At 40.4% G+C, this 226537-nt stretch overlaps 6 protein-coding genes across 9 annotated transcripts; 2 read left to right on the forward strand and 4 right to left on the reverse strand.

The window, feature by feature from the left end:
- Nucleotides 1-1412: 1412 nt before the first annotated feature.
- C5 (complement C5) lies at nucleotides 1413-27799 on the reverse strand (the record flags this gene model as incomplete). The annotated part of the gene is made up of 41 exons (XM_084299317.1): nucleotides 1413-1542; nucleotides 1807-1945; nucleotides 2458-2541; nucleotides 3652-3741; nucleotides 4119-4205; nucleotides 4399-4504; nucleotides 4601-4675; nucleotides 5083-5185; nucleotides 5922-5973; nucleotides 6675-6756; nucleotides 7155-7217; nucleotides 7588-7740; nucleotides 8123-8328; nucleotides 9138-9309; nucleotides 9573-9668; nucleotides 10145-10304; nucleotides 11114-11189; nucleotides 11338-11550; nucleotides 11834-11923; nucleotides 12538-12598; nucleotides 13190-13411; nucleotides 14063-14202; nucleotides 14871-14947; nucleotides 15392-15482; nucleotides 16135-16335; nucleotides 16924-16989; nucleotides 17328-17457; nucleotides 18378-18527; nucleotides 18708-18917; nucleotides 19401-19604; nucleotides 20172-20372; nucleotides 20597-20712; nucleotides 21024-21150; nucleotides 21935-22040; nucleotides 22348-22438; nucleotides 22723-22805; nucleotides 24257-24348; nucleotides 25000-25070; nucleotides 25675-25837; nucleotides 26571-26763; nucleotides 27735-27799. 41 exons carry the CDS (start codon nucleotides 27797-27799, stop codon nucleotides 1413-1415), a joined length of 5037 nt encoding a protein of 1678 aa, XP_084155443.1.
- A 3968-nt stretch (nucleotides 27800-31767) lies between these two features.
- Nucleotides 31768-43792, reverse strand: LOC311217085 (complement C5-like; the record flags this gene model as incomplete). The annotated part of the gene is made up of 18 exons (XM_084298822.1): nucleotides 31768-31865; nucleotides 32792-32992; nucleotides 33581-33646; nucleotides 33988-34117; nucleotides 35039-35188; nucleotides 35369-35578; nucleotides 36062-36265; nucleotides 36833-37033; nucleotides 37257-37372; nucleotides 37684-37810; nucleotides 38595-38700; nucleotides 39008-39098; nucleotides 39383-39465; nucleotides 40322-40413; nucleotides 41010-41080; nucleotides 41676-41838; nucleotides 42572-42764; nucleotides 43728-43792. The coding sequence occupies 18 exons, from the start codon at nucleotides 43790-43792 to the stop codon at nucleotides 31768-31770; spliced, it is 2367 nt and encodes a 788-aa protein (XP_084154948.1).
- A 1816-nt stretch (nucleotides 43793-45608) lies between these two features.
- Nucleotides 45609-78616, forward strand: CNTRL (centriolin). The gene is made up of 45 exons (XM_084298883.1): nucleotides 45609-45665; nucleotides 47125-47380; nucleotides 47796-47929; nucleotides 48499-48629; nucleotides 49987-50128; nucleotides 50605-50791; nucleotides 50885-51078; nucleotides 51920-51976; nucleotides 52806-52925; nucleotides 53260-53485; nucleotides 53924-54033; nucleotides 54288-54482; nucleotides 56274-56427; nucleotides 57108-57328; nucleotides 58007-58183; nucleotides 59137-59271; nucleotides 60295-60440; nucleotides 60916-61096; nucleotides 61995-62174; nucleotides 62462-62641; nucleotides 63191-63307; nucleotides 63719-63863; nucleotides 64366-64505; nucleotides 65159-65336; nucleotides 65577-65887; nucleotides 66201-66409; nucleotides 66593-66785; nucleotides 67167-67297; nucleotides 67422-67562; nucleotides 67685-67811; nucleotides 68264-68428; nucleotides 69207-69366; nucleotides 70095-70210; nucleotides 71091-71308; nucleotides 71755-71912; nucleotides 72159-72232; nucleotides 72943-73131; nucleotides 73968-74193; nucleotides 74444-74649; nucleotides 74958-75098; nucleotides 76250-76519; nucleotides 76629-76691; nucleotides 77255-77458; nucleotides 77766-77873; nucleotides 78299-78616. The coding sequence occupies exons 2-44, from the start codon at nucleotides 47158-47160 to the stop codon at nucleotides 77847-77849; spliced, it is 7059 nt and encodes a 2352-aa protein (XP_084155009.1). The 5' UTR covers nucleotides 45609-45665; nucleotides 47125-47157; the 3' UTR covers nucleotides 77850-77873; nucleotides 78299-78616.
- Nucleotides 78617-79575: 959 nt separating this feature from the next.
- On the reverse strand, nucleotides 79576-95995 carry RAB14 (RAB14, member RAS oncogene family). Of its 3 annotated transcripts, XM_084299106.1 has the most exons (10): nucleotides 95781-95995; nucleotides 94362-94617; nucleotides 93656-93817; nucleotides 87879-87937; nucleotides 86550-86603; nucleotides 84863-85040; nucleotides 83678-83744; nucleotides 82680-82767; nucleotides 82321-82351; nucleotides 79576-81703 (listed from the first exon to the last, which is right to left on the reverse strand). In XM_084299106.1, exons 4-10 carry the CDS (start codon nucleotides 87928-87930, stop codon nucleotides 81526-81528), a joined length of 648 nt encoding a protein of 215 aa, XP_084155232.1. In that variant the 5' UTR covers nucleotides 87931-87937; nucleotides 93656-93817; nucleotides 94362-94617; nucleotides 95781-95995; the 3' UTR covers nucleotides 79576-81525. The 3 variants fall into 3 exon arrangements, with proteins under 3 accessions (XP_084155232.1, XP_084155230.1, XP_084155231.1); XM_084299104.1 differs by lacking the exon at nucleotides 93656-93817; XM_084299105.1 differs by lacking the exons at nucleotides 93656-93817; nucleotides 94362-94617.
- An 8883-nt stretch (nucleotides 95996-104878) lies between these two features.
- Nucleotides 104879-130681, forward strand: GSN (gelsolin). 2 transcript variants are annotated; one of them, XM_084299290.1, is made up of 17 exons: nucleotides 104879-104896; nucleotides 118656-118857; nucleotides 119805-119959; nucleotides 120506-120667; nucleotides 120908-121057; nucleotides 121370-121459; nucleotides 122360-122492; nucleotides 122949-123037; nucleotides 123598-123813; nucleotides 124462-124595; nucleotides 125387-125477; nucleotides 126149-126319; nucleotides 127749-127923; nucleotides 128210-128334; nucleotides 128867-128944; nucleotides 129667-129727; nucleotides 130211-130681. In XM_084299290.1, the coding sequence occupies exons 2-17, from the start codon at nucleotides 118665-118667 to the stop codon at nucleotides 130378-130380; spliced, it is 2193 nt and encodes a 730-aa protein (XP_084155416.1). In that variant the 5' UTR covers nucleotides 104879-104896; nucleotides 118656-118664; the 3' UTR covers nucleotides 130381-130681. The 2 variants fall into 2 exon arrangements, with proteins under 2 accessions (XP_084155416.1, XP_084155415.1); XM_084299289.1 differs by lacking the exon at nucleotides 104879-104896 and adding an exon at nucleotides 117278-117479.
- Nucleotides 130682-131700: 1019 nt separating this feature from the next.
- STOM (stomatin) lies at nucleotides 131701-143807 on the reverse strand. Its single transcript, XM_084299295.1, has 7 exons — nucleotides 143741-143807; nucleotides 138592-138695; nucleotides 137615-137684; nucleotides 136627-136709; nucleotides 134192-134395; nucleotides 133529-133663; nucleotides 131701-132694 (listed from the first exon to the last, which is right to left on the reverse strand). The coding sequence occupies exons 1-7, from the start codon at nucleotides 143787-143789 to the stop codon at nucleotides 132500-132502; spliced, it is 840 nt and encodes a 279-aa protein (XP_084155421.1). The 5' UTR covers nucleotides 143790-143807; the 3' UTR covers nucleotides 131701-132499.
- Between the last annotated feature and the right edge of the window lie 82730 nt (nucleotides 143808-226537).

Below are 226537 nucleotides of genomic sequence, written 5' to 3' on the forward strand. Positions count from 1 at the left end.
TAACAATATTTGCCTTATTTTAAAGGTCCTCTGTGAGCTTATTACTCAGAAATATTAAGGGTTTTATAAAAAAAGTTTGTTCTTGCAGCACACCTACATAGCACTTAAGAAAAATGTTTTTTTCTCATCAGACAAACCATCGTGGCATGTTCAAATCACTCCAACGGCTCTTCTAAAAAAAAATCCTTAGAAAACTATTAATTCCTCTGAATACACCACTGACACTTCACAAATTAATCATAACTGCTGTGCAGATTCAACAGACTTGGAAGTTTTCCCTTTCATATACAAATGAGATTTTAAAAAGCTTCTAATTAAATGTTTTGCTTATTCAGAGAATTTTACATGCCAAAATGCTTTACAAATGACAGAATCTTCAATGAATGTAAGTATCACTTCAAAAATGAAATGCTGCCAGGTATGGTGAAGATTTTTCAGTTTGTTTAGTTATAAAAAGTGAAGAGTTGCCTGTAACTGAATATGAACTGCATGTTTCCAGTATGTTTTCTTTCCATTGCAGGGAGTGGGAGTTGTTTGAGTTGCACTGCAGTATTTCAACGCACTGTTAAAATAAATTTTTGCATTTCAAACATGAAGAAACTAAAATTTCTTAACTTAGTAAATCTTCAGGATCATTTAGTTTAAAAATTTATTGCTCCAACCACAAGTTGAATGAAAAATGTTTATGTAAACACCTGGATACCAGCTTAGGTTAAAAATAAAAAAAGCAAGAATCAGTCATCTACAGGTCTAAGGTACAAAACAATGAGGATGAGAAAACTAAAGAAGCAAAAAAGGGTCACCAATACAGCAGTATCTGGCTTTACACTCGTAGTGTAAACGAAATAGCTTTAGGATTTGTCTTGTACTATTCTTACGCTACAGTACTTTCCTGTGGTTGGAAAATTAACATTTAAAATAGGTACTATAAAGTAACAAGGGCTTCAGGAAGGCTTTTGTCCTAACTACTTGGATACAATTGTGCTAGGCTATGTCTTTTTTTTCCAATTAAAGTTGGAACAAAATTATTTGATAAAACAATTCTTTTTTATTTTTTAATTTTTTTTCTGAAGTAAGGGTTATGTTTTAATAAGACATTGGATTTCAGTGCTTCTGAGGGTTATTCTGGCAAAAGACAGCATTTTCCATATTTACAGTCATTCCATTTCACTTCATCTCACTTCAAATGTCTTTGCAGTGTTCTGCTTTATTCTTCCATCCAAGCTTAAAAAACATACTTTGAAAATTACCAGGTTATAAGAAAGTGGCTTTGAAATACAAGCTAAGAGTGTTTTCCAAGATGAACTAGTCACGAATGTTAAGTTCTGAAAATAATTACTGAACAGCTGAGGATTTTTTTTTTGTGATTTTTTTTTAATCTGTATTTTTAATTAAAAAATTATCCACATAAATCAACAGCCACTGATGATTAGATCTTCAACAAAATCTTCCATTCTGTTTAAAAACTCCTGACAAAATGTACATGCTGTGTTTGAAGGCCACCACTCAATCCAAGTGCTGGAGTCCAAAGGGTACTGGAATCTAAAAAGACAACAGAAAACGCACATTTGCTCCTAAGATTTGGGGAGGGAATTGCCTAACAGGAAAAGCATTACAATATGAAATAGATTGGTTTGTGTTCATAATCCTGTTTTAAATTTACACATCTGAAAACACACTGGGTTACCATTGGTCAACTGATACTTTAAAAATAAATTATATATTACATGAGAATTATTACATACAAACACTTGCCACTTGACAACATACTTTAAGATTAGCACATTCTGATGTTAAATTACTTACCTGAAACTGTAACCAATGCTTATCTTTAGGGCTTCTTTGCCCATGATCAAATACTGCTCTCCTGGGCTCAGTTCAACATCAGTACAGGTCTTCTTTTTAACAAAGGTAATTTCATTATTTTTTTCAGCGAAAGCATGCCCTGAAGATGTCAAGAATTAGAAAATTTCACAAAGAGAATTTTTAGTTACATGTGCATGAAACAGAAAACACTAACGTTCTACAGCACAGTATACTCAAGTGAGCCATTTGACACTTGTTATAAAACAAGAAAATTTGATAATATAAAACATGTTTCCTGCAGAAGATTTTTTAAATTAAATGGAATGTTAAATATATCTAAACAACTCACAACTGTATTAATTGATTGTGGAATATGTTCAACTTGTTTTGTCACACAAGAGATGTTTAACTGATTACAGTTTAGGTTTGTTAACAACAGCTATAATAGAGAAAAGCTGTTTAAAAACATTATACAGTGCCTTTCTTAGGGCATAAAAGAATGCTCAAAGGCTGTATTTGAGAGTAAGGTTTTCTACTTTCATGAAATGACTAGATTTGATTCTTGTTTTTTGTCAACTGCTTCATTGGTCTCAACAAGACAGATATTGCCCTAAGTGAAATAGTTAAATGGATTAAAAATAGGACACACACCTCTTTTATAGAGATCTAGAATAGTTGCAGAATACTTTACAAAATGACCTTCTTCACGACGAGACAAGATGTTCACTTTATAAACTGCAAAACAACACATAACAAAGTTTTTGTTATTCCTTTTTTTTTTTTTTTTTTTCCTGCAATATATTCTAAATGCCTTACAGATGCTCAGGTAGAGAATATAATGTCCCTTAACTTCTGGGAAAATCATGGCTACAGCTATACACTGTATGGTTCTCATCTGATGGCCTGCAACTTCCCCTGACCTCAAAGCTACACAGAATCATAGAATCATATAGATGGGAAAAAACCTTCAAGACCATTAAGTCCAACTGTCAGCCAGACCTACCAAGTTCCATTACTAAACCATGTTCCTTAGTGTCAAATCCATGTCTCTTCAATACTTCCAGGGATGGGGACTCTACCACTTCCATAGGCAGTCCATTCCAGTGCTTGACCACCCTCTCTGTGAATAAATTCTTCCTAATATCCAATCTAAACCTCCCCTGGTGCAATAGGAGACTGCTTCCTCGTGTACTATGACTTGTTACCTGAGAAAAGAAACTGACATCCTTCTTGCTGCAACAGCCTTGTTGCTCTTCTCTGCACAAGTTTGACCAATTCAATATCCTTCTCCTAGAGAGGGGCCCAAAACTGAACACAGTATTCAAGATGCAGTCTCACTGGTGCTACGCAAAAGGGGACAATAGTTTCCCTAATCCTGCTGGCCACACTATTTCTGCAGGCTTACATTCAGTTGGTTGTTGACTAGCACCCCCAGGTCCTTTTCTGCTGGGCAACTTCCCAGCCACTCTTCCCCAGACCTATGCCACTGCACCAGGTTGTTTTGCTCCAAGAGCAGGAATCCAGAACTTAGCTTTTTTTAATGTCATGCATCTGGACTTGGCCCATCAATCTACATGATCATGTTAGAATGACACCAAGAGAAAAAACAGCAGAATTCATCAGACCAGGTTTCCTGGGGCAATAAGCCTTGTTACATGAGTTTTGTTCAGCAAAGGGTATGGGCAGAACTTACTTGTCTCTGCTCTGACATGTTACCTTCAAACAGTGTATGCCTGCTGAATTTTGATCATTAAAGATCTAATTGGAACAAAATGTTCTGCAGCAGTAGTAAAGAAGTGACTGAGTAAGAGCATGAGAAATAGGTAAAGACAATTCAAATACTACCATATGCAATATCATTCTGGCATGCAGCTTCTCTCCTGATATCAGCAGTTATTGATTGATCCAGTCTTTCTTGTATTCTACTACACTCAGCTACATTGAGAGGAGAAAAAAAAACAAAAAACAAAAAACAGCGTTAGGACAATGTCATTGCATGTCTTCAGATAAAACACGATGGATCTCTACCTGCTCGAATAATCTGCTGTAACTGAAAAACAGTATAATTATGGGAGTGCATAGTGGAATAATGAATGCTGAAAAAGGAAAAAGTATCCTTACTTGCCTGAACTTAATCCAGTTGGACAACCATGATTATAGTGCACACATTTATTTTTTTTAATGTACAATTTTAGAGGACAACAGCTGTGTTCTTACAAGGATTTTTCCTTGTGTTAATATGTTTTTGTCCAAAGCATTAAACTGCATTTTCCCACCAAATGAAATGGCAAAATATCTTAAAAAAAATTTACCTTCCATGCACTTGCATTCATTTCCTTCACACAACCTCACAAGTTTTTCATCTCCATATGGGTTATAAAATATAGTGCATCTTTTATCTAGAAGATACAAAAAATTGTAATAAATAAATATAGAAAATTCAAGTCAGCACTGAAACTTTGTGAGTCAGAAGTTACCTGAGCTTAAAGTAACAAGGATTATAAAGCTGTGGCAGAAGGAAAAATGTAGTCTTCAAGAAGGAATAAACATTTGAAAAGAACACACATGAATTTGAAGACATGGAATACATACCTGGTGCATGATACTCATATACAGTGAATGTAGCAGGATTTCGCATTCCAACATGGAAAAGCTCACTTATTCGGAACCCAACACAGAGGAAACTATCAGCTGGAACCTATTGGAAAGACACATGAATTAAGGAGTTCTATAAAGGAAACAGTGATTCCAAAGAGTTAAAGTTGTTCTTAAAGTTATGAAAGGGGTAACATACAGAGTCTATCTGAATAACAACATGCCCATCTATTATCTCATAATCAGCTATCAATTGATCCACTCCACTTGCAAGCTGTAGGGAAAAAAAAACAGAGAAAAAAATTATGCAACAGTTAAAGATTTTTGGATGATCATGAAGGTTTACTTATCACTAGCTTTTACATAATTCTGAGATTCAAAAAACTTATTTCAGTGTTGCCTCTTATAATGTTTAAACTATTTTTATTTTTTAAGGAAATTATCCTTTTTATCTTCATTGCATGAAAATAACAAAGAATTGCAAAGCTAATTATCCTTAAAGGGATACTTGAGTCCACATTTAGTATCCTATTTAAATCCTGTAAGTATAAGTATAACTCGGGTTGCCTTAAACTGATATTGACATGTTGAACAACAATTACAATTGAACAGTAAATATCATAGTTCTGTCAAAAAAGAGCAACACTTCAGTAAAAGAAATAAAGTTTTTCTAATTCTTACAGTATTTAAGTCTTCTATATTTGCTTCCAATCCACTAACCAAACCTATGTCCATCACAGCATGAGCAGACCCTGACTGTGGCTCTCTCTTGCTGGGCTTGTACCTAAAACAGATTAAAAATAAAATTAGTTAAACATAACTGAAACAGAAAGTAAACTTCAATGTGTAATCCCAGAAAATCATGAGGAAAATTCTACCAACATTTAGAACATCATGATGAAGCAAAATATTCCAGATGAATCATTTCAGATTTTTGTCAATATCATGGATATGAACTTTTCTTAATACTTATGTTCTCAAAGAACCCAGATATAAATCAACAAAAAATACTCTCCCAAAAAAGTAATGATCTTAATCTCCAATTCTGTTTACACACATGCATAAAAGGGAAGAAAAATGAAGAAAACAAGATCAGAAAGACCAGATGCAATTATTAATAAGGGAGGACTAGCAAATAAAAACATTTCAATCTCTTAAAAAAATAAAAGAAATTGAATATAATGATAATGTATAAGTGAATATAATGCTAATGTCAGCTAATGTAATATTAAAACAATAACTAAGAAAAAATGTAAGACCAAAAAGTCTTTGTAACATTCTTAGAGTACTGTCATTATGCATCTGTAGAGCCACAGTGCATTTCGTTTGCAGTGCTCCAATTCCTTAATACATCAGCTGGGAATTCCACCTTTGTAAGTAGGAGTGTTGAAACTTAGGAAACTGAGGACATTTAGAACCAGCATTAAGTTTAAATGAAACCTTTAAAAGTAAAAGCTTGTTATTATTTCCACAGTAATTGAGACAAACTACCCAAGTAAAACCCCACCAGCTGTACTTACTTTGCACAAGCCTCTACGCGCCCAAGTGGCCCACCATCTTCTATTCTGTAACCTTTTCATATCAAGTAGAGTCAAATAAGTGATCTTAAAACTCCTCAGGAGCAGCAACCCCAAAATTCTTGTAAAGCGTTTTCATAATTGAAAGAGAATTTTTAAAATAATTTTGGTAGCAATTTTTCCTAGGAACTCATTATGTACATGTAGCTACAAACAACACTAAAGTCTTTTATAATTCAGGTGAAATGTCAGCTCTAATGCTTAGTATTATTTATCACACACTTATGTTATTAAAACTACTTCATGGCATAAGCTCAAAATGCGTTTGTACACCCTGCTGTAACTGGACTACAACTTTCAGTACTTTGTAGAACTTACCTTCTAAGAACTTTTTCTTACCTTGTAGAACCCCAAACCACCCTCCTAGTCCTACTATATTTCTTTCTTCTGCTAGAATTTTGTATTCCTCACTGCCCCAATTGTAATAACACTTCCATAAATGAGTAAAAATGCAACTAACAGAAATACATTAAAGACTAATTCTATTCACAACAAGACAATAGTTTCAAGAAGGGCTAAGAAGGCTTCTAGCAATTTCTTTTCCAGTTTTGCATTCCACTGAAAAAAAGTAAGATTTTTTTAGTTTCATTCTTAATAAAAAGCACATTGTTAAATAAGCTTTCCTTTTTTTTTTTTTTTTTTTTTTCCCCTGCAGTGATCCGGGTACTAATGTTTAAAACCAGATTAACTCTTTACCATCATCTCGCTTTGGAACAATCTTCAATTCAAAGTTACATGACTCTTCGGAAGTACCAATTAGGTTGTATACTGTCCTCACCTACAAACATACAAATAAATTAGACAAAATAAAAACAGTAAACAATCCTCAAATATGGCAAAAAAAAAAAAAAAAAAAAGTGAAAATTCAGAATTTGGAGTTAGAGGAATACAATACAAGTAAAAACAAACAGCATGCTTAGCATGCTTAGTTTTGATAAGACATAAAATTCTTGAGCAAAACTACACCACTCTTGCTGATTGTATTTCAAAGACTAAAAATTATCCTGATTATTTTTATGAACATAGACACTACTACATTAGAATATTTACATTTTAGAATACCTGTGTATACCTATACATTTTTGGAATGCCTTATGAAAAAATCACTTTCTTTTTCAATGTTCACATTAACAAACCAGAGACACTACTAAAAAAAAAAAAAGGTTCCATACTTACATTTACTGTAGCTATGCCAGTGCTGCTGCCAGTGCTTACATATATGTCGTCTTCCAAAGGTACCTAAAGGATTGATGTTAAATATAAATAGTTATAAGGTAATAAGAAAAATAATAATGACTATGCTAACAAGAACGTAATTCAGATCTGATCTACTTGTCTTTCCTACGTCTTAAATACAATTAAGGCTACAAACAGCTTCTACAAAAAAATCATAGAAACAAGCAGAAATGCTAAATTTAAATGAATTACATATTAAAAAATGATTAAATGTAGCAGATAAGCAAATTTCTTAAACATTTGCTATGTCATTTTAATACCATTTTATTAAAAGAAAAAGCTAGTTTAGTACAGATTTCAAAAGTTAAAGAACTATTTAACAGGTTACTGGGAATTTTGCTTTAACTTTTCAAAAGAGAAGCCATTCACTCACTGTCAAAGTTCTTCCCACAAAATTTTCTTCTGTCAGTTTAAATAGATGAAGATCTCCATAATTTTTGTATGCTACCTTAACACTCATGTCCAAATTAAGCCGTTTGACAAGAAGGGAATATTCAGTCAAGGCCTCAAGAGCATTAATAGTGTCCTGTCAGAAATCAATTATAAAGATTTACTTTCTAAAATTAAAAAGTAAACATTTTTTACAAAGTAATTCATTTTCTGCTACCTAAATGGGATGACACATAACAGTAACCATTACCAGATAAACAGCTTAGCAGCATCTCAGCAATACACTTAACACACTTGTAAGATATTTACCAGCTTGCAAATTTCTATTTATTATGCATTTCTGAAAAAGAAGTCATAATTCCCAGAAAGAAAGAAAATCATAGTATCAGAGCAATTTGATACTAGTACCACAGAAAGGATGCTGAAATTGTCAAAGGTGTCATCTAATGATATTACCCTTATAAGGCTTCTTAGATTTTGGTATTTGAGGAATGGGAACAAAGTATTTTAAAGCTCACCTGAGTTGAATAAAATCCTCCACCATACCTTTGCTCTTCAGACAACCATTTGATGATTGGATTAGCATAGTTCTTGTCCCCTCTTAGCAGTGCAGTAAGCAATGCATATGCTGTAGTTTCAACCATTTGTGCGGTAACAGAATTGGGAGCAGGGTGGTCTGATATCTTTAAACTATCTTTCCAAAAACGATAAATAGGAGGCTCGCCTACAAAAATACAAAAGCCAGGTTTCAGGTTGCCTACTCAGGTCAAGGAGAAAAGGAGGAATTCTCTCTACATTTAATAGGAGATGAAGATATGCTTTTATGTTTATAAATCTGACATTTATTCTAGAAACTGATGATAAACAGACCTGATGCAAAGCATCTGAATCACATCCAAATAACTACTGGTCCTGAACAGTGACAGAGTGGCCAGATAAATAGAATACTGACTTTTTTCTTTTTTTTTTAATGTCAATTTCTACATGCAGGGCAAAACTTTTCTATTCTAGGAGAACAGACTGAGTCTCTTGCCTTTAACAAAAAGCACTAAAAATAAACAGCATGTGCAAGAGATTACAAAGTCCCTCATCAGCCAGTGAGAAATTAAGAGGAAACCCCCTCAAAAGCAAAAGTGAGGGTGCTGGCAGATACTGTGAGAAACTCCAGTCTGAGGTAAAGAAGAATGTAGTCACATCACAAGGATGAGCAGGCAGACAAAAGTAACCCCCTATGGACACTTGCATAAAAAGAAAGCAGACAGAACAAACATTGTGATACGCTGAGGAATGACAAATGTCTAACCAACTTGCACACCGCTTATGAAATTGCACTGCTGAAAAGCCAAAAGCAGGATAAAACCTTGCAAAAATACTAGGTAACACAAGACCAAAAATTCATATATGCCAGAGCAAGCACCATTGAAAATCATGATCCAAGTAGAAGCCCATTAGAGACTTTTTTTAAAAAGGAAAGAACAATCCACCTGAGAAACAACTACAATACATACTTTGAGAGAACTTAATAAGCAATACCTATGACAGATGCCTCCTTCTTCAGCGCAGAGAACAACAATCGTGCAGACTGATGGTTCAAATCCACAAGAGCTAACGCATATGAAATTATTGCCATAGTAAAGGGGCTTTGTGCAGACTCTGCATTTTTCATTAAATAATCTCCTGCCTTATTTTTAGCATCATGGATTTTCTGAAAAGATGAACAGACTACAGCTTAGTAATAGACATATTTTTAAAGAAACACAAAAAAAATAATATAGAGATATATAGTATTTTCTACAATATATCTTAAAACAAACTGATCCATAATTTTGTTGTTCTTTTACTGATTTTGAAAGCAACTAAATCTAAAAAAAAAAAAAAGTGTTGATTTCTTTGAACAAATGTTAAAGAAGATGCAAGAGATTAGAATCCCAGCATACGACTGCTGGCAGAAATAAAAACAGTATTTACCTGAGTAGGACATATCTTCATTGACTTTTCAATTCCGATAATAGAAAATGCTGTGAGATACAAAGATTTTTCTTTAGCTTCTCTAGGTAATGTACCCTATAAAATCAAATATAATCACATAAATAAATGGAAATAAGAGTTAATTTAGATAAATATAACTTTTTACAGTTTATGCAAGGAAACAAGTAGAAATTCTGGTAAGAAATAATAATTTGGTCTTACCTGAATATACATCAACTCTTTTGAATACAATAGGTTATTGAAAGAAAAAAGAAAAAAAAAAAAAAAGACCAAAATATAAAAAGTTACTACAAAGCTGGGCTATTAAATTGTAAAAATCAACCTACATTTTTTTTCTTTCTAAATATTAAGGAGTGTCACACAGCTACTTTTACTGGCAAGACAGAAAAGTTTTAATACTGTGCTTTCTTTAAATGAGTTCAGAAAGAGACAAATTTAGCAAAATTGTTTTGACTAGATTTTCTGGTTGAAATGCAGCCGTAAATATCTTGCACCTCCTGCGTCTTTATCTTTTATTGTACGTACACACACAAAATGTTTGATTTTCATACCTGTAGTTTCACTGGTTGATAATCTGAAAATTCAGTGAATGACCCATCTGGCATTTGACAGTTATCAATCAACCACAGAAGTGAATTACAAACAGAAATTTGATCAAGATCTATATATTGATTAACTTGTCCAAGAATTCTTAAAGCAAAAGCTGTCAACCTGCCAAAGAAATCAAACAGATTATATTTGTTTGATTATTAGATACTATCACATTGTTAGAGATTAGAAAAATCTGCATTATTTATGTTTTAGGTATGCTATCCACTCACTCAGTTCAAAGAATATAGCAAATGAATTTTAATTTTTAACAAACAGGCAATAATTAGCCATAAATAATTTTATAACTAGGACCAAATCCCATGGTTCAGAATATAAACTCATTACTCTATACATGTCCAAAATATTTTTTTCTTTCATCAGAACTTAAGGAAGCATCTTACTTCTTTCTTTCTATAAGCCAGTTGCATTTGCCGTCATGAAAGGAAAGACAGTGACTATGTATGTTGCCTAATTCGCAATGGTAGACTCTATTTTCCATAGACAGTATTACCCCCTTTTGTTTGATATCTTTTAAGTATCATATTTCTGTGAATAAGGGGTATCACCTTTTTTCCTTTGCCCCTCCCTGTACCTAGCTTTCCTTCTTCAGACTTGGAGTGCAACCTTTGCTTGAGCAGGAAACCAAGCTCTACATAGTCTTTTGGTAAAATTCCAAGCCCAAAGAAGAGTTAGAAACTATCTCAGGTATGTCAGGTATGTATGGACCCCGAGGTCCAACTTGCTTGTAATGGTGTGAACTACGGACACACAAAAAATATATATCACAAGAAAACAAGAAATGAAAAGATAGTATTCAGAGCTATAAGCATCATTTAAATCTACCATTAAGCTCACTTGTCCTATATGAAAGCAAAGGGCTGAATGAAGCTTTTCCCGTTCATACTAATCAAAAGATTTTTTTAACTTACCATGTGCTAGCTTGCCCATTCTTCCACATGCTATATGAGAAGTCAGCATTTCTGAATGACAAAACACTTACAATTCCTAAGGGAATATTAGGGAGAAAGAAAGTTATGAGAAGAGATTTATATTAAAATTGTGTTTGCTTACTCAGATACACGATCTTTCTTATTCAGCAAAATTTATGCACTTCTACAGCTCTGAAGCAAGAGAAACAGCTATATTTTTCTACCTTCTTTCATCTTCCTCCTCATTTCAGTTCTGGAAGTTAAGGTTTTGGAACCCAGTATTTGCCAGTTATCTGATGCTTCCAAGTAGTGAAACACATAAAAAAGAGGGGCAATACTCATGAGCTCTGCCTCTGCGCTGCCCTTTGGAAGATTAGTAAGAATACTAAGACCACTAGGATTAAGGACTGTGGCAATCACTTCACCCATAAGATGTCCTGTGGAAATTAAAAAAAAATAGAAAATTAAAAGAATGATAATGGAAGTGAATCCAAGGGCAGAATCTGATACTTATACATGTAAGCAATTATTCTATATGAGGTATTTAAAATTTTACATAAAAAGGTGATCTACAAAGACTTTACTGAAAAGAAGAAGCTAGGAATAAACTCAGGCAAATGTAAACAAAGGATGTAACACAGAACAAAAATACACAGAACATATATAGAGACACTACATATGTACTAAGAGTAATAGACCAAAATCTTTAGTTCAATTTACCTTTTACACTGACACTTCTATCAATTTTTGTTTTAGGGACCAGATTTAGTGGTATTTTATAACGAAATTCTTGGCGTCTCTTGACTGCACCTATAATTGAAAAGGTTCAATATTGAATATATAATATACTGCAAAATCTAATTCAATAGAGGATTTAGATGTAATAGACATTTAAAGATTTCAACTATTGAGAAGTCAGCAACAACAACAACAAAAGAAACAACATGAAAACTACAACTATCCCCAAATGTACATACAAACAATATTGACTGTTGAAAAATTACAGATGCAAACACATTAATCTTTCTTTTGACATTAGTGTTAAGAGAAGATCTAATCTTGACCTAATTTTTCTTTTTTCAGAGTCACCTCTGGTTAAAGGAGAAAATATGCTACTTTCATTACTAAAGCAAATGCTAATCAATTTTCAAGCACACTGAGAAAAGCTTAGTATTATATTATTTTAAAAGATAAAAATGTTACTTTAAGAAAAAAAAACACTTTTTTTTTTTTTTGAAAGACTAGCTATTCTGAGATGGATTTGTCAATGAAAGAACAAGAAATCCTTGAAAGTGTCATATGAAGAATATGTCAAGAAGGAAAAGCACCAACTTTTCACATTATGGAAAAACTGATCATCATAACTATGTGAATTAAGAAAATGAAAAAATAAAGAAAGAAGATGAAGGCATATATTCTCATACCATAAACACCCTGTGGATCCAAAGTGAAACCTGCATGAAGTTCTTTTTTAATGCCTTCTGGCTGTAATCATTAAGAGGAAAAAAGTAGAAAATGAAAATATTTTTGTTTAATCACATACATTAGCTGAAGCAACAGTTTAAAACCTTAGTATCTTTGCCGTCTACACCCTTCTGTGTAGCTGAGTTTTACTTTTGTAAACCAAAAACATTGTTGTTCTGCATCTATTCTATACCTAAGCTAGTAGTCTATCTCCCAAAATTTTTGAGAAAATTTAACAAAAGGTTTAAATAAAAGCTTTGGAAAGTAAAAAATTACCGAAAAAAGTATCTGTCAATGTAGTATGCTTAAGCACTTGAAAATCTGAACAAAGTGACTTAGAATACAATATCCTTCTTGCTTATTATGTTAAATCTGTATGCATCGTCCTGACAATTTTTATATGCAAAGTTTAAAAATGTACATATGCAAATACTTGGTCATGTATTTTTGCAGTGCATACAGTGAATTCAATGATACTACATGATATCTGTGAGTATGATAACATTAAAATAAATCAATATTTATATATTGATTTCATATATTTTGTACTTCTTGAGACTGAATCGATACGAAATTCAAAAACACTCTAAACATTTTAAATTTTTTTCTTACCATTACGCGTAATGTTTTAACTACAGTTTCACTGTTTCCGTCTGTCAGCAGTGTAAAGTTGATAGTGTGAAGACCTAATTCCAAAGGCAGTATTCTGAACATAAATGGCGATGAAGAACTGCCACCTAGATACTTAAGATTACAACCTTGTATCCTTGCTCCAGTAGTTGCAGAACCTCCGAAAGAACAGATTCCATCTCCAACTGCTATTTTAACACAGAACTGAAAAGTGGAAAGATTTTTAATGTTCACCTCCATGACACGTACAGCACCAGAGAAATATTAAAGCAATTGAAATACTATACTGAACTTTTTTTTTTTTTTTAAACCATAATACTTGTTTTCTGTTTACCATGAACAAGTGCTATTAGTGTTACTAACTGTGGAATTACTACTATTTGCATTAGAGACACACTAACAGATGTTCCTTTTCAACATCCTGGAACCAAAAATACCTTTGCATACTTTTCAATAATTCTGTATTTCTGTTTAAATGCATTTCATTAAAAATAGTCCATTTATGTAAAAACTCTAGACAAAGTAATCTGTCATCTCTGGAGCAAGTTATTCTAAAAATCCCATTAGTTACTTGACATTTTATCCTAACATTTGGAATAGAAAAATGGATTTGAACTTCTGTGAGGCAATTTGCTATGTAAGAGCATGACAACACTGTAATCAGAATGGCTGGAAATTAAATGAGTAATGACTGGATTTTATCATTACATAGTTATGCAGAGCATATATAACACCTCTTGAAGGGTTGGAGAAATCTGATACCGCGATGTGTTTATATTAGATACTAGCAGAGGAAATGCTTATTCAGTTTATTTTGTCACTATTTCAACAGAACTCATGAAGGCCACAAATTACCTTAATTGAAGAAGGTCTGTGGTTATAAACTGATCCTTTTAACTCAATTTGTTCTCCTCGCACCACAGAATAAGGAACATAAACATTAAGGAAGATGTCTTTTACAACTTGCACTTCCAATGGTGCAGTAACACATATACCTAAGAAAATCAAACACAAAAACACCCTTCTGATAAACCACATCCTTGCCACCTTTATCGATATCTTACCATTTTTCAAAATGTACTTTGAATTTGTCCAGCTTTTTCAAAAATGACCGGCTCTTGCTTCCTGTTCTTCTCATGTATGTTTTCATTTACAAACTCACTTTCACATACATTTCTTTTGCATACTTGCTGACACAGCAGTCCTTTGGGCTCCAACCCCTTCCCAAAGCTAGAAGCAAACCTTCTGTATGGACTATCGTATCTATCGGAAAATCTGTTTCTCCCTTTCCTCAAGTCCCTAAGCTATTGATAGCTGGACGCTACAGTTGTGCCAAGGAAGAGTCACTGACTATTTGTGATGTTATTCTTCCTTCGTCATTTATCATGGGCCACTGTCAAATACAAGATACTATGTTACACAGACTTTTGTCTTGCCCTGGCATTTTTATGTTCACAGCAAGAAAGGCAATGATTATTGTTCCTTAAACTTTTTTAAACTTTAAACTTTTTTTTTTTAAATAATTTTGATGTTTTCCTCTTTAACAACCAGAAAATGAACATTAAAGAACATATGTGGCAACTAAAATGAGAGTCTCTACAAAATCCAAACAGAAACGCTACGTAATTGTTTGGCTAAAACCCAGTTAGGTTGCAGTACCTACCTTTATCAGAAATGCCAACACCTTGCACTTCCCAGGTAGTCAGTGAATCAGGCAGAGTGATAGAAAGAGACTTTGATCTGCAATTAGAAGTGTTATTCTTTTACATTTAACACATTCATACATTATTATTAGCCATTTGTTAACAACAGCTAATCAACATAAAAACTATCTGCCCAGAGCAACTCCTGTATCTAAGACAGACTCAGACAGGACAAGAAATGGGAACATACTTAGGGAACAGAGGGGTTTTGTTTGAATAAGCTTGTTTTTATCTGACTTGAAAGAAGCTGGTGTTTAACAAAGTTGAAAGTGAAAGGAAAAGTGATTCAACAATGTGGCACCAGACAGTATATCCTGCATTTGGAACAACATGACAGGAGAAATGTGTTCATATAAAACTGCATTTTAGTACACATCTAGGGTATGACTAGTTACTCAGGTTATGTCAAAATTTTAGCATTACTTTCTATTAAACTGATGAGTAAGTCAAATGTTAGTAATTTCTTTGAGAAAAGTAGTACCTAGAGGAAACTTGGTGAACTTCCCATAACCAGCTTTCAGGAAAATAGCTACGAACTTCTGCCTCATCCAGTTCCAAGATAGCCTCAAAATCTGTAGAAGATGCATAAATCAAGTAAACAAACAAACAAACAAACAAAACCCTTGCCAACAGCCTTCCACCAAAGGCCTGAAAATCATTGTATTTTCCTTTTGTATTACTGTAACTCTATTTGCCTCAAGTTAGTTCTGATACAAGAAAAAATGATACCTGAATAACCTCATCAAAAGTTTATTTATTTATAATAAACTATTTATAAATGTGGATACCTGTCCAACATTCAAACAAACAAACCTGTTAAATAGAGATTATAAGGAGAGAATGGGAGACAGAAGATTTCACACTCCCACTGATCTGTGCTGACGTGTTACCCATTGGCTGTTTTAGGCCTGGGCAAATGATTCCAGTTGAGCATTCAAGTTAGCATTACCTTCACAGGCAACAATATTCCATTTTGCATGGCTGCCTGTTCTAAACATGGATGAATAGAACACAGCTCTCCAGCACAGTCCTAACAGAATAAAGAATCGCTCTCCTACCCCTATTTAGGGGTATACAACCAAGGTATATGGAGACTACAGTATCTGCTCGAATAACCCTCTCAGGTAATTGGAGAGAGTTACTAGATTAACAAAGCTATCACCTCTGTATTTATCCAGAATCTATTAAAAATATCCACACAACAGTCAAAGTTCTTGTACTTACGCATTCTTGCCAATATTAGCAGCTTATTAGGCTCTTCTTCCCGCAGTCTGTTGGCAAATTCACAGCAATCCCTGAATGCTGAAATGCACTTTTCATTACTCCGAATTCGCCGAGCTCTATCACTGCAAGTCTCACTCACCGGATATGCTTTTACACCAGCCATACAGCAGTTTTTAATTGCTGGATGTTTATATTTGGATGCTGAAATAACAATAACAACAAAAATCCCTTCCTTGAGATGATGTTTTTATTTTCAAATGCACTTTAACTTGTTATACTAAATGTGTTTTTAAAACTTGCAAAATTTCAATGAAGGTATAGATTCAAGATTGAGCATAAACATGTAAATGTTTAAATGTTAGAGACACACACTTTATACTACAATACTGAATTTAAAATATAAATTAGAGGCGTTTTATTACACTAAGATCTAACGGACAGAAGGTCTTCTGTCAGGCTTGGTCACTGACAGCTGGTCACTTGGAAAGACTACCATATGGTAGTACTGTGAGTTTTCAGAATATGTCCTTTCCGAGTAGGAAAAAGAAATCTTACAGATATGCTGTATTTTCAGTGGATACTTAATCTTATAGATTTCAAACTGAGCATATGGATGAGGAGCTTTATAAATGGGGTCCTCTAAATTATCATATTCCATATTTGTCCATCTCTCTACTACATGAAGTGGATAACAACAATCAAAAGTACTATGCAAACCCTCAGATTCTTGATTTCTAATAGACATGACCTTTTCCATAATTATATATTTTAAAATATTTTTTTTATCACCTTCCTTGTGTATTCGTTCCTCAAAGTCAGACCGTTTGGTTCTTACAATTTCATTGCAAGTTTCATCTGTTAAAAATAAAAACAAACACAAAAACTATGAAAGACAGGAGTTTCTTGGTCATAACACAGCCCACTTCAATCCAAAAAATTACATTCCAGATTTGGTAGAGATATAATATCTATTATATGAATTACAAAAAAAAAAAAAAAAAAAAAAAAAATCTATAATTTAAATTACAGAAAATGACACACAAACTACAATGCTTTCCTCCCTCAAAATTGTATTTCTTAGTATATGCATGCCCTACTAGTTTTATTAGGTTCCAATATAATAACCGTGAGTCACAATAGAAAACTTCAAGAGAGAAAATCCACAGTTTCATGTTTAAAACTAAGAAATATACCTGCTTCATTTGAATCATCAGCATTTGCATTAGTTAAAAATGTAAGCCCAGCCATTCGGAATACATCAACGTTATTCCGTCCTCCTCCAGCACCACATCCAAGGTCACTCTTTTCCAAATCTTGCATCACCTGAGGAATAAGCATATCATCAGCTAACTAAAAGGTGGGGAATATCATATATATCATATAACAGATAAGAGAATTATACATGCAGAAAGGCCACTTTAGTCCAGAAGATGTCTTCACAATACACTGAAGAGTACCATTTCATGACATTTGAACTAATTCAAGCACCAGAACCAACACAATCATGCTCTTGTAGCACGTCTGAGCTAACAAGTTACTCAGAACAGAGGCAGAATGCTTCACTAACGTTTGTAACAGTTCTGATACTCCATCTAGCTTGTTGAAAACCAAATCAAGTATTTTTACCCAGCATTCAACAGTACTAGAAAACAGATCAAATAATTCAAGGTTGGTGCAAAAGTATTCTCCTGTTCATCTTCTACCTATCTTGTGTCTGACTGTTCTGAGGTATTAAAGAACTGCCATGTTTTATCACAGGAATGGAATTATCTCAGTGACAGATGATACGCATGTTTACTTACATACACACATATCTAGAATTCTACAAGGATTGAAAACCTCTATAATCCAACAAACATAATAGCATCTGCCATATTATTCTAACAGTATGCCCTAAAAAAACAGAACCTAAAAAGATTTTAGGAAGAACTACAAGGGAGAATGCAGTCCCTATGCCTCTCGGACCACAGAGCTCTCTCACATTGCAGCCTATTTTTGTCCAAGTCTGAAGATTTCTGTTGAGACACTTCAGATTGGGCTTTAAAACCACCATTTACTTTTACTGGAAATCAAAACATAGTAAATGAATTATTTTTATAATTTAGAACCCACGCATTTTATTTTGTGTTGAATTGCTCTTCTGTGTACTTTCAAGTTTATTGAAGGCAAAAACCGTAACAGCGATCTGAGTATGAATCTGAAACAAACAGCAACTTATTTTTCTTTTTTGGCTACGACTTAACTTTTTCCATTGCTCTCCTTCCTCTTCCAATAACTCCATATACTGCCTTGTCAATAGATGACAAAGCAACAAAGGAACTGAACTGTGTTTTCATGTAAAGCGATAGGACTTCTGCTGGTCTGTGTGTCTTTTTGCTTGGTAGCACCTTAATCTACAAATCAAAAACAAATGTTAGTTATTTTTTAAGTACATTGATCCAAAATAAATGCATCTGGAGGCGGACACTTTATTATGTTAAGGAACTGTTAAAGAACTTGTGTAATACCAAGTTAAAACCTGACCATAAAATGAACGCACACCCACAAATTTCAGTGACTATTTTACTACTCACATCAAGACTATTCCCACACTTCTGTTCCACGTTCAGCCACACTGAATCAGCTACTAACTCAGCAGTTTCTTCTCCCATGACGATGTAGTAAACGATAAGACGTGCTGAAGGAACCATTTCTTGGGTTATCTGAAAACTTAGGTGTTCATATTCCAAATCTTTAATTCTTTTCTGAGTTCCAAAGCTTACTATCTTCCCTTTTGACATGATCTATAGTAGAAAGATGATGGAGAATAAAGTCAAATTTTAAATTACATGTCTCACACATGTAAAAGTTATTTTGCATTTAGATATAATCCACCACACACAGAAATGCATTTGGGACTGGTGTGTCTAGTTCGAGGGAGGGTAGCTCCCTCCCTGTAAAAAGAACTGCTGTCTCTGTGCACCTTTGTCTTCCTTAGATGATTCAGCTCCTGAAACACCTCTCAGATTGGCACTACTTCTTAACTCCAGTCTACATTGGGTGAGAATTCAAAACAATACAGCCTTAATATATGATTTAAACATGCGACTGGTAACAAATTATAACTATAGACCGGACACATTTTATAGGCAAAGGCAGAGTACATGTTCTGAACAGTTTTCTGAGCAGCACGCATTCTGTGTTGGTGACAGATCCTGACTGCTGATGTTCTTCATTAAGGATCATATCTCAATTCAAGATTTCATGTGGAAACATCAGTTACTTACCAAATAGCTGTAGTGATGTATTTTATGAATATACCGACTATGTGGATATACATTAATATTGATGAAATCCCCTACTTGAAGTATTTTGTGGTTTGAAGCCCAGTCAATGTATAGATAACTCCGACTTAATGATGAATAAGCTCTTGCCTCATAGGTTTTGGTTGCTTGGTTTTCATCTGAAAGGTGTGGATCAACAGTTTTTATCTGTAAAGATAATAACATGTCCAAAAATTTTTGTAGCAAAGGAGGAAACAAAAGCTGCATGTCCTGACTTCTGAATAGTTTAAGTATGTTTATTTTCTGAAGTGTAACTTCAATCACGGTAATAAAATAAGCCAACTCAAGACTTCCCTGTTTTCTTTAATAAAAAAAAATTATAAATACCAAATCAAATTAAAATGGCGGTATAGAAGCATGTCCATAAAAAAGTAGATCAGAAAAGGTCAATAATCCGTCTTCCTATCTAACAAGGGAATCACTCTCAGAGATTTGTTCTCCCGTAATTCATTCAGATGTTTTATTTAACAACTATTATTAAATAAATATATGACAAATTGGGATATTTTGTTTCAGAATACATGCAAATACAATTTAATATAGAAGTAATGTTTCATTATAGCACTTACGTTTCATAACTGATTGTTGGGAACAATCTCGAAGTTTATAAACTACTAACTTTTAAGAGCAAAGTCTTACCACAGGTGCTGTACACTGGCAAAAGTACAGAATTAAATCTTCTAAGAAATAAGTTAATGGGAGAATTTAACTCACTTGAAACTCCAGTAGCGTGCTATCAGATGGGATATTAATAACAAATAAAGCAGTTCCATCACTGATGCTTGTTTGCCTTCTCCCAGATTCTGAACCCTCTGATATCAGCTCAGTCTCATCCATTTGTTCAGTGAACGATTTTGCAGTGAGAGTTACAGGGATGTTTCCAACAAAGTGATCTACTGTATCTTTCACCTGCACCTATTCATTAGAAGAGATAACATTTCTTATATGAACAACATTTTTCAAGCAGAAAACAAGCTGCTAACCTTCTACAGTAGCAAATGAAAAAAAAAAGAAAAAAAAAAGTAAACAGTCAAAGGAAATGAAAAGTGTGTTAAGACCTACAGATATTAACAAAACAGTAAGGCTTCTGCATTATGGACTTCACGTTGTAACGTGCAAAAATACTTCTTTTAACTAACCTTTACGAAGAATGGAAGTCCAGGCTTTACAAAGAGAGGAGTAGCAATCAAGTTCAATTTGTAAGGAGATACAACGTATCTGACTCCAGTATATTCTACTTCACCACTGAGGCCACCTAAAAAATATGCCGCTTTTAATAAGCACATCCTAGGGCACATGCCTTCAAAGGGCAGCACAATCTGTCTCTGCTGGTGAAGTCCTTTCACCTAAAAATTAAACACTTAGCACTGTGAAAACAAATAGCAATAAAAAAAAAGTTTAACCCCATTTTTACACTGATGGACAGGCTGTTCTTTATAAGCTTCTGGCTGAAGGATTCCTGAGTACCAAAGAAAGTCTGATACTAACAAAGTTAGCCGTATAATTTTTTTTTGTTCTGTTTACATTTGCAGATGTGTTTGAAGAAATCACTTGAAAGCAACTTACCCGTAGATTCCATCACTGATGCTGCAATATATAAATATGACCCATCCAATTCTTCTAGACTTTGAAATCCTAAATAACTCACTTCTTTCTTACTGTTAAAACTGATTTCAGCAACACCATTTTCAAGCTGGAAATTGAATAAAAAGTATTCCTTTACAGTCAATAACTTAGAAATAATATATGGTAAACTATGAGTAAATTCTTTTCAGCACATTTCTGCTCTGTCTGTTTTAGGGGAAATCAAAGATGGAGACATTTTAATGTAGAATTTCATGATTAAGAATTCTTTTTTACCTATATAATTATTAGCAATTAATCAACCCATAGTACATGCTATGAAGTTTGCGTGCAGACCAAACAAGAGGTAGGTGATTCCTAGATGATCTTTAAGGTCCCTTCCAACCCAAACCATTCTATGATTCTACGAATAACACAGATATATCCCTGCTCATTCAGGGAAGATAATGTCTTTTATCATTCTGCAATGAATAAAACAAAAAGACCAGACTAGGTAAGGGAAGGGGAACTGGTGGAGAACAGTCTCTCCATAATCCATTGATAGAATTTTGATTTGTCTGTCTCCAATCCTGATTTGGTATTATTACATTGATCCTATGTTTGATTTCTTTTTGTTTATTCTATAAATAGATAGCAAAAATGTTGTTTCACAGAAACTTCAAACGCAGTTTACTCAAGGAAGCAATTGAATGAGACTGAAGTTCCATTCTGTCTGAGACGCTGCCTCTGAGTTTCATTGTAAAGTAACTTTCTATGCCCCCGGTGACAGGATTACAAAGGTAAAGTTGACATTCAATAGCTGTCAATGCAAATGGAGTTGGAAGATATTCTCCCCAACTTAAATGGAATTAGATCAGTCCTGAACTAAGCAATTTAGGCTTGTTTTTTCTTACCCTAGTTACATGCATTGCACGAGGCATCATTCTTTTTCCAGTTCCTTCAATTATTCCAAAACGAAGAAAAACATCAGCACTTGGAAGCCTTTTATTATAAAAATAGCTGAGAATAAAACAATGATAGAAATGTTTTTAAGATCGTAATGGCTGCAACAAAGCATTCATTTTTGAGGAGAGTCATTTCCTAAGCAAGAAATAGAAAACAAATGCCTATGTAGCTTTACAAACACTTCTGTTGAAAAATAATCACTCTGTGAGAATTTTGAAAAGGTTCACCTAGCTCTCTCACGTAGTAGAAATGATTGTGATGATAGGGCTCCTTGAGAAAGAGGAAGCTTCTCAACACAGGACAATCATTCTTAAGGTAAAGATGCGGCACACATCTAGAAATCAAAGCCTAATTTCCTTACCTAGCTTTCACAGCAATCCTGAAGTTCTCAAATTTATCAGAACTAATAAAGTTACGTTCTGGCTGTATGACGATGGAAAAGCTTGGCAGTGCTGAAAAAAATGAGTAGAAAATGAAGCCACTTTGATGCGTTTTTAAACATCAAACCACAGATACTCAGAAATATGTCATCATATATCTTATACTGATATGACACATTAGCTTGAACTGATATTGCCACTTGGCACTATACTGCATCCCATTGCTGTATTAAGTAGGCCAATGTTACTTCAAGCATTTCTGTGTTTTGTTCCTCTGTGTTGTATAGCTGCCCTACATGAATTTCATGCAAAAGAGGCATGTAAAATGAAGATTCACGTGTACACGAACACCTTACCATATTCCTTAACTTCAAATTTTGCAACAGCAGAGGTTATGAAATCCTTTTTGTACTTGGCTTCAATCTTCCAAATTCCATACCTACAATATCAACAATCGTTCTTTTTTTAAAATGAAAATTATTATTAAAAGTGAAAATATTAATAATTAGAAAAGTCAGGCACTGAGTTTTTTTGCACGTGTACGATACCTCTTTGAGAAGATTCAGCTACTCTGATATTTTGAATAAAATTACTTGAAACTTATTTTGAAGGATTGATACTTATTTGAAAAGAATATACCATTATTTATGTTCTGACTACTGTCAGAATTTTTTGTCATACAGTTACAACAGGCAGAGACATATTTGGAAGACTGCAAATGTAACTGGAGTCATTAAAGCATTATTTGCTGCCATCTTCCACTTGCCAGTTATCACCCCTGAGATTAGACAACTGCCTGTTTGTGGCTCTCCAGCTCTGTTTCAGTGTAGTCAGCAGGATTACTGTGCATCACCTATCTGATTTACCATAACCTGGATGATTTTTTCCTGCAACTAGAAGCACTCAAAAGGCATTTGTTTCATTTCAAATTGCTTGAGCCCACAAAACGTCTGGGTGCAAATCATATTTAACTGCATTTGTCTTCCTGTTTCACCATTCAAAGAAACTTCATAGAATCATACGATGGCTCGAGTTGGAAGGGACTTTTTAACATCATTTGTTCCAACCCCCCTGCCATGGGCAGGGAACACCTTTACTAGAGCAGGTTGCTTAAGGTCCCATTCAGCTTGACCATGAATGCTTCCAGGGCATCCACAACTTCTCTGGGCAACCTATTCCAGTATCTAACCCACCTTACAATAAAGAATTTCTTCTAATCTAAATCTACTCCCTGTCAGTTTAAAACTGTTACTTCCTATCCTGTCACTAGGTGCTGGTAAAGAGCCTCTTCCCATCTTTCTTGTAGGCCAGTTTTATGTATTAGAAGGCTCCTGAGTCCTCCCTTCTGTAGGCTATAACAAACAAACCTCTCTCAGCCTTTCTCCATAGCAGGGGTGCTCCAGCTCTCTGATAATCTTTGTAGCCGTCCACTAAGGTACAGTAAATTTGACAGAAAACATTTTTTCAAGTGCCTGCTAAGCACCCTTCTGCCAACTCAGTGTATCTTCAGCACCCTCTCAAGACTAAAGGGAGAACTGTAGAGGCACATATACTGTATGTTGGTGTTACGGGAAAAATATTGTTGTTTTGTATGAGTATATGTATAAAATACACTTCCCTTCATTGAAATCTATATGTTTTTGACAGTATTTCTATTTCTACAATAGAAAATTTAATTTTATTTTATTTTTAAATTGAGCATGACGAACCCACCACCAACTGCTCTCTTATCTCAGTTTTATCACCAGTATTTTCACTTACTGCATCTCCTCACTTTCTCTCATTACAGTGAGGATATTCCATATATTTGGAAATAGAGGCAGTGTTATGCTAAAAAAAGAAAAGGCAGTATTATGCTAATAATTCTCAACGAGCATTAATTATACCTACTTAGGATTAGGAGGAATTTTGAAGTCAGGAAAAGAAACTATTCCAGTAAAGTCTTTTTCTTCTATGATATCCACTTTTACTCCATCGGGATCCTTTGAAAAATAACAGTAAAGAACCAGCAGTTAGATCAGTATTATTGAAAGAAAAATCTTCACTTAGGGATTTTAGTGGGACCCTGCCCACAATGTACGCTTCTAAGAGTTTTGCCAATTTCATAGCACCAAAATGCAAATGTTTTTAAAAGAAATTCAGGTTCTGAAATTCTGATAAAACATTTTACTGAGTTTCCAACAATTAAAAGTTGTTACTTCACAATACTTAATATTGCTAGGTTACTGTAATAACAAGAACTATCGTTATGGCTAAAAAACACATAGCACAGGAGCTACTAATTTTTTTTTCTATCTTAAAAGAAGTAAAGAACAATATGAAAATAATATATTATCAAAATTTTCTCACAAATCCTTTCCCTAGATATTAAGGATAAAACACAGTTTTTCTTTTTCCATTCTGTAACAACTTCACATCAAGGACCTAGAAAGATCTAAGTGTGCAGTCTGCTTGAGATCTTTTAAAAGATGTCTGGCTACCTGCAAAAATATTTATCTAACAGTTTTATTATTGCAAAAATATTTATCTGACAGTGTTATTATATATCCATTGCAATGCTGATTTACTGTGTAACGAGGTTTATTGCTTTTGTGACCCACAAAATATTAAAATTAAATTCAGTAACAACATACCACAAAAGTTAGGACAGTTTCTCGCCGAGCTGGCTGCAGATCTTCATTGAGAGAGTAAACTCTGACTTTCACTGTAAGAAACATTACAATAGATCTCAAAGTCATACTGTTATCAATATTAAAAAACAAAAACAACCTTTTTCTCTACTAATTTCTTTAGTACTTATAGAATGACTTTGAGCTTTTGTCAGTATGCTATCCAAACAATATTTATTCATGCTAGCAACAACAGATCCAGCACCAACACTTTTTTATCTTTTTTTTTTTGCACTCAAATCACAATGTGAGACTATTTTTTACCATCAAAATACCAATATATCACTTCTGTAGTAAATCAGCTCAACCTACACAAAACCAATGATTCAGTCATCACTATTTCTTGACAATTTTTTAATACATATTCCCTGTACAATTTCTCCTCTGTTTGTGCCACAGATTAATCATGTAAGGTGTAGAGGGCAGGGACTCAGAGGAGAAGATACCGGGAGAAATGATTAATTTCTACAGTATGATCAAATATTTCAAAATTTTCTTTTGATGATTAAGAAAATAAATAGTGACTGATGATAACACACTATGAACAAGAGCTTAAAGTACATTTAAATCCTCATTCCCTGTCAATATCATCAGCTCGTAAAAACTAAGTGAAAACTAAGAGAAATAAACATTATTTACCTGACTGATCGGGAGTATAAACTGGTTTGTCTGTGTGAATAAAAAGAAAGCCATTCTCATAGGAAACAGGAATTTTTTTCAATCTGGTAAAATGTGGGGAAACAGCTTCCAAATACACATACTTGACTGAATCCTCTGTCCTTGCTAAATCTGCTGGTTGAAGCTGGGGGAGATGAGATACTGTTAAAGAATATTAGAGTATTTTTCAAGTATTTTTTCTACAGCATTTCTTGTTGAGAATAAGTTCTGAATAGCAATTAATATTCTGTTGTTAATTATTATTAAACAAAAACATCAACACCCACGGAAAGGGGTTATTCTTGCTTACATCATTGATAACAGTCTGAAATATTAAACTACAAAGAAGTATTTTCAATCTTGTATTTATTTCAAGAACTGAAATAGCAAACCTAAAACACAAGTTACGAAGTTATGACATTATAATTTACCAGACTTCCATTTATATACATAGCGAATCTCAGCCACACCAACGTTGCTGTTGTGGTTGATAGTTTGGTGAAATAGCTTGAGTTTCAGTTTCAGTTGCCATTTTGGCTTACTCTGAACACTCATTTGAGGTATCTTGTCCACAATGAACGCTTCTCCATCCCTTCCTTTTTCTTTTTGGAATGTTATGCAAACAAGATAATGTTTCTAAAATAATATGATCTTATGTTTAGCTTTGACATCACTCCTTTACACTCATTTTATCCAATAGATTTTCAATTTCAGACAAACTAAAATGACATAAACTACACGCAGCAAACTGACAAGTCAGGGCCCGAGGCTTTTCCTCCCAGTTTAAGCAAATGTAAGCTTACCACAATCTTGTTTTTCTAACACTAACGACTAAATGCAACAATAAAAACATGACAATAAAAGTCCAAATTCCTTACAGTTAAAGTTACAGCATCTTGGAATTTGTTGTCTGGAGTTAAAGAAATGCGGCCAGACGAGTAAGAAACAAGCTTATCTGGAAAGCTTCTTAAGGCAACGTTGACTGCAAATTCCTTCTCATATCCAAAAGCTTGAACCACAACTTTCTCAGATGTCCCAACTCGGAAAACCTTTGATGCTGTAAGGACATAGCTGTATACGAAACATGAAATAATCAAAGGGTATTGGAACTATACTTTCATATTTCTTACTTCCGTTTCTAACTCATTTACGTAGACACTGATAAAGCAAATGAGCTAAAGATCAGGTGAAGTTATTCTAATACAGTAGTTAAAAACAGCATAGCCCCAGTTAGAATCATTTTGATGAAAACTGTAATGTAATGTAACCAAATAACAGCTTAGGCAATATTTATGGATTCCATTCTGCAGACACAGAAAAGCGTGCCTACTATGACAGGATATTTATGTAAAAATGATTACTTGTTTTGCCAAATGAACACCTGAAATGGTAATACTTCAAGTAGCATATTTGTATAGTTCTCCCAGCAGCAACGTTCTTATTGAAATGAACGGGCAACTTACAATAAAGACAAATGTGAGTAAATTTTTGCAGGATTACCCTAATTTCCTCATTGCTGTATAAAATGAAGTATGCATTATTCCACAAAACCACAAACCAGGCTTTAATACCTGAACACATAATATATCTAATGTAATTACATATATGTGAAGTGCTGTTGCACATTCAATATACGTGCACCTTTTTCTGAAATGGTAATAGCACTTAGATCGATTGCTATAAATAAGAGCTTTTATGAAACCCATAGCATAGTATGTCTTCAGGCACTATAGAAACAGTATCAAGTGCCAAACTTTACTTAACTTTTTTGCATATTTATCTTTTCATTATGTCCAGAATTTATGGAACATAACGGATTGATTCTACCTCTTTCTTTGGCAGCAAATTGAGTAATTCCAGGAGCGGCAGTCCTTTTTCTAAGGTTAGTCCACATCCATTAGTAAGAATTTTGCTTGTGAAGACACATCAGTTTGAGTAGTGTCTTCTGCACCGGCTCTACTGAAATCCTGTAACTATTCACTTAAAATAGTGGTCAATTATAAAGTATCATTTCCAGTAAATACTGTATTTATTTTACTTACGTTTTATCTTGACTAAAAGCTGTTCCAGAAAATAACAAAACAAAACAAAATATTAAAATAGCCATAGCATCACAAAAAACACACCAACAATGCTAACAAATCTGGATTCAATCCTATCTGGCTTCTGCTGTAGATGAACAGAAATACCACCAATACATATCACCCACAGTTAATAATTAATTGCAGATCTTGTTTTACTAAAATGTTATTGCCCCTTCCAAATTCTTTAACTCACAAAGAACTTAGGATTTCTTTTCTTTTTTTAAATATATTTAAATATCTTTTGACATATAGTTTAATATATGTCAATCCTAACATTCTCTCCCCGTCAGACAGCCACAAAAAAAAATTAGAGAAAGCAAAACAAAACCATGAAAAATCAGATTCAGCTAGCCCTTCAGAAAATATTTTTTATTTAAATCCATGATATGATTTTAAATTTGCTTCTGAAGAAAAAAGCATTTCACTTACATTTACCAAACTGTCCTGATATTTTTAGATCAGGTTTCCTTTTTATTTTTGTTTAGTCTTGTTTTGAACTAACTCTTTGCTTGCAACTTTTTTTTTAGCTGTTTGTATTCCTGATTATGCCAGCTTTCTGAGTACCTACATTAGAATATGAAAATATTAGGGCACAATACACTCAGCACATGTACTATCGTGAATAGCATTTGCAAAAAGAAACTAATAAAAACTCTGCATACTTAGTATTTAAGCATAGGACCTAAGCAAACAGGATTATAGAAAGTTAAACTAAAGTTGTGTAAGACTTCTAAAGCTTAAATAAACATTGGAGTCAGCCTTTACGGGAAAACTATTTACAAAACTATTTCTGATCAATGTAAAATAAAATTTCAATAAGACCAATACAGCCTTCAGAAACTGAAGTTACAAACTACAAGGGAAGCAACAAAGTATAAAATAATAAAATATTTTAATATTAAAATAAAATAATAATAAAATATAAAATGTAGTGATTGTTATTAAAAAAAAAGTCGAAATAACTATCAATACAAAACAACAAGAATGTTCATGTGGGTGATATGTAAATAAAAAGGTGTAATCAGTAAAGAATGTTGGAAAACACTTTAAAGGTCTAACAACATTCTGGATGCTTTTCAACTTATATTGGTTATAAACTCTAATAGTTATGTCTTCCTTACATTCTTCATCAGATTTGGTTTACTATTTTTTCTACTTGCCGCACATTTCACACCTCGAAAGGGGGCAGGCTCCAAAAACACAACACCAAGCTGTTAAAAAGGATTTATTTAAATATTGCTGTGAAAAACACAGTTATATTTAGGCCTACTCCACTGAGTTCAGGAGTAAAACCCATCTAAGGATAAGTTTACGTGTGTAGGCTCAAACTTCATGGACACAGACATATAAAGCACAAGCATAAAATCCCCAACAACAGCACGAGGGAATAGGTGGTTATATATAGGGTCACTTTATAGGGTCACTGGCGCTTCAGTCAGGACAAAACCCCTCAGGACAAATCCCCTCAGCACCGGGCACAGCCTGAGGCGAGGCGCCCGTTGGCACCGCGGCACGCACCTCAGGGTCACCGCACGCACCTGACGGGACACCGCGGGCGGGAAAGCGGCGGGCGGGGACAGGGGAGCGGAGGGGCGTGGCTCCGGGATGCCCCGCCCCCCAGCCCGCTCGCCCGTCGGCGCCCAGCGACCAAACAAAATGGCGTCGCCTCAGGGGGCACCGGTTGGTGCATCCGCCTCCCGTCCTTTTGAGCACGGGAAGTTTGGTGCCAGATCACTTTTTTTTTTTTTTTTTTTTCCCTATAAAATCTAAGCAGTAAGGTAACTGGCTGCTTTTCTTTAAAATGATGATGCTTCCCATGGTAGCTTTTCACTCTTATGCCTCTTCTGCCCCTTCAGAGCTCACTTTCCCGGCCCTGAATGAGTTGTGCCTCTTCATGCCGGCTTACAAGAGAGCGGCTTTTGCTTCCATTCTTTTTTTTTTGTCTTTAAAGATTCATTGAAAATTCCATCGTAATGAAAAAAAGCTTTCTCAACGTTAAGCTATATGAGTGATTGCATTGTGTCTAAGTTCCCCTAAAAGCACGTGCTTTTATCTTAAAGAACATCTTAGAATGTGTTTCTGCTTACAGGGTCTCGGTTTTGGTAAAACTCCATCCCCAGAGATGTTTACTACGAGGGCTTCCACACACACAATGAGCGTGGCTCTGTCTGCGCTTACCCTTAGGGAAACCACGTTCGTCATCAGTGGAAGCTGCCATTAACAATTCTCTGGAACTTCCCACTCAGTCACAGAATAATTTGTTGCAGAAAGGGGACACTGTGCCAGGGTTAGACAGATACTTATTTATTTATTTTTACTTCCTTTTTTTTTTTTTTTATTTTTTTTTTCTCCCCTTTTGCTTCTAACTGCTCTTTGAGGTATGAAGTGGACGATTTCTAGCCTTGGTGAAAGCACTTGGGATCCTCGTCCTATCTTTCTGTCCTCTGCCAACTATGTTAGTCTGAGTTGTGAGTGTCTCCAGACTTGGCGTGAGCCATAAATCACAGGACAGTTACCAAGATGAGCTGCAAAACAGAAAGCAGTTCAGCACAGTTCCTGGCGTTGTGCTTTAGAATGGCATAAGTGTACAGCTATAGCATTCCTCCAGATATGCATTGGCCCATGAAAAATGGAAGCTGTCACCCGCTGGAGAATTGGTTTAAATATATTTTTGGCACCCTATTGTTGCTGGAAATATTTCTTACGCTAAAAAGACAATTTTTCAACTATCACCTCTGTGATGTCTCAAACTGTGTATCATCTAAAGCAATAACTTGTGCCATTAGGCACAGATACTTAGACAACAAGCATCTAAAGTCCTTCAACAACGTACTTTTTTAGCAACTTTCTTGGAAAGCAAACAATCAAGAGTTTGGGCTTATATAGAGAATTATGTTTATTTTTTTTCCTTACAGATATTGGTCATATGATATCCTGTATTTTCGGCAATGAAGAAAAGCTACATAAAAAAAGCATTATGTGGAAAAACACAGATGCCGTCTTCTCGGACACCTAGTCCAATGTCTTCTGTTGGTACAAGCACCAGATCACCATCTCCTCGTAGTCGTGAGACGTCTCTCTCTGCTCACAAAAGCAGGGAACGGAGGAATCAGCAACTTGATATTACAGCAAAAAATGTAGAAGCTCCTCTTGAATATAAGTTTCATTAAGGTAATGTATAAAAAACTGCTGGTATAAAAGTACACGCTAAAACCACAAAAGGCCAAAGTTCTGTCAACTCTATGATTAAAGATCTACGATCTGCTGGAAAGAAATATGAGAAATTTGCTTTCAACTCTTGGTTCTCAAATGTGTAAATGATAGCAGTGAAAGCTGTATAGAATAACGCACCCGCAGAGAATACTAAAAAAGGGAGGAACATATTGTGCTTTTTTTCTTGAAAGAATATACCCGTTTATGCTAACACGTCATTTCCTGTAAATGCATCTGGTGTGCTGTTTCTTCTCATCCCGTATGGGGGAGAATAATTTTCAAGCCTTCCCTGTATACAGAGTGAAGTAGTTGATGAATATAAAAGTCACCAATTGTTTCACCACTGAAGTTAGTTTCTTTGTTTAATTTCAGATGAAAATGGTGTTAGTCCAGGAGTTAAGTACATTACAGAATCCCTCATAAAAGTCCTGTCAAAACAGGAAAATTTGGCATGTATAAGCTCACTCAATCTTTCATCCCCAATGGATGGGGACAAGAAATTTAAGGTAAGGTATTGAAAATAACTGTTAATAAAACCAAAGTACATTTTGATATATATGTGTGTATATATATAAATATATAAAATAATTTTATATCCACTTAAAAAAAAAAAAGACCTTTATATTCTGTTAGCCTAGTTCTGTAGAAGCTTCTGGAAGAATAAAATTATATATAGAGAGAGAATGTCAGTGGAGACTTGTTGAAAAGAAGAAACCATGGATCAATTTGAATAAAGTTGAGAACACTGTATAAATGTCTTAATTTTTGGATTGTGCTGTTATTTTAGTCGGGGTTCTTTATAGCAAATTCCCTTTCGTGTAGATTGGCCCACTGAAAACTTAGAATCTAGTTTTACTCCTCCAGCACTATAGAAGGCTGTTAGTTAAAAGAGGGAAAGAGGGTGCAACAATGAATGCAACAATGAAAGTGATTAATAACATGTTGGAAATACTTTGCGTTTTTTTTATGAATGTATTTGTTAAAACTGGAAATCTGCCTTTCTCATTTAAAGAAATAAAGTGCAATGCTATGTCACACATTTTCTATTCTTTAGTACATAGAAAATTTGGAAAAGTGCTCTAAGCCAGAGACACTAAATCTTAGTAACAACCAAATAGAGAAGATTGAAAAGTTGGATAAACTGTTGAAGTTGCATGAGCTAAATTTATCTTGCAACAAAATCAGGTAAGCAGAAACACTTATTTCATCTTAACATATCTTACCAAAACTATTAAAGATGTCGTTCTCTTATTTTTTAAATGAGATCTCTGAAGTGTGAAAAGTTAAACTGAATTTCCCATTATTATACCTGAATAACCTCATCCAAAGTTTATTTATTTATAATAAACAATTTATAAATATGGATACCTGTCCAACATTCAAACAAAACTGTTAACTAGTGATTATAATGAGAGAATGGGAGACAGAAGATTTCACACTCCCACTGATCTGTGCTGACGTGTTACTCATTGGCTGTTTTAGGCCTGGGCAAATGATTCCAGTTGAGCATTCAAGTTTAGCATTACCTTCACAGGCAACAATACTCCCATTTTGCATGGCTGCCTGTTCTAAACATGGATGAATAGAACACAGCTCTCCAGCACAGTCCTAACAGAATAAAGAATCGCTCTCCTACCCCTCTTTAGGGGTATACAACCAAGGTATATGGAGACTACAGTATCTGCTCGAATAACCCTCTCAGGTAATTGGAGAGAGTTAATAGATTAACAAAGCTATCACCTCTGTATTTATCCATAATCTATTAAAAATATCCACACAACAGTCAAAGTTCTTGTACTTACGTGTTCTTGGCAACATTAGCAGCTTATTAGGCTCTTCGTCCCGCAGTCTGTTGGCAAATTCACAGCAATCCCTGAACGCTGAAATGCACTTTTCATTACTCCGAATTCGCCGAGCTCTATCACTGCAAGTCTCACTCACCGGATATGCTTTTACACCAGCCATACAGCAGTTTTTAATTGCTGGATGTTTATATTTGGATGCTGAAATAACAATAACAACAAAAATCCCTTCCTTGAGATGATGTTTTTATTTTCAAATGCACTTTAACTTGTTATACTAAATGTGTTTTTAAAACTTGCAAAATTTCAATGAAGGTATAGATTCAAGATTGAGCATAAACATGTAAATGTTTAAATGTTAGAGACACACACTTTATACTACAATACTGAATTTAAAATATAAATTAGAGGCGTTTTATTACACTAAGATCTAACGGACAGAAGGTCTTCTGTCAGGCTTGGTCACTGACAGCTGGTCACTTGGAAAGACTACCATATGGTAGTACTGTGAGTTTTCAGAATATGTCCTTTCCGAGTAGGAAAAAGAAATCTTACAGATATGCTGTATTTTCAGTGGATACTTAATCTTATAGATTTCAAACTGAGCATATGGATGAGGAGCTTTATAAATGGGGTCCTCTAAATTATCATATTCCATATTTGTCCATCTCTCTACTATATTAAGTGGATAACAACAATCAAAAGTACTATGCAAACTCTCAGATTCTTGATTTCTAATAGACATGACCTTTTCCATAATTATATATTTTAAAATATTTTTTTAATCACCTTCCTTGTGTATTCGTTCCTCAAAGTCAGACCGTTTGGTTCTTACAATTACATTACAAGTTTCATCTGTTAAAAATAAAAACAAACACAAAAACTATGAAAGACAGGAGTTTCTTGGTCATAACACAGCCCACTTCAATCCAAAAAAAAAAATCACATTCCAGATTTGGTAGAGATTTAAAATCTATTATTTGAATTAAAAAAAAAAAATATATATATATATATATATAATTTAAATTACAGAAAATGACACACAAACTACAATGCTTTCCTCCCTCAAAATTGTATTTCTTAGTATATGCATGCCCTACTAGTTTTATTAGGTTCCAATATAATAACCGTGAGTCACAATAGAAAACTTCAAGAGAGAAAATCCACAGTTTCATGTTTAAAACTAAGAAATATACCTGCTTCATTTGAATCATCACCATTTGCATTAGTTAAACATGTAAGCCCAGCCATTCGGAATACATCAACGTTATTCCGTCCTCCTCCAGCACCACATCCAAGGTCACTCTTTTCCAAATCTTGCATTACCTGAGGAATAAGCATATCATCAGCTAACTAAAAGGTGGGGAATATCATATATATCATATAACAGATAAGAGAATTATACATGCAGAAAGGCCACTTTAGTCCAGAAGATGTCTTCACAATACACTGAAGAGTACCATTTCATGACATTTGAACTAATTCAAGCACCAGAACCAACACAATCATGCTCTTGTAGCACGTCTGAGCTAACAAGTTACTCAGAACAGAGGCAGAATGCTTCACTAACGTTTGTAACAGTTCTGATACTCCATCTAGCTTGTTGAAAACCAAATCAAGTATTTTTACCCAGCATTCAACAGTACTAGAAAACAGATTCAAATAAGTCAAGGTTGGTGCAAAAGTATTCTCCTGTTCATCTTCTACCTATCTTGTGTCTGACTGTTCTGAGGTATTAAAGAACTGCCATGTTTTATCACAGGAATGGAATTATCTCAGTGACAGATGATACGCATGTTTACTTACATACACACATATCTAGAATTCTACAAGGATTGAAAACCTCTATAATCCAACAAACATAATAGCATCTGCCATATTATTCTAACAGTATGCCCTAAAAAAACAGAACCTAAAAAGATTTTAGGAAGAACTACAAGGGAGAATGCAGTCCCTATGCCTCTCGGACCACAGAGCTCTCTCACATTGCAGCCTATTTTTGTCCAAGTCTGAAGATTTCTGTTGAGACACTTCAGATTGGGCTTTAAAACCACCATTTACTTTTACTGGAAATCAAAACATAGTAAATGAATTATTTTTATAATTTAGAACCCACGCATTTTATTTTGTGTTGAATTGCTCTTCTGTGTACTTTCAAGTTTATTGAAGGCAAAAACCGTAACAGCGATCTGAGTATGAATCTGAAACAAACAGCAACTTATTTTTCTTTTTTGGCTACGACTTAACTTTTTCCATTGCTCTCCTTCCTCTTCCAATAACTCCATATACTGCCTTGTCAATAGATGACAAAGCAACAAAGGAACTGAACTGTGTTTTCATGTAAAGCGATAGGACTTCTGCTGGTCTGTGTGTCTTTTTGCTTGGTAGCACCTTAATCTACAAATCAAAAACAAATGTTAGTTATTTTTTAAGTACATTGATCCAAAATAAATGCATCTGGAGGCGGACACTTTATTATGTTAAGGAACTGTTAAAGAACTTGTGTAATACCAAGTTAAAACCTGACCATAAAATGAACGCACACCCACAAATTTCAGTGACTATTTTACTACTCACATCAAGACTATTCCCACACTTCTGTTCCACGTTCAGCCACACTGAATCAGCTACTAACTCAGCAGTTTCTTCTCCCATGACGATGTAGTAAACGATAAGACGTGCTGAAGGAACCATTTCTTGGGTTATCTGAAAACTTAGGTGTTCATATTCCAAATCTTTAATTCTTTTCTGAGTTCCAAAGCTTACTATCTTCCCTTTTGACATGATCTATAGTAGAAAGATGATGGAGAATAAAGTCAAATTTTAAATTACATGTCTCACACATGTAAAAGTTATTTTGCATTTAGATATAATCCACCACACACAGAAATGCATTTGGGACTGGTGTGTCTAGTTCGAGGGAGGGTAGCTCCCTCCCTGTAAAAAGAACTGCTGTCTCTGTGCACCTTTGTCTTCCTTAGATGATTCAGCTCCTGAAACACCTCTCAGATTGGCACTACTTCTTAACTCCAGTCTACATTGGGTGAGAATTCAAAACAATACAGCCTTAATATATGATTTAAACATGCGACTGGTAACAAATTATAACTATAGACCGGACACATTTTATAGGCAAAGGCAGAGTACATGTTCTGAACAGTTTTCTGAGCAGCACGCATTCTGTGTTGGTGACAGATCCTGACTGCTGATGTTCTTCATTAAGGATCATATCTCAATTCAAGATTTCATGTGGAAACATCAGTTACTTACCAAATAGCTGTAGTGATGTATTTTATGAATATACCGACTATGTGGATATACATTAATATTGATGAAATCCCCTACTTGAAGTATTTTGTGGTTTGAAGCCCAGTCAATGTATAGATAACTCCGACTTAATGATGAATAAGCTCTTGCCTCATAGGTTTTGGTTGCTTGGTTTTCATCTGAAAGGTGTGGATCAACAGTTTTTATCTGTAAAGATAATAACATGTCCAAAAATTTTTGTAGCAAAGGAGGAAACAAAAGCTGCATGTCCTGACTTCTGAATAGTTTAAGTATGTTTATTTTCTGAAGTGTAACTTCAATCACGGTAATAAAATAAGCCAACTCAAGACTTCCCTGTTTTCTTTAATAAAAAAAAATTATAAATACCAAATCAAATTAAAATGGCGGTATAGAAGCATGTCCATAAAAAAGTAGATCAGAAAAGGTCAATAATCCGTCTTCCTATCTAACAAGAGAATCACTCTCAGAGATTTGTTCTCTCATAATTCATTCAGATGTTTTATTTAACAACTATTATTAAATAAATATATGACAAATTGGGATATTTTGTTTCAGAATACATGCAAATACAATTTAATATAGAAGTAATGTTTCATTATAGCACTTACGTTTCATAACTGATTGTTGGGAACAATCTCGAAGTTTATAAACTACTAACTTTTAAGAGCAAAGTCTTACCACAGGTGCTGTACACTGGCAAAAGTACAGAATTAAATCTTCTAAGAAATAAGTTAATGGGAGAATTTAACTCACTTGAAACTCCAGTAGCGTGCTATCAGATGGGATATTAATAACAAATAAAGCAGTTCCATCACTGATGCTTGTTTGCCTTCTCCCAGATTCTGAACCCTCTGATATCAACTCAGTCTCATCCATTTGTTCAGTGAACGATTTTGCAGTGAGAGTTACAGGGATGTTTCCAACAAAGTGATCTACTGTATCTTTCACCTGCACCTATTCATTAGAAGAGATAACATTTCTTATGAGAACAACATTTTTCAAGCAGAAAACAAGCTGCTAACCTTCTACAGTAGCAAATGAAAAAAAAAGAAAAAAAAAAGTAAACAGTCAAAGGAAATGAAAAGTGTGTTAAGACCTACAGATATTAACAAAACAGTAAGGCTTCTGCATTATGGACTTCACGTTGTAACGTGCAAAAATACTTCTTTTAACTAACCTTTACGAAGAATGGAAGTCCAGGCTTTACAAAGAGAGGAGTAGCAATCAAGTTCAATTTGTAAGGAGATACAACGTATCTGACTCCAGTATATTCTACTTCACCACTGAGGCCACCTAAAAAATATGCCGCTTTTAATAAGCACATCCTAGGGCACATGCCTTCAAAGGGCAGCACAATCTGTCTCTGATGGTGAAGTCCTTTCACCTAAAAATTAAACACTTAGCACTGTGAAAACAAATAGCAATAAAAAAAAAGTTTAACCCCATTTTTACACTGATGAACAGGCTGTTCTTTATAAGCTTCTGGCTGAAGGATTCCTGAGTACCAAAGAAAGTCTGATACTAACAAAGTTAGCCGTATAATTTTTTTTTGTTCTGTTTACATTTGCAGATGTGTTTGAAGAAATCACTTGAAAGCAACTTACCCATAGATTCCATCACTGATGCTGCAATATATAAATATGACCCATCCAATTCTTCTAGACTTTGAAATCCTAAATAACTCACTTCTTTCTTACTGTTAAAACTGATTTCAGCAACACCATTTTCAAGCTGGAAATTGAATAAAAAGTATTCCTTTACAGTCAATAACTTAGTAATAATATATGGTAAACTATGAGTAAATTCTTTTCAGCATGTTTCTGCTCTGTCTGTTTTAGGGGAAATCAAAGATGGAGACATTTTAATGTAGAATTTCATGATCAAGAATTCTTTTTTACCTATATAATTATTAGCAATTAATCAACCCATAGTACATGCTATGAAGTCTGCATGCAGACCAAACAAGAGGTAGGTGATTCCTAGATGATCTTTAAGGTCCCTTCCAACCCAAACCATTCTATGATTCTACGAATAACACAGATATATCCCTGCTCATTCAGGGAAGATAATGTCTTTTATCATTCTGCAATGAATAAAACAAAAAGACCAGACTAGGTAAGGGAAGGGGAACTGGTGGAGAACAGTCTCCCCATAATACATTGATAGAATTTTGATTTGTCTGTCTCCAATCCTGATTTGGTATTATTACATTGATCCTATGTTTGATTTCTTTTTGTTTATTCTATAAATAGATAGCAAAAATGTTGTTTCACAGAAACTTCAAACGCAGTTTACTCAAGGAAGCAATTGAATGAGACTGAAGTTCCATTCTGTCTGAGACGCTGCCTCTGAGTTTCATTGTAAAGTAACTTTCTATGCCCCCGGTGACAGGATTACAAAGGTAAAGTTGACACTCAATAGCTGTCAATGCAAATGGAGTTGTAAGATATTCTCCCCAACTTAAATAGAATTAGATCAGTCCTGAACTAAGCAATTTAGGCTTGTTTTTTCTTACCCTAGTTACATGCATTGCACGAGGCATCATTCTTTTTCCAGTTCCTTCAATTATTCCAAAACGAAGAAAAACATCAGCACTTGGAAGCCTTTTATTATAAAAATAGCTGAGAATAAAACAATGATAGAAATGTTTTTAAGATCATAATGGCTGCAACAAAGCATTCATTTTTGAGGAGAGTCATTTCCTAAGCAAGAAATAGAAAACAAATGCCTATGTAGCTTTACAAACACTTCTGTTGAAAAATAATCACTCTGTGAGAATTTTGAAAAGGTTCACCTAGCTCTCTCACATAGCAGAAATGATTGTGATGATAGGGCTCCTTGAGAAAGAGGAAGCTTCTCAACACAGGACAATCATTCTTAAGGTAAAGATGCGGCACACATCTAGAAATCAAAGCCTAATTTCCTTACCTAGCTTTCACAGCAATCCTGAAGTTCTCAAATTTATCAGAACTAATAAAGTTACGTTCTGGCTGTATGACGATGGAAAAGCTTGGCAGTGCTGAAAAAAATGAGTAGAAAATGAAGCCACTTTGATGCGTTTTTAAACATCAAACCACAGATACTCAGAAATATGTCATCATATATCTTATACTGATATGACACATTAGCTTGAACTGATATTGCCACTTGGCACTATACTGCATCCCATTGCTGTATTAAGTAGGCCAATGTTACTTCAAGCATTTCTGTGTTTTGTTCCTCTGTGTTGTATAGCTGCCCTACATGAATTTCATGCAAAAGAGGCATGTAAAATGAAGATTCACGTGTACACGAACACCTTACCATATTCCTTAAGTTCAAAATTTGCAACAGCAGAGGTTATGAAATCCTTTTTGTACTTGGCTTCAATCTTCCAAATTCCATACCTACAATATCAACAATCGTTTTTTTTTTTAAATGAAAATTATTATTAAAAGTGAAAATATTAATAATTAGAAAAGTCAGGCACTGAGTTTTTTTGCACGTGTACGATACCTCTTTGAGAAGATTCAGCTACTCTGATATTTTGAATAAAATTACTTGAAACTTATTTTGAAGGATTGATACTTATTTGAAAAGAATATACCATTATTTATGTTCTGACTACTGTCAGAATTTTTTGTCATACAGTTACAACAGGCAGAGACATATTTGGAAGACTGCAAATGTAACTGGAGTCATTAAAGCATTATTTGCTGCCATCTTCCACTTGCCAGTTATCACCCCTGAGATTAGAGAACTGCCTGTTTGTGGCTCTCCAGCTCTGTTTCAGTGTAGTCAGCAGGATTATTGGGCATCACCTATCTGATTTACCATAACCTGGATGATTTTTCCTGATTTTTTCATATTTAACTGTGTCTATCTTCATGTTTTACCATTAAAAGAAACTTCATAGAATGGTAAAACTTGGCTTGAGTTGGAAGGGACTTTTAAACATCATTAGTTCCATCCCCACTGCCATGGGTAGTGAGTGAGAATATTCCATATGTTTGGAAATAAAGGCAGTAAGCTTTCCATTTTGCTTTAGGAGACAAAATTTCATTTGGAAGTTAGCTAAAAAGAAGAACACTGTCACAAGTTCTTTATCTATACCATTGTTACAAATTACGTGAAATGATACTAATCTCCAAGATTTAAGTCAGGGGCACTCTGTGTATCAGCAAAAGACACTCTGGCAGTCTTCTGAAAAAATAAAAGGTAGTATTATGCTAATAATTCTCAACGAGCATTAATTATACCTACTTAGGATTAGGAGGAATTTTGAAGTCAGGAAAAGAAACTATTCCAGTAAAGTCTTTTTCTTCTATGATATCCACTTTTACTCCATCGGGATCCTTTGAAAAATAACAGTAAAGAACCAGCAGTTAGATCAGTCTTACTGAAAGAAAAATCTTCATTTGGGGATTTTAGTGGGACCCTGCCCACAATGTACGCTTCTAAGAGTTTTGCCAATTTCATAGCACCAAAATGCAAATGTTTTTAAAAGAAATTCAGGTTCTGAAATTCTGATAAAACATTTTACTGAGTTTCCAACAATTAAAAGTTGTTACTTCACAATACTTAATATTGCTAGGTTACTGTAATAACAAGAACTATAGTTATGGCTAAAAAACACATAGCACAGGAGCTACTGATTTTTTTTCTATCTTAATTAAATAACAATACGAAAACAATATATTATCAAAATTTTCTCACAAATCCTTTCCCTAGATATTAAGGTTAAAAAAAGGTCTAAGTGTGCAGTCTGCTTTAGATCTTTTAAAAGATGTCTGGCTACCTGCAAAAATATTTATCTAACAGTTTTATTATTACAAAAATATTTATCTGACAGTGTTATTATATATCCATTGCAATGCTGATTTACTATGTAACAAGGTTTATTGCTTTTGTGACCCACAAAATATTAAAAATAAATTCAGTAACAACATACCACAAAAGTTAGGACAGTTTCTCGCCGAGCTGGCTGCAGATCTTCATTGAGAGAATAAACTTTGACTTTCACTGTAAGAAACAATAGATCTCAAAGTCATACTGTTATCAATATTAAAAAACAAAAACAACCTTTTTCTCTACTAATTTCTTTAGTACTTATAGAATGACTTTGAGCTTTTGTCAGTATGCTATCCAAACAGTATTCATGCTAGCAACAATAGATCCAGCACCAACACTTTTTTATCTTTTATTTTGCACTCAAATCACAATGCGAGACTATTTTTTACCATCAAAATACCAATATATCACTTCTGTAGTAAATCAGCTCAACCTACACAAAACCAATGATTCAGTCATCACTATTTCTTGACAATTTTTTTTAATACATATTCCCTGTACAGTTTCTCCACTGTTTGTGCCACAGATTAATCATGTAAGGTGTAGAGGGCAGGGACTCAGAGGAGAGGATACCGGGAGAAATGATTAATTTCTACAGTATGATCAAATATTTCAAAATTTTCTTTTGATGATTAAGAAAATAAATAGTGACTGATGATAACTCACTATGAACAAGAGCTTAAAGTACATTTAAATCCTCATTCCCTGTCAATATCATCAGCTCGTAAAAACTAAGTGAAAACTAAGAGAAATAAACATTATTTACCTGACTGATTGGGAGTATAAACTGGTTTGTCTGTGTGAATAAAAAGAAAGCCATTCTCATAGGAAACAGGAATTTTTTTCAATCTGGTAAAATGTGGGGAAACAGCTTCCAAATACACATACTTGACTGAATCCTCTGTCCTTGCTAAATCTGCTGGTTGAAGCTGGGGGAGATGAGATACTGTTAAAGAATATTAGAGTATTTTTCAAGTATTTTTTCTACAGCATTTCTTGTTGAGAATAAGTTCTGAATAGCAATTAATATTCTGTTGTTAATTATTATTAAACAAAAACATCAACACCCACGGAAAGGGGTTATTCTTGCTTACATCATTGATAACAGTCTGAAATATTAAACTACAAAGAAGTATTTTCAATCTTGTATTTATTTCAAGAACTGAAATAGCAAACCTAAAACACAAGTTACGAAGTTATGACATTATAATTTACCAGACTTCCATTTATATACATAGCGAATCTCAGCCACACCAACGTTGCTGTTGTGGTTGATAGTTTGGTGAAATAGCTTGAGTTTCAGTTTCAGTTGCCATTTTGGCTTACTCTGAACACTCATTTGAGGTATCTTGTCCACAATGAACGCTTCTCCATCCCTTCCTTTTTCTTTTTGGAATGTTATGCAAACAAGATAATGTTTCTAAAATAATATGATCTTATGTTTAGCTTTGACATCACTCCTTTACACTCATTTTATCCAATAGATTTTCAATTTCAGACAAACTAAAACGACATAAACTACACGCAGCAAACTGACAAGTCAGGGCCCGAGGCTTTTCCTCCCAGTTTAAGCAAATGTAAGCTTACCACAATCTTGTTTTTCTAACACTAACGACTAAATGCAACAATAAAAACATGACAATAAAAGTCCAAATTCCTTACAGTTAAAGTTACAGCATCTTGGAATTTGTTGTCTGGAGTTAAAGAAATGCGGCCAGACGAGTAAGAAACAAGCTTATCTGGAAAGCTTCTTAAGGCAACGTTGACTGCAAATTCCTTCTCATATCCAAAAGCTTGAACCACAACTTTCTCAGATGTCCCAGCTCGGAAAACCTTTGATGCTGTAAGGACATAGCTGTATACGAAACATGAAATAATCAAAGGGTATTGGAACTATACTTTCATATTTCTTACTTCCGTTTCTAACTCATTTACGTAGACACTGATAAAGCAAATGAGCTAAAGATCAGGTGAAGTTATTCTCATACAGCAGTTAAAAACAGCATAGCCCCAGTTAGAATCATTTTGATGAAAACTGTATTGTAATGTAACCAAATAACAGCTTAGGCAATATTTATGGATTCGATTCTGCAGACACAGAAAAGCGTGCCTAGTATGACAGGGTATTTATGCAAAAATGATTACTTGTTTTGCCAAATGAACACCTGAAATGGTAATACTTCAAGTAGCATATTTGTATAGTTCTCCCAGCAGCAACGTTCTTATTGAAATGAACGGGCAACTTACAATAAAGACAAATGTGAGTAAATTTTTGCAGGATTACCCTAATTTCCTCATTGCTGTATAAAATGAAGTATGCATTATTCCACAAAACCACAAACCAGGCTTTAATACCTGAACACATAATATACCTAATGTAAATACATATATGTGAAGTGCTGCTGCACATTCAATATACGTGCACCTTTTTCTGAAATGGTAATAGCACTTAGATCGATTGCTATAAATAAGAGCTTTTATGAAACCCATAGCATAGTATGTCTTCAGGCACTATAGAAAAGGTATCAAGCGCCAAACTTTACTTTTTTGCATATTTATCTTTTCGTTATGTCCAGAATGTATGGAACATAACGGACTGATTCTACCTCTTTCTTTGGCAGCAAATTGAGTAATTCCAGGAGCGGCAGTCCTTTTTCTAAGGTTAGTCCACATCCATTAGTAAGAATTTTGCTTGTGAAGACACAGTTTGAGTAGTGTCTTCTGCACCGGCTCTACTGAAATCCTGCAACTATTCACTTAAAATAGTGGTCAATTATAAAGCATCATTTCCAGTAAATATTATATTTGTTTTACTTACGTTTTATCTTGACTAAAAGCTGTTCCAGAAAATAACAAAACAAAACAAAATATTACAATAGCCATAGCATCACAAAAAACACACCAACAATGCTAACAAATCGGGATTCAACCCTATCTGGCTTCTGCTGTAGATGAACAGAAATACCACCAATACGTATCACCCACAGTTAATAATTAATTGCAGATCTTGTTTTACTAAAATGTTATTGCCCCTTCCAAATTCTTTAACTCACAAAGAATCCGAAACAGCTAAACTTAGGATTTTTCTTTCTTTTTTTTTTTTTTTTTTTTAATATGTGGAGCAATTCTGTCAAACCTAACATTCTCCCTGTTTGACAGCCACAAAAAAAAAAATAGAGAAAGCAAAACAAAACCACGAAAAATCAGATTCAGCTAGCCCTTCAGAAAATATTTTTTATTTACATCCATGATATGATTTTAAATGTGCTTCTGAAGAAAAAAGCATTTCAATTATATTGACCAAACTGTCCTGATATTTTTAGACCAGGTTTCCTTTTTATTTTTGTTTTGTTTTGTTTTGAACTAACTCTTCCCTTGCAACTTTTTTTTAGCTATTTTTATTCCTGATTATGCCAGCTTTCTGAGTACCTACATTAGAATATGAAAATATTAGGGCACAATACACTCAGCACATGTACTATCGTGAATAGCATTTGCAAAAAGAAACTAATAAAAACTCTGCATACTTAGTATTTAAGCATAGGACCTAAGCAAACAGGATTATAGAAAGTTAAACTAAAGTTGTGTAAGACTTCTCAAGCTTAAATAAACATTGGAGTCAGCCTTTACGGGAAAACTATTTACAAAACTATTTCTGATCAATATAAAATAAAATTTCAATAAGACCAATAGGGCCTTCAGAAACCGAAGTTACAAACTACAAAAAAAGCAACAAAGTATAAAATAATATATTAATATTAAAATAAAATAACAATAAAATATAAAATATTAATACAAAATGTAATGATTGTTATTAAAAAAAAAAAAAAAAAAACACGTCCAAATAACTATCAATATAAAACCACAAGAATGTTCATGTGGGTGATATGTAAATAAAAATGTGCAACCAGTAAAGAATGTTGGAAAACACTTTAAAGGTCTAATAATATTCTGGATGCTTTTCAACTTACATTGGTTATAAACTCTTAATAGTTACGTCTTCCTTACATTCTTTGTCAGATTTGGTTTACTATTTTTTCTACTTGCCGCACATTTCACACCTCGAAAGCGGGCAGGCTCCAAAAACACAACACCAAACTGTTAAAAAGGCTTTACTTAAATATTGCTGTGAAAACAGAGTTATATTTAGGCCTACTCCACTGAGTTCAGGAGTAAAACCCATCTAAGGATAAGTTTACGTGTGTAGGCTCAAACTTGATGGACACAGGCATATAAAGCACAAGCATAAAATCCCCAACAACACAAGGGAATAGGTTGTTATATATAGGGTCACTTTATAGGGTCACTGGGGCTTCAGTCAGGACAAAACCCCTCAGCACACATCCCCTCAGCAGCGGGCACAGCCTGAGGCGAGGCGCCCGTTGACCCTGCAGCGGGAACGGGGCAGCGCACGCGCCTGAGGGCACACCGCAGGCGGGAAAGCGGCGGGCGGGGACAGGGGCGCGGAGGGGCGTGGCTCCAGGAGGCCCCGCCCTCCAGCCCGCTCGCCCGTCGGCGCCCAGCGACCAAACAAAATGGCGGCGGGCCGGCCGCTGGTGCCGGGTCCTTAAAGGAGCCGCGTACCCGCGGGCGTGGCGGCTGAGGCGGGCGAGGACCGCGCGGCGGAGGAAGGCAGGTGGCGGGCGGGGGGGGGCGCTGGGGATCTCCTCCCTCACGCTGGGTGCTGCGGGAGGCTGTGGGAGGCCACCCTGCCCGCCCCGGCGAGCGGCGAAGCGGCGTTGCCATGTCAACGCAGGTAAGCACAGTGGCGGCCCGAGGGGATCGCCCTCAGCGGGCTCCGCGTCCCTCTCGGCGGGCTCCGCGCTCCCGGCCCCCTCGCTGCGGGCTGGGCGTCCTGTCAGCGCCCATCGTGAGGCCGGCTGGCGGCACCCGGGCCCCTCGGGTTCCCCTCAGGCTCCCCTCAGGTTCGCCTCAGGGGGCACCGCTCGGCGCTCCCCCCCCCCTCCCGCCCTTTTGAGCACGGGAGGTTTGTTGGGGTTTTCGTTGCCAGAACACTATTTTTTTGTTTGTTTGTTTCTGTAAAATCTAAGCGTTAAGGTAATTGCTTTTCTTTAAAATGATGATGCTTTCCGTGGTAGCTTTTCACTTGCTCACCGCCGTCTTACGGCTCTTCTGCCCCTTCAGAGCTCACTTTCCCGGCCCTGAATGAGTTGTGCCTCTTCATGCCGGCTTACAAGAGAGCGGCTTTTGCTTCCATTCTTTTTTTTTGTCTTTAAAGATTCATTGAAAATTCCATCGTAATGAAAAAAAGCTTTCTCAACGTTAAGCTCTATGAGTGATTGCATTGTGTCTAAGTTCCCCTAAAAGCACGTGCTTTTCTCTTAAAGAACATCTTAAAATGTGTTTCCGCTTACAGGGTCTCAGTTTTGGTAAAACTCCATCCCCAGAGATGTTTACTACGAGGGCTTCCACACACACAATGAGCGTGGCTCTGTCTGCGCTTACCCTTAGGGAAACCATGTTCGTCATCAGTGGAAGCTGCCATTAACAATTCTCTGGAACTTCCCACTCAGTCACAGAATAATTTGTTGCAGAAAGGGGACACTGTGCCAGGGTTAGACAGATACTTACTTATTTATTTTTACTTCCTTTTTTTTTTATTATTTTTTTTTTCTCCCCTTTTGCTTCTAACTGCTCTTTGAGCTATGAAGTGGATGATTTCTAGCCTTGGTAAAAGCACTTGCGATCCTTGTCCTGTCTTTCTGTCCTCTGCCAACTATGTTAGTCTGAGTTGTGAGTGTCTCCAGACTTGGCGTGAGCCATAAATCACAGGACAGTTACCAAGACGAGCTGCAAAACAGAAAGCAGTTCAGCACAGTTCCTGGCGTTGTGCTTTAGAATGGCACAGTGTACAGTGTAGAAGTGTACAGCTATAGCATTCCTCCAGATATGCATTGGTCCATGAAAAATGGAAGCTGTCACCCGCTGGAGAATTGGTTTAAATATATTTTTGGCACCCTATTATTGCTGGAAATATTTCTTACACTAAAAAGACAATTTTTCAGCTATCACCTCTGTGATGTCTCAAACTGTGTATCATCTAAAGCAATAACTTGTGCCATTAGGCACAGATACTTAGACAACAAGCACCTGAAGTCCTTCAACAACGTACTTTTTTAGCAACTTTCTTGGAAAGCAAACAATCAAGAGTTTGGGCTTATATAGAGAATTATATTTATTTTTTTTCCTTACAGATATTGGTCATATGATATTCTGTATTTTCGGCAATGAAGAAAAGCTACATAAAAAAAGCATTATGTGGAAAAACACAGATGCCGTCTTCTCGGACACCTAGTCCAATGTCTTCTGTTGGTTCAAGCACCAGATCACCATCTCCTCGTAGCCAACAGACGTCTCCGTCTGCTCACAAAAGCAGGGAACGGAGGAATCAGCAACTTGATATTACAGCAAAAAATGTAGAAGCTTCTCTTGAATATAAATTTCATGAAGGTAATGTGTAAAAAAACTGCTGGTATAAAAGTACACGCTAAAACCACAGAAGGCCAATGTTCTGTCAACTCTATGATTAAAGATCTACGATCTGCTGGAAAGAAATATGAGAAATTTGCTTTCGACTCTTGGTTCTCAAATGTGTAAATGACAGCAGTGAAAGGTGTATAGAATAACGCACCGGCAGAGAATACTAAAAAAGGGAGGAACATATTGTGCTTTTTTTTTGAAAGAATATACCCGTTTATGCTAACACGTCATTTCCTGTAAATGCATCTGGTGTGCTGTTTCTTCTCATCCCGTATGGGGGAGAATAATTTTCAATGCCTTCCCTGTATACAGAGTGAAGTAGATGATGAATGTAAAGGTCACCAATTGTTTCACCACTGAAGGTAGTTTCTTTGTTTAATTTCAGATGAAAATGGTGTTAGTCCAGGAGTTAAGTACATTACAGAATCCCTCATAAAAGTCCTGTCAAAACAGGAAAATTTGGCATGTATAAGCTCACTCAATCTTTCATCCCCAAAGGATGGGGACAAGAAATTTAAGGTAAGTTATTGAAAATAACTGTTAATAAAACCAAAGTACATTTTCATATATATGTGTGTATATATATAAAAAAATATATAAAATAACTTTATATCCACTTTAAAAAAAAAAAAAAAAGACCTTTATATTCTAATTATGTTAGCCTAGTTCTGTAGAAGCTTCTGGAAAAAAAAAATATATATATATATAGAGAGAGAGAATGTCAGTGGAGACTTGTTGAAAAGAAGAAACCATAGATCAATTTGAATAAAGTTGAGAACACTGTGTAAACTTCTTATTTTTTGGATTGTGCTGTTATTTTAGTCGGGGTTCTTTATAGCAAATTCCCTTTCGTGTAGATTGGCCCACTGAAAACTTAGAATCTAGTTTTACTCCTCCAGCACTATAGAAGGCTGTTAGTTAAAAGAGGGAAAGAGGATGCAACAATGAATGCAACAATGAAAGTGATTAATAATATGTTGGAAATACTTTGCATTTTTTTATGAATGTATTTGTTAAAACTGGAAATCTGCCTTTCTCATTTAAAGAAATAAAGTGCAATGCTATGTCACACATTTTCTATTCTTTAGTACATAGAAAATTTGGAAAAGTGCTCTAAGCTAGAGACACTAAATCTTAGTAACAACCAAATAGAGAAGATTGAAAAGTTGGATAAACTGTTGAAGTTGCGTGAACTCAATTTGTCTTGCAACAAAATCAGGTAAGCAGAAACACTTATTTCATCTTAACATATCTTACCAAAACTATTAAAGCTGTCATTCTCTTACTGTTTAAATGAGATCTCTGAAGTGTGAAAAGTTAAACTGAATTTCCCATCAGTTGGAAGGCAAGACCATAATGCTTTGAGCTCTTACTAAAAATCACAAGTTTCTGTGAAAAATCCTCAGAAAGGTATTTGAAGAAGAAATAGTTCTGGGAAGTGCTGTTGATTTACCAAGGCTTCAGTTAAAAATGTTTTCCTGGGAAACCAAGCAAGAAATACAAGCTTTCAGATACCATAATGAAGAGCATACAATATCCCAACTTAATTAAACTTGTACTGCAAATTGTTACCCATAGTACAGGAAGTTTCTCTTTAGAAGAGGAAGCTGAATGCACCTGATCAGGCATGCTGTAAACTCACTAAATTGTTTTTTCACTTTTCACTGTTTCAAGAGTCTAGTATCTTTTCTGAATAGCATAAAAAAAACCCACAGAAGTCATGGTTCAAGCAATAGCAAACATCTTTGTTTCCTGTATTTTTTTTATTAGTAAATTATGATCTTTGCATGTCTGATTTTGCAGTAGAGAAGTTGCAATTTCAGTAGAGAAGTTAACAATATTAAGTAAGCAAGACACTAGGGTTTCTACGCACTGCATTCACACAACTTCCTCACTTAACAGGAATTAAAAAGGTCATGACAGCTTTTAGCTACCACTGTATGTTTTGAGATTTTAATTACGTACTATTGGTTTCTACTCAAAAACTAATAGAGCAACAAGAGCATGTTCAACCCTAATTTGTTATGATATTTATCTTTAGATCAACACCCAAGGAAATTAAAACTCAGAAAAACTCAGAATATTTTCCTTGTTAGTGGTTAAGTGTCTTAATGAAAACACTAAAAAATGTAGTTCTATACACTGTACCTTTACAGTTGATCCTTACTTTTGCCTGGAGGAAAAAAAAAAACAAACTTTTATTTTGGTTCAGCTGTGTTGCATAAGTGTGCAGTAGCATTCTCCGGAGAAAAAGAGCAAGGCTTGTATATTAAATGTGGGACAGTACCATTTTAATGTTTTTAATTTTGTAATGAAGAGGTATAAAAATTAAGGTTTTGCCACCAACAAATTCTTGCCTTTTTTTTTTTTTTTTTTTTTTTTTTGCCTTTCACTTGAAAGTAAGCTGGTGTAATTTCATTTAATTTGTCAGACCATTGCAGCAAGCAACTGTTTTTTGCTATTCTTTGAAGGTAATTAACTGAGAAAGCTTTTGCAGAAGTTTGTCTGTAATGCCTCAATTGCACTGTAAATTTGGTATGCTTCATGATGAGTTATGTTTTTTTTCTTATTTTTAGTAAGATTGAAGGCATAGAACATCTGCATAATCTACAAAAGATGAACCTTGCAGGGAATGAAATTGAACATATTCCTGTATGGCTAGGAAAGAAACTGAGATCCCTGCGCATCCTTAATTTGAAACAGAATAAAGTATCATCAGTAAGTGACTTAATTTCCATGTTTTGCGTCTACAAGAGGGTATCTGAAATGAATGTACTTAATAATACAGTTTCTAAAGGAGTCATGGTATTTAGGAGGAGAAAGAAACCAGCTTTGAGTATTCCACACGATAGAAGTTAATTTGCCTCATGAACTAGTCTGGGAGAATGGAAGGTTGGGTATATCCACAGACCCTGTGATCTTGGACATTTCAAGGTCAAACTTGATGACATTTGTTCTCTTTGCAGTGATTTTTTTTTTTTTTCATGGAGGAAGAAATTTGATTTTAGGAACTTACTTTAGTCATAATACTATGTATTTTGGTAGGTTTTTAGAGTTTCCAGTTTATCATAAACATCAAAATGGATTATATGGATCTAACATATAACATATAATACAATCAGAAATTCAGTTAATTCAGTTTAATTGTTCTTGGAAGGATGTCTAATCATTGTACCATTTGTCTTTGATTTTAGCTTCATGATATAGCTAAACTAAAGCCTCTACAAGATCTGACTTCTCTATGCCTTGCTGATAATCCAGTTGCAAGTCTGCCTCACTACCGCTTGTACACCATATTCCACTTGAGAGCGCTGGAAAAGTTGGATGGACAGACAGTGACAAATAATGACAGGCAGGAAGCTTTAACGAGGTTTAATTTAGGTAATAATGATATGTTAGAAGTGTATTTAATGACATGAAACAAGTTTAGCTGGAAAAGTTTTCTATTGTAATTTTTTTTGCTCTGTTTTTCAGAAGAGATAGAAAAATTAGAAAAAGAGTTGGAAAACACAGTAAAGGAGATGGAGAACCTTAAGCTTAACCAGTCCAAAGTGCTTGAACAACTTCACCATCAAGATGAAGTCAACAAATCATTGAAAGAAAAAACTTTGCAGCAGAAGCGAAGCTATGAAGATCTACAAAGGGATGTGGACACCAAAAATGAATTGGTAAGGTAAATCACCTGCACTAAGTATATACTTGGAATAGTTTTGTTGTCAGAAATAGATGTCAGTGGGAGAGTTCAAATGACTGTAGATTTATGTTAAAGATCAAGAGAAGTTAGTATTTTGGAAGACAAAAATTATGACCCTTCAACTTTTTATAGAATGTCTTTGATACTGTTTTTGTGGAAAAAGTAAGTATATTGAACAAGCAGTATCAGTCTCATAATTTATAGTTGATAGTAACTTTTTTTTGCCTGTAGTCTTTTTTTTTTTTTTTTTTCAATTGATGAAAGGTTAAGCATCCTCCAGCTGCTAAATTGTCGATGTACTAAATCACCTGTGTTGTTCAGACTTCAAAATGCTGCTGTAATAAGGGAAAAAGATTAAATACTTTTTATAAGAACAAGGTATCAGGCATATACATTGCATGCCAGTAATAACCACTTGATGATTATTATTTCAGGTAATGCCCATTAGTTTGCTTGTACTTTCTTTACATCATCCCAAAATCTTACGTATAATAAATGTCTTTCATTGGTAGGTATAAAATGCAAGGCCCTGGAAAAAATCCTGCTGATTTAAGTGTGCTCAGTTGTGATTGACTTGCTGGGAACCTAGTATTTGGCTTTTAATCTTACTTGTTAAACTTAGCCTCTACAATTTTCTCCTTCAGATTCTTTATTGCTAATATTTATTGAGCTGTTTCTTTTGTGAACACACTAACCAGCAGCCTACTTCCAAAATGTAGTTTTCCGTATAGTGAGATTTAGCAGCAGATAGTTTGCAGCTTAACCCACTCCTACCCTCTGGATGACAAACTTTGCTCACTTCTTTCTTCCTTTAGCTGGTGTATTGGTTTGTCACAGTTCCCTTTCCGCAGAGCCTTTATTCCTCACTGAAGGTAGCCCTCTGTGCTCCTGAGTTGCATGGTTATTTTCATTTCTAGAACTTATTGCATGTTAATAAAGTTGGAACATCACATAAAATGCTCCAGTGACACTGCATTCTGTTTTTGGATACAGTATTTTTCTTCTTAAGCAGTTATTTTTTGCATGACATATATTGTTTTTTTAAAAATCTCTCTTTAACCCTTTCCTTTATTCCAGTCTATTCTATTTCTTTTCCTCCATTAGTTTTGCTTTCCACTGTGTATTGGAGCCTTGCTGCATGTTCTCCCTCAGGTATTCAGCACGAGAAGTTGATTTAAAAAGGAATCACATGATGGACCTTTTTTAAAAACAAACAAAAACCAAAAAACACCCAACTAACACAAGTTTAAGAATGGAGTTTGTACACTTGACAATTGAGATAGCTATTTGGTCTTTTTCCTCTTACGAAGGATGCTAGGAATGAGTTCTCATTGCTCATTTGTAGCAGTAAATATATTCAGTATGTGGCATAGATTTTTACAAAAGAATTGTACCCAAATTTTTTTCCAAAGTTAGTGAAAAATTTACTTTCAAACCTGTGCATGTAAACTTAAGAGGCCTTTCATGTGATCATTTGTGCTTTGTTGTGGGATTCTCGTCTAATCTTAGTCGTCATGTTGTATTTTGTAATGAAGTTACACTTTGTGATATTCTTGACCCTAAATATACCATCTTAGCTTTCTCTAATGTGAACTTTGTTTTGAAGTTGATGTCTTTGCCATCCTCTATTCTGAATTGAAATGTACGTGATAATGATGACACTTGATTGAAATCAACTTACTTTGCTCACTGATTTATTAGCTAAAGCAGAAAACAATGGAGCTAACCCGAGCTTGCCAGAAGCAGTATGAATTGGAGCAGGAACTGGCATTTTATAAGATTGATGCAAAATTTGAGCCATTAAGTTACTTTCCATCAGAGGTAATAATTTAAAATAATGGGTTTCTTCATTCCTTTTTCTCTTGTTTTTCAATTGTTCGGAAGATATCAAACTTTATAGCTTCTCTATAATTCTAATATATTCTGCTCTGTAAAGAGTTATTAGTTGTAAAATATAAAAAATATTTTAAAATCATGTTATGTGATTTGATCTAAACTGTGTTATTTAATGTGTTGAATATTATGAATATTATTAGTCACTTGCAAAATTAAAATGATCTTTGTAAAGATGCCTGAATGAGGGGAGTCTGAGATGTTTCTGAGATAGGTGTATAAATGACGTAACATTTACATGTAACTAATCTATATGTTTCAGGATATTGAACTTGATAATGTACCTGGTGAAAGCCCATACATTGGTAAGGCCAGATATAAAAGAAATATGTTCATAAGAGAAGGCTATATTGCTAACAAAGCTCAGCAGATAGAGAGTGGAAAAATGCAACTAGACAAAGATGATTTGTGTAAGAAATCTCAGCAGAAACTGCAGTTTCAAACTCTAGATGAACAATTGGAGGATAAAGAGAAGAAGATTAATTCAGGTAAAAGCTTTATTTTTTATGAAATAAAAATAAAATACATATAGCAAGGTTTATTACACTGATGAAACTTTTGGCACAGATTTGACATGAGAATAATAACAGTGTCAAAGGCTGTAATTGCTGTAACCTCTCAGCCATGTCCTTTGTCTTTTGGGTCAAAGTTGTAACAATTTTTTGCTATTATTTTAAGATTAAATTTTATCTTTTCATAATTAATTATTATAGAAAAGAGAATGTTGGACAGGTCTCATATCTGTTGCATCAATTTAATTTTATCAGTCATGTTAAAAACTTGTCAGACTTTTTTTTTCTTTGAGAAATTATAGTATATCAGCTTTGATTATCCCTGTTTTAAGGATTTTTTTTCCTGATTAACATGGTAATAGAAAATGTGTATCACTGTTGTATGGAATATTAATACTTTTTTTTGGGTTACAGCACAGAAAAGATTAGAAGAACTGCAAGGTGCAATAGGAAATGCAGAGCAACAAGTTCTGAAAGTAACAGGGGAACTGAGACAATTGGAAGATGCTCTGGCTCAGAAAAAGGTACACAAAGGACTTGCTAAGTGATTAGCATTTGAAAGTGTTTGAAACTGTGTTTATATAGACAGCAGTGTTTTTCTCGCCATTCTTTCTCAAATGGGGCATGTATGAGTGTACAATGAGGATTCAAAATAATGAGTAGGTTATATTTAGACAACCTGTTAAGCTAAACTACCAGTCTGATTTAACTAATTGACAACATTTTAAGAAGTCATATTTCCAGTTTGTTTTACCCAATCTCCTAACGCTGTCTCCAGATCTCACAGGCCAACAAGGAAGATCTGGAGCAGCAGTTGAGTAAAAAGATACAAATCCTGCATCAGCTACGCAATGAAGCTTTAGAACTGGAAAAACAAATGGAGAAACAGAAAAGAGAAATAGGGAAAAAGCAGAAAGAGCTTGAAGACTTGCAGAGTTCTCTTGCTTCTGTAAATCGTAAAGATCCAAGACACGTGAGTAAAACCAGAATCTTAATTTTTTATCTACTACATATATTCATGTACTGAGAAATGTAGTAAACGCTATTTTAACTGATTACCATTCAGTTATATGATTCATGAAATAGACGTTATTTTGCTATTTAGCATTTTTTTTTTTTTTAGCAGTTCCTCAGCTGCTGTAGGTGCTTGTTGTTACTGATGGATTCAACAAGGTCTCAAGGTCACACGGGGGTGCCTAGAGCTCTAGCTTCTTTTTCCATTTCTATGGAAGCACAACTCTGGATTTCTGAGCCATTTACTGTGTTCTGACACAGTAAACACGAAACTACTAAATTAAAATTAATTTTAGTAGAGTTTTTAAAAAAGCGCTTCCCTTTTAAAGTGAGAGCCTTTCCCAGCCAGCTTGAGGTTTTTAAGCATGCAAAAAAAAACTCCGAGGCTCGGCTCCCGTCTCCAGCTTTCAAAAATCCTAACGGGAAGCTAACGGGAGGGGGGCGGCCCCGTGCTGCGGGCCCCTCGGCCCGGCCCTCCCCGGGAACCGCCCGGTCCCCGTGGCCGCCGCCCGCTTCCAGCCGGGGCGCGGGGGCCGCGGCCGCCCAATCGGCTCCGCGGCGGCGGGGCTCGCCCGGCCCCCCCCGGGCCGCCCCGCGCTGAGGGCGCTGCGGGCTCAGCCCCGCCGTGCTCGGGGCTGTTCGGAGCCGCCCGGCCCGGGGTGCGCCGTCGTGTTCCGGCCGCGGAGGCAGCAGACAAAGGGCGAGCTGTAAGTGCCTGTTGTGCTTGTTGTTTTTTAAACGGGGCTCGCGGGGCGGGCTGTGGCTGCGGCCAAGTGACTCAGCAGCGGCGCCTCGCCGCCCGTTTTACTCGCTGAAATCTCGCTTTTCGAAAGCTGAACGTTAGTTTGTTTTTAACAGGTGGTAGGTTGAGCTGTATTAATTCGATAAGCTGCTTCTAACGTTCATATTTTAATACGTTAAAATTCGGAAAACTGCATATTTTTACCAAGTGCTTTGTTATAAAGTTACTTCCAGAAGTGATTTGTCCAAGAGTATCTTTTTAAAATTACTACTGTGAGCTCTATTTCTTTTTGAGTAGTAAGAGGAAAGGTGCTGGCTACCATGACAGCATAAATTACATGCTTTTCCAAGTTTTTTGTTATTTAAGTTGTTGGTAACTTAATTTAGTGAGAAACATGTAGCACTATATCATGTCAATAGTCTATCTTTGTATACAACTGAAATAATCAGTTAAGCTTATCCTAAATATGTGAATTCCTGATCAAAGTCTGTGTGATATGTGGAATTGGTGTATTTCCCAGAAAAACAAAAGCAATTTTGCTTTATGTAAACCTTAGCTACAAAGTTGGCATGACTTGCTGGTTGTTCAGTGTTTTCCTTCAGGTGGTGACCTGACATGTTCTGACGCATGACTACCACAAAGGCAGTGCAGGATGACAGCAGAAAGCTTTTGGGGAAAGTCATGTCAGTTTTTGAATGAAACAGGAAATAGTATAGCGCTAGCAGCTATGAATACTGACTTGTAAATGCATGTCTGATTCATCGTGCCTGGGCAAGAGGGGACACTGTACCTAATCATGCAGTTTGTCACAGATTACTTGCCTATTCGGGATTCTTTGTGAGGAAGTAAAGAGGAACACAAGCAAATAAAACCGAACTCCAGAAGATACATTGTGCTTGTGACTTTCACTAATGGTAGTGAGACACTGCAGAACTGAGTAACATAGAGAGTTGACTTCTTTAATTGATGCTGACATTGACCCACTTGACCTTTCCAATTCATTTACAGGCTCACATGAAAGCTCAAAAAGCAAGTAAAGAACAGCAGCTGGATGTGATGAACAAACATTACAAACAGCTTGAGAGTCGCCTGGATGACATGCTTTCTAGGATTGCTAAGGAAACTGAGGAAATCAAGGACTTGGAGCAGCAGCTCACCGATGGTAATTTTTCCCTTATCTTATAGCATTTCTTGTATTTAGGCTAAGATGGTAATTGAATTGAGGAATCAGTTCTGCCTTTCTTTGCTTCAAAGAAATACAGAGTTTGTTGGAAGAGGTTTAAAAACTATTCCAAGCTGATCTAGGTAATGTGTTTGTGTTTGTTTTTCTTTCTCTTTTTTTTTTTTTTTTCCCTTGGAAGGTGGGAGGAGCAAACATCTGCTTTGATTGACTGAGTGCTTTGTTGCTCAGGGGTTCAGGATCAAAATGTTGAGGCAGGAAGGTCCTTGATCAAGTCTGAGCTGAGTGGTTTGTTGATTACTAAATATATCCTCCTCATGTGCAATTCTGTGTACATAATAATCTATGTGAAAGTAAATGTCCCTGAAAAGAATAAGAGTAAAAAAAAAAAAATCTTTTAGAAAGGTAAAAAATGCCATTTTAGAAGGAAGCTGGGGTGGGATGTAGATTCTTTTCAGCTCTTCCAATGGCCAGGTTAGTACAGTAATAGTGGAACTCTCAGCCTTTAAAACACAATGCAGGCATTTTCTGCTTGATTTCTAACTGCTTCTTATCTCGTATTCCAGTAGGTGAACAGTTTAAGTTTAGGAAAGACAGTTATGTGTATTTTGTAAGTAAGCATGACGACTTGGCTATTTTGAATTCATTTTGCATTTCTGCAGGTCAAATAGCAACAAATGAAGCACTGAAAAGGGATTTAGAAAGCATTATCATTGGATTACAGGAATACCTGGAAAGTGTTAAATGCCAAGCAAAACAGGCCAATGATGAATGTAAGGAGTTACAGAAAGATAAAGAATCTTTGCTGCAAAGACTGACAGACCTACAGGAGGAAAGAAATAACCTGGAAGTAGTTGCCATGGATGCAGAAAATATGAAAAAAGTAAGGCTTGGTACTATGTTTCTCCCCAAGTTCAGATTACTAAGAGTAAACTTAAAACTAAGCAAGCAATCAAATAAGAAACGTCAAAACATACTTCTCTGGACAAATTTACGTTCTGGTAGCGTAACTTCAGTCAGATGTGCCTGTGCACATTAAGAACAGAACCTTTAAAGCCAGTAGCAAGAGGCAGACAGTAAATCCGTACTTTTTAGAAGATCTCCTAGAAATGCAGGCTCTGCCTTTCAGACATTACTGAAAATGTATTTGCAGTCACTGTCACAGTGAATTGCATTAGTGAAAACTGGACACTAGCCCAGGGATCTGTGCATTAGTACCTTACATCAGTCTTATCATCCAGCTACTTAAAGATCTGTCTTTGTATCCTGATAAGTGTTATGTAAACCTTAATACCAGAGGCACGTTTCAGTTTAGGCTACACCTTTTCAACTTGTGTGTAGACTTTATGCAAAGTCTGTCACAGCAGCATCATTGACCTGACCTTGATATAGAGCAGTGCTACTTATGATTAAATTTTAAATGGTGATTAGAGTTGGTGGCTCTACTTTGACTTTACAGCAGTTACTTTAATTTCGAGTTCCTGAGGAAGAGAGGTGATGTACTCTGAAGAAGTCTTGTCTCTCCTGAGTATCTATTTCTGAAATTAATGTAAAATTCTAGGAAATAGCAATGCTAGAAGGTGCACTTCAAGAGCAGCGAGAAATAAATGAATCACTTAGAGATGCACAAGGGGATGTCAGTGCCTATGAGGCTGAACTGGAAGCCCAGCTAAGAGACAGAGACATTGAAGCCAATCAGCGAAAGGAAGAATTGGAAAGACTGAAACAACTTAGCCAGGTAAGAACAGAGCTCTGCTGCTGCCAAGGTGATAATCGGCTGGGCTGGTGGTGTGGGGGGAACCTTTCCTCCTTACCTTGTCTCCAACTTTGATTCCTTTGCAAGGAATTGTTGGTTTAGATGTGTCCTGAAATGGAAGTTATCACCAGTTCACCAGGATTTGTAACCTTGCCTTGAAGCGAGGTACAAAGTATTTGCAGCCTCAGTAGACTTAATTCACGATATTCAAAGGAAAATAATTATCAGTATCTTTTTGGAAAGAGATACACACATGTCAGAGAAATAATACTGAAGCAGTACTGTGAAATGTAGCAGGAGAAATAGGCCACTGTTGCTTTTTCTGGTAGAAATTGAGTTTTATAGCTTTTTTTTTTTTAAAAAAACATAAAGTAATATCTTTCTGTAGGGAGAACCAGTATATGCTTTAATTTGTACATTTTTGTTTTATCTTCCTGTTTGGGGATCCTCACTTGCATTCACACAGTGATGGATGATGACTACCATCTTGGTTCAGTTTCCATTCATCAGAAATTTACTTTTTTCTGTGGTGGTGGCTTTTTACCTTCTTGAAAGATTTATTCCACCTGCAGGTTACAGATGACAGGAGGACATGAAAATGCAACACAAAGCGCTTCTGTCTCCAACCCCTCCAAGTCTTTTAGTTTTGATGTTTCACTTGGAAGCTGTCTGTAGAACCCTGCCAAATATAATTCTGTCAGTTTCCTAATGGGCGTGATATGCTCATATTAGGTCTATATTAGAATTTGCTCTACTATTCACGATGATGATGTTTTAAGAAATATTAGCTGTTAAATGGCAATGGTTTAATTTGGGATGGTTGTTTTCTTAGGGGCTGTTGTCAGACTGTTATTCTTTTAGAAATGCAGCTGTTACATATTTGTGTGACAGGCTGGGAGTGGGGCTGTTAATCTGAAGGTTTTCTGTGTTTGTAGATGGAACTGTCAGCTCTGCAAGCTGAACTTGAAAAAGAAAGGCAAGCATTAGAGAATGCTCTGACCAAAGCGCAACTAGTAGAAGAGAAGGAACAAGAAAATTACAAGCTGCTTTCTCAGTTCAAACAATTGCAGGTAAGGTACTTTGCCTTAACAGATTACCTGATATGCAGTCTACTTTTCCACTGCCACTAGGGGAAAGTGATTAAAAAAAATAATTAAGGGGTTCCATATAAATTTTGTTTTGAAGTTCGGTAGTACTTATGACTCTTCTTGCCTTTAATTTTCTTGTCTGGAGACCCTACACCATAGTCTTTTATCTATTGTGGACTTTTGAAATTATTTCAGACCTGCTCTATTATATTGCAAGGGAATTGATAAATTGTTTAAATATATCTTTATTTCCCACAAGCCTCGTTCAGTATGCATCAGTAACTTTTTGTGTGCAGTGGAAAAACTGTTCCAATACTTAAAGCAGAACTTATTTCGTCCGTTTAAAGCTCTGATCCTGAGGAAGCTTATTCAGTTGCCACAAAACAGTAATGGCATCCAAGTACAATAGGCAACACAGCTTGTGATTGTTGAATTTCTAGGCACTTCATGAATTCACTGGTGTTCAGAAACACCTCTATGTAATGGAGTGTCACAGATCAGTGCCTCATCTTAACTGGGATTAGAAACTAAGTGTGCTTCTCCCTGAAGTTGCTGAAAGGCTCAGTCAACAGGATTTTCTTAAGCAAGAGTAGTACACTGAGTTCAAGATTATCAAAATATTAAGCAGGCAAAGGAGCCTGCTTAATTTTTAAAATTAAAGAAAAAAAAACAACTGTGCAATTAGAGCAGTTTTATTCATTGTGGGAAGTCTGGGTTCAGTTCTTCTTTGCATCCAGCTGATCCCATTTTCCCATCTCACACGCTCCTCAGAGGATACAGTGAACACCAGTTTATAAACAGTGCTAGTATCTGGTGAGGATTGTAACTTCTGCTTGTTCTCATTTTGTTGATATTGGTTCAGCTCACATTGGAAAAAAAAAGTATGTTGGATTCTTTGTTTAAAAAGAAACAGAGTTAGGTATTCAAATTTTATAATAATAATAAGCATTAATAATTTATGTATTTCTTTCGTTATGTTTGTGTGGATGTTTTTTGTTTTTTAAGGGAGACAATAATCTTCTGAAACAACAGCTTAAAGATCTTCAGAATCAGCTAAGCCATGCAGTTGGCAACTTGATTCATCCCGAAGAAGTCCTAGCTCGTATAAATGAACTCAAGGAAAAGCTTCAGACAGGAGCAGGAGAGATAAAGTGAGTACAATAAAAGTACAAACGGTGTTAGATTTGTGCACATTAAATTGGTAAGTACATGAGAGCAACAAGGTGTGTCTGCTGCATCCTGCTGAGTACAATGTGGGCAGTTCAAACGTGATTTAGCATCCTGTGGTTAATTAAGATAGCATCACCTGAGCTCAATAATTGTACTACTGAGGGAAATACGCATTCCTCTTGGGTTTCACTGTGAGAGGTAGAACAAATTTTTTTCTCTTTTTTTTTTTTCCCTTTTCCCCTAGCAACAGAGAATGGGAATAAACAAAGACAGAACAGAATAATCAGAGCTGGGGATGGAGGTCTGTCTTATGCAGTGTAACCTGTTCAGTACTACACCTGAATTCATTTATATTGGATGTCTTCAACTTGTACTATTATACTAGGTTTCACTGTTTCAATATCTGGTATTGCAATTTAAAGTCACTATTTTCTGTCTGGCTTATTTGTCTTTCAGATGTTGGAATTCAGATGATGTTTTGGGGAAAAGCCTTGCAAATCTGCAGAAGGAATTTAATAACATCCTTGCTGATGCACAGAGGGAAAAAGAGAAAGCATGGATTAGACAGAGACAGTTGCAGGAAGAAATTGCATCCCAGCAGGAAAAACTGGACGATGTACAGGAAAAATATAGACAGGCATGTATCAAAACTACAAAAGCAAGAGTAAGAAAACTTCAGCTTATTTAAAATATGTAACTTGCAGCTGAAGAATTGAGCTTCACTGTGGGTGTATCTTCTTTTCCCTCCATCTTTCAGAGAAGTATAATTTCCACTAAGAGTAGGTAAATTGAGCACAGGTGCTTGTCAGAAGCAAATTCAACAGCTCCCATCAGAGCGGGACACCTGTTACCCATGATTCCCACAGGAATACCAACCATTACTAGAGTTGTGTTTTTTTTTCCTTGTGTACACTAGTGTATGTCAGGTCATAATTCCTGCTATTTAAAAAACTGTATAAGCAGGCAGGAACTTTTGAAGAAGGAGGAGAACAAATAATTGACCACTTCCATGCAGTGTATATCATAAAGTTCTGTTTAAAGTAGAGAAATACAGTGTCTGTTCTCACATTGTTTTCATAAGAACCCTGTGAAGACAGCAATAAAGCTGAAAGTATTTTTAAGGCACCAAAAAAACCCCCACCAATACGAAAAGTATGCTTATACTTTAGACTGCTTTAAATCAGATATTTGATAGATATGACATGTGCTCCTGTGGAATTTTTTTGTTAGTTTATGTTTTATAAAGCTTAAAAAAATCTTGCTTGGAAGAGAAGGATTTGACATGCCTTTAAACTTCCACAAGCAATCTCTAATTTGACCTGTAAGATAATGAGGAGAGACCTGCTTTTTGGTGTTCATGTAACAATGGAGTCATTAATAGGCTCACGAGTTTTGTCTCGTTTTTTTTGGTGAGTTAAAATTTGGACTGAATGTTATGTCTCTCAAGCAATAGAGAGTTTAACTACAGGGAGAAAAATATAGCTAGTAACCTTCTCAAAAGTTATTCTACTTATTCTAATTTGTTTCCCTTACAGGTTAAATCTGAAAACAAGCAGAATAAGAATAAGGTCCGTCAGTTAGAGAATGAAATTCGACATTTACTTGAAAAAATAAAGAGCATGGAAGAAATTCAGGGCCTTGCTGATCAACAGCTCCAAGAGGCAGATGAAGAAAAAGAGACTATTCTTGCTCAACTGGAAGATTTAGAGAAAAGGGTAAGAATGAGTATGGACACATCCATGCACTGCATTTGATGTCCCAGGAAAAGAAAATTAAAAAAACTTTTGTATTTTGCATTTTAAGACATAGATTGAACGCAGGAAGAAACGTGGCAGTTACATTTAACCTTTCTCTTTTCCTTAAATTTTATTGGTCACTCTTATTTTTGTATTTTTCTGATACTTCTCTACATACAATACAAAATAGGATGTGTGGGGAAGTCTTTTCTTCCATGCTGCTTTCTATTTGAAAAATATCACAAATCCTATTTTCTTGGTTTCAGAAAAAGTTAGAAGATGCCAGGGCACAAATGCAATTTGCCAGTCTAGATAAAGAACTGAAGGAATTAAAGAGAGCAATCATCACTTCAGACAAACTGGCAGCTGCTGAACTGTCCATTGCTAAAAATCAGCTGAAGGCTCTTCATGGGACTGTTCTCAGAATTAATCAGGAACGAGCTGAGGTAAGTTGATAATTAATTGCTAGTTATAATTAAGCAGTGCTTTCTAATGCCACAATAATGGTAGCAGTCCTGGTGTTGCTTTTAAATTCAAGTTCAAATCTTTATTTTGAATTGGCCTGCCACATGTTGCTTTGGACAGTCTCATCTTGAAATAAAATAGATGAATGTCTGAGCAAACTTGGGTTTGGACGGGCTATGTTCCTGCATGGTGGAATGTGAGGGAGAGGCAAGTTTGATCTTCTAGCAATTGAAAATCAAATGATAAATAGTACATTGTTACATAAGACAAAGAAAAGAGAAGCAAATACGGAATTTAGTTCTTAGAAGTCAGGCTTTTAAAACTGGAAATTAATTTTGGCTACGTATGAACATCTACTTTGTAGAAACACTGAAGTTAAAGGAGAAAATATTTTACGTAAACTTAAGTGTTCATCTGGAACAGATAAGTGATGATGTTTCTCATTATTTTGCATTTCACAAATTTTCATATGTCTGCAAATTTGTGAAGCATTCTTTCAAACTAAAGCTAAAATAAAACTTTAATTTTAGGAATTTGAGGAAGCTGAAGAGTTCTGTGTTGAAGCAGCTCGTGCAGCTCGGGATCTTGCCCGAGCAGAAGCAGAAATAGAATTGTTACAACAACTTCTAAAACAGAAGGAAGAACAAGTAAGTTGGAGCTATATTTCCTCTATATTATATGAGGAGGGTAAAAGTGGTTCAGCAACTTTCTGAAACTGCCGTATTCAGTTGTCTGCCATAGCCTTTTTCTTCAAGTTTCTCCAGGTCACAGTGTTCTGCCCTCCCTTTACACCTGCCAAAGAACAAAGTGAAAACCTTGCTGAGTAGGTTATCTGACTTAGCGAACAGGTGACAGGTTTACTTAACATGCACAGCCACATAAAGATATTTAAGCCTCAGTCGTAAGAGGATGGGAAGAACAATTTTGTTGTATCAAAGTAGTATGTGCATTGTGCCCAATGGCCGTTTCTGTAGGAAAATGTAAGCCTATTTGAAAGCTTAAGTGTAGTCTACTTTAAACTGAAGTGCTTTGCTTTGATTTTAACTCATTTAAAATAGTTACAGCATGAAATGGAGAAAGTTGGTGAGAAGAATGTTGCATCAAGCTCTCAAAAGTTTGAAATAGATCAACTAAATGACACTCTGGAGCAACAGAAAACAGAAATTGACCATTTGAGATGGTTGTTGGATAACGGTGGGACAGGTAATCTCTCTTACCTCCATTTCTTTCAGTTAAGCACAGATGCAGAAGAACTCATTTTCTTCTCCGTATTTCTTACTGTTTGTGGGAAGCTGTTCAGAATTCTGTAATTTTATTGTAGAAGAAACTGTTCAGGATATGTTTCTGTACAGTTCATACACTGTCACATACATTCAGTCCCTAAATCACTCTGCTTCAATGGATTCTCTGTATCTGCGTATATGAAAAGAACAGTAAGACCTAACATTTCCAACATACAGTATTTTACAGTGCATTTGAGATGTACAAAGTACGGCTATGTAAAGTGCATGGGTCTTTGCTTCTCTGAATATATAGAATGGAAGAAATGGATAGCTAAGGATCAGCCACAGTCCCAGCACTTCTTGGTTTCTAGTTTTGTCAGTTTATGTGCTCTGTGACCTCTGGTAAATTTAGTTAAATTCTGAATATTTCTGGCTTTATTATTAGCCTTACATGCTTTTAAAACCATGTGATTAATTTACAGGTAACAAGGATGAAATTGACAATTTACAAGATGAAATTGCAGCACTCAGAAACGTGCTTTCATACCAGAACGATTACATCGCCAGTATTGCAGATCCACTGAAAAGAAGGGGATATTGGTATTATGTGCCATCATCACAGGTCAGAAATTCAAATACTATTATGTGGTGAGCAATATGATATGGGGAAAGTCCATTATAATCTTGCCAGGTCTAGGGAGAGCTTAAGAAAAACATTGACAGACATGGACGAGAAATACAGAAACAACAGGTAAACAAACAGGTCTGCTGGCAAAGTCTTTGCAGAGCTATTTAGGGATAGAAATCTAAACACGTGATTTGGAGGCCACCCTTAATGCAGTACTGTAAACTCATTTACGTAAAGGTTTAAAAGGGAAGCAGTACGTATATTTGTTGTTGGTTTCCAGCAAAGCTGTAGATACACAAATCTGGATTTTTATTTATTCATTTTTCCTTTGGTCACTTTCTATTGTTATATTGGTAATAGGTTGAGGACAGCCGTGCATAGTGAGAGTTCTCAGACTTTTTTTTTCCCCCTGTAGCACAGGACAATTTTTATAAAAACATTACTGTGTATATCACTTGCTTGATGATACAGGAAAATGTATTTCATCTCTTTAAAGCAGCAAAATGTTTGGAGATATGGAAAGACAATTATGTATAGCATGTTCTTGAAAAAAAACACATTTTAGACTGTCTACAGCTAATAAATTGTTTTACCTTTATTATCTAGAATGTGGGGTATCTCATATTAACACACTTTTTTTTCTTTAGGCCTCAACTCCCGCTTCCCACAGCACAAAAGATTCTGGAGTTGGTTTACTGTGTCCTGGCACATCCCCACCCAGGAGAAGGTGTGGTCAAATCAGAAAGGAAGACTCCCCGAATCCAGGGGGATGTTGGATGTATTCACCAGTCAGAAGTAGGTCGTACAAAATGAATCCTGATAAAGGTAAGTCAGTCTCATGGCCTCAAAATGTTCAGGAGCATACTAAGCATGGATTTGCTTAGAGTTTATAATGAATGCTTTTGATATGCATGAGTGAATTACAAATTCACTGCTGAACTCATTATTTAGTTTAAACAGTGTTTATTATTTCTGTATATGTACTGTGCATTACTTTGAAGTGTACATTTGAAAAATGTATTTAATTTAAAAAGTGATTAAGTAACTTTTTTTCTGTACATAAAGCTAGAAAAATAAAAGAAGATAACAAAGGAAATGAGGAAGCTCATGTTCATGAAGACCCAGCCTTTGTACCACCACCTGGTACAGTTATTTACACAGCCCTTCCAAATGGAGTCCCTGTACCTCAAGGAACCGTGGTGTATGGCCCTCCTCCTGCAGCTGCAAATGGAGGCTCAATTACTCCTGGATCTGTTATCTACGGCCCTCCTCCTGTGGGGGCCCATGTTGTTTATGGCCCTCTTCCTCCAAACTTTACTGTCCCACTCATTCCTGTTGGAGTACTTCACTGCAACGTGCCTGAACATCATGATTTGGTAAGATACAGAGCTGTAGGCTGCAGGTTTAGCTGTAGGCAATTGACTTGTGAATGGATTAAGAGCATCTTTACAATATGCCCTCTTAAATGAGGGAAAACAATAGTATCTGGCTTCTACCAATTTAAAAGTTCAGTTTTAAAAATCTTTTTTAGGAAGATCCTGGATCTGAGAGAGCTTGCTAATAAGAATGCTCTGTCTTCTGTATGTAGTCTGGTGTCTGTTATCTGTAGGTGTTCCTGTGTCTCAAAACCCTGCTTTGGGGGGCTGAAATAGGAAAATTAAGACTTATTTTCCTGTTTTTCCTGTGTAGGAGAACGAAGTCTCAAGGTTAGAAGATACTGTGCATCATTTAAAGTCTTGGAAATCCAGAGATAAACGGTCAGGGACAGCTGAACATAAATGCAAGAATGAGATGGAAAAATTACATCAAAACATAGACGATCTTCTGCACGAAAAAGAAGAGCTGGAATGTGAAGTAGCAGAGCTGCGAAGAGCAGCTCAAAGATATAACAAACGCAAGTAAGAATATTGCACTAGAAGATGTGTAAAGTCAGCCTGTGGAAATACCTAAAACTCAATTTTGACATCTTTACAGTTAATGTGCTTGTCTGTAGGGTACATAAAATGGAGTAACTACAAGAGGCTTCCGGGCCTCTGACATCTTTGTATTTTAATGCAATGTTTTTCTTCCTGGTGTTTTAGGGACTTCATTGAAGGGTATACTGAAAACCTAATGGCAGAATTACATTTAGAAAAATCTCTTAAGCGTCAGGAAGATATCGCAGATGAAATTGAATGTATAGAGAGGACGCTTCTGAAACGACGAGCAGAGCTTAGAGAGGCAGATAGGCTACTTTCGGAAGCTGAAGTGGAACTTGAGAGCACACGGGGAAAGGTATGTAAACCCATAACTAAGGACAGAAGAATTTGTGTGTTAAGATTGTTTTAGGTGGAGAATGTCTGCTTTTTGTCTAAGCCATTTATTTTTACTTGGATAACATGCAGCCTTTTAAAAATGCTTCTGTTTTAAAATAAGCCCTTGGATAACGTGTGCTAAAAGAAAAATATTTTGGTCCTTGCCAAAAAGAGGATGCTTTCTTCTTTTTTCTGGGGGAAGAGGAGAGAAAAGTTTCCACTTCATGGTATACAGAAGGAGAGGGTACAGTAGAATATTCAAACCAGGAGGAGGTCGTTTTTGGACAGCTAACCTGCAGATTATAGGTGTGCAAAGGGTAAGATGGGATTGTGTTGTCTCAATCTTCAATTTTTGCTCTAGACTAAAGACACTATTCAAAAGTACAATCATGCCAAACAGCACTTGTCCCGTACTGAAACTGAGGCAGAGGAGCTGGAGCGAAGGGCTCAGGAAATGGCCATTAAACTTGTGAAAGCAGATCAACAATTAAGGTATGCTGTTCTTATGAATTTGTATTAAATGTGGAGAAGAACAAGATTCAAATATCAAGATAATGCTTTTGGAGAGGGAGAGCTGTTAAAATGTTAATATGAAAAGGCATAAATGCTTCTTCAGATTATTACAGGCAGATACAAGGGATTTAGAACAGCATAAGATGGAACAAGAAGGTATTTTAAAGGAAATCAACAAAATGGTGTCTGCAAGAGACTCTGAGTTCCAGTCCTTAAACCAGAAGATAGAAATGCTGACTGAAAGGTGAGTTTATCTTAAATTTACCTTAAACAATATTAGATACACTAATGACGACCTTTTCTGATAAGTTACTGCCTAATTATATTCTTGTTTGTTCTGAACCATACTTTTATTCTCACAATCAGTCTTCAGAAGCTTCAAGGAGATATTCAAGTTGCAGAAGGCAATGAAGAACATCACCTCCAAATCCTTAGAGAAGCAGAAAACATTCTTCAGGGCAAGAAAACTGAACTGGAAAGACTGAAAGATCAGGTAACGCGTATCTGGTTAACTGTGGGCCATCAGTTTTACTGTTTTTAATGTAACTGGGGGGAATCTTATGTTCCAGACTACCTTGTCTGAAGAATTCAATTTATAATTCTGTGTTACTATTGGTAATTTATTTATTTTTTGACTTGTGATAAGTATGACCCCAGTCTTGCTGGTATTTCTGCATAGTAAATATTTTTGCAGAGTTCTCTATGTTCTTATTGTACTTAAGAACACCTGAGATACAGGACTGTGCTTGTGTGGATCAGAACTTAGTCTCTGCATTGGCCTTGTAACATGGGTCTAGCTCACTACTCTGATGGAATCCTTATGTGCTATGGAATTCAAATAAATCTGTCTTGGAACAGTGCATTGCATTTAGTTTTGTATATTTGTGTAGCTTCGAAAGCCTTCAGATGCTTGTTCTGTTAAACTTCTGAATTTCCACATTATAGGTTACCGCTCAGCGACAAGAGTTGCTGTTTCTGGAGCAACAGTTAAGTCAAAGAAAAGAGCAGCTCCATGTCCTTCAAGACTGTATTTGTCAAAAGAAAGGTGACCTCAAAGAAGCTCTTCGAGATGGGGAGACTGAAGCAAATGAAAAACAACGCCAAATAAGAGTAACTCTGAATTTTCAATTTATTATATCTTTGAAGAAGAGTGAAAGAATAAAGTATCAAAAACATCACAGAACTTCCACAAAACTAGCTCTGCTTTCTATATCCTCCCCAAACCCACTGAAAAAATAGGACAAGCAAGTTTACAGTTTTGTGTGCTTAAGACCAGGTGCACAGATAAGAATTAGAACTCTTCTAATTTTGTTAATACTTACAGATTGGTCCCTTGAGAATGAAACTATATTGAATAGAAGTCTCTAAATGACTTACTGTTGCTGAGGCAATCAGCTAAAGCAAATCAATCTGATTAGTGTGCATAAAATTTAACAAAGCTGGCATAAGTCAGCTGTCTGTCTCCTTCCTTCCCGTTTGCTTGCTCAGAAGGGCATCTGTACTTTCTTGTGGAAGAAAGACTTTACTAGATTCGTACTCTTAGCACCGAAATAAAAACAAAGGATCAAAATTACCTTTTTTTTTTTTTTTTTAGGGGGGGGTGTTTTTTCTGGTTTCCTGTTTTAAGGTCTACCTAGTGTTCACTTGAATTATGCTGTTAATGGTGAGATTTCTAGGTAAAAATCTTCACAAGACTAATGCTTTAGTCAACTATAACTATAGTTATATTAATTGTTAATTGTAACTATAAATTCTGCAATTAAACTGTCCAGATTATAGTTGACAGTAGACATTTAAAATATATTCTTAAATATTTACAAATTATTTAAAGAAAAAAAATCAAATGGCAAATATTGACAGTCATTTTAACACTGATACATTTCCACAGGAAATAAAGCTGCTTCTGAAGGAGCTTACTGTTGAGAGGCAAGAACTGGATGTCCAAATAAATGAGAGAAGAACACAGCTTTCATTCATAAAGAAGGATATTGGAGAAGAGGAAGAAAATCTTCAAGGAATACTTGGGCAAATTACTAAACATAAGATAGGTAGGTATTAATCTCTACATTTTTAATAGAAATTTACTCTAAGCTGCTAGCCGTACATCTGTGCAGTCATATTTTCTTCACTCTTTTTAAATATTGTCCTAGACAGAAGGAGTTCTGTGTAATTGTTGTAGTTGGAGACTGAATCTCCAGTACTCAGTACAGAGCTGACCGTTTCTCTATGCTTGAGTTGAGGCTGTGCTTAGTGCTGCTTTGGTTTTGGGACTGGAGTTCTTCGTTCCAGTGAGAAATGTAAATAAATCTACCATCAGGACCAACTGGATAAGTTTGCATTCTAGTGTTACATACTTGGGAGGTACCAGCCACTTGTGACACGCTGACAGAAGAATTAAACATCTGGGTGAAAAGGGAAATGGAGGATTACCCTTCCAGACAGTTACATCCTGTCAGATTGTGGGAAATACAATCAGCATTAGCTTGCAAATCTTGTACTTTCTGAAAAAAAAATTACTTCATTGTCTGTCAGGTACTTGTCCCAGAATAACTCCCCAGAAAACGGGAAAAACAGGAGACTGAAGGACCTGTGACATTCCAGTGGAACAGCATCAGATAGAACACTTGCTGTGTCTGCCACAGCAAATTAACATGTAGTTTTTACAGGGCTGATATCAGCATTGTCTTTTTTTTTTTTTTTTTCTTGATGTCTTTTTAAATAATAGAATTAATTTAATGTGTGTGTCAATAACCTTTTATTTTTTTCATCTTATTAGAACTGAAACATGTCCTGGAAATGCTGGAGATTGAAAATAATGAACTTCAAGGTTTGAAACTACAACATGACCAAAAGATCAACGAACTAGAAAAGACTCAAGTTGCAGTTCTAGAAGTGAGTATTTCTTTTATAGCTAGTACGGTAACTGGAAGAAGAGACCTGCATGTTCTGTGGTTCTATTAAGATCTGGGTGACAGAGTCCGTGTGCTTTTAAATCTGAGTCACTAGTCTGATTTCAGCTTATCATAGGAAAGCTTGCTTGAGCACTTTAAAATGATGGGAATTTTTTGGTGCATATAAGGGAAGGAAGGTGAAAAAGGCAAAAAGAAATCTCTTCTGTTATCTGCAGAATGATGAATACAATTTTCTTAGCATTACTTTCCAGATTCTTTTATCCAAATTCTACCTATGCCTTCACTCGCAAAGTTGTATGGAAGACCGCATACTAACTCAGCTGGATGGTGCTTTCTATAATTGTAAAGGTATTTCAGCTCAGCTAGTCTCTTCCTATTTTGATGAACGCGGACCGACATTCAACTTTGCCACAAGCTTGCAGGAAGATCAGTGGCATCCATTTGGCAGCCTTGCAGTAGCTACAGGATTGTTAGGTCAGAGCCCAGGATAACACTTCTTTACTTAGATGTGTCAACTCTAGCTCTTAAAGTGGTCATTCTCTCAAAATCCCTGTGATGAAGGGATTTGCTACTCATCTTATGGCTGGGAGAAAGCAATAGTGATTAAGCTATGAAGGAATGAAGACTCGCACCCCCATCTTCCAGTTGTCATCCTAATATTCATGCTAACCTTTATCATAAACACACTCAAATCAATCTGGCACTTTAAGCAGTTCCTCCCTCTTCTAATGCAGTAGTTAGAGAGTACTGTATCTGCCTGCACGTGATCTGTGAATGAAAGGTTTTTAAACTGCTGCAGATAAAGATGTTAACTTGTTCTTTTTCACCATATGTGTTGTTCACAATATTTTCTTTCTTAGGAGAAGTTGAAATTGGAGAATATTCAGAGATTATTTCAGTGTCAGCAAGGGGAAGTAGATTGGCAGGAACAACTACTTGAGAAAGACCGTAAGGAAAATGAACATCTGGTTTCTCAAATGCGCACTCTGCAAAGTAATATAGAGTCTTTGAATAAAGAAAAGCAAAAGCTTGAAGAAGACTGTCAGAGTTTGGAAAAGAAGTTGTCACAAACCAGAAGGTGTGAGGGGGGGACGTGTGTGCTGCGAAGATCGGAAGTGATGGGAAGTGTCTTAAATGTCAGTTTATCCTGGTTAAAAACATTGCAGGAAGTCTGAGGTTCCCTACAGAACATGGGCATCCATTTTATAGAATCCTATAGAATGTTATTTTTTACACCCTGTGGAGGCTTTATTTTAAGTACGTCTGTAGAATGTCTGTAGCAGACATACAGAAGATAAGCAGCAATTATAGCTGCTGAATGCAGCAGCATTTGTTACATCCTGGTAATGCAATGAGGATGTTAGGAAAAGCAAAAGGTTAAGTCTTAAAACGAGACTTCTGTCTTGTTCTTATGACTACTGAATAGCATGCCCTTGAGCCGAAAAAACTACTGAAATGCAACTGCTTTTAGAGTCCTCACCATGTACTTGCAACAAACCAAGAACATACATTCACATTTTACAGAGACTTGACAGCTACTGAAGATAGCAGCAGAACTGCATTGTCCAACATAGAAAAAATGGAATTGGATGTTAAAAGCCTGCAGCAGGAGATAGATCTACTGAACAAACAAAAAAAGTCACTGAATGGAGACATAACTGTTGTACAAAAAGATCTTCAAGGTAAAGATCAAATTTTGTTTTTAAGCTGTAGTGTAGTTTAAAAGAATGGCATTAAAAGGCACAGTATGTGTAACTGTACTGTATGATAAATGATCTGTTATGCTCAAATATCTACAGGCAGAAAGTATTTAATATCTTAAAAAGATGGAAACTTTTTTTTATTCATTTACAAGAAGAGAAATTTTATATGTCTGGTTACTTTGTGGATTGCTGATTGAAATTGTCTTTCATCAAATGTTTTCCTAGAAAAAAAGGAAGAACTAGAAATGCTGAAAGAAGAACTCAGTGACTCCAGGCAGCGTCTTCATCTGGTGGAACAGGTTAGTCTTGGTCAAATTTATGCTTGTTCTTACATAGTGAGTAGGTTGCACAGAAACAAGGGACATTTTTTTTTTATCACCATTGATAGTCCATTGCCTGTTTCTTCGTGTAAGCACATTATCTTGAAATCATACGCTTTGCAGAGCTAATAAACAATGTCTAGTTTCTTTGGTCTTGCTGAGTTTGGAGTGATTTGGACTATAAGTACCTAACCAGATGATTTCTATTTTGCTTTCCATTTTTAAACATGAAGGGAAGTGGCAACTATGGTGAGGCTCCCAGTCAGGCTGTTATTACCAAATGTACCTAACGGGAGTGTGTGGGCGTGGTGGTGGCAGTTTGGTGGGTTTTGTTGTTGTTTACATTGATCTTTCTTGAAAACAATTCAGGTATGGAGGCAAAATCAACCTGTTTTACCATTTGGTTTTGTGTGTTATGTTGGTTTTTGTTTTGTTTTCATCTTTAGCAAAGACAATTTGTTTTGTTTTGTTTTAAAATGCAGTACAGCCTTTACTCTGGCATCTTGAAACTTAGGCATCTGTGGTTCTTGTTGCATTTATTCACTCAGTGCCTGGTTTAAAAAGAAGGTAGTCTTCCAATGTGTTTAGGGGTGATCAGTTACTTTCTTTCAAATGCAAGCCAAATTTAGCCAGATACCTGTTACTTTTACCAGCTAGATATGTCACTTGTTTTTCTGTTTATATTACAGGATTTGAAAAATAATAAAAGGCATCAGGAAGAGCTGCTTAGAGAGCAGGCGACCTTGAAAGAAGATATCCTAGAAAGTTTAAAGAAATGTAACAATTGCCAAGAGAGACAGAAGAGGAGGGAGAACCATTTGCAGAAGCTCCAGAAAGAGATCAAAGAGAGAGAAACAGAACTAGCCAAACAAGAAGCGGTAATGAGCCTGATAATGTGTCTAACTTTTGCCTGGCCTCTAAAAATAATGGAGAAAGAAAAGCTTTCAGTGCAAGAAACAGGAAGCCTCATTTCTAAAGGAATAGCAATGAACACAAAGCTTCAAAATTCAGCTATGTCTTAGTGAAAGCTACTGCGTCCCAACAAAGGACTGTTCCTTCTTGGCAAGGTCATTGTATACTGAACTGATAACAACCAATAAAATCAGCAATGACCGCTGAGTGCATGAAGGGCTAGTGTAGTGGCAGGCACTGTACAATGCTGTATGTGGGCTGCTGTTGTGTTACTGGTATGGGTGAGGAAATGGACTACTACAGATAATTCTCTATACTTTCTGTTTTGTCAGCTGCTAAAAATGTGTTTCAAGTGAAACTAATCAAAACTTAAGTCCGTCTTTTTTCTAGAATTCAAAAACTAAGCATCAAAAGGTTCAGGGTCCTCTATTCCAGAAGTTTGATTTTGAGTGGATTAATGTTTGTAGCTGGTTTTTGTTCTTCTGTTCTGCTGTATTTCTATGCAAAGCCATCAGCCCTTAATGAAAACTAGGGCTTAATTGTATATTCCTGTAGTAAAATTAACGTATGTTGGCTGAAAAGCTTCAACAAAGCGTTAGCCAAAATAAAAACTGAAAATGTCCTGGAAAAGAAAAAGAGGAAAAAAGGTGAATTATGTTTGGATTAAGTACTATACTACATTTATTCTTCCAGATTTCCGATGATTTAACTGATGTCTTTTGGTGATGGTATTTGCTCTTTCTTAGTTGCTGCCAGTTAAAGTTTGAATTGATGGGATCTCTTGTTTGTTTGTTTTTGCCAGATTCTTCATCAGCTCAAGCAAAATTCAGAGTGTGAAGGAAAAAAACTGGAAGAAAGTACTGCTAAACTGAAAGACCAGAAACTACTATTGGAAAAGGAACTAACAGATCAGCAAAAGAAACTGGAGCAGGCAATAGCAAAAATAAGGCTGACAGAAGAAAACAACAGGAAGCTGGAAAATGAAGCATCCCGATTTGCAGCACTTGAAGAAACTATCAGAAAATACAGTAAGACCTATTGTACAAATAAGTTGCTTGGATTTTAATTCAGAGCCTGGATTGACTCTTGATCGTTAAATTGATTTGTTGAAAGAACTGAATTTTTAAAACCAACTGACTTTCTGTTCCCTCCCACCTTGTACCAGTGTTTTTTCAAACTGTTCAGCAGAAAAATGTTTGAAAATATCTAATGTGTTTGAAATATATTACGGTATTTACACTTTTGCTAATCAGTGTTTATTTTAAATGTTGATTACAGAACATCAGATCTCAGAGAAAGAACTGCAATTACAACAAAAAAATAAAGAAATTCAGTCTCTTCAAAAAGAACTGAAACTCTCCAGGTCTGAGCTAAACCACCTCCAAGGTCAGCTGGCATCAGAGAGGAAAAAAACAGAAAAACAAATCTTGAGTCTGAAAGAAGCCATGAAAAGGCAGAAGACACAGCTTGAAAGAGAACTGCGTGTAAGCCCTGATTGGATGGGGGGAATACTGGAAATTTTTGGTGATTTTTGGCAAAATGATTTAAAAAAAAAAAGCCCCTTTTATTGCAGGAAGAACAGAAGTCATGCATTATAACTTCGTGACTAGACAGAAGTTGAGGCAAACAATTTCTGGTATTTCTAGACTGTGCTGCAGCATACCTCTCTAGTCACTTACTTCATGCTGTTTTTACCTTTTAACTTGAAGAAATTGTCATGTGTGGGTTCTCTTTATCCATTTTTTCTGAAGTGAGTGCTCACGGTAAAGGCAATTTTTCTGCATTTTCCTAGGAACAAAAGCATGAAAATAAGTGTTTGCAGAGTGATATAGCAACTGCGGAACAAGTAGCGCACCATAACCGGGAACGAGCCAAGCGTCTTATTAAAGAGCTTGGCCAGATCCAGCAGGACTATACGGATCTCCAGAACCAGGTATAACTGCACAGGCAAGTCCAGGCAGGTCGGAGGGAAAGCTGTGCCTTCTAGACAGGGTGATATTGTATTGGTTTTGAATCTCCTCCTGTGAAGCAGACTGATGCTAACAGACATAGACCTTCTTAAAACTGCTATGCATTTATTTATTTATTTATTTTTCTTCAAATCTGAAAAGTAACGCTTTGTTAACACTCAGTAGGACAGCTCAGTAATCCTGGTTTAAAAACAAACAGACCAACTCCAGCCAGTCAGTCGGGTGCTGACTTTTCAGTCTAAGGCTGCCAAGCTCTAAAGCAATTCTTCAGATCTTGGGGGTCGAGGCAGAGTGGCACAGCTATGGGTTACCTTCCCATCACACAGTAGAGAATTACAGGCTCTGATTAGGCTACTTCAAATGGGTTGGTTCCTCTCGCCCACTGAAGTGGTGCCTGAAACAGAGACCATGTTGTTTGGGGATGAGCTGAGGAAGGTGGTGGGGAGTCCTAGTATTCCTTAGAATAATTGAATTTGGATGTTACAAAGGTAAGTGGTAACTGTACTGTTTCATTTGCTCTCAGCTTAATTTATGTAATGTCTCAATCAAGAACTAGGACTGTGGCTCTTGTAGCATTATGGTTTGGTCATAGGAAGCTGGCATAACTGGAGTCATAATTTATGTAAATCACTAAATGTTATCACAGTTCAAAGCTACTCACTGGAGACTTAACTTGGTAGTGCCAGCCTGGACCGGCATTTTCTTCTTCAATTACTTGCTTAAATTTAAAAGTTGATTCCACATTGTCTCACCTTTAAGCTGTTTATAAATTGTTTGTAAGTCCTTTATAAATCTGATTCTTTAGAGAAGAATGTTTTTAGTGACTACAAAGCATTCGAGGAAGGCTGTGCTAGATCAGAGTACGAATAGGTTTAAATTAATGGCTTGTGTCTTGGTAACTTTACTTCCCTCTCCAGTCAGAGGGGCTTCGTAAGCAATTAACTTGAATTGCAGAATTAAGGCTGTATCTGCTCAGAGATTTTATGACTTCTGATTTTAATAGTCAAAGCATAAACACTTCAGAGATGAGACTTGTTCAGTTGCACAGGAAATCACTCTGGATTGATGCACTTGTAATGTGCCAGCAACATAGCAAGACTGTTTTATGTTGTAGGTTAAGACTCGAGAAGACCTGGAAGAGAGACAGAGGGAAATACAGAATACAGTAGCACTGCTTAAATTGGAGGTTGAAGATGAAATTAAGATAGGGTTTAAATCTTCAAGCCTATCCTCAGAACCATTGGAAGATCTGGGAGCATCTTCTGCAATAAAAAGTCTGCATTGTGAACTTGGTAACTTAGAGGAGACTCTTCCATTTGCTGCTGCTGACAAAAGACTCTTCTCATTGGAAGAAAAGTTGGATTTTTCAAAAGTCCTCCTAATGGTAAAATGCTTTCAGGGAGTAGCCCTTACTCATGTTACAGCTGAGCATGTCTGTGTTGGTCCTTCTAGCTGTAGTGCTCAGTTGCTGAATGTGCTTTTGTTTCCAAAAGGATGAACAATGGCGTGGAGAGGCTCTCCGAGAGAAACTGCAGCATCATGAAGATCGGTTGAAGGTGGTGCATCTCTTCCCCATCGCACTAATACATCTGTTAGGTCCCTTCCAAAAGTAATTTAAACAACAGGAGCATGGGAGATCCTTCTCCAGCTTATGCAAAATACCTTTGAGTGTCTTTTGTTAGGTGCGAATAGTAAAACAAGGCCTAGCAACTGTGTTATATCAAGATGAATAATATTCAATAAGTTAATTGTAGTTGGATTTTTGAATATTCCAAAATGTTTCTGTCACTTACATTATACTGTGGTATGTTAGCAACATGAAAATCTACAGTTCAGGGGCACCCGTGACCATTTTAGGCAGATGTGATGGCCACTTTCATTTAGAGTTGCCCCTTCAAGCAGCTAATGATAAATGTCGGATGAATACAGCTTATTTCTGACTTAAACTTATTTTTAAATAGTTTACCTCTTTATTTGCAAAGCCATTGCCAGCTGCTTGTGATTCAAGAGACTCTTAACATCATATCCCCAGTGGTTTGACTTCAGGTCATCAGACTATTTAAGTACAGTCTTCAAAATTATACTAACCGCATATAATTAGGAGTAATGATTTATTTAGGCTCAGCTCCGGCAGTGCATGTCCAAGCAAGTAGAAGTACTGATCAGAGGGAAACAACAAACCGAAGGCACCCTTCACAGCCTGAAGCGACAGGTTGATGCCCTGGATGACTTGGTCAGCAGCACTTCTTCAGACTCGCTGTTCCTAGCCCAAAGCTCAAGTCTAGCATCTCTCCATGATGCTCTGAGTTTAACAAAAACACAGGTAATGCTCTAGTGCGTACAAGAATTCTGAATCTTTTAAAATGTTTATCTCTCTGGTAGTGTTACACCCATATGCTTACCATCTGGAGGCACTGCAGGGGTTTTCTGTAGGTGGGGCAACCACACTGTATGCTTGGTTGCTTCACCAGTAGCTAACTTGTTAGAGAAAGCCTACCTTCTTCAAAGAGCAGTTTTATACTTACTTGCTTCATTTCCTTTTATTTTTTAATCATTTTTTTTCTTTTAAAAAAAATAGTCTTTGAGTAGTAAAGAGATTAATTTATTGCTCATACTTCTGCTTTCTCTAGGGTGCTCTGACAAGACTTGCACAAGTCCCTGGCAGGCCAGCAGGTGTTCCAGTGGTGTCTCACCCGTGGCATTCCTGCTCGTGAGAAATTTCTCAGTGAAGTCCAGAGGTAAGAGAGATTGCTTCAGCTTAGTTTGCACTTAATACTTGTTTGTGTCTTGAATTTTGGGGCTTATGAGGTGATCAAGGAAGGGGGAGGCACAGTACTGCTCCCAGACCATGTTGTCTTCAGCTAAATGAAAGCATTCCTATTCTGCTTCTAATGATTCTGTGGTAATGATTTAAATAAAAAATAATTCAAGAGCTGCCATACATCAGTGCTCAGTAGAGAGAAGAAAAGCTTTAAGCACACCTACAGCTACTTCTAGTACCCTGCCACACAGCAGGAGTTAAGTCTCAGGACATGCAAAGCATCTGTGCACCTGTAGCCAGGGCCTGTGCTGTCCAAGCCAGTATTGTGCCGCAGACAGCCGGTCACACACCGCCACCTCTTATTACTGATGTACAAACCCCCTCATGTCACTTGTGTTCTAGGTACACAGCTGTGCTCCTTGGAACTGTACCACTCCTGAAGACTTCTACCTCACTATTTTGCGAGCCTTTGTAGGAAATGCATTTGCCAGCAATAACAGCTGACTGCAGGCCTTCCTCTGTACTGTGAAGTTTTTGTATGACTAAGGGAGCTTTCTGTATATATGTTTTTTTTAAAAAACTTTAAAGATGGGTTTAAGGATATCCAAAACATTTATTTAAGTGTAGGTATGTCAGTTTACATTTCAAAGAAATTTTTTTAACAAGGACAGTTGTTATTTACATGTTGTCAAATGCATGAATATTGCAAATAAAGCTATTTTTGAGTACTTTCTTAAATTTGTGTCTAGTGCTTGCCTTCATCCTTTTCTCTCCTAAATACTGTTTCTTAGTATGTATGCTGTAGCAGTGGTAGTTCCTCAATCTTGGATGAGGATAGCAGAAACAAGCCCTGAGCTCCTCTCTCCTAGTTGCAGGCAGCCAACCTTGTTGAACAGGGATATTGAGGTAGGAAGTTACTGGCTACCCTTTATGAATATTACTGCACTTTCTTCTCTGAACAGTGATGCGTATTGCTTTTCTGAACCATGGGGATATGGTTTTTAATTCTGCACAAATTTGGAAGCAATATGATCTTAACTAAAAAAAAAATCTTGTAAATGAAGACAGCCTTAGCACAGCAGCAACAAGGCACTAGGAGATGCAGGCAAACTTCCTCCAGGTGAGCAAGCCACATCCACCTCTGTGCAAAGCAGGCCTGTCACATTCACACAGCCTGAGGAAAGAGTTGTATAGAGCTACTGCCCTCTTTTTGATTGAGAGGGGCTTTGAAGTTGTTCTCAGACTTGCCCTCTTATCTGCATTATTGATATGTAACCTTTTTTTAATGCAGCAAGTGTCATGTTTCACTAGGAATGTACCCTGTGACACACTCAGCACTGGCTTGGGTTTTTTTGCCAGTCTTATACTACCAGAAAACTAAGCCTGTAGAGTTCTTACCATGAAGGCCTCTCCTAAGTTAACACAAAGCAATTAAAGCACAATTGCCATCACTGCAAGGGCACCTTGCATAATTGCCCCCTTCCAACAATTCAGTAAGGGACTTCTCAAAAAGCAAAGACCTGACTGCACATGAGCAGAACTGCCTGGTACCAGCTTCAGCAAGCCAGCTGCAGTGCTAGAGGGACTGCTGTGGGGCTCCTTTCCTATTAAATTCCTATTAACCAGCTCCTAAGGAACATTAGCACTCAGAAGCAGAGAGAGCCAGAGCAAGTAACACAAACCACTCTGGTTTATCTAGATACAGGTACTTTATTTACAAATATTTAGATTAATAGCATTGTTACATCAAATGAGGAGTACAGCAGTCCAAACAAATCCTTTCTGTGACAGAAACAATAAGACCTACTGTAACTTATTCTGGGAATACAGGTATTGCACCTCAACAAGCTGTAGTCATTAGAACATTTACTTCCAAACTTCTTATCAGCAGCAGGTCATGGTCCCTGGGCAAACCCTTTGTGGTGCAACCTTGGTTTAAGCAGGACACTTTAGCTGTAGATTTGAACATAGCCATCTATTTAAGAATATTAGTTTAAGAAAAAAAAGACTACCAGACAAAACAAAGGGACAGTGCACAAGTTACCCAAATCCTATGGTTTGCACATTCCAGTTTTGGCTTTTTATTTAACATTGACTGTACAATACTCTGGTACCACTGTTGACTTACAAGTCTGAACATTGTATAGTTTTAGTGTCTAGAGAGAGATTTTAGGACTACTTTGTATTTTAAACACTGCAGTAAGACTAGAGGTTGGACATTTGATCAGTTAAACACTTACCCCCTTCCATTTTGAAGTCATATTTGATGTTTTCCAAGTGAAGCTGCATGTAAAATACAGTACTGCATAGAGAGCAACACATTTAATTCTGACAACATAGTAAACCCCACATGCAGTTCTACAAAATCCACATGTGCATGGTCACCACTTGACGTCTCCCCTTTATAAATGCGGGTTGTATCACCCTGTTAAGCATGTACTCTCTTTCTGAAGAAGCCCAAGTCTTAAAAGGAACCCTCACTTGGTACTGTTAAAATACAACAGTAGCTAAAAATCCCTGGAGAGCACGTTGTTTTGACTGTCCAGTTCAGTATCTGACCATTGAAAAAGTTAAAGGTATAAAAGCATAAGGTGTGCAAGAGAACCAGCCTTTGTATACATTGCAAGGCAGGTAATGAAGCCCAATAATGCAAAATGCTTACAGAAGAAGAAAGCAGGTTAGCACACTGCTGATTGCACAGAACAGGATTAATAAAATGGCATAGATATACCACAGTGCAAAGATGAACGACAGATTCCACTAGTGTTAATTTCTGCATTGGGATTAGAGTTCCCCCAGCACAATGTCCACTGTCAACACCGAGGAGTTAAGCCTATGTTAGTGAACTGCAGTTACACCTATATCTGTACGGAGGGGGCATGTGGCCACATATAGGTCATACTGTACAAACTGATACTTTCTTATATACTGTTCTAATGCCAGTAATCATTTTCTTCATTAAAATCATATACACAGGATGTATTTAACTGTTAGCTCAGTTCCTTCAAATTTTATACATATTTACGTTCTGTTAACAAATGTAAAGGATAAAAGTGGCAAAAAATGATGTAAAGCTATGAGCACAAGAATGAATGGTTTGTTTCCCTGTGCAAGTTGTACACTCCTGTGCCAGCCCACCCCTGCCCCCCACATGCACACCACAGGGAATTCTTTCAACAAGCACATCGTTACAGAGCCCCTTTCTACCATCAGAAGTCATTTCACAGCAAAAAACTTATCCTTTACTATGGACAGCTCTACACAGTTAGAGGTGGGGAAGAAAGGCTGAAGAACCATAAAATTAAACCGTACAAGACAAAGCCCTGCGAAAGTGTAAAATCATGAGTCCAGCATCAGTGCTCAGTTTAAATTACGTATCTGTGACACTATCACAAGGACAATCAAGGAAAAAAAACTTCTAGATTTACCATGCAGGAGAGGTTTTATTACTCTACTTGCCTTTGATAACCTGATTACATCTAAAGTTGTTTAGCAGTTTAGTATTGTGTTAAACTTGTTTCAGTTTTAATTAAACCCAATAAGATGTACAGAAGACAGGGAAGCAATCAAAAGCACTGCTCCCAACAGACAGGTGAAAGGTCAGAAATGAAGCCATGAAACAGAGGTCACTAGCAGCCACAGCCTTCTCTCTGGGGCTGGGGTTCACTGGTTAGTCGCCCCCCCTGCGGAGCCGATGGTTTGTGCTGTACACCCGATTCTGCAGCATTCAGATCCAGGCTTCCATCTTGGATATTCTGGTAGATTTTCTTGGCAGCCTCCAGGAATGCATCTTCAACATTCTCTCCACTACGAAGAGAGCAGCGGGAGTTATTTAGGTTACACTTCAGCACAGCAAAGCAGGCTATGGAGGCAGCTGGCTAGACACCCTTGCTGGGATTTGACAGGTCACCAAGTGAAAGCTGTTGCTACCCGGCTCCTCTTTTCTCAAGAAAGAAAAGCTTATGGTACTTAAAGCACATGCGTGAAGTTTAATGGTTCATCTGCAGGACAATTTCTGATATGGTAATTCACTCCCTAGCCTGTAAATCTGCTTGGAGTAGCCCTGAACACCACTCCATCCCAAAACACAGGATATCAAAAATAAGCTAAGGCACTGAGCCACATGTACACAACGGGTTTCAAAGAGGCTACAACACAGTGGAGTGATTGTTAGTCAAACCTTTTTGTTTAAAAGGTTCCATTAAAACACGTGCCACTCAGAACCATATTTATTAGCACATCTGGAGATGCTATTCCTTGTGTTCTGTCAGGCTACCCTTACCTTACACTAAGACAATTTAAAAGTGCTTTCACTTGTAAAACCTTACAACAACTGAACCTCACGGCTATATTTAAGAGAAATATAGAGGTTATAACTAAACAGATCACATCTGATACATTAACTCTAAACGGAAGTAACTTACGTTTTTGCACTTGCTTCAAGGAACAATAAACCTGTTCAGAAACAGAAGTTTAACTGTCAATGCATAATACACTTCAAATAGCCTCCAGTCAGTCACCTTCTATGACTTTCAGATTGCATGCAAGGGACTACTTTAGTCATAAAAGATCATTTAGTACTAAGTTAAGGCATCAATACACAAGCTGATTTCTAAAACCAAGCACAGTTAGAATTAATCTAGGCTATTTGAGGCACAGTAGAAGTTTGTACATATAACTACATTACTTTGGAAGTGAAAGCTTGCATCTATCAAGGGTGAGGATTCACTTTAACATCACTATCTTGTAGGAAATGTAACACCTCAAGAGAAAAGAGACACACCATTTTCTTCAGCAAATTGTTTGGCTTCTTCATACGTAACATCTCTCTGTGCTTCCAGATCTGCTTTATTTCCTATGAGGATTATCACCTAGTTCAGAAGAGAGAAAATTAGTCTGAGAAAAGGCTTATTATCTTTTTCCCCAGTAACCCCTTTATTACAAGATGAAAAGAAGAAAAATGAAGTGTTCAGAAAAGTGCTGCTACAATACCCGTGCATCTTCAGGAAGACACTGTTCTAGCAGTGCCCCCTTCTATGCAGTCAGGCTTAGTGCCCTGCTGCCACTTTCAAATTCTTTAATCTGTTCTCATGAGGTAGTCATAAGAAAAAGCAGTACTCCTACTCTTTATGCATGAAAAGTTGTACTCCAAACCACGCCTCTTGCTTTTGTTTAGTCACCTGCTAGTCTAGCCAGAATCTTTAGCAGTTCTTTCACCACAGTAAGAGTCTTCCCATGAGCTTGGTTATAAAGTATTTCAGAGTTATTCACAAAAGACTGAAGGACAACTTCATTGTTTAGTCAAACAGACACTGAAGAACTTTCTTCCCTCCCCACCCCTCCAGAAACCTGGACAGCTTTTTTTGAGGTTTAATTTACATTCCAGTCTAAGACGAGTGCGAATTCACTTCATTACCACCACCAAGGCAAGGTGAAATAGTAAGAGAAGTTAAGGATTGTTCAGAAGTGACCATAATTTTGGTCTCCAACTGCTGAAAATAGGCCCCAAAAAGCAAGTAAAGCAGAGCAAGATTCTTGGAAGAAACCATCATCATTTTCCTACAGAGGAGCCTACGCTTTTGTAGTGATTGCAGTAAGGGAAGAGTTACCGGTGTATTGCAGGGTGGGGACATGAGGGTAACTTGGAACTAAGTAGCTGAGAAGCACTGGCAGCTTCTTCTAAACAACACCGTGACCACTCCAGATGCTTTGGCACAAGCCTTCTAACTCTCGCTTTGATATAATCAACCTTGATTTCAAGCTAAGTAGAGTCCAACTTACAGTATTTGGATTGGTGAGATTCCTTGCATCTGTCAGCCAGCTGCTTAAGTGATTATACGTACTTCTTCTGCAAAGAATCAAGTGAGCACAGGTTTTAGCTACAGAATTTTTAAAATACTTCAGAGCCAACAGTACAGTTAGCATCCATTACCCACGCTAACACATCATACCTAATCCTCTCCCCACCTCAAGAACAAAGAAACAGCAGCATCTTGTTTGGACTTGCACCAAGATTTCAACAAGCTACAGAACAACTCTTGCAACACAAACAGCAGACAGACAGACAGGCCAATTCCCACTTCCAGTATGTAGCAGTACTACGCTCTTCACAAGGACACCACTCACACTGTGTTGTATAAAACACCAAAGGATTTCCTGTCAGATACTCTTTCAGAGCCCTGTAGAGTAGTAGGGAGCTCTGGTAATAGACAGTACATGAGGTAATTTGCTTTTTACTTGAGATTTAAGCAAACAGGCGATACACCTATATGTGAAAACAAGAGGTGCTTGCAGAATATCAAGAACAGCCTCAAAGGAAGATGGGAGATGTGAAGGCAGAAGTACTTCATGTTGCACATCTAATTATTCTTTTAGTAGTATCTTTCATTGTCATTTGTGAAAGGAGAATGGGATAGCTTCTATATGGTCTCCTTTTATTGAAGTCTGACTCCGGGGCCTCTCCGCAGGCTCGTCCTCCAATTCCTATGTACTGAGAGAACACTGAGCATGTTTACACAGCCCACTGCAGTAGAAGTAATATATTCTGTCCTATGCCTACTCTAAGAACACCCCTGCCAGGCAAGCAGCAGGAATCCTCTGCCTTCCTCCATCACCAGAAAGATAAAAATCCATACACTGAGGGGTAATTCCAAGGGGAAAGCCAGTTCTTCAGCCAACTTCAACACAGGCAGCCAAGACCTGAAATTGCAAGACCCTTAGGGCTTGTCGGCAGTGAAGTTTTCCAAGAAAAGCAGTTCACTTCATTCCCTGTGTTTCATTTTCAGCTTTTTAAATGCTTAAAAAGTATTCATATAAGAAATGTAATAAGCTTCATGCACGACATCCCAACACAGAGTCCTTTAAATGAAGTCAAGAGGACAGAGAAGACAGTAAGTAGAAGGCTGCAACACCCAAATAGCTTCTGAAGCACACAGAGCTACAATACAAGTGCCAGCAGCATCTTACCTGGTAATGTCATAGACCATGAGAGCTCCAGCTGCTCCTCTGTAGTAGCTTCGTGTGACAGCCCTGAATCGCTCTTGTCCTGCTGTATCCCAGATCTGTAGTTTAATTTTTTGGCCACTAACTTCAATTATTCTTGTGCCAAATTCAACACCAATTGTGTGGGGGCAGTCCGCCATAACTGTCATGAAAAGTAAGAGGGAAGATCAGATCCTTCCAGCATGAGGTCTCCTTGTTGCAGAGATCTTACTGCCATCAGTTTGGTTATGCTGACTACACTTTCAGTCTCTGAGAGACTTTTCACAGCTACAGTAACTAAACCGTATTGCTTAACCAGGAATAAAGTGATTTCCTGAATTGTTCTTAGCTTTTAGAAGTTAAAAAAGAAGTATTCTCTAATTAATCTTACTGCTGATACCATTTAGCTGTATACATGGGAAGATACCCAATCAGTTGATTCTCTGTCCCATCCTCGCAGAAATGGTTAGCTATTTTAATCCAGTAGGAAAAGATAGCTTTCAAGAACTACCCAGATACAGTTAAAAGCCTGTAACACTTGAAAAACAAAGTTGTTTCAGATAGAGTAACAGCATGACTGTCCACAGGAAAAAGCCAGTTTCACAAGTAGCTATCGTGGTAAATCAAAACCAAAAAAAGTGGCTTCTAATTAGAATTTCACTTTTTATTTTTTAAAGAAAAATTAATCCTCAATTCTTTAAAGAGATCAAGAAAGTTGAGAAAGGACAAACACACATTCAAGCTGTCTAGAGTGAGTCCTGCAGTACAGGTGTTTGACACGTTAGTTTGGCTGTACAAGTTCTACTCAATGCTGATATTTTTCAAGAATTAAAAAAACACGGAACCACCCGTTCATAAATTTAACTATATGCAAAGTAGCATCTAAACAACTGGGTTATCTGGAATTTTAATTAAAAGAGCCCACTTTCTACCGGAAAATAAGAATATTTAAAGCACAGCTTGTACACACATTGCCACATCTAGAGTGGTGCAGGATAAAGACCAACGTTGTATTAACAGATAACTACAGACTTATCCACTGAGTGTGAGCTACAGGAAAGTCAAGAGTTCAAGAGCTACTGCACACTCTAATGCAATGCACAGTGGTGAGAAGAATTGAAGATAATTGTTAATTTGCTGTGATATCATACATGAGGAAACATTACAGTGGAGATGGAACGCAGTAAGCCTTAATCACCATCACGCAGGGCAGTCCCAGTGTCATGAGTCACAGCAACTACAGAGAATAATGCTACTTAAGCCTGCAAACAAAGAAAAATAAACTGTCCCCCCCCTTTAATTCCTTCATGTTTAAAAACGACAACTCCGTGTTCAAGCTATACCAATATTAAATGCAGACACCTTTCAGACAATAAATCTCACTTTGTTTCATATCACAGTTCCCTGGAAGAGCTATGAAAATGGACGCGGTCTTCCCACCACTCAGTTAGGACTGAAGCAGTGCTCTTGCTATTACTACATCAGCATTTTGTTCCATATTTGCAGGAGTCAGAAACAAACAAATCTGAGCAAGTAGCATACAATCATATGGTTAGAAACAAACCTAGGTTCAGAAAGATAATGCAGCAAGCTCATGCATGACAGAAGCAGAAAGGCAGGAAAGAGGGACGAAGTACACCAGTTTGAATAAATATTGTGAATTTATACTCACATTTCTTTTCTGTGAACTGGTGAAGCAAACAGGACTTTCCTACACCCATGTCCCCTGTTACAGAAAGAACAGTTAAGGCTGACACCACATCTTTGTCACAAGAAGTCCATTTTGTTCACTGCACACAACAAGAGCACAGACACAGGCAGCCAGTCCTCCCTCAGCTCTGGTACGCAGCATCCTATGCCTGGCTACAGCCCTTAAAAGTTATCAACTTTCACACTGCAATTTTGGTTACAGGTGCAGGTTTGCAAGCGAGGGCGGAACAGAAGCACACAGAGACCGCCTGCGTTACTGACTTCACAACTGTTTCAGCAGGTTGCAAGCTGACCTGCAAGAAGTAGAAGTGCAACACACATTTCAAGTGCTTGCCCTCCTCCTGTCACCTCCAGCTGCTGGTAAGCACATCGAAAATGCTGACAGGCAACCAGAACACACCAAGAAATTGCCTCATTTCCACTGATCCCCTTACACAACACCCACAGTGAGAGACAGCAAGATCTTTAGTACCACTTTTCCACTGGCTGACGCTGTCACAGCACCCCGACTCACACACCTTTACAAGATTGCACATCACTGCCACATACGCAAGATCATTAAGAATTAAACAATTAACAGCAATACCAGTTCTTCCAGCAGAGTAATAAACGCAATCAAGTTGCTGGCTCTAAATACCAAGGAAGCTGCAGGTGAAAGCCACCTTTCCAACACACAAATATAGCCTAACAGAGCTTATAAGCCTAAAGCAAGGGATTTTAGTTGGCACTTGGGTTGTCTCCAAAAATATTTAAGACCTTTGAGGCAGTAACAGTGCTATAGCGAACCTGAACCCGCGTATCTGAGAAGCCATCACAGAAGCTCTTCCCATTTCCAGGGCATTTATAGATTTTCCTAAATGTAAGCCTGATTCAGGGACAACATGCACAAGTTTTTAGAACCCTTTTTTCCTCTAGTGCTGTGCAAGGGGCTAAGTGCCACAGCCCCAGCAGGAAAGATGTTCAAGAACACTGAAATATGTCAAGAAGAGCAGCGATTTGCTGAGGACCTCAGCAATAAAGTGAACTCTACAGAGTATTCTTTGGTACTTGCCCCAGTCTGCTTGGCACCAGTTGTACCAGCACACAAAATATTTGCCTTTATGTTGTCAGTGGCTGCAGTTTCAGGGCAAGCATGGCGATCTGTGAGGGACTGAGGTTGGACAAGTTGGACTGGAAGAATTAATGCTACAGCAGATAACATGCAACAGAAGTCAACAACAGTCAGGCACAGGGTTTGTAGGCAGGATCACAGATACAAGCACCAACAGGCATGTGTCCACTTCATACTTACCAATAATGATGTACTTAAAGATGTAGGAATAGTTGTAAGGTGCAGTTGCCATTGTGGCACTAAAAAAAAAAAAAAAAAAAAAGATCAGAACTGCTACTTATTCACTAAACTCAGCCCAAATCACCCGATTTAGCTTATACAAGCAAAGAAAAACACCCTTCCTCTCCCTCCCCCAACTATCTTTCACATTCAAGTGTTGTTGTACTTCCCCAATCACTGAGTCAGTGCCAGAGCCATTCCAGCCAGACTCCCGTATCATTTGCTCTGAACCTCTATCAGCCAGAACTCTCAACAGAAACACGCTCTTAGTACTCATTCAGCTTTATCAGGAAAAACTTCAAGCTGTTGAAAAGCTCCAGGAGCTTCTTGATTTGCACACAGTCACTGAGTAAACCAGCACTCACCAACCAAATAGCTGATGGGAACTGAAAATAAAGTCCGACTCCAAAAGAAAAGCCTGCAGAGGATTAACAAAACCAGCAATTTGGAACTAGTACCACACTTGAGACTTGTAGCAGAAGCAAAGGAAACAGTGCAGTTTGCCTCCAACAGGTAAGAATCACTAATTAAGACAGCACAAGAATGCTGCAGCAGCCTTCGCTGGACTTCTACATGCCCAGGTCCGAAAAGCAGCTGAAGCCACAAGTCAGATGTTCAGGAAGTTAGTCACACGTCTGTGGCTTGGTTAGCACAGCAGCACTGCATTACAGCAAGGCTTAGCAGCTTTTTTTTTTTTTTTTAAATAGTATAGCTTACCAGTCCTGTAAGATTTACTCACTAGCCTATGTTCCACAGTGGATATGACAGCACTGAAGTTAGATTCGGGTTAAGTACTTTCAATATTCCAGAATTTTCCTGTGTAGAAGGAACTGGAACTGGCTGCAGCCACATGAACGGACTCGCCAGCTAACATCAGCTAGCACAACTGTGAGTCTGTACTGCCCAGATTCACCTTTGTCATTTTGCAGAGAAACACCCGCTTTTGTCCCAGGTTTTAAGTTAAGAGTTATAGGGGTGATCAGTTCAGCAAATGAAGATTTCTGCTAGGAATTCACCATTTCCTTTCCTGTTCCTGCATGGCAGCCGGCCAGCAGCACAGCAGTACTTGTAATACAGAACATGGCTTCAGCCTAGGAAGGTTTCTATTCAGCCATGTATCATCCACATGACAAATTGAAGCAGTATTGCAAAGAATTGAAAACACAGGAAAGCTTACGAGCCTGTACCTTTTTCAAAAGCAAACTGGTGTTTCCTCAGCCAAGATTAACCCCCAGCACTGACCTGCAGCCACAAGAAAGGTGACTGACAAGAAATCTCATTTGCAGCACACAGCCAACAGCCGCTGCGTCGCCCGGCTGAGGTTTAAAGCAAACACTCCTATCTAGACCTTGGAGGAGGGACGGCTGCAGCAGGTAGGTAGGAAGGGTTTGTACTATCTGCACCTTTCCTCCGTGCTTTGCTCAAGATCTGGGAATTCAAGGCCTTCTCTCCCAAGCCATAACCAAAGCATCGACACTCAGCCCTCAACGCACACACACACTATCCTATTAAACCAAGCCTAATCCATGATAGCAAACACAAGACTGTCTTGGGGGGTAATTCTTGTCCGTGTTGGCAAAAACAATTCCAGAGGAAGCGCCGCACTGGTTTCAAGACCGGTCGTTTCCATCGAGCGAGTTTCAGAGGAAGTTCCTCCACGGCAGCAAGGGGAAGCCGCGTGCAGCCGGCCCACACAGCCACCACCCCCGGGTCTCAATCTGAGCAGCAGCTGCTCAGAGCGCTTTTACTGCTCTCCTGGGTAAGGATTCACACCCACAACTGACAACGTGCTGCCCTTTGTCCGCTGTGGAGCAAGGCAGAAACTGCAGTGCCGTATCTCCTGGAAGTGAAAGATCCAGAGTTACAGTAAGAGCTTCAGCAGAGGCACCGGTTATTTCCAACTCTGGCAAATGCTGACAAGTAACTGCTGGTTAGAATCCAAGTTACTGTGACACTGCTGAAACAAACTGTACTTCAAGATTTCTGAGTCCATCTCCACGTGTTCCTCCTCTTCTCCAAGATGTCCCAGCAGCAACAGCCTTCAGCCCGCAAGCAGCTTCTGATCCAGTGCACTCGTTCCTGCAGGTCCTTTTAACTTGCCGCCTGCTTTCTAAGTACAGCTGGCAGGGCTCAGTTCACGTCTTGATCCATTTCTTAGGCAGAGAGCTGAACTAGGAGGTATGTCCGTGAAGTACAAAAAAGCTTAAATAGACCAATTCATATGTGCAAGCCCTTCAGGAGGACAGTGTGAACTACACTGTTTTTCAAAGCAAGTAGGTGCTGCAGCCACAGCACAGCAAGAAAGCTGAAGAGCTCAGAAGCACTAACACACATCCCGTCGGAAGGGCGGTGTTGTTCTGGGCAGTACCTACGGGACGCGTACAGGTGGTAGCATCTGCTGACTTACAGGGGTTCAGTAGTGCAGTGCTGCGTGTTTCAAGGTAGGGAGCTGCTCATGCAGGGATTAAACTTGTCCTGCAGAAACACCATTGCCCCCTCTTCCCTCACAATCCCAGTTGGCTAAGGAATGCTAAGTACTCAGGAATACTCCAAGGTTAATGTTTTTAAACACCTGACTTCACAATAAGGCAGTATGTAGCAAGTGAAGGGCACATATCTCACTACCCAAGCTTTCAAAAAGCACTGCTGCAATGTGGGGGAAGACTTTTTTTTTTTTTTTTAAAGAGTGGACAAACCAGGACCCCTGTGCAAGCTATATCACAACACTTCTGTTTACAGGACTCTGCTTGCTGAGGTGTGTCAGTTTTTGTTACGGTCTTTAAGTAACGAATTCTGTAACTAAGCTATTTCTGTATAAAAGAAACTGTCACTGCTTTGCAACATATGCATCAAAATCAGTTCCCACTTCAAAGTGAAAGCTAGAAAACCGAATTCTGTGCTTGGCAACAAAGTCAGTTACCCCTTCCCACCCATTTCCTAGCTGACTTCAAGCCACATTCACTGCAAGAACTTTATCCTCCTTCTTAGAGTGATGTTAGGCTCCTTGTGGAGGGGAGATGCACCACAGACCCCACTGGGCGCTGAGCTAACCTGCTGTTTCCACAGCTGAAAGAGATCAGCAGCAATACTGAGATGCACTGAAGCCATGAGCCTGGAGGTTCTCTCAAGTCCCCCATAGTTCAGGGAGAAGTTGCTGTGTATGACAGATGTATTGAAAGCTTGCAGAGATGGATACGAAGTTTAAACAGTTTCTGGAGTTAAACTGAGCAATAAAGCAATGCTTTGGTAAATCTATTCCAAAGGTCATGCTACAGAAAAGATGCTGAAATGCTCCAAATTAATACTAAGGTCAGGAATCTTTCCCGAGGAACAGATGGCCTCTTTAAAAAGGCTTTTAACATTCAAATTCCAATGAGGATAAGCAGGAATCCAAACTACACTGAAATCATGGAATAAAATTGACATCCCTTTTTTCCCCTCTGTTTAAAGATGAATCATGCAGCAGAAATGAAAACATTAAGCGAGAGTTATAGACATTAAGTAAATCATCTGGGATTAAACTATTCCACCTTGCAGCTAACAGCATTTTAATCTCCTTAACGGGACAGAACCTTGCTAGTAGTAACACATTTCAAGCTTTTCACGATTTTACATCACCCCGTTACTTCACTAGGTAGACACGCGCAACAACCCCTGCTGTAACATATTCAAGGTCTAAAAATGAAGGTGGACCTGAAATGTTCTCTGATGAAGGGGCTGAAGTGTGACAACACACAGAAGACACAGGAAAAATTCAGCCTTAAAGCTTACAAGCTCAGCATTTCCCACAGATGGAGAAGGAAGCCCAGACAAGGTTGGTGCACAACAGAATTCCATAACTACAGAACATTAGCTACATATTAATACTAAGGGTTAATTAATATTGTTGATTGCTTCAGCCATCTGTAGGAACTGGTGCTCCACTCCCACTTCACAGCCCTCCAGACGCTCGCAATCTCTCCGTTCCCAATACAGGGGTTTGGAGCTGTCCTCTGAGGGGTGGGAGCAGGGAGCGGCCGTGCTGGCAGGAAGAGCCACGGGACTGGCACCCAACTTACCTGCAGCCACTGCTGCTGTTACACAGCACGGTACCAAGGTTAACCAACCCCAGGCTTACTTGTACCAGAAAGCAGAGGTTGGGGCTGGAGGGTTGGTCTGCCTGCCATCTTTCTTCCAAGAAAGTCTGCCAACTCAGACCAAGCCCTGGCTGCTTTTCAGAGGTGAAGCTTCCCCAGAGCTCAGAGCATTATTTCAGAACAGCAACAAGCCAGAGGATCACGTTTTACTCTACACATGGTTTTGCTAGCTTCAAAACCTCTCCAATTAATTTCTGCATTGCAGTTAGGAAAAGATTTTTTTTTTCCAACAGTGTCACCACAATCCATTTTCTTTATATCTTTTTTTGTTTAAAAACAAGGCAAGGTGACCTTACTAAGATGCTAGCAACACCTGTATTTCTTCCTCTAACCAAGCACTACACCAGCATTTTGCCATCTCACTAACACCTTATTCTAAGTACAAGCACCCACCCATACAAACTGAAACAAGGTACTTCTAGGTGCACTACCACCACTCTCAGATGCACCCAGCTGCTGCTAATTACAGCCACAGCAGCTTCCATGAGAGCCATGCGGTTCCTCAGAGCTTAGCTCAAGGACATAGCCCATTTCAAGTCTTCACTGGATGTCATTTGCATGGAGAATTTTCATAGCATTATGCTGAGCAAGAAACAGTGTGTTATTAGAAGAGACGAGAACCTGTAATCACAGGTTTTATTAGACGCTGCATGTGCTGAATCCATTAGCTGGTCAACCCACACAGAAGCAATAGCTGTCTGCAGAGGTGTCAGCTTCCAGCTCAGGACAGTTTGAGTATTACAGGTTCTCCTTCAGAACATACCGCCCTGCAGCCAGATGACCACAGTTTAGTTAGTCTGAAGTTTTGTGGGGTTTTTTAATATCATCTGGCCATCCAGGTGTTCTTTTGGTCATTCCTCAGGGATACACGACAGAAGAGAAACTCAGAGGGCAGTTCAGTTTCCCTCTATAAAAGAGGATGCCACTGTATCATATCCAAAAACAGAAACGACTTAAAAAAAAAGCTATCATCTTTTCACATTTGGAAAAAATATTAGTCATAAGGGGAACTGTGTACAACCACTATCATTTACAACAGATTCTAGATCTCTACACAAAACTAACAGGTAGTCATGAGCTTCCCCAGTGCATAATCTCCCTTCTTTTCCCTGCATGTTTACTCTGACATTAATTCACAATGAACACTGAGAAGAGATCGATACAAGTGGGCAGAGGGGAGGGAGGGAAATCTAGTGAGAGGCAAAATTGTTTCAACTCATTATTTTACTGTTCCCGATAAAGACTTTTGTCAAACACACCAAACAACGCAGTCTAACTGGTACCTTTAGAGGGCTGCTGGAAATACAGTCTATAATAGCATCAATTGTCATCTCCTGTAACGACATACCACACTGCAAAGTAATAACAGTTTTGTTATCAAATACACCCAATTGGTGAACTCCTCGTGAGTCCATAGCAAGCTCCAAGGTACTGTTAACATTTCATTGCAGTTCTATGACCTCCATGCACCAAGGAGATTTAGGTCTTCCTAAACATATAAACATCTCAGCCCACTTTAAGAGAATGCCCCCCCAGCTCCCCTGTTGTTTTCCACCCCCTCCTCTACTGGGGTTTTAGTATGCTTGTTACTGAAAAGCCCACCTTCTTCTGAGACTGATCCCCGAGGAGTCCTGTGAGCAGGCTGTTAGCAGCCCAACACTTTCTCTTTCACAGGATTACTTCCTGCTGGCCAGTTTCTTACTCGTTCTTCAGTTCTTCCAGAGTCATCCTCTCTAGTTACCCTGATTGGACTTCAGCAAGCATCTGATAAAGCCAAGCACAAGTAAATCTGGCTGAACTGATCTCCAGTGATCGCAGCCCAGCAAGCATCTTATGAACTGCTTTTGAAAATCACTTTGTATTTCCTTATTACTTCCATGTCCACTTCTTTTTGAAAATGCACAAGGCCTGCATGTTCGGGGCTCAGACTAATGAGCTTGCTGCTATGCAGAGCCTTCTTTCAAGCTGTTTTTGGAATAAATGTATTTGCTATATTCTTTCATCATGTTAAACACGCTAACTCAGCCTGAGGTCTAGCGAGTACTGCTAAAGAATTCACAGGTTTTACATTCTTCCTTTTTAGAGAGCCTCAGCCTTGATTTACAATAAAGTCAAGGTTTCACGCCATCTTCACTCACTGCTCAGCAGCTGTCCGGCTGCACACAGACCGTGTTGGTTATCCTCTAAATGGTTTCACACCCTATCAAGTTCTGCCATTTTATTTCCTACGCTTCCTGCATTCACATGCGCACACATCATTTCTTGCTAACCACACCCTAGCACTGCAGCTAAATTAAATATTGCATACCTGTCCTCATCAGTAAGAGCACTTTCTCCGATGTCCATTCTCTTAGCCATGGTTGTTTATCCATTTGTATGTCTTCATTTATCCTAGTTTCCTCTTCCTATAAGAGTCTAACCTGTACCACGTGTCTGTCCTGGCAGCAGAGGAACGAAGTTCCAGAGATATCAGATAAGCTTAGGGACTGTATACACAAAAACCAGAAGAGTTCTGTTCTCAGTCTCAGAAATCAGAACAACATGCAACTGTTTGGAGTCATCACCTTAGGAGGAAAAATAAAATAAGGTTTTAGAACAAAATCAAGGTCTACCTCCTTTGTTCCAGTAAGATACAGCAAAAAAATGAGAAAGAATCATAATTAGGTTCCATTGGATGCATAAGGTGAGCAAGTGACTTTAAAGGTCCAATTTACATTTTGAATCCTGGTACCTCCAGTAGAACAGGTTTGCTTTCAGACTACTGTTCTTTACAGTAACTTTTTCTTTAAAAAAAAAAAAAAAGTAAAAACAGGAAATTCTTCCTTCAGCTCAGATTTATGACTTGTTTAAATCCCTACAGAAAACCACTAAATTCCTCGTTAAATCATAGTACCTAAACACCATGGGGCTTAATAAGTCCCCCAGAGCGGGGATCTTCTTCCCATTCCCGAGCAATGCCCCAGCACAAGAGGCCCTCGATCCAAACCACAACAGAAAGACCCCACAGCACACATCCCATATCACAACATCCAGTAACTCTAGGAGCTAAGACTTCCTTCGTGGGGTTTGAAGTGATGTGGGATACAAAGCACCTACATTATGCACCAAGGCACGGTTTTATATTTGAAAACCAAGAGCCACAATGCTTCAAAGGCCTAGAGAGCTCACACCATGTAACCTCCCCCAAAGCAATACAGCCGTGGCCTGAGAAATCCCCAAAGCAAACGCTTTATTTTCCCTGGCTTTACCGCAAGGAGAACACAGAATAATTTTAATTCAAGACAAAACCGTGCGGAGATGTCACTGAACCCTCAAGGATGCGGTGCAAGCGGGCACCGGGCACCCAGGTGACAAAGTAACTTGCCTGGGCAGGAGCAGCGCTGACAAAAGGAAACGGAGGCCGAGCAGGGAACGCTCCTGTCACCCCTCGGAGGGCAGCAGCGCGGCTCCCACCCCCCCGCCACTGTTTTTCCACCAAACCCCAGGGCCGGGGCCCCTCACAGCCGAGGCCCGCAGGCGGTGCCCAGCAGCGGCCTGCTCCTGCCGGGCCGGCCTCACCCCGCGGGGCCCTGACGGCCTCTCGGGGCCTACCCCGGTGCGTGAGGAGAGGGAGAAGGAGGAGGAGCAGGAGGCGCCGCCGCCCCTTCGCGGCCTGCAGGGCCTCGCCGCCACCTCACGGAGCCTCGCACGGGCGGCGGCGGCGCGGCCCCCCCCGACCCCTCAGTACCTGGCCGCGGAGCCCCCCTCCCGCTGGGCGCTGAGGCGCTCGGCTTCGGGCTGTGGGGCGGCGGGCGGCCCGGCTCGGCCCTGCTCGGCGCGGCTCCGTGCGGCTGTGGCTCCCCGCGGGTCCCCGCCTGCGGCCGCCGCTGCCTCAGGCTCAGCTCCGGCGGCTCCGCTGCGCCCCCATCCCCGCCCGGGCCCAAGATGGCGGCGCGGCGCGCACGGGGTTTCCCCTCCCACTCTCGACGGGCTGCACAAAGCGGGGCGCGAGAGGCCGCGGCCCAGCCAATGGCGGAGCGCGCCGGGGGCGGGGCGGGAAAGGCGCGAGGCGGCCGCGCGCCCGTGCCCGCGCCTGCGCCTCAGTCCCTGCCCTGCGCCGGGAGCGCGCCGAGGGGCGGGGCCTGGCGGGGCGGGGGGCGGGGCCTCGCCTCAGGCTGCGCCGCCGCCGCCTCAGGTGAGGAGAGGGGGAGGGGCCGGGAGCCCCCCGGGTGCGGCGAGTTAATGAGGGGAAAAATTAACGAGGGGCACGCGGGGCTTGCCCGCAGGGCAGCGTCTTGCTCGGCTGGGGTCGTGGGTGAGGCCCGCACGGGAAATGAGGGGAATTTGTGGGGTTTTTGAGGGGAAAAGACGCGGTCCCGGGCAGCCCCCGGCAGGCAGAAAATGGCGGCAGGCTGCGGGCTGGGAGCGTGCCCGCCTCAGCGCTCACGGGCTGACAGCACACCGCACGGTTATTTTCCAATTTCTGTCCTTAGATAACGTCTCCGAGCCCCAAAATCAATGAATTGTAAAGAAAAAGACCCCGAGGTAGGTCACACGTTAGCTGCAAAGCCCACGTCTCCTGTCCGGTCACAGAGTTCCCACACGCCGGCCCCGCTGGTGAGGTCCCCGCAGCCCCGGTGTTGGTCAGGATGAGCTGGGCAGCGGCAGCTGCAGAGATACAGAAACACACAGCACCCAGGCACCGAAACACAGAATAGTGCAGGAACTGAGAAAGCACTTTTTCTGGTTTCCCATTCCTGTAAAATCCATATCCTGTCTCATTTCTTTTATAACATCCCCTGGAATGCTTTAACCAGCTTGTTAATTTTAGCTTTGCATTTTTAAATGTGCTCTTTAAGCACTCAGTGCAGGCAATGCTAAAGAAGTAAAAATACAAGATGCTGTGCAAATCTCGTAGCTTGTGGGATTAGAAGTGCTGTGTCTCAGGAGATGAAGAAATGCAGTAAAAGTATCATTACAAAGGGCTCTGTGAATCTCCAATTCCATAAACTTACCCAGGTGCTCAGCTCAGTTCACAGACTTTCAGCACACAAACACAGAAATTGTAGAAACAACTAATGTTAAATGAATTCAGATGTTTGAAATTAAGCCGAATAACGTTCCAGACTGATTTTCAGATTCTCACTTTTTCTCTACGTAGCATTTAATTGAAACTCCTACAAGATTGTCTTTGGAAAGCCTTAGGGCCTACTAAACCTGCCAAAGGCAGTTACAGCTCTGCAGAGAAATTCCTGCAGGGGCTGCTAGCGGGCAGCCACGCAGCACTGGCCGCGCTGAGGCAGAGCAGGATGCCTCCTCAGCTTCAGGGCACAAAAGCAAGCAGATGCAATTACAGCAAGCAGAGGGATTCTACTAACTTTAGAACTGAAAGTTAATTAAGGCTTAAGTGTGACTGAAGAGAGCTAATAGTGTTTCTTGCCCACATACATATTTGACACTGAATCTAAATAATGTAATCTCCTCCCCTAACAGATGACTAGAGGATAATAAGGATTTGATTTCAGTCTCACATTATGGAAAACATCAACCTCTGCTGTGTCTCTGTGTCCAAGATTCAAATTGCACCTTCACATAAAGCAGCGTGCCGCTGCTATCAACTTTCCCATGGAAATATCTTTCCAGAATGGGTATTTTCCATCTCCTTTACTAATCCCATTTTCTCAACATAGCAACGTAGAGGGAATTCCCTGTTTTCTGAAGTGACTGCTTTCTATGAATCACCCCTTCCCTGACACATTACTCAGCTCCTACCAGGGAAGCACGGGATTCTCAGTTCCACATCATCTGGGCAGAAGGCTCTTACCAGGGTAAAAAACATGCACGAAAAACAACTAGTTGCTTTTTTTTTTTTCCATTATATGTACAAGAAAAAAAACAAAAAAAAACAACTATGAATAATGATACTAAAAAAGATCTTAGTAGAAACATATAAAATCTGCTGGCAGTATATGACTATTGTATGACTACTGACAGATGACAGATAACTTTTTTTTCACAGCTGTTAGTATCAAGGTCTTAACTTTTAAATAGGCAGCACCGTGCAACAGAGCCATTTTAAAGGTTTGCAGTACCTTAAATGGAGTGACTTTTACTAGAAAAATAGGTCAAAATGGGTCAGTAAGAATGATTTCCACAAGAGGGAGTCTTTAAACGGAAAATGATCTGACAGTTTTGACCCAGTTACAGCCTGTTTTTCTGTCTTAAAAAAATAAATTCCTTTAAGCGTTTGGCATTTTCCCAAATATTATTAACACAGACAATAACGTTTCCTTAACAGGTTTTAAAATTACGACTGTTTAAAATACCACACAAAAATCCACAGTTTTTATTTAACGTTCCATCTTGGTAGTTAGTTGAACAGTGTTGGCTTTCATGTTTTCACGAGATGCAAGTCATGACATGTAGTGTTATCGGTGATGCCCTGGGAAGGATGACAGCTTTCACAGCCTGCAAAGGGTACAAGGAGCTGCCTTGCCTTCTATCTTCTTTTCCGGTGAAAACTCCAAGCAGTCCTGGCCCTTTTCACTCTGCAGACATCAAAAGTACATGAAGTTACCACAGAGTGCCCCGGGCTTTCCTGTAGGGCTGAGCAACACCATCACCCGGTTCAGAACTGCTTGCCTAAAGCAGGAGGGCATTGCACCTCCTCTGTGACTAACAGTGCAAGCACTAGTCCCCTCCAGTGCCACAGGCATGTCTTCAGGATTAAGGCAACAACTCTCCAAATCACTTTAATCTGAGGACTGGGTTGTGGAGAACATAATTTAATCCTGAACAGAATGAAAAGCAGTTTTGGAATATAATTATTGTTATTTCTTATTCGCAACAAAGAAGATTAGAAGCCGTTATCTAACCAAGATGGTATTTTTTCATCTGAAACTCAAATTTCAGTGATTTACTCTCACACACATTTTATATAAAACTGTCATCATTTGTCAGATAAGCTAAGAGGCAATACAGATTTGCTTTAAAGGGTCTGGTTTTGAATCATTTTGTTTGTTTTTATCAAATACTCCTCTAAAGTTTAAAGCGCACAAAAGATGGAAGCAAGACAGAAGACTGGATAATAGCATCTATATTTCTTCTTTGATTCTTTTATTCTTGTGAGTGCTTGAAAGCTTGCAGCAGTTTTTCAACAACAGTTATTGAGAAAAGGCTGACTTCAGCTCATTCATTCTGAACATCTGGGCAGAACCTAACAACAGTAATTAAAACCCACTAAATTGGTAGCAATACCAAATTGCTGGAGATGAAATACTGCATATCGTCCCACCCTTCTTTGTGGATTTCTGCTAGGTCAATACAGCCTGCTCTTGGAGATCCATTTCTGCGTGACTCTTTCTGAAGTTTCTGTCAAGAAAGAACAGCATCCAAATTTTCTGGTCACATAAGCATTGCTCTTGGATTTATTTTTTTTTACCACAAACCCCAGGAAAAAGTAAAGACTCAGAGTTAATACGGTTGATAGGTTTGTGGATTCTGCTCTTTTCAAATTATATACAATAATCTATAATATCTGCTTCCTTGTTTCAGATTGTATCCTTGTTAAAATACTTTTAAAGTAATGATTAAATTACATGTTAACATTCATGAAGAACGTGGAACTGAACTGTGCAGAAAGTTACAGTCATTTCTTACTCCAGATACTTTCTTTACACGGAGGAGAGCAGTGAGAAGGCTTGTCAGAGCCACCTCCAGGCTGGGAAGTTTTGGTTCCCCCACAGCCTGCTCAATCCTTGAACAAGATGAGTTGTCAGCAACCTCAGCATCACTCTGCTATCCCCAGAGTCACTGGGAGCAAAACAGAGCTCTTGATTCTTAAAGCTGGCCCCAGGAAACACAGACATCCATGGTCTTTAATAACTGAAGGTGCGGCTTACTTAGCATGCATATTTCTGAGACTGGAGGAAAAAAGCCACCGTACTGGTCTTCAGGACTCTAGCTGTCCCTCGTGACACAGCTCAGCCCGAGGACCAACGGATAATGAAAAATGAAGAACACTTACAATGTTTTCAGAGCAGAAGGGAACTGTAATATCTGCTTTATAGCTGTTCCTAAGAGAAATGCTTTGTGTTCCCTTTGCAACGTGCTGTTTTAAAATACTCCAAAAAGTGATTTATTCTGCAAAGCTCCTCTGAATATTATATCCCTCCTGGTAAAAACTGTCAGCAATATATTATTTTAACCCAACATTAGGTTCTTTTCCTACTATTGTTCTAGACACTCTCTGAAAATGTAACATTACTTATTATATTTTCAAAATTCTCTACCTTAGATATAATAAACTGTACGGGATCTCTCTCTCACACTACGATTAACAGTTTCACCACTAATAGGTTTAATTGTTATATAATTCTGAGTAAGTGCTTTCAAAACAAAATGTAATCTTCACAGCATTCCTATGAAGGAAGGTATTATAATCCCCATACTACAAATATAGAAACTGAAAAAGAATTTGACTGAGGGCCCTGCCCTACAACACAACTATACCAAAGAGATGGAAATCGAAGCCAGGCTTTTTTCTGCTTGTTCAAATCTTAAGTATGCTCCCACTTCAGTGGGACCATTGCTTTAAACAGGTATCATTGCATCTCAGGCAATTCTTAGTTTCTTTGTTCAATTAGATTTTCACAGATAAAATAGAAAGAAAAAAAAGTCTGCAGTTGAGATCTTCTAACGTCCCTGTGAGGTGATGAATTTATGCCATTACTTCCTGGATCTCTAGAGCTACAGTTCCTGGACTGCTCAGCTTGCACATGCACACAAGTAACAGCAGGGCTCCATGAAACTAGTGAGCATTGGCCTTTCCTTTGCAACCGGGAAGTTTTCATCCACTCATCATCACCCAGAAACATTAAGAGGCAGCAACAACATAGAAATGCAGAAAACAGCAACGTAGAAAAATAGGCAGACTTTGAAATGACAGAAGTAGGCCTCCAGTGTTCTGTATGCATGGAAAAAACAGGGGCTGGAATACTGTGCATGGAATAAAAGCTCGGCAATTTAGACTAAGAGGAAATGTCAAGCCATTGGTCACTAGTTCCTTATCTGCAGTCACAACAGCTGCCGTGAAGTCATAACACGGGTTCTTGATAGTGGAATTACTAACACAAGTTTGCTTAACCTACAAGAAATAGTACGTTGTACAGTAAAATAAATAAATAAAAATGATCCATATACCACAACTAAAGGAAAAACAAAACAAAACAAACAAACAAACAAAAAAGAAATAAAACACAGCTGGCATTTATAGGACAACATGAAAGCAGCAGTTAGCAATAGTTAGGAAAATCTAAGTTATCCAGAAGTAGCAATGACCAGATGGTGAGAATTTAAACTCTCACATCACAAATACAGCCAATAAAATAGCAGCTAAAGTAACATATGTTTCTTTAGATGTGGTTTCTCTGTCTTTCTTCTGCCCTTAAACCCCAGCTTCTTTTTCTGGCCGTGTTCAAGTTTACATAGGCAAGTACAGAAAGAAGAAGCAGCAAGGGATATTTCAGGAACTATTCTGCTATATAATACTTGTGTGAGAGTTGATCACATAACGCTGTATTGCTCTGAAATGACTAATCAGTCCTTTCTTGTATTTTAAGATTCTAGGTTCTTCTTTCATATCTTACCATTTCAGCTTTGTGGTGTCTGTAGTAATGTGTTTGTGGTCGTTTTTTTTTTTTTTTTTTTTACTTCCTTCTTTATCTTTTTTTAGCTCCTTCATCTCTTGGAAAATAGGTAGTCCCAAATAATTTTTTTTTTCATTTGCACATACACAATCTCAAAGCTTCAAGTTAAGTTTGATAATAGTACAAGAATATTTGTGCCAACAGTAATTCTGGTGTTAAGTAGATGCAAATCAGCTGGATTCTCTCTGCTGAAGTTGTACATCACTGAAGGCAGTGAATGGAAGTATGAAATGGAAATTTATCCCTTTGCCCACCTTTCATTCAATGCTAACTTTCAAGCACATAAAGCAGCAGCTCCAGCTGACAGTGCCAGAGCTCAGCGTGACTCCTTTTATCCCGAAAACAAAGCTGAGCTGCACTGCCTTTGAGTTATTTAGGAGATCACATTTGAACTCTGATGTCTGGTTTACTTCTCCTTTAGCTTAACATTTGATTTCAGAGACATGCAAGTTGTGTGGTTTTTCTGGTCGATATGACAACGTACTTATAGGCCAAATCTTAAAAGTGGCGAAACAATGTGTGAGTCAATTGTCTTGCACAAATCAAGATTAGATGCATGCGGAGCTTCTCAAGAATAGAAAGCAATAATTGGAGCTAGTAGCAAATACCTTTAGATATTTGTGCACCAATTTCAAACGGATGAAGGACAATTATGTAGTAGAACTTGCAGGTACAGAACACGGACTGGACACCCGACAATCATTTGTCTCACAAAGAATCTGCCCTTCTGTTGGGGTGAATCCTGAGGCTCTTCCTGACATCCGTATGCTATCTTGATTCTGCTATGGATAAAATCCCACATCTCACTGGCTCTGCAGTGAGAGAGGTCTCTTCCTGTAAGGCAACAATCTCAGCTGTTTAAGTACTCCAAGATTACTTTTTGATACGGTCAACAACCCAGCAGTAGTTGCATTTGCAATTGAATATGTTTGTTGTGGCAACTGGGACCTAAAATTTCCATGGAAACATTACAATATGTATATATATTTTTCAAAATAAGTAAGTAAATTGAACAGCATTTTGTAAAAGTTGAATTATTTTACGCTGATCATATTTGACTGACAGTTCAAGAACTTCTGCTTTAGCTGTGTAATGGTTATGGCATAAATGCAATTCATATTATGCATTATGTCTATTTTTAATTAAAAACAGAATTAAACATTTACACATGGAATTAAAACACATTTTGAAAAAAGCAGAATTTCACATACTTTGTAGCACTAATGAACTAATTAGCACCCTTTGTAGCCCTAAATATACCTCTGCTTGATGTGGACATGGTGCAGAGCACCGAGTAGAGAACTTGAGTTATGAAAAGAGGATGTGTGTGACCATGCAGCGGTGTTCATACCCCTTTGTAACGTATGTTCCTGATTTAATGAGAGGCTCAGTACTGCCTGGCTGTGCACAGTTCTGCCAGATAGCACAATCAAAATGGCAGATAGTTTTCTGTCTTTCTAAAATATCCCAGATGATAACGTTCTCCTAAACAAAAGGATAACAGCGATATTCTTCAGTTACAGCGATGACAGAGGAGACTTGGCTTTTGTCATTAACCCTGTCATTGTTACAGTTCCCTGCAATTCCAGTGAAGGCATTGTTGATGGCATAGAAACTGTTCTTGTAAAAACCAATGCCAGGGTGGCACTGTCTCCACACAATGCTTCTCTCTGATGACACGATGCAGAGAGAAAGAAAAACAACAGCTGTCTGTGGTGTGCCTGCTGGCCTGGGTCATTTCCACAACTCCCTTGTTGTGTGTAGGAAAAACTGCCTTAAAAATGCAAGAAATTAGAAAGTTCAGTTGTTTCGGAGTAACACTGAGAACATATCAATGGCTTTCATGTGCATTACTGCATATGATAGCTCACAAACACTGGTTAACAGCAGATTGATTTTAAGGATTGTGTCCCTTTCTAGAGTTCCAACACAACCATGTGAGGGGTGAGTCTGCTTTGTATGACAGACACCAAACACGAGCCATAAAATCCACATCCTCATGCATGTGCAGTCATAGCTCATTAAGCCACTGTATCAGTGAGTTATGTTTGATTAATGACTGTATAATCTATTTGGGGACTGTGCCACTAGTTCCTTGTACATATTATTTTGTATGGATAAACTGATACTTGGATGTAGTATATGAAAGCAAACAAGAAATCATAAAAGAAATAAAATAATTAAAACAATATCTGGAATTGGAGAGGTGGGGAGGTGTAGCAGAAGGAAACCCACTTAGAAGATCTTGGAGCAATATATTAAGGAACAGCGAGATACTTGCCAGTTAGTGCAAAGTTTTCCACATCACAAGCAAACCCCTAGCTAAACAGAAAAAACAATCACTCTGACTTGGGTTTATATTTTTTATGGGACAGGGACAAAGCCAGGAAAAAAGCAGTAACGTCCAGAGAGGAGAATGAAGCTCAGCCTAGCTTCAAGCCCTCAAGTGAAACGTGGAGAAGGATGAACCGGGGGAAGGAACTGCAGCAGTGTACAGCTGCTGAGAGGTGAGCTGGGCGTTCAGGGCCATGCCACGCATCGCCCTGCAGTGGCATTGGCCCCACGTGCACACAGCCCACAGTCTGCAGAATTCGAGCAGGTTTTCAGGAGGCTCCTTCGCTGCTCATTTCGCCTTCGCCTCCTGCTTTGTCCCCTGGCCCTGGCACTTCTCGGTGCAGTTCTGGGTGGAGAACAAAGTCCTGCAGCCTCGCTGCCTTGCGTAGGGCACCGAGGGCACCGAGCCTCCCATGGCAGCGCATGAAGGGCCGCTTTGTTCAGCGGGCTCAGCGCCGCCTTGTTCCTCCGGCAGCAGCGCGGAGGCCGCTGGCGGGCGGCCTGCAGGGAGGGGAGGAGCAGGGACACGAGGGCACCGCGCTGCCCCCACAGTGCCAGCGCCCCTCGTGCATCCTCTCTCCCCCTGAGATGGCTCCGTGCCGCCCTCTCCTCGTGCTATCGGGGCTGGAGGCACAGCCTCTGCCTTGTCTAGAGCTGGGCCACCACCGGCCCGCGCCCCCTGGCGGGGACGGAGCCGGAACGGAGCCGGGGCGGGGCCGGGGGCGCGCCGCAACCCGCCCCCGGGGCTGCCCTGCCCTGCCCGGCCCTGCCCGGCCCCGCTCCCGGCAGCTGACTCCAGCCCGGCCGCGAGTGCCAGCAGCAGGTAGGGCCGGCCCCGGAGCCCCGCGGGGACGCGGTGCTGGGTGGGGGGGTCTCTGGGGGGGGGTCGCCCTTCCCCGAGACCCCCCCCTGGGCGGAGGGGAACCGCGGAGCCCTCGCCGCCGGGGGGCCGGGGGGCGGCGGGAGGGCACCGGGAGGCTCCGGGAGGCTCCGGGAGGCTCCGGCACCGAGCGGTGCCCCCCTGTTCGCCGCCCGTCCGAGCTGGGCGCGGTTTTACGGCGCCTCCCGAAATCCCCGCGCCGATCGCGGCCCCCCGCGAGGAAAAAACGCCGTGCAGGGGGCGGGGGGCACAGCGCGGGGCCGGCCGCTTTGTTCTCGGCCTGGGGAAGGAATGCTTGAAAAGTCTGTTTGAACAGAAATGCCAAAAATGTAGACACTTAAAACGTATTTGAAATGTTTCCTAGGAAGAGTTTTTTTAAAAAAAAAAGTTATGGGGATGACTTGTTTCAAGGAGGCCTCATTAGTAAGTAGATCCTCTCTGAATAAAACTGCTTTGAATGTTTCTTGCTTTTGGATGTAAAAAATCCGACTTTGCTAACAAGGATGACACTAGCATCAGTTTCCCCTAAGTCTCCTTTTTTTTCGTACTGATCATTAGAATTCTTCAATTTTCCACTACCAACTTTGCATGACGCAAGTTTATCAGCAAAAAAAGTTTCCTTCGCTGGATTTATGGCATGGCTCAGCTTAGGGTATTCCTGCTCTGCCGTAAAACAGGTTTCTTAAGCATCTCTCATCCCTCAGGTTTCTCAAACTACTTTACAAAATCCTATGTAACATCTGCCTGGGCAAACGAAATGTTCTCTGGGTAACTGGGAGCAGGTCTTGCACAACCTTGGGTGTCACAAAGGGCTCCCCTCATCTTATCCGTCAGCTGCTTTATTCCGTTATCCATACGAGGGAGTGCTGAGGTATCTAACTTTAACCCATCAGCTAGCAGGGAGAAGCAGAACCCAGCCCTGTTTGACGTCTGCTCTGCAGGATGGCTGCTGCGGGCACTGCAGCCACCTCCTGCCCGTGCTGTGCCATCCTGCGAGGTGTGGTCCCGCACCCCGAGTTGTGCTGCACTGCTCATCTCCAGTGCGGATAACGAGAACGCTGCGCTCTGCACTCGTGCACCAGTCCTGGCTGTCAGCGTTAGTTTATCTGTACCATCAACGGGCCCCATGGCAGGACTGGCTTGCTGGAGCAGCGGGAAGTCAGGCTCTGTGGGTTTCACTAGAATTCAGCAGGAAGATGGGGTAGGGATTGCAGTGACACCTCATCAGTGGCGTAGGTGGATGGATGGCTTCTGAAATTGTTTGTGTTGAAATGCACAGAGGGATTTCCCAGTGGACATCTAAGTGTTTAGGTACCAAAGTGTTTTAGTGAGCAGTGGATACCTTCGGTGTCCCTGGGAGAATATCTCCTGCCCGCAGAAGAATGAACGCTTTCTTCAGCCTGATGAAATTCTAGTGCTATGGGGAAAGTGCAAGGAAATTGAACCAGCAATCGATCTCTGGCTACTTTTGAATGTCTAAAGGGTGACAAAGCAAAAATGCTACCGTTAGTTTCAGGTTTGGTTTTACAGGCACCAATCCAACCTGTTTGTGAATGTGCTCCTTTTGTCACCGAAGCAGGGATGCGAGATAGCATTCCACAATCCAGTTCATGGTTCCGATAACGTTACCACCGGGGATCGCTGCCAGTTCCAGCTAAAAGGCTGGCTGCCTGACATGTTCCATTACAAGGCAGTTTTTCTGGATACTTTATGTACTTTGGTGAGTGCTTCAACCACTTCTTGAGTTAGCAGTGTGGCCAGCAGCCTCACTGAGGGGGGGATGCTGCTTCTGGGAAAAAGAAAAGGTAAGAGCCTTTGTACAGCACAAGAAGCAACAGCTAGCTGGTTTCAAAGACCCGTGCTGAGCCAACGCTTCCCCAAGTTCTGATAAAAGAACTTGTAGGCTGGCAGTTTTACAGTGTCCTGGTGGGAACTAAACCACTCTTAAAATAGCTCTGTGACTTACTTGGTGCTGGGGATTTGTATCAGCTTTTAACTTGCTTTACAAATACAAGCCTTCCCGTTTAATTCTCGGCTCAGACATTAGTGTTGTTACTCAGTAACATATATATGAAAGGAGATGGTGGATAGGCACAGGGGACTCTGCAAACTATCTATTTTGCCCTTTTATTTGGAATCCTGACACCAAAAGAAATATTTTTGGGGTTGTTTTTTCTCCCCACCTTTTTTTTTTTTTCTTTCTTTTTTAAATATGAGCTGAAGTGATCACGTTGCAGACTGGTTGCAGTAAAGCAGAACATGGTTAAACACAGACATGAAGTGGTGTGCTCACAGTGAGTAACTACTGTCTAGGAAGAAGCAGCTGTTCTTGTTTTTTGTTCACTTTCACTGCACTTAGGAACTGCTGTATGAATAATTGAGTTCTGAATATATCTCTGCCTGATTGCTATCAAATGCTTTTCATGAAGCGGCAGAAAATTCTGCAGTGGGCAATTTGTCAGCAGCAAGTTGTGTGTTATACTTGTTGCTGTTGGTTAGTAGTTGTCTGATGCTCTAAGCAAGGTATTTGATGTCGCTTCTAAAAATTAAATCTGAAACCAAAACCATACATATTGTTATTTTGTATGTGCTCTTATAATCTGCTTTGAACCATTTTAAGCTCAAGACTCAAAAGATGCCTTGTGCAGTGGCTTTCAAAGGCCACTGAGGTATTACATTAAGCAAAAAAGTTGTTTTTTTTTTGTATGTGTGTGTGCAGTTTATCACTTTGTGTACCTCTGTCACATAGTTTATTCTGCATCTCAGCATTAGTTAAAGTCCTTGTCTTTTCAGTCTCTTAATCACTAATTAATCACTGCAGACACTAAGAAGACTAAGGGAATCTGAAAGAAATGCTCTGGATGATTCATTCCGTTCCCATATAAGGAATGGAGTTGCCAGGGTTCTCAGCTACAAGCTGGGCTGGATCCATTTTACCAGTATGGGACACAAACTAGGTGGGGATAGAGCACAGCCACAGAGCCTGCCGTGTTCTGTTAGTCTGCAAAGTATTTTCCTGCAGGAGGCTCCACGAAACAATGGTGCTGTGCAAAGGTAATGCAGTCAGATACAGCCCTCAGGGCAGGAGCAGGGAAGCTGTCACACTGGTTCATTCGTAGCAGATGTTTAGGCAAAGGAAGAGAACGAAGTCTGCACGGGCAGATTTCTTTAGGTCTATCCTTGTAGCTTCTGGCAGTTGAAAACTGTCATGATTAGGGATTTCCAGAAGTGAAGGTTGCATCCAAATTACCGTGTTTAATAGTCCCTAATCATCCCCTCCCTTGTGAATGTATCTTATCTTTTGGATTCCACTTGTAGTTCTACTCCTGAGCAATAGTTTCAATGTTGTGCCTGCAGAGTACTCCTTTAGTTTTCTTTAGAACTGCTACGCAGCAATTAGGCTGTCCATCTAGAAACAATGCCTTGATGCACATCCAAAAAATAGAGAATTTCTGGTTTTAGCCCACACTGCTGCCTGTGTCATTGTTATGCCCAAAATGAAGTCTAGAGTTGGGTTATCTTCAGAGCCCAGACTGTCAAGAATTTGTCTCCTAGGAGCAGCTGTGGGGATTTACCACCAAGAGTGCTGTCACCACGGAAGTAAGTGACAGCTGGTTGCTTCCTGCCCAAACAGGAGGAATGGGGATGCTGCTAAACCACGAGGCAGACTGCAAAACCTGTGCAGTGTTTCTGTGGTTAAAGATCTTCTGTCTTCCCATGATTTTGTTTTTCAGTAAGGAAATAAAAGTAAATGAACTGGGTGGTGGGAGAGTCTGCACGGGCTGCATACGCAGCAGGCCCAGGTTTCCTAGGGTGTGTTTGTGCCCCGTCTGCTTCCGAAGAAGTCCTGGATGTTGGCGCGTTTCCTGTATTTACACTGCATCCTTCAGTCTTCAGCTCGCTGATAGCCAAAGTTCAGTGGCTGCCAGGGTAGATTCACCAGGCCTTTTATGAGCTCTTTGGCACGCAGCAAGGTGATCAGTACACAGACCAGTGCGTCTGTACCCTCCAGGTACAGCCGTGCTGCTGCTACTTGCCTGATCACGGCCGTCAGTGTTTTTCTTGCAGTACCACAAGCCCATGGCTGCACAGACACTCAGCGTACGTAGTCTGCTGATCCAGGTGTGTATCTAGGGCACCATCAGAGAACTGGTTTGATAATGTGTCACGGTTAAGGCCCGTCAGAGGTGAAATGAGATCAGACTGTTCATAAGCTGTCAGCTTTCAGTACTTCCCAACTGCTTGGTGAGGAAAAGTGTGATCTGAAAAATTAGGAGAGGAAGCAGAAGCCTTTCACGGTAAGCACTTGAACTAGCAGCAGGGTTGCCAAGTATTTAGCCCTGATTATCCACTGACGATGCACTTACAAGGTTAAATAGAGCTCAGATATTTGTGGGGTTGAATGGAGCGCCAGCAGCTTTTTCCTGGGGTGCTCAGCACGGCTCAGGAGCCGTGTAAGGTGCTGTGGAAATGCCAGCCCAGAACAGCCGTGCTGGAGCTGATTTTTTTATTATTATTATTAAAACCAAGTTGTTGGCTTTTTTTTGGTCAAAGTTTGGGAAAAGTTTAGATGGCTTGGACTCTGATTTTTTTTCCTTTTACTCATTTCAGGGTTCTTTTCCAACTGCAGGCTGTGTTTTTGATTTTTCCCTTATTCTCTTTTGCCCCTCATCCACCTCCCACTGAGAACCTGAAAAACTGGGGCTGCCCTCAGCTGGTGTCCCAGCACAACTGGAGGAGGGAGAAACAACCCTTTGTGTTGTTTCTAGTCAGCCCATGGGATGCCATCCAAAAACAAAGTTTAAACATATGTTATTTACTGAATGTTTCCACACAGTAAAAATACAGCTACAATTCAAAACAGCATCTTGAAAACTCTGGAGGAAATGAATCATCCCGAATCTTTCGGGCTGGATGGAGGCCGCAGTGCTGAGAGCCGTCGCCGTTAGGACTTTCCCTTCTTGCAGGCTGCCTTCCTTGAGAACGCCTGTGGTTCCTCACCACCGAAAGCCTGAATCCCATTAAAAATAAAGTTAAAAACCTCTGTCAATCACCAGAGGGAGAGCTGTAAACACTCTCCTGTGAGGAAGGAGGGATTATGTTGGCGTTCCCGTTTATAGCATTGCCATCTTGTGGCTGCACGCCATGTGGGATGGATGATGCATGGTGCTCCTGCCAAGGCCGTGGTGCTCGCAGGCGTTGTGGCTTTGGGGCTGAAAACAGCCTTCGTGAGAAGTCGCTCTGCTTGAGCCAGGGTCGTTAATGCAGGGACCACATCTGCATGTGTTCGGAGAAGTTGAAAGGGGAACTCTAGTAGCTCTACATCGATTTACGTGGAAGTGGGTGTCTGTGGGGCAGACCGCAGTGTGAAAAGGGGGCGTCCTGCCCCTGGCGCCCCAAGGAGGAGGGAGGTGGGGACGTGCAGGACTGCCTGCAGGGAGCAGCCATGGCAGCGCTAGCTCATCCCTTGTGCCCGTCAGCAGGTAAATGCTGGAACTGCAAACCTGCAGCAGACACAGCTCACGTTCCAGCCAACATCCCGGGGGCAGCAGAAGCGCGCTGATTTCGGTGAGCTGCTTTCTGTCTCCCCCCTGTGCACTGCCCGGGCTGTGCTGCCCCAGCAGCCAGACCCCTCACGGGCCGGGGACGTGCCGTGCTGCACCAGCAGGGCATAGCACAATGTTCCCTCTGTGTGCTTTTTAATCACAGCTGCTTTATCCTCAACCCCAATATTTGCATGTACTTCTCCTTATCCTTGCTGTCCGTGTAGCCGTGGCCTATTGCAAGTCTCTTCACCTGGTCACCTGGGCCTGCTGCTGCACTGGGAGGGCAAGGTCATGCGTCACGCTTCCCTTTTGGATTTGTTTGAGGCTGTCTCTTCTGCTTTCTATCCTGTCCTCTCCAATAATGTATCGCTCTCTGCTTCTTTGGGTTAATGTTAATGAGTTGAGCAGACTTCTGTGCTACTGAGGAATGTGTTGGCTGCTTTGCAGGAGGAAAACGGCTTGCATAAAGTTGCAGATCACTTCCTGGGTACGCAGCCAGAAGCTGGTGGCTGGAGGGAGAACATCTGTGTCATGTCCCTGCAGCTGACCACGAGCATTTCCTCACTGTCTCCATGCGTGTGCTTTGGCTGTCACCACCAGATCTGTCTATGGGACGTAACATGGGGTTGTAGTCATGTTTTAATGCACTGGGTTACGTCTTATGGGCTATATACACCCTCCTTTGAGATGTGTTTTTAGCACTGAATGATGATTTGTGTTTAAGTACAATTCAGGATTCATTTTTGCTCACAACAGAAGGAAAGTGGCCAGCAGTTCCCACTGGTCCATACTTATCTCTGCTGTGTGTGTTTAAGTGCATGATTCAGCTCCCATGTATGCTCTTAAGGCAGGGCTTTTAAACAGTTGATTGTATCAGCAGATTTTCTCTGGGTGTGTTTCAACCAGATGGGAGACCTGCACATTATCCAAGAGTTTCTCCCATGTAAGTAATATTCCTCCTGATTCATATCAGTGCAACTGAGAAGAAACTCAGGCTTTTGTGTTTCTGGAGTTTCAGTATTTTTCTGTGCACCAAGTTTTCAGCCCTGGCGCATTGGACTGAAGCCTCTGTGTTTACTGAGTGGATCATTTTCAAAAGGTAGAGACCAGAATAGAGCTGACATGACTCATAATGCAAACAAACAGCTGGAAAAAGTGAACAATACGTAAATCATCTGGGTGTTCTGGTTTGCTAAAGTGGTTTAGGAGGAATTTTAACTTTTAAACGCAAAAACCTCCTTTGCCATTTGTGCAGATAATGCTGTACTTTGTGTCCTGGATGGTTGATTTGAGATCGTCTTGGGACCAGAGGCATGTTTTAAATCAAGTAGGAAGCTGCAGAAGGGACAATGCCAGTTTGAACTTTCTGGATTTGCTGTTAAGAATATCATTAACCATGCTGCTCCTCCTATAGAAGATTGAAATAGTTTATGCAGTCACTGTGGTTAGAGTAGAAGGAGGCTCTTCCATGCCAGTTTGCCTTGTCTCATGGAGCTTTGTTTACTAACTTCTTCTAGGGATGGGAGGAAAGGGGTTGTTCTTAGCATTATGTGTATATGAATTTAGCAATGTCAGGAGACTGAAAACTGATCTCATGTCTCATTTTAGATATTTTTCAATGCTTGTCACCGTGGCAACAAAGCTGACGTCCCACCAGATTTATTTTCAGCAACTTACTGAAAAATTAGTCATATATACTATTTTGGCAAGGAGGCTATAAAGAACGTAAAAGTATTTCCGTTTTCACTATGTACTGGCAGCTGTTAATACTGCGCTGAATTGCCTTCCTTTCTCTGTTTCATGCAGTGTCATGTCTTGAATTTCGTATTGTCAGAACTTGAATGATTCTGTAATATTCAATCTGACAATCTTCATAAATTCATCAGAGGTTTTATGGGTTTGCAAAGGATGGGAGAGAAAAGCAATGGCTGCGTGGGTAGTCAGGAAGTGCAGACTGTCTTTAAAGTGTAGAAACAGCTGTACCCAAAGCAAGCAATGTGATTTGGGGTATGTTTGATCTGTTCAGTGACATCCTCAGACAGTGATCTGCAGGATGCAGCTCTTGCTCAGCAGTGTTACTGTTGCACGTACAGCCTGCTGATTTTATTAGGATTGAACATGCTGGCAGTACAACTTTGGTCCTTGCAAAACAGAGACTCAGTTCTCCTGTCGTTGCTGCAGAAATGTGATGATTTACTTCTCTCCCTCTATATAGGAGGTGTGGAATGCTAGGAGGCGAGGGAGTCTTGCTTTTCCTGAGGAGGTATATTATTATTTCTTTGTAGCAATCCATAGTCTCCAGGCAGTTTTTGACAAATAAATAGAAGAAAAGAAAACCTGGGTGGAAATGTAACCATTTGCCTCCAAGGTACAGCGAGGATCGGTGCACAAGAAGCGTTTTTGAAACATGAATGCTGTGTGGATAGAAACTCTACTAAGATTTCCTGTTCTCCCCACATTTTAGAAATTCAGACTGGACTTGACAGTTATTTTGATGCTGCGTAAGTATTATTCATCAAAATCAAATATTCTGCTTTTGCCAACTGGAAATGCAGAAATCGTTCCAGAATTACACAGCAGGTGTTTTACATACTCGGTGTTGTAATGTTATGCTGGCTGCAGACCTTCCTGTATGGGCCTTGTTACGCATCAAGTTTAACCAAATTAACTGAACCTGTTATGAACTGGACACTGGGGTTGCAAATGAGAACAACCACATGGTGATCTCGCCTGCCACTGCTTATTTCACAGCCTGATTCAATTCAGCCAGGCTTTCCTGAGCAGCCGCCCTGTGCAGGTAAGTAAGAAGGTCCAGAGTCCTCCCGATTCATTGTTGGCTGAACAAAAATAAGCACGTTCACAAGCACCATTTCTGTTAAACCAGGATGCCATGAACATAGCGATCAGACCTCTGGGTCTCTGTGTGTCATGTAAATACTTAAATTATCCCTTGCCTTTGCAACACGTAGACCTCTTTACAGCTGAAGCTATTAAACGAACCACTGCACTTATTTCTTTTTTTTATTGACTATTTTACCAGCAATTTTCCACCTCTTTTTTTCCAACTGCCCATATTCAGTAGGTAAGGATTCAGAAAAAAAGCCTCCAAAAGCTTCACTGAATGGCTTAAAAATATATGTGCTTTTTGCAGCCTTAGAAATGTCAGAGTACAAAGTGTCGTGAGGAAAGCCCTGTGTGCTAATATTTGCTATGTCATACAGAGGAACTGGCTACTAATCTGTATTTAATAATTTTTAATTATTAAAGTATTACTGCCTTGCACATTTTGTGGTCTAAAATACTCTGGCAGTGCCAGAAGTCAGAGAATATTTTGTCTGAGTGTGTGCATTCCTGCAGCTGTGGTGAGCTGCTCCGAATGTTTGAGGTTGAGGGGGAACCAGGCTGGAGCCTAACAGAATGAAGATTTTTCTCCTCTTTTTTTTTTTTTTTTTTTTTATTCTGTGAGTTTGGACGATGTCGTCTCACAGAAAGATTCTTTAGGTAGCATCAATGCATGGTTTAAATGGAGGTAGGTGGGAAGATGTGACAGTATATTTGATGTGGAGGAACTGGGCATTAATTGTTGCCACTAATGGGTGTTGCTGTGTGATGGGGCAAAGAATAAGAGATTCTGGGCGCACAGGTGTGTCTTGACATGGAACAGGCTGCTCCTTTCTGTGTAGGGCTGGGGCCCTGCTGAAGAACCAGGCACATTCACGTCAGGAACAAGCTCAGAGGGGAGTGAAGACAAACGGCGAAAATGCTGATGGCATCAGTTTGGGAGGGCACACAGCTGCTGTGACAGGGGAGTGGGAGGCACAGCCACAGAGATTAACGTGAGGAGCATAAATGGGAGTATTTAGGGAGGGAGGCAGGCAAAGAGAACTGGTTCTTACAAGTTCCAGGGTGGAATTAAGGAAGGGATTTTGGGTTGGGTATCAGGAAAGAATAAAGGGTCCCGAAGCAGTGGTGGTGAAAGCACCGGCTGTCGGGCCTCTCGCAGTGCAGTGACGGGGAACATGGGCTGGAATGGCACATTTGCTGGGCCCAGAGACCGGAGGGTTTCTCCGTCTTTCCTGGCCTTTCTTTTGAAGCAAGCAGCTTCCAGCCTCTGGAAAAAATCATTTAAAAATTTCTTGAAGAAGCAATCTCTAAATTCTGCCATTGATCTGTGAGAGACACACGTAGACTGTCGGGCAGCGTCTGCTTCCCTGGCACACCAGGTCTTGCAAGTCATGTGGCAAATAGTGGGGTAGCCCTGCAATTATTTCTGTAGGCCAGTGTCCATCTGAAGCCCTTCTCAAATCTGTCACGATTGCGTTAACTGCACATCTGGATACCATAACAAGCTGTTGTCTTCCACTGCTTGCTCAGAACATTGGACTTTTCTTAAGTTCTTGTTTTTATCACTCTGCGGCCAAGTGTCACTTAAATGATCCATCTGCGCTGAAATCCCGTATTTCAAGCCCTTTCCTTGTTTTCCTTAAACAATTTTCTTTTGCATAAGATGCTGGCTCTGCACAGCACCACTTCTGTGACTAAGCCGGACACTTTTATTAACATCAGCTTGAAATCTGCCTTTTTTCCCATGTCTCCAAGAAGACATCCTTCTCAGTATGGTCCTGGCAACCTCATCTGGCACATGCCGTCGGTCAGACATCCAGAGCACAGATCTCTGTGGCTCGATTTAACAATGCCACATTTGCTGACAGAGCAGTAAGCCATACCAGCTGCTCAAGTGTGTTACCCTCATTCCCTTCTGACATGCTTCAGCTGAATCTTTACCAAGGAATATGATAAAGTACCATTTACTCAATATAGCCCTCTTTCCTTCCTTTGCCCGCATTTACATTCCACAGCTAATTGACAAGACAGGCTTGGACTCACAGCAAAATTTATAAAATGCCAAGTTGATTAAAAGACCACATCCATTCCTCTCCTCAACCCCCCAACATGTTGTATGTATATCCTTACAGGCACCTATTTGGGGATTTGAATTTACCCTGACATGGGATGCTAACAATGAAGATGGCCCTAGGTCTCTTTGCCTTCAGCCTTTGAAGTGTATCAAAGCGTGGCACTATCCAGACATTTATTAATAAAAAGTCCAAAGTATTTTTCCATTTGGAAGGGCCTCACCTCTTTCGAACGTTTTGCAATCGGGTTGTCTTGGTTTGGGGATGCTGCAGCTGCAGGAGCCATTCACAGCTGGCTTCCTCGGAACACGAGGGCTGACCCAGTACACAGTTAGGCTTCCAAAAATTTTTTGCCAGTTTTTGGACCTCTGACACTGAATTTCCTTTGCAGAGATCAGAAATACCAGCGAGACTAAGGCATTGTTTTGATTATCTGTTGCAGTTTGATTTGCAGTGAGATTTTCAAAGATACATTCACTAAAACAGAGCTTGCCAACTTGAGATTTCAGAACGAAATGCATTGGCTTGGGTGAGAGAGAGAAAAAAAAAGAATTCTCACAGAGAGAGGAGAAGGCACATACAAAGTGGGGTCTGATCTTTCCATCCTGGAAGTCTTGTTGTGGATTTAAGCAGGTGGAGCACCGGTCCCCTATTTAAGCATCTTTTGAGAGCTTTTGAAAGGGGGAACCTCGGACTGTCAGTAAGTCTTCTCTGGATGCTTTAAAAGCAAAAGAATAACCAACAGCATTAACACCAAGGCAGCAGTTGCATTCCTCCTGTCTTTCTCATTTGGCCTTGCAGGATGCCCGTGGGCACACAGCCCGCAGCGTGCCTGCAGCAGGTCTCAGCAGCACAGACACTGCTCGCACCTCAGGAGCCACCCCAGCACCCAGGGACAGCACGGGGCTGCTCTGTGTGGGGGGTGCCACGGCTGGAGGTGGGACAGAAGCTGTTCTGTGCAGTGTTCATACTGGGAATGTGCTGGATTGAGTCGCTGAAGGGTAGGGCAGGCAGAAGAACGAGCTCCTTGCTGTCTCTGTCCTTGGTGGCAGATCACCAGCACGCTGCAGTCGTGCTATGTTGTACTTCCATTGGGCTGGAAGTACAGGTTTGATTTGAGGTTTGGTGAGGTTTGATGGCTGTTAAATTCCTGCCACAGGGGTCTTACTACACCCTCAGTAACGTTTGGTTGTGGAATTACTGAGGTAGCTCTTGGTCTCTCACCCACCAGACCACCACCGTCCTTTTGCTAACACGTGAGCTGAAACCCAGGGGTGTGTTTCAGCGCTCTCCAGGTTGTGTTCCTCTGATAGAGCTTGTGTAGATGCTGCATTCAGGTGCAAGACTCACAAAACCTGTGCTGAATTTTGCTTCTTTCTGCTCTGGTAAACTCAGAGAGATGAAGGCATATTCCCTCCATCCTCAGGGTATTCAGATGTATGCTTTTAGTGGTTCTCTGTTCTTTTTCTCGTTTTCAACATCTCTTTCTCTGCAGCCCTTGCCATCTGGCACAGCCTTTCTGTTCCTCTGCGTCTCGTCAACTTTCCATTTATTTGCAGTTTTTTCAGCAGGCAAAATGTTGCCTTTGTTGTTGACATCTCTTAATTTCTTCCCCTCTATTTGGCCTTATGACCAGATATTTGGCTTGTTTGAACATAATTGCACCGTCAGCTGTAATGGATAGCATATTGTCTTGAGTTCTTGCCTGCTGGGATTAAGCATCTGTAAGTGGCTGAAAGAGTCTCTGAGATTTCCAAGAGGACTGTGCACAAACACGTTACGCCCCTGTGGTGCTGGGGGGGTGGGTGTGTTTGTCTGTGATAAAAGATTGGCTCCTGCAGCGTGTCTTCAATTGCGGGAGGAGGAGGAGGGAGCTGGGACTCCCTACAGCTTCTGCAGGGGAAGGGAGAAGCCCATTTGCTGTTAGAAATGGGCAGACAGGACTTCGGTTATGTTTTTCTCACCGTTTTTTGCACAATGGCTCTGAAGCTCAACTGTGTTAGCTCCATGTCTGTTGCAGGGCTTGGATATGTTGTTACAGCAGCTGTTGTGCTTTCAGCTGTGGTAAGTGCCTAATGCCACAATTAAACATTGGAAAACTTTTGGGTTTCGAGTACTTCTAAGAGTCACAGAGTTCTCTAACTCTTTCTAAGGAGCTCGTCCAATTTTGTAGTGGGGATTTGGGAGAAATTCTCAGGCTGACTGGAATCAGAACATGGATGTTCGCTGTTTTCCGTCTCTATCTGATACCTGATTTCAGCATAGGAATCACTTCAGTAGCTAACTTGCTATTTTGCTTTCTAGTTTGTAACATTCTTTATTTCTGCCTTAGAAGCTGACGTATTGTACTCTTGTCCATCAGCTACTGTGAACTGTCTCCTTTATCAAAATACTGGATGCTTCTAATATAACCTTTTAATTTTTTCTTCCCTGTTATCTGATACCACTTAAAGGCATGCAGTAATATACAGACAAACTTCCTTTACCAGTGCTACAGAAATGTGCTATTTCCTTTTGGTATTACAAAAGTGAATTGTTGTAAAATATAGCTATATGAAAGTGTTCATTGTATTTTTTAAAATAATGGATTGTGTATTGCTAATAGATTATATTAACATGAAAATACACATCTTAAAGCAGAACTGCAATGTCCTTAGGACAGGATGTTGTATACAGTATGTGTAATTCCTGAAATGGAACAGTTGCACAGAAATACTGAAGTAACTTGTCCCACAATTAGAAATGGAGGGTATATAAGAAACTTGTTAATTATCTAACTCTTTGATGATATTCACAACATTTTCCAGCGAGAGCTGGATAAGATTACACAAGCTGTAAGTAATGATAATTGTGCAAGATGTACAATGTACAGTGATGTGTTTATTTCCTGTGGTCTTGGACCTCATGCACCATCTATAGAAAATAATAGTAAGGGGACTTGACTTTTGCTTATGTTCTATAATGAAAAGTTAAAAATTAATATAGAAAATATATAAATAAAACCAGGAAAAGTAGACAAAAAAAAATGTAGAGCTGATTGGAAGTGAAAAGTAACAGTGATCATTTGAGAAAGATTTTATTTATTTGCACAGTTCAGTGCAAGAGGAAAAAAAAAAAAAAAGAAAATAAACTCTCACCTTGTTGCCTGGAACAATAGTTAAGAGATCAGAAGCAATATAATTTAAACAAGGGCTTCCTTGTACTGTGTGTACTGAATAACATTCTCTGTCCTGCCCCTAGCCTGTCAGCATGGTGGAACACGCTGAGTTTTCCAAGGCTGGGAAGGAGCCTGGCCTTCAGATTTGGAGGATTGAGAAATTTGATTTGGTCCCAGTGCCAAAAAATCTGTATGGAGACTTCTTCACAGGAGATTCCTATCTGGTGCTAAACACCATCAAGCAGCGGAATGGGAACCTCCAGTACGACTTGCACTTCTGGTTAGGTAAGTCTGATGGGAGTGCTCCTGAACTGGGAGCCCAAAGCGAACTCTCCTCACTACTCCAGCATTGTCCAGTGTTAGCCAAGGAAGTAAGGAACACAGAGTTTTGGGTGCACATAGTGCTACTCAGCTTAAATATTTGAAATAGTTTCTGCAAGAGTGAGTACAGCCATCTCTGTGTCTAGAAATAGAATTGTGTGAGCAAAAGAAGGGCTTTTCTGATCAAGATGACACGAGTCCTAGCTCTCCAGAGCCTCATGTCAGGCCCACAGAGAAGACGATCTCAGATGAAAGAGGCTGCCGAAATCCTTTCTGTTTGGAGGGATAGAAGTCAGCTGTTACCTTCCTCACTCAGTGGGTGTCCTTTGTCTCTGTGAAGTTTAGATCTCCTAATTGTCCTTCTGCCGTAAAAGTTACCGACTAACATGACAAGGCTTCTCCACATCCTGCAAAACCAAGACTCTTTGGCAATATTGTAGTTAAAGCTATGTAGGATACTTGCTTGGGGTTTGTCCTATTTGCCATCTCTCAATAGCTTTTCCATGCGTAAGAGCTCCTGAGAGGCAAACTGCTGGGGAACCGATGCCCTGCTGGTCCCTACAGTCTTCATAAACCATGACAGTGTCTCCCTGCAGGTTCATCTGCTCATGATTTAGTCCATAGCAAGCTTCCTTCCAGGACAAGGCAAAATAGCAAAGGGCAAGTGCGTGATGCTTATCAAAGGTGCAGCTGTGAAGCAGTGGGGCTGCAGCAGATATGGTGGTATAATAAGCCTGACAGAAAAAAATAAGCTTTTTAATGCTCTTTGGGGTTGTTCTTAGAAAAGTTTGGAAATGGCTGTTCTGCAGACCTTCCTGAAAGCTAAGCTTTCCAGGAATCTCCTTTCTCCTTGGTGCTTGTGCAGTCGGATGTGGAGGCTGAAACCCTGTTGTTGCCTTTTCATTTCTTAGGAGATGAAAGCTCTCAAGATGAGCGCGGGGCAGCTGCCATCTTCACTGTTCAGATGGATGACTACCTTCAAGGGAAGGCTGTCCAACATCGTGAAGTGCAAGGCCATGAGTCTGCAACTTTCCTGGGATACTTCAAATCTGGCATCAAGTACAAGGTAAGTTATAACTGGATCTTTATACTGCCAGTCTGATTCAAGTCTGCAAGATATGGCACCCTGCCCACTTCTCAGAAGAATGAGAGCTCCCTCTTTGCCAGTTGCTTAAAAACATTCTCAAACAGATGTTTTCAATGAGTTGGAACTGACAGGGTGGAGAACAGCAGATCCCAGTGGGAGAACTTTGGCTGAATTAATAATGCACAATTTTAGGAATCGGGGTTTTGTTTTTCTTCAAGAAGCAGAGGAAAAAACAGTCCCAAGATGTCTGGAATGAGTTTAAGAAACAGCAACCCTAGTTAATGGGAAACACCTACTCAGTAGACTTAATTTCTCCCTCATTACTTAACAGCTTAACCTTGCCAGTCCCATTTTCTGTGCTCAGTCCCTCTCCTAACCATACATAATGTTTGGGTAAAGCAGATGAATAGCAGTGGGAGTTGCTCTTCAATGCCTGCTTCTATTCCATTTTACTTCAGTAGTGGAATTCCACGGTAGTAAAGCAACAGCATGAGTATGAATCATTCTTTTTTTCTTTTGTCTTAGGCTGGTGGTGTGGCTTCTGGCTTCAGGCACGTGGTTCCCAATGAAGTGACTGTGCAGAGGCTTCTCCAGGTCAAAGGCAGGAGAGCAGTCCGAGCAACAGAGGTCCCTGTGACCTGGGAGAGCTTCAACACAGGCGATTGTTTCATCCTTGACCTTGGCAGCGTAAGTACCATGCAAAAGATGGGTTTATCAGCCTTTCAGGGGCAGAAATCTGATTAGTTCATTTTTTTATTTTATTTATTTCCACAGTGTTTAAGTTATCTGAAGTGTTGAGCATTCTAAAAGATTACATAGCCAGTCTTGTGACATCTTTCGGTCTCAGCTGTACTGCTGTCTCCTTCAGAGAGGGCCGTGTTTGGATCCAACAAGTGTTAGCTGCATGATTTTTCTCTTCCCCCCCAGAACATCTACCAGTGGTGCGGCTCCAACAGCAATCGTCAAGAACGGCTGAAGGCCACTGTGCTTGCCAAGGGGATTCGGGACAACGAGCGGAATGGTCGAGCCAAGGTCTTCGTTTCAGAGGAAGGATCAGAGCGGGAGGAAATGCTTCAGGTTGGTCACTTCATCCATTCCTTTCTGCTGGAATGGGAAGGGCAGTATCTGGAAGAATGGATGCAATAGGTGGATAGGCTCAGTAGTGTGTGTCTTTCCGTATAAAGTGCTAGCAGTATAAACACTCTCAATTCAGTGCAGACTTGGTCCTCTGCATTGCTGGGACATCAGAATATATTTTATTTTTGCTTTTGTTGATCTAGAAGTTTCTTCTACTCGTTGCTTGTGGCTGGAGCATCTGGGGAACACAGATTCTCTTCAGTTGGTTAGTAATGCTTTTATGCTTTTTTTTTTTTTTAATTTCTCTCTCAGGTCCTGGGACCAAAGCCCACTCTGCCAGTGGGAACTCCTGATGACACCAAAACCGATACAGCTAATAGGAAACTGGCTAAGCTCTACAAGGTAACAAGAAACAGATCCTGACAAATGTGGAGAATGGATTAATCTTTGCACGATTAGATGGAGCTGGAGTAGTGGAGAAAAGCTTATCTGATCTCAGTCAAAGAGCTTTTTATGCACTTTTTAAGTGTATGAACTTTGGTTGCTTGCAATGCATCCCCACGTGTTAGTCAGCAGTGGGGATTCAGGTGGGACTTTTCAGGAATTTTTGAGGGAAAGGCAGAGTGTGAAATGAGTGGGTAAAAGAAAGGGAGTCTTCCTTTGTGCTACCAGACGTTGTCTCAGGAAGATGACAAGATTGGACTAGAAAGACTGAGCCTGAAAACCGCCTCTATCCTTTTCTACATTCAGTGTGCACACTGGATGAAGCAGTGATTTGGAAGGTAACGTTTGCCACCAGCTAATACAGGTGCAGAAGACTGTCCAAGACTTTTTGGGAGGAATCTCCTCTACAGCAGTCTCTGCTAATGATTTAGTGAATGTCTGCCAAGGTGGTTTGTAATGTAGGTCTTTATTCACTAGTAAGTACAGGATCTCAGACCATTAAACCCACTTGACACAGTTAGCAAGACAGTCCTCTCCAGTTGCTAGGTGCAGTTATTTTGCTTTAGAAAAATGTATGGGCTGGTTTTGCACCAAAGATATTTACTATTTTGGATCAATCTTAATTTGGTCCCAGCATTATCTGTGTTGCTAGAAGTACTTGAAAGCTTCAGAGTAAGTGTTATGCTTTTGTCATAGTGTTGCTGTATCAAAGGTATCCTGTTTGAAAAACAGTAGTGCCTGGAGCAGCCAATGCATTCAAATTGATTTCCTTCCACTCCCTGAGTTTTGGATCATTGCCATGACGCTGGAGGAAAAAAAGGAAATGCCTTATCTAATCTCTGTGCTGTGTTATCATAGGTCTCAAATGGGGCTGGGAACATGGCAGTCTCCCTGGTGGCAGATGAGAACCCCTTCTCCCAGGCAGCCCTGAACACAGATGACTGTTTCATTCTGGACCATGGCACAGATGGAAAGATCTTTGTCTGGAAAGGTACCGTAGAGATGCAGGTGAAGCTGGTTATGCATATGTAGGATTTGCATCCCATTACTGATCCCTGTTTCTTTTGAGCTGGGTAGGGGAGTGGACACTTGATGATGGTGGTGGTTTTCAGGGCAAGTTCAGGTAGTACAAACAATCTCAGAAGAGCACTATCACCTGAAATGTTAGGTGTTAAGATACAGCATCTTTAGTGTACAGAGTTAAACAAAGGGTTTTTGGAACCAGGACGAAAAAAAATGAAATGTCATAAGTAGAAAGGCGATTGTGTTCTCAGTCATTGCAGAAAAGGATATCAAACAATTTTCCTTTGCTCTTTGGCATCATCTTCTAGCTGGCAGGCTGGGCACTTCAGATGTTGCAAAAGGATGAAGTGCCTGGGACAGTTTTCTCTCTGGGTACACAAAACTTCGTAAAAGTTGATCCCTCTTCTCTCCATTTTCATTAAAGGCAGGAGTGCCAACTCTGAAGAGAGGAAGGCAGCCTTGAAAACAGCTTCTGAGTTCATTGATAAGATGAGTTATCCAAAGCATACCCAGGTAAGGATTTATTTATTTATTTTACCTTTTCCATGACCTCTCAAAATGGTGAAAAAGAGAAGGTGTAGGTAAACCTGCCCTTTTTGCTCTTAAAGTGATGATTCTAAGGGTCCCTTAGTCTTCCCTTCAGTCTTCCTCAAAACTCACCTTAGACTGAGTCTGAATCCCATAGCATATTCTGAGACCCAGGCATAGTTACACAAAGGCTTAAAGATTGACTAACACTGGCATGGAAGAAATCAATTCTTTCAAACTAGTGGTTGCAAGCAGCAGAAAACAGATGGATTGTGATGTCTCTCAATAAAGAGACATCAAAAATTACCATCTATATGGTAATAACTGGAGATTTTATTGATAGCTGTGTCTCAGTGAGACCTGACTTGGCTCTTAGTACTGCTTCTTGGCACCCAGCACTTCACTGTTGTAGTGTCAGAAGGGTTGTACCAGGCAATTCTGCCAGCTTGAAACCAGAGCTTCTATGAAGCAAGGAGTAGCCGGAGTCAGAGCTCTGTGGGATGCGGGGGAAGGCTGCTCGTGATGGGCTGGCTCATTTGTTTCAGATCCAAGTCCTCCCTGAGAGTGGTGAGACACCTCTGTTTAAGCAATTCTTCAAGAACTGGAGAGACAAGGACCAGACAGAAGGACTGGGACAGGCTTACATTTCTGGTCATGTTGCCAAGATCGAGAAAGTTCCTTTTGATGCCGCCACTCTTCATACCTCCAAGGCCATGGCTGCCCAGCATGGAATGGAAGATGATGGCTCTGGCAGGAAACAGGTGAGCTGCGTCAGAATCCTTTTGGAAGGTTTCCAGAATTGTCTTTGCTACTACTGGAAGAACAGTGAGACAGATAGGACAGATAGGAGCCTGAGACTCACTGCGGTTTCGTAAATACTGAGGGAATTTTTAACATCAGAAATACCAGCAAGGTCTTGAGAGCCCTACAACCATGTGGTGTAGATGAGTTGTTATTTTCACTCAATGGTGTGTAGCCAGACTTTCATATTCCACCTCCTCCCTGTTATTCTAGCTGTTGCCATCATGCATGGGATGGGTGTCTTTGAAGCAGTGGTGAAGATGGGTTTGAAAAGGCACCTGGGCTGGCAGTGTTAGTAGTTTGGTTGGCTTTTGTTCCAGTGTTTCTCACTGTTCTGATAAATCTGATCGAGGTTTGAGAGCTCTCAATAAGGTAAGCTAAATGTGCCTTGCTTCAGGCCCGGCTGCGGGCTGTGGAAATCTGATGGGTGGGAATGCCAGGCTTGTAGTGGCTTTCCCCAGCAGGTGGGGCTGCAGGACTGTAAATTTTAGGAAGCCAAATTAGGGAAGAAAATGGAATACAAGCTCTGTTCAGGAAAGTCTGTTTATTTTGCTTTCATGTTTCACTCAGAATATTTCTGTTCCTTTCCCTTTCTGTTCTTTTTCTAGATTTGGAGAATAGAAGGCTCAGAGAAAGTGCCAGTGGATCCTTCAACATATGGCCAGTTCTACGGAGGGGATAGTTATATTATCTTGTACAATTACCAGCATGCTGGAAAACAGGGACAGATCATTTACACTTGGTAAGAAGGCTTTCCTGGTGCAAGTCAGGAAACACTGGGACTAAGTGGTGCTCTGAGTCTTCTTTGAAAATGGATCACTGTTGGTTCCCATTTATAGAGGATCCTTAGGGAATAAGGTTTCACTTGGGGTAGTATTCCCTTCCAAAACACTACGAGAACTCTGAAATGTTTTGTTTGAAATTTTAATGGGTGGAATTACTGTGCTAACATCTTCCCCCTCCCCTTTTTTTTTTTCTCCCTACTAGTAGTTACTCCGTTCTTTGGATCACGCTCTAGACTTTTTGCGGAGTTTCTACATATGAGACCACTGTGACTGTCTTTTGTCATTTTGCCACCTTGGTTGGTGGCTTGAGACTCTTACAGTTCCCAAACCATACACTTAAAGAGGGCTTTTTCAGTGGTTAGTCTCACAGTGGTGAACTTCTTGCTTATCAGAGGGGTCACAGGCAAGCTCCATAACTGAAATCAAAAAGGGTGCGGTCTGTGTAGGTGCTGCATGTGTATTTCCTGCTAACAGTACCAACAGGAATGTTTTTAAGCCAGCTGCTAGAAGGATAATGTGAGATAGGTGCGAAGGTATTAAAGAATCTGTGCTTATTTTCTAGAAAATGTCCCCATCTCCCCCTGTAATCAGTGTTACAATATAAGAGAGTGAATTTCTTCTTCATGTTGAATGAGGTACTGCAGACGTTAGGTAGCAAAAGTTTTTCTTCTGCCTTTGTCTTTATAAGGTGCATGTGTAGGGAGGGAAAGTGTTAAAAATACAACTCAAATTTTGCCTTGTCTTTCAGGCAGGGTGCTCATTCCACTCAAGATGAAATTGCAACCTCTGCATTCCTTACAGTGCAGCTGGATGAGGAGCTGGGAGGCACCCCTGTGCAGGTGAAAAAAAAAACACTAAAATCAACAACCAAACAAAAATCCAACAAAGCAGAAAAGTATACACTGTAGGAATAAATAAGATATAACTGGTTTTCTTATACCTTTTAAGTGGCAGTGAGCCTTCTGCTAACACCAGGAATTAACAATCTGCATTTCATACCAGTTAGTGCAACATGTTGACAGACAACAGAGCTTGGTGAGAGAAGCAGGAAACACCTTGGATATATTTAGCAATGTTTTTGCAAAAGCAGCTGGATTGATGAATGCAGCAAATTTCTGGAGTTAGCTAAGTTATCTATTTTTCTTCTTAACTTAAAGTGAGAAAAAAGGCATGCGACAGAAAAAAGCCCTTGGCATTTGAGAGAGGTGCAGCCTTTATAAAACAAGAGGTTTTTCATGGCTGTTACTTGTTACCTCTATGCCAGTCGATCACCCATCAATTAAAATGAAATGGCAACTGTGAGAGCTCAGTTTAAATGATGGTCTGCTTTTGTGTGGAAGTTAATAGCTAAGTTCCAATGGCCATCTGGATGCTATAGGAAGATTTTTGGCTGGAAATATGGTGACAGAAGCCTTTTCTAGCATATCTGATGCTACTCTTCAGAAGCAGCTTAAAACTGAGTGTTTTTTTTTTTTGTAATTATTATTATTATTATTTTTATTTTCTCTAGAAACGAGTAGTGCAAGGAAAAGAGCCACCTCACCTGATGAGTATGTTTGGTGGAAAGCCCCTGATTGTTTACAAGGGTGGAACCTCTAGGGGAGGTGGCCAAACCACACCTGCAGAAACACGGCTGTTCCAAGTCCGATCCAGCACCTCAGGAGCTACTAGAGCGGTAGAGGTATGTGAAGAGCCAACTTCCATGTTGCATGCATTGGCTGTGATGGGGACATGAGCCCTTTGACAAGAACAAGGGCCAGATTGAGCTTTCTGATGTAAACTGTAACATACTTTGAAACCTTGATAAAGTGTTAAAAGATTTCTCTTTTCCTATGAAAAAGTAGTAATAATCATCACCTTCTAATTAGTTCATAAATATCACCTTGAATAGGCTGACGTTGTTTTCTATGAAGTCCACAACAGATGTTAACACCTGCATGCAATAACGCTTTTCAAACACTGTTGAAAACCATTAAGATCTGGTGCCAGATGTACTGTTGAAAACCATTTGGATGGATGTTGTGCTGGATGTTGTGACTTATTCTTAGCCTGTGTGACCATGCTGCTAACCCTATATGCAAATAGAACCTGTGCCAGGACACAGGTTAAGAGCCCTACTCCTTTGAAAAAAAATGCACGCACACACAAAAACATGCAACAACAAAAAAAGGGAATGAACCCTGGTCAACAGCTATCACAGAATCATATTATAAAATGGAGTGGGTTGGAAGGGACCTTAAAGTTCATCTAACTCCAACCCCACTGCCATGGGCAGGGACGCCACCCACCAGATCCAGTTGTCCAAGGCCCCGTCCAGCCTGGCCTTGAACTCCTCCAGTGACAGAGCATCCACAACTCCTCTTGGCAACCTGTTCACTACTCTTACAGTGATGAATTTCCTCCTGTCTAATCTAAATCTATCCTCTCTTAGTTTAAGACTAGTTCCCCTTGTCATATCATTACCTATCTGAGTAGAGAGCCCTTCTCCATCCTTTTTATGAGACCCCTTTAAGTATTGAAAGGCTGCAATGAGGTCTCCCCAGAGCCTTCTCTCCTCCAGGCTGAAAATCCCCAACACTCTCAGCTTTTCTTCATAGGAGAGGTGCTCCAGTCCTCTGATCATCTTTGTAACCCTCCTCTGGACTAGAGCTCCGTGTGAGGCAGGAGCACTGTTCTATGTCTGCAGTAACTTCCTAAGTTTCTAGTGTCATGATGGCATGTCTTTGTTGATGTAGGGGAAATTACATTAATGATTCATCAGCCTCAGCAACAGGGATGGAGCTCTCTGACAGGCTCCTCAGCAAATTCTTAAGTCTCCTGTCATAACCACGAAGACTGGCAAAATGACAGCTCCAATCATTCTTGCCATAGGTCATATGTATCTGTAGATTAAATGCAGAAACACAATTTATTTACTCTTCTCACATGACTAAGTCTAACTGATTACTCAGATATAGGCAAATATACAACGTATCTCCTAACTTTACATGCTTGTGTGGAATATCTTATTTGAAGTGTGTTTTAGGATAGATGCTGATTTTTATTTTGAAATAATGGGCTCTGCATAGGGAGTGATTATACCTGACACATGCAATATTCTTTCTCTTCAGCTGGATCCTGCTGCCAGTCAACTGAACTCCAACGATGCCTTTGTCCTGAAAACTCCTTCTGCTGCTTACCTTTGGGTTGGCCAAGGAGCCAGCAATGCCGAGAAATCAGGGGCACAAGAGTTGCTGAACGTTCTGGGAGCTCGCTCAGTACAAGTTTCTGAGGGTAGAGAGCCAGGTGAGGGAGATACGTGAAGTCTGAGATCATTTCTGTGTAGCTGCACTTTCTCAATTATTATTTCATGTATATTTTGTCTCCCAGAACAAGGAAATGTACACATACATGTAGACACAGAGTGGTTTCTCCAAGCTAGTACCTTCATTGTGTTTAACAGTGCACTCATGTTTGTAGGCCTTTGGGAATTTGACATAGACAGAAGAGTGCTTCAAGTCCTACCCAAGCTATACTGGCACTGTGTTTTCCACAAATAGTTGAAGCATCAGTATATCACTCTCTTTTTCAGAGAATTTCTGGGCTGCTTTGGGTGGCAAAGCTCCTTACCGTACCTCTCCCCGGCTGAAGGACAAGAAGATGGATGCTCACCCCCCTCGTCTTTTTGCATGCTCCAACAAGAGTGGACGCTTCACAGTGAGTATCTGGGAAGATAGTCAACTCAGCAGTCATCTGACAGAGCTGGGGGTAACTTCATCTCAGTCTGCTCTGAGTCAACCGAGGGGCTGTTATACCTTATCTTCCTTTGCAGTGTAGCCTCCAGAAGGAAAGCAACAGCACCATTTTTTCTGCAGAGACGGCAGCTAGTTCTATAGCACTGTTGTCATCACAGCAACTTTCTGAACCATTAAACTGGTCCTCCCCTGGTTAATAACCAGCAAACTCCTCAGATTTTAACTCATGAATGTTTCTATTAACAAGAGGCAGCGTTAAAAGCCTTATGCATGAATTAAAGACTGTTTTATTAGGTAGACAGAGACTGATTTTGTGTTCTGTGGTGTAAGAACACTTCTGTAACATAGTCTGAGCTGCATGGTCAAAGACTGTGCCAATGGTATGCACCTCATTGACGAGAGGTGAAGCCAGAGCCCACGTAACCTGCATTCTTCCTGTAAAGGTAAAGTGATGCTTGAACTATATTCTCATCTTTTAACTTTATATTTTTCAGATTGAAGAAGTTCCTGGAGATCTGACTCAGGATGACCTTGCTACAGATGATGTTATGATCCTTGACACATGGGATCAGGTATGTCATGTTTACCTCTGAGGAGGGAAGTAAAGAATACGAACAGTGTGGCTCTAGATTAAGAGACCCAAATTACAAGAACTAGCAGAGTTGTTTTACTGTAGAGTCCTTCTGCCTTCAGGCCTGAGAACAAATCACCTCACTAGCAATGTTGAAGAGAACTTAGACCCAGAACCTTATAAAAGAGCCAGTGTCTTGCCACTTTGTTAGCTTATGGGCTAAAGCAGACAGGCTGTTGTGTATCATATATACTTCCCCAGGCTGTAAACTTCCTGAGGGCAGTGTCCTTGTCCTGGCTGGAGGTGACTGAACCGTGGTTAGGATTTAACAATTTAAGACACAGACACGTTTTCTGTAATTGAAAACAGAAGGCTTGGGTTAGTCACTGCACGTGAATCAGCCAAAAGTGAACTTAGAGATGAATTTTGTGTGTTTTATGTAAGAATGTTCAAACATTAGCAATTTTTCCTGATGTTAAACCAGTGTATAATTTGTTCATGTATCTAGAATTTACTGCAGATAAACTGCAGTCAAAAAGCTTTTTGTCAACTACCAGTAGCTTTAGCCAAGTCAATAAGCCACGCACACCAGGAGGAATTTGTTCTTGTTCTGTGCCATACTCTGGTCAATGAGCCCTTATCCTCTCTTTCATAAAGATACTGACTGTTGCTGAAACAATTCACGTGATTATTTGTTTTTATTTTTTATTTTTAAATCTATAGGTCTTTGTATGGATTGGAAAAGATGCCCAGGAAGAAGAAAAGACTGAGGCTTTGAAATCTGGTACCGTTATGACATTTTATTCTCCGAAATAAGTGTTTGTTTTGTTTTCCCATTATCTGATCTTAAGGCAGAGAGAAACTTATCTTAATCATGAATATGACATTCAATATTGTGATCAAAGAGACCACAGATAGAGAAAGGAAGATCCCAAATATCAGCGTAAAGAGGTGCAGCATTTAGACACACTGTGCTCAAACCCCAACAGTGAAAAAATACTCTTGCATGGATAAGTGGCTGTAGACTGCCACTCTATTGGAGAATTTTACAATCCCAACATCTGCTTTCTACCTACAAATGCCACTCTTGTAACAGGTGTAGATAAAACCATAGCGAAAGCTTTTTTTTTTTTTTTTTTGTAACGACTACAGATACAATCTGAAATTGTATCTCTAGCATCCATTTAGCTGTAGTTAATCTGTTTCCTCTGTTGCTCCATAAGCTTTGGACTCCATGTGATTTTTCTCCTCCTTGTGCCTTTTACAGCTAAACGGTACATTGAAACGGATCCCGCCAGCAGAGATAAGAGAACTCCAGTCACGCTCGTTAAGCAAGGGTTTGAGCCTCCAACCTTCTCCGGCTGGTTCCTGGGCTGGGATGATGACTACTGGTCTGTTGATCCTCTACAGAGAGCAATGGCAGATGTGGATGTCTAAGGAACAGTTGTTTTTTTCTTTTGAAATGGAGCAAGTATAGTGCCTTCAATGCCTTCAAGGGCTACTTCTTCTTGCAGGCAATGATGTTAATAGCCAATTAGCTGTGCAATAAGTACCAAAACAATCATGACCAGTCATATTGCTCTACTCCTTGCTTTGATTATATTTAATACAATAAAGCTTCTATGGAATAGAAGAAGAAAATGGTGGGCTTTGTTACTAAGAGGCAAACAATAACAGACACTGTAGATCCCACATTTTAACTTACTTGAAAAAAATACACCTTAGAAAAATAAACCTTGTTTGTGCCATTTCTTGCGAATGCACTTTTGGTAAATGTTTACAGAAAGGACGTGTGTGGGGAGGGAGGTGTAGAGATGGTTTGCTTTCTGCTCCCCAGGACTTTTGGCATTTAAGATCCTGAGAAATTCACAGTATCATTCTCTTTTAGAAAGTCATACAATAGTAAATAGCATTTTGTTTAACTCAGGATGAAAGGAAAAAGCACGTCCCTCTCATCAACAAGAATTCACAGGGGTGGCCAGCAGCATTGAGGAGATTCACTCATCCTCCCCAAGGATTAATGTCAAGCTGTGCAATAGTTTTGTTCCTAACAGCAAGTGTGTGAAAACAATGATGCTAATTATTACATCTTTCTTAACCATATTAAATCCCCTGCCAAAAGTCAAGCTTATATTAACTGAAATACTAACCAACACCTGCAACTGGGTATGTTGATTTTCAGTACAGAGGAGGAAAGAGAAGTTCACAGCAAACAGGCCAGTGACAGAACAAGGGCATTTAAATAATTGATTGCAGCTTTTTGTTTTCATTCTTATCTCCCAATAATTAAGGATCAGATTACAAACTTGGGTGATAGCGGTAGCCTAAAGAACATCCCTGCCACGAAGACTAATTCTTACCTCATTTTAATCTTTAATTACATTTACTGTACAGGTGCAAAATATGAATAAAGTTTAACAGACTTGTAGCTCAAGACTACATGAACTGAAGATTATGCTTCTCGTATGAAGTATAAGCCTTTGCATCACAGCTAATAGTACAAGTCTGCTCACAGCAACATCAACAGGTAAATCACTTGTTTGCTAAATATATATGTGGTACAGAATCTTCTGTTAAACAACCCCACTCTAATTAAGATGCTGTATTTGCTAGGCTAGCAGGTTTTAGACTTGGATAAAATGCAGTGTTTCAAGTATGTTTAAAGTTAGGTCAAGAAAGGAAGTCTAATTACAACAGGAGTCACAATTTTGGTTATTTTTCTTTTAATCATTTTTTTGAGAAGATGTACAGATAAAGGCAGACACAGTGACTTTTCTAAGAGTTAAAAATCTATATAGGTACAACACCATAACAACTGTACAGCCCATCAGTAACTGCAAGCATATTGTATCCTTAACTACAGCATGCCTATGCCTTCCTGTGTGGCAGAACAGAGCTGGAAAGTTCCTTTTCAGGAACATTGGTTAATAATTGTTTCTCACAAATGGGGGACTATCTTAGGGAGCATGAGCCTGATTTTTAGAAGTACCCAGTATTCACTCCTATGTCAAATTCTCTTCTTTCTCCTAGTGTAAACTAGAGAACAAATTCGTATGACAACACTCAAGATGACTTCATCACATATAGCTACACTCTAAGAGAGTGCAGTTAAAGCTGTTTCACTTCTTTTACAGAACTACAGACCCTTTTATTAAAAGGAATACTTCTCTTTCCAAATGGTGGATCATCTCCCCATCTTCACCACAAATGCTTTTATATACTTGTTGAAAATAGGATTATAGAATAGATTATAGCATAATATCCTATAACAGATTATAGGATGTAGTTTTCTCACCTAGTGTAGTATGGATACATGTTTATGTAAGATCACAGCCTACTTTTACTAACTTGGAGAGATTTTCAGTTTCAAGTATTTTGATTGTCCATATTCATAAACATTGCATATGCATTTTATCACACAGTATAACAACAACAAAAGGGTTCCTCAACAAATCCCCTCTGCTAACATTGCCTTAAGCTGTAACACACGAACAATTCAGTGCTGCAAACATTCACTGTAGCAAAAGAAAAAGAATTCCTTCTTCTCACTGTATCTCTAGCCTCTTGCGCTTATGATACCCTTCAGCAAGTCTATGGGCAATGGAAAGATGATGGTGGAGTTCTTTTCTGCAGCAATGGTGGTCAAAGTTTGCAAGTAACGCAGCTGAAGAGCAGCAGGTGACTCTGTGATAACCATGGATGCCTCTTTCAGGGCCCTGGAAGCATTCATTTCACCCTCAGCTGCAATTACCTAGAAATGGAATTAATTAAATGGAATTATGACACAATGATAAACTATAAGTTTGTCAGATGACTTCAGCCTTAAGTCATAAATAAAAGATATAGCTTATCACTTTGATCAAGTGACCTCCCCTTACTGTCTTCTTTCATTGGTTCTGCCTTTTCTCTCCCTTAGATATAAGCTACTTCTGTTTGCCTTCAAGGCCCTGTATGCCTCTTTTCCATTCCATTTACAAAAATTGGCAGTGTTAAGTCCTGAAAATGCAACACGTTGAATTTGGTGTATTTTCAGAAAATCCCTGCTTTTATGCTTTTCAACACAGCCTCCTAAAAAAAGAAGGTCCTCCCCATACATCTCTCTGGAAAGGGCTTGATGGATGAATGGTGTGGTTCTTTACTGGGGAAATACCTTTTTATTCCCTCATTATTTTTTCAATATGTGCTCATCAGGAACAGATATGTGGCCGTGCATTTCTTCACAAGCAAGGCTCTTCTGCATTGGGATGATATATTCTGAGTATTTGTAAAGGACAGCTAGATAGTGAATAGCACTTTTAACAGGTAAGTTATTGAAGTTATTGGTGCATGTCAATGCTCAAAATTGTTCTGTTTAAGATGTGGTCTAGGAATGTAATAAAGAATTGGAATTCTGCGTTTTTAAATGATAGCCGCAAGTTCAACATGAAACTGAACAAGCACTTAAACAAATCCACACAAATCCTACCCTGCATTCCTAGTTGCCACAAACCGCTTTCGCAGAGAATCTGTACTTTCCAAAATACCACATTAAGTTATTTATGAAGGAAATAAATAAATAAATAAATAAAAGTATTGATGTTATTACCTTAGCTCTTGCCTCCCGCGCAGCTTCTGCTTCTGCAGCCATTGCTCTCTGCAGCTGTACAGGTAATTTCACATCCTTGATCTCCACACGTTCCACCTTAATGCCCCAATCATTTGTTGCATCATCAAGCGTAACCTATTTAAAGTATGACAATTAACTTAAGCCATCTAATTGGCTGCAAACAAATGTCCAAATTTGAAGAAAGACTATCAAACCACATGAACTGAAGAATGAGAATTCCTGGACTGTCTATTTAATGATTTTAGTATTTATGGTATGCTTTGATAACTGTAAAAGCATAACTGTTGTAAACAACTACTTAAAGGACAGCTTTATGAAAGGAATTTAAAAGCTTTATGAAAGGAAGTCTGTGTTGTAATTTCCTTCAACAGTAGAGTATAACAATCCAGAAAATGCTTCCTCTCATGAATTCCTCATTCCCATTTATTAGCCCCACTGGTCCATTTTTCTGGTACTCACTCATTTGTATTTGACTGACTGCCATCCCAATAGCTGTGGATAGGGTTTTGCCTAAAGCTCCAAATCAAAACTTGACTTATCACTTATAAGGTTAAAAAAAAAAAAGTCCCGACATGTAAGTTATCCATGGGATTACTGTATAACTGATTTGGTAACGGATTGCTTAGACAAAGTTCCTCATACCTGCATGCTGTGTGCAATTTCTTCACGATCAGAGAGAATCTGAGAGAGATTTTTGGTCCCCAGAACATTCCTCAAGGTAGTCTGTGCTAGAAGACGCGTGGCTGAGCCGGCATTTGTGACATTTGCTACAGCAAGGACAGCGTCCTGAACTCTGTAATAAACCACTCCGTCTACATTAACTGTCACAGAGTCCTTGGTCAAGATCTAAAAAGCAACGGGAGAAGCATATAATAATTAAGCATACACTTATTGAACATAATGCTAATTACATATTTATTTTACTGGGTAAATGCCTAGTATTTTCCAGGGTAAAGCAATTATCATAAAAACCATAGGTCTTATACATGTATGGTACATATAAACATGTCTACATACTGATGCACAAACCTTCCTGCACAGCTCTTTCAAGCTAAGACTAAATATGGTACTGGAACACTCCTCACTGAAAAATTAATTCCATTAATTTTCCCTTTACGTTTTTTCAAAGTCAATTCTCCAAACTCACAGAGGGATTTACAACTCGTAAGAAACAAACAAAAAAATATCGAGGAATAATTTGCATCAAAACACATGCTTTTAGCTAGGCAATTTTAGCCTGTTATGCTGAAACTAACTATGTATCATATCTAGGTGGGAAAAAAAAAGTAAACAAAAAAAACAAACCAAAACCACCCCATTTCAGTGAGGCTTATATCAAATGTATAAAAGTGGCAGATTGTAGAGGAACACAAGAGGTATGCATAATGTAGGACCAAGCTAACAGGCTCTAAGAACATGAGCAATCCAAAAGTTATTTTGTTTAAATGCAGAGATAAAAATACAGGACCATTCCATTCAAAAAGTGTTCAAGTACTCTAGTTAAGACCACACCCTAGAAACATTTTTGAGAGGGGCTCATTTTATGTTTCTGTACAGGGAACAATAGGCCAATAAGTATCATTGCAAATACAGGATATATGAGATCTTTACTTGTATTTAACTTCAGTCACAAAACTGAAGATTTAGCAGGCACATTTGTGCAGGTGTGTCAGCTTATAAAACAAGGGCAAAACAGGCAACCTGTTTAAAAAGCAGGTGAGGGAAGAGGAAGTGTATTTCAGCTGTACTTTTGAAAGAAGAGCACACATGAGTTTTCCATTCTACAGGTGTGACTGCAGCTGAAGGCAATTCAGTGATTATTCCATAGGAACAGCCAAGAACAGAGACTCTTAACACCGCTGTGACCGTGTAAGTTAGTTTATTGAATTGCAAAAGCTTTGTGAATGAAAGATGTCAGTGTATCACGAATACTTAACCTTCAAGAGTTTTGTGCTTCCACAATCTATGTTAGCAGGCTTTTCATAATAGCATGTGAAAACAAAGAATGAGTAGTGTGGACAGAAATCAAGTACAAATAAAAATATATTTTTGCTTTCACCTACTGAAAACAAGCAAACCTGAACCTCCAAACATAATTTAATCAAGTCAAAAGAAAAACCGTAGAACTTCACTAATGGTACATCTGCAGCTGCAAGCACATTATGCCTGCCATTGATTAGGTTTCTACCAATTACCCTTTCGAGTACGCTATGACAGCTGCCATCTGTCTAAATCTACAACTAATGATGAGCAATAAACTGGCTGGCAAACATGACAGGAAACAGATGCACTAGACAGGTTGCGTCAAGTATCTTTGTCTTGCAAAACATACCAGATACATAGAGGATACAGTTATAACAGAAACACACAATTGTTCGATGACATTTTTAGAAGGCTAGTGTTTTGTTCTTTTGTTATCTGTTGGCATCACTTAGTTCAGCTAGCTCGCTACTACTGAGAGATTCTGCTACGAGATTAAGATGTCCAAGTAAAAACAGGCAAGTAATGACAAGAAACTTTTTGTACTTTAAAGCCTCCAAACTGGAAGATACCAGATGACATTAGGTGTAGTCACCTTCATATGTTCCTGCATGTAGCAGGACACAGAAGCAGCGCATACACAAAACTCATGTAAGAGAGTGGACCATCACCTTAAGTTTCTATTATTAGCTTTCGGCAATAATTTCATGCCATTATTTTAGCTACTTCATACAACTAGAGTAATTGGCAAGGAAAAGATCACTGCTTCTTTTCGAAATTGTTCAGATTTTACAGAAATGACTACAGAATGCTGCGTGAAGTCTAGCACTCCTGATTCTAAACCTCTCCCATTCTAGCTCTTAGGCAGTATTAAGGTATCTTATTTGCTCCTTAGAGGACAGCATAACTTGTTTTCTTTCAGGGATCTTCTCTCATGGCCTTTAGTAATACCACTCAACATGTATTCGTCACATTTTCCTTGTACAAATAGAAGCAAGAAATCTACATGAAAACTACATGCTACCCAATACTGAGAGGGCAAAAGGAAAAACAAAGGAAAAACACTTTAGCAGATACAAAGGCAATTGCAACCTTACCTCTTGGGGTGGAATATCAAAGGAGATGGTCCTCATATCAACTTTGATGAAGCTGTCTGTGCAGGGCAGGGCAAAGAACAAACCTGTACAAAAAAATCCATCAGACAGGATGCAAAAATGGGTCATTAAAACAGATGGCACTAGCTACAGAAATAAGCTTCAGTCCAGCCACTGTAGCTGTACAGCCCTCTTCATAACGAGCTCAGCAGCACGTTCACTGGTGGCTTTCATGCCAGGATAAGATTTTAAGAAAAGTATGCTGAGAAGCTTTAATTTATTCAGCTCTAACTTATTTAGAGAGCTTTAGCATTTTGAAAAAGAAGAACAAAATCACCAAACACCAACCCAACCCAAAAAATAAACAAAAAACAAAAGAACTGCTAAGAGCTACTTTTCAAACCTTGTCCTACGTAGTTACTTGCGGGGCCTAAAACTATCAACCTCCTTTTGTTCTGGTGGGTCACTATTTCTTCAACATTACAGCACTATGAAAATATCCCAAAATCTAGATTAAAATGAAGGGAGAAGTTATTGCCCCTTTTAATCACTTTGAACATCAGGAGCAATAGCTGAAAAACACATTCTTTCTCATGAGAATTTTTAATATGCACAGAAAACTTTTCAAAATTAACATATAGTTTAATTGCTTCTATTTCTTTTGAAGAATGCTATGGCTTTCAACCCATTTTGGCTTTAACTGAAATGCAAAACTTTTGTTTTTAAAATGGCACACTTGATGCCGCTATTCCTCACTTGCTATTCTGTGCTTTTAATTCTACCTGAAGACCATGCATTAACTAAGGAGATCTGGGTAAGGCTCACAGATAATTAGCTTACTACCTTCCCCATATAAATAACGTATCTTGCCACTGAAGTTACAAAATGCTTGAGAAACCCATTCACCAGCCTAACTCCATGTCTCCAGACAGCTATTATTTTGCCAATGACTCAATTAGCACAAATATTAAGAATGCTCTCCAGGACATACCCGGTCCTTTTGCTCCGCCTCTGATGCGTCCAAGTCGGAAGATGATGGCTCGCTCATATTCCTTTACAACCTGTAATAAATAGTTGGATATCATGCAAGAGTTTCCAAAAGCTGCATCATGAATTACAAACCAAATATACAGCAACCTAAGACAGTCTTAAGTCTCTTATCTAATACGCATCGCATTTCATTTCTATACTGGCTGCTTTTGAGAGTTTTAGCCTAACCCTTACTTTTAAAAAGCAAACAGAAAAAGGAACAATGAGAAAAATGTTCCAGAAGAAATATTCTTCAGACTATAGCACCACCTGTCAATAGCAGAAGCAACAACACTTCATCTGGGCAAGACCAAGCACTGAAAGCAGCCATCGGGAATATCCTGGCAACAAGAAAACAAAGCGCAGTAGATGTGATCCAGCAGAGATTTTCCAATTCTAATTCTGATGGGGTATATTGGGAAAAACAAAGCAGGAGTTATTCTCTCAGGTCTGGAAACATCAAGCTCGAGGTGTTCACAACGACACATTCTCTAAGAATCTGTCATGTACACATATGCATATATATGCACATATTTATATACTTCATATGTACACACATACATATATAGAGATCTCCTTAAAACTAAAACAAACAAAAACAAAAAATAAAAACAACAAATAAACAAACAAAACAACAATCCTCCAAGAGTAATTATGAGTTCTTACAAATTATTCTGATATCCCAACTAGCTTATGTACAAATGACAACTGGGTAGACAGTAAAGATGCCCATGCAAAAATCATTTTGACTAAACACTGTAATAGCACTTTTCTCTTTGATTTGAAGATTAACATACAGAAACATTTCTGCCATAGTCCAAGAGAGAATAGATTCACTTGTGTTTAAAATAAATAAATATAATAGTGAACAATAATAACCACTGGTAAGCACCTGTATTGCTTAAAGTTTTAATCCAGCTTAGCAGTGAAAAATTTTACCTTGATGCACATCCAGATCGATATGGGAAATGTAACAAGAATTAAAATATAAGAAATTATCACCAGAATCCATCCACACGCACCAAGGCTAGCATTGGATTGATCTGGAAGAAAAGAGCAGAAATTTTCAGAGTTTTAAAACAAAGAATGCTTGTTAAGGAGAGCACCTACACTGGGATATTTACTTTGAACAGTCCTTGAATAAGTCACTGCTAACATTACTCTTACTGCCAAACTCATTAGGTTTAGATCAAGCCAAATTAAAAGGCAAATTCTGCTTTCGTTTGCACTGCTCTCAAGTTGCACAAGGTAGCAGAGGACAGGATGTGGTTCAAGTCACATTCATGCAGAATTAAGTATGCACTTTCACACCCGCACCTGGAGCTAACAGATTTCAATACAAGCTTTCAAATGCTTCCTTCTTCCTCAGCATTCTCTAGCAGAATGACATACAGGCAGCAGTAGAAATCCTGTTCCTTTAGGAGCTAAAGAAGTCAGAGCAACACTTGCTTCATAATGAGTGAGCTTGAAATACCCTGTGGCCCGTCTAGCAATAGGACATTTAAAATTTGGTTTATATTCCAATTGTCATAGATGCAGATCTGAGAAAACCTGCACTCTCAGTATTGCTTGATCTACGAAGTAGCATAAGAGGTAGTGAAAGACTACCTGAATGTGAAATAAGGTCTCTGTAAAAAATTTCTTGTCCAAAGACTCCTATTGCTTAGAAAATAGACACGCTAGTGCTCTGTCAGGAATGACACTGACTGAAGGTATTTCTAGAAGCACCAAACAAGAGCTAGTGGTATCAAATACTATACAGCTAAAAAAAGCAACGTGCCACGATCTGTTGTCAAGCATTCATGAAGCGATAGGAAGTTTCCCTTCCTGCCAGTTAAGACTCCCAACAGGCTGCCAGGAGCCCACTGCCAAGCGGGGACATCCCAGGGTGAAACACACAACGATCACATTCCTGCTACAGAGATACTGACATCCATCCTTCTCACCCCAGCTGCTAAAAAGCCAAAGCTATGCTGCCAAAAAAATCCCCGCAAAGCTCAGAAACACACAGCTCACATTTAGATAAAAGAAAGTTGCTTTGGGGTCACTCTTCCCAATTTTGCTGAACTGTAAATACACCTTTACAGTGCTACAGATATGTGATCATTATCCTAACTTGATCAACACCACAAGAGGTGTGGAGTAATTACCTACCTCACTGCATTCAGCAGCTTGCTTAGCACAGAAATTCAATTAACGAGCCTGCGAGTTTCTGTTTAGTTCTACCTGGAATTATGCAATAAATTCTGCCCTGTACTCACCAGAAACAATTATAATTCCGTTTTTACAACAAAACTTGCCAATGGTAAGAAATAAGTAAGTCTCCAAGTCTCTACCCTAACAGTTATTCTGGGCAGAACCCATTTTGTTATAAAGCAAAATCTTGACTTTGAAAAATTCTAACAACTCCAGGTATGGGCATAAGCACTTTGTGGTGCCCACAATTGAATTCAGCCTTGGATGAAGAGGGAAGTGAGACAGATGAGTCATTAGATAACCCTGAATGCAAAGAATAGCAAATGCTTTGCAAATTCAGATCCGCAACACTTGACTGAAGTCACAGAAGTCATCAAAATATTTGGGAACCGATATAAAAGTTTCCATTCCTCTTTTTCTCAGATTGTGAACCTTTCTGCCATTGAGCCTTTCAAGTAAGACAGAATATGGAAGTGGTGGAAAGTAACTGTTGTCTCACGTGTTATCTTCAACTCGACAAAGTTACTCAGACCTGAAGGCCACTGGTATCTTATCCCTTTCACGTGCCAGTGTAATAACCCTCAGGGAGGCACGTCATGTTGTGTGTCACTTTAAAGTTCCTCTGTGGAAAGTTACCTAAAGATACTGCCCTGCAATTTCCTGTTACGTAATGGAAATGCCAGCTTAAAGGAGTCATCTCCAGGTTTCTGAGAAAGCCACAGAAATGCATTACCTGGAATACTTCACACCCATATGTACTGTATAGGTAGCTGTCGGCATTAAGCAACATCTATAAACTCACTACTGCAGGGAAAATTACCTCTTGCTTTGCAACAAGGTATTAGCTAACCTAAAACCATAAAAGGTCCACATTGATTAAAGAGGAAAAGTTTCCCTTTCTCTTGCATTTGCTAATTTTCATAAACCTAAAGGAACCAAGGATCCTGCTTCAGTTCTACTCTACAGCTTACCATCAAAGCTTCACTGCACCAATTATCTGCTCCCACTTGAACCACACCGTTAAAAGAAGTATTTGTACATCTGCTTCCCTGATGAACCCAAAGGTGGAAGTTACAACTCAAGTAATGTACAATTTCAAGATCTCAAGTAAGCACATTTTATTGAGCAAAAATTATTGTCCAATCATCCAGTATATTTCACAACATGTGAAATGCTGTCTCATGAAAAAACGTATGAAATACAGGAAGCATGTTTGGAATCCACGCAATGAGCTTATTATTGCAATTCTTGAACATCTCATGCATGGAATTTGGATAACTTCAGCAACTGGCCACTTGTCAGCTGCTCTCAGTCAGGCCCATCAACACAGCACTCTACATAGCAGCAAGTTCAACAGCACCAAAATGAGACTGACAGGGACAATGCAGGTGGAACGCACAGCCACACATGCACCTCTTGTGCATGATGCATATCCCTGATCACCCAACCTACTGAAAAAAAAAGATTTTGCACAACACAAAGTGCTGGCTTACAGCAGACTTCCTCCCAGCCCTCCTTCGCTTTTTGCTTTCACCCATTCCATACGGGCACCCTTCAGTGGAGATAAAATGTGTCTTTGTTTTGGCAGGCAGTGACAAGGAACAGCTCGGGTAGATGCTCTTTTCATAAAATGTCTGCAAAACAACTACAGAACTACCGAAGACAGACTTGCAGTGTATTTTGTGATCTCGAGGCAAAGCAACAATAAAAAGGCCTGTCTAATTTCCTAGCTGCATCTGTAGAATTCAAGATCAGCAAAAGAGAGCTAGAATGAGAAATAAGGAAAATTGGTTCTGTACTGGGAGTTCTGCTTGGGAACACTAAAGAACTGGGTTCTGCTTCTTGACAGATCCCCATGTGAGATTTCTGATGCTGTTATATGATTAAACTCATAAAGGGGAGATGCAATTTACTCCTTCCAAGGGAAAAAACAAAAAACAACAAACAAACAAACAAAAAACCACCTTATTTAACATCACAAAGTCCTTTTTTTTTAAAAAATTTCCAGTGACTCTAGTTTCTCAACTTGTCTTCTTTGCTGCTTGATTCTCCCAAGTGCTGAGTTACACGCCCCACAGCTTCAGTTCAAACGTTATCCACTTTTTCTGGATTCTAACAATAGTCTTGCTCTTTTGTTATCAAGAAACTCAAAACTCAGACATGAATTTAATCAAAGAATCCTATTTGTGGACAGTCTGCAATAAATTATGTATCTTTAGGAAATAAACCACAAGGAAAAAAAAAAAAAGAAAAACATTTTAATTGAATTAGCCTTGGACCCCTTTAAGGCTGACTGGAACAGTTACTGCTGCTGTAACCAGGAATCATCACTTGGCTCATCAAACAGTATTAGCAATTTATAACAAACAATTAGTTCCAGGAACTGAGATGAAAGGGCGAAGTTCTGCTATTACAGCTTTAGGTGTGGCATGCCCTTCACTGGAGATCTATTCCCTTCTGCAGAGCCTGAGCACACACAAATGGAACAAAGGCATCCCTGTCCAATCGCAAGAATGTGTACGACTGCGTTGCCCAGGGATGTGGGGGAGTCCCGGGGGTGTTCAAGGAAAGGTTGGACCTGTTGCTTAGGGACGTGGTCTAGTGGGTGATAGAGAGGCAGGGGGACAGTTGGACCTGAGGTCTTTTCCAACCTTAGTGATTTTATGACTCCCAGGTGCTGTGGTGGGAAAAGACCTTCCTCCACAGCCGGGCAAACGCCACCAGACACAACAGAACGCACGCAGGGCTTGGAGCACCAGATGGGCACTTCCACTTTCATGCTGCTGCTCTGAAATCCAGGGCAGTATGAGAATGACTCAGTACTGTTATTGTGTGACAGTTATTCCAGTATTTGCTAATTAGCAAACAATGACTACCGCTTTCAGTGAGAACTAATTATTTTTTTTCAGAGCATTTCAAAGCTTTTTACATGGGAAACAGCCAAAATCATTACGTCTTGTTAGCCAAAATTACATCTATTGCCCGCTTGCTCTGTAGATACTTTATCATGACAAAAATAACTGCTGGCCAGCCTCAGCCTCCAGAACAACACAGCACACCACAGCAAGAAACACCGGCAGCAAGGCAGGGAAGGGCTGGCAGAGCCCAGATGAGGCTGGGGTCAGAACAAGTGCTGCTTGGTATCCTAACCAGCGTAGCTACGGGATGAAACGCAAGGCCTCGGCACGGATACGAGAATAAAACATGTGCCATGAGGCACCGGGCCACAGAGACCTACGGGTATTTATACACCATTGACCGCCTCGCTAAAGCCTTTGTACGCAGGGGGATCTCACACATGTGCTTCCTTCTCCAGTTGCAGCTGACAAAAGTTAAATTAAGTCATCCCTCTTCAGCAGCATGAACATAACAGGAAAACGCTCCAGCTTTCATTGAGAGAAAAACCACCAGTTGCATAATTTGAGCGCATCACCCGCGAGGCAACATCCTCTAGCGCACCGACACCTGACCGTGCCATAAAAACGCTACGGTTCGGGCTTTTTTTTTTTTTTTTTTTTTACTGAAGGGAAAGTTGAGTGCAGCGCAGAGGGTTTACTAACGGGGTAAACAAGCCGTCCCCCGGCCCTCTGGGGCTCCTCGGGGACCGCGGCTCCCCTCCCTTGTGCCCGCTCCGCTTCGCGCCTCAGCGGCCGGAGCCCCGCTGAGGGGAGCCGGGAGCGGGAGGGCGCGGGGCCGCCCGGGCTGAGGGGAGCGGGGGCTGCCCCGGGGGCGGCGAGGCTCTTCTGAGCCGCTAACTTCGCGCTGCCGACTTCGCTCAGCGGCAAACGTGAAAGAAAAAAAAAAAAAAAAAAAAGTAAAATAATAATAATTAAAAAAAGAAGCAGAAAACCGAAAGGGGGCCGTGCTCCCCTCCCGCCGCCGCGCCAGTTACCTCGATGCCGCAGCGCCTTGGGCACCGACCCCATCTCGCAGTCCGCCATGGCCGCTGCCGCCTCTCCTCAGCCCGGCCCGCCCTGTGCTGGGGGTGGCCGCCACCTGGGTGGGGCCGCGGCGCGGGCGGTGGCAGCCGTTGGGCCGCGCGCTGCCGCCTCAGCGCCGCTCCCCGGTGCTGTGAGGAGCCGGGGGGCACCGACCCCAGCCCCCGAGCCTTGGTTCACCCCGCCCGCCCCTCACAGGCAGGGAGAGGGGGAATTGAGGGGTGAGGAAGGGGGTGAACGACCCCCGGAGGCACGGAGGGGAGGCAGGGGTGTGAGGGAAGAGGGCCAGGGGTAGAGGGTGTCCTGAGGGGTGGTCGCTGTGGGGGGAGGAAGGTTTGAGCCCGGCCTCGCGTTCAGGTTGAGGTGGGAATGGGAGCCTCTGGTTCCTAGCGTGTAAAGGTGGGTCTTGTGTGAGAGGATGAGTTGGGAGTAGTGTGCAAATTCACGGGTTTTTGCTTTTATCCGCTCCTTTTAAGGAGTTATGCGCTGGTGCGTTCTGTGCCTCTTTCTGAGGCCCAGCTAAAGCGTGTGTCCAAAATGAGGAGGGAATTGAAACACTCCTAAAGAAAATAACCATTTCTGAGAAATACACCTCAAGTTTCAGATATTACTGCGGTTCTGACCTGTGTCAGGACACTGACAGTTTCCTGACCTATTGCAGGACACTGGTGGAGAGTTTGGAGCTTGAGTCCCCTTTCTGAAGACACCAAAGCTGTGATCCCTGCTGCTGTCCCGCAAGGCTCATCCCACAGGAACAAGGTGTGTGTAGAAACACGTCGTTACGCATATGGTCTTACATACCAGTAGCGACAACAATATTATATGGAAGATGAGGGTGTCATCATTTTTCTCTCTCTTGTTTGCTGACCTTTGGGTCTTCTGGCAAATAGATTGCTTAGAATGCCTCAGAACGATAAAGAAGGAAGGATGCATTTGAAATAGGAGGAACAAGTTCTGTGAAATCACAGAGCAGATGAGCTTTGGTGAACTCTTGTCACCAATGCCAAATTTGGCACTAGAAAAGTCTAAGCTAGTGCCAACAATAAGATCAGTACTTTTAAAATTAATATGAATTGAGCATTAAAAAAATGTGTCCTTCTTGATTTACTTTATTTCAGCAAAGAAAAGGAAGCATCTGTTAATTTGCCCTATCATTAAACTAAAAAGTCTGCAAATAAAAGGCTTTTTATCCTACATGAAGCTGGTAACCTTGCTTCATTGGAAGCTCCAATATCTCAGCAACATGTTGTGTACTTATGTACAAATTTATGTTGGCATTTTGCTCAAAAAAGAGAAAGCCTTCTGTCTAATTTTAAATAGGCTCTCATTCCATTTCTTTTGCTGTCTTAAGACGTTTGCCAAGAAAGTTTGAAAAAACACAGGGTGGTGGTGGGCTGTGATACTGTTCTGTGGTTTGTTACTGCCATCTACTGTTTTCTGCTGTGTGCTTCACACAGTATTTAATGCAATTTAATTAGTCTTTCTGTAAATACTGAAGTGAAGAAAAGGATACAGGATTACTGACAGGTAGGTAGTAACTCATAAGTGCACACAACAGTGAGATGAATCTGTGAATCAGTGTTAGAGTTAAATTAGATGCGTTCTGTGGGCAATGAAGGCATGTGAAATACTATCAGACAAAGCCTGAGAAGAAAAATATGAAAAAATACAACCTTTACCTAATAATAGTATCTGAATGTCTTCTATCCTCCTTGTAATTTTTGTTTCAATAAATAAAGGAATTAGGGGATTTGATTTTTGTTTGGCTAGAAGACAACAGTGGAGTTGAAAATGGATTTATTAATCTTTAGGCTTTATGAAGAGAAAAACTTCATTGGATTTTGCCTTTATCATTTCTGTGAGTAATTTTGATTTCAAACACAGAAGTTCCAGTCAATAATAATTCCTCAGTATCATTCCGTTCATTTACATCATCTTTCCTTGAATTCTAAGGTATCTGTAGACTGTTAATTAAAGCATTTGTGTGAGGTGTGCCAGCCTTGGAAACTCCAGTTCTTTGTCTTGTGTGGGCAATAGCTGCAGCTTTCTATTAGTCTTCAAAAGGGAAATATGGTACACAAACATACTGATTGTAGACTGAGTTGTTTGTAAATGTGATTTTTGCTTTCTTAAGGTGCAAAAACTGAGTGGTTTACAAAGCGACCTGTAGATGTCAGCAAGATACTAGCCACAACTGCTGCCAATGGTAGTCTTTTTGAAGCATGCATTCAGTGTCTTGATTTTTGTCATCCCGGGCTTTTTTTTTTTAAAAAAAAGAAACTTCCTTATAGAAATGCATTAGTCCATAACTATTATGAAATCATATCAGAGGCTTTTCCCTTAAGTGTCTGTGTGACCTTAAAGAGATGCTGGATGTGGAATGTTTAATTTACAAACCCCATTTGGAGCTGCTCATACTATGCAGAATTTTATGGGAAAATTTAGTTAAATGCTCGCTCTTCTAAGCTCATGAAGTGATGTGTTGTCAGCTTACCACAGGGATTACACATAACAATTTGGTAATGAGGTGTGTTTTTGTGCCTTTTTTGCTGTGTTTTTTCCCCGTTTGCAATACATTTGTAGGGACACTTACAGGTGTTGTTTTCCATTGCCGTTTATCATGCAGAGTTTTTAGGAGTGAACTTAATGTTAAGTATGTTAGGACATTGACTATATACTTAGTTACATATGTGTTTAAATGCTCTGTTGAATTTTGAATTGGAGCTAGGTCTCTGGAGGACTTCTATTTTACTTCATGTAATATATTTGCAGTAGGTCTGACTACATATGCTTTAGTTTTATTCTGAAGAACATTAGTTTGAATCAATTTCTCCTAAAACGTCTAAAACTAAGCAAAACCACAATACTAATTCAGCAACATTTCCCACGTTGTAGAAGTCTGTGTTTCATTTAGTTGCCTATTCTTATACCATGGGATTATTTGTTTTCCGTGGAAACAGAACATTTATATGCTGGAATCAATAATCCCAAAATAGGAATCTGTTAAAATCAGATTTCTTTAAACAGAATAATTTTTCCCACGTTAAACAACACATTGTTTAAAATATCCTCGAGTCTGGGAGGTTAATTATCATTATGTTGTTTACACTTACAGAATACATATAAAAGAACGCTCAGAGCAAAACTTGTCCTGAGGGAATCACAGAATCATTAAGGTTGGAAAAGGCCTCCAAGATCATCTGGTCCGACCGTCCCCCTCCCACCAATGTCACCCACTAAACCATGTCCCCAAGCACCACGTCCAGCCTTTCCTTAACACCCCCAGGGACGGGGACTCCACCACCTCCCTGGGCAGCCCATCCCGATGCCTGACTGCTCTTTCTGAGCAGCAATGTCTCCTCATTTCCAGCCTGAACCTCCCCTGCTGCAACTTGAGGCCATTCCCTCTAGTCCTATCGCTAGTTACCTGTGAGAAGAGGCTGACCCCCAGCTCCCCACCCCTTCCTTTCAGGCAGTTGCAGAGAGCAATAAGGTCTCCCCTGAGCCTCATTTTCTCCAGACCAAACAACCCCAGTTCCCTCAGCCGCTCCTCACAGGACTTGTGTCCCAGACCCCTCAGTAGCCTCGTAGCCCTTCTCTGGCCATGCTCCAGCACCTCGATGTCCTCGTTCTGAGGGGCCCAAAGCTGGACACAGTACTCGAGGTGCAGCCTCACCAGAGCAGAGGACAGGGGGACGATCACCTCCCTGCTGGCTGCACTGCTCCTGACACCACCAGGATGCCGTTGGCCTTTTTGGCCACCTGGGCACGCTGCTGGCTGGTGTGCAGGCAAGCATCGACCAGCACCCCCCGGATCCTTTTCCTCTGCACAGCTTTCCAGCCACTCTGCCCCCAGCCTGTAGTGCTGCATGGGGTTGTTGTGGCCAAAGTCATAGCATACAAAGGAAGGATGAGGTTTGTCTTGGTGTTAATGTGTTGTAACGGGAAGAGGAGAGGGCTGCAGCAGGCTCTCTGCACTTGTTTTGCTGCTGGCAACATCTGAGCTTTGAATCAAAATGATATGTAAGACTGTATGCATAGTATTATTTCTGATGTAGTATGCTTTCATTATTAAAATATAAAGAAAATTTGATCAGCAAATTATTTAACTGCCAAACTATCTACAAGCATTATAAATATTTCAGAATTCTAACAAATCCTACAAAAATATATCCCTTTAAGTTCTCATATACATGTACATCCCATTAAGGGATATTAGGATCCACAAATACAAATCCAAAGGAGTCAAATTGTCTTTGCTAATGATATTTGCACTAAGATAATATCCTGGATTTTTTGATGTTCTAGAGCATTTTTTATGGTTCAGAGAGGTTGAGGCCTGAGTTTTTGCAACTTGCTGGCAGTTTCACATCTCATGTCCTGGCCCTGGAGCCTGGTTAGAGCAGGCTGTTACTCCTCACACCTCACTTGTCTTATTCTTCATCCTGATGCTGTGCACAGAGGGATGTAGGAGCCAGCTTTGGTGTTGTGCTGAACTTCCCTTCCAGAAGGAACTATCAGCAGGAAAAAAAAAAAGAAAGAAAAAATGATGTAACAGTTGGTTTTAATGTTAAAAAAAAATCCAGCTCCACATTTTCTTATTGTACCGAATGAATATATTTTAAAGCAAGTAAGAGACACTGAAACTTCCCAGTGCTCTCAGATAAGTTTCTTGTGAAACCTTTTTCCTATTCCCTGTGCCATTTCATATGCTAGTCGTGTGTGCAAAAGGTTTTACTTGTCATTTCTGGTCTTACCCAGAATTCAGCTGGCGAGCCAGTGCTCTTTTTGAATTTTCAGTATAATGATTTCTTTGCTTTTGTAGGTTTGGCGAAAGAAAATTCGTGTTTAACAAAACAGAAAAAGCCTTAGGTAATAGGAGGAAAAAAAGACCACTAGAACAAGTTGAAGTCATCAAGGTGCCCTTAAAGGAGCAGTGGAATGTCACTTTAGACTTCAAGAAACCCAGCCTCAGAAGAAATCCTCCTGTAGTATGTCACTGAAATTACAAGTTTGTCTCGCAGTCGGATGGCCTGGAGGTGTTGGCACTTGTAGCTACTGCATCACTAGAATTTAGGAGCAGAGCTGCATTTCCAAGCAACTGGCATGCCTGAAAGAGTTACTTGCAGAATAAGAGAAGATGGTGTTACTGAAAAAAAGGATATTGGTGTTGCACGTTTCAGTCTATTTAATATATATATTGAATAGTTCTGTATTTTAAAATAGAATAACTGTGTAAGATACTGAAAAGATTTCAGGACAAATCTTAATCTGCTGACAAAAGCAGCGAAGCCTCATAGGACTTCTGTTGCAAATGCATTTCTGACAGCAGTGATTCAACTGTATGGGATTCGTAAATGAACTGACAGAAACGTTAAGGAAACAGAGCTAAACATTTACAGTACTTCACTCGGTGTTCACACAGAAAGTGACTCTGAGCAGAGGGTCAGTGGCAGGAGGATTTGGTGAGTGGTGTTAGCTGGGTTGACAGACTGCACGCCAGTGCAGGTGGCCGTAGTTGTTTCATACAAGCACCCTGTACTTGTGGGCTTTTGTAGAAGGAAACCTGTGACAACGGCACACAATATGGGGTTTTTGGAAAACTTAGGTCATCAGTTTTACATCTTTTTTTTAAACACAGCATCATTTGTCTTCGGATTTTTTTCATATATAAATATATGTTTTAATACAAAATAAGATCATGTCAGAATATTCATAAAATGTCCCAGACCTGCGCTCATCATGTGCATGGCATCATTTTTTCCATAGCCAGGGTTCGTGTGAGGCTCAAGCATCTATAACAACCTTTGATACAAGATTTTAAGTCAGATGGGACTTGACTGACATTCAGAGATTTCCATAGATTACCAAAAAATATTATTTTTCTGGTTATTCCCGTGTCCGTGGCAGCTGTTTTTCTCTTCCCTTTTTTATTTTCTTTTACAAGTCTTTTATTTAGCAAGGCAGATCCGTGCCTCAGATTCACACTGCAATTAGAAATAGTCATGCAGGTTTCCACAACTAAAAGCTTATCATCTCACCAGAACAGCGGTGACATAGTTCAGATACTATCCTTAGGCTCCGGGGAACATAAATTCCGATGTCTCAGTCTAGATGTGGGCGAGTGAAGTCAGTGCCCTTCTTCCCTTTCCATATTGCTCCTCCACCTCAGACATGCCCTGTAATGCTGAAGTTGAACGCGAGGAGCTTGCTGCGACCGAGCCGTGGCTGAGCTGTGTCTGGCTGTACTTCCTTTAGTTAAAGTAAGCACAAAGGCCTGGAAGAGCATTAAATAGAAAAGAGCTAATTGATATTTTTGAAAATGTAGCATTAAGTAAAGCTGAAAGTTTATGAACAGGTTTGATAGAGACCCGTGAGACCCATGATGTGTTTCTATGGAAACTACGGTTTAAGGTTTTTATCTGATGAGATTCTAAAAAGAGAACAATCTGTCTCTTTTCTGATTTGGGTAGACAAAGTATAAATACAGCAAAATCAATCGCTAAGTGGTCTTTGGAAAGATAGCTAATGAAGCGCATCAGGATGAGAACTGCTGTGTAAATGTAAGGTGACATTTCTGTCTTAATTATTGCCGTTAATTATGTGATTTTTGGGACAGATTGCTGATGAGAAGCTGCAGCTTAGCAGTCAAAATATTTGTGCATGTTTCCATTCAGTTGCTGTTGTTGAATTATGCGATTATCTGTACTTGGTCTGAATGTGAGAGTGTAACACCCTGCTCGCGGTCGCTCATGGGTTGCGGGAATCTCTGGGGTGCATCTCTGCTGGTTCCCAGCCCTGGCTCCTCGCGTTTCTGCTTTCCAGTGCTGGGACTGGCCTGGGCCCGGGCTCTGCTGTGGTGGTGGCTGGGCTGAGCGGCACCTCGTATTCCTCGTGGCGTCAGTCAGACAGGCTGGTCGGAGCTGAGGGCTGTGATTCACCAAGGCATTGTGCTATTTCTGTCCATGCTTCTCGTATGCACTTTGATTTCACTTTCTTAATCAGCACAGATCAGTTCACAGCCACTGAATTCATTACATACAATCTATTCATCCCCCCTTTCCACCAGGGCTTTCGTAATTCACGACGGAGACTGATCCTCACTTAATCAAGTTTTCACCCAAAGTCAGCAGCACCTCATGCCAGCAGTGATTAATTCCTTCACAGTTCCACAGGCCATACAAATAGCTTCATTAGGAAAGTAGCATATGGTCACGTGGAGAATTGGCTGAAGCTGAGACGTTTCCGTCTTTGATAGTCTTCTAATATCGAGTGCAAATGAAATAACATACCTATTTGTGCTCTCATTGTAATGAAAACAAATACTGAACTGAGGGTATCTGAATACTGATCTGTAGGGTCTCGATGCTCTAACACAGAAGGAATCGTTCCCTTCTGCATGGTGGAGGTTTCGTACATAGTAACAGATGGCTGGAATAAAAGCCCTGAGACTCGGCTCTTACCTTTTGTGTGTGTTGCTCCTTCTGTATGTATTGCAAACTCTCAGTAGAGCTAAGGTGTCTGTAGAGGTTATATTAGTGGAATAAATAAATATGGAATACAGTGTAGGTATGCAGAAAATAGCCCGTTTTACTGAATCATATAAACACAAGCAAATTATTAAACAACTTGACCAAAAATGTGAGGGAAACTTTTTTTAAAAAAGCATAAATGAACTTACATTTTTTCAGCCTCAAATTAAAATAGGAAATAACATATTACACCAAAAAAAAAAAAAAAAAGCAAATGGAGTACTTGGGATTTTAGAAAAACCCTTCTTGAGATTTGAAGATCGTTGTTACAAATCTAGAGCGATGTGGATGGTTTAGGGAGGCATTCTAAAAACCTCCGTGTCCATGATTTGTCATTGGTTTTAGGGAGGTAATTAAAGCCACTGTTGTATTCGCAGTTCAGTTCTGGAGTAGCTTAGCCTGATTAGGAACTCACCTTAGCCCTTAGTTTCACAATAAATACAGATTCTTCCCTGACTTGATGCTTAAATCTAAGAGTAATACAGAAAACAGTAGGAACTGGTTTTCAGTTTAAAGACTTCTTTTTTGCCACCTCCTCACAGAACTCGGAGGTGCCTGCGTTACCTTTCCTCTTGCTTTGGCTCTTCATCTTTTATTGAGCTGCGTTTCACGTTTGCTGTTCTTTTCCTGTGGGTGATATATGCAATATTGTTTCACAAATATGTGGAAAATGATGCAGAGAGCACTGTTCCCTACAGCAGCTGCCAGGCAACCCTGAAGTTCAGAATTTTTTATTCTGACACAACTTCTTGATATTGGAAGCAAAATGTTTATGCTTAGACGAGTCTGACTTGCTACTGTAAACTTACTGGGTGCAATACACCAGGCATTTGGAGCTATCGAACAATATAAAAGGATTAATTAATTTGTCTGTAGATAATTTTAAAGATCATGACAGTGGTTTATTGGGAGAAAAATTTACTGTTTCCATTGTACAAAAGCAGCCAGAAATAGGCTGGAGCCAGCAGTTAAACAATGTCTGTAAAATAAGGATGTTGCATTAGCTCTGTGAGACTGCTTAAGCTAAACGACTGAAATTATCCCTGGGACAGATCCACCATTCAAAAGGAAGAAGCAAACCCACACAAGTATCGTGCATTCCTGGCTTTCATGATTCCATCCTCAGTCAACTTCTGTATGCCTTCTCCCCAGAATGTAGGATACCTGTCCTGGATTCTGGAAAGTTAAATTGCTGGCAGGGGGCTTGAACATGATTAATTACCACAATGAGAAATTGGAAGAGATTTTTTTTCTTCCCTGAGTTATAATGTGATTGCCGATACAGAGAGTTTAACCAGTAAAACATCCCATACGGTTGTGAAGGTACCAAGGGCCTCAGGTAATTCTTGAGAAAGAAGAAAGCAAGGAGCCGGAGTAGAAAGCAGGCGCAAGCTCCCAAACCTTAATCTGTGCAGAGTTTCTCTGCTAAATCTTTCTCTGCAATTAGCATCTCTGACATGTTAAGACAGAGGAAGAAATCTACCAAGTGAGGCAGTTGCTTTTCAAAAGTAATTTGCTCAATTACTTCTGCCAAATCAGTTAAGAAACTCAATAGACCAGAAGCGGAGGTCATGAATTATTTCACGGGCGCTGGAGGAAGCATGAAGGCAAATGTAAAGGTGCAGCAAGGGGTGAAATAGATAGCTGAGGTATAGTGTGAGGATACATTTCATTGCCGTGCAGAGAGAAACAAACCTGCATAAGGATATGTCCTGTCACAGGATGCAAATCTGTTGATAGAAGAGAAGCGAGATTCCTGACATTTGTAGGAAGCAGACTTATTTTTTAAAGAGAGTTTTAGAATTGGGCAACAAAGGCTTTCCTTTCTTGTACTTCTGTGTGCTTTTTAGCTCTGCTGTGAAAGAGGAACCAGTGCCAGATTGCTTTAAGAAAAAAAAAAAAAAAAGGTTACTGGAAGTCAGATTTAAATGACTGGAAGCAAGGGAGAAAGGGTTAAAGAAGGATTTTACATTGATTTCAGACACCTACTATGAATTACTGACAAGGTTGTATTAAGCATATGTTTTAACTATCCCCCATGCTTTACACCTGGCAGCTCAGACCTTGCCTTTTGATGCAGGGTACAGCTCCTTAGCAGCTAAATCTCCCGTGTTCATCTCAGCATGGTGTAGGAATGGTATCTGCGCCATCAGGACGGTTAACTACAAGTCCTGAGTGAGCTGAAGTTGCGACAGTAATTCCAAATATATTGCGTGCAGTGTTTTATAGCAGAACAGGAGAGTTGTAACAAAATGTTTATCCCATGGAGCCAGCAAAACATTATTAGAAAGAAAATAGAAGTGATTAAACTGCCATGGCCTCTGTCTGACTTGGTTGACAAGATCTCGTTGGCTAGAAGGTTAGATAAATGTGATGACTATGTTTAAATTACTAGATATGAGGATAAAGGAACTTATTAAGGGAAATTGATGTACACAGTGAATCTCTCTAATAAAGCACTGCTTCTGGAAGCCCTAACACAAACTTTCTTTGGAGCTGTCAAGTTGGCTCTTTAGTCAAATACTTTCATTGCTTGCCTCTATGCAGTGTTTGTTGGGCAGCTGATTATGTGATAACAGAACAGCTTCCAGGATGCTATGTGAAAAAAATATTTTACTCTTATTTCTACTGCTTCAGCAGGACAATTTAATATTGATTACATTTGTTCTTACTAGTTGTAGCTACAGTAATGTGAGGAGGCCCCAAGAAGCTATACGCTAGTCAGATTTTGTCTGGAAGTTCTGTTAAAGATATATTGCTTTGTCTGATTCCCTGCTGGCCTGATTTGTGCCATTTTCTGAGACTTATTTAGAGGAAGCTTTTTTTTTTTTGTGTGTGTGTGTGTGATTATTATTGTTAATTATTTCACTTACAGTAACAAAAGATGGTCTTTGCATTTACAGCGTGAGGGAGGCTTGGTGTGTACATAAACCGGAATGGTCTGACTTGAGTGCTATTTTGGCATCTCGTTTTTATCTTTGGGCTGAGCTAGATGAATTGGGAGCAATTATTTTGTCCGTAATATGCAGTGCAGATGTTCCTGGAAAGTGGCTGTTTCTCTGTGTATGATCGCTTTCCTTGCATTTCGCTTACAGCATTTCCCATATTCTGTGTGGGGAAGGCTACTGAAACTATAGAAATTGGAAACTGAGCTAACAATAAGTCCATTAAATTTCTCATTGTTTGGACCCTACTGATATTCCACATTTTTATTCTGTTTTGATGCCTTGTATCTAGGAAGTGGACATTGGTTTGCACGTCTCTTCTTATACAGCAGCTGAAGCTGTTATTTCCTCCTAAGCCTGCAATCTATTTCCTAAATGACTATTTTTGTTTATGGAGCCAATTTGCAAAAGACTTTAGGTCTTGTTCTTTATTAAGTTGTTGGTAAAACTCCCTCTGCCTCTGGTTAGAATGGAGTCAGCACTGACAATGGGTAAAATACCACTGCTTGCCTCTCCTTTCATCTACGGGACTTTGTCTTCCTAATGGGTTGCAAGCTTTCTCAGCAGAAATTGTCTAGCATTTGGAAGGGATTTATGTTTCCATTTCCTGTTGCATAGATTTCTTCTTTGACTTTTTCATGTAGGTTAAAAATATGCTGGAACCCTGTGCACAGAGATGCCTTTTACACTGCAGTAATTAAAGTCATGCCAGTGTTTCCACTATAAACTGCATTTCTCAAGGTTTTATTACCCAGCTTCAGTAGTTCATTCTTGTAAACAAGATGTACACTCAGACACAAATTGTTTTGAAATGTGTTTTAAATGTCCATTTGCACATTTTTTGAGCTATAAAAAAAGATGGGGAGAGACCTGAACAGTCAGCTGACTTTTGGTTGTCATAAATCAGAGAGAAATGTGAAATGGGGCAGTTTTTACCTAATGAGCCTCACTGCTAATGCGTGTCATTGTCATTGGCTTAATATTTGTTTCTATTGTGATTGCAGAGAACTATGAAAACGAGGAATTTTTCAGATAGACTTTCAGCTTTGGTACCTCTTCTGGCAGCATGTGTACCAGGATGTACTTTAAAGTAACCTATGACTTTCAGCCCCCCAGCATACTGAATATCCCTGTCTGATACGTATTTTCCAGTTCAGATTTTACAACTTGTATTTTTTGCTTTGCTTATAGTGTATCTGAATCATGGGTATGCACCATCAGATTTTCAAACTACTTCAAGCAGTCTGCAGAACGCCTAATGATCCTCACCCAAGGTTAAATATACGAACTTCCTAGTTAGTGTACTGCTTAGAAGCAACATGCTCATTCTGCTGTGAGAAGCTCTCTTTGCCCTGGACACTTCTGAACTGAGCTGTTTTGCCCAGTTGGCTTTGCCCAGGAGTGAGGAGAGCAGCTCCTGTTTCGCACTGGCTACACATATCTGTGCTCAGATTTTTTCTGGTAGCCTCCTTGTCTGCTGTTTTTTCAACTACAGTTGCCTACAACAAGAAAAGTACTGTGTAATTTCCTACTGTAACAGAAACATGCATTAACAGGAGAAGGAATCAAAACATGGAGCAGAATTGTAACCTAAACTTCCAGTGCATGGTAGAAAAGTAGAAACAATTTCAGTCTACTGTATGCACAGTCACATATATACATACCTAGATAGCTTTGTTGTGATATCCCATAGTTTACCACCTCCTTAATTTGAAGGTTTGTAATCTCTTTGTACTTGTGCTATTTCTGCCATACCCAGTAATTTAAGGAGAAGTCAGTCAGGAACAGCAATTAATTAGAGCTTGTCAAAATCTGGAAGGGTAAGTGTTTGTTAAATAACTGAAATGATGCAGTAGAAAATACCTGTTAAAAAATGATGTCTGTTTTTAGGTGCATCATTCTGATGTTCCAGATCCTAGCAACCCATGAGCAAGCGTGTTGGAACAGTGGAGAGGATGCTGATATCTGGCATGGAACAGGAAAAAAGACTCAGGAACGAAGAACGTGAGCTGATGGCACCTTCGGAGTTGGTATGTTACACGTTATCTGTGCTATGAAAGCTGGCACAGGCCTGCAGTAAGTGCTTTTGAAAGTCTCAGTATTACTCTAGAACAAAATATATTACACAGGAATTGTTTCTTCTACTTTCCGTAAAGCAAGCTGTGTGCTCTCTTGATATATTCTTTCTATTGAGCTGTTGCCAATACTACTGGGAAGAGACATGAAACACCATCTTTATGTACAGGTACTCAGTTTTCCTTTCCTTAAGGGTAAGTAGCAACTTGATAAGAGAAAAAGAAAGTCTAATATAGGCACGTTAAAGTAGAATTTTTACAAATAAATGAACATACATTCAAACTGAAAAATGTCCAAAAAAGCCATATTCTGTGGTTTTCCTTTTAATATTGAGTAAACCAGACTTGGTTATTCCTGTCCAATCAATTCACATTTTTTAGATGCTGGAAATAAAAAGGAGGAAGCCTTAGAGAGTATGACAAATACTGTTCTTTTAGGGAGTAAGAAAATGTATCAATAAAGGGAACCATGATGTCTGCATGTAATTTATGAACAGGATACAATCTGAAAGGATCTGGATACCTTCTGCTCTTTTATTTGTTCATATTGCAGAATTGGTAAGCATGTGCTTATAGTGCCCCTTGCTCATAGTTGCAACAAGTGCTGGATTGTTAAAAGAATAAAAAAAAAAAAAAAAAAAAGAAAAGCAGTTGACTTCAGTTGAAAAGATTTGCAACAAAGAGGTCTAGCTGTACTGGGATAGCATTTTGACTGCCATGGCCTTGGTATCTTGTTGATGGTGCTATAAAGCTTCATTGTTAGAAATGTCTCAAATGCTCTTTTTATTTCTTGAGCTTATTCTTACATATAGGCTTTCAACACGAGTATTTTCTGAGTGATACACTCTGGTTTGTTTGCCTTTGTATCTTCTGTATCCATCTTTGCCATCTCATAAAATGTTCATTATATTTCATGCAAAACAACTGGGCTGAATTTTCATTAGATGATTTGAGCTGGTCTCCAGAAACAAAACACAAGGATCCAGCGTGCTTTCCTGATCTCACAGCTTTAAACAAAGGATTGTAACCTCTGTGGTACTGTAGTGCTCCTCTAATTTTTCTAAAAATTTTTTTGAGACTTTTGGATGTAAAACACTATGTACATGTATTGTTTTGTTTATTTTTAGAAAGTAAATATTTATGCTTGTAGCTACCCAAGTATTTTAAGAATTAGGCTGTGGTGCATCATGTAATTTAGCAGTGTGTACGTCTGAGATTAACAGTTTGTGATTATTTTGGGGTACAGATATAAAAAGAGGCTCTTGAGGAAATATTTTAGGTGCTGCTGTCTATATCATATCTGTATCTATACTACCGTGCAGGTTGTCTCAGGTGGGAAAATGATTAATTCTTTATTTGTACTTCTGTTCATTGTTAGTCTCTCTTCGCTTGGTTTGGCAGTTAGGACAGTGCAGTACGTTGCCATGTTTCCTACAGTAGTTTGCTGAAAATCCACAGCAACAAATGATGACATCAACTACATTTGGAACTAATGAAATAAATAGTATGGAGTTCCTAATATACTTCCATATATTTTTTTTCTTCTATAGCAACTGTTGGGTTCTCTTTAGAGTATGTTTTCTCCTTTTTGTGTGTAGTGTATAGGATCAAAAGAATGTAAGATATGACTCAGGTTAAAGGGGACAGGAGGGGGGGGTCTCAAATCCAGCCTCCTGCTCGAAGCAGGGTCAGCTGTCAGATCGGCCAGGTTGCCCAGGGCTTTATCTTGGCTGGTATTGAAACCCTCCAAGGGTGGAGACCACACAGCCTGTTCTGGAGTAGTCAACAGAAGAAGAAAAGGGAGAGATTCATCCTGCAAACTGCTGTGGCTTCTTAAAAAAAGGATTTTCTCCAGTCACCCACAAGAGGGAGTTTAAGCTTTTTCTGTAGAGAAACAAAAGGTGCTACAACGTGCCATTGGTGCTGACTGTTTTCTGCAGATACCCCAGTGACAAGGGCTTCGTGTATTGATACCCCTCACCAGAAGTCACACGCTGAGGGAGCCGGTGTCTGCCTCATTGCACATTAACCACGGGATCAGTTAAGAGAAGCTGTTTTCTTTATTTTGTCTTCAGGACAAGGAGACACGTTTGGGTTCTCTGTTGTAACTTAATTGGAGTTGTTGCTGGTAAATTGTGCATTGAAGCAATGTGGAATAAGAGCAAGGTCTTGTGGTGCTGCAAGTGCTGGTCTGCAAAGGCTAAGAAGCCTCCCTAACACTGGTGAATTTGGAACTTTTACACTGGAGGCATGCACCAGCTGTTGTTCAGGTATTTTTTCATCCTCTAACTAGAGAGAATCAGTCCAGAGGCTTAGCTGTGTCACAAGGAAATACAAGGATGAATATCAGATTGGTCTGCGGCCTTGAACTGACAGCCCGAGTGAATGATGCTGATTGATACTGAAAGGTTCGGCTGCAAGGAAGCCAGGAATGCTCTCGCTGCTCACCCTATAACTGCAGCTGTTCCCCACGTCTGGGTGCTTCCAGAGCTCGCCGTGCTCGAGAAGGTGAAAAGTGTAAGGGCACACTTTGAAAGTTATTCTGTGCAATAGCCTGGGTAGGTAGGGTTGCTGTTCTCCTTGCAAAAAATATTTTTACAGATAGCAAGACAGAATACAGTTCTATCATGCAAGCTATCTTTTTCCAGTTCTGAGCTGAAAATTGATAAAAATAAAAATGAAGAAAACAAAGAGCCTTGAAGTTTAGTGAATTTAAAAAAAAAAAAAAATTCCTCAGGATGAAAGTAAGGAATAAAGGAAGAAGTCTGTCTATACTAAACTTCTCTGAAGCATTAGGTCCAAAAAGGGGCTTGCATTAGTAAAAGCTAACTGCTTTTAATCTATTGTAAGACTGCGCTGTTACGAAAAAGCTTCTGGCTGAATTATACGTTCACTTATGTTTAAGCAGAAAATCCATTAGAGGCATAGAGGCCACAGAATAGATCTTAATTTCAGATCGGATAAAAGGAAGCCAAGGCTGAGAAACCAAGAATATGTGGTAGAAGCTTAGAAAACTAAGTCAAGGGAATCAAATTAAAGAATTCAAAGAAATATGGAATGATTTGAAGGCCAAAGGAGGGCTGACATGAAAACCTTATATTTCTGATGTTAGTGAAGAGAAACGACCCATGCAATGTTGTGCATTTACTAGTTTAAAATATCAAATACATTATTTTCAGGTAACAAGTGTGATATGGAGAACAGAGGTTTGATAGCAGCTGTGTGCTCGGGAAGGCCTTCACAGCAAATGCTCCGTTTCCACATGGAGAACAAGCAGTGCTTTCGGCTGAGTGCCCTTCCTGCTTCAACAGCTCAGCGTTGATTTAGGAGGATGGTTATTACATATCAAATGCATGCTCCTTGAGATCAAAACCATGTTCCTCTTGAGTGCAGATGAGTGTGGCTTACTACTACTCTACAGGGTAAATCTCACCATTGGTACTCCTGTATTTATCTGAGGCTCTGCTCCGTGGAAGGGATTGGGCCCTCTAAAGGGGGCTTGTGCAGTGGGGTTTGTTGGCATGTCAGAAGGATCTGGCCTGTCTGAAACTTTTGCTTCTGTTCTGATGACTCTTTCAACAGCATTATATATATGTATTTTTTTTTAGTTCTTTCCACTTTCATATTTTTAATAAGGGAAAGTAGTACACAAGCAAAATAAATGTATCTAAACAAATTTAGGAATTCTTGTTTTGAAGCATGAAGCATCGCTGTAAGTAAGTTTAGAGAAAAACCAGAAAAGCCAGCACAGATTCTGTGGTAAATCAGTTTATGAGGTTTGTCCAAAGCTTTCTGTAACCCTGCAGTCAGTGTAACTCAACATCTATTCTCTTTGTTAAAGGGAATACTCAAATCCATTAGTTAATTCAAGCTGAATAAACTCTATGGTGTTTTCCTGCCAAATACTATAAAAGGGAATATTGAATTGTTCCTTGGAAAGGCCCCTAGGATCTGTCATGTCTATTCAGTTTTTTTTTTTTTTTACTAAGATCAGATTTGCTCCTGCATCTTTATGACCCATCATAATCTGAGGCTTGTTCCGTACACTGAAGTAAGAATATGAGCCTTGTGCTGCTTCAATTTACAAAAATGAGTGTGGTGAATCCAGCGATACAGCACTGGAGCCTGTTTCGATTCAGTCTGATGGCCATGTACATGTACATGTGCTTTCCCATGTACAGATGCAGTTTTGTGTATTTTCCCTGTGCACTGCTGTTATCTAGTGCAGGTTCCTGGTCTCAGCTGCTTTGCTAAGAGGGGAAATGATGAAAAGTTTTATAGAGCAATATTGGTGGCTGACCCATGATACAGTTGTGCTCATTCCTCCATTGGCGTGCTACATGAACGTGCTTGCCCTGCTTCAGCAGTAGTCTCTGGCAAGAGTAGCAAAACATGACCCACCTTCTCTTGCAGCAGTCAGAGGATTTCATTACCATTGGAGTTATTAATGACACTATCACACTAGCTCATTTAGGTGTCACTTGAAAACTATGCAATGGCCTCACCAAGGAAAGGTGAACATATGAGAAACCATGCAGGAGAAAGGAGCGTCACTGAAAATGCTGAAGCCTTAGAGTGTCCCAGCACTGAGCAGTGAAGCAGCGCTGCTGTATGCTTCAGTACACAGGGCTTGGCATCTTCTTCGAATGGCAGAAAACAGATTACCCAAGCTATTTGCTCTAGCTAGTTAAAATGTGGTGAATGGCTGGAATATGGGCCAGAGAACATTTTGGGACATGCATGAAGGAAAATCTTGGCAGTGGCTATTATACTGAGGCTGTCAGAGCCGATCAAGCAAGAGCAGGATAACACTTCTCTACGCAAAAGACACCAGAGAAAAATAAAGTGCAGCGAATACGGGAGGGTGCGCCTCTGACACCTGTAGCCTCTGGTATACTGTGAAGCTGTGAGGTGAATATTGCCACATGTATCATATAATCTGTTTGTAGAACAAATCTGTCTTTGCTTATGCTTCTTGTTTTGTATGTGTTCTGTTCACTATGGATAATCAGCACATCACAGCACAAAAGTTGTCCTCCAAAGCAAAGCACCAGAATAATAAATGATGGGTCTTCTGTACAGGGTAGCAGTGTAGGAACGTTGGCACGTATATGGAGAAGAGCTAGGCAACTGTTAGAGCAGTTGCTGTACAGTACAGTACATCATTTCTAAGCATAGCTGTAATGAGATTTTACAGATACAATTTCTCCACATTTAACTTATGCTGCGTGTATTCAGAGAGTGAAAGATCATCCAGGGAGACCTTTTTGCCATTGGAATAGCAATGCCTTTTCTTTACAGCCTTCTTCTTTGCCTTTGTCCTGTTTTGAAACTTTATGCTCTTTTTCTATAACTGTGTGCTATCTTTATATAACCCAGGTAATATTTCACAAGCATTTCAATGGACAATGGTGCTGTCAAGGACTGTGGTGCTGCTTCCCACATTACATTGCTAAGCAACATACAATATAGCAGCATGATACCCTGCTGCTGGTAAGAAGTCAAGCTCCAGTGTTCAGTAAAATTATTCTGATCTACTTTCCCATCACACAGGAATCAATTGTTTCAGCACATAAGTAAAGATTTGTATTAATAGTAACAAATTCATACAAAAGTTAGATTTTTTTTTCTAATTCCCAAATGCTAAGTACATATACATTAGTATTTTTTTCCTACTCGGCCCCAGAGAAGTTGGTCTTTGCCGTTTTGCCAGTTAAGCAGCTTTCACTGACTTTGACAAGACTTGTTTTAATCAAAGCATCAATTAAGTAAAATGCTTCTACTTGGAAACAAGCTTGTTTTGCTCATCAGCTTAAATTACACATGCTTGAATGCCTTGCTAAACACAGGTCAACTTGAGAGCAGCGACTGGATGTCAAGTCTATGTTCAGAAGCAAGCCAGATAGTTTCATGTATGACATTTCATCCTGGAGATCAATTTTGCCAGCTGATATCATCTCTAAAGAAACAGATGCATATTTCAGTTCCATTCTTCTTCATATTTTTTGAAGAAAAAAGTAAATAGGATTATCACTCAAAACTTTAGCTCCTTTTTGAAAGGATGATGTCTATCTAAAATATTTCAGTAGATCATGAGAGGAGAATTCACTTGCAGGTTCAATAAAGCCTTTCCTATCAGTTGTTTCTCTGATGGCTTTTAAAAGACATTAATACCAGTTATGCTTATTGTGCCTGAGTGTGGAAAACTTTCATGTTGTTGCTATCAAGAGTTGTTTCAGCATTTTACTGTTAGCATTAGCCACTGATAGGGATCAGAGTAGCTATTGTATTATTAATTTGGGATCTGAAGGAGTTGGAACACAGGTCAAAGTTGGCCTTATCTTCAGTAATGAAATCAGGAACTGTGTGATGTGGAATGAGTCAGTGTCAGCGCAGACAGCACTGCGGCACAGTGGTTACTGCTAAGAAGGGCTAGGCTGGTCCTGGGGGCGGGAGGAATTCTGGCCCACCGAGAAGGTATTTCACAAGAGAAAGCTTGTTCAGCATGGGGATGGTCTCCCCTGGCTGGGCGTGGAATCTGTCTCTGTGAACGCTGCTCTTCTGGTAGCCAGGATGGTGTCAAGGCCTTTTCCTTCTCGTGTGTGCCAGCATGCCTAATGCTTTACAGCTGCCTGGCAGTGAGAGAAGGCCCAGGTGTGGACATCTCTCTTTTCCACAGACTTCTGTTCCCATGTCTTAGTTTAAGAACAGACAACATTTTAGGAAGATCTGTACCTCTGGAAGTGTGGGTTACTGCTCTAGGTGACGTATGAAAGAAAATACAGGCTTGGAGGACCCTAGTAGTGTGTATGGGGTGAGACAGAGCAGCTTAGTGTGAGAGAAATGGTCTTAGTTTGAACAAGAGCAGGGTAAACAGATTGGCTGATAATGCTGAATACCATGCAATTTCCTTTTAAATTACCAGATGGGGAGAGAAAGGAATATAAAAAGAAGTGAGAGAAAAGGCAGCTAATGTTGAACTGGAATAAAATGTTGCCAAGACATCACGAGAGAATGAAGAAAGGGAAATGAAGGGAAATGAAATTGTCACTTCACACAAGAGCTCAAAGAGCTTTGAACCCCCGACTCCAGTGCCTAAGGTGCACTTTATGTAATCCTGGGAGAGTCTCGGTTTGCTGCCATGCCCGGTGTGCCTAGAGAATCAGAAGTGGGGAGGATCTGTTTGATGATGACAGACCCGCAGCAGAAGAGAAGCCTGATAGAGGATATCACAGCCTGTGCAGACTGACAGGCATTTCCTAGAATCAGGCAAAGCTAGCTTCATCTGACACTAAAATTATTCTATCAAGTGTTGGGAACTGATTATAGAAATCTGTTAAATCTCCTTGTCAGAATAAGAAGGCAAATCAGGACACTGCTAGATCAGATAAACTAGGCTGCCAAAAAAAAAGAGGAAAAATGTTCTTTAAGTTCTTCTAACCATTCTAATAGTCTCAGTTACTTTAACAAAGCTAGAAGAGAGTCTATTCTATAGTGTCTGAAAATGATAATTCTGCTCAGGGAGAGGAGTATATGTATGTCTGCAGATGATGCTGAACAGTCGGTAGGATCAGCAGCTGAATCTTAATGCAGTTATATACTGCAGTAGGTCAGACTTGGTAATTCCAGTTAGATACCTGCCAATTATTGCATATATGGTATTCACAGGGCCCTGTGTTCGCAGAAGTAGCGTAGAAAGGCTGAATGGAAGAGGTTTGCTTTTGAATATGCTTGAAAGCATGCAGAGATATAATAGATGTTTACTAAAAGCTAGCACATCTCGAGTAGTGTTTCCTAACCTGTGTGGTCCGTGGACTGTTCATGGTCTGTAAACTAGCAGAAAATGGTGTGTGAAATAATAACAAAAGACAAAATTACAGCCAAAGCAACATGCACCTTCTCCTATATGCAGGTTTAGAAATGAACAAATGAGAAGGAAAACAAAACCATAAATAAACACTGAATGTTTGGATCAAATTTTTCTTGTTTGTAAATGAAAACTGTTGATTGGACTACATAATTTGGTCCATAGCTTTTTCCAGAAAGGCTACGTCTTCCTTAAATTTCAAACAGATTGTGAAGCAGGGATCTGAGGGTTACTTACATAACTAAACACTGAAATTATTCTTTTGGCTGGAGCATTAGCAGTCTGTGCTTTAATTGTCCCTGGTAATTTCTAAGGCATGTGTGTGTGTGCATAAACATACGTATGGCTATTACATGTGGCCCGCTCTCTCCAGCGGGTAGGTTAAGCTTGTTTCCTGCAGAGCTGGAACCCAGGCACAGATGCACCAGGGCAAAGAGCAAAACTGTAGGAGCTTACTTCAGCTCCACCCCATGCATCTCTGGTGCTGTGGGTGACAGGGAGGTGACAGTCACAAAGTGGTGTAGACCTCTCCTCCCCATCTGCTGCAGGGCCATGTGTGGCCTTCCAGCACACACTCTGGCCTTTGCACAGGTCTCAGGTATCTGTGTACGAGTACACAGGAGGTCAATCAAGCATGATTAAGAGCAAAATTCCTGAAATATAAAGGGCCTAATATGGAAAGTCCAATATGGAAAGCAATCCTAGAAACTCAGATGCATTGGAAGTAGAAAAGAAAGAGCATCGGGTAAGAGTGGTTAAAAGTAAATTAGAGAGAAAAGAGGTGAAGTTTTGGGAAGAGACAGTTGTTTGCCTTGTGGGAAGTGACAGTAGGAATATCAATAGAGGGGTAACCTCTGCAGAGTGGAAAACCACTGGCTTCTTTGATTTGCCTTTGGGCAAAAATATCTAGAAAGTATGTATTTTGTGGAGAAGGAGGAAAGGGAAAGGATAACATAGACAAAATGAGTAAGTCTGAATGGGAAAAGACGACAAAGCACTGTACACCTCACTGGAGCTTCTAGAGGAGATTAGCTATAAAAGAAGATTAGTTATAACAAATACTTTACTGAGTGGAACTTGAAGTGTAAGCTATGCAGAAAGTGCCTGTATGTGAGAAAAACAATTACCTCCGTCATCTTCACACAAGGAGAGGCAAACTTTTGTACTTTATTTTTGCTTAAGTAAATTAAAATGATTTTCTTTAATTTCTTGGCCAGTGTCTTTGTAGCTGTGTTGCCCAAATTGCTGCAGATAGATGTTAATTCTGTTTTACCTTAATCTGTACTGACTTGAGAAATATTTGAGGGTAAGTGGAAGAAGCATTCCTCACCTGAGGGCTAATCTGTGGTGTACCTATAAACCAAGATAGTGGGAAACCGTTGTAGTTTCCCCAAGCAAAGGATAACCCTCACAGGAGCAGCATGGACTGATTGGAGGAGTATTATAGGGGTCAGGAAAGGAAGAAAGTACAGATGATAGATTATTCAGGAATTTTTATTCATCAGAGTAATGAATAGCAGGTTTGAACCTCGCAGTCTTTTGTCACATGCCAAGATGAGTATTTATTTTCTGCCTTTTCACTTTACCCTTGCTTTTTTCGTTGATTTCAGTGAAGTTTCTCATTTTCTGTCTGACTCTGAAATGAGATTTGCTGTTATGTACTTCATACCCACACCAATATCTCAACAATTCCATGGAAACCTTGGGTTAAAAAAAAAAAAGGTTTATCTATGTCATATGGTTAGATCTATTTCTGAAGTCTTAGCTCAGGCAAAACTAATTGAGTAGGAACAGAGACCGTATTCTCATACTTTTATTCTGCCTAAAGGAAGAAAGAGTATTGAAGAAGTGAATGTGAAATCAGAAGTTAGCAGACAACAAAGAGGTAGAATGACAATAATATGCCAAAAAAAAAAGAAAAAGAAAGAAAAAGAGAGATGATAGAGGCCTATTTTATCAGAAACAGATTCGAAACATGAGGAAAGTATAAGATGTCATTTATCTTGTGTTTCTCTCTTCGAGTGACATAGAAAGAAACAAAAATTAGTTCAAAATCTTTGCTTTTTGTTGTGTGGATTTCACATAAAGCAAAAGACCATATGGAGTAATTTATCCTAAAAAGCTATTAAAATGAAGAGGCTTCTTGATATGGAAGGACAACAATTAGCTGAATCCCTAAACAAAAAGGGAGAGAGTGAGGAAATGACAGGAAACAATACGGGAAGGAAAGAAAGGAAGAACAAATAAGCTCAGAGCAAGCAGCCTTGACAGCCTTTGAGGACTCAGAATATGTCTCTTTCTCAGTGCAATAGCATTTTTCATGTGCCTGTTTCTGTAGATAACTTGCAGACAGAAAGAAATACATATTTTGATGCAATATTTCTATGTTGTAACTATGGATGCATGGGAAAAATCTACTGATTTGCAGAAACCAAGATTTCAGAGGAAAAGATCTGGATGTGGGTTTTCTCCCCAGTTAATACTCAGTGTGACATTAGTATTCATCTTTATGGCTCCATTTCTTTACAACATTCAAAGCCTTATTCATGCCATTTACCTTGCTTGCATCTGTTTGGAGATCACATAAACTGGATGCATCTGAATATTGTACTTGCTTTTTGTAACCTTTCATATTTTTGTAGGATTTTACAAACTTAGAGCAATGGATAATTTACTACAAGCCCTAGGTAACAGGGCCCTAGGGTCCAGGCTGGAGAAACAAATATCAGTTAGTCTTTATCCCATCACATCCAATGCAGAAATAGTAGCAGAGCAGCCCACTCTGAAAGAGAGATTATTTTCAGTATGTAAAAAGAGAATTATATATTTTAAGTGCTCAACCAGGCCTATTTTTCCAATAGATGTTGTTAAGGATATATTAATTTATTTTGTTCGTATGTTATTTTAGCCTGAACCTTCATAGAAAACTCAGATGAAACTTCTGTCCATGTTTCAAGAAACAGCACTTCATTTTCACCATTTTGCTGTTTGATAAGATGCACTTCAGAAGTTGTAGTCATTATGAATTTTGTTTGATGCAAGGAGGGACCGTGTAACTTTTCAACATCTTCTCTTTTAAGATTCTTATCCAATGTTTGAGCACCCTCAAGTATCCAAAGATTCTGCTAAGCATTCAAATGTTTGTATTTCTCTGACTTGCACTTTCCATTGCTACTTTTTGTCCAAGTTTTTATTAATGATATATCATTATGCCAGTTGCTATTGTATTACATTTACATAACATGGTATCAAAGAACAACCCATTCTTTAAGGCCGTCCACTGATTAAGGAAATATATGTTGGTTAGTGAATGTGAAGAAAGCTGTTGCAGACTTTTTTTTTTTTTTAAGAGCTGAGAAAACAGAGAATGCTTCTTGTTCCTGTTTCTAGGAGACAACTGCAAAAACATAGTTAGGAATCTGTAAAGTCAGCTAGGGCAGAATCTCAACAGACAGCTTGGTAAATTGTGCACAGAACTCTGCCTGTTGTAGACCTTTTGTTATTTTTGCCCAGGAGTCCGTTTAGTTTTATTTTCCTCCATTAAACTGCCAGGAGGATTTTACTGAAGAAGCTCAAAGATCCTTGCATCAGTTTGAAGCGTACAGTAGCAAGAGGTAATGTTATGTTCTGGTTACTGTGAAAGAATGTCCAAATAGCATTATTCATTTTTTCAGTCTTAGAAACATTGACTGCATTAAATTGATTGTTGGCATATTTCATGGTAGAATATTCAATGAGTACTCCTTGCATAGCCACAATTTATGGTTAATGTGTTTTCTAATCATGATTACAATAGAATCTGCAGCTCTGAACCATTTTGTTTGGTAGTTTGTGGCAGAGTTTTGAATAGAGATATAAAGCTCAATCTTTTCAGAATCTGAAGAACTGGCTTGTTTTAAAACTCTTGGAGCCAAAGATGGTTCAGTAAGTTACATGTTTTGAGCACATATCAGATACTGAACTGCTCGTGGCCCAGAATACATCTTACAAACCAAGCGTCCTAATGGTTCACAAAAACACAGAGAGCATTGAAGGGAAAGATGTGACAGACACAGCCTCTTGCACTGAAATCCTAGGGAATGTCTTTCACAGACTCTTTCTTCAACACAGATCTTCCAGCATTTCATGCTCCATTTAATTGTTACACCTTCTGTTTTGTTTGTCTATTTATTTATTTATTTATTTTATTTCCCTGTGGTGGGACTTTGCTTAGTTCTGGATGAAAAGTTGCCACCTTACATGTGTGATTACGGAGCATCACTTTCTTGAGAAAATTGGGGTAAAACTCTGGTGATTTAGTAGTATAAATTTCCATCTCCCCAAATAAAGAATCCTTAGAGAATGTCTGTCCTGTTGCTCCGGATTATGATTCATATTCCAAAAGAGTACCCAGCTGAGAAAAAAGGCTTCCTTATGGCTCTGGATAGCTCAGCAGACAAATATCCCTTTAAAAGTTGTTGAGTACTAAGCTTAAAATAGGTTATAGTCTTCTCTTAACAAGACTTGTGCTAGCAAGAACATTTGCATGGATAGAATGGCATGGTTAGAATTGGCAACTGGGGCTGCCCTGCTACTGGGACTTCTTGAAGATCCCAGTTATAATCAGATTTGTTAAATTAAATGGTTGAATTGCTATCAGTTGCTGCTGAGGCAGGGGAATTCTTCCTACCAACATGAAGTAACCAAGGATGTATCATTTTTCAATTTGTGCTTGTGTCATCTACAAGCACATTTCAAGCAGCAAAACAGCACAATAGGACTTTGGCATGAACTTTTGGAGTATGATCATCTCTGCATTTGCTGTCCTGGGCAAGATAAGCTGCATCTCAATGTGAACAGACCCAGCCATGAAGAGTGACTTTGAAAACTTGCCAGGTAAAGCCAAAGAAACTGTGAGGCTGGTTACTTGGTATGAATTGTTATTCAGCCTCACAAAAGAAGAGGCTTTGACAACACCCCCAGTAACCTTGGCAGACTGTTTTGTTAAGCAGGTCTGTGCTTCATTGGCTTTTCAACTTGCATGCATTCATTGCTCCCTCCTACATATGAATTTATGTTTCAAAGAAGGTTTGTATGGTGGCGGGCAGCTGTGGCATCATGCTGATCTTTTACACTGGCTAGCAACGACTGCATCAAAAAGCAGGCAGCATAATGTACCACGCTTTTGTTTCTCAAGGGGAAAAGCAACTGAACCTCTTCTCAATTCTTTTTCTAGATGCGCAGCCTAAAATGTTTTCTCTTTATTTTAAATAATGGAGATCTTTCCATTTCCAACTTGGTCCTCTCCCATAGCGTGACACTGCTGAAGTGACAGACTGAGAAGGAATCCACAGGAATTGGTTTTGCACACGTACTAGCAACTAAAGTGTAATAGATGAAATTTTTTACCTGCTTGTGCTCTAACAGACTCACTATAGAACTATTAGAACTTTAAATAGTTAAGGCTCTTCCAGTTTTTGTAGCTTTCAAACTAAGTCACAATCATGATTGCAAAGAAGGTGTCCTGCAGCTTTATGTTTCTGTGTCTTTATTTAAAATAGTGGAGTAATCATGTTTACTTGGCACAAGCAGGACGTAGTCAAAGTTATGACGTACTTCAGGGTTGTCCTGGGGCTGTTGGAGATAACACATCATTTTGCTAGCATAAGGTCTATCAGGAACAAAGTAAAAATTATACCAACATGGTTTTCTGGATGAAGAGTATGTTGTTTTCAAAATGTGCTTTGACTCTACTTGTTTATATATACAGGTATTTCTACTTACCTTTTCCTAGAGATCTTTAAAACATCTCTTAGAAAAGAAAGTAGTTTTCATAGTCTTCTCAGTTGACTGTAATTCATTGTCACTATGCATAAAATAACAAAACCTGGTCCAAAAAGACTTAGGAGACAAATCCTTTCCCTGGAAACAAATTGAAGTTATATCCCCAGATCTCTACCACTTCAAACTTAAACTGTATAGCTTGATGCAGAAATGTTAACATACTTTGTGAAGAATAACAAACAGGTTAAATATAGATTCATGTAGCTGATAACAGAGAGATGAGCTGATTTGCCCAGAGTTTTATAAGAAGTTAATAGCACACTAAAAGCAAGTAACATCTTTCCTGTTTACAATTTCAAGTTACGGCATGAGCTAAAGGCAAATGTGAACTAAGATTCCCATCTTTACTGAAAAGAAAGAGGAGTTAAGTAGTAGTAGCTACCAATTCCTGTGACATAAAGTCTTACACACTGAACACAGCTGGAGTATGGCAGGTAGATGGTGTTAAAATTAACATCGTGCAGACATTAGGCAATTAGAACGTCCTTTTTTTGTCTCATAACTGCCTATCTAGGGGAATGCAGAGATGCTCTGATTAGACAGAAACAGAGTACATTTAATTTCCACTTCCTTCCAACCATTTCAAAATTCCTTCCTTGAAGAGTCAGCTTTCCCAAACTCTAAATTTTGTGTTCTGCTTAACCTCATAGGTATTCCAGAGAATATGCTAGCTAGACTTCTCTTTCCACACTCATTAGTTCAGTGTGCTTGGCTCTTTTCCTAGGATTTGGTCTAGCATAGCCTCTGACCATTCAGGCCATTTGTCTGAAAATCATTTCCCTCTTTACTTCTGCAATTTTCCATTCAGTGCCTGAGCAATTAAAATCCCTAGTGATCAAAGCCCTGGTCTTCCAACTGTCCCTTTCTCTTCAAAATCATTGCATGAGCTACTTTTCTGATGGCATGAGCTGTGCTCAAGCAAAGAGTGCATGACAATAGCTTGGTTGTTAGAAACTGTGAGTAGTGCCGTAGCCAAAATATTGACATCATTCTGACTGGCACATTAAAGATTAATTTTTACTAGGACTGTAACTGCAGAGGAGCAAATCATTTTGATGACATTAAAGTCAAATCAGTTCTCATATAGAGTCATTGAGGCCTAAATAAGTATTATTTCTCATTGTTCCTGTCTTACTTTCTTGGTCTTGGCTGTTTGGTTAGCGTTACCGGCTTATTCTTGATTCACCACGAGGAAGGATTTCACAGGTGTTTATTCCTTCCTGGTACTAAATTGTCTATGAAAAGTACATTATGTATCCACAGTTTCTGTTTCATGGAAAAATACAAATTCTCTCTTTATATGATTCCTGTCAATTGCAACGAGCATTACAGCACTCTGTACTGCTATACATGGATGAGCGCGGAGCTCTCAGCATCTGGAGTTCATCTCCTGTGACCTAGGCAGGCCGTGTTAATGAGTCACCGTGTGTGTGTTGGTGCAGTTCCAAACCCTAGGATGCAGGGTAGCCAAATGGTTGGGACTGCTCGCTCCCAAAATTAACCTAAGACCCTTTTATTCCAAAATTTCCCCAAGTCCCTTCTATTCTTACCACGGTCAGCTTTTGTTACGTCAGACTGGAGGGATGTAATGTGTGTGTGTCAAGAGTTAACACACTTTTTTCTCTCATGTACTAAATCCTAGACTGTATATATGACCCCGAACAGGTGGAGGGCTGCAGGCAGACAGAGTGCCGTGTTCCTGTAGTCACAGAGTAGGTGGCTTTGTGGGGAAGGTGGAAAGAGGGAGGGTTTTTGTTTTGTCAGTGAGGGGGAGAAGTAGTGAAGTTGTAAAGAACATAGGGAGCGTAGGGTGCTAGGAGAGAGAATATAGGGTTTGCAGCACTGTAATTTAGACCAAGGCAGAGATCTCAGAACATTATTTAATAGGGACTATATACTGAGCAATACTTAAAACAAATACATGGAAATGAGTTTTTCTTCTATTAATATGGCATAATTCTCAAGAACAGTACCAAAGTGTTTTTGTAAGGTACAATTACAGCAGAGTCATATCAACCTGCTAGGTTAATTTCTCCATACAGAACTGCATGTTTTTCTCCCTTCAGCCAGCCATTCATTTGTCCGCCTACAGCTTGTAGCACCAAGCATGAATAGTCAGCTCTAAAGCACAAGTTACATGACTCTGTAAAGAGTGAGCTAGTAAGGCAGAAGCATTACCCAGGAGCACCAAAATAGAAAACCCTGCGCTCTGTTGTCTGCCTCTGAATCCTGTGTCATCATCCCTGACAAACCTAAAATGCACTAAATCTGTTGTAGGTGTTTAGAGTGATCCTTGCCTTAGATTTAAACAAAAGCTTTTTTTTTTTTTTTTTAGCAAGATAATCTTAATGCCTTTGCTGGAGTATTAAAGAAAGAGTTTGAATAACACATTCAAAGTAATATTGATCCTGAAAGTCTGGATTTGGAGAATTTTTCCAGGGTTGTTGTAATGGCATAACTTCACCTTTCAGAGAAACACCTTGGTTTATAGTTGCACATTGATACTTTTTTTTTTTTTTTAGATGTCTTCAGAGAAAGTAAAATTATGTATTTCTCAGCTAGGTGATGGGATGGGTCGTCTTCCTCAGTCCTGCTTCTGTATCATTTATCTGAGAAGTTCAAAGCAGTTAAAGTTGGGAACTTTCAGCTGTATTCTTGTGAGATAAGGCACATTTCAATGTCTGCTATAGAAAATTAAGGCACAAAGAAGAGTTCTGAATTCTGTGAGGTCTCAGGGACTTAGTTAGTGGCAGACCCAGCAGTACAACAAAGGTGACCTGACTCCTGGTCCTGCAACCTAACCGCCAACTAACATTATCTCTGTTTTGAGGGTCTGCAGTTCCAGAATCTGGTGTCATGTATTGTCTGATTCTGCCAGAGCCAGTGCTTGCCCCCAGCTCGTTTGCAGAAGGTTCCCAGAAAGCCAGCTTAGCAGCAGCTCCTGGCTTGGCAAAGGAGGGAAATGCGGGACAAGGTGCCCAGCAGACGGCTGTTGCTGCAGCAAGTTGCAGCTGCCCAGCGCAGAGTCCCCGAGCTGCCTCCCTGTTCGGCAGTGGCTGGTCTATTCATTCTGCAAACAGCCTCTTTCCGTTCCAAGACAGCCCTAGGGACACAAGGGAATGGCAGAGTTTATTATAAACTGAGTAAAGGAACAGACTATTGCTGGAGGAGATCCAGGGTTATAAAAGATTGGAGCGGGGAGGAAGGGGAGGAGGGAACAGGACATAATTTGTGTTTGTGTGGGAGGGGGTGGGTACTGGTGGCTTCAGAAGGCATTCCCCAAGCCCTCAAGACCTTTGCTGGTTTTGGTGCGATTTTCTGCAGTGCGTACCGTGCTGTGTCAAACCCCACTTACTTTTTATTGTATCAGTCATTCTATTTATGCAGCAACACGGATCGGAGAGCGCTTGCAGGTCCTGTTCTGAATGAGCTCCGCTCTCTGCCAGCTCAGCCTAGTTACATTGCTGTAACTTATTCTGGGGGATGGGAGAAAAAGGTTGCTGCTACTTTAAATATAATGCATTAAGAGGATGCTGGAAAAAGGCCTGCATGCTGTAATACCCAGCCATCTAGTTGGAAAAGCAGCCAGATGTAATACAAAAGAAGAAACACAGCCTCTTATGGATGCAGCACTAATTCATAAATCAGGTGAATCAGCTTAGGCAACTGCTGTGTTTTTATGCCTCTGCTGCATGGAGAACTGCATGTTGGATGCTTTTATTTGAAGTAATGGAACCAGATAATCCCTTGGACCAGGACAACTCCAATGGTAAGAAGTAGAAAACATAGGAAAGAGGAAATAAAGGATTGCGAAAGAGCGTCTGAGTTGCACATCCTACTTAAGGCACAGGGTTAGGCATGTGTTTTTACTGGCTTCTGCATGGATCAGTAGAAATGAGTGCGGTAATGTGCTTCACATTATCTTAAAAATCACTCTGTTTACAGGGTTTCAAGATAGGCATGTAGTAGACAGATAGAAACAGGGTGTTGTAAGAAGTAATCCAGCAGGATTGGTGCTCTCCTCATTAACCTATCTCCTGGGCAGAGAGGAGAGTAACCTATTTATTTTACTTTATTCAGTTTGGGGGTCTTTTTTGCTAGTGAGAAAAGAATGTAACTTTATGCTGTGTGTCTGTCAAGCCTAGCATTTGGAAACAGTTTCTTTATCTGCAGAAAGCTTTCCTAAAGGCAGTTGCAGTGAGTAATTTGCTTAGAGGGATATATTTAGCTGTGGACCACATAAATTCACCCTGGAATTAAAGTCTGTGGTTAAAACTGCAGCTATTCCTTGGATTTATAACATTCCACATGCTGATGTTCTGCTATCTGGTCTGTTAGAAGACTTACAAAAGGCATAAATTGGGGTGAAAAGTTGTTTGCAATTGCAAATCTTACCTTTTTTTTTTTTTCTCTGTTAGTAAAGTGGATCAGCTGCATTGAGGACAACAAATTGTTTACATTTTTAAAAAGCATTTAAGATTGTGTTTTTCGGAATACATTGATTCTCAGCTCTTTCATATGTATTTAGTGCTATTTGGTATGCGGTCTGAAATCCACAAAGTATTCCACCTTTACATAGATAGGGTTCAAGAGCTACCTCTGGAATTCCTGCAGCATATTTTCTGCTGATAACCCGGAGCTCTTAGTACAACGTAACTGCAGTGTTAAGATCAGGGTAGACCTGAAGCTGTGCGGAAGGAATGTGGTTAAGGGAATGAAGTAACATTGAAACTATGTGAACAGTTGACTGGACAGATATAAGTGGGCAGCACTGCTTTACTTCGGGCTCTGTGCCGTGCTGAAGTTGAATTATATAAAATAATCAAGGACAGAATTCAGTGTTTTTCAGATGATAATATTTACCTGAAAAAGTTAAGGTAGAATCACAGTTCTTTTATTTATTTATTTATTTTTTTATGTAGTTATATTAGTTTCCCTCTAGAACAACAGCATCTACCTCTTGTGTCTTACACCTCCTCTTATGCCACTATGACATAGAATTGAAAGGGTTTTTTTTTCTTTATAGCAGCAAGTTTCAGCATTATCAGAGAAGTGCATGCATATTTTGAGCTGATGTTAACAAACATATAAACAACTATCTTTGCCTGTCCCAACATTAGAATCTGGGTTTTAGGAGTCACAGAGAGAATATCCTGATTCTTTGGGAAATATAAGTGTAACTTTGCTTTCTCAGATTTGCTAAAATGGCTCACTAAATTTAGAATGTATATTTAAGATATAGAACTTTTTCACTCTTCTCCCTACAGACATGTGAAGTTTATTCTGTCACATTCTGTAGTAACTTGTGTTTCCTACAAAATATTTGAATAAGTAGATAGGCACTGGAAATGTTCATATTGTGAAACGTGAGAAATAAGCACCCATGGCACCAAGGACCAGAGAAGAACTTCCTGTGATTCCCCCTTCCTGACTTTCTAAATCGCTGGCTTCCTTTTAGATATATATATATTTTTAATTACTTTGATTTAAACAATCCCAGGGTTTAAAAAAAGGTTGAACCATTTGTTGGTCGGGTCAATTGCATAAGGTGTTCTGCTGCTGGAGCCGCAGGAGCAATGTGCAGAATCGATGCGTTAATCTGCTGCTATGATATACCATGCATTATTTTGCATGAATTCATTAAGTAGAAAGTTCTCAAAAATATGCCAGCAGGGTGCTGGTGAGAAAGGTTTTCTCCTTTGAGGAGGTTTTCTGGTAGCTGTCATTCATGGAGCAGCCCCTTTGTCCCTTTTATTATCAGACAGCAAATGAGCTGCTCTGGCCACACGGATAACTATTGTGTTTATCTTACTGTACTGCCCACGTGACAGACACGAACGCCCTGGGAACAGACTGTAACTTGAACTGCTTTCTGTAAAAGTGCCTTTTTGCCTTCAAGAATGTCAAATCAAATTTCTTCTGCTGGCAGAATGAAAACTGTTAGTTCATTTTTGATTTACCGGGTAGTCCTTCCTGGTTTGCCGTAGACCTTATCTTGGAATTCAGTGTCGGTTCATTCTTAGCTGGTCGTGACCAGCCCAATAAATAGATCACTAATGATAGCAAAAGCTGTTCTGAAGGATATGTGGCAGTAATATACTTTAGATTTGCTCTTTTTGCCTCTTGCAGCCCTTTCATTTGCTTATAGAGATGTATGAAATCATCTAGAAAGACCTTAGTGGAATATTCAAGACTGAGAAGCTGTGTGGCTCATTTTTCCACACAGTTTTTTTACTAATCATATTAGGTTGCCAACCTTTTGTGGAGGATACCTCATGGATTTATTACTGCTTGTGACTGGAGCAGAGGACGAGCTCATTTATTTGTGGGCCTGCAATGAGATTTCATCTGTGTTAGTTGCTTTGACACAAAAGACCTTGGAATAAAATCATAACCTGTGGGTGAAATGGTTATAGGGTTATTTTCTATGATTCCTTGTAGAGCTGTGGTACTTGCGCCACTTTGAACACCAGCTTGAGAGATTGCTATCCATTTTGATGCTTGTGAAAGGAGACAAAGTTCTGCAACTTTTCTCCCTGTGTACCTAGGATAAAAGCTCACATAACGATACAGATTCTTGTAAGGCTTTAAAAAGTCATTACAGCACCCCCAATATTATATTTCCATTTTCTGAAAAGTGGGAATATAAAGAAAGATTATTGTCATTTTATGGTGGCTCACAGTTCTGACTTTTTGATGTGTTCTTTTTAATGTACTGAATGAATTTACTTGATTCTTCTCTCTCTTTCTGTTACACACACAGACACACAAGCACATACAAACCCACAGCCTTTTCTTGGAAGAAAAGTGCTGAAGAATGTGCTGATTCGGAAACCATAACCCTAAATTACCCATTTCAGAGGTATGACATATCAGAGCTGCAGATTTCTCTTTGTGCTATAGCCGCTTGCAGCTATAAGAGTAAAAGACAACTCAGCAGTTTTTTTGTGAGCTGGCAAAGATTTATGAAATGCTGTTTTTGTGTACAAACTCTTGAGTACAAAATATCTGTGAATTGTGCATTCGTTGTGTCTTCTAATTGCTTAGAGGACAGTTTTGTCACTATAGTGAACACTGGTATCACCTCTGAGTTTATTCTGGTGTGTAGCCTGACAATACTTCTCTGTGAGTTACTTATTAAGCTTTTAGAGGCACGGTGGATTTAGAGGACTTTCTGAACAACATTGTAGAGCAAATCTCGTCTACTGATTTTAGTGGAATCATATTCCTTACACAGTGAGGGCGAATCACAAATGCAGATTTTGTACCACAGAGGACTGGAGTTAAACCATTGTGCTTTGATAATACAAGAATTATGGCATGTGTTTTTCAAACTCTGACGTACGTAATCAGCCAGGAGGATTGCATGGATGACAGCCAGGCCTGAACTTTTCCTGCTGTTGGTAATTCAGATTCTTTAAGCAATGGTCTAGGGAAGTAAGGAAACCCTAACCTCAGCACCTTGACGTGCATTAAAGATTGCATTTGGTAGAGAGGAAAGCAGAAGCAAGGACTGGGAAAACAGAAGCTTTTCTAGATCAGAGCTGAAGTTTAATAGCAGAGTTGTGCAGGAACCTAAGACCAATAATTTATGGCTGCTGCAGGTGAAGAGTGAGGTGTTTTATTTAGAGAGAGAAAACAAAGATCTGCCATAGAACAGGTGAAGGCCATGAATGTGGCTACTGGGCTGCATCCAGCAGATGCCCTCATTTGGGGTACCTCACCCAGCACCTCAGCAGACAGAGACGAGGGCTCATCAGCTCTGTAGGCTCTTCTGTTTCATGGCCATGAAGTTTATTTCACTGTGTGGACAATATATGTATGTTATTGACCTCATATGATCATCTTCTTAAAAGAGGATTTCCCATCATTGTCTACAGGACCGAAGACAAATGCTAATGCATAGTGTGGAAATTAAACACGTTAAACTATCATTAGGTGATTAAGCAGTTCTGTACTGTGGCCTGTGGCATAGGTCATTTAAAAATGATGCCTTCTTCATCTGCTTACCTCAGCCAGCATTTATGTTGTTTGCTTGTTTGTAAAGAACTCCTTGGATTCAATAAGTTAAAAAACCAAAGTGTATATTATTAGTAGAAATAGTTATATGGTTACTTAGAGATGTGTTACATAAGCAAGGTCTCTCTTTTGATTAAATAGCAGTTATTTAAAATCATACTTTCTCATCATGAATGTCAGTTTTCAAGGCTGAGCTAGCTGAGAACTATAGAGCATTGGGACATTTAGCCATCATTCTTCTCTTCTTTGCAGTCCTTACACCATGTCTATCTTCATGGTTTCTGAGAAAAGAGAGGTAAAGGAACATGTGCTTGATGGTAGGAAAAATTGGAAAGAGGAAGACAAATGCCAGTGTAATACGTGCAGAAGATAAATGCAGATTGAATTCCTGATGAATTGTGCATAAAAGCAGCAGGCGTATTTTGGGTGGCAGTCCTTTTCTTACAGCATGCTGTAGTTTTCTTCGTTTTACCTATACTGCATTCAGGTACTAACTATAACTCATATGGAAGATGTGCTGCACTGAAGGATAAGACTGAAAGGAAAGGAGTGAATGCATTTTTCTGGAAGAAAAGTTTTAAATCTTGGTGGGCAAAGACAAAGTGGAATAAGAAATACTGCTGGCAAATTCAAATATGTCCTACCTGAGGGCATTATTTATTGGTGAAAATAGCGAAATGCTGAAATGGTGACAGCTTAGCCCTGGAGGTAACATTAGGCCACTGTTCCACGTTATTTACTGAGGAGCCTCTAAGTTGTATGACCAGTATGAGACGTACGCTAAAGATATGATCCAAGTGTGTGTAGTGATCGTTGCTGGAAAAGAATCATAAATAGTCTGCCTCAACTGGCAGTGAGTGTGTGGCGAGTAGAGTAAACACAGAGTTTAAAATAGGTGGGAGGGTATAATTGAATTTCTTTATTGTCCCCAGAACTTTTTGGCAATGAAGAGAAAGATTTAAAAATAGATATAAGCAATATCTGGAAACTTGAGTATAATTTACAGTATGTGGTGAAACAGAGAAATCCAATAAAGCTTTAGTGAAGTGTCCAACAGTATCAAAAAGGCAGAAAACTCTGGAGGAATAAGAGACCAAAGATTAACAAGATTACTATATAATGATTGGTAGAATGCATTCAACAATTTCCAAGTTTATAAATGAATTAGGAACTAACTTTGCACCCAGTCTCTTTCTTGCTCTCACTACTAAAATCCATAGAAGAAGGTAGAAAAAGGTCAAGCCAATCAAGGAGCAAGCACCCCACCAGCCTTGGAGCCCGCAATAAAGGAGAAACATCTACATGAAAGTACCAAGGGGCGTTAGATGAACAGGGTATAACCATCCATACTTGGAAACAGTTTAGGTAGCGCCTTCATTTTTCATAATGAAGAAAAGGGGCTTTTCATAGTCAAATATTTCCAAAGCCTCTTTTATTTTGCTTCCAAAAAGATCAACTCCAAAGCATGGCCTTGCAGCAAAGCCTTCTAGTTCTCTCTCTAAAGAATGACACTGTTGTTGAGTCTCTCACAGAACTTTGTACAACGGATTTTTAATGTTATATTCATGTGTCTGATTTGGAAGGACAAGGGATTTCATGGAAGTGGAGATGACATATCAAGGTATTTGTAGGTCAGAAGCTTTCAAATTCACAAGATTCTGGGTAACAGATAACAGAAACTGGAGAAGCTGCAATAGAAATGTAAGTCTTCATCGAGACCTTTTCTGTGACCTTTAAGCAAGGGTTGCTGTGATCCTGTACATGAAGCTACTGAGGTGTTGGACAGCAGCCTCCTGTTCTGGTGGTGCCCAGAAAGGTTGGCAACAGCTGATGCTTTACATCCATGTCTAACAAGAGTGCTGTGTGCTTAGGGGTGGAAAGAATAAATAGGTGCTTACCTTTGGCCACTTCACTGCAATGTTCTTTAGTCTGGTTGTCTGCTTTGGATTTTTGTCAGGGAGGTTTCTTGACACATCCGTGCAGTTATCGTGTCAGATCGTTATGGTAATAAGGTTTACATTTAGGGATGCTTCCCCTCTGAGCATCTCCAAGGAACTAGCACATGCAAAAGATTTAATTGCAAAGCATCGCTACTGCTGATACAGACTTGGAGGCCGACCAGCTGCCTTGCTTGGTGAGTCAGTAGTCAGTGATTTTGGCAGCCCCAGAGCTTAATGCAGCGATCAGAAAATGTCTGCCAAAATAAAGTTTCAGGTTTGTTTTTCTACCAAATCTAGATATGCTGCTAGTTGGTTTACGCCTTTAAATACTTTTCTAGAGGTAGCTGGGAAGTTGGTAGACAGCTGTGGCAAATGCACTAACACAAGGCGTTGTTCTTTGTCCTGTGGCTCTATGTGTGGCCTTGTTTGCTTAGCCATTGGGTGGGCATGGCGTGGCGTGTGGAGCAAATCGATGCCTCCGAATCCTACGGTTAATCCAGGGTGGAGAATTCCCAATGCTCAGTGTTTTGAAATAAGGAAAGTAAGATGTGAATGGAGTTCTCTTACTTGTTCCAGAATAAATAAATACATATATTTGACTTAAAATAATAATAGTAAAAGTTAGACCAGAGTTCACAGTATTTCATTGTCTCTGCAACTGGTCTTATATTTTGCAGAAGTGTTGTTAGAGTATTACTCATGGCAGAGAGAATATCCCTGAAGAGTTTTTCACAGTTCATGTGTCAGACAGGAATGCAAAGGATCAATTTACTGCCACAGACAAAGATCTGAAAATATCCAGGGGAACCTGGGAGAATACTTCCCACCCCAGATAGTTCAGCTGATTTAACTGACTCCACTTGTCTGACTGCAGTGTGTTGGCCAACCCAGAGTTAATTTCTGGTGGCAGCAATAAAGGCATTCTATGTAGACTGCAGTGAGAGCTGGCACAGGAACATTAAATGCAGCGTTATCTTCTTAGAGTCTCCTCTGCTGTAAAAAAATAAAGAGAATTTCAGTATGTTTTGGAAGGCTGACGAGGGCAGTACTTTATTATAGGGAGAAAACTGTCAGTGCTCTGCAAGTCTGCTTCCAGGAGTAGCTTGCTTTGTTTAGCAGCTCATCCTTTACTACTCATTTGCAGCTGTCAAAAAAGCCGGACATCAAATTGAGCAGTTGGATTTAAGAGTGATCCCTGGATGAGACAGTTGCAATGGTGTATAAGCTAAACAAAGCAGTTGGAAATAGTTTACTGTTTTGGCCAGCTTTTGGGTAACAGTTCCCCTGAAAGGTGGGTGGTCGTTAACTCATTTGCTTCTTAGATGTATTTGTTTTATTGTAATTTAAACTTTCCTGGTAAATTTAGGTAGAGCTAGTGGAAATATTGAGAGCTATTTATGTAGGTTTTCAGCAAGAGATGGCATGAGGAGCTTCATCGAGTTAACTGGGAATTGTTTGTCTTGAAGAAGATGCACACAGTTCATGCTTTTTTGACTCTTTCAAATGTTCGTAGTGTTTAAGACTGAAGAAAAAAATGCAGAGATTTAATTCTTCCTGTGACTTCCAACCCGAGATTAAGTTGACAACACAAATAAAAGATACGGAAAATGTAATCAGCATTTAGGATTTTGGGAAAAAACAGGTGCATTCGACTCGAAGCCAATGCTTAGTACATTCGGGTTGCTGAACTGCCTGCCTGTGCCTCTGACTGGGAGAGAGGCGTGTTTTATTTTCCCTGCTTATTCATTTTCTGAGTCATTCATCTTGTGCTATAGCTATTGAAAACTGTAACAGAGTCTGGGAAGCGCTTGGCTTTTGAGTGCTGCCTCCTGATTGGCCTAGGGAATGCTGCTGTTGGGGAATAATGTGTGAATACCATCTGCTCCGAGGAGCTGGGAGCCTCAGTGAATTTTGCTTGGAGAGGCACCTTTAGCCAGGACTACATGCAAGGGGAGCAAGCTTGCTTTTGCTGTTTGTTAGCCAAACTTAGTTGTGCCTGTATTTCCTTTCTGCTTCCCTGTTAAACTTTTTTTGTGCTTTGCTTGAGGGTGAAGCTGAGGTGCTCCTTCTGTGGGTTTTGGGGTTGTTTTTACTTTGCTTTTTTTTCCTGCATGGGATTTCTTCTGGGGTTCAGAATGCACACAAAGTGGGGGAATAAATCAGCAAGTTTTGCAGCTGTTTATTGCGGTGCAGCAGTCAACATGGAATGTCTGAGCTGCTTTGAGATACTACTTCTAAAAATTTGACCTGCTTATAAAAGGTAAGCAATTAAGGACTTCTGCATTTCAGGGACTGACTTTTTACTTACACAGAGGTTTTGTTTTGTTAGAAATGAATGTCTGGTTTGAAATGTACAGTTGCCTTGTAGCAATGCCTGAGATCAAAAACTGTGATTTGTCTCAGAATGCCTTTAATGAGCCTGAAGAAATGAGCAGAGTTGGAACAATGCTTGTCTTCTTTCTTTTGTAGGTTTTTAAAACAAAGTTTTTAGGTTTTAAAAACAAAGTTTGTGCAATGAGAGTGTAATTGAAATTCAAGACTGCATATACATTTGGGTTTGCATTTTTTTGGAAGAGAGCTCTCCCAACTCATGTTTCCCTGAGTGTTATCTCAGACAAAACACAGTTATTTTCCAGCAGTCTGGATTTGCAGTCAAATGGTGCATTCCACTTCAAGGAGACAAGATATAGTTTGTGAGCCTATTAAATCCTGCACACTAATGACCTGCTGGTGTAGATTCAATCACTGGAGAGAGAACTGTAGGCATGCCTTTAACCTCAAAACAACAGGCCTGCCACAAGCAGACTGCTGGCCACCACTCTCTCCCACCACTAATTAGCACATACTTAACTTTATGATATTGTTCTAAAACATTAGGTGTTTTTTTTTCCTAGAGGTGACATTTCAGTCAGACACTCGTATCTACGCAAGGCAAAGTTAGCTGGAGGAGCACATGAAATACTGCTATTTTACAAAATGCTAGCCTGCCTTCCAGTGAGTCAGATTATTCAATTTGCTGTCATCTGTTCCAAGGAGAAATCTGCAAAGAATATTTCTAAGACCTTATGTTTGCTGAAGGCCTCCCTGTTACTTATTTTTGACAAATACCTGGGTTTTAGCTTTCTCTTCGGTGTTGATATGTTAATTGTAACTGTATCTAAACTAAATATGTAAGTTTCAGGTCCCTCTGTGTATTCTAAGAGAAATATATGCAATAAATAGAGGAACGGTGAATTTGTATAACTGATACTTGATCCAACCTAAACTTTCCATATTGATTCAATTTTAAATAAACAAGAGAAGAGCCTACATCTAGCATGCTTTCTTAAACTTGAGCCTCTTGAGGTAGTGCTCTTGTAATAGAAAAAAGAGCTGTAGCTGTCTCCAGTTTCACTAAAAAAAAAAAAAAAACATAAATAAAAAATCAGATTTCATTTCATAGGATCCTCTAGGTTGGGAAAGACCTTCAAAGTCATCAACTCCAGCCATCAACCTGACCTGCTGAATCCCATCACTAAACCATGGCCTCAGTGCCCCACACATCCCCTAAATACCTCCAGGGATGGGGATGCCACCACCTCCCTGGGCAGCCCGTTCCAATGCTCCACCACCCTATCCACGAGGAAATTCTTCCTGATGTCCAACCCAAACCTCCCTTGAGACCCTTTCACTTGGTCATTTTTGTGGCAAAATGCCAGATCATCAGAAATTACACTTTTAATGAGGAAAGAACCTTCTTTGGTGAAGCCTGAATCAGGAAAATAGTTGGAAGCCAGAAAAGGAACACCTGAAGCACAGAGAGGTGCTACAGCAGTGCAGGCTGTTGGCTGGTAGCCACTGTACTTGCTTAGGGCATAGGATATAGGATTAAGGTCTTGCTATGTCTGGTGCAAGCCAAGGGTGCCTCTCTCGCTTTATGTACATTTAGAAACCTTGAAAAGTCTTGCATGTACCAGTGCAAATGACGTTTTCCAGTAATTGTCACACTTCTGGGGATAGAAAAACTATTTCTCATTCATTGCTGCTGATAATAATAATAAATGCTCACCCAGGTCTTTTCTGGTGGAATTATATTGGCAATTAAAGATTTCCCAGGTGCCCTTTATTAATCTGTCATTGGGCCAGACGTGATGATGGTAATGAAGGGGCATGGGGAGTAAAATCCTGACCTTTGAACTTCAGGGGTGAAGATCACTTCCATTCCAGGCATAGCTGAAGTTTTTTAGCTCTTGGCAGCAGAGCCTCAGGAGAAGCTGTAAATGATAGCATAAGGGACAGTGCAATCAGAGCTTTTTTAATTCAGTGCTATGTTCATATGCACATGTAAATCAAAAAATTGCTGCCAATGAGGGCCTTTCCTTTTTGCTCAAAGTGTACAGGGGTCTTAAGGTTTTCCTTCATCAAAAATAGTAGTTCCTTGATTCAGTGGTCAAACTGTGCTCTGTGTGTTTTCATGGGGCAGAGTTTATTTTTTAAGGACAGAACGTGCAACCAACCCCTTTGTAGAGGGTTGCTACTAGATCCCTCAGCAGAACCCTCCACAACTTACTGCTGCTTAATATTTCCCCTGAATGTGATTCTGTGCAGCTGCAGAGCACTTCTTGTTGGCCTTCCTGTTGCTAGTGTGCTGTTATGAACTTGAATGCAGCAATTTCATCTGCTTTTCAGTCTCTAATCCAGCTATCCTCATGCAAGTTTAAACGTGTTCTTGTTATCCCCTTCTTGTAAAGGAGAGCTGAATTAAAAGTGGCTTGCTCACAGCCGTACACAGGGAGCTTTTAGCATTGCATTATTGCTGTTGTAGCTCCTTAGCCCATTTCCCTTCCTTCTCTCTTCTCTCCTTCTCTCTCTGTCACCTCCATAAATAAATAAATAAAAGGTAATTTGTTGGAGACATTTGTCCTTTTACTGTGGAAAGCAATATCCACCTGACATGCTTATAGGAAGTTGGAAAATCTTAGTGCAGTTTGTAACCAGGCCGGAGTTTTTGTTTCCTTGAAGATGAAGATTTGTCGTTTTCAGTATAGGAAAGTGTTTTCCTGGTAAAGTGGCAATCTGCCAATGCAAAAACACAATTGTGTATTTACAGCTTAATTTCAGGAATCCGCATAGACTGCGTTCCTCTTTCCTCCACTGCAACTGCTCCTGCCAGCCTTTGTTGCCAGACTTTCTCTGGGAGTTCAGCCTCACTTAACTCACAAGGAATGTGGTTCCCTCTTCCATACTTCGGTGCTTGGAGTCAAGATTTTTAGTGAGCTTGGAGCAGAGTTTTAGTAAGCTTCACAGATCTGACCTCCCTCGAGTAGGGGCTGCCAGGCTGCAGATGTGAACCAGGGCGTTGAGGTGTGGTCATTAACATAAGAACTTTGCATGCATCTGTGATAACTATTTCTTTTGCCTTTTTATATAATACAATTTTCCTTTGCCAAGGAAATGTAATAGGAACTATTTTTGTGTTCTTCGGAGTATTTTTGCTGGCTCTGAGCTCCCCTGAATAGATGCCGCCTCCTGCTATGATGTCATTGCTGCTGGTGCTTGCCAGAAGACTATCCAAATGCAAAAAAGAGAGAGAAAAACAAGATAAGGTAACAAAATCAAGATAAAAACTGGCTACCTTGACTTCATTTAGCTCAGATGAAGCATAGAAACCAGTGTTTTAAACAGAAAAGGAACAGCAAGCAAGAAAGAAGGGCTCCAGAGAAACTGGAGTAGTCTGGTGGCAGGCAGGGTAGAGCGGAGAAGTCCTGGTCTCTGTTTCAGGCTCCGTGAAACCATTTTTCAGAACAGCTGTGGAAGTGAAAATCAGCAAAAGTAGGTTTGATTTGGATTTTCCTCTTGGAAACATTGAAAGCCATTCTCTCTTGAGGTCTTTAAACCTCCATCCACTCTTTTCTCACAGCCCATGCCAGCCGCCTGGCTCTGGGGTGGATTGCCTGTAGTTCCCTGACCTGGGACCCCGACCACTTCTGCTGTGAGCAGGGTGGAGTGGGGCTGCAAGCGGAGGGCTTCTCTTGCCTTCAGCCTAGGGAATTTAGTTGTGAAAAAATACAGCCAGAGCTGTATGTGTGAATGGCTTTAGAATAATCAAAATCTGATTTTCAACTGAATATATTATTTTCCAAAGAAAATTCAGCTAATTTCATCTACGCCTTTGTCCTTCAAACGTGTCTTTTGGATAGAATCTCTTTACAAAGCTGCAATGTCTTACTCTTTGACTTTTATGATGTCTAAAGCAGTGCTATTCCTGTTATATGGCTCAAAAAATAAAACAACTTCTGAGCTGTTAAAAGAATATCAAACAACGGTGGTATTTCTTCAGTTTTATTAGTTTGGCATTTAATTCCCTGGAGTTAATGCTTTAAAATAGTTAACTGCTACATTTAAATCAAACTCAGTCAGAACGGGAGTGAGTTTGTATGTGTCCTTCTGCAAATTACCAAGAATAACAGCGCATTGTACTGTGAGCTGGAAATGAATTCCCCAACCTACACCGTGCTACCTGCTGGCCTCCTGTGCTGCCTGGCTGCCCTTCCTGGGGCTGCCGTGCTGGAAGCAGAGGGCTGCTACCTGACCTCCAAACGCCGGGTGAGTGCCGTGCCAGGAGCTGCTGTCGGAATAACCACAGAACCACAGCTGCCATCCTCTCAGCCGTGACCCAGGGCCGCACACTTCCTTTATAAGAAGTCGTTCTGGCTTCAGGGCCCTTAGTTCTGGGGTTCTCATTACTGGGAAGTGTTACTTGGCAAGCTGCTGTGGTAACTTGGCGTCATATGCCTTCAGCAGGCTGAGGACAAAGCTGAAAGAGCCATGGGTACTTTCATACAGGCCTGTAGAGTAGACAGAAATACCTGCAGGCCACGTAATAAACGGTAATGTGAAAGGGACAGCGTTCAGTAGGAGGACAACATGTGTATTTCCAGGCTTTCTTGTGGAAACCATATGCTGCATCTCTAGCTTCTGATCCTGACCTCGGCTGCTTCACGGCAGGGGAAGGAGGTCCCTTGGTTGGAGATTACAGCTTTTACTTAAGTGGCACGGAGCTGGAGGCAAAGAATATTGCCACTGAAAATGAGTCTCGTACGTCTCTTCACTTTTGCAGTTGCAGTTCTAAAAGAACTAAGATTAAATGGTTTGTCGACAGCGTAGGAATACTGAAGCTCTAGTTTAAAATCAAGGTCTGAAAATAGGTGTCTTGAGAAAGAGAAATGTTTGAAGAGAGAATGTTAATTATCTTAATGAAAAACGTGCACATTTCCTTTCGCTGTGCATAGAGGATGCGGTTTGGGTTAGGGCAGTGTGTTTTTCAAACTGCAGTATGTGAAATGGCTGCTGGCTATGTCTGGAGTTTATAGATTTGCACAGAAGAATTTCATGATAATATTAATTGGAGAAATGGTAATTATTAATAGGATTAAAACAAAATGGAGAATACTGATAATATATGCAAGCTTGTGCTTTTAATACAGTTTGTGTGGGTGAATTCAGGGGGGAAGCAAGAAGGAGCAAGTCTGTTCTTTAAAAAGAAATCCTTACAGAAAGTTTCATACCTTAGTACATATGGGTTTGTCAATTGTATTTTTGTCCACATGGTTTTATCTCTAAAAGCAGAGACCCTGTCCTCTGAGGTGTCCCCCCCAGAAGAAGTGTAGCTGCTGGTTTCAGAAGATGACGCTAACTTTCCTTCTGACAGTGCCTGAGGAAGACGGGCAATAAGGATGTTCTGACAGCCAGGTATTCAGGGCAGTGAAAAATACCTTTATTTATGGGTGGAATTAAAGAGTCAAGAAGAAAGAACAGGTTTACATCCTGCTGGCCTGCTTGTCATATTGTCGTGCTAAAAAGGCGACAGTCTCTTGCAGTGTTAAGAGCAAACCCCTTCCAGTTTTCAGGCCACGGGGCTAACCAGCTGCCTGGTTTGGAAAGAGCTGCCAGTGTTCAGGTCTAAGACACTTTCCTCAAGGGAACATCCAACACAAATTTGTTAAAATCTCCAGCTTTGTGACAAGAGGTTTTTCCTTCCTTTGTAAAGAGTCTCCAGTCCAAACAGGTCATTTAGTTTTCTAAAGATATTTACAAATTATCAGGGAAAGACTTCAGCCCTTGTATTACAAGTCTAAATTAGATTTGGGGTAGGGAAAATAAATTTGCGTTGAGCTTCATCCAGCATTCAGTCAATACTAGAACAGTCCAAGAAAAAATCAGCTGGATTGTCTTATTTTATGTTTTTCATTTATGTACATTAGGGATGGGAACGGAACAGACAGTAGGGGGAAGTGCTGTTCTCCAGTACTGTATTTTTGTATTTTTGGTGAAAAATGACAAAAAGGCTTTTGTCAGACCCCAGGACCTAGATGTTTTGATATCTGGCTGCCTACCACCTTATTTTTGGCCATCTTCATTTGAGCCTTTTCCAGTAACTCATCCTCATCTACTTTGTTGTTAACCCTTGCTGCTCTCTAGGCCACATAGCACAAACGACTGAAAGCCATGGAGCTTTTTTTTTTGCCATTTAGCATTGTCTGTAAATATCTTCTTGTGATGCCACAGTCCTAGTCACTGTTGTTCTGGCTTTCAGTCGTAGCTTTTAGTTCAGACCAAATTAAATTCTATTACGTGAAGCTTATATTTGTCACAGCTTTCTTGTTGATATGTGGGATTTCCACAGGCAAACATCTGTGCTTGCAAAAAGACTGTGAACAGGCACCTTAACTGCTTTGCGTCCTGAACAGGCATGAAAGCAAGAAACAAGGACATGTCTGCAGCAGTAGGGACACGAGCTACTCAAGAAGTAGGGACAAGGCAATCCTTTTTCAGATGGTGCAGTTTTGCTTTGTGTTTTTGTTTTGTTTGGTTGTTGGTGGTGGTTTGTTTTTAGCTATTGGTAAATTACATGGATAAAGATGACTGATTTCTCTTTTACTGTGTCAACGTTTTCCATATATAAATATGTCCTGAGGTTGTGGATAAGCTCACCTTTATTTTTTTTTATGAGCCATTTTATGTTTGCTGCCTGACTTTTTGACCTCTGGCATTTGGTGCATCTAAAAGAAATGGTATATTTTTTATGCTCCCCCTCCTCAACATTTTGTGGATGGCTGATCAGATTCCTGTCCAGCTCTCATTGCATTTGCTCTCATTCAAACCCTGCTTTTATGTGCAGTGGAGTAGAAGTGATTTTGGGGTGGTGCAGATGGGAGGAGAACCAAGACCTGCAGCTTCTTTATTTCCTTGCAATCCCATCTGCCCAGTAACTACTCCAAGTTGCAAGCCTCAAATCTAACAAAAAGGAGAAATAAAGTCATGGAACACCAATGATCAGGGCTGACTCTATGCAGAGCACTTCTGAGAGCTGCATGGGCACCAGGAGTGGGCAGAGCACACAAGGAGAGGTGTGCTGTCCCGGCTCCTTCCTCTGCCATGGCTGCTGAGAGCCATCCCAATGAGGATCCCTCTCTCACCTGGAGAAGTGCTAATGCCCGGCACAACAGCTACACCTCTGGCTCGTAAAACAAAAAACTGGTGGAACTCATGCAAACGTCTACACAGCCCATTGTTAGTGTGAGTTCACGCAGCAATAACTTGCTTTTTCTTAAAACCGGGAATGTTCCTTCTCTGGTAAAGGGTCCCATCAACGCTTCGGAAAGGTGTTACCATTGTGTGTGGAATTACAAGAAAGAAGTCTGAATTTCTTTGCTATCTTTAACCAGGATGGCCAAGAGGGAGTCATTAATAAAAAGAAGCAGAATTGCGGAACTGTATTTTCTTCTTTCCTCCACGAAGAAAATTTTCATAGAAACTCAGTTCCTTGGTGAACCAACAATTTAGTGTTTGCGTTTTCTCTGCTCTTTCTCACATTACTGTGTTGTTTAACTAAATTAAGAAATCATCTCGGCTAATAATGTGCTCTGATTTCTTCAAATGGAAAGAGTTCGTATGAAGTCTGCTCATGTTTGAAGAAGTGCAATGTGATTTTATTTGATATAATTCAGGTTGAAGACCTTGTGTGTTGTCAACTTGCCAATATTGTAGAGATTTGTAAATTAATCAGATTGCATACTCTCTACAGTATAAACATTTTTGCAAACATGGGTTCTTTGTCAGTAAATCGTTTCAATTTGGTCTTGGTGTTCAGTATCATATTGCTTGCAAATGGATCCCACATCAAAAAAAGTTCTTAAATATTTTAAGCTAATTATATATGCACATATTTTGGTGAAGGATAGAGATGAAATATAAATCAAAAACCAACACAGAGAGCTACGTTTCCCATTGGATTATGATTAACTTCCTCCTACCTTAAAAATACTTGTATCCAAGTGGATGTAATGTGGATATTTTGAAAACCCTATAACATTTAGGAGCTAAGTGTTTGCTAAGTGTCTGTCTCTTACAGATGCTGTAGATATGTTCTCTGGAGGTCTAGCCGTGGAACAGTGTTTTCTCTGTCCTGATTTCTAATGAATTAAAATCTAATTTTCAACTAGTGAATGGGTGGATGTGCACCTTAGAAAAAGATGCTGATTTTCTGTTTAGGATTTTGCCAGGAAGCACTGAAAACCATCAGCCCTTCATTAGTTGTTTCTTTTACTGCTTGAAAATTTTCTTGAGAGATTTTATCTTGTTCTGTTAATTGTTTGCATTTAGTTAGCTTCTGCTTGCCAGAGTTCCTACCAGTCAGAACTCATTTCAATAAATCATTCTAGCTTTGAAAAGCCTGGGCTTCCAGTCATGGTAATTTAGAGGAGAGGAGGGGTAATAGGAACACGAGAGCTGTGCCAGCTTGGTGAAGCACAAACTCTCAAAGGAAGATAAAAGTTTATCCAGGGAGGCCTGTGATGGGAGAAGACTGTGGATATCATCGTCTTGTAGCTGGGATTAGTATTTCATCTCTGAGGATGGTGCAAACGTTACTGTGGTGTAAAGTGCTTCCAGCTCCCTTTGCCAATTCTCCTGCAGTATACCAATGTGCCGCGTAGCATTCCTCTGGCCCTGCAGAGCCGGTGATCCAGCTAGAGTAAGTTCATTCAGAGATGCTGGAGCAAGCTGCTTAGCACTCGTCTCTGATAAGTGCAGTTGATCACTGCCTTGCTTTTTTGAGTAGTAAAATTCCCACCCTCAAATTTCAATCTGTTTGTCATCACTTCGGGCTTGCATACAGTAGATTTATTTCATTCACAGATTTATTCCTTTAGTGGTTTCAGATAACCAGTGTCTGTTAAGGTTTGAGGTAATAATCTTCTTATTTTATTAAATCCTATAATATGGAACTGGCTTCAAAGTTCCTTGCTATTACTACTGCCTAGTGCACAACAAACTTGCTCCTTTAAAATACTTCTTATGGCAATCAGGCATCAGCGCTTGATGGTAAAATAGAGTTTGGCTGGAGACTTAGTTTTGCTAATAGTAATCCATGAAATATGGTGGCAAAATTTTCTTCTTTTTTTTCCTCCTTCTTTCTTTTTTTTTTTTTTTAATCGCTACTGGGTATCGTAAGCCGTATGATGCGTTTGATAGCAGTCATCAAAATTTACAGCTATCACTATAATCTCCTCACTGCTGTCAACCATCTGCATCACTCCTCATGTTCTACAGAAACTGAAGAGAAAGCAAGTACATAGAGTTAATTTTAGACAGCACATCACTCCTGTTAATGGAGTTTTGTGTGCTAAGTGTCATCACTGTGTAATGTTGTGCAAATAATTCAGTAGAAACCAGAAAGAATTGGCACGCGAGTGGATTCCGTGATGATTTATAGCCCTTATGGCTGTGTTACAGGTATCCGCGGCCAGGCTGCACAATGTTTGAATCATACAAAAGCCTGGGCAATTACTGTTGTAACCTCTGGCTTGAATATTTTCACTTCATGGAATCTGAACGTGATGTGATCTGAACAATGAAGTCAGATGAGAGCCCACAAGTAGCTGGTGATTGTACACAGGGGTGTGCATCTGCTGTACGCACCTGGTGAAGTGCTCCCAACAGCTGAGAGCGTGCGGAGCACCCCCTGGCCTCATGAGTGAAAAAACCTGATGTGATTCAAGAGAAACCTTGGCAAAAAAGGTGCTGAAGCACTACTCTGTAAAAGAGTCAGCGTTTCCTTCAGCCTGTGGTACTTTTGCTTTTGGCTGTAGAAAAGGCAAGACCCTGCAGACAGAGCAACCCTGCAGCCAGCGGGGTAGTGTGGGTCCTATGGCCGAGTCCTCTCGGTAATGTAACGGGGTTGTGTTCTGCGGCGTGGGGCGAGTCATTTCCTCCGTGCTTCTCTTCATCCATCTGTAAATAAGAGTTGCCAGATGTCTCACCTAGTATGCAATTTCCTGTATTTCACCTTCAAATCCCGTGATTTGTTTAAAACCACATGGAGTATTACCTTGCCTGTGCTCCCCTTGTACTTCAGTACAGAACCTGGGTTGACATAGGGGAAAGCAAAATTCTGGCCACTTCGTTTAAGCTTCACTTGAGTGGTCAGGCTTGGTGCTTCAGATGACATCTGCATATAGCAAAGCCTCCCGGCATTATATTTAATCTTTAGGGAGAGGTGAAAGGTTTCCCACCATAAAAATGATGCTTTTGATCATGGTGTTTTAACTTTTATATTACTGATAAGCAACAGATGAGTGAGTGAAAAGCAAGTCCACTGAAGCTGTCATTGTACATCTCCCCAATTTTTTTCATTGGGAATCCATTTAAAAGTACACGGTAAACCCCTCATCATCTCCTGAATGTATCTGATTAGCATAATTTAGAGCTAATTCTTGTGAATGAGGGGATTGTACCCAGGTGATTGCAAAAAGGTCTGCTGATCTTAGCTTTATAAATATTATTCTGAATCTAACTTTGTTAAAGTAATTTGTGTAACATGAGTGAGTGCCTTGCAGAGCTCTTCAAATGCAGAGACCACACACTGTGTAATCTTTGGAGCCAATCCTAATCTTGGCTTTGCTTTTCTTAGCAAAAAATGTAACTCGGTGATTATAAAATTTAGCTAATACTTTATCTCTGCAATTGGCATCTTCTCACATGAGATTGTTCTACCCACGCTCTGAATCCTGCCTGCATTATCTATCACACTTTGCCTCAGAGAACTAGAAAACTGACTTTACAGTAGATCAGCAGACCAATTATGTTCTAACATAGTGAGGTTTTGCAGGAAAATACTGGTGGGTAGATAAAGCACCTTTCAGGCTGCCTCTGACAACTAAAAAAATATCCAAACCCTCCTCTTTGCGTAATTGTTTTCCTCCCCAGTGGCAAGGCGCTCCAGAAAGCGAGCGAGCTGCTCTCCTGGCAGGCACGCGGTGACTAAAGGTCAGCAAGATGAATGGGGCTGCCCGTGGCCACGCAGCCAGCTTGCCAAAGACCCCGGCAGGCTCTCGAGGCTCCCACCCTGGTGCTCAGATGGAGCTGGGGCCTGGTGGCCAGGCTGGGCAGCGGGAAGGGGCCAGGCAGGGACCCTCCACATGCGGCCCTTGGGCTGCCGGATGGTTCTTGTGCTGGTCGGCTTTGCCTCTTTCTCCTGTTTTCTTCCTACTATTTTGGTTGCTTGACTGAATCTCCAAAATTGACTATTCTTTATCACAGATCCAGCTGGAGAAATGAGCCGTTTGCCATCAATCTAACTGTTTCAGTAGGAATGTTGTGACTAGAGATTTTGCTGTTGTCTGCAGGTTCTGAACAGCTACTTTGGATGGGATATTTCAGAGACCTGAAAGAAACCTGCGCGTGGTGCAGCTGCCTTTAAAGAAATAACTAGCAGTGGGTTTGAGGTTACCACGTAGGTTAAAAATAATAACAACAACAAAAAAAAGCCAGCATGGTGCACTGGTTGACTGGTTGGGCACAATTTCAAGGCTGCTATTATTTTGAGCAATTAATGTTGTGTTTTATTAGTAATGAAAGCCGGGGTTATTTTGTACAGTGCCGGAGCAGTAAAGTGTGACTAAGCAGAAAGTTGAACTCTGGTGTGACATTACTTCTGCAATTTATAACCTGCCAGTGCTGCTTGTTCGGTATATAAACCAAGTTTATTGGTACTCAGGCTGATTGTGTTTTCAAGTCACTTAATAATTACATCAGAGAGACAGATAGCTTCAAACAACTGGCTGTTCTATAAGTAACTGCAAAAATACCTAGTGTGACATCTCTTCTTTGAGGCAGTCTAAAGACAAGCTCTTTTTCTGGTGGTCTGTTTTGAATAAAGTGATTTCCTTGAATAAATACATGCTCTGCGGCTTGAGGGTGGGGTATCCAAGCACTTGCAGCCTTCTTACAAATTGGTAATGTTTCCAGCTGTTTTCTTTTTGATTTGGAGGATGAAGAATCTATCAAAACTAAACTTGAACTTATTTAACTGTCAGACATTAAAAAAAAAAAAAAAAAAAAGAGAGAGAGAGAGATTACACCTATTACAACAGATCTATGTATTATCTTATGGTGCATTGTGAAATGTCTTTGGAGAGAAGCAAAATGACTCTTTCAACATCCTGCAGCAGACCATGGTAGGGATAGAAGAATGCCCCTGTCACTTTATCACTTTGTCTTGTTTAAAAACCTCAGGCTTCTCAGTTGTGTATTTTGTGTTCATTAAATATATTGGTGCTCTCTTCGGTAATTGTTCCTTGGTGAGCCTTAGAGGTTACAGTTTGCCTTGATTTCTCCACAAGAGCTTTGAAGGATACGATGCCAAGAAGCCACTTCTGGTGACCAGACTCAGGCATAACAAGGTCGTATCCAGCAGCTGAACAACAAACTAACCATCAACTCTCCAAACTTTTGCTAAGCTTTTATTTTCCCAATCCTTTCCTGCTTCTCTATGTGTAGAAGCCACTTTAACCCGTGATGTTTCTGCAGCCAGCCCCCGAGGGCCCAAGCTGAGCTGTAATTGATTGTCTGAATTGTTCAACTTTAAGGGTCCCACAGTTACTGCTCAAGCTCTGCTGAGTTACTGCACAGCTTTAGGCAGCAGAGTTTTACTGACTGCAGCAAATAAATTTGCTGTGCTTTATGGAGCACGGAGAAGCTTGTTTTCCAAATTTTAATCATCTCAATAAATTGTCTTAAGATTGTATTCTGTTAAACCCCCGGAAATTAATGAGAGCAATTAAAATATGGACGTTATTGGGAAGGTGTGATGGTAACAGTGCAGTTAGAAAAAGTTGTAAAATTTGGTAGAGGGAATAATGAGGACAGTAAGGATTGTAGAGGTACACAGCACAGCTACCCAGGAATCCCCTTCAGTCATGCTTTTTACCTCCAGAGACGCTGACATCCCACTGGGGACTAACTGGCTGTGCTATTTGATGATAATTTGTCCCAGTCTTTATCTGAAGACACATCCCAGAATACTCTAGTCTGTTCTGTGAGCAGAAGGCCCCACATGCATGTAGTTCAATCTGAAAGCTGCGTGGAAGACAAAGCATTGAGGTTTATTTTTGTGCCCTCACTTGGGTGTCACTGCTGGAATCCGGGGCTCTGTGTGTACCCAAAGGGAATGCGAGGTGAAGCACCCCCCTCCCCCCGCAGGGCTGTACGTTTGTACAGCTATGCACGTAGGATGAGGCTCTTCCTCTTGCAGGCACTTGAGCTTGTTCCCCACCTGCTCTCTATCTTACTGACCCTAGGGCTGTTGATATTCTGAGTTTGTGAATTGCTGCCTGTCAGAGTACAGCGCTCCGACTTCCCTTTGGCCAGAGACACCTCTCTATGCTCGTCGGTGCTTTGCGAGTCAGAGTCCCCATTCCCTAGGCAGCACCATAATAAATGTGATTAATGACACCACGGTGCTGCAGGATTCCAATTACAGGCTACAATTCTGTTATTCTGGGACAGTCCCTCTTAATCCTTTTCTTTAATTACAAATGCACTGAAGATCAGTAGCAGAGTGAAGTTCCACATACCAACGTACAGCTCACCGAGTCACCTATGCAGAATTCAGTAAACACCAGCTGATAGCAAGGAGTGAGACAGAGAGAAATGAGAGCCCTTCCCTGCCTGTTCGATCTTTTTCCTTAAAAGAGACCATGATCAAGAAGTGCCCTGAGCAGAGTAAATGAGGCTCTGATACCTGGGAAGGATTTTCAGCTTCCACGTCGCAGAGGCGAGGAAACATTGGTAATGGTGATCAAACAGCTATGCCGTTTCTTGTTTGTTCACTGACTTGTGTAGTACCAACAATATTCAGTGTGAGGAGTGACCGCAATGTTTGCATTCCAGGTTTGTGTCGCTCTGCCTTCAAGTGTGTTTTAGTTCAACAACCCCTGCTTTCCCTTAAAGTGCTTGAAGGGGTGAGCCTTCCAGCTCAGTGCAGTAAGAGAAGCAACAAAGGAGTACGATTCTGTGCTATGTCAGTGACACTCTGGTTTATAATGTTACTTTTTTGCTTTTGAAATGTCATCGTAGTTTTAGATGTGGTCGCCTATAAGAGTTTGTGTGTCTGTGTACGTGCACATACCCAGATGCAGAAGGACGTGGAAATGGTTAGTGCAGAAGCGTTTGTAGGGGAAGGCTGTGTTCAACGGGGAAGTGCAGTGGGATTAAAGGAGTGTCCTCTGACACCCACAAAGCGATCAGACCAGCAGCATCAACAAAAGTATGTTGATTCCATGACTTGAGAGTTCGGTGTTAACGCTTACAGCGGTGAAGATTTGTACATTTTATTTTCAGCCTCTTCTTGCCAATGCAGTAAGCGAAGGGAGTGCTCGTTCTGCTCTCTGAGGGAGCGGCTACGTTCCGTGGGGTCAGGCAGTGCAAGCCCCACATGATTCCCAGCCTTCCCCAGACCTGCTCTTTGGATAGCTTACAGATCTTTATTTGAAAGATTAGAATGTTTTCAAAAAAGATAGGCCAGGTTGAAGCCTCTTCATTGCTGTATATCAAAACGTTGTATTAGGAAGCTCCGGTGATTGATCAGCCTTCCCCACTGCAATTACAGATGAGGAGCAGCAACCAACAAATCACGCAGCACGGCTCTATGAAGTACTGAGGCGCTCTCTGTGGTCTGGCCAGCAAATCATTAAATCGAGGAGAGGAGCAGGGGGCAGCCTGGCTGTTCTCACCTCAGCAGAGCAGCAGAGGAAGCTGCTGCCTGTCTAAATCAATCCCGCTCTGGGAGCTGAAGCACTGGAGACACAAAACCTGCCTGCGGCCACATCAATGACACATTACGGCTGCAATCTCGGGGGCTGCGCCTAGGGCAGTTCTTGGAGTTCCCTAGTCCTGTCAGCCTAGAGGGAAGGAAACGGAGGCTGTGCTTAGCTTTGTCAAACTTTTCTTCTGACCTTTAGCTGAATCGGGGGGCTCTGGCCTGCAGTTAACCAATGGATGGGGAGTTTGTGCACAGTGCGTGTCGTAATGAGATTTTACAATGTGGGTCTTGGCAGATAAATTTAATATCTGACAATTAAAATAGCTTGGCTGCCAAACACACTGAATATGGCCAGATTTTTACAAGATCCTGTGAATTCCTGGCCTTGATATTCATCGGAGGAAAGAATTCAAGAAGAGGAGGGAAGTATGGAAAACAGAACTCCTTACACCGTACCCATTTCCATTATTTTTTCCGAGTACTAAGAATCCCTAACCTGCAAAATGGGGTTAAAGAATTATTTAGGATGGTCATAAGGTCAGCTCACTTTTAGAGTTGTTCCAGTTTTGGTCTTTATAGAGTAATTTACCTTATGCTTGCAGTACTGAGTAATGAAAAATCTAAACAAACAGAGCACTAAGCCTCAATCCTACATGGAAATCTGTGCACATGTGCTGCAAACAAGATAGCACCCATGGACAGATTTGTTTGTGTTTTCATGTGAGCCAAATGCTATATTTTTGCTTCTTTTAATTATTCAGTCCTGAAAGAATTTACTGTGAAATCCCAACAGGCAGAGATAAGACTGAAAACCTTGTAATCTACAGCTACACAGAAGGGTCAGTTTATGGCCTGAATGTGCTGGAGAATATAGATGTGGAGAGGATCTCGTAGTGAAATGGAATGAAAACCTGCGTTATTTTGGTGCTTTGCAGCAGGTAAACTGTTCCTGCTTATGACAAACCTAATGCTTGGAAAAATCAGATGACTAAATCTAATCCAAACTTGCTATTCTGATGATTTTTTTCATTCTCAAATTAATTCAGGTTGTCAGATTAATTCAGTCCCAGCACGGCAAGGGAAAGACAAATTAATTAGCTTAAGGTCCGTGAGAGGGGGATTTTTGTCTCTGTGCACTTGGTGTGAGGTTATGCGTGGCACTGCCCTTGGGCAGATCACCAGCAGCAGGGGCAGGGTCCCTTCAGCTCGTCCCCTGCCTTTAGCACCGCTCCCAGCCAAGTGAGGAGAGTGTCAGTGAAAATCTGTGAATGCCCTTATGGATTGGAGGAACTGACGGCCGCCTTCCTAATGCAGATACATTTTAAAGCTATTTATGTATTCTCCTGAGACTGCTCAGGAATCATGAGTAATGCTTTTAAACAAAATAGAATGTTTAGCTGTAGAAAAAATGGCCAGGTCTGGCCTCATAAGAAAAACAGCCTTTTTTTTTTTTTTTCCTTTTAATGTTGGATTCCTCAGTATCTGGAGCTCCTGCACGTAGTAACCTTGTTACCTGTAAGATAGCTATGGTAAGTGGGCTTACTGCAAGGGAATCCCCTGACATTCCCACTTTGAAGGTTACCTCTCTGCTGATGTTATGTACAGATGCACCGTCAGATCGAGAGTGAAGTCTCTCTCACCTCTAAAATATCAGCAACCAAAGAGAAGACAACACTTAATTCTTTTTTTCAAAAGGAAAAGAAAGTCTTGTCTTGGGAAGAAGGGAAATCAAATAAAAAATTTAATGCTAGAGAAGAAAGGCAAGAAATGCAGTTGCCGTGGAAACCAGAGCATAAGTAGAAAGTTTCCAGCAAAGAGCAGAAACTAAAAATGAAAAACCAGAGTGTAGAGACTTGGCAGGTAGCCAGCAGCTCCACCAGCCTCTTTTCTCCTCTTCACTTGGTGAGATTTTTCTTAGTCATCTTGTGCAGTGTGCTCCACCAGGACAAGTGGGTGATAGCATTGCTCGAGATGAGGCAGGCTACGCCAGAACCGCGCTGCGTGCTTCAGCCTGGAGCCCCTTCTTCCACTGAGAAAGGGAAAAATCAGCAGGGGCTGGGTGTAATGTCCCAGCAGGGCTGGGAGGTGACTTGGAGTCAGGCAGCTGGATCGTCTAATGGGCCCAAGTTCTTGATTCTTACCCTGTTCAAGGCTCTCAAAGGACGTTGCAGCAATAAGCCTTGTAACTCTTTAGAGCTAAAATACTTCTCTGGTCCCTTTTTAGTAGGGAAAGAGGCACCCTACGGCTTGCTCCAAGTCCTGTGGTGACTGGGGCAAAGCTGGAGCAGCACAACTCCGGTCTCTGTCCTCTGCTCCCCTCTCGAGTCATGCTGCTCCTTTACAAAGGCCTGGCTTGGGCACAGGGTGTTTGGCATCTGGCTGTTGCATGTGATGGATCTCTGAAAGCAGAGGCAGCTTTTAGACATCGAGTTCTATCTAGGACTCCAGCATCGTTTGTTGCTAGCACATGTTTAAGGCAGTTGTATGCAGTGAAGTATTACAGTCATTGGATTAGCAATTATTAATTCCTCATGCTTTGTAGCATGCCATGGAAAAAAAGCAGGTGGGGAAAGCTGGGAAAGTTACCCTGCAGTGCTGTAAAGCCCTCGTTATGGCCAGGAACTGATGTGGGTGAAAGATTTTGAGCGTATTTAGGACTGTGTGCTATTACAGATGGAAGTAATGAAACCTATAGTGCTCAGGCTTTATTGAGAAGAGTCATATTCTGGAAATTAAGCACGTGTGTGAGAGTTTTGCTAGCTGAATTCAGACTGCTCAGCATCCTACAAGATCGATTTCTTTTTCATGAACAAAATGAAAAATGCAGTGCAGGCCAGACCCCGGCTTTGCCTCTGTGTCTGGGATGTGTGACCGTCCTCCCCCAGGTACAGCACTGGGGAACCTGCCCCAGCTCCTGGCCGACAGCACGGGCAGGATGTGGGTCTCTGCTGCTGCTTTGTGCTGGGCTCACCTGAGCCATTTCCCTGCCTTTTGTGTGTCTTATTTAGATATTACTGCAAAACAAATGTGTTTGTTTTCCTTTCCTTGGAGCTGGAAGTGTTTTAAGGAAATGCAAGCCTGGCGGTGGGTAAAATTCAGCAGTGGAAGTGACCAAATATCGCCTTGTTTCAGGGCTGGAGCAGCTCAGCCGGGGACCCCTGGGGGGTTCCTGCAGGTAAACCAGAGGCAATTTTGGGTGAAGCGCCTTTAGAACGTGGGTATGAAAATGTCTGAGCAGCAAACGCAGAGCGCGACCTTGTGTTTATTTTCTAGGTGGCCTTTAATGCCAAAGGCAAATTTTACTCAGCTAAAACAACACGTGCGAGAGGCCTGGCCCTGGTATTTCAGTTCCTGCTTTCTGGGGGAAGAAAAATGATCTCTCAGCTCCGCCAAGAGCTCCTCGAGGAGGGCTTTTAAGGGGAAAACAGATCTCGGGAGAAAACGTGACCTGCCTGCTTAGGCTGTGTTCTGGAGCCGGTGCAGACAGCGCAGGGGGTGCCCATGGAGGGGGGTCCTGGGGGGGTCCCGGGGGTGCCCAGGAGCTCCCCGCAGAGCCGGCGCTGTGGGGCCGGCGGGGGGCAGCAGAGCCCCGGGGCTGCAGCCTCGGGCTGGGAGAGCTGGGGGGTGACCGGGGAATCTCCGCTCTCCGTCCTGTGAACGCTGCTCTCTCCTCTCATCCTATCAACTCTAACAGCCTTTAAAGAGCCTCTAGGCACTGAGCGAGGATTACCATAATGTACCTCCTCCCTCTGCAAGCTGCTCTTGGAAAGAAAGATGAGAATGTATTGGAAATGATTTGCATGTATGTAGTTCATAGCCCAATTTTTAACCCCCTGCTCGTACCATTGCCAAGGCTGTCAGACCCATAACCTCCCCGCTAGCTGCCCTGCCCACCTCTGTGAGCAGCCTGCACCGTGCCGTTACCCCTGCAGCTCCGGAGATCTCAGTGCTGAAGAAGAGCTACAAGTGGAGGATCAGTGTCCCTGCCGAACAGTCCTGGTGCTGCTGCTTCTCATCCCGCGGAATTCCATTCATTCCCTTTCCAAGGAGCCTGTAAGACTCACCCTGTGCCGAACTCACAACAGCCTGTGAATAGTTTGGGATTGCAGCTCTGTGGCCTCTGTACGTTCCTTTAATGCGTTCACTGCTCCTTTGGGAGGACTAAGCCAGGAATAACCAACGCTTCCTTAAGCCAGGCCTCCTGCTTTGTGGCTCTCTGTTTCTTTTTGGGCCCTGTACGTACTGCTCTTCTCCCCAGCTTGCACTTCCTCATGCTTTTACATGGCCCATACTGCAATTAGGTGTTACCGGCATCTGAGAGGAGGGTGCTGCATCCAGTGCTTTCCATTTTGCTGGCTGAAGGAGGACAAAGGACTCTTAACATTTCTCTGCAGTCGCCTCTTGGCTTGGCATACTGTTCATTTCAATAATAAAGTGTTTCCTTTCATTCTCAAACAGTCAGGCCCCTGCCAGAGCCATAATTGTTCACAGATGACTCATTTTGGCTGCAGGATCAAAACGAGGGAAAAGTGCTGTTTGCACAGTCTTTGAAACGTACAAGATGGGAAGAGATGTTCACGCTTGATATTTGTACCATATGTTGTTCCTAAATTTTATTACAGAGCCTTTACATTTCAAAAGAGATTCTGCTCTTGTCCTGGGGATGATTTAGAAAGAAAAAGATAGGTAGAGTTTGGAGTTAGACTGGGGTTACCAAAGGCTGACGGTACAGTTTCTGTAGGGGCTGTGCTGCAGTGGGCAGTGCAGCAGGGCTCTTTGCATTGTCACGTACTGAGGAACTATGCATTGCTTGCGTGCTGCAGGCTCCCTTGTGATTTTTATTAAATTCATGTTGAATATCTCATTCTTCGTAGAATTTGTTTGGAAATCTTGCGTTTTCGGCTGTAGCAGGTGTTTGCATTTCCTTCTCTGCTGAAAATAATGGATGTAAGTACCTGTTGTTGTGAGGCTCAGCACACAGGCTGAGGACCAAGTTACTTGTGTTCAGATGGGGAATAAGGAAATGATTCCTGCATTGCTGTCCAGGAGTGACCATGTGTTCTGTAAACCAAGGACAATGATCTGTGTCTCTTAGGCAGAGTGTTTTAAGGCACCCAACTATTTAAAAAAAACAACACCATTTCTGACATTTGAGTTTGGAGTGTCACTTGTCAGCTTACCAACCAGATCTCTGCACAGGGCTTGTGAGGTGGTTGAGACCTAGCCCTGGTGGTGTGACGAGTTGCAGAGGTGGATCGTGACACAGCAGAGCTTGGGGACTGGAAAGGTTAGCTGATTTCAGCACGGTTCCACATTCACAATATCCCATCCCTGGTGCGGCCCTTAGGTTGTTTATCGTGTCAGTGCTGTTTTAAGGAGGGTCTTCACTTTCTGGGATATACTGAACTTGAACAGTAACTTCTTTCAGACCAGTACTGTGTTGCTGTGCTTAGACTTCATGCCAGAAGGAAGAACGTAAATTAAAATGAGCTCCCAGTGGTATTTAAAATTGATTGAAGGATTTCCAGTTGGTTTTGTAAAGCAGTCTTTAAAAACAATAGCTACATTTTATTTATTTTTTTAACTTGTTAACAGGGTAAGCTTTTAAAATGGATGGTGTTTTCTGTGATACACTGTCATGTAAGTCTGATAAGGAAGATGGCTAAAGAGCATACTTGCCAAAAACATTCCTTCGGAGTCTATTCTGGTGCCAAAAAACAAGTAAAACAAGCAACTGTAGTTGTAATATACTTTGCAAATGATGTGGCAAGGAAAGGAAGAAGATAATCTGTCACATGGAAAATGAAGTTTGAATTGTGTGTATATAAATCGGAGATTTGTTATAGGAGTGTACGATCATTATCAGGCATTTAAACTTGAATAGAAGGGTCTCATCTATTAATGAATCAGGAAGTAAGCTTTACGTAGCATGTGTAAACAATTTAATCTTTCCTTCCACTTGTCAACAGAGATGTTGCTTTCAGTGCGATGTTACCATGAGATTAAACACCCCAAGTGTTGATTCACACCGCTGTGTAAATGTCACGTGCCCTTATGTAGCACTTTGGAAACATCTGCACAGCAGTAGGTGAGTAGGAAAGCGGCTGCTTCCCTCGCAGCGAGCTGGATTCCTCGGATAGGTAAATGCTGTTTGTGCACAAAGTCAGCTACTAAACGGCCCTACCACCTGTAAAAGTCTTCTTCCCACCTGGAGTTGAAACAGAGCAGATTTCCATGCAAACAAGGATAGTGATGCCCTGCAGCAACTTTCTGAAAGGTTGATCAATTTTCCTGGCCTTTCAGCACACCACATAGGAAAACCACTATGTCAGAACACGCAAAAAATAGCTGATGCTTCTGCTTATAACAACACGTTTGGCATACCAAGCCAGTGATGCCAGACTTCTATCACCTTAGGGACTGAAGTAAAAGAACTTTTATTGCCCATTGAAATCATAATAACAACATTTTTGACCAAATATTTTTTTCCCAGTATTTGACTTGAACAAAAAATCTATAAAATAATAATAACTGCAAGGAAAAAAATCACACTGCCATATGGTAAATGTGGTGGTTAATATTAGCACAAATCTGGGAAAAAAACCCCATCATTGTCTGTTACTGTAAATACAGAATTTCTGAGCAGTTGTATTATGAGGCTGAGGTGAATCATCTCTGAACAAACCCTACAACTTTCTTCCTTCTCCCATTGACAAAATGTCTTGTGCTTGTTTGGGTGTGCATTGCGTGGCTCCCTCTGCTCTGAGTGAGAGTTGCTGTCGGCTGTCGGGGGGGGATTCTGTGTGGCTGGATCCTCCTGCTAAAAGGAAGTCTGTTTGTTTTAGTCTGGCTAGCGAGGTGACCCCTGTAAATAGCAGTGCTAGCTCGACTGTGTTCAGAAGGAATAAAAGCAGTTCAGTGAATACATTTCAGTTGGCTGTAAGCTGAGTTCACAGCAGACCCCACGGGTCAGCTTGCAGAGGTTATAACAGCGTAGTGCTTTAATTTTGTCTTGGAGGAGGAAATGGGAGATCTTTGGAAACCCAGAGCTGAAGTTACTCTGTTAATCACTCAATGAATCATTGTTAACATTTTATTTTAGTAATAAGCTTTTTGTAAAGAATAATCGGGCTTAAGCAAATATTTCCTCCCAGCAGCTACTCATGGAGGACGCATGGTGCTAGGAAGTGTTGTGCTGTTCCCATCTCTGTATGGGGGGCTTTGTTCAATGTGTTACTTTGTACAAGAGTTTTCATTTTGCTGGGATGTTTGCTATGGGAATTTTTGCTATACAATGGAGATTGTATGTTCATGTGCTGTTTTTTTGTTTTTCTCCTGAGTTATTTAAAGCAGCAGACTCTTTTGAGGCATCGGATGTGTGATTCTGGCAAAAGTTTCTTCATCAATTTGTGTTGGACTTCATGTATTAAAGTCCTTAATGAGTTCTATGGGAATCCATAGCACAAATCTTAAGGGAGATTTAGATTTCCTACATTTTATTAGCATCGCTGCCAGTCAGGTTATAAACCAAGTTACCCGAGTAGAGCATCCTTTGTTATTAGGAATACATGTCAATAACTTTAGAGTAAGTTAACTGATTTTATTTTGGCCTCCCCCAGCTAGCTGGAAGCTGCTCTGGGAAGGTTTGTGTTCTTTAGCTCTATTGTTCTGCTGGGAAGTGGTCAGGAAGCGCTCAGCTCTGAGGTCAGCCTCTGGGCTTCTTCCCTGTTCCCTTGCAGCACCGAGCTCGTTGCGTGGTGCAGGAAGCGCCTCTGATCGGGTTCTCGCTGGCGTTCCTGTAACCTGCCTGGGGACTGAGCAGCCTTTCCTACGTGTTTTTCACCAGGCACTCCACGTCCCTCCAGCACAATGAACAACATGTTTGTTGACCTTCTCTTTGCCTGTTCCACGCTGCCAGAGCTGGTGTGTTGTACCGAATCCCCACTGCCAAGAAGCTGCCTGCTCTATAGAGAAATGAAACGGTGTGGTTCAACACTCAGCTCCTTGGCCAGCAGATTTGTTGGGAATTAGAGGTAGAATTCCTGGGCTCTGGTTTTATTTCTCATGCTTCCGTCTTTGTGCGTGATATTTGACAAACTCTGTGTTCATATTTTTTAAATATATGACAAGTATTTCTCAAAATCAGGACATTATGCATTAGAAACCAAACAATTGACTTTCCTGCTTAACAGTTGGCACTTTCATTTGAAATTTATATTTACCTGAGTGAAGAAGAGAAAGTCTGTATGTTTTAAGTACACGGAAGAGCTGAGCAAGTATTTGCAAAAGCATCAGTGCTCTGTTGGATGAAAAATACTGTAGAAAAAAAAGATATTATTATGCTTAATGCTTATTCATTATGAGGGGATTGTCTTGAGAGCGCCAGGAAGCTCCTTTAATTCTTTGGACGAGGGCTGAGGGGTGCACGCCTGGCTCTGCCACAGCCTTCCCAGTGGCCCTGCCTGAATCCCTTGGGGCTGCAGTTCTCCATTCATGAAATGGGCATGGAAATTATTCTGCCTCCAGGGCGTGCAATGATGTGTGCATTTAGCTAGGTTAGGAGTGCTTTGGACAGGGAGTGTCTCTCATTTGGTGGTGTAGCAGATCCCAAAACAATGTGATGCTGATCTTGGGATCTCTGGGCACCACCACAGTAAATATATAGCTAAGGATTGTAAATAAGCCTGTATCGAGGGAACACTCATGCTAAAAGAATTCATGCCCTGATTTAACTGATACAAAACCTCCTGCACTCTTATTTAATATTACATTATCCACACACAAATTCTTCCTCTTGCTTTTTTAATGTTGGCACTGCTGTTTCTACTCATTAATGTCATTAAATATCTATATTAGATAAATTAACTTGCCCACTTCCATTTGGATTTCATCACCATACAGACAGCGAGAATATTCTATGGAGTAGCTACCTCTTAAATAAATGGAGAGCAGTTAATTCAATGTTTAAATTTAATATAAATCTTTGTTTCTCATTCTGATTCCAAATCTGTGTACTGCTTTCTTGCAAGGCTATCAAAAAGCTGCTGCAATCCACCTAAAGAAGTAAGGAAATTAATTTGTCTCTGCATGGTCTTAAAATAATCGTTGTTTTCCATTAAAATATTGAAAAGAAGTATTTCACTTTTATTGTGTGTGTGAAATTTCCCATGTTAAGTCTTCAAGTATGTCACTGTAGATTCTCTAATAAGTGGAGTTAAAATGAGAAAACATTATATTGTTTCTTTTATTAAAAAAAAAAAGAGAGAATTGTACTTTACAAACTTTTAAATCAAGTCCATTCTACCTGAACAGAAGAATTTTAAGAGTTTTTTTCTGACTTTTAATTTTTTTTTTATAAGTAGCTGGCTCCAGTAGCTTGCTAGGTTAAGTATAGTTTACTTATTTCCCTGATGCATTTCTGAATATTCTTCTGTTTGGAGGATGTTCTTATTTGGAATCGCTCAAAAATATTGCTTCTTTTGTTGTTGTTGGCTGGTTTTGTTGTTTGTTTGCTTTTTTTTTTTTTTTTTTTTTTCCTTGAGGGGTGGTGTAGGAGCATGGAAGCCCCCGCTCAGATTGCAGCAGGTAAACTTTTCAGGGAGGACCCCTTCCCCCTGTGCTGATGGGGGTAGAGAAGACCTTTTGACAGCCAGCCTGCTGGGAGGTTAGGACATGGACAAGGATAGAATTGAATAGTTTCAATGCAAACTTCTTTTCCACTGCTGCTTGAAAACCAAAGTCTGTTCTACTTCTCTTTGCATGTGTATAGCTGAATTGAAAGTTAAGTTATCCTTACACAAAGGAAATTACCTTCCTCTCTGGCTCTATGTAGAGCTTATATATCCCTAGTAGCCTTGAGGCAATAAGCCTGGAAATCTTCCAGCTTCGTACTGTGCTGAACTGGAGACTGCAATGAACTTGTAAGCAAATTCAAGCAGGCAAATTTAGAGGGACTAAGATCCAGCAAGAGCTCTGCTGTATTTCTCTTTTGTTTAAAAGTCCAGATACTTGGTAGAGATTACTCCCATATTACTTTTGCCTCAGATTGTGAGAGAAATATAATCGCTCTCAGAAGTAGTGGAGTTACATGTGACAGGAAAATCAGGGCAGCAATCGGACTTTTTTTTTCAGCATCTTGATGATGTGCCTGCAGTTCATTGACCAATTGGAAATGAGAAATCCAGCTGATGTCCACTACTCCTCCCTATACTGGCCAAGGCAAAAGAACTTTTTTTTTTTAGTATTTATTTATTCTAATTTTCTTTTTTATTTTAAATTTGAAAGCCTCAGTTCAGTTCACAAGTCAGCCTATGCCATACCTTTACAAACAGAGCTTTTGGGGCCGGGCTGAGCCCTTGACAAGCATCAAACTTTCCCTCTCAGAATAAGGAACCCAAGCTCCTTGCCTTAACGTCTGAGGGAGTTAAGAGGAGTGATTGTTTCCCTCTAAAGCCCTTTGGGAAAGCAAGAGGTTTAATGGTAGGGGCTGCCTTGGGAACGTGCATTCTGAAATACAGTCATTATTTTCCCAGCACTAAGCAATAAACAAATGATAAAAAAGCCAAGTGTTAGCCACTGGGGAGGCAGGGCCTCCGGCTGCCTCCGCGGACCCAGCAGCCCCACTGTAGCTGCACAAACCCTCAGGCAGCAGCCTGCGCCTTTTGATGTCAAAGCAAACAAGTCCATGTTTGTGTAGCTCTCTGTCCCAGAACCTATTTTGGTCCTAATTAAAAATTTATTCACATGCTGTTAGTTTTGGTAAAGGAGCGAAATAAATCCAGCAGTAAGAGGGCTTATAAGCAGGTTAACAGCCGCGGATGACAGCGGATGCGAGGTTGCCTGTGGATGCTCTAATTTTCCTCTCCATCTCAGTGGTGTATGGGACTGGATATCTTACCGAGGCGTTATGCTTTGGTGGGTATTTAATTTCATGGGTTAGGTTTCTGTTTGGTGTTTGGGGGGAGGAGTTACCAGCCCCAAAACCACTGCTATGTTTGGCTCTGTTTGCTCCTCTTATGGAGAGATTCAGCGGAGCCCAGCAACTGAACTCATCCTCCTGCTTTTTAGAGGGAACAGCCAGACTGTGATGTGTTGTTTTAGAGACAGAGACTTTAATATTGTCAGCTTTCCTCCAGAACAGTTAATATATCTAACGTTTGGAAGTGGTAGATTCTGCTAGACACAATAGAGCGTTTGTATCAGGATGTGGCTTTCAGAAAGGAAAAGAAAAAAAAAAAAGAAAGAAAAAAAAAATAGTGCTGGATTAATTGGAAAGGTCCAGACCAGTCACATTCCCTCCCAGATGGGTCATTCATTTTGGTGCCTGCTGCTCTGTAGCATCTGAACTTAAAGCCTTCAAAAACTTTGTTGAAGTGAGAGAGACAGAGGCAAGCTGGCTCAACTCGCACCAAACTCCCAGCCATTTATGCTTTTATTGTAGGGCTGCTTTCTCTTGTCATGATAGTTTATAGTCCCTCATTAACTTCTCCTGTTTTATGGTCACCTGCACGAACGTTCCTGAAGGTACTGTGTTGATTTTAGAAAAATAATGCCTAAACATGGAACAGATGCTGAAGTACAAGCGAGTGAGCACACAACGAGCGCAGGGCCACCGTCCCCTGCCTCCTGATCATTTCCACCTGCCCACGGCGGGCCGGAGATCGCCGCTGTCTGTGCCTCACCGCATCCCAGGTGCTTCGAGGACAACTCACCTGGCTCCAATTAGGCAAAACCAGCCCAGGTGACCCTGGCCCTTTGAGGTCATCTGAATTTGGGTGAGCTTTGTAAATGGTTTTGTTTAAACTTTCATTTCCATCAGTGCCTTTTTTTTTTTTTGCTCTTGGGAATGATAAAAGGGCAAAAATAAATTGGGTAGGCTCTTTTAAAGACATCTCTAATGATAAAAGCGTAATAGTAAAAAGCTTCTCTTAAGCTCAGTTATTAGGACACAAAAGCACAGAGAGAGACCTGGATATTTGGCTTCTTGTCTACAACAAATCTGTCGTTAAGCCTCGGTGTTTGCAGTCCTCCCAGCTTTAGATGTTCCCAGCTCTATTTATGAACTGAATCCGCTGCACAGGACGAGTTTCTGGTCACTTGGAAAACGTTTTTGGTTGTTCCTGTGCTTTGTTTCGCATGTAAATCTACCCAAATATATAAAAGAAATTATTCTGGATAACAAGATGAGGGCAGATGCGTAGTAACTGGAGCCTTTCCCTTTTTGCTGCACTCTGCTGTGCGACGTGGTGGCTGCTGGTGCCCTGGTGGACGGGCAGAGGAATGTGGGGCAAGGTCCCCCTGCCAGGCCTGGGAGCCTCTGCTGTCCAGCTGGGAGCTCCCTCCTTGACCTGAACTTGTCATTGCCCCGGTGATTGGCTCCTTCCTGCGCTGCCTAAAAGCTGTTGAATTCCTTACGTGTGGCCTCAAAACCAGGCATGGACTTCGCTCAAAGCTGAGGCTTGTTGCGTGTCCTGGCAGGGTCTTACTCAGCTGAGAAATATCACGTCTCCACCACTCAACGTCAAAATAAGAAAATACAGATTTTGTAAACTTCGAGTGTTTTTCATGGCTGCGTAAGTTTATGAAATCCTGCAGTGAAGGTGGATGGTTGGTGATGAGGAGGGGCCTGGTCTTTGTAGAAATATGGGGTTTTGTTTCCCCCATGAAGCACTACGTGGAGGTGTCACATTGAGGTACCCAAATCCAGCAGTTCCTGCCTCTTGCTGTTGAAGGTTCAGCCCGGTGTAAGCACGGGGAGCTTACAAACCTCTGAAAAAGCTGCAGCTGAGCAGGGATCAGCTCGTCCTCAGCCCTCCTGCCTGGTCCTGCAGCTTCACTGGGCACCGCAAAGAACTTTGCACAAACGTCTGGGAAAACCAAAACCAGGACACAACACAGAGAGCTATCGTGCAAACGTTTTCCAGTTTGTACCGCCCTGTGATGAGGTTTCCCCGTTATCTGCCAACTGGTGAGAAGTGGCTGACCTCGGGACGTGGTGAAGTGCCCTCCGCCGCCCGTCCCTCGGGGCCTCTCGTGCTAGCTGTGGAAGGAGTTCAGTGAAAGAATCTGGACAATTCATCTCTTACCCGACCTTTTAAAACTAAAAGTGGAGTGAGATTTTTTTTGCCTGGGTAGTCTATTTTTTATTTTCTTTTCCTCCCTGCCGTAAAGCGTTAATCCTGCCCATCGCGATGTGATTTCATTGAGCAACGTGAGCCAGAGCCGGAATCTTCCCTGCCGTCGGAGCCCAAACGCAACTGGGCTCGTCCCGTGGCCGGTGGGATGTGCTGTAACTCAGCTCCAATGCTGAAAGGAAACGGGCCTCCAGGGGAGTCTGGAGCTCTGTTCATTCAACTTCTAATTAAAGTTTTCCCCTCTCAAGTTTCACTTTATTTTCCGGGGCTTTTGCTCCACGATGATTATTAACATGTGTCCCATGGCCCGGAAATCGTTATACCCTTCCCCAGCCCAGCCTTTCTCGATACCTCCTGCTGCAGAACGAGCTGCCTGAAACTTCGTCTCCGAAGCGATGCGATGGCGATGACGATGGCCGATAGCTGATGGCCGATGGCCGATGGCCGGGGCCAGCAACATCCAGCTGTCCCCTGGGGCTGCCCAGCCGCTTTCTTGCCTCCGGCTGCGCGCTTCCTGCCGTGCGGGTTGATCAGATGCTGCTGTCCAGCGGAGACGATCCAGTCCAGGATTTCTTCCAGCCTTTTCTTCATATTTCAAGAGCCCAGGCCAACTCTGGCTTCCTATTCCAACTCCAGCACGCTTGCTTATCTTTTTGGGGGCAGGAATTGTTAGCACAGTTTATCTTGCTCGCTGCAAGTCCTCCCTCTGCTGAGACATGTACTCTGGTGCTGCGCTCTCTTTTTTTTTTCTCTCTGTCTTTTTATGTTTTCTTCTTGTTGTTTTTCTTTTTAAATGTGTAAAGTGAAGAGTTCCTCTCCCCCCCCTCTCCCTTTCCACTCCACAGAACCAACCTCCTGTTAATTACACGCTGGAACTGTTGCTGCTTTGCCAGAGGGGAGAGTGAACCTGTGCCTGCATGTGTGTAGTGTAACATAGCTAGAACGATGTCAATGAACAGCAGGAAAAATTCTGGGAGACCGTCCTACTACTATCGACTGCTCCGGAGGTCACGACTTCAGAGACAGCGGAGCCGATCCCGGAGCCGGAACAGGCCGCTTAGTAGGGGTAAATGCAACACCACTTCTGTTTGCTTGACAGTGCCAGACACGCGTGCTGTTGCTTACAGGTAGCTTCCTCACTGGAGCTCAGAGTGACCAGTGCGAATATCTGTGGGTGTGCCTGCTCCCTGGGCAGCTCGTGTTGAGCTTTCCAGAAGGTCGGTGGCTTTTGCAGCGCTGCAGGGGCGTGAGGGGAGGGCGAAGTGTCTGATTTTCAGAGCTTAGCTCTGGGAGTCAGGCTTGGGCGCTGTTCCTTGCGGTGGCTGTAACACCTCGTGTAACTGTAACTAACCCAGGCTTTTCAGTTATCCCTCGTTCCGTTTTTTCAACTCGTCTAATTAAGGTAACTGCCGCTTTTAGCTAACTGGGATGTTTGGAGGCCTAATTGATGATTACAGAGATTTGAAAACCCTTGATTAAGAGATGCTATCAATATGCCAAGATGAATTGCCAGAACTTGTTCTTCATGAGCTGAGTGTCACCAGGGGGTTCAGAATTACAAAGCTGAGTACAGTTTAGGGGTACAATTTTAGAAAGAGCCTGAAGACTGGGCTCCTGAGGCACTGTGGAAACCTCTGGGACTTGTATTCCCAAATCACTTTGCGCTTTTAAAAATCCGGCTCTAAAAGGGCCTATTTGTCCTCATCAGCAGGAGTTAGGTCCACAGAGTAATGTCTCTTTAGGGCATACTCACTCATGCAGCCCATTTATTCTACTTGAGGCAGCTACTGACCCAGTTGCATTTTTAAAAATAAGCTATTCTGGCTCTCTCTTCTAGTGAGAGATAAATGTTTATTGATGCTTGTGCCTGTCGGTAAAGCAGTCAAAGGAGCGGGTGTCTTGGAGTCATTTCGTGTTGAGCTATCTTTGCAGAAAGGAGGGAAGAGGGTTGTGTTTGGCCTCTGCTGTGACAATCCAGTCCTATTTATCAGGTCTTGAGCTTAATCAAAGCCATTAATTAAAAATAATTTCTTAGTTTGGGGGTGAATTAAAATAAAAAACATAGTAAAAAAGCCAAACTGCAACAATTCCTCCTCCATCAGGTGCTTGTACAAATCCAGCCTTGTTCTTGCGTCACTGGAGTTGATTCAGATTTAGCCGGCACTTTGTGAAGGAGGCAATCTGGGAATGCAAGATTGAGCTCAGTGCAGTGTCCTCTTTCTTCCTTCCCTGACATACAGAACTTGTTTCAGGATTTTGAATCATCACTGGGAAAACAATAGGAAGCTAAATCAGTCCCCGAGCTTCATCCTTTCCTTTAAGCAGACAGAGTTGTTCTTTCCATTTTTTTTTTTTTTCTGTTTTGCCTGTCAGAGAGGAGTGTTTGTATATTCACAAGCCTGTAACAGCTCCTTTCCCCCCTTTATTTGTATACTGCTCAAAACCAAAATATTTTACTGTCATTTCAGTGACTGCAACAAACGAAATGTGTTAGTTTCTTTTAGGTAACCCAGTATGAACTTGTCGGCATAATTTGTCATGAGCACAAGGAATATGCAGGCAGATTTGATTGAAATGGAAATGAACCCTAATGTCTGTAAGAAATTGGATTTGAACCAAATGAAATCTTCTTGCTGTTGATCTCTCCCTGAGTATTTTGTGTTTGTCACATGTCTCTAGGATTCCTGCCTGCTAGGAGAATCATTACACTCAGCACTCGTTTAGCTCTTCTCATCTGTAGATCTTCAAGGGATTTGCAAGTCTGGATAAGAATTTTCATTTTCCCTCTGCTTTTGTAAGAGATGCAGGAAGCAGGTGGTGGAGTAATGGTGTCAAGCAGCAAGGTCCCGGGCTGGGTCAGAGGTAGGGCCTGGTGCAGTCTGGAGGCAGTCTGCACGGAGCGAAGCGAGTGCTGGAATGAAGCAAAGGGAACCACTGCCGGTCCTGGTCCCACTGGAAGGTTTGTGTACAGGACTGCAGGGGTGCAGGAGCTGTGGAGAGTGCAGGAACCAGGAGGCTGGAGGCTTTTTGGGTTTGATGAAATGTGAATTGCCAAAGCCTAGATGAAGGAAGGAACTGAGGGTCACTTTCTCACGTACTGATCTGTGGCGTCATTTGCTGTTTTGCTCAGATACCCAAGCACCGGATATCCTTGGTGGAAAGTTAGCATAAATCCATGAGCACTGGAGTTATTTAGGGGCATTGGCTATGGGCTGTGTTGCCAGTTGGGTGTTTTCAGGGCATTCCCTTGACAACTTTTGGCTCTCTCCAGTCTCAGGACCCTTTGCCAAGATCTCTGCAGAGCACAGGTGGGCCTGAGGACCTGGTGGAGCTGTGGTACCTGGAGGTCGAGCTTTTCCAAGGTGTGTCACTTCAGCAGATGAGCAGCACAGCAGCTTTTGGACAGGGGACTTGCTGAGGATCAAGCAGTTGTTACACGTTTACCAGGGAGGAGGAGATCTCTGCTGGCACACAATCCCCTCTCCCCATCTGGAACCACTCAGCGCACTGCATCAGGCCTGGCTGATAAATCCCTGATGCCGGCACTGCCCCGGAGCACCCATGCGATGCAGGTGCTGCCATCTGCTGCCAGCAGGGCCACAAAGCTGCAGCACGCCTCTGCTGTGAGTCAAGGGACAGCTTTCTGCCCACTCAGCTTACATCACTCCGTTTCCCTGAATAGGGGAAAGGATGTGTTTAAAAACAGGTATTTATATCCTGCCACTTCCCACTCCCAGCCCCTGGGGGGGCGGTGCCAGCCCCCTGCCTGCTGCTGTGCCGGGCATCGCCGCAGGGATGCTGCTGGTGTGCAGGAGGGTCTGGAGGAGTGGGCTGGGGCTGCAGCCTGCACAGCTCCGAGGTGGTGGCTCTTGGGGAAATGGGTCTTGCTTCCTGAGCTACAAAGAGAGAACCACTCCCTCAGGAAAGCGCTGCTGAAGTGCATCTCAGATAAGCAAAGCGAACAGAATTTGCATTTTCTGTGCAAACGTCTAAGGAAAGTAGGGGATTGCTTTCTGTTGGGACTCCAGATGGACACAATCTGATGTAGCAGGCGGAAATATCTATAGCACTTTCAGCTGTTCTGAGTGGCAGACGGCGTATTTGATGTTTCATGTGATGTTATCCCCTATTCTTGGAGTTTAGAGTTCTCCACTTAGCCCTGGTGCTTATAACACATTCATCTCATGCTTTAGGGTGTTTGCCTTCCTGGTCATGGAGAGGTCCTGCCCTAGAATAGTTGAAGAACAGTAAAGCTGATGGGGATGGCAATTCAGACCAGAACAGGAATGCTACCAGGAGACTCGTGATCGTGCCTCCAGCATGCTTAAGTTACTGCTGTTTGATGGTGGATAAACAGGACAGGTTTCACCCTGCTGTTAATCTTTGTTAGAATGATGATAATGTCAGAAATCTCCTGGCTCTGCTTTCCATGGGGATTTGGGAGACACTGCAGGTACATTAGGTAGTTTAAAAAAACCTGCAGAAATCCCCATTTCTTCTGAGGACCATCTGTTCAGCTCAGAGACGTGTGTAAATATATGGAATCATGGCTGTAATTATGATTACTACCAGGTGATCTGTCTAATGCAGGGGAAGGTACTTGGGAGGCAGAGAGAGTAGAAGGAAAATTCTCGAGAGAAGCACCACCTGCTTCTGCCTGCGGTATGCTGCCCTATGGATTTCTGCACGGTGTCCCTAGTTCTCATCAATTATGGACACAACGAAGGAGCAGGGGCAGTGGCAAGCGTTCTGGAAGTCCAGTTTGCCAACAGAAACTGCTCGCAGGTGCTGCATTCGTGGGCCTGTGTCTGCACCCACATTCACTGCTGGGATTCAGCTGCCCTGTTAGTCATGGAGAACACAGCCTGTGTGCTCTGAGATCCCAGAAAGTACTGTATGAGTATGAGGTTCTGTTTCTGATAATTTACAAGTAAATTGCTTAATTACAGAATCATTTATTGTAAAACTGGAAGCTTTGACATGTTTCGTTTCATGGTAATAACAGTTTTTGTTCCAGCATGCAACAGAATGACATGAGATGCACATACCCAGGCTGCCTTTGTGCCTAACCACATTGAAAATTCATGCATTCTGCTCTCATGTCCTAAATGAAAATGTGTTGTACAGCATCCTAGCATGTTCTCCAGAAGGAAATGCCATGGAAATAGGGAACTTCTCCTTCTCTTATTTATGTCATTTGTTAGAAGGGATTTTTTGTCCACAGTTAAACATCTCTGCTATGAAACAGCTTTTTGTTGCTGACTTTTCTCAGTGGGACCGAGGCAGGAGGCTGTCTAAATTCTTAGTAAGAAGAATTAGAAATAGCAGTTTGAACCAAACGCAGCTTTGGCTTCAGTTCTTTCTTCTGTAAAACTCTGTAGGCAATCAGTTGTCTTCAAAGCTCCAAGAATTGGGTAACATTCCGAGCTCCTGATACTGCTGTCTCTGTTCGCTCCTTGGACGTAAATGTCTTGCTCCAAGGTCTGCTCATCACAAGTGCTTTTCAAGGTGTTCCACTAAAAGGATTTTTTAAATAGGTTTTCTTTTTCTTTTCCTTTGATGGCTGCTATGAAGAGAAAACCGACTGATCTTCTGCAAAGGCCGGCATTTTAGTCCACCAAACACCGAGGGCTTGGAGGCTACAGTTAGACTGTTTTTTTCTCAGCATGGGCTATTCAGATACACAGCTCTTGAAAACGGCTGGAATTTAGTCTTTCTCTCTCTGTTTGATTAAATCTAAACATTTTAAGTGATAAATGGGAGATAATCCTGTACCCAGAGTGCCAATACCTTAGGTTAAGGCACTTCCTTGGGACAAGGGAAGCAGAGACTTGGTTTGTCCCAGCATGTAACTGAATGACATAACAACAAAGGAGGCTTTATCATATTTAAAGCTAACTGAAATTTCATCACTTCTCCCTAATCTTTCCTAGCTAAAAATTTACTTTGCAGCCCGTGAGCACAAAGTGTTGCACAGTGTGGAACTTTTCCCTTTCCAACTCTCCAGGACTTTGTCCTGTAGCCCAGAGCAGCACCCTGGACACTGTCGTTACCAGATGTTGGGGGGCAAAGGGATAATCTATTTCACTTTGATGAGAAATTTTGTCCTCACTGAAAATTCTCACTATCCTGTTAAGTATGATTCAGGGTTTTGTACATAATTAATTCACATAAAATGTTGAAACAGTACTTTTGCTCTTCTCATGGCCCACAAATAATTTTTCTTTGAGTTACACTTAGCTGCATGCCTTTCCACTTGTCGAAAGCATGTGTTTTCATGTGTGTCTTTGGTCTACGCTTACTCTAAATGAAGCTTAGCTTAGATACTACCAACTGTGACAAGAGCTTGGGTATCAGAATACCTGCATCACATCCAAACCTACCCTTCTTGGGAGATCAGCACTGGCCAGACCTATCTCAGAAGTGCCCAAATGGACTAATGAGTAAGAATACCGAACAGAACACCTCCATAGACTTGCAATGCCCTCTCTTTCTTGCATGCCAAACAATACAATGCCTCCATCAGAAGTCCATTTGTGCACCTGCCTATGAGGGTGCTGTTCCTCTAACATCCTCTTTCACACTCCCCTCTTTTACTGGGCTGTTGCTCTGATCTTTTGGGTTGCACCAGGAATTGTTTATAACAGATTTGTTGAGAGGGACAGCATCTCTCTGACAAACACAGAGCAGGTTTTGTAATGATCTGTGTGACTAAAGAACATGATTTTTTATTAAAAGGAACTGATTCTGTATCAGCGTGGAGAAGCTGGAGATATGCAGTGTTAGCCTCGCGAATACAAGTATCCCTGCATGTTGCATGTATTTATTTTGGCAGGCAGAAAGCTGAGTAAAATGATGCTGTTCCCCTGTTGTCCTCTGATTCATAGCCTACCAAATTTGACAAGATGAGTGGTTTTGGTATTTGGGCACATGTGGCTGTACCAGTGGTTGATACCAAACAAGGACGCTCGGTAGGAGGCAGGTCTGGGCTGCAAGGTGAGCACGGTGCCTGCGCTGGGGCTGGATGGAGTCCTGGTGCCCTGGGGCTGCCTCAGCAGGCACCACCGCAGGCATTTCAAATGCAGGATTGCTCTTCCCCTTCTTACTGAGAATTTGCGTGACTTCAGTGGGATGGTGTCCCCTTCACCTGTCTTCTGTGGGGGGGATTTCTTTAAAGAACCCAAACTGTGTGCCTTAGAATCCCTGTTATTTTCCTAAAAAAAACATTGTACAAACAAGCTTTGTCACGGAAGAGCTGGGAGCAGTGAGTGACAAGTTCAGTTAAACATTAGTGATGGGTTGTTTTTTTTCCAGGGGTGGCGCCTCTTAAATGTCAGGAAAAGGAGACCTTCCTGCTCCACTGTTCTTACAGCTTTGCTTTGTTTTTCAAGCCTCTTTGTGGCACTTTCTATCAGAACTCTTGTGGTGTTTCATTGAAATTTTAACAGCATGGCTGACAGATGCCCAGAGAAAAGCTATGCAAAGTTCTTTAAGCTGTGCTGTTTGTAAGAAATACTCGCTGGCAGCCCTGCTATTTTTAGCAGTAGTGCTCCAGCTGAGATGCTGCTCTACGTGTTCGGTGCTTAATTGTCTAATAAAAACCCATACTCATTTGTAACTTGGGAAGCAGTACATGATGGAGGAGTTCTTGGCTGTGCGTTGTTGTGATATTAAAACAATTGATATAGAAGTCTAAATATCCCTTTAATAAACAACACCTCCGAGCAGGTTTGTTGGCTGTGGGGGCAAGGTGAGGCAGAGCCGTCAGTGGGAGCAGGGGGCAGGACTGCCCTGAGCTGCTGCTGCTCCTACGGACAGTGCTGGTGATGCCCCGCTCACAGATCACAGACACAGAAATATCAGAACTTATTTTGTGCATTTTTTGTGACAACTGTGTCAATTCCTACCAGATGAAAAATGAATCAGGTTTTAAAATTCTCGGTAGGAGCTGCTGTAAGCACCAGAGGGAACCTCCAAGGAGCAGTGGCCCCTCTGGCGTTTGCGTGGTAAGCTAGAAAACCCCAGGTAGAAGCAAGATCTGGAAATATCCCCTCAAATCTTGCTCTCAACAACAGTAGAAGCAACAGTCTGTATCTCCGAAGGCACAGACCTCCCGATCAGCCCTGTTGTGTGTAACCACCTGCTGGAATCAACCTGGATGAAATTGGGCAGTTGGAAAGGCGTGGATGTCGGCTGATACCATTAGTGTGGATTCATGCCCATTGCGGTGTTTGTGGCACTACCCAAAGCAATAATCATCTTCTAAATATCCTTGTGCACAACCAAAATACCGTAATATAACAATTGTTTGGTTGTCTTTAGCATGTTTTATAAGAATTGCAAATATTTCATAGACTTGAGGGAAGCCTTGGGTAGATGCATTTTCTAACCACTAAAGGTGTTGGGGGGCAAGTGCAGGAAATGCCGTGAGTGGAAGTGAGCGAGTAACAGCACAGACTCCAGTAGCTCTGTTCTGCTCTCAGACTTTCCTTCTGCCCCAAGCTAGGACGAGAGCTCAGGAGCTCTGACTCATGTTGTTTCTCTCAAGTCTTGACCATGGCCCCATACCTGAAAGTCCCATGGTCCCAGAAACTGCATCCTTAAGAGTAACTGAGCTTAGCACCAGTCTTGTGTGCTAAAAACTCTAAAATCGTGAGAGTTGTCAGTCTGCTGAGGAGTAAATGGAGAAATTATTTCCTTATTTAATGCCGTGACAGAAAGTTGGGTATTTTCAGCAGTTTTCAGGCAGCTTGAAGACTGACAATTGTCTTTTCTGCTCGTCTATGGCTTATCTCTCTCTTTCTTTATTTTTTGAAGTCCTTTCCTTCTGGTAGGAACCTCCCTTTCCCCTAACAGTGTTGCTAAGAGAGGCTGATTACTCTGAAAGGAAATAAGCAGCGGAGTTGCTCCCAAGTAATGCAGGGTGAGTTTTTATCTAAAAGCCATAGGTAATAAATGACAGAGAGGTCAAAAACCCTGGTCTGAGTCCAAAACAGAATTGCTTCCAAACGAATGCTTAGAGGGGTTTCAGCAGACTTCACGATCTCTGATGTACCAGAGTAAGTCTGTGACCTTACAGCTGTGGCAGTCCAAATAATTTAGATACAGAGCTGCCTTTTAAAGCTTTTAAACATATATTTCCCTTGAAGGTCTTCTAGCGTGCCACTAATCCCTTAAGTTATTGCACTGAAGGCACTCTGTAATCCTTTAATTTACTCTTGTCTCAATAGAGATGGTGAACCAGCTGGGTCACTTTCCGCATTTGGTCTTTATCATTTTTACTTTTTTGTCTCAAACACTAGCTGAGGGTAGCGTGCTTTCCTTTAAAACACCGCAGAGAACAGCTGAAATTCCAAGTTTAATTGCTCATGTGTTTGTGTATCTGTCTATTTTAAAAACTGCCCAAACCCCAGAGCCTCCTCACCCATTTCACTGTTTTATACAGCCCTAGGGTCAGGCTTCTAGCTAAGTTTCCTCAGGCCCCTTGGAAAATCAACAAATGTGGAAACTGATGAAGTTTTAAAAACTGAAATAATACCCAGTATGGGAGAGGTGAGGGTCAAAAGCCAGTGCTCTCCACAGGTAATTGCTGGAAGCTTCATCTCCCAGTCCTACAGGGGACTAAGCTTTTGATGTAGAATTTCGTGGCGGTGCTGGAGGCAAAGCCAAGTGGTAACGTGGTAAGTGGCACTAACCAAGCACCGAGCTTTTTGAATAAGCAGAAATACTACCTCGAGCAGCACGTTGGTTGTCTCAATTTGGCAGTTTTGTCCTGTCCATTGCTTCTTGCATGCACGAGGGACGCGCGGGTTTGTTGTGGGTTTGTCCCCGAGGGCTGGGCTGGAAGTCCTCCTGCTGCTGGAGGTGGGTTTTGCATACTGGCTACTCAGCAGTACTTGAGAAATTCATTTTAAGTTGAGCGTTGAAGCGTTCGCGTTGGAGAAAAACATGCCCTGCAATTGTATAGACTTTGAGAAGCATCGGCAAGAAGAAGGAAGGCCAAAGTTGTGCTTCATTAACATTTACACTGAAAAAGGAGTCCTCAGATGTTGAGCACTTAATGTTTCTTTTTGAAGAAACCAATTTATTTGAAGTGCAAGTTTCTTTTGTACATTATGTGCTCACACTTTTGATTTCTCACAGCACTTCTGTGCCAGTGAATTCCTTGTAGTGTCGGGGATCAAGCTTGGTCTTGTTCTGAAGTACCCAAATGTGGTAATAGGTGGACTGTTGGAAAATTTGGCATCTGGAGTTAAATTACAGGATGCTTCTTAAGCTTCTTGGTTACTATGGTAACAAGTAATAGTCATCCTTCGTGATTAAGCAGTGTCCATGGTAACCAAATGAGCAAGTTTTAAGTGAAAGATATTTTCCCTTTACATTTTTAGCAGTCAAAGGTTAACAGTGATTACCTTTATACCCTTAGATGAGAACAAACCTTGATCTGGCTGGCATATTTAAAGTGAGAACATTTGGTGTTCATTTACATAACTTTACTTCTAGGACCGGCTGAATTTTGGGTGAATTCCAACATAAAATTTCTGAGAGCGGGGTGTGGCGCATTAATCTTCCTAGGAACAGTGACTGTTGTTCACTCCACGTGCTCAACTGTTCCGCAGCATTGCAGCGTGTTGTTAAACAGCCTCCTTCCTCCTCCCCGCAGTGGCTGCTGGTCAGCAGGGAAGGAACCAATCCCTTTGTACACCCAGTGTATTTTTAGGGCAGAAGATGTGATGTTAATGTAGGTAAGAACATCGTCCTGCTTCCTCCCACCTCAATAATGGGATGGGAGAGGTACAAGTGAATATAGCCCTGCTTGATCCTTTTTGTTATGCACATACTTTTGTCTGTGGGTGGGCAGTGGGTATCACTTAAACACCTAGTGACACAACCACCAAGGTAGCACAAGTTCTATAGGACAGTGGGATAAAGGCTCATCGTAGTTTTAATGGTGGTTTCTGTATGTCCATCTGGGGCACACAGTTACTTGTATGAAATAAGGAAATGTGACTGCTTTGTGATCGCTTCTTTCCTGTCTTCCATCGGCACTGGGGATGTTTGAAGTCTAACAAGAGGGCTGGGGGAGCTGACGCCTTCAGGTGTGCTTTCAGAGCACGTGTGTGTAAGAGAAGTGGAAGTACCCCTCCTGCCCCCCAGCACCAAGTCGAAGCATCAGTCTCAATGAATTGGGAACTGTGGCATGTAAAACAATTGCTAAGAGAGTCTAAATAGCTAGAAGAAAGGCACCTGAGTAGCAGTAGTAAGGACAAGAGGCATTTTCAGCAACACCCCATGTGTAGGCACACAGCCACCGATGTATCCCGGGGTGCATGTCCCACATCCACACCACCCAAATGCAGAACACTCGTGGAAGCATTCACTTTTAAAAAGAATTAGTTTGGCAGGGCTGACGCTCTTTTATAAGCATCATCTTCTTTCTGTAATGCATATTAAAATGAAGGAGAGTTGTTTCTGTTTGGTTTAGGAACTCTTAGGCATCCTGCATGAATGCTAGGAAAAAGAAAAAAATAAAAATCTCTGCTATCCCTGTCCCTAGCCATAATTCTAGCCCTAGCCCTAGCTAATGGTAACTGCAGGAAGAGCAGTGTTTTCAGACTTCCCTGTCACTGATGCTTTTATGCTGTCTTTGAGTTGCTTCATCAGGAAAGATGCTGTATTTGGCCAGCGGCTACCAAGACTTGCTGCTGTCCAGTTAGGTAAAATCCGTTCCTCTTCCCTAAGTGTTCCCAGTGAAACTGCATCCTCCATAGCCAGTGTTAAATCCTCACCTGCTGCTTTCCCGAACAATATTAAAGTTCCTGCAATGTTAAACCAATCTAACTCAGATTAATTGGCTCTGGGCATTAAGACTCTTCCAGGCTGATGTAAGAGCTGCATGTGCTATGTGGATTTCAAATCTTAATGTTTGGTCTATTATGCAGATGGATGTGAATGGAGATATGTATGTGACCCCATTTATCTCTCTAATGAAGTGCCATCAATGGAACATCTGTTTCTTTGCTGTAGAAGATGAAATCTCTGATGAATCATGCTTATAAATTAAGTATTTATTTATTTAATTTGCATTTTGCCAGTACAGACCTGTTACAGCAGCCACCGTTCCTAACTGCAAAAATGGCCCAGCAATAATTAAAGTGCACAAAGTTTTTATTTGTGCTGTGCTGCTGCTTCACATGCAGAGACGGCTGTCCCGAACGGGTCTGTAGCTCACCTCTCCCAGGCAGCTGTTAAAAAAGCCCCCAAGCAGGCAGAAGAACACCTTATGCAGGAGACAGACCTCGCTGGTGGGAGGCAACACCGTGGCTGCAGTCTGGATGCAAAACTCCCATCTCGTGGGGTTTGCCACTGTGGCACTCGGGCAGAAGGTGACTGCGGACTTTGAAGAAAAGCTGTGAGCTCTGATCCCGGCCAGGGGAGCACACGGCTTAAGAACAAGCAGGAGGAAAGGGGTAGCTAAAGTGAGGAGCAACTTGCAACTAAAACTTCCAGTGAATTAAAAGGAAAAAAGAATAAGAAAAGAAATCTGTTCTTGTGAGTTTTCCAACTCCCTTTTGCAACCCAAGGAGCTGTCACCAGATGGGAGGCCTCGCGGGACCCATGCCAGCTGCCCTGCAGCCTCAGCCAGACCCCGCTGCGAGAGGCACAGGCTGGTCCCCAGCCAGAGGTTTGCCCCGCTGACCGGGCAGGTGCCCACGGCCAGCCCCAGGACCACACACCGGTGGGGCCAGCAGCCTTGGGCAGTGCTCCAGCTCCCTGGGGCTCCCGGCAGTCCCTGGAGAAGAGGGTTATGTTCTCCCTGCCCAGCCCTGCTGATGCGTGTAGGTGGCACAGCTGACATCTGCAGGGCCAGAGATGAGGGAGTGTGAGAGTTGCTCCTTGGTTGCATCTGCGAGCAGGCAGCCATGCTGATAGAGTGCTGCAAGAAAGCCGTGGTAACAGTTCTGGGGCTGTGCAGGAACGGTAAGCGTGATGGATGAATCTAATTTAAATCTCCCCAGAGCTGACTTCTTGTTCTCCGAACTCCGCGTTGCTTGTCTTTATCATCGCATTGGAGGAAGCCGATGTTCCGCCTCACTTTATCATCCTTTCCAGTTTAACCAGAGTATTAGCAGTCTCCCCCAGCTGGCCCCAGCTAGGCTAGAACTTCATCTTTTTCTGATGTATTTTTTAAGTCTGTGCTTGATTTCAATTTTACCCTGGAGAAAAGACTCCTAATGATATGCCGTTAGCAAGAGGCGAATTTGTTCTCTAGGCTTCACACCAGAGAAAGATAAATATCATACATATTTTATTTCAGAGACTGATAAATAAAAAATAAAAATACCAAATATGTATAAATACACGTATCTAATTAAAAATACAAGACAGTAAAGATGGAGTTTGTAATAAAGATGCCTCCATCAGCTATTTATTTTTAGAAAGGGGGGTCAGCTTTCAGGATGCCTTGTGTACCGTCCCTGTCACTGCTCTGGCAGCAGGTCTGGGGACCTGCAGCTATGACTTTTTTCATTCATGGGTCTGTTTCTCCAGTTCTGTAGTGCACAGAAGTTGGTGTATATGTTTTCAGACTCCTCATGTTGAGACTTATCAAAGCTTTCCATCCCTGTGCCTTCCCATTTGTGCTATTTTCTTTTTCCTTCCTGTCCCTGGGGGTGTTTTTGCTCTGTGCCCCAAAGGAGAGGGCCGCCTTTCCCTCACTTGCCTGGGGAAGCCCCTGTAGCCATCAGTGGTACCAAGCATGGGCTGAACAGACCACAGCGGGGCGAAATCCCCCAGCCCTGGTGGCTGTGCCAGAACCCAATTTCTTCCGTGTGGATCCCACCTCCTTTGTCCTCCTGCTCCAGCAGTGCCTGGGGCTTCGGCTGGCAGCGAGGTGGCTTCAGCTCCCCTGGAGAGGCAGCAGCAGGACCGCTGCTGGCCTGGAGCTGCTGGCTGGTGATGGGCACGGCTAATGCCAGCTTTGGGCATGTGAGGATGCACTGAGCTTCCTAGGAAAGGAGTGGCTGCAGGAATGGGCAGCCAGACCCCCAGGAAGACAGCAGGAAAGGGCAGCAAGTCCCTCTTCTGCTTGCGTGCATCAGAACCCACCTTGGCACGCTGCCGGGGAAAGAATTCTCGTGCTGGGTGGTAGCAGAGAGAAGAGGAATAGGTGCGTATCATGCGTGCAGAAAAATAGCAGCTTTTTTCAGTGCTAGATTCAAGAGCCATTAATAGCACTTGCTCAGGAGCGGTATGAGGAATGTTAAATACTACACAGTGATATCCCAGAACCTGGCACAGAGATGACATGAGATCTATTAAAGTGCACAGCATGCTATGGCAAGGGTCAGTGTAACTTCAAATCATTATTTAACAAAGGAAAAGAAAAATCTCTTCTTCCAGATATTAGTCCTACTTTGAGAGAAGATGGTGATAATCTCTGACTGATGGGGAGCTGTTTTGTCCGATGTTTTCTATGGGTTGGATTGTTTCTGTTTTCCAGCCAGTCCTAATGGGGATCCTCAGTTTGCACAACTCTCCAGCCGCCGTTCCTGTAGCTGCAGAGGACCACGTGGCGCTTACTGTTGCTTTGGATATGGTTTAACTTTGAGGTACTTGGGTGTGGAGCCAGGACTTGGACTCGGTGATCCTTGTGGGTCCCTTCCAGCTCAGGATATTGTATGATTCAGGTGCCTTAGGATACTCCAGGCAGGCGCAGAACTGAGGCAGAGATGGCATTCTGTGTTTTGAGCTGAGTGTGGTGGTTTTGTAACAGTTAAATCATCTGTGAGGGAAACAAAGGTAAAGGTAAGAAGCTTGAGTCAGGTGCAGTCATTGTGGACAGCATTAGCTATATGCATGACCAGCCTCTAATTATTTAATCCGAAATGCCTTGTGCCAGAGTGTAGCACAGAAGGCAAATCCCAATCCCAATGTATTCATTTGTTTGTTTTCTACCTAAATGGTTAGATAAGTAAGAATTTATTGACAAGGTATAATTCTATAAACAGTATCCTTAATTGTTTGTAAAGGTTGGGAAAGCATGGGAACGCGAGCAACTGTTTCTTCTTGGAGCCTGAAGTGAAGGGGCAGTAACTCAGTGACTGATGTGAGGAGTCCTGGGTGCAGCCGGTTGGGTTGCTGGGCTTTAGAGAAGTGTGTGTAAGCAAGGGATGCTAGGATCTGAAAAGAAATAATTTTATTCTAATATAAAAAGTGGTGGTGACACAAACTTTCATCAGCCTGGGGAATATCCGTTGCGGATGTTCATTAGCTTTGCTTTTAGATGAGTTGGATTTTTCAGAGGGCATCATTACCTGCCCTAAACTTTTGCTTCTCGACCATTTTTACTTAAAAGTCAATTTTACTGCCTAATAAAGGTTTGACTTTGAATTAATTTTGTGCGGCATAACGATCATAATGTTGCTGTAAGGGATCAGCTGGTGCTCACCAGGGGATCATTAGGACAACGGGTGACAGGTTGCAGTGAGCAGTTCTGCAGGTAACTGCACAAAGGAACTGACCTCGCCTCTCTTCTCGTCCAGCCGACTGGGCCGGGAAGGGACTGTGTCAGCAGGCACGTTCCTAACCTGTCACTGTCTCTCCTTGATCTTTGTCCATTGCAAAGCGGACGTTCTTGCATCTCTGCTTCCCACTCAAAGTTATTCTTGCCTCTTGATGGAGAAAGTTGGCTGAAGTTGTTGTTTGTAATTTTCTCTCTTTGTTTATTCCCAGCGTAATACTCCACTCTTAAAATAGTGCCGCTGTCCTAACAGCATCTTGGAAATGCCCCTTTGGATTCGGATGAGAATTGCTCCTTCCTCCTGGACTCTTGTGGCCACCTGCGGCTGTCCGAAATGGAGGCTTTTCCCCAGCCCCTTCTGGGTGTTCTGAATCACACCGACACTGCAGACATCTCCTCTCCAGGGATTGTTTTTAATTCCTACGTGCTACCGTGAGCCACGTTAAATAAATCACTTCTGTCACTACGTGCCTCCTCCTCTCCTCTGCTGGGCGTGCAGTGAGGAGCTCTTAGATAATGCAGAAATTAGAGAAATAACAGCTAAATTCATTAAGCAATAAAATTAATTCACCAAGTGTAATTGTATGAGCAGGAGACCGGTAATTCCTGTTCCCTCTGGTTTCACAGAAACCCCACCCTGCCCAGCTCAGCTCCGAGCCGGCACAAACCTCATGGGGCCGGGCAGGGGAGCACCAGGGGACGGCCCCGAGCCTCCACGGGTGGATCCCAGCCCAAGGCCGGGGGCATCCTGACCTCCCCACGCCTGGCATGCAGGGTCTTGCCATCAGCCTCTGGTTCTGGTGAACACCTA

This window comes from Netta rufina (assembly GCF_964035555.1).
Source record: "Netta rufina genome assembly, chromosome: 20".
Lineage (NCBI taxonomy): Eukaryota > Metazoa > Chordata > Aves > Anseriformes > Anatidae > Netta > Netta rufina.

Coding starts and splice junctions, on each gene's coding strand:
- CNTRL (XM_084298883.1), top strand. CDS start 47,158: ATGAAGAAAAGCTACATAAAAAAAGCATTATGTGGAAAAACACAGATG. Junction 51,977..52,805: donor GCCTTTATTCCTCACTGAAG/GTAGCCCTCTGT, acceptor CTGATTTATTAG/CTAAAGCAGAAAACAATGGA. Junction 52,926..53,259: donor TAAGTTACTTTCCATCAGAG/GTAATAATTTAA, acceptor TATATGTTTCAG/GATATTGAACTTGATAATGT.
- RAB14 (XM_084299104.1), bottom strand. CDS start 94,411: ATGGCTAAGAGAATGGACATCGGAGAAAGTGCTCTTACTGATGAGGAC. Junction 82,352..82,679: donor ACAATTTGCTGAAGAAAATG/GTGTGTCTCTTT, acceptor GTTTCTGAACAG/GTTTATTGTTCCTTGAAGCA. Junction 81,704..82,320: donor CTTGAAGCAAGTGCAAAAAC/GTAAGTTACTTC, acceptor CTCTCTTCGTAG/TGGAGAGAATGTTGAAGATG.
- GSN (XM_084299289.1), top strand. CDS start 117,345: ATGGGCAGACAGGACTTCGGTTATGTTTTTCTCACCGTTTTTTGCACA. Junction 119,960..120,505: donor AATCTGGCATCAAGTACAAG/GTAAGTTATAAC, acceptor CTTTTGTCTTAG/GCTGGTGGTGTGGCTTCTGG. Junction 122,493..122,948: donor AAAGATCTTTGTCTGGAAAG/GTACCGTAGAGA, acceptor TTTTCATTAAAG/GCAGGAGTGCCAACTCTGAA.
- STOM (XM_084299295.1), bottom strand. CDS start 143,789: ATGGCGGACTGCGAGATGGGGTCGGTGCCCAAGGCGCTGCGGCATCGA. Junction 137,685..138,591: donor CGATCTGGATGTGCATCAAG/GTAAAATTTTTC, acceptor TATTTATTACAG/GTTGTAAAGGAATATGAGCG. Junction 133,664..134,191: donor AAATTGCACACAGCATGCAG/GTATGAGGAACT, acceptor TACTTTAAATAG/GTTACGCTTGATGATGCAAC.